The following is a 288358-nucleotide window of genomic DNA, read 5'->3' as shown; positions in this document are numbered from 1 at the left end:
AAAGAAAAATGAGCAATCCAGCATTTTACTTTATGATCAAAACAACTTGTCATGGTCTATAAATTATTTTAATGTTATAGTTTTACAAATTTACAGTTAATTTCTTCTCTGTAATTTTTTACACTTTATAAAGTCATCCCATGGGCCGGATTGGACCCTCTGAAGGGCCGGTTTTGGCCTGCGGGCCGCATGTTTGACGCCCCTGCTGTAGAGAATATGCGGGTCCTGTTGCTGAGCTCCTCAGCGATGCTTTGCCAGGCAGATTCATCTCAGTCTATCCAGAGACAGATAGGCTGCAGTCATTACAGTGCAGAACAGAGCCATGCAGAAACATTCATTCTGCGCCGCAACACACAGCTCTGACCCAGATCCGAGACGGAGAAGGTTTTTCATCTTCTCTCTCTCTTTTTAGAACAAAGGCTCATCTAGCCCCCAGATATGTGCCTCCATTCCACTCATTTATGCATTTCCACCATTTTCTACTATTTCTGTGTTTTGGATTTTTTGAGATAAAGTCCCTGTGGTGGGTAAGGATGCTCTCTGGAGTCTAATTGATGAAAGGGTGCCATCCGGTTTTAGCATGCTGCCCAATTAGGAAAAAGTATAAGGCGAAACTTTCAAAAAACCGTAGTACCCTTGATGAATATGTACATGAGTGAGTCTTAAAGACGCCATTGCTTGACATGAACTTTCTCTTTAATCATAACTTTCTCCTGCTTTGTGAGGTTGTTGGATTCCCAACCGTGCCAGATCGTATCGACCTTGTCCAAGGGCCTGTACTTCACTCTGCATCGTTCTCCCAAGATTCTTCTAATTTCATGGAAAATTAAATTAACATAAAGTCAATTAATGCATTAATTAGTCTTCTTTAATTACACTAACTGGAGTATAGTTTTTACTTTCAATTATTTATTCCATAATTAATAGACTGTAATTAGTACGGCTGATATCAATATTAAACACCACGATAATCCCGCTAAGCGAAGTGGACATGTGAGGCTTATTAACAAGTTGACGCCACCAATAGCAGATCTAGTGACTCCCTGAGCAGCCAATAGTACGACGGCGGGATCCACTTTGATATCTGCTGCTAATAGGGGACGTGGCCTCTCATTTTGCATGGTGTCCTCCGTGAATTGATTTTTAACAGGTTAATTATGTGACGTTTTGTCCTCCAGCATAAGGACAAGCCTCGTCAATTTTTCTTTGGCGATCCTCGCTAATTGTCAGCCATCACACACAATAACTAGGCTGTATCAATATTATTACCAGCTGTGGCGTGGATGAGGGGAGTAAAGTATAGGATTAGATCTATTATACAAACTGGAACACCAGGTGATTACATTGATTCATCATTTCCTCCAGGATAACTTTAAAAGGGACTGTGTGCATTTGATTTCCTCATTATAGGTATAATTACTTTTGCATAACCTAAAGTGCTGGTTAATAATTGGACTTAATATAGTGCTGGATCTGTTATCAATCTTTCTTTAGCATTATTAGACATTCTGCTCCCGTTTCCTTTAAAGGTGCCCATGGAGCGGTTGTTGCTTGTTGTAGGTGCAGCCAGAAATCAGTTGGGTTGTTTCTTTTCCATCCTCCCTCTCTCTCTCTCACTCCTTCACTGTCTCTGTTATCTAGCTGCTGGGACCACAGCTGAAGGTGATATGGCAGCTAATTAGCAGAATTATCAGTGACCCCGTTAACAAGCCCGTCATTTAAACCTGTACTTCTCCTCTGAGAGTCCAGCACTTCTGCCTGCAGCCCAAAGAGTGGAGGGAGGGAGGAAGAGGGTAAATGAGCCAATGAGAGTAAGAGGCACCTAAAGAGAGAAAGGCAGGATGATGGCCAACAGGACGGACTAAGAGAGAGATGTGAAATCAGCAGATGCATGAAAATGTGCCGGATGAGGGCTGAGAAGAGACGACTGCAGCACGGCGAGGCGACTGCAGCCGTGAACTGACATTTTTTCAGAGTTTAAATACAAAGAGGACAGAGAGGTGGCATGGCAGCTTGGAAGGAAATAGAGCAGTTGGGTGTTGATGGCTTAATCTAGGGGAGCGTTTTCCAGGGAAAAGAGCAGAGGAGTAATGAATAAAGGCGACGAATAGGCCGGAGTAATGATTTGAGTGTAAATGAGGATGGACAGCCGTGCTCCTCCTGTGCTGTCCTCACCTCTGAGAGTCTGACAGCCCACAGCATACAGATGGCACTGCTAATTACACAGTGCAAAGGGAGAGGGGCAGCTCCTGCTTCTTCATGCTGCAAAATCTAAATCTAGATGATGTGATTGTGAGTGTCTCCGTGTGCAGTTTTCTCCACTGTCTTGCTGACGTGTCTTTTTCAGCTGCTGGAACTGTCTCCCTCACATCTCCATGATAATGAAAGTGCGTTTTTAAGATGGCTGCCGCGGTTGGACATCTCATTAGTGTCCAGGCAGACAGAGGGACAAGCGGTCACACAAAGGCATCCGGTGTCCACTTTAACGACGCTGCACACGTGTGTTGTGCACACGTGTGACAGGAAAAGTGGAATAAAGCTTGGCGGGTCTAAAGTTACGATAAGCAGAATCAAAAAAATCATGTCTTAAAGTTTATTTCATGTGATTTGGTGACGCCGGTGGTTACCACGGCAACGGGAAATGCTGTTTAAATGTGCAGCAGCTGAAGAGCAAAAGGTTGTACCTGGTTACAGAGCAGACATACAAACCTGTGCTGTTGTAATGAAAAAGGCGGTCAATAAGTATTGCAACTGGAGTTGTACAGCCCGCAGCTCTTCATGTAACTGGCTGCTTCTTGTTTCATTACTCCCAACAATATTTAAAACTGATCAGCTGCCAAAAAATTGCCTCAGAGGGATGTTTATCTTGTTTTGTGGGCAGATTTTTCATGAACATGGTCAGTTTTAACCGTGGTGCCAAATACATCATGTTTACACGATGCTTTTAATGTAAATAGGGAAGAAATGTTTGCATGCCAGTAACTTAATAAAGCTCTAATGTGGCCGTTCAGGAGTGGAAATCAACCACTGAGGCTCATATCCATGAGAGAACACTGAAAGAAGAAATGCTGGATTATAAATATGCATTGTTTACTATAAATTCTGTGCATGTAAGTTGGCAAATTGAATGCAGCGTGGGAGTGGGAGGCTCTGCTACAAACAATGTAAACTACTATACACGAATAGGTAATTACAGAATGTAAATATACTGGCTGGTTACTGCAAGATACTCACATTGCTTTCACATTGTCATTGTAACATTATCAGGTAGAGCTACTTTAAATGTAAATGCAGAAACCGTTTAGTGATACCCAACCTTAATGACTTTCTATGCATCCTCTGTTAACACACACACACACACACACACACACACACACACACACACACACACACACACACACACACACACACACACACACACACACACACACACACACACAGGTCTGCCCATTGCTCACACAATTCTTCATTTTAAAATGAAGAGCATGAAAGTTCTTGGCAGAGTGAGGCTTAAAATGCTCCTAACTTTTCTGCGAGCCTTTTTTGTTTCCTTTTGATGCTCCTAATCAATATGCAAGTTTATGAGCAAAGTAGGTATTAACGACAACGCTAAACCACTTGGAATAATAACAATTTGAAAAGCTACAATCTGCAGAACCTTGAGAAATGAGACCGAAACAATGGCAAAAGAATAAGGGGAAAAATCAGAGGGTGATGGCTGAGTATCAAATACAAATTATTCATGTACCAGTAGCCTATTTAGTTGCATAACACCAGTGATTATGTATGCATAATTGCGCTTGTCAGAGCTGAGAGAAGTCGGGAATATTTACTGTGAGGGAACTGGTGCTGGATGGTTCTCCTCTTGACTGCTTATTCCCACATATGCTGCCACAATTACAACGTTACTCTTGTACAAGGGTGTGCTTCAGATGTTTCAGAGGAGGGTGATCAGTAGAAAATGAGTTTAAGGAGAGCTAAACTGATTATTGGTGAAATTACAACGGTGATATAAACACAAGTATTAAAATCATTAATGTTTCCTTGCGTGAATGTTTGTTCCTGTAAACTGGATTATATCATTGAGGCCTAGAATTATTAAGACAAATATATCTGTCCCTCAACAGGCAAAAGAAAAGCTGCACTAGAGGTTGTTTTAGACTAACTTCTGCCTAATCGAAACTAGAAGTTAGAGTAATTTACAGCCTTATAACAATGAGTCAGTAAAAACTGGTGTTATGGAAACTGCTCTGAAAATTCTCAATTACAGCAAAACCATATTTGATAAAAAAGGAATTATGCACAGCAATGCCACACCCGATTTAGTCACAGCTGCTCTAGCAGCACAGAAATATAATTTAGCTGTGCAATATGCACATCTGATCTAACAGTAAACATGTCAGCCAAGCTAACATAATTAAACTCCTTATCCCACCCCATCCACAACAGGAAACAAGTGAGTAATAAAATAAAATAAAAACAGGAAAAGGGAAGAAAAGGAAAACAGAAATATGATGAAAAAAATTTACTATCAGACTTCAGCACCACTCTGGTTCAGACAGTTATCCTCAAGATATTACATCCAGTTTGCAGTTCATCAGTCCATCAGTGGATCAAACTTCCTTTAGTTGCAAAAACTACATAAGATCTGTAAACCACTGAGTACAGGTGGACAGTGTTTCTTCTTTCCACCTAAGAAGAAGAATTAGTCATCTGGCAATCAGAGATGCAAAGGCAATGACATTAAATTTGTGTTTTGGAAGTTAACTCCTTTACCAACCACTCCAAATATTGCTGTCAGGTGGAGCAGGTGGGGTTGATGCCAGATACAGCCTGGTCCCAGTACAGGATCAGGTGGAAAGTGTTAAAAGTGAGCCGGTTTCCTGAAACAGGAAAACCTGAGGGAAGCTCAGTGATAGCTGATGAACTCTCTGATCTCACTTCATAGTGCTGCCCCCAGATCGCTATCGTGTTTTTCAGTGATTCAGAATGAGTCTGATGTTGCCTGGTTGGACAAACAACCAAACTGATCCAAGCTTAATATTCACGATTCATCTTCCTGTGCCGGAACTACACAGTCTTTTCAATCAGAGGCTGTCACATCTGGAACGCATTACCAAACGAAATTAATATGCAGATTTAAATACTTTTACAGCAAAAACTAAGTATTGGCTGAAAGAAAAACAAGAATGTACCCACCTATGACATCTATAAGGCCCGACTGACTGTGGATTTTGTCATTTTGTGTGTGTGTGTAATGTTGTGTGTGTAATGTAGTTTATAATGTTGTCTGTGCTGTTTTTATCAGTGTTGTCATGGGGATAGGGAATTAGTCACTGTTAATAACATTTACAGTGTTTGCTGTCTGTATGATTAGAATGATTCTGGTCAATTTGTGAAATACAGTATCGGAAAAATTATTAGACCACCCTTGTTTTCTTCAATCTCTTGTTCATTTTAATGCCTGATACAACTAAAGGTACATTTGTTTGGACAAATATAATGATACCAACAAAAAAAGCTCATAAGAGTTTAATTTCAGAGCTGATATCAGACATTCTCCATGGATTTCTTGATAATAACCAAAATTACTTAATTTCTTATATCAATAGCTATGGCATTTTAGGATTCCATGTTTTCTTTTCTGTCTGTTTTAGTCCCATGATCCACACAGGAGTTAGTACTGATTCATAACCATTGTTTCTGATGACTGCATCCATGCGTCTTGGATGTTCTCCACCAGCTTCTGACATTGTTCTGCTGTCACAGCAGCTCATTCCTGTTCACTAATTCTAACTAATTTGCTTTGTTTTTGGGTTTGTGGTTCTCCATTTAGCATTTGATGGTTTTCCACAGGTTTTCAATTGGATTTAGATCTGGTGATTGAGCAGCCAAGGCATGGTTCCAATGTTCTGTTTCTCCATCCAGGCTTTAACTGACCTTGTACAGAATTTGTCTGGCATTCTTGCTGCCAGATTTTCAGATGGTCTTTTTTTTTTTACAGTCTAAACTCATGGCAATATTCAAATTCCTCAATAAACAGAGAAAGAAAGGGTAGGAAGGTCAGGGTTGGTTTAACACCTTTTAAACTTTCTTTGATGGCAGTCAGTCTTCTCTGATCCGTCACCGAAGACAGGGCTGACAACACACTTCAACCTTTGGAAGCTGTCTTAAGACTGCAGCTGTGGACCTTTTCCTGTGCACAGACAAAACACAGAAGAATGAGTTGGCAGGGTTTTCTGCATGTAGCATAAGTAGAGCGCAGAGTGGAGGCTCACTCAGACACACTTGCCTTCAATTAGCACCTGAATCGCAGCCATTGGCCCACAGCAAACATGAAATCCCTGCACCTCCAACACACATACACCTAAAACCACATGTACTCGGTGGCAATTAGAGTGAAGGTGATGATACCGGTCTCCTCTGCTACATTACCTGTATTAAAAAGTTATTCTTAATGAATTTGAATGTTCTGAACATTTAGGTTCTTACAGTTGCACACATTCATCAATTGGCAACTCATCAGAGACACGGAGGAACTCTGATAGAACAGATGCTGGAGAGGAAAGTACAGGGAAAGATGTGACAAATTGCCGGGGTTAACGTGGGAGTTGGCGCTCAAGAGGAGGAAGCTGGGGGTAGGAGAGGAGCTCACAATGGTAATGGGACCACGACATGGGCAATGGGCCAGAATTCAGTAGAGAAAAATGTTGGGAATTGGACTGTAAATTGAGGGACGCTTGAAACTACAATATACAGTAGATATAATGAAGCCTATGTGAAGGCAGAGCTGAGGGAAGGAGAGCTCAGGACCTTGGTGAGAAGGCCATCGCAGGTAAACCAGAGTCAGGCTTCATCAGTCAACAACACCACAGCCTGCACAGCTCAGAGAAGCAGTCCACCATGGGAAATTAGACTCACACTGGTCTCCATATCTCCTGCTGCCCTGGCGGAGTTTTCCCCCTTTTTACTTTTTCCTCACATTTCCCGTTTCTGTCTCTCTTGTTCACATCGAATGTGTTTAGAAACAATCAAGCCATGAGGAATTGGCTGAGCTTGTTGTTGCAGACACTTTTTGAATGAGGTAAACAGTACTGCATGGGGAGCGGAGTGTAACAGCTTAGTTCACTGAGAGGTTTTTAGCCCACGGAAGCAGTCATGGGGTGGCATTTTTATGAAAAGTGCCAGTCATCCTTAGAGACCTGCATACGTTCAGCTTCAAAAATGGTCCAGATATCCTGAGCAAAAAATCAATGAATATACATATAAAATACAGCTTTTGCTTCTTGGCTTCTGTTTGCATGTGCACATTGTATGGAAATGTCATAAAAATGAGAATATTTTGTCTTTAAGGATTCATAAATCATGCTCTGCTTAGATCCTGTCTGTACTGACTGGTGGGATCCTACAATCACTACAAACAGAGATTTCAAATACCATTACCTGCTATTTCATATACACATGATGCACATATTTGCCACCAACTGTGAAAAATGCTGGGATGCATGAGACAGTAGTTGTTCAGTGACATCCTGGAGAAAAATGGATAGCAATTGCACGGCACTTGTGCCACCGAGGGCTCTTTTGAGGTGAAGGACTTTTCCCCTCCAGAGTCCCCTGAAGCAGACTCAAGAGTTTCTGGAGGACCATGGTGGTCCCAAACCATATCAGTTCAAGCTGTTGGCTCCAGCTCCAGTAATGCCTGAAGCTGGAGCTCTCTAGCAGAGACAGTGCAAAAGAGGATGGGGGCAGTTTCTGAATGGTATCGCTAGGTAGCTAAAGCTAGGGTCTGATTTAAACATGGTGGTGCTTTTACAGCCATCACATCCATGTGTTTATCCATTTTCTTTCACTTCTCTGGAGTCGAGTTGTGTGGCAGCAGGTCATTCCAGATTTCAAGCTTTCCAGTTACTCCTTGGGAATTCCAAGGTGTTTCCAGGCCAGATGAGATATGTAATCCCTCTAGTGAGTTCTGGGTCTGTCCTGGCGTCTCATCCCAGTTGAACATGCCTGGAAAATCTGCAAAGGATGGTACCCAGAAAGAATCTTAATCAGAGCCCTGAACCACCTCAGCTACCCTCTTTTGGCTTGAAGGAGCAGCATCTCTAGGTTGAGCTTCCTCTGGATATCTAAACTCCTCAAACTATCAGGAAAATCATTCCGGCCTCTTGTATCTGCAACCTCAGTCTTTCGGCCGCTACCAAGACCTCATGACCACAGTTCAAACAGTTGTGAAGTAATTCAAAAATACACCAAGTAGAGGCTTAGCGAACTCCAGTGAACAATGAGTCCAGATCAGGATATATTTGAAACTGTTTCTACAGACTCCCACTCAAGGGCAGGGCCTGGAGGAGTTGGGCCGCCCACCTCTGATTAGAAGGCGTTATGTCAGCATTAGCTTTGCAAAATTCTGGATGCTTTAAAATGGTATATTGTGTTTTGAGTGGCTTTAATTAATTAATTTTAATAGTGGTTTTTAATTCAAAACACTTGAGCTAATTAATATAATAACATAATTCTGAGAGCTGCATTTGCATGATACAGAACATTATAGCATCAGATACACATTTCAGCAACCGCTTCAGTAGTAATAGATTCCAGTAGAACCTCTACCATAAAGATGATTACATATTTAGCTGTAAAAAAATCAATTTCGCTTAAGCACCTTTTTTTTAAATTGGGCGGTTATAGTATTTGGGCAGTTATTTAAATTCAATATTATTGTGCTTTAAGGTCAGCTTTTTTTTCTGCTAAAGGAACAACCTGCTACAGCATTTTATCAACTCTTTGGCAAAACCTTTGTAGAAAAGAGGAGGAAGCTGAAAGTTTTTCTAATCTTATCTAAAAAAAAATGCTTTTACACCAGTAAAATTAATTTGTGAACCAACACAATGACAAAACAAACTGAAGCTATAAGGAGAGAGAAGTTCACCAAATATACATGATGTAATGTTAACTAAGTCTTGATGTTTTCTTTTAGTTCATGCCTAAAGTTCTGCTGGAATATTGTGGAATCAATATTTAATTGCAGGACTGTTTGTATCATAGTTGACATTTTTGCCGTTTTCAGGTTTAAAATCAACATGGCCGCCTATAACCAAACACCACATGGTATTTTAGAGCAAGATTCTTCTAGATATAATATATATATATATACAATTGGGTGAAACTGAAAATTATTTATAAAGATACTGTAGTAAACCTGTTTCACTACTTTCTATTAAATAAGTCAGAAAGCCTTGGAGTCTGGCCAGTCTTTTCTTCAGGAGGAAATGACATCATGTGGAGCAGGTCATGTGATCTGGAATTAACACACTTCCTGGAGAGGTGTTTTTGTAATGGGGAACTTAGTGGAAAGTGATTTCTCAGACACAGATACAATTTGTTGTTTTCTATATAAAATTCTGAATTTAATAAAAAGAACACAATCCAAACTATTTCTGAATCAGCTCATTTTATTATTGTTTAGCTCATTAGAAGGTGGTTGGTATTAAATTCAGACGGTTATTTAGTTGACATTTTAGGGATATCCAGTCATTTTTTTTATTAATAAGTGATTGTTGTCATTATAAATAAATATGGAATTTGTAAAGACATGATCATAATGAACATAAAAAACCTTAGTTTTTTTATTTTTAACTTTTAATAAAAATGTATGCAATATATATCTCATGGACTTCAAAAGTCCCCCAATTATAGATTGACCCTTGTATTCCCCACCACCCTCTCTTTTCCTGTCCGAATGGCTGCTAAAGACCCCTTTAGTTTGTGTGACAGCAATGATTGTGCAAGTTTACTGTATGTCACACTATGTGGGATGAAATAAAACCCTGGTTTGCAGCATTTGAGGCATGTTGCATTGTGTAACGAATGCCTGCAGAACTGTGGCACTATGATGTAAAGAGAAAAAAGCACACAAGAGCAAAGCCACGTCATCAGCTCATAGCATCCATCTGTGCTGCTTTTAAGTTTTAGAAATGCAGCAAAGCAATACACAAGCCTTAACTGACTCTCTTATGCATCAAAAGACTCAAATTAGCCAGAGGAGAAGAAGAATATGGATCCTGTAGTGGAGTGGGGAAAAAAATGTGTTTTTTATTTCTGTGTGCTGATTCATTCTGCATCATTTTGTACTGTAATCTAGTTGGTTGGTTTGTTGTAGCTCTGCCTAAACCTCTCAAAATGTTAATTAAAGCATGGTTATATCATAAAAGTTCAAAAGTGATGTGTAAAAGATAGTGTATTCAGATGAGAAATTGATTCCATGGACCAACAACTTGTATTGTTTAATTTGCAGCACATCTTGTTTAAAGATAAGAATAATCTCTACTTCTGCAGCTGCAAATAAATCAATAGAAACCAAAACATAATAAAGCAAACCGATCCTGTATAATACCAGGAATGTGTGCACGTGTGTCTTGCATGCAGTTTTTTTCCCTGTCATCTCATCCCATGTAACATCACACCGCGAGACAAAACCCTCATGACATCCTGGCAAGTGCCGAGCTATATCAAAGGCGTAATAATGGGGATTTGTCCATGCGGTCTTCACGGTATAAAAGCTGAAGTGGTGAATCAGAACAAAGCGAGCGCCCAACAATCCCATCTGAGGGCTACAGATAGAGATGTGAGGCGCTTCCAAGTGACCTCGAGAGTTTTGGATCAAATTACATAAAGTTGCAGTAGTTCATCCTTCCCTGCTTCTCTCTCACTATCAGCCTCAGATATACAGTACATGAGTGCACACACACTGTACAGTGCGACTACATTACAACATCTGATGAAACTATTTGTAATGCACAGCTTTCTGCACGCTGCTGATGCAAAGTGTGAGCCGTGAAGTGTTTTATCATTGCATAGAAATATGTACTGTAGGTAGCCACTGAGACAAAGCCATATTCAGAGAAATCTACAACATTTATTTACACAGCAAATCTGACACCAAGAGCTGAGCTTAATCTGGGGATACATTTCTGCTGTGTTATGCACTAACAGACAGCAGCTTTGGTCTGAATGCAAATATGCAGCTGACATCTCCTTTGATTCTCTGTATCTGTTGCTATTTGTGCAAACACAGTAATATCTCGCTTAGTGTATCCGTATAATTTGCTTTCACAGCCTTGCATCTTCTTAATTCACTTTTAGACTCAACTGTACTCCGGCGGATAATCATTATCTACCTCGGTGAAAATACCACATTGTGGCTAAAGATGTTTGTCACTAGTGCCAAGCTTTTTACCAATAACAAACTACTGGAAGGATTTTAATTATACTGTGACGCCGTGCAGCTGCTTGTTCTACACCACAGAGTAGATGAAAGTGCTTAGTACAGAAATGTTATTAATTAAACACCTTCATGATGCCATTGCAATTGTTTAAAAAAAAAAAAAGTATTTCATAGAGTGAGATGGAAAAGGAGAGGGACAAAAAAAATCAATAAAATGTGTAAATAAAAGTTTGTTCCATTCATTTGGACACGAGTGTACATGGTGTTTTATCAAATAATTTATTCTTATTCTCTACCAGAATGACTGGATGGTTCAGGTACAGAATCAAGGCTAAAATTCTGAATATATATTGTAATCATTGTTCTGTAAAATCAAACTTTTAACCTTGTTAACATGAAACTGTAGGGTTTTATTATATGCTAATTCTACAAGTACGTGAGGTCCACTGAAGTCCAAGCAAAAATTTTCATTGTTTCCCCTAGTCTGTGTGAATTTGCATTGAACCCTCTGTGGACATCATTGTGCAGCCTAAAATTTGTTTCTATACAGACAGTTGTACACATGCTGGGTGGCAGTGTACATGCAATACACAGAAGGCAATATATTATGTATTTATGTAATGCAGACTAGAAAACAGTTTAGCTACATGTCTGTGGTGTCTGTAGCTGTTCATGTATATAACCTCAAGAGAATATAATACTCATTTAAATCCTTTTAAGACATGAAAGGATTTGGGTCAATCCATCTAAGATCATCAAATTTTTAGAGCAATTTCCTCTCGACCATCTCTGATTTGCCTGACAATTGTATAGCATAAAATATGAATATTTATGAAGATGTAAGTAAATTTTAAGCTTGATGTAGTAAATACATTTTGAGATAAATATTTAAAAATAAAGAAGCCTGTCAAGCCAATTTTGACATGTTTATTCGCACTTTGAAATGTGAATTTTCACAGTTATTACTCTGCCAATGGATGCGGCGGAGTTATGTGATGATTGGCGGTGGTTTGTCTGTGCGCAATATTACTAAAAAAACAGACTAACGGATCTGGATAACATTTTCAGGGTAAATCAGAAAGGATAGAAGGACCAAATGAGTAGATTTTGGCAGTGATGCAGCTTATAGTCTGGATCCATGGATTTGTTAAAGATTTCTGTATCACTGATAATGGTACGGCGTCACTGTAACCATGACAACAAGTGAACACTACATCAGCTGCCTGCTGACGATCACATGATTGGGATCCTACTGCAAATCCACCACTGTGGACTTACTGAGAATTATCTATTGGAAATCATACAAAGAACTGATTAAATTGTGGGGGTGTTTCTGAGTCCCATCAATTCCCACCGCCTGCTACATATTTAGGTCACGTGATTCGGTGTCCGTACATAATGTACACATGCAGAACACACGCCTGTACTCAGTGAAAGGTCATTTTGTTTGTGGGTACATTTATATTAAATGGCCACATTCTATGTCGCCATGATTTCTGACCATCAATCACTAATAAACAAATGCTGCATTTCTACAAAAAATGCTACATTTCTGACGATGCCACATGGGGGAACAGCCTTGGAGGAGTACTGTGCTCTCTCAGTGCTTTTCTTGTTCCTCATTGTGCCATTAATTCAGAATCTGCAATATTGGACAAGAAGATTGAATAATCTCTCAATATGGTTGAGTTGAAATGTGAAAAGAAAGACATAGACATATCAATCTAAAATTTTACAGACACAATTTTAAATAGTTTATAATGAAAAAGTTTTAAGCAAATCAGAAATGGCTGAGCAGAATGCCCCTGATGATTTGAGATGGAATGAACTATTATTTCCACGGGGGAAAAAAAGTTTCCAAATAAGTAATTTCAATGAACAGAGATGAGATTTTGTAGGTTTAAACTAAACTTTAAAACTGAGAAACGAGCAAAGCCGTCACTGCAGATGGCATTTCCTTCAAAATGTACTTTCTGCAAATCAGTAGTATAAAAATATAATTTCCCAGGCAACGGAGTCTCTTGTTCAAGCCAGGCATGGAAAGTGTGTGTCCTCTAAACATTTTATCGTGTCAACAGTATGAATTCACAGCCCTCATGCTCATGCTGAAGTGCAATCCTCCCCTGACCCATGTCTGACTTACCCCAGAGCATTATAGACGAGCCTTTGAAAAACACAGTCGCACATGTATCGCTGTGACTAGAGAGAGGTTGTGTGCTGTGTGTGTTTGAAGGTTTGGGTTTGTGTGTGCGAAGTTTCTGTACGTGCGTTTCTTGTCATGCACATACTATCTTGTCTGACTATCAGAGGTAGTTTACTGCACTGCTGCGCTACCAACAGATGGCCATTACCATACTGTAGCACAACCGAACACTAGGCAGGGACCTCTCTCCCTTCAGCAGCACAACCTCAGCCACATCAAAACACTATGATATCTGAGCTCTCCCTAACACCTGTAATAAAATACTGTAAATGTTCTCCCCTCAACAGTAAAAAAGATACGTTTATAGCGCTCGGCTATTTATGAGCCGACACAGCATTAGAGTGATTTCGGTGGCCTGTTATTCAGCAAAACACTTCCTCGGCCTCAAAGCCGAAATGGGATTGAAGGGAGTGAGCCCTTTTAAAAGCTCATATTCGTTTCTTTGATCTGATAGGAGCGCTTCTGTCCCAGTCTTCTGTCTAGCTCGGAGCTTTGGCAGCAAATAAGAGAGAAAAGAGAGGCGGAGCGATGGGAAGAAAAGGGGAAGGAAAAAACAGAAAATACAGCAGAACAACAAGAATTAAACACAACTGCAGCCTTGAATGTTTGTGTCACAGAAGCAAGTTGCACACTCTGATTTATTTTAAAATAGTCAAATAATGCAAAATTAAAGGTTCTACTAAAATAACTTCATATGATCCGTGTGGCTTCCTGTCTGCATTGGAAGGGGTCAACAAGGATTCTCAACATGCCCCCAAACAATCTTCCTTTAAGGGAGCCACTGGCAGTAAAACTCTGGGCCAGTGACCAGGCCACAGATGGTGCCATACACACAACACAACACAACACAACACACACACACACACACACACACACACACACACACACACACACACACACACACACATACATGTGAACTGCCTCAAGGACACATACCACAGGCACCATATGACTACCTCTGAAGCTCATTTCACCACCCATAAACTACAAGCACACTGAGAGGCCAACGGTTTGAGTCTGGGTATCAAACTCTAAAAGGTGTATTCATTTCACCTGTCTGATCTTAAATGAGCTTTCAGCAATTAGTCGTCACCCTAAACAATCTTATTTTCATTGTCAGGTGATTTGCTGGGTCTCAGCTTTTGGAGCATAAAGTAGTTAATCCCTTAACATCCAGTTTTTGTTTCCACTTAAAGGAATAATGTGTATTTCTTCTCCCTAATAGTTGCAGAAGGTGACCACTAACACCTGTGTAGATCCAGATGCAGGAGATGATTTGGTTAGCTTAACATAAAGACTTAAACTAATCTGACTCTATTGAAAGTTCAACAAAAATCATTTTAATTTTCCTTTTCTTTTCCAACAGCCCAACTCCTCTGGTCTTCTCACCACTGCTGCTTCCACTGCAGGTAAATAACTCAGATATTTTCAGTTTCCAGGCATTCTTTTCTTGATCATTATTATTTTTTTTTTTTTACTGTGGGCTAAATTTTTCACCGCATTATAAAGTCAGGATTATATGTTGAAAGAACTCAAACATGACTCCTGTGCAGCATGACACAGTTATGTGCCGTACATCAGAAAAGTAACAAAAAAAATCAAGGTGGAATTTTATTGATTATTAAAATTTAATAAACTTTAAATTAATATGTACAACATTTTTGGCCAATAATGGAAACAAATGATGATATTTGAGATATTAAGAGATATTGAAGTACTAAAAATAGATATTTTTCCATATTTGTTTGCTATCTGCTCTGTTTATACACAGCCTGCAGTTCAGTCGAGTTCAGCTTAAAAGTCCCTGAGGTTTTGTCATTTGACTGCTGGTCACAGCTGAGTCTGCTTTCTGTTTATCCGGAGGAGTACAGGTCTTTTTTCTATTTTAGAGAATGTGGTTAGAGCAAATTATATATTTTTTGTGATTTTCTTAAATGAGACCTGTGAAAAACCAACAATTCTTTTAGTTTTTAAACGTTGTTGCTGTAATTAATGTTCTTCTTCTTCGTCTTCTTCATCGTCTTTCAAACCTGGCAGTGGGTTTTGGGGTTCAGGTGGTTAATTTCTGTATTAATAATGATGACATTAGTTAACTTAAAAGGTTGAACACCTTTTGTAGAATAAACCCTACCAGTCAAAAGTTAGGACACACCTTCTCATTCAGTGCTTTTTATTTATTTGTATTATTTTCTATATTGTAGATTTATATTGGAGATTAACACTATTTTGTTACATAATTCAATATGTATTCTTTTATAGTTTTGATGTTTTCAGTGTTAATCTACAATGTATAAAATAATTAAATAACAACCATTGAATGAGGTGTGTCCAAACTTTAAAATTAAAGTGGGATTTTACCAAAATGCATATGCAGTGTTTGCTACTCTGAAAAATGGGGTCAGTGACTTCAAAAGAATGAAAATAAAAGCAAACTATTGTCATTATTCTTTATTTATTCTTTAATTTTAGTTTTATTTACTCAGTGATATCACATTACTATTTTTCATCTTGATAATAATCTCACGCTCAGTTCTGCAGGGTCCAAGATCACTGTCATTCTTTTTGAGCTGGACATACAATGATGTTGTGTAAATGACACAAAAATAAGTTTGTAGAATAATAACGGCCATGTCAGTGTGACATTGTTACATATTACAAAAGGCTTCCCTGCCTCCACATCCACTGCCCCCTCTCGGGGTCTTTTATGTGCTGGGCCTTCAGGGTTCTCAGTGGCTCCATGCTGTAAAGTGCCATCTACTGTGATTTGGTTCACTGAGGTCAGGCTGAACATGAACACTGTGTTGTGAGGCCACTCAGCATCATGAGAGAGAGGGAGAGAAAGAGTCCAAGTGGCTGCTACTCTGAGCTCCCTAACAGATGGGACGGGACTACAGAGCATTATGGCTTTCCCAGTTTGCAGATTTCACTCATTTTAAACAAAATACCGTGCCAAATTAATCAAAGTTTGACACTGTGTCGTGCATTTCCCCTCACAGACTGTGAACTGAAGGGGCTGCAGTATCACTTGTCATGCAGTTAGTATTTCATTTCAATCAGGAAAAAAAACGCAAAAGCCATCACTGTCGAAGAGGAAAATATCAGCGTGGAAAATACTCTCACAGCTGTTTAATGTAATAATGTACGCATCAAGCTCTACTCCACCATGCGTGGCAACCTAATTTGTGTAGGTTGATTGTTCGTGATTCAAACATTCTCTGGAAATGTTTTAATTTGCAAACGGACTCGTGCATTTGCTTGAGCCTGTGTCATTGTGTCTGTGCGACCATGAAGCCTGCGTGCATCTGTGTGGTGTGTTTGTGTATTTCTTCTGTGCGACTGGAAGGGAGATGAAGTATGAAATGAAGTCACTGGAGCTCAGACGAACTTGAGCACAGAATGAAAAGGGAGAGGTTACCACTAAGTTACCTTGGGGCCACTGCAGTGTCTCTCAGGCTTCGTCTGTGGCGTGTGAGAATTAGCTTCCAATTATACAAATGAAATTAAGCGTTAGTAATCGTCCACCACAATGTAGCATGACAGAACCAGTAGGTTAATGAGAGGCTGAGCTGAGAGATGGAAACAGTCGCTGATGTCTCGACGGCTCAGAGACCACCGTCGGACACATTTCTTATTGAATTACTGCATTTTGCTCTACATTTAAATCCAACTGCTTAGTCAGTTCACCTTTAGCACCAACATATACGTGGCTAGTTTGCTATCTCCCAGCATGCCTCTCTCCCCCAGCAAAGAGTTTTGCTTCAAGATTCCACTCTTCTGAGTCTCATGAAACTTGGTGCCATATAAAACTTTCCAGGAATGGTTTGACTCTTTGAACTTCTAGGCATCGTACACAACCGATCCTTTACTCTCAGCTGATTGTTCATGAAGCACATGTTGGCTTTGGCAGCGAACGCTCTTCGATAATCAATAATTAAAGCTCTATAGGGTCGCTGCGAGTTAATATTCAGGTCTGTATCTTCTGTAATCTCCAGGGATCTCTCTCTCTCTCTCTTTTTAACTCCCCCTTATCCCCACCCCTCCACCCTACAATTCTATTTGTATCCGTCTCTTTGCTCGCGACTTCACAAGCTCTCGTTTCTCAAGATTCTCCCACCGACTCTAACGCCGGTATGCTAGCACAAAGGCAAACCCACACAACATGTGAGTGCAACATGTAGAGTTACAAGCATGCCTGCACACTCACACTCTGTTTGACTTCCATTCTTACCACGTTCTCCTTCACCTACTATCTGCTTTCCTTTAGAGAATAGCTGCAGCCTAAATTGGAGATCTCTGAAAATATGTCAGACCCTCTTTCTACTATATCCCACTTCTTTTTTTTAATTCTTCTGAAAAACCAACTCGCAATTAGGATACAAAGTCCAAGAAAAGAGTTCATTTCATGGGACACAACCAAGATTTGTCCTGCATGGAGAATATAGGTTTCAGGCTCACCCTATTGTACAATGTGCAATAATAACTACTTTCTTGTCAGAATAATAATAAAGCAGATCAACGTGTGACCTCTCTATTCATGTACTTGCAACTATCTTTTTTTGTGCTTTGTATTTGACATATTGTGCTTACCATTGTCAACTTACCTAAGGTTTTTTTCACTAAAATGCAATCTAATGCATTACCAATACAAACTAGTGTCCCCTTAATTGACAATTACTGTCAATCACATAGTCAACAAAGACTTACTAAAGCTCAGATTAACTGCAGGGTGGGTTGCCTTAGATGAGATTACATTGTGCTCAAGACTTTATGTCATATGGCACTTAAAAACGTATAACATTAGAAGATACTTCTTGCATCTCATTGTAAAAGTTAAAGCTGTCATAATGGATTTTTGTGATTACTTTTGAGCAGCGGAACGAGCTGCAACCAAGAAAAAGAACTGCTATACCTTCATCTTACAAGGAAGCTGTAATGAAAATACTCCAAAGTAGGAATGGCTTCATACATCCAGAACAACAAGTTTTGCTGGAACACTGAATTTTAAGATATTTTTTACTGTCCATCTGTCGATGTCTCTTTACCTGCTAAATGTTCTGCTGTGTTTCCCTATACCAGTCAGCTACATCATTAAAACACCTGCCTAGTATTGTATAGGTTCGTTTCTAACCCATCAGGCTATGGACTTGGGACCTTTGGGGATGTCCTATGCCTGATGTTGAGATGTTGGCAGCAGATCCTTCGGGTCGTCTCTGTTGTGAGCTGGGGCCTCTGTGCAGCATCATGCTTGTTCTGGCGTGTCCTGTACATGGGATCTGGGGAGTTTGGAGGGTGGATCAATGCCTCGGGCTCTGTTTCGTGCTTCTTGAAACATTCGTGAACACTTTTTGTGATGTGTCAGGGGCCGCTGTCCTGCTGGAGGAGGACTCTGGTATGCTGTTATCATGAGGGTCAATGCCTGGTCTGGCACAATGTCCAAGAAAAGTTTAAAAATGATAATTGAAACGCCTACATAACGTACATGCAGTGTAAAAATCAGTTTTGTATGGCAGTTTTGGAACAGATTACAGGTCATATATACTTATTATTTGATCAATGTGTAAACAAATCTCATTTATTTCCCATTATTCAATAAGAAGTTTCTTTTCATAGCATATAGGAAGGCAGAGTAGGCAATGAGCACCAACTTCATGAAGGAAAACTCTGACTGTAATTTTTAATTTCCAGCCCCCTTGATGAAAGAAGTAAAGTGTGATTTGTCATGAAGATGTTTGATGTGTGATTAGTCTTTGGAAGCTAAGAGAGTTTCTCTAAGGAGGACATCTCCAGTGTGCTAATGCAAAGAGCTTATCTGATAGCAACACGTTTAACACTCTGTCCTGTGAGTCTCTTTCTTTTCTCTCTCTTTCCAAATACGGCCATCTCTAGGGATCCTGTTTACAAATGACTCCCACTCTTCAGATTTTTTATGCTGAATAGCTCAGTGGTTGTTTTTCACAAAACCTCACTCTCTCCACCTCTCTACTCTGAATAATTTGCAAGGAGTGCTTTCTGTGGTGATGAAAAGTATCTTGCAACCCAAAGCTATAATTACACCTCAATTTGTCCATACTAGCATCCACCGCAGTCCCTGATAAACAGGCTGTTTGAGTTTTGAGTTGTTATTTTAATGAACAACAGTCTCGGAGGAGATGTGAAGTGACTTTAAATGCTTTGTGATGCTTGAAAGTAACTACTCCACATGCAAGATTCCTGCACAATTACATAATTGGGTAAAGTGGCTTCAGAGTGAATGGTTTTACTCATTTTGATATCGGCATTAGTTTTTGTTGTCCCACTATGACACTTTTTTATTAACAGTCTACTAAAGCTCTATTGTTTAGATCTGAATTTGATAATTTTACAATAAACCAACCATAAACAATTATACTACACTGCGGCTCGATAGTAATGTATCTCCACTCCACAGTTGATGCTAAACATTTTCTTCTATCTCAAAAATGAAATGTGAAGAGAATAAATTCATCCATTCAGTAACACTGGATTAAAAGTTATGCGAAGGGGCTTTTAACTTTAACAATCCCACTCAGGATCAATACCAAAGTCGGCCGCTCTGCTCTGTTTTCAGACATTTCTTCTCTCTCTTTTGTTTGTCAGACTGACAAAACCAAACAATGGCATCTTGTACAGAATCAGAGGCAGCTCAGAGAATGTGTTTCTGACGAGCTGGAATACCAAAGCTAAAAGAATTTCTTTTCAAGTCAGTGTCTTGTTTGGGCAAACATTGATATTCATTAGTCATCAGTTATGATTATGCAGCTTTCCCACTCTTTGCTGCTTTTTTTTGTTCTGTAGCAAGTTTTGGTTTCCCCCATCAAAAGAGACAAAAAGTAGCCATTAAAATCAGGCTGCTTCAGGGACAAAGTCAGCTTGTCTACTGCTGAACCACTTACCCAATCTAGTTAAAATTTCCAGGCATGCATTAAGGTAACAGTACAGCAATAAGAAAACTTAAGGTCATAATCAAGTCTGTGTATCTATTCATATTATCTCAAAGCTTCCCTAAAATACAAAAGAATATTGTATTAAGTAGCACAATTGAGTTCTGTTGCTGCTATGATCAGTAAGAAAACACAAGCTGTTACCTGCTGCTGAGAGACAAGATGGGTGAAGAATCAGCCAAGAATCACCAAAAAGCACATCTGCAATGAATTAGAAGCTGCTGGAACACTGTCCACAGTCAAGTGTGTTGTTTTTTTTCCTCTAGAAGTGTCACCATAAGGCTCAGCTGGAATTTGCCGCTGATCACGTGGACAATGAAAAGGCCTTCAGGTGCAACAAAAATTGAGCAATTTAACCACATTGATGAGACATATGTATAGAACCCCCAAAACACTGAACCTATTGCCAAGCATGGTGGCGGCAGTATTATGCTCCAGGAGTGTTTTGCTGCTAAATAAAGGGATGAAGGATTATCTCCCCATTCTTCAGTTAAACCTGAAATCATCAGCCAGAAGGTTGGATCTTGAACGCAGTTGAGTTCCAAAAAGACAATGACCCGAAACACACATCAAAAATGGTAAAGAAATGGTTAAATCAGGCTAGAATTAAGGTTTCAGTCTTGACTTAAACCTCACTAAGAACCTGTGGACTGTGCTGAAGAAACAAGTGTCAGAAAGCCAACAAATTTAGTCGAACTGCACCAATTCTGTCAAGAAGAGTGGTCAAATATAAAACCAGAAGCTCATGAATGGTTGTCAAAAGTGCCTAATTGAGATGAAAATGGCTAGAGGACATCTGAGCAAATATTAGCATTGCTGTATGTTTATTTCTAACCCAGTAGATTTTATCATATTTCCTGAAGCCCGATAATAAATCTATGTGATTTAATAATTCCCTCCCAAAAAATTAGAAGTCATAGGAGTCATTGGAAAATCAAGACTGCCCAGATATACATGGTCATTGCTAGTCTATGTCAACCTTTGCTCTCTAGTGAATACTGTATTGCAGATCAATGAATTGATGAGTTGTTGGTTCATTTTAAAATGCCATGATAATTTGATATGTTTTTAAATGGTGCTCAAGAAGACAGATTACCCAAAAGTAGTCTCAAAAATGTTGTTTTTGCTGTAAGCAGTCATTTCCACATGAAGGTTGGTTGATATAGCAACATCACTGAAAATACCACATAAGATTATATCATTTATAGTTGTGGTTATCTTGACAAAATATGCAGCTTGTGAATAATGAGCGATGAATGAGCTTACAGATTTATGTCAAAGTGAAGATCTTATTTGCAGCTGAGGTCTTCTGAAGCATGCCTGAGGTCTTACTGGATGGCTGTTGTGTGCTGCAGCTAATGTGGGGCTGGCTCTATCATCTCTGTGAAAGCTCAGAGGCCCGTGTCTGTGACTTGATATTCAAGCCTGTATATTCTCAGCTCCCCCGGGGTTCTTGTGTGCTTTCGCTCTCTCTCTTTATCTGCCGGCATCTGTGTAGTGGTGTGACCCTGTCTTCTCCGTTATACGTCAACACGCAGTGTCAGTCCAGCTTCTTGTGTCTTCGGTGACATACAGCGACTTCCCTGGCAAGTTTTTTCAGCCACAGAGGAGCAGCAAGCAGTGAACTTCTGGTGTTAACATGCCCAGTTTCCTGGCAGTGCAGTAACGGCAGTATGTTAAACCTGGAGGTAATAAGACAGAGAAGGTGGGGCTACAGAAAAAACAAGCTGCATGTGCTGATGTTGTACAAGCCATTACAGCTGCTGGTCGCTTAACAATCCTTTAATTGAGATCTGTGTTGGAGAGCTAAGGGTTCATCATCCTGATCAGTCTCCAGACAAACAAGTCATGTTTTAGACATTTAGGGAGGAACTGCTTCTCATCCTAAAGATAAAGTGTAAGGAATCTACACATTGTCAGTGTTTATTTAGCAGGTTATTTAATTGCTTCCATTTCCATGCACAGAAAAAACTTCAACAAATTTTCCTGTAAAATACTAGTGGCTGTGGTAATCAGTATTTTAGTGCATTTTTACATTTTGCAACTGTGGTTTACTTAAACAATCTATTACTGTATATTTGATTGTAGTACTCTGCAATAAGTTTGTGTAATACTGCAACTGGACTTTCCAATAACATACTGTATTTATATTAGTTGCTGCTGTAATCAACATTGTGTCTTGTTCATCTCTTATTGTGTCTCGTTTATGTAAATTTTCTGTCTGGTTTTGTCATTTTTAGGCTATTTCTGTGTGGTTTTGTGTCCTATTTGTTCTGTTTTGCTTCTCTTTTCTTTTGTGTTTGTTCATGTCATTTGTTGTTTTGAGTCTATTTTTTGGTCGTATTGTGTCTTGTTTGTGAAGTTTTGTTTCTCATTTTTCCTTTGTGTTAAGCTTATGTTGCCTCAAGTCTCATTGGACCATTTTTGTCTGATTTTTTTTGTTTTGTGCCTCATTTTTATTACGTTGTCTCATTGGTGTCATTTTGTTGACTCGTTTTTCTCACTTTGTTTTTTGTTTTCTCATTGTGTCAATTTTTTTGATCAGTTCATACTGTCAGTTTTTTTAAGCCTTTTGTTAACAATATTTTTGTGTTTTTTGGTTCCAAAAACCATCATATTTCTGAAAAATACAGGACACCGCTGTTAAAATTTGGCTGCAGTTTCACAGTAATTTAATACAGTGTTGCTTAAATGCATAATAAACTTTGTGTTGCTCAGAAAACAGACCCAAATGAACAACACTGGCAAAAAGTCAACTTGTAGTTTACTTGAATCAAGTTCACTTACAAGGCAGGCAGATAAGGAACATGACAAGGGAAAATGGGTCAAGCAAAAACGGAAGCCAAGAGGCTGAGGTCAAGTACAGGACAAGAGGTGGCTGGGAGGCTCAAGTGTTGTGCTCAAAGACAATCTGGCAATAAATGGAGAATCAGTGGTATATTGATGTGTGTGTGTGTGTGTGTGTGTGTGTGTGTGTGTGTGTATATATATATATATATATATATATATATATATGATGGAACTAATGGGCGAAGTGGATGTGGTTGAGCAGGAGGGTGTGAAAGATTAGCTGATGCAAAAATGGACAAGTGGAGTGATAGTTTGGAGCAGAAAAACAGGCAACCGAAACAAAATGAATACTGGGATATACTGCATTATTCAGCAGAGATGCATTAGAAACATACACACTAGTAATTTTGAATAAAAACATTAGTTTACATAACATCCTGTAAAATGTTCTTAAAATATACTTGTAGTAAATCTATAGGGTTTTGTGATGGGTTTGCATTACCTATATCACTGAAAAAGGTTTTCAAGTTCATAAAGTGGCTTTTTATTTCCCATAGCTACATCTTGACCTTATTCAAAATTATTCCCATCTTATGGCAATATATGTTCGGCCCAACAGTGGTGTTTTTCTCCTCAGCGTCTGTAAAACATCATCAGAACTGTCAGTGTGTGCAAACTGTGGAGATGCTCTCCTACTGGGAGGTGGTTTTTGAAGATATTTGTTTGCCAGTTGTCTCTCATATGTGGTGATGCAGTAGTCAACCCAGAACAGCGCTGGGGTAATATTCATAACGCTCTCACATTAGGATTTCTACACTCAGTGAGACGATATGGACCACAGCAGGCAGGGGATCCCTTTAAGAGTGAACGTGAGCCGCTGTATTATCAGCGAGTTTACAGTCACGGAGAGAAAAGCCTTTGTTTTTACCCACGAGTCCTGGGAGTGGAAGCTTGGCGAGTGGAAGAGAACAGCCTCTGAGCTGTGGGTTCATGATGTTAAAGTGTGAGGCCGGTGTTAAAGGTCAGTCTGGGATGAGTGTTCAGACCTTCTACCAGGTCAGCGTTTCATTAGTGGGCTCATTTACAGGCACTAAAGGTGAACGCTTGGGTTTAAAGCGAACATTTCATCTTGTTTCTTCTTAACAGTTTTACCATACATACCACAGACATTCTTTGAAAAAATACTTCCATCTTTCTAATATTTTTGTTCTGTTTTTATTATTATATTTATCAGTCAACACATGATAAAGTATCTGATTCTAATGGATTAAACCAATTACTGTTCCATAATGTCTTGTTCAAGTGCTATTTAAAAGCATGCTTTCAAGTAGCATGTGAAGTTTTATTTGAAAACAAAGTCTCCAAATGCAATAATCCAACAGTTTGGACTGATGAATGTAATTTCCTAATATTATCCATTATTTGATCTTATTTATTTGGGCAAGTGATCTGAAATGCGTAGTAGGCACAAGTAGCAAAACATAGTGGATTATTATGGAGCATAATTTGGATACAAACACACTCTTGTACACAGTTATACCACATCACATATCAGATTTCATAAGCAGAGTGATAATAATGTCCACTGCAGTCAAAACTGTGGAGCTGCCACCAACCAGGGATGACAAATCTGCTTACAGCTGGTTGAGATCATCTTAAACTTCTAACTTTAGCTCACTGCAGCTATATACAGTAGAAAAAGTCCTGGCAGATTCGGGTTAATGTGTGCTACTTCCAAAATGCACTGAAGAATTTTCCTTTTTTACATTGTGCAGCATGAGAAAGAACAAAATCCAAGTTTGCTTAGGTTAACCAGATAACCTTGTTCTTAGCTGGCCAACATCCAGAGCTGCATTTTCATGTTGACTCATGTTTAGATGTTGCATCTTTTCTGTGCTTTTTGTAATTTTTCTCTGTGTGGCTCCACATGTGCATATGTGTCAGTTATGATCAGGCAGTGCTGCATAGTAGAGTAGATAAGCAACGCGTGAATTGGCTTTCTCCGAATATCCAACCAGTATGTTTAGTCTTTTTTTAGCACAGAAACCAAATGTGACACCTCCTCCTAAGGTAATGTCTGTTCAATTATTGCCTAATATTTCCCAGATGCTGACACGCACCATTGTTATGAGAAAAGTGGCGTCATTTGCTTTATCTGAGAGTTGTCGTTTCCATCTGCATTTTTTCCTCAAACCACTTCACTTGAGGCTGTGCATTTCTGCCATTCATGCCTTGCAATATCAAAGAACAAAAAAATTTCAATGCTTAATATTGATCCGTTTATGTAAAACCAGATGTTGCAGTCTGTTTGCTGGCCTTGGTAACAAAGTCAACACTGATTGAACCTACTTCACAATAAAAGCCTTGCATTGGTTTGTCGGTGGGTAGATTTCAATAAGAGGCACTGAATTAACTATAGTGCAAATTGCCTAGCAACAGATTTCATTACAGCTTCAACAGCACTGCAAATGGCAGCAGGTCAGAAGACAGTGAGGCTCCTGTTTTTCTTGTTTCTTGCATGACCACACATATTGAACCAATCAGTGTGTGGTAATGACACTGTGGAGGGTGGCGTCCCTCTCCTGTCACAGAGCCGTAATATTCAGGATCGCAGCAGTTATTCCCTGCTGCGAGGGAGTGGGATAGAAGTGGAGCTAGAAATGAGCACAGCTAAAGCATACAAATACTGCTGCTAGTACTGTTATTTTCCGTGGATGACTGCTTTGTGGTGGGCAACGTTGATTCACGAAAATAGAAACAAGAGTTTGGGAGAATTCTGTGAATCTGATGCATCAGGTCCCAGCGGATGTTTAAAGACACAGATGAAACAGAAGGTGAAGCATTTTTATCATCGACAATGTGACATATTTACAAGCCGGTAGAATTATTTTTCAAAAATGGGCTTAGTTTATCAAATGTAGAGAGCTGTAGAGTCCTTCACCCACATCTTTCTCACCCACATTGTTAGATCAGGAGGTGGAGGTCGGCCAGAAATGAATAAATTCAACTTAAACAACGGTTTGTTAGAAATACGAACAGAGATTTTGCTGACAAACACATTCCTTCTGACCTGTGGTATCACTCTTTGAGCTACTTTGACCCATGAGCTTACAAGTTCAGGCTTTTCTGAAGGCCGCGGTTAGATCACACAGTTAGATCACATCTCCCAGTTCGAGATGAGTCATGGAAAATATTTTTAATAAAAAGGGAAGACTTTGATATAAATATACTCAAAAATATTCCCCACACATGCAGCATGGAGGTAACTGAACTCAGGAATGACATAATTAACAAGAAGACCTTGATTAAGGATGTAAAAAATGTATTTTCCACTAAGGTTTATGGTGTATAAGAGTGTGTGCAGACACATGAAGATAGAATATTCTATAATGGAACACTCGAGAGACAACCATCATTGTTTAATGCTGTTTGTCAAAGTCCAGCTACGCCTCGGCCCAATGAAAAGCGCATCTACCCAAACATGTCTTTTTGCATCTCTGTCTGTCACGCACATCTTTTCTCACACAGTTTCAACATGAGCATCAATAAGTGAATATATGTGGAAAAAATATTATTTTCCAAATTATCCATCCATCCATTATCTGTACACTGCTTAATCCTTATTAGGGTTGCAGTGGAGCTGGACTTTGGTGACTTATGCTACGTGTCCACTAGATGCGTTTTTCATGCGTGTGAATGCACCACGTCTGAATATCACCTGCTTTGTGGGTGTATACTTGAGGCCAGCAGCCAGTGTTCAACTCCTGCTTCCTTCTTCTCCAACTATCCTGCACCTGATTGAACAAACATCGAATCTACCTGGGATCTTCTTTTTTTAAAAATATTTTTCAAAATTTTCCAATTTAGCAAAACATACACAACATACAGAATACAAAATCCCCCCACCCCCCAGAGTACCTGACTCAAAACGAGTAGGTAATAGTCCAAGTCATGGAAAAAATTAAATAAAAATAATTAAATAGAACATAAAGTAAGAGGCGGTGGAAAGAATCCTGGCTTGTACAGGCGACTCACTGTGTATCACTTTGGTATCATTTTTACCATAAGTCTGATAAAGGTGTTGGCAGAGTGTTAATGTTGGTTGACTAGGGATGCCAAATCTTCAGAAAGGTGTTGTATTCTTTTCTCAGAATGCACATAATCTTTTTGAGTGGAATACAGCTGCTCATTTCCATTAACCATCTAGCTATGGGGAGATGGGAGTCAGGCTTCCATGTCACCGCTATATACTTCCTGGCAGTGCACACAGTTATTTAAAAAAATCTCTTCTGTGAGTTCTTAAAATGTGCTAACCTGGGATCCTCTAGCCGTGAGGTGACAGTGCTCACCACTGAGCCCGCTGTGCAGCCCCGATGGCAAATTATGTTTTGAGGAGAAAAAAACAAACTATTCTTTGTGTACCAAGTTAGTTTCATGAGTAGAGGAAGTAATTTTGTGACTGCCATGTTTGCTTTGTAACTCGGCACATTTGTACGGCTGGAAATCCAGTTAGAACTGCGTCTGCTGTATCATAATTAGATCAAAGCTGTGTTTGGAGCAGATATCTGTGGTTATGACAGGATAGCAGGTGTTTGGAGAGATGATGACGCACCAGAAAAGGGCAAATGCTGTCCTGACAATGGCGAACAGCTGGTCTGGAGTGTGACACCTGCGTTGCCCGCCCAGTGTTATGTCGGCCCTCTCCAGTACAAACTTCAATCAGGCTTCGACAACTGAACCGAAGCCATTAGCGCAAGTGCTAACAGCATCTGTCACAAATCACCAGGCTTACCGCGGAGAGATGATGAAGCAGGGATTTTGGAGGGCAGGAGGAGTGGGGTGGGGACTGTATCTGCGCATGGGTCCTCTTTATTCAGTCTGCAAGGTGAAATGCTCAATCATTGACATCTATCTGGCTTTGCAATTGTTGCACAGTTCAGCTGCGAGTGGATCAAACATCGGGCTTTTTCAGTGCTCAGCAGATAAGATGATAAAGTCAAAATGTCAGAATGAGAATGACGGCTTCTATAGTGGCAGCTGGGGACTCGACTTTGTGATACACTCAGGTTACAGGTTTTATTGTTTCAAGTAGAAAGAAGGCTTTTTGTGTGTATTCTGGTTGGAAAAATATCAATTCATACATCAAGTGTGTCCACTCTTCTTTTTATAGAAGCCTAAACCAGCCTCCACAGCACATCGATCACGTATGCTATGATACAACCCTAATCAGAATATTACCGCTTTGTTGAAGTGTGAGCACATTTAGAGAGTAAATGAACTCGCTGTCAACAAATTTGTGAAAGTCCTGGAAAAGGAAAAAAAAATCACATCCATGGATCATGCTGAGCCGTTGCTTAGTGATTGTGAAGATTATCAGGTAGCTTGGAAGCTCGCAAGTAAAGTTTCTTAGCAACAGAAGCAATAGAGAGACCGTGTCAGTATATATGGGCATTTATCACAGGAACTCGTTCTCACCAATGCTGTGGGAGCTATTTCAGAATTTGCAATTTAATTATAGCGCTGTGATTTAGTATACTTGGAACTTTTTAGATTTTTATTTTTTTAATTTAAGGTCAGTTATGTACGACTAGCTGTTAATATTCCTTAATTGCACTCTTGAGACTCTGCAGGATGGAAAAAGTGAGTGATGCTTCTGCTGGAGGTGGAATTGGCTAAATGTGAAGGTTGCTTATCTGGACTTATCTACCTTGACACTCTGCCTGTGATGTAGCATCCATTGTAGATAAGACTGCAAGAGAAGAGGCTCAAAGTTCAGTAGGTCTGTTGCGTAGGACTAGCTATTAACCCTCTGAACCCAAGTAGTTTCTGGATGATTTTTGCCAAATTTTGACTCTCTGTGGGCTCATCTTTCACTGCAATATAAAGTCCTGCACCTCTAAAGAAACAGTACAACCACTGCTAGACGGAGGGAAAAGTAAAAAATCTGTCCTCTGTTGTGTCACATAGTCATAATGATATAAATCGTAAGAAAGGAAAAAACAAATGCATACGATAAAGGTTTTTCTACATACATTTTAATTTGTTTCTATTCTTTCTGTTCTACACATCCTGCAGTTCAACCCAGTTTTTGTCATGTAAATGTTGATCGCAGCTGAATTATTTGTGGTTTATAGTGTGTGCCACAGTGTATTTTTGGTGAATCTTTAAATGCAAAAAATGATTTTGATAAACTATCATGATTTTAGGCTTTTAGGTTAAATTTTCCGACCGTACGCCTCATCAGAGATATGTCTTAGTTCAAGGACTAAGACAAAGATTCTTCCTGTTTTTACAGTTTCTGGTGTTGGTGAATGGTGTAATTTTGGTGATTTTGTAAAAGAATAACACACCTTTCAAGATTGCGGGCCGGTTTGGAAAGGTTAATGTGCCTTATTTAGACTTCAGAGCCGTGCAGCCTCGACTCTGTGGGATGGCCAAGTGAGTGGTAGCATCTTCTGGGTTGTCAAGTGGGCACCTTCTTTCCTTTGTTTCAGTGAAAGTCCCACGACATCTCCAGAGAATTCAGCAGTCAATCCCACCATCCGGGGATCACCCACTAGATGCCATTCACTCCATCCATTGACTCACAAGTGGAGTAGAAGAAAAGTAAGGTATAATTTTAGTTTTACTTGGAATATGTGCATGGTGGTACTGAGAGCTCGTTCCACTGTGATCAGAATGTTTAACCAATGTTAGGTTTTAGCTTCAGCATCACGGTCTATAGTTGACTTAAGTAACTTTGAGTCACCATGGCAACAACTAGTAAGTCCTAGGCATGACCTTTTAATGTCCACTGGCAACACTTTTATTGCTGTCTCTGCTTTCCCTCTCTTTTCTGTATTTGCAGTTCATTTTTCAGTATCTGGCTGTGTTCTCTCAGCCTTTTTGTGTAGGTGTTGTCAAATCGTCGAAGATGTTTTCTTATTTCGCTCGCGTTTCGTCTATTTGTCTGTGCATACTTGAGCTGCAGTGCCTTGAGCTGTCAGCGCCACTGTACTTTTTGACACAAGACATCTACATGCATTTGCACTGTGTGTTGTGTCTGAATGCAGCTTAGCTGAATTACACTTGCACATAGCGGGCTATAGTGTGCACAAGTTTTGACTGAAGAGACACTGGAAGCAAACAAATTGTACGCCTCTGCCACCTCCCACTGCCATGCTCACAACTTAGAAGAGTGCTCCAAAAAATGAATGTCGTTTAGCAAGAAACACATCGTTTTTGGACATTTGTAATCTTGATATCAAGTGACAGGAGATATATTTTTACAGAATATTCAATTGAAATGTTTAAAATGTATTTTGGGCAACCTTTGTGTTGACTACAAACTGCAATATGCTGCTCTTTTGTTGTGTGAAATGGAGAAATTTAAAAATAGTATTTTGATACCACTCCTGTACTGCTTTGTAGGAAAGCACAGTCGGTCTGAGCTCATCCTGAAATTGGCCTCTCTGCCATTTAGTTTATTATCCTCTGCAGGGGTTCCTTGTTGGGTTTAAGAGGGTCTTGAAATGGCTGCACATGAGCATTAAAGGGCATTTACTTTCATGGGACCTGCTGCTTCTACCGCAGCAACAACCAGAGGGAGCATGCGGCATAAGAGAGACAGCAAGTAAGGTAATAAAAACTGAAAAAAATAAAACACTGATCAGACACGACACTCTCTGGAAGCAGAGAAGCCCTACTCAACCAGAGTGGTGCTTCAAAAACATTCCTCAGCAGGCTTTTCCAGCCCCCCTGTGAGGCTGTCAAGTCATCACAGCCCAACTCTTTCCCCTTATTTTCCCCCAAAGACTCAGAAAACTGTTGGTGATAAGAATGTGGAAATTCTAGGTGCTGGGATGTGGTTTACATATTCATGTTATTACGGGTCAAACTTTGAAAAGGAGATTTTAGCAGTTGGAACCAAAGATAGAGCAAATCACACTGGAAATCCTGTCAGGCTTATTATAGATTGGCTGCAGCTGGTGTCATTTTTGTGATTTTACAGAAAAGCTAAATTCATTTTGATCCTTTCTTTTGAGAAACCTCAAGGGATCCTGTATGAATTACAGGTTGTTCAGGTCAAAGCGACTCTCTTTCAATAAACCTGTCCTCATGACAGAGACAGACCTCACTGCAAATTGATTTGGGGGCATAAACTGCAGAGGTTGTTTTCTTTTTTCTTTCTCCGATCTGTGTTCTGCCCCTTTTCTTCTCCTCCAGCTGTCCATATCCTTCATCCCTTTCCACTTGCTGTAAAAAGCTGAGTTAAGTGGTTTAGGATTATCAGTGGTGACTGTGGTGAATTTTTCCACCTCCACCAACCCATCTCCACCTCCTGAGCCACCCAGAGTGTTGCTGACGGATATCTCACTCGAACGCACATCGGATATTTAGTGATCTCAAGAAGGGATTGACCACATCTCCGCTTTTCTCGGGGCTGATGCTGATTATTAGTAATCAAGCAGAACAATAACCAATACTTGGCTACACAAAATTTACCTGAAATGCTTTTGCGAATTCATGCTTTGCATGTTTAGTTAAAAAGGAATTTTCTCACATTTATCTAGCAGTTTTGACATATTTCAAAGGTGAGCATTTAGTCTATTTGCATGTTGCCTGGCTGCCTGTCCTAAACCATAGAGACATCTCAAAAGCAATGTTGTGCTAATTTTTGGCAAATCTGGTGATGCATATCTGGTACATTTTGCTTGAAAATTGTAGAAACTGAACATCTGAACTAGTTCTGAGGTTGAGAGGACTCTGACACACAAAGCTGTCTGGTGAGTCATATAACTGCTTCATGCCTCTATTCAGTCCTAATCAGTGACTGAAATCAGTAGTACAAATACAGACTTACTCATATTAAACTACAAAATTGCAAGTGGTGGTTTTTGCAAAAAATCATTTTCCCAACTCTTACAACTCATTCACTGTTTCTTCAACTCACTATTTCTTCATATGGAGCCTCAGAATGTTCTTGCAAGTCAACCATCAGCTGCCTATCATCTGTGAATTTTGCAGAGTTTTCAAGTGGGCCAATGAGAGCCGATGTATAAGCTGGACTCGGTGTGTCAGGGCGCTTAATCTTGTGGTCTGGGAATCACACAATTTCACACCACCTGCAAGAAGAACTTATGGGTGTAATCCGGATTAGTGTTCATACTAGCTGCCGTTCCTCATCAGAATTCAGCGTGTCATGTGGCCTGCCATAAACAATGTGGTTAAAAACTCAATCAAGTGTCCCATCCAAATTAAGCAATTTTCTTCTTGGCACTGTTTCCAGAAGTTAGAAATGCCCACGAGCATTAGAAATGTCATTATAAGATGGGTCCAATTTGCTTTCAGCTCCTCGGCAAGCATGTTTGGTGTTTTACAAGTGGGAAACTCGTTTCTTACAATGGCTGATCACTTTGTTTTTGTAGAATCAGTGTCTTATTTAACCTGACTCCAACATTAGGATCATTAATTGCTGTACAAGCTGCTGTATAAACCACCCAAAGTCTTAGCTGGTGCTTAGCTGAGTGCACATAAAAATTAGTGTGTCTTTCCTTGAACTTGCTATGGCGCTGCCCTGTGGCCTCTTTCATTTGTAGCTCTCAGATTTTAAAGCATCAAGTGTGAAATGCTCCCATACACACACAAAAATGACCTTGTTTGCAGTTTGCAGTGTTATGTAAGCAATCACTTTTAAAGCCACAAAAAAGGTTCGCACAAACACATCAATTTCTGTTATTTAGCTCAAATTGTCAAATAGGAATAACAAATAAAAGGAAATACAGATTGATTTAGTTGTACAAACCCTTTTTTGGTGCTCTGGACTTTGATTTTTGTCTGTGTGATGTTTTTGGCTTGTCCTTTAACCTCCTCCTTATAGTATCGCTTTTAAAAGTGCATGACTTTAAAGGCTTTACAGTCATGCGCTTTGCCACTGGAGCAAATTAGCAAGGCAAGGCTGACTTGGTGCATGCAGCCCACTTAGAACGTCTGTGGTCAACACATATTAAGAGCTACAAACAGTCATGAAGCAAAATAAGATGTCATAAAATCCTCCTAAAACATCTTGCTTCTAAGTGATAACCAACCTTTAGGAATCTTAATGAATGCTCCATTTTGTGCCTGTTTGCTTCCCTGCTTGCTTCCCTGCTTGCCTTAGAATGTAGAACAATCCCAATCTCCTCTTCGGTTCGCACGTTCTTCCTCCTTCAGCTGCTGTTTCTCTTCCCTCTGCAGATGTAGGCGGGGTCAAGGGTTGGCAGTGATGGGTCAGGATATGGCCACTGTATTTATGGTCACCCTACGGTCCGTGCTGTAATATGTCAACACAAACGAGGCAGGATGGAGTGTCTCATGACAAGGGACATTTTTCACTGCTCCACACTCCACTCTGCTTCACATGTACTTCTCCTCTGTCCCACCGTTCAAGGTCCAGACGTTCTCTTCCGGCCTGTCAAGGACACACAGGTGATCCTAACTGCCACTTTTTTTTTTGAGACGAGAACATTTTAAAGGGCAAACTGAGGAATGTGGCTGGATAAGATGCTTGAAAAAGTAAGAGATGATCAATCTTTTATCACATATCAGCGTTGGGAATGACTTTTCATTAATGGAGTCCTGTGGAGTTTTAGCTCCTAATTACTATGACTACGAATCCCACTGGAATATTAATTATACAAACCCAGAGTAAGCTGCTGATCCATTACCATGCCTGCAAAATTCAGGTATGCAGAGTGCAGTGCGAATGTTTTAGACACTGAAAGTAAAGTGACGATGGTTTAACGTCTTGGAGAGCTTGTCTTCTTTTTTCTAAACATCCGAAGTGCCCAAACCTTCTGCTGTTGGTCATCTCCGAGTCTGATTTGTTTCTCAGTGTGTATAGCATTACTCTAGCTCTTTTTTTTTTGTCCTTATGGTGTTTCTATACGCTGTAATCATAAATGAAATATATGCAGTAAACATTATGAAAACAGATTCAGACAGTTTCATATGTAACACACCGATCCCATCAAGTTATGGGGTGGGACTTCCTCTATCGGAAACTGATGCCTTCAGAATCAGTTTCTGGTTTCAACATGTTTTGTTGAATTACTCCAATATTACAACTTGCTAATATGTAACACAGAACAGTTTCATATTGTTTGAGGAGATTCATTTGCAAGATGTTTTGCTTGAGCTTCATGTTTTCATTGATGTATCCATGTAGAGTTAAATGTAACTTCTTTTTGAGGCTTGAAGGAATTATTTTCTTGAAAAATCTCCTAAACATATATTTTTGATGTATGTAGATGAGTTTTTATTGGCTTAATAAATGACCAGAGAAGGGCTTTTAATACTATGCAATTCTTCTTTGCTATCTGTCAACACCGAAGTTGTCTTTTTCTAATCTATCAGCTCCTCTTAAAGTACCAATCTGGATCCAATGTAATTCTATAAGATAGCCATATCTGATGAAAACAAAATCAGCCCCTCTGTACCCTGAAGCATTAATTCTGATGGCTGTGCAGTGAAAAGGCGAGATGGTATATGTTTAGCTTTCACTACACATTTTTCTGCTCCTGGCTATTTGTTGGATAAGACAGAGAATGTTGGAAACATTCTGCCATCTTGAGGTTCCTCCTCCCCAAAAGATGTTGTTTTAAGATAATGACAAACCACAATTAATGTTATGTGCCTAGATTTATGGTCTATGTACATCTATTTTATGTTTGTTGTGTGGTTAGGTATAATTTAGTGGAAACATTTACATACACAGAGAATGCTTGTGGTCTTCCTTCACTTTGTGGCATCACAGCAAAAGTAGGGGAGATGTGAGTACAAGGAAACAGTTCTCCACAGTCTCTCTAGAACCTCCATATGGTCACATTGTCACAAATCAAATCCCCAAATGGTTTAACCAGATCAGTCTCAAAATTGCACCTCGCCTGCAAATCCCATTTTACTTAACAATGTGTCCCATTACACACAGTACAGAAGAGCTGCTATTTCACAAGGAGTAAAGAAAATGTTTGAAAAATCCTGCAGGTTCTTTCAGAAGAATCTCCAAAGACTCTTCTATCATCCTCACTGTGGTTCATCTGCATCATTGCCCAGTTCTGTAGCTCCCCTTAGCTTTAAGGATTGTTTTTCAGCACTATTTTGGCTTTTCAGTGACTAACTTCACAGCTTTAGTTCACTGTCATTACTTTCATCAGTGTCATTTCCAAGCGCAGGTAACTTTTTCTGAAAACGAGCTCTGAAGACCCACTGTTTTCCACTCGCCCAGCACAACAGCAGGCAGGACAGACAAAAATAGCAATTGCCTGGTAAACACAGTGGCGCATTTGGTGGCTAAGCAGTCAGATATTTCCCTCAGGAGCTGTTGAAGACCAAACAGAGCTTGAATTGAAATTAATATGGGACTTACATTTGCCAGAAAAATTAATCTAAATGAATGCTGATGTTACCGTTATAGTCTGCTGCTTGCCAGCTGTTTGCTAATATGTTTGTCGTATCGTCTTTGAGGTGATATGATTGTTGTGTTTAAAGTTTGTTTCTTTTTTTCTTGAGAGTCAGTTAGTGCAGGTATGAGCACATCTGCATTTATTTTGCAAGAGTCAAGGTTATACCTTTAATCATTCCAGCAATCAGAATTGGCATACAACACGCCACAACATTTAAACCATTTACACATTGTGCAGCCAAAATAGCTCTGAACCATCAGTTCTGAGGGTGTTTGGTCGTATCTGGGACCACAATGGATCCTTTGGGACCTTTGGATCGGGGGATAGTTCCTCCGTGGATCAGGCTTTTTCCTGACAGATTTCACGGATGTTCGATCGGGTTTAGACCTGGGGAGTTTGGATGCAGGATGAGTGCCTTGAGCTCTTGGTCATGCTCCTTAAGCTGTCTCTCGGCAGTTTTTGCAGCGTGCTGGGCCCATTGTGCGCTTGGTCTGGTACAATGTTAGGTGGGTGCTTCATGTCAAAGTAACCTCGACATCGATGTCAGGACCCATTGTTTCCCAGCAGATGACTGCATTATAACGACATGATCAATGTTATTCATTTCATCTGTCAGTGCTTCTTCTTCATTCTTTCCTATTGAAATAAAGTCCAATGAATTTTGTGAGATGGACTAGAATCTGCTTCACTGTGCAGTGGATGGAGAGCTGTTTATACAGGCAGGATTGAAGAATCTTTGTGGATTAAGGGTTTAGGTGCAGTGTTTTGGACATCTGGTGTTTCGTTGTTCTCAGGTGCTGGGGCTCAGTGTTTCACACAAAAATGCTTACCTTTGAGTTGCTGTTGGTTGAGGAAGACTTTGCTATTTTACTCTGAGATGGTTTCAAGGTTTGAACTTGGTGCCCTCTGGTTGCAAAGCCCTAGTGTATGAGAACGCACATGCACACTCTCATGCACATTTTTAACCACTCTGTAATATATAGGAAATGGACCTCTGTGTGACACAGGATTAGTTATGGAATCAATTCAATTCAATTCAATTCAATTTTATTTATATAGCGCCAATTACAGTCAAATTGTCTCGAGACGCTTTACAGAACCCATATGCCTGACCCCCAGAGCAAGCCAAAAGGCGACAGTGGCAAGGAAAACACCCTTTTAACAGGGAAAAAAACCTCGAGCAGAACCCGGCTCTAATGTGGGGGGACCCATCTGCCTGCTGGCCGGGCGGGTTGAGAGGGACAGAAGAGGTAGAAAGGTAGAGATAGAGGGATAGAAGTAGAGGGGTATAGGTAGAGAGGTAGAGATAGAGGGATACAGATAGAGGGGTAGAGATAGAGAGGTGGGGGGGTGGGACACAAGGACCATAAAACACAGCCACACATCTGAAGCATCCAGCATCCAGCTCTGGGACCAGGGACACTCGGAGAAAGGACACAGAAAGAAACAGAGTGAATGTAATGCAATAATGGTATATATAGTAAATACATAGGTAGTTAGAGAAGGGCTCAGTGCATCAAGAGAGGTTCCCCAGCAGCCTAGGCCTATAGCAGCATAACTAGGGGCAAACTAAAGGGACGTCAAGAGGGGAAGTCAGTTGTGCAAATGAAAACACCAGCATACCCCGTCAGGGTCCCCCAGTCAGCCCTAACTATAAGCTTTGTCGAAAAGGAAGGTTTTAAGCCTGGTCTTAAAAATAGAGAGGGTGTCCGCCTCCCGAACCCAAACTGGGAGCTGGTTCCACAGGAGAGGTGCCTGATAACTGAAGGCTCTGCCTCCCATTCTACTTTTAGAGATTCTAGGAACAACAAGTAAGCCTGCAGTTTGAGAGCGAAGAGTTCTGCTAGGATAATATGGTACTATCAGGTCTTTAAGATATGATGGAGATTGGTTGTTAAGAGCTTTATATGTCAGAAGAAGGATTTTGAATTCTATTCTAGATTTAACAGGAAGCCAATGAAGAGAATCCAATATAGGAGAAATATGATCTCTCTTGCTAACTCCCGTCAGTACTCTGGCTGCAGCGTTTTGGATCAGCTGTAGATATTTCAGAGAGCTATTGGGACAACGTGATAATAAGGAATTACAGTAGTCAAGCCTAGAAGTAACAAATGCATGGACTAGTTTTTCTGCATCACTCTGAGACAGGATGTTCCTGATTTTCACAATATTTCTCAGGTGGAAAAAGGAAGTCCTACAGATTTGTTTTATGTGCGAGTTAAAGGACATGTCCTGGTCAAAGATAACGCCGAGGTTCCTCACAGTAGTACTGGAGGCCAATGTAATGTCATCCAGAGTAACTATATGCTTTGAAAGCAATTCTCTAAGATGTTTGGGGCCAAATACAATGACTTCAGTCTTGTCTGAATTTAGTAGTAAGAAATTATAGGTCATCCAGGTCTTTATGTCCTTAAGACAATCTTGCAGTCTAGCTAGCTGATTAGTTTCATTTGGCTTCATAGATAAATACAATTGAGTGTCGTCAGCATAACAATGGAAATTAATACAGTGCTTCCTAATAATGTTGCCTAAGGGAAGCATGTATAGTGTGAACAGTATTGGTCCTAAGACAGAACCCTGAGGAACTCCATGATTAACCCTAGTATGCTCAGAAGAGTCATTGTTGACATGCACAAACTGGAACCTGTCTGATAAGTAGGATTTAAACCAGTCCAGTGCTGTCCCTTTAATGCCAATAGAATGTTCTAGTCGCTGTAATAAAAGTTTGTGGTCGATTGTATCGAATGCTGCACTAAGGTCCAATAAAATAAGTATAGAGACCAGTCCATTATCTGACGCTATGAGAAGGTCATTAGTAACTTTCACCAGAGCTGTTTCTGTGCTATGATGCACTCTGAAGCCTGACTGAAACTCTTCAAACAAGCTATTCCTTTGTAAATGTTCACATAATTGATTTGCAACTGTTCTTTCCAGAATTTTGGAGAGAAATGGGAGGTTGGAAATTGGTCTATAGTTGGCTAAAACATCTGGATCTAGAGTGGGCTTTTTAAGTAAAGGTTTGATTACAGCAACCTTAAAAGCCTGTGGTACATAACCTGTTACTAGAGAGAGATTAATCAGATCTAACATTGAGGAATTAATTAAAGGTAAAGCCTCCTTGAACAGTCTAGTTGGGATAGGATCTAAAAGACATGTTGATGGTTTGGATGTAGAAACTATTGAAATGAGTTCAGAGAGATGTATGGGGGTGAAAAATTCTAAATATCCATCTGGTCTTACAGCCAATTCTAAAGTATCTGTACTCGATGATACATCTGTGACATTTGCAGGAAGGGCCAGATTAATTTTTTCTCTAATCGTAATAATTTTATTTGTAAAGAAGCTCATGAAGTTGTTACTGCTCAAAGCTAAAGGAATACAAGGTTGAACAGAGCTCTGACTCTTTGTCAGCCTGGCTACAGTGCTGAAAAGAAACCTGGGGTTGTTCTTGTTTTCCTCTATTAAAGATGAATAATATGTTGTCCTGGCATTACGAAGAGCTTTTTTATAAATTACTAGACTATTTTTCCAAGCTAGTATGCAATCTCATAAGTTATGGTGCTGGAAGGACTCGAGGCTCGAGAGAGGAAGGCCATTGATCTGTGGTGGCAGCTCAGTGGTCGGCCTTTTCCAGGAGAGCAAGCAGAGACAAGCAGGGTCTTACGTCCCCATCCCCCCTCTCCATGCCTTTTCTGATTAGTGACGGTAAAAATCGACTTTCTGTCTGGTCACAGAATGATCCGTGCACATTCAGTGCATTAGGTTTTACATCACTGTGATGCTGGGTAGATTTAGCATTTTAAACTTCTCTCTTGGCCTCTGTGAGTGATGATTGCTGCTCTTATAAACAATGGTTGGAGTGGAGGCTGCTGCACAATACTCAGGCCTGATGGATAGAGGAACCACTGACTCAGTGTACACATGGACTGAATTTTTACAGAAAAGTGCTCTTGTTTTTGCTCAACAATGCACAAAACATTTATTTATTATTAAACATTACTGCACCATGTATTACTATGGGTGTTGACTTCTTGAAAGCAGTAACTAAATAGAAGCTGTTCTGCCACATATGAAATGTTTTTCACCGGCAAAAATATATATTCAGATTATCGTTATTTCTTTTGTTCTTTTGTCAAGCTACTTTTTTTTCTATCTTCTCTCTTAGGCAATGATAAAAACATGGCTGCTTACATTAGCTCTTTCTTCTATCTTTTTCCAGAATTACTCAACAACATAACAGTCTTTTAAATAATTATCTCTTTTTACTACAACTCATCCGGAAAACAAGTCTTATCTTTAGATTGACTACAGTGCACTGACTGTACTCAGTCTGCTGGTCTTATTTCCCTGAATAAATTATAATAATAAATTATAAATATACATAAAAAGCTAGTATTTGCAACATATTAAATTATTATAACCTTGTTATTAAGACATATTCAGAGCTGGCCAGTGTGCACCAGCCCATATTCATATCATTATTAAAGTATAACTCATGATCACAACACAAGATCTACTGAGGTTAGCCCCTCATTTTTAGATGAATTGCCATGTTGGTTGTTGAGCTGTGATGTCTGCTGTTTGCATAGTTTGCTATCCATTTGGCCACATCGACAATTTCTTTGACACTAGTTTGGAGCCAGCTCCACAAAAACATTCAGTAAATGTAGCCTGAACTTAAAATAAGTTAAACTGAGCAGTCTCCATTAGGTTGGGCTTGTTCAAAGTTGTAAAATTACGAGGGTGTTCACAAGCAGTCTGTAACTGAAGCTCCTGAAAGTATTGGATTAAACCTCGAAGGCTGTTGAAAGTAACAGCAGTGAGAATATGGTCAGATGAGAACATATTGAGCAACCAGTCACCCTGGACGCTACATCCTTAACTATCTGTTACTAGGCCAAACTTAAGACCATTTCTGATTTAGTTTTATTCCTGTTAACTGCATGTTCCATGTCTTCAGTTGAGTGACTATACCCTCTTAAATGAACCTTTTTGCTTAAGCACTACAGAGATCTGTAATATTCTTAATATCCTCTCCTTTACTTTTGTCACCGTAGCAGTTTTCCTTGAAATGTAATGCAGCTGGCGAAAGGTTTAGTTTGGTGCAGCTGAGTGATTAAAACGTGATTATTACTAGGGGTTGTTGGATGCTGCTGTGTGCCAGCAGCGCGCACACACCAGCGTCGTCCCACCGAAGTGATGTGTCTCAGGGGCATCAGAGGGAAGCAACCCATTAAAGTGCTGCTTAGATTTACACAGCAGTTAAAGCCAAACCTTAGGTCAGAGCTGAGTGGGCTTTTGCAGTGCTTGTACAAGCACAGACAGGCACAGCAGCATACCTGTTTCAGCATCCCTGCTTTACACTGCCGCGCTCATGCTTTATAGGCAAGAAAAAGGTCAAATGCTAAAACTGTGGAGGCAGAGTAGGGATTGTTGATGGTGGAGAGTGAGGTGTAGACAGCAGGTTACCTCTTCATCTCCCTTATCTTCACCCCGTCATGCATCACCGTGTACACTGGTAAAGGGAGTGGGATGCTGATTCATGCTGGCAGAAATGGACCAAGCAAAAAGGGAGGGAGAGACAGAAAGAGTGCAGGTCCTAAAAAGCCTCTGAATGTGTGAAAAAGTACCCTGCCAATACCGGCCGTAAAACTTAAGCGACAGCAGGCACAAACTCATGAATCAGAGTGTGACATGATTGTAGAGTTTAGTGTGGCAGGGACGGGTTCTAATCAAACAAGTACCTAACTGTCAGTGTGGCTGGTGACTGGAATAACATGAGCTGTGGAGCAGGAAATATTATGAGAGGATTAATGATTGTTTGCTGATATAGTAGTAGCTTAAACCAAGAATTAGATCGGGAAAACACCGAATCTATCCGACTGCTATCCTCGGAGTATCAAGTACAGATGGCTCTGTCTTATTAGCTGGTTGTCAAACTCCAAAAATTCATGTCTACAGAGAGGATAATAGTCATCTTGGTTGATTCTTATTTAATGTAGGTAAAATTAAGCATGAAAGCTACAGTGCTCCATAATCTTGAGGCACTGAGACTGACTAACTGCCCCGCTACTAGTTTCAGATCCAGCATTGTGGCATCTTCATTCTTTCTCCGTCTTACTGTACAGCCCATCAGCCTGTTAAAAGAAGCACCTCAGGTAATTTGATGATGAAGTGCATATAGATTAATGTTGCTGTTGATGGAGCACCCAGTGGGAGTGTGATTGTGAGGTGTTTCCAACAGCTTGCCTTCTCATCTAAATTTTCTGAAACTTCCTACGAGCCCACAGGGACACAGGAATATACAGCCTGCCAGGAGAAGACAATAGAGAATGGCCAGAAGAGTAGCATCTCATCAATCTTTGGCTCACTTTGTGGTTTCTGTCTTCCTGAAGCAGAAGCATATTCTTTTCGGTCTCTAAATCATGAAGTTATCAGGCTCCTTTGGCTTGAATTAGGAGGGAGTAGGAGCGTCTACAAACTTATTTCAATGTATTGTAGATGAAACCAGTTACACGCACATGTCTGAATATGTGTTTGTAAAAGAAATAGAATTACTGATGTGTTTGATATTATCATTAATTTAGGCTGTTCTGTATAAAGTGAAATCTGGTCCACTGTGCAACAAGCATCTTTCCTGCAAGTTTTCTTTATGGTTCAGTCTCAATCCTGCAGACTCCTGTTTTGAAACCTCTGTGTCTTTACCTTTTAGACACAAAAGGTGCATCAGACCAAACGGCAGACAGATAAAGTTACATAGCAGTTAAAGAAGGTAGGACTGCCAACAGGAGTGGATACTAAACCCGTATTCATGCTATAGAGTCATGGCTCTAAAGGAAGGCTCACGTTGCACCATATCTCTTGCATGTAATAAAAGTCAGTTCTTAGCAAACATAGCAGCTTTATAAAGCCATTGATGTGGCTGTAGCTGTATACCTAACAGGGCAGACATTGATGAGTGCAGCTTTAATCTTCTTTATAATGTAGCACTGTTATTTAATAAAGAATAATCATTCAGACTGCATGTTAAAATGTGATAATGCAGTTTTACTCACGGCCGTATAGCAGCATCAGTTGGTCAGTTCATTGCTTTGGTTCACACTGAAGTTTCTTGGATTGGTTGCCATTACATTTTGTTCAGATATTCTTGATTTCCAGAGGATGAAGCCTGATGATTTTGGTGATCCCCTGACTTTTGATATACACCATCATGTGTTTGACATTTTTGTTTTTTTAGTGAAACGTCTCTATAACAATTAGACTGCATGATAGTGACATTTAAATGACAAATGCAAGCATATGCTAATATTTGCACTATTTTTTTACAAGCATCTTGGTAGCATTTAGAGCCAAATTAGCTTCATAGAACCAATTAACCTTTTTCCATATAAAGATATCAGGTTTACTTGAAAATAAATCAAAAAATAAAACATTTCTACTTTGTGGCCACCACCAGCATGTTTTCATTTCTTTTCCTTCTCATGTTTTTCCTTCTTTTTGCCATGTGTCTCCATCTCTTTCCTCAGCCTTTGTTTGAGGGATTCTCGCCAAGTCTAGACACTTGTTTTGATCACTCTGTGTCGTGTAAACCGACTCCCTGCTGCTCGTGTGTCAGCACATATAGTGTGGCCTTAATGTCGAGGCTACTCAGTCTTTTACATACAAAAAAAATTAACCGTCTCCTGGTCTCTCTTTCCCGCTGTGACTTGCTGAGCGTAGCATTGATGCAGTTAATGAGAAAATGCACAGCAGGGATAAGACAGAGAGAATTACAACTTGTTGGCCTAGAAATCTATAAACAGTTCCTCAAGAAGCAGCAAGACTTCCTGTTTTTCCTGACACCAAAGCCAGTCTTACCCTTGAAAAGTGAACAGGAGGAAGGAAGCAGTTTATTCACAAAGTTGTTCTTTCTTTTCCTCTCTCTCCTTCCTTACCCTGCCTCTGTTGACTTAGACATTACCTTGAATTGCAAACATCGTGTGTTAATATACCGTATAATGTGACACTAAATATGCAGATCTGTACAGCACAACACCTGATTTCACATCTGAGTGTCAAAGTGCCATCTGTGGGGTCACCTGGTGGCCCCGGTCTGGTGTCATGGCGAGTGCCGGACAGAAACATGCAAGAGGAGGGAAAGGGAACAAGAGCGAAAGAAACTGTGAAAGAGAAAGAAGAGGGAGGGAGGTCAAAACACTCTGTGTATTACAAAGAAGGGACTCAACTTTCCCAAGCATATTTGCAAAAAGTGCAAACATTAAAAGAAGTTTGGTAGAAATAAGTGGGTGGATGAAGAAAAGCAGCAGCAATCTTCTACTTAAATCTATTCTGAGCTGCTTAAGCTGGAAAGCAGAGGAACTGCTCACTAAAGCCTCAGAAATAAGACACAAATCAATGAGTCACAATTACCAAGTTTCTGCAGTAATTGCTTCATATCTTGTATTATCAGTATTGCGTCAGTTTGAGGAGAATATTTGCAGTACAAGTGCAACTGAAAATCATTTAATACCCAGATTAAGAAAAACATACATAGCCTCCACCTACATGTTTGTCTTATTTGCTTATTTATATAAAGATCATACATTGTGTAGACTATATGACACGGCTCACACTATCGACTCTTGCAACTTCATACATTTTCTGAAAGTTTACTGCCAAACATGCTGTTATCTAAATATTCTCTCTGCCTCGCCGCATTGCTGTCAAGAATTATGTCAGAAATTAAGGCTGAGATAATGATTGAGCAAGAGAGTGAGAGGAGGAGAGCATCTGAGCAAATGTATGAGAGGGCACATCTGTGTGTGCTATGTTGTGTTTGTTTGCGTGTGGGAAATTGGATGACAGCGCGTTTGTCACTGCAGTTGCACTCCACTGCTCTGGAGTGGCACTGCAGATGGATGTCTCTCAAATGCTTCAGTGAGCATGCCAATTCACCAGCTCAAACAGATGCTAAATGCAGATATAAGCTGTAACTGCTATTTGCCTAACTTTGGTGATGGAGGACCCACTTCCTCAAGTATTCTCTCAGGAAACACTCTCATAAGAAAAAGACAGTCTCTATTCTCCTTCTGTTCTGCACTTGACCATCTATCAGGAGGACTGCCGTTACATTTTGAGATTAATGTCACTAGAAGATAAATGAACCACTACAATATCAACATTTGTACCTGTGCAATTCTTAATGAGTACTGGCCCACATAATATCAGGTCAGTTTGTGGTGAATGTTAGCACAGCATGCCACTTGTTAACCCTTTAAAGGGCACTCAAATTCAAAATTTCAACCCGAGAGTGTTATTGGAGGATGTAAGACTTCTTTACTTTTGTGACACTTTTCAAATTTTTTAATTTTCATGTTGAAACTCAAGACCAATGACATTACCATATATAGTTCTTTGCCCGTTAGTGGTCAAAAAAAAAAAACATTCCAAGAAATGTATATATCATTACTTAGTACAACTACTCAGCCGTAAAATGTGTGAGTTTGGTCAACTAACCACAGTTAGTTTTGATGTTTTGACTGCAAATATGGAAGAGGACCGAGCAGCAAGTCTGTCTTTTTCCAACTTTGGAGAAAAGAGAAAATTTGATATGTTCCACGCCTCTGCTGATTGATCAGATGTAGTGTGATGTAATGTAGAGTGATCTTCACTGATTGGCTGGGTGGAAACCACATGCTTCTCCACCTCAATGAGAGGCGGGAGCAACACCATATTTAATGTGTGCGGAAGTTACCAAATATGCTCACTTGCCCTTAACTATGACAGGCTAAAAGTCAGATCGTTGTATAGAAAACATGTTAACCATCCTTCTAACTGCTACTGTAAATGTAAACAGTGTCAGAATGTTGATGGAACATAAACATAGAGTTTTAGACTCATTCCTAACTATATGTATATATATGTATATGTATGTATGTATGTATATATATATATATATATATATATATATATATATATATATATATGTATATGTATGTATGTGTATATATATATATATATATATATATATGTATATGTATGTATGTGTATATATATATATATATATATATATATATATATATATACACATACACATATATATATATATGTGTGTGTGTGTGTGTGTGTGTGTGTGTTACAGTTTCAAACATTCCTATTTATCTCATACTGCCTGTTATGCAGTCTCTGCCTGAAACATGCAATATAATCTCCACCAGACTCTTTATGGATGTCCCCCACCATAAAGGACGACTTTCATCTGATTGGCCAGCCTCCGGAAGCCTGCCAAAAATAAACATCCAGCGACTGTGAATACTGCCTTATCCACTTGCTGGTAAGAGATTATGTAATCAACTGTAAAGCTACTAAAGAAAAATATTTTTGGTTCATTTCCACTCAAGAACAATTAATTATGTTACTTGGATCTTAAATCCAACTGTTCATTTTCGCCAATCTGGGGTATGAGATTACTCAGGAGAAACATCTGTAGCAAGAACGATTCCAGCAGAATGTCAATGTTCGGTAAATATTACATTGATTACCTGTTTGTCTGATAAAACGCTGGATTTACTCTTTCATACATAAGCAGTATATAATTTTTTTAAATTTATGGCTGTGGTAATACATGGTTTTGTAGGAAATGTACTCAAATATTGAAAGAAATGAAAAGCATCTGCTATCAGGAGATCCAAAAGATAACACGGCTAGTGAAATGTTATTTTGCTGTCACTAAACAACTGTTTAGTATCTCCCAGAACGATTGGTTATTTGTTTGTTGGGCTTTGTTAGATTCCTAATATATTACTCAAAAAAAGGTTTTGGAAGAATGCATATATTTACCAAGAAGATTGTAGTTTGACAGGCTCTTAGTAGATCACCATACAAAGGAAACTGCAATGAGCTGACGTCAGCTGAAATCCCCAAAACCACCAAAAACCTAATATTTTACACAGTTTAAAGCCTGAGCTCTGGGCTCACAAGGATTACTTTTACTTCATTATTTGAAACTTTGGCTATGTTTAATCCGCTCAACCTCAAAACCTGCTGGCAGGTTCAAAAGGCATGTTATTGCTAAAATTCCACCATTTGTCAGAGTCAGAAACTGTAAAAACAGAAAGAATAATTCAATTTTTTAAAGTTTTGTTTTGGCCTTATTATATAGGACAGTAGAGAGAGAGAGACAGGAACCATGGGGAGAAGAGTGGGGGAATGACATGCAGCAAATGGCCTCTACATTGGGAACTATAGCCCCTGTCCATGGGTCACCTGCTCAACCAGTTGAGCTACTGGGGTGCCCCAATAATTCCATTTTTAACTTTGCTTGACTTAGCTTTTCCTCTATCCTTGAACCATTCATGTGTTACGTGCCCCCCTGTTCTGAAAATTAACCAAATCCAACCTTAAATTTGTGTTATTTTGCCCAAATGCCTTTATTCTTCAAGTTAAAGAAAATAAGCAAAAACTAACATCCGTTGTTACCAGATTCTGCAAAAAATACAAAAAGAATCAACAACTGTGCCTTAATTAGCAGGGCTTTGGGCACGACTGTGAAATAATTAGTGACTAAGCTGCAGCCAGCAGGGGAAGATGTCTTGGCTGAACTGGGTTGAACTGCAGGCTGTGCACAGAGCAGATAGGAGACCAATTTTATGTCAGTACCTGGGTTTTCAGGCCTAAAATCAACATGGCCACCTATAACCAAATACCACATGGCATTTTTACAGAAAAATTCTTCCAAGTATTATATATACAATCACTATCATTTTAGTGATATCCAGTCATTTTTTTATTAATAAGTGATTGTTTCCATAATAAATAATGATGACATTTGTAAAGACATGATCATAAGGAACATAAAAACATTTTTTTTAACTTTTAATATAAATATATGCAAGATATATCCCATGGACTTCAAAAGTTCCTCAATTGCATATTGACCCACGAAAATATCTTAAGTATGGACAGTCACCTTTTTCAGTTTTGGTAAGACTTGTGTGTGCTTGAAAAAAAACTATTTTACTATTCTAATATATAATACTATTGTTAATATGCTACATGTTTATTCCATTTTTATTTCATTTGGAATAAATGTTAAATGCTCACTTACATTTCTTGCAACGAAATATGAGCCCACAAATAGGAAAAACGTGGCAGTGCCAAATATTGCCCAACAATTGCTTGGGATTCAGACGGTTAGTACAAACACTGTACATTGTAATATTACACAGTACATATGACAGAAAATAAATAAAAGCATAATATGCCTAATTAAAATTTCAAACAAGTGAATCTCAGCCTAAGTACAGCTGTGCTTCATGATGTGCATCTCACAGAAAAGCTGAGTCATCTTAAAACAGCCACATTACAAAGAATAAACTCATTTGGTTTCGATGATAACGTGACATTTCCTCTGGTTGCAGTCCAATCTTCACATTTTAGGACTCGTAGTAAAAATAACTAAGTTTCCTCTGCCTACTTCATCTACTCAGCAGCTTCCTTTTATTCGTGTGCAAAGGGCATTCAAGCCTCTCAGGGACTCTAGCATGTCTCACCTGTTTCTGTGCACATGCGTGGAAATTAAATACCACGAAAGGTTGGTGAAGGAGAAAAGGGAGGTGAAAAAGTTTTCCCACTGAAATGCAATAAACGCTGGTGGAAACAAACTTTTTGTTTTTTAGTACTGTAGAGAAACTATTTAAGTCATGCTGCCACTCAAGGGGATGACAGGGCAGCCTTGGTCGCAAGACAGGGGCTCTTGTTACATTTCACTTCTCTTTTTATCACTACAGCAGCTGATAAAGAACACCACAGGGTACCAGAGGGAAAAAAATCATTCATTTAAAACAAAAAAAGCAACTGTGGGTGGGAAGCAGCGATGAAGTGCAGTACTGTACAGTAGCAGTTACGAGTGCTGTATTCATCATTTTTAGAATTGTGTTATGTTCTTTGGACTACATTTTGCATAAAGCTAGTAGACTGAAACACTCAGGAGTCATTCACAGGGAGAGGTAGATCTGTTTTATATTGTTTGATGTGCCTGTGACTTGTATTGCCTGAGAAAAGGCACTATGGTGCTTCCAAATGTATTCGCTGTCAAGTGTCTCCTCCTGACCAGCTGTTGTACGTTTGCATGCTCCAAGCAGGCAGGGCTCCAGTGCTGGCCATGGCCACCACACTGGAACAGATGTCACACCTGGTTTGTGTGATCTCTGTTGTGGGGGTGACCTCTTGGTCTCTAAGCAACACACATGTCCCAGGGCTGATGGCGCATGTAGCTGCACAAGGATGTGTGTGTGTGTATGTGTGCATGTGTTTGTATGCAAAAAAGCCTTCAATTTCCAGTGAATTTGCATGAGATATATAGACCTGTGTGCATGTGCATTTCTTATATTCTCGTATGTATTGTGGTTCACTCAATTGGACAGGGGCAGAGGAGTCAAGTCTGATGAGCAGAGAAAATGATATATATGGGAAACATTACGCGGTATGATAGAGCTGATATGAAATGGGTGCAGCCACTTTAGATATAAATAAAGCATCTTCCGACTTCTCCACATCCCCCTCAAACCCCTCTAGACAATGATGGTATTCCTGGTTGTCGTCTTACCGTTACTAAGAAAGCCTTGGAAATCCTTTCTCCCGGCCCTCCACCCCCAAAGACACACACATACACTGATACAACACTAATCTTCCTCTCACAGTCTCTAATGGAAAGGATTCAGCTGAGTAGTTTTTTTGGGGGGGGGGAATGAAAAGTGAGAGAGCACAGAGAGGGACGGTGTATATTCAGAGAGCAAGGACACAAATGGAACAATAGAGAAGCAAGTTTGGGTGTCAAAAATCAGAGGGAGAAGCCTTGGCTTCAGGGAGGGGGGAAGTTCAGATAGAACATGGGAGGAATAAGACAAAAAAAAAAAATGGCAAAGAAAAGCACACCACCAGAAATGGCTTAGCAGTCTCATTTCACTCGGCTCTTGAAGCTGAGGAGAAAAACACTTTTCGGAACTTATCCACACCTACACAATCGGGGATTACTCCTTCTATCTGCGCACAATGTCAACACATGACAAGACTCTACCAGGCTGGCCCAGCAGTGATAACATGCAACACAGGACGCATCTGGTTGTGCGTGATGCACAGACATTCACACAAATCCCCTGAAGCATGCTGTAAGTAGAGACAATGAGCAAATGTACGCATAGCAGGTGTGCAGCGTCTTCATATGTGCATAGTTCATGTTTTAATGTGCACATCAGTCTGCCTGTGTGTGTGTGTGTGTGTGAGTGTGTGAGTGCATTCGAGTGAGACTACAGCAACACCCCTCCGATGCGTGGACACAGCACTCTGGATTTAGGAATGCGTGGGTTTGCGGAGAGCAGGGAAGGTCACTGGGAACATGTAAATGAGTTGCATGAATCAGCCGATCCAAATGTAGGCTGTGCATTAAGTTACATAAAGGCCATGTACAAACAGAAGAGGATACACCGTGGTGTGGATCTCTCTGCTGCTGAGGTGACTGAGAAGACTTGTTGTGCTAACAAAATGGACTATAATGATTCTTTAAATACAGACAAAGATGAAAGTGGTTCCTCTTGTTGTAAATGGCCTGTGCTTGACATACTGATAATATTTAATGCTTTAAAATATTGAAAACTAATGCTAATATTGCTGCTGACACACAGTAGTACTTTGCACTGGAAGCGATCATTTTTACAATAGTAATGATGTAATGTATTCACTGCAGTGGCTTATATTTGAAATTATGTAGAGTATGTTTCAGTAATGAAGATTTGCTATGCTTAATATGTAATCTCACGAGGAAATAGATGGGGAAAAATGAACTGCTTGGTGGAATATTTCCATTTTTTGAACTACAGATCACAACCAGAAGATTTTTGTAACTTCTTAGTTTTGTGCAGAAGGAGTTTTTGTACTTCATACATTCACGATGTGCAGTGAATTTCTCCCAATCGACTGTCATGTCTCCTGCTCGAACTTCCATCCTCCAGTCTTCAGCAGCAATTCTAAGTATATCAGCAGTAAGTAGCTAAGTAGGCTACCAGCCAGCATTTTTGTCAGAATTTTGAAAGCTTTGTTTTCTATACATCAGCTAACAAAATATGTCAAAATTAATGATTTTGGAAGAAAATGTTCATTTAACTTTTAGCATCCAGTATGATCTTGACAGTTTTTTTGATGCACTTCCTTTGTAGGCTGAGTGTCCCTGTAATGTTTTTTTTATGAGCACCTGCATCTTCTTTTTCAGTTGCTTCCACTGCAGGAAAAATCGCAGCACCATTATCTTTTTTCCCACCTTTTTTTGGCCTTATGTCATGACTGCCACCTTTCTTCAGGCAGCCAATCATACATGAGGAATTAGCCTCCCTGGATAACCAAATAAATGGAGGAGAAGCTTGTTCTGACAGTGACTTATCATCCAGAGCTATATGATATATTAGACAGACATTGTCACAACAGGAGGTGATGTTAATTCATCATGCAATTGTTATTAGAGTAGAGATGTGATGAAAAGAAGCTACATGCAGGTGTGTTTTTTGATAAGGCTCTGGGATGAAGCATTCTTCGGCACCCTGCTAGAGTTTTTCTGCAAGAGAAAAAAACACTGTATGGGCACACACCCTTACAGAATACATACTATTCCTGGTGGGGAGAGAAAACAAGGAAAGCTTTTCCTACAGATGTTGAATTACCCATGAACTGAAATATCCTGCTGTGAGAAAAACACTAGTAGCAATATAAAGCTGGAGCTTTGCTGCCTCTTCTCTGCTGACTGTCCACTCCATGGGGGAAAAAATACATGGATGGATGTCTTTGTCATCTTGTTTTTTTCTAGTTGGTTCACTAACTCACCAATTCGTTACAGTATATATTGCTGTTGACATATTTGAAACCTCACTTACTTCAAACCTGCATTTTATATATATTTTTTCTCTTAAGTAAGCAATTACATGCTCCTCTCAGACTTGAAAGCGATGCAGCTCTTGTGCTTATAAAAACCTTTTAAAGCCATTAGATAAATTGTACTGATACTGACAGTAAGATGTATAGTATTTACCCTACAGTATTTGTATGTAGTTGAGGGTTTGTTGCTGGGGTCAGGCTATATTTAATCACCATATCAGTATTGTTAAATCTGCTTTTCTTTTATTCAGCTTGGTAGTCTCCACACAACACGGTCATATAATTAGTCTGGATGAGCGTGTGGTTCTCTGGTTTTCTGTCTTCACATGTGTCCGTGTGTTTACCTACAGGTTTATGTGTGGTTTTGCTTTTGCGTTATGAACACAATAATGAGATGTGGCCTGAGGAATGGTCTTGATATGTGCCCTGACACCCATTTATTTTAATGCAGGATATATCGACTAGCATGAGGATGATATGGCGACCTCGGTTTATTAATTGCGTGTCCCTGATAATCACATGGAGTAAACAACACTTTTATGGACACACAGATGGAATTACTGTGTGTGTTCTGTATGTGTACCTCGGAGCATGTATCTATTACCGGTGGCTCATTATCCCTCCATCAGTCTGAGAAAAGCTCTCCTCTCTACAGAGCCATAGAATGACAGGCAGAGATGAAAACAATAAGGGGTGATTTGAAATGAATACAGACACGACCTCACACTGCTGCGTGCACACCCGAACACACAATATTGCTTCCTTTTATACTGTATTATCTTTGTGTTAGAATAATGAGAATACACGGGGCTTCTGCAGGAAATAAGATGGGTGGGAATAAAAACACATATGCCTCACTTTATATGTGTTAAATGTCAGGTAAGAGTAATAGAAAATGTAGATTAGTGTGGTGGGCTGTGAAGCAGGTCATTAATATGTATTCCATTCGACAGCAAACACAAAGCACACAAAAGAATCAATTGATGAATACACTACAAATGACAATGACCTTAATGACTGACATTTAAATGAGCCAAAACGGGATTTAGTGACATCAAACAGTCTATAAATAGAGGAATTCATAATAGATTTAGCATTAATACTAACTAACTAACTGCCTAACTAATGCCTCATGTTATTCAATTTGGCATCACAAGCTTTTTGGAGGTATAAATAACAGGATTCACATGTTGGTTTGTAAGTACCGGTTTTAAAAATGGATTACAGTGAAATGGAGACCTCTCTGAGTTTCTATTTGTTAGTGCACAAAGTCGGCGCACTGACTGAATGAACCTGCTATTTCGGTTCATGTTCGCAAAGCAGCGTAAAATGCAAAAGGGTCAGGTGAAGTGGAATATAGACTGGAGATTGTGATGATTTGTATGCTCTTTGATAGTGACATCACTATCCCCATCATTCTGAAACAGCTGAGCCAATCACACTGCAGCATGTCGACAATAGCTCCACAAGCAGAGATTTTACTGGGAATCGTGTTGTTGCCTGGACGAGGCCGAGCAGCACAATGTCACACACACACACGCACACACACACACACACACACACACACACACACACACACACACACACACACACACACACACACGCACACACACACACAGCAAAACAAAAACAGCAGCCGGAGGGATAAGTGTTTTTAACAGGTAAATTGCACAAAGATAATGAAACAAAAAATGGAAACAACAGTTTGGTGAAGCAGTTTTTTTTTTTTTTTTTATGATCACATCAATATGATGCTATTTCTCTTAAAATGTGACAGCATGAATAAAACATTACCTGCTGAAATGTAAAACAAATAAAACACACACACTCGCTCACACACATGCAATAAAATATATTTTATGATGAGCTCTTCAGAATCAAAAGAATCATCAGATCAGCAGCATTGACGCTACACTCCAGAAACACGTGAAAGTGAGACGTGTTTTCTTAACCCAGAGTCTAAGACACAGTTCCACCCAACACTAGCAACTGTTTACATTTACAGTGCCTCTTTTAACCCTCGTGTCGTCCTGCGGGTCAAAATTGACCTGTTTTAAAGTTTAAAAATGTGGAAAAAAAAATATTTTCACAGTGAAACTTCTGATGTCCACATTTTCAACATTTTTGGGAAATCTTTGAACATTTTTTGTTGGAAAAAAAAATGTTTCTTAAGAACATTCATATAAAAATCAACCAAAATCCATTGATATGAATGTTCTTAAAGAAAATATTAGAATTTTTAATGTTATATATGTAATCACTTTAGATATTTTTAGGATTTTTTTGGAAGATTTTTACTCATTTTTTGAAAATATTTACAAGAATTTTCTTGCCAAATTCGGGGGATTTTTAAAAAATAAAACTTTTAAGGGAAACTTTTAAGGAATTATTGGAATTTTCTTCCTGAAGGTTTAGCAAATTTTCAGAAATTTGGGGAATTTTTTTTGCTGGATTTTGGGAAGCAATATTGTTTGGTGCTCGTGAATGAGGACAACAGGAGGTTTAAATGAATCTCCTGTTTGGGCCTCTTCTCCTCTTCCTCACACACTTTATGCTGGTCACAGAGATGGTAAAGCAAAACACCAGGAGCACTGCTCATGCTGGTTACTGTGCAGTTCACAGTTTTTTTCATTCTCCATCTCTGCTTTCGTTCACTTGACCCTACACTTGTTACGTCTCCAAGGATGTACTTTAACAAGCACCCTTAATGAATGGAGAGCTAAAGCCACCTCTCCATAACATCTAGTACCTTTTAAGTGTACTTTGAGCGAATGATCTGTGTCGACATTTTGCAGGGAAGATATCTCTTAAGTGGTCCTGTCCTCATGTTTGTGTTGGACCTCAGCTTCTCCTCCATAGAGCTGCACTAATCAAAATACAGTATATTGAGCTTGGTCTCATTCCAGGTGGCTGACAGCTGCTTTGTCAGGACCTCTTGGCATCACATTTGAAGGCACTGGCTAGTTAGCATCATTTTTCAGTGGGCTGTAAGGCCAGTGGATCTGTACAGAACCTCTGAATACTGAAGTATACACCCCTTGGAAGTTTTCCCTTTTCATTACTTTTCAACATTAAATCACTGTCAATATATTTTTTCTTTTTTGTGACACCTTCAGAGGAGTCATGGATGTCTTGGTGGCCTCCCTCACTTCCCTACTACTACTATCTTGCGTGGTCACTTATGTTTTTGGATTTGGTATGTGCCATATTCCTTCCAATTCTTAATAATAGATTCAATTGTACTCCAAGGGATATTCAGTGACTTGGAAATTTTCTTCTATCGTTCCCCTGATTTTTCCTTTTCAATAACCGTTTCCTACAGTTGCTTGGAGTGTTCTTTGTCTTCAGGGTGTAGTTATAACCAGGGGTGCTGATTCACCAGTGACTAAGCCTTCCAGGTACAGGCATCTTGATGCTACAATCACTGAGACACATTCACTGCGCTCAGATGATCTCAAGTTTCACTAATTGTGTGACTTTTAGCACTAACTGATTGTGATACAATATTGAAAATAAATTAAATTGGAAGAATTTGGAGAGGGATGAATAATTTTTAATTGACGCTGTAAAAATACACGGCAGATCGGGCAGATGGCAGATTTTCACAGTGGGTCTTGTCACTGTGCTTCTTATCAGGAAACAGGAAATTGTGACACATGCTTAATGTTGTAGAAGAGTGTATTTTAACCCAAACCATGATGTTTTCCTAAACCTAACCAAGTAATGTTGGTGGCTAAACTTAACCACACAGTGGCTAGAAACCAAAATTCAATTAATCAGGGATCGACTACTGTAACTCCTTACTGGCAGGCCTCTCCACGTGCACAGTTAAACCTCTGCAGATGATCCAGAACCCAGCAGCACATCTGGTTTTCAACCAGCCAAAAACAGCACGTCACCCCGCTGTTCAGAACGCTTCACCGGCTTCCAGTTGCTGCATGCATAAAATTCAAAACGTTAACACTTGCATTCAAAACTGCAATGAAGACAGCTCCCTCCTACCTGAACTCTCTCATTCAGGTCGATACTCCCTCCCCTTCACTACGCTCGGCCAACAAAAAGTGGTTGATCCAACCACCACAACAGGGCCGGTCCATAGCTGGACTCTTCTCTTCTGTGGTTCCCCAATGGTAGACCGAGTTATCAAACTCTATTCCATCTGCAGAGTCTCTCTCAGTCTTTAAGAAAATACTAAAAACCAGCTCTTCACTGAACACCTTTGCACTTCACAGACTGCAAAAAAAAAAAAATCCTATTACATCTACTGCCAGTAGACACCACTGTCTTATTATGACTCTTGAACTTGCTTTATGGCTCTTATCCAGGCTGTTTTCCCTGACTAGGTCCTTGCTTGTGTTGTATCTACTCTCAGATGTACGTCGCTTTGGATACAAATGTTTGCTAAATGAAACTGTAAAATTGTAGAAATTAATTAGAAAAAATTACGATGTTACACGAGGCACAAACCTCAGTCTCGTTGAGAGTCGTCTAACTTACTTTGCCACCATTCATCCAACCTCCTTGTGCTGCTGTTGTACACTAGAAAAACCTCCTATACGTCTGATGGTGTTGAATATTGACGCAGGTGGCACCAACACAAAAGGACACCTTGTGTGTATCTCTGAGACAGCAGCGCTTCTCAGCAAAACGGTGGTTTTGGACACCAAAGGGATGAGAATGGGTTGGATTTTTTTTTTTTTTTTTGAGGGCTCAGATTAGTGGTTCATGCTGAATTATTTATTTCTTAAATCCATCTGTCTTTCTCGCTTGTCTGTTAGAACAGAAGTGACACGACCAAGCAATGACAAGGATGACACTGGCGCCTATATTACTAACTGGGAAAAAAAGAGAGATAAAGATTATGTAAAGTGAAGTCTTTGTGATTCTCTGCATTCATGTTGATTTCTGTATTTGCTCCTGCTGTGCCAGTAAGCTGTCGGCCTCCAGTGCCTCTGTGCAGAAATGTCTCTGCAGGCGGTCAAACACAGCGTGATTTACTCTAATGACTGACTCACTCGTGCATGCTCCAAATTACATATATAGGCACATGTAGCTTTATTGATCACTCACCGTTTGCTGCAGGTGTCTCAGGAATGTCATACTGTACGCTGCTCTGTGAGAATACTCTGCATATGAAACACCCTATGCAGATAGTGTGTGAATAATATCACCAGTAAACACTTAGTCTTACACGTCATTACATCAGCCACACACACACTGTGGTACAAGATAAGCCATAACATGTCATCTGTTTCCCTCTGAACATTCTGCACAGATTCCTAAGATCTTAAGAGCAGTGGTACACATGTATAAATGCTAAATGTTCTTTAACCTTTACGAAAGACACAGCTCCTATGCAGATGTCACTGAAGAGGTGAGTGGTTACTTTGAGGGTACATACGTCCCCTTCCTCATATGCTTTTGATCCCCGCAACCTCGTCTCGGTGCACCGCTCTTCTTATTCTCTCAAAACTTTTCATTACCCTCCCCGTTCTGAGTGAAATTACTTCAGCATCACGGGTTTATTTTGTCCCCTGGTATTCCTGTGTTTATCCATTTCTGGCACCCTTCCTTTCCTCTCTCGCTCTTCAAAGACTCTCGACTCTTCTCTAGCATCGTACTCCACTCACTCGTCCACACACACACACACACACACACACACACACACACACACACACACACACACACACGGAGGTACTCGGCAATAGCAGTAGCCCCAGGGGGTCAGAACAAAGCGAACGCTGTTAATCGAACCTGTGGCGAGAAGTGGGGGAGAGAAGTGAGGGGAGGTGTTGCCTGGGGTGAGTATGGTGAGGTATGCAGGGTATCATTGAGCTGGCTGAGACACACTGCTGATTCTGGCTCAACACGACAGGACAATAACTAATAAAGCAAAGTGGACTGTATTTGTCTACCAGAAATGAGCAGTCAGCTCTTCAAGATCTGTTTGTCAGCCTTATAGAAGCGTGTATTTTTTTATTTATTGCATGCGTGTTTGATAAATCCACGGAGTGCATATATGCGATGAGAAGCACTAAAGCGTTTAATCTGAGATGAAGAGCCAAATATAACGTTATGGGCCAAATTTCGTGAAAAGAGATCAGCGCAATTGTAATGCACAATGTAGGTCAGAGATTTTCTCCAATGCATCAATGTCAAGATGAAACAGCACAGACCTGGTTCAAAGCTTTGTTAGGATTGTTTTCATTAAAATAAAATTCCAAAAGACGGACATGTAACTGTGAAAATGGTATTTTATTGCATGCCAACTTTCAGTCAGACAACTTTGGTTCTCACAAAAGAAATATGTCCAAGTGCAGCTTTGTAACTCTTGTGATCATTTACAATACAAAGCTATTGTTCAGACTGGATACTCACACCAAAGCACAAATGAGATACCACCATGAACATAGTCTTTGTGCAAAGATTGTTGCTGTCAGCCCAAACAAGAAGTCAGTTTACTCTGTGTTTGGTATCAAGTCCGTATGTGGGCAGAAACTGATAAAACAGGTATTATTGTATTTCCCCAGACAATATTAGAATTACTGTTTTGCCCCTATTTCCACCGTGATCTTAATTGCCCATTCAAGAAATCTACATCAGCCTACAAGAAATCCACTTTCTTAGAATAACTTTAGACAAGTTGTTATGACTAGACATTCTGAAAATCATTTGAAAAATTGGCACAGGCCTAGTGGAGCATAGCCAATAGCTGCCACTGACAACATGCATTACCCACCACTTGCTGTCATTTTTCAAATATGCCACATTTAACTTTCAAAACATATTCATTAATAAATTACAGCTTTTATATCTGTGGATGGATGGCAACATCATTTTTAGGTCTCCAAACTGGCAGACATCAGGTCCAGGTGCTCTCAATGCAGTTTGTGTTTTATTATGTTTACTATTAATGTGTCTCTGGTGTTTATGACTTGCAGTGAATATAATGAGCAACATAGTCACTCATTCTGGTTGGAAATTGGCTTTGGATCCTCAACAGTTCTTAATTTAATCGTCTTGCTGAGGTACTGTTGACTCCCCTTGAATACCTCTATCATATTTGCATATATTTCATTTAGATACTGTTAAAAAATAACTAATTAAATATCATATACACAAGAAAATCCTATGACACTTGATGCAGTATATGTATTTTATTTAGGGGACCGATTCTAGTCAGTTTTAGGTCATCTTGTCCTTAAAAATCTGTAATATTCTTACATCTTTATTAAGTTTAAAGTACACACAAAAAAAAGAAAATAAAGACAGATTGCATGCAGAGATCTGAGGAGTAAATTTCTCCCTATTGGCTAACATTCTCAGCATCTAAAAAAGTTGTACAGTCTGCACCATGCAGCAAACATTACACAATAATAATAGTATTTCAGACTTGGTCTCTATAGGAAAACAAATTCCTCTGTATTGCAGTTCTGCAGTGTCAAGCTGTGCTTGTTTATCAGAGTGTTGATAGTCAATGGCATCATGTTGCTGAGGAATCAATAGAAAAGGTTGAAGGGTTCAGATGATCTTTCCGCAGTGGCATTAAACCCACCTCTCATCTCAAACGCTTTCATCTGGAAAAAAAGTGTCATTATCACCAATTACAGCCGTGACTAGTGCTCATACCTTATTTAGGGAAAAACAAAACGGAACCAAAAGATGCCAAAACATTTTTGGACGTAAAACAAATTCTAAACCAAGAGTTAGAGAACTATAAAAGATGTAAAGATGTATCGATAACAACACTGACTCTGTTGTGGGCTTAAAAGAAATCCATAGAAATGCTTCACATCATGGTCCATCATTGTTATTTTATACACTGTCACATTGCCTTCAATAAAAATGTATTAAATTATAACCTTTCACATTTGACTTGGTTAAAACCTACCTGCTAAGTGTAATAGTTAAATCCTGCCTTAAATTCTCACATCAAACTCTTCTCAGTAATGCGTATGGCAGTGAATGTTTTGTAATCCCTGTATATGCATTTTGTTTGTGTACTGTATGTCTGTGTGAGAACGAGGCAAAGAAACAGGGATTTGATACAAAGCAGAGTGTATTTTATGTAACAGTACGAAGTAGATCAGAGAGCAGAGCATGACCTATTTTTAGGGCTCCGCGGAGACAATGTTTCTGTTGCATGCACTGGAAACCATGACTCCTGCACTTCATAACCACTTTACAAAGCTTACAGTGTATTAGAAGGTTGGGTCGTGGAGGACTGACAGCACACTGCTCTTCTGGATAGTCAGTGGAGGCTGCTGGTATATTGACAGTCTTCATATATTATGTTAAGTTAATTTCAGGGATTTGACAGCTGATTATGGTTTTATCTGCACTATTGTTGGGGCCGATTGCTGCTGGTCGGGTCTCCCAGGGGCCACACTAACAGCAATTCCAAGGCCCTGAAATGCTCCTTAAATAGCCATGATCTTACCCACAACAAAAACCTCTAAGTATTTTTACACCATCAATAATGCATGAAGCTGCCCTGTTTTTGATGTGATGTAAAAACCAGTGAAACATACAACACAGTTCTAAGCACATACAAGACTCTCTGAAGGTAATATGCAAGAAACAGCAATCTTAATGTATTCAAACCCCCATTAAGCATTTATGAATTCTTTTTAATTCAAAATAGTGATGTGTTATTTTTTTTTTAAAAACTACGTTAATGGATCTATTGTAACTTATGGTTTTAATTTATTTTTATTACTTTTTTCTGCAGTTATATTACTCAGCTCGGGGCAGCGTGGCGGTGCAGTTTTTAGCACTGTAGCCTCACAGCAAGAAAGTTGTGAGTTCAAACTTACTGGTCGGCTGAGGCCTTTCTGTGGGAGGTTTCGTGTTTCTTCCTTGTGCTCAGGCTTCCTCCTCATGTATATTAGCTTAACTGGGGACTCTAAATTGGCTGTGAGTGTGAGCATGCATGATTGTCTCTCTTCGTGTTTGCCCTGTGATGGATTGTGGCACCTCGTCTGTACGGGATAAACTGGATAGTTGGATATTATTCCGCTCCAGTGCATTTGTTACAGTTAGAACTATAAGTTCAACCTGTTTTCCACCACAGAAAACACCTTTTTCCTGTGGAGGAATTTAAAGACACTTGAATGCATCTGATTTCACAGAAAACAAACTCTATTTAAACCACTGACATTTGCTGATACGTCTTGACAGATGCTACAAAAAGGAGAAGGCAGCTTTATGCAACCTGCACTTCTTTATAAGACAGTGGATTTTTTGTTTGTATGACAATGATATAATACCAGTTTTCTTCAAGGCCTCAAATATACCACCTGAACATGATTGTAAGCCTTAGTATTTGAGAGCCGCAATCAACGCCTGAAACAGAGATGGTACTAAATGATGACAATTATGCACAATGCTGTTTCCAAATAAGAAAGAGAGGAAAGAAAAGCACAACAAACTTATAGAAAATGATTTGAAAATGCTATCGGACAGAATCCTGTTAGCAAGCAACACACACACACACACACACACACACACACACACACACACACACACACACACACACACACACACACACACACACACACACACACGACCTCACTTCACCCACACTGGGATCATTAGGACTGTTTGATGAGTAAGTGGAGAGACTGTAAGCAGAAAAGTTTATCTCCTCGAGCACAGAGCTGCCTGGCATTTTGCCCAATCCCACCACCCCTATCACCAGTCAGACTGTGCGAGTGTGAGTTAGCATGAGATTGTGATTGTGCGAGAGACTTTTTCAAATACCATGTTCTATCTCTGGAAATGACCCAACCTGTGACTTCAAAAATCCTCACTTCATCTGCACATGTGCTGAATGTACATATACAGCATATAAAGCAGCATGCACTGAAAAATGTGGTTATATTTATAGTCTGATTTGCTCAGTCTTTAAGGGTTGCAGGCAGATATTCTCTATTTTGTTTCTTGCTATCAACAAATCTCTTGAAAAACCAACGATTAATTGATTCAGCTAACAAGTGCTGCCTGTGTAGCTGAAGCTGTATATAGATTTTTCCTGTGCCATAGCCCTTCACAAACACTAATGACATTAATGAGCCATTACGTTACACTGGGCCACATGTTGCTTTATTTTAAATCAATCCCCATATACACTGTCCGACTACTTTATATGCTCACTGGTGCACCAAATATGTATTAATCCAAAATAGTCCCTCCACAGATGTTCTATTTACTCCTGCTTGAGTAATGCTTCCTAAAAACTACAGTGCTCAAAATGGAAATTATGCATTTGTGTGCCATTTTTAAAGATTTTTGGCTTTGTTAAGAATGAATGGATTGAATGCAACAAACGGAGAAAAGGAGGTAAAGAAATACTGACTAAAACATTATGTGGGGTATGTGGACAATATGAAAATATAGAATAGCATCAGCCTCATCCTGGAGGATACATTTTTCTAACAAAGGTCCTCAACAATACGATGTCATCAGGCTATTTAGGGATATGAGTGTGCATCTTATTCATTATTTTCTATATTTACTTCCATCTCTCTCCTCTATGACTCCGTCTTTTCTGCTGCTCTCCGTTGCCACCTCTCTATCTTTCCTGCCTCTTCTGTTCTCTCTCCTCTTTACCATCTATGGTTACGTAAAATGGTGTGAAGGCCCGGCTGTGTGGGCTGCCGAGTGGAGGTGGGCCCACCACTTTCTGAACTTTCATTCACGAAGGAGCTTCCAAGTTCAGCAGCCTTGCAAACCTCCTCAGCCAGCTCAGAGTGTCAGAGCCCAGCACTATTTATGAGCTCACTTCCATTGCCATACACATTAACGTCCCAACACCCTCTGCTGTTTATATATTATGGTCCCACCGGAACTATAACGCGCACATTTTGAAGGACAGCATTTGCTTGGCTGTTTTGTCTTATGTTGTTACAGTTTCATTATGGCTGACTTTGGTTCAACCTCTTTTTCAATCATCACTTAATCTTATTAGAATTGTTTAGAATTCTTACCAGAGCCCAAATTGAGAATAATATTCAAACAGTAAAAAAGCCAAATGTCTTCATTTCACAGCGACTATAAATGTAATTTGTGGTCAATTTTCTGTTGACTAATTTTTTTCTGATGTTCAATTACAGCAACATTATACAGTCATGTCTTTTCCATTATGGCAAAATCATCTTATTTGTATTTAGAATCTTGAATATGTATTTGTACTTTATATCTGCTGTTGTGCCTTGTTGCCTGGGGACTGCAGATGGAAATCAGCAAGTAGCTAAATCTGGTACAATGCATCTCTTCTCCTATGAGATTAATGTTTTTGTGCATAGTCCCTGATGGAAAATATGAATATAAATCACAATCTGGAAGCCATAAACTAAAAATAAAAACTATCAAAAACTAAAATCACAGAAAGTCTGACTTTTCTTCAGCTGTGGCCACAAGTTTCTGAAAATGGTTCGGTTGAAGTAAATAGTAGCATGATTAGAGACAACTAACTGGTTTAGTGAACTGTCAGTTCTGTAAGAGATATTATCTTTGCATGTTCTGTGAGTGGAACAGATGAAACAAAGTCACACAATGCAAAGCAGAGTTTGGGTTCTAGCTGCAGGAATCAAACAACTGCTGAACACACATCTGGGAGGGTTTATCTATTCTAATACTGTGGCCACTTACCAAGAAAATACCACAAATAACATCAGATTTGTAATAATGTTTGTTAATTGTTTGAAATTCCTGACAACTTAGCGAGAAATTTGTAATTTTTTTGTTACTCAGGTATGAGATTTTAGAGTCCATAATCTCTGTCCTGATTTTACCAACTGAAGCTGAGCACTAACTTAATGGTTATTTCTGCTTTATCTTTGCCTACTCGTGCCTGTAAAGGTTCAAGGTTACTTTATTAATACCTGTGTGTAGATTTGTTTTGTAGGGAAAAAATGGTTGCATTTGGCATTCTGTTACAAAATACACATTGAACCTGACAGGCAGGTACTTGATGGAGTGACACGACAAAAAGATGTTCCGCCATTCACCAATATAGCAGCAAGGATAAATAAAAAGATAAGATAAAATAAATCAGATTAAATAAATAAAAACAAAGCACAATAAAAAACCTTAGGGAAATAAAAGCAATCTCTGGGACAAAAACCAGGATAAGAACATAAAATTTAAAAGTCAATAATAAATAGACCTAAGAAATCAGATAAATAAAGACAACAAAATGAGGCGTAATGTCACTGCTTCTTACTGAGCTCAGTGATGACGACAGGAACAAGTTGGTGATATATTTTGTTAATCTGTGTGTCACACACTCAATAATGCTAATATATTTTGTTTGTATATATAATCTGAGCTAAAGTTAAAATGTAGATGTTGAACAGAAGAGACCCCCAATGGATCCGTGGAGAACTCCATTTATTGGCAGATGGCAGACTGTGTCTGGAACAAATGTAGCACTGCACCATAAAATCCCACCATCATGTTTATTTAGAAATGTATTGTGATCAGTCAGATCTTCTATGAAAAAATATAGATATCATTGGTTAATGTTTATCATTCAAGACGATGTGTTGTAATCAGCCTTTTCAATGATTTTATTTCAAAGATGGAGGTTTGATATTTGAGCTTATAATTGCTCATTAGTGAGCTGTCTAAATTGTTCTTTTTTAAAGAGGTGCTTAATAATACAGTTTTAAAGGCTTGTGGCAAATAGCCAGAGAGTAGACAAGTGTTGACTATTTCTGGAAGATCTAATAACAGTTTTTAAAAATCATGTTGGTAGAATGTGAACAGGTGGAGGACTGCAGATGCTGCACATATGGCTGATAGAATTGCGAGGACGATACCGGCCCTTTACCTGAGATACAGGAAGTGACAGCTGGTGTAATTTTCAGAATTTTGTCAGTAATGAATTCATTGCATGACTTAGCTGATAGAAGTTCAGGACCACTGACACAATAGGGTTTGTCAGCCTGTCAATGGTCTCAACATTTTCAGCTCTTCCTCAATGGCGCCGTTTTACTTACCAAAGGTTATCTTTACCTTGGCATGAATAACATTTGTAATTTTAGAACTAAATTTATCTATGAGATCACTAACTGAAACCTGAGAGGGGAAACGTTTTTAAAAGAAAGTCAGAATGAACAGTCCTCTGATGTTTTCAGTGATATAGCGTTTTCTGGTGAACTTCCATTGAATATTTTTGTCGCACAGAGACAGTCATCTGAAACAAAACCGAATAAAATGAGCAACCTTGTGTTAAAACCCTTGGAGATGATTAAGTCCGGAGTGTGGCCCTTATTGTGTGTGCGAGCTGTCACATGCTGAGTCATTCCACAGTTAAACAGAATACAACACAGTGCTGCTGTCGTCAGGGTTGTCAACATGAATGTTAAAATCAGCAACAACAACAACACAGCCAGAGACAAGGAAATGATACACGACGGCTCAGAACAGTCTTGTGCAAAATTTATGTGCCGATGAGATGAGCTCAACATGAAAAGTTAGATTTCTGGTTATTATTTATTATCTTTAGCTAAACCCACTGACTTGACCTACGGTTTAATCCTGGTTTCTTTAAAGATGCAGTCTGCAATTCTGGAGAAAATAGGTTGATATTTGGTGTAGCAAAATTTCCTCTTTATCTTTCCATGTCGTGAATTTATCATATAACACCAATAACCTTGGTCTCACTATTATCATAGTCTGGTTTTGAGTGCACTCTGTATTATTTACACTCCACAGATGAGGAGTTTGTTATCTTCCTGAGAAATCTGAGGCTGCAGTGTTTTGGAGGACAAATGCTACAAGAATCCGAGTTGTCTTGTTTGATTCTTGGTCAGACCTCAGTACACAGGCCTGGTGAAGGAGCTCTGCCCTTCAGCTGAAATATTCACGCTGAATTTCTCTTCTTTATTATTCATTATTACTTCTTTTTGCACTTCAGTAAACTTCAGTACAAAAAACAAATACCGTTGCATCTTGATTGCTTTAGTACAACTCATCCAGTTACTGAGCATATTGAATTAGTTAGCATTTACGATCTCACTTTGCTTCCCCTTTGCATTCCTGTGTCCTGTGCATGAGCTCAGACATGTGAGCCGGAACATGCATGGGCTACACTAGAAGAGTGTTGTGTGGATCAGTCTGAGCCACATTCTTTCCTATTTATAGAGCCAGTGTTGTGTACCAACTTTGGATTTTTATGTCAATGCACACACAAAATGGGAGGTTAGTGGACCATGAGGAGATGTTGGATTAGAATTAAATACTCCACCTTTAACTGATAAAGACAAACACCTTTGTCTGGTTAATCCAGTTAATCCACACCTGCTACTCATTCAAAATTGTTAATTAATCTAGAAGTTGGCCACAATAGGCTGGTAATTACAACAAAGTAAGGTTGTACCTACAAAATGACCAATTATATTGAATTGAGAGCTTTTTAATCTACTTTTTTCAATTTTATAGTAAAACGTGTTGTTTTTCCCCACAAAAGTTACACGGTCTCCTTTTTCCAAGTCTTGTATCATGTGATGGTTCAACAGACAAATCAATTTTGTGGCAGTGGAGTTCATACAGACATGAATAACAGATGGCTAAATAAGGAAGGCAGGTTCTGGTTTTAATTTCCGTCAGTGTTGATCTCGGAGATGCTGTCCAGACTGTACGAAGACTGAGTGTCACTTCATAACATGGACAAATGGGATTAGCATCAGCACTTAACAAATGAAGAACATCCTTCATACTAATCTTCTGGCTGTCAGACATGAGCGAGCCAGGGGATACTGCTGCCCCCTCTCTCCAGATCAGCTTACTACTAATGACACACCCACTCCAGCTTTCCATCCCACCATATGAGCACAACAGTAACTGTATTACAAGCCAGACATGCAGTATTAATGAGTTTGTACACTGTGTGACTGATAAGGTTGTTATGACTGCACACAGAGCCATGTTCATGATGAAGGTAACCAGAAATACTTTGGAGAGGAAGTGAGTCAAACAACAGACTACTTTAACTTGAGGAGAAAGTCATTCACATGGTTGGTTTTTATGCTTTTTTCCTCCACGATTTTTTCCCTCTCAGTAACTAATTACAAGCATTTTGCTGCAGAGCAAATCAATCACGGCGTATCATGAATCATCACACAAATTCATGCAAAATCATTCACAGCAAAATGATGAAGTGGCAAACATCTAACACTCCTCCTTTTGTCACTCCAGGCTAACAGCGCTCTCCTTCTGTCCTTCTCGCTCTCAGTCTGTTTTATGACCTTCAGTAACTTGCTGTCTTCCACAACCACACCAGGTTTTTGCCTTTGCATTCGTCCTGTGTGTGTGTTTTTACGGCTGGCTGATTGGACTTTTCTTCTCACCACATGCTGATGTTCTTATTGCCTTTATATGACAGTCTCAGTCTGCATCTTTGTTTTTTCCTGCTTAAATTGAAGAAAGATAGAAGATAAGCCTATTTCCACAGTAACTGATTAGATTCAGGGCTGCTTTTGTGTTGATGATGAGGAGCAGGGTTTATTTTTAAGGATAAGTGCTGTAATTTTGTATACTTACAACAAATATTATAGCTATAATGGTGCAGTGGAGAATGCACTCACTGTGAGTGTCGGTCGGAGATACCCAGAGGAGCCTGATTGTGTTTTGTCTGGCTCAGCTGACTGTTGGTTGGAATGGCCACATTCCAATCAACACCTTCAGGTGTTACCTTCAGGTGGATGCCACAGAGCCAGTAAACACAAGAGCAGTCTGTTTAAACTGTCCTTTATTGCCAATTCTGTCAAACTGCTCCACCAACAACAGTTCAACCTGAATTCTTGATGTGTCTGGTCACATTTTAAACTACATGGTTGATTCCTGGATGTTTCTGTTTGTTCTTCTGGCATTATGTATCTGTTTACATAGATACTTTGCTCCAGCTAATGCAATATGTACATAGGTTTTTATGAATGTTTAATTCAATTCAGTTTTATTTATATATTGCCAACATACGTTATCTCATAGCACTTAACATAGTAAGGTGAAGACCTTACAATATTTAGAACAGAAAAGCCAACAATCCAAAGTTCCCTTTGGATTCCCTTTGAACAAATAATTGGTGACAGTGGGAAGGAACCGAAAAACCTCCGCTGTAATCTATATTATGTTTTAGATTCTAAGATTGTATATATTGTTGTCCAAAAATGGCTTATTCTGATCATTTCTGTGCACTTTTTGTTCTATTATCATGCTGTCTGTTGTTGTAGCTATCTGCACCACTGCCCAAGGCAAGTTTCCCTTTGAGGACAATAAAAGCTTATTTTATCTCATGTTCACTTATCTTAGCTTATCTTTGCTTAGCGTAGCTTAGCTTAGCTTACATGTTTGGCAACAAAACCTGCATGTTTTGTGTTTCAACCACATCCACAACCTTTTTCATCCAGATAATGCCTAAAACAATTGTCCCTCACTACTCTCTACTAGAACTGCACATTAATTTAAATATTAATCACAGTTTTGGCTTTGTGCAATGATCAACCATGACATTGATACTTAAAATGCACTCTGCTCATAGAAAACTCAGTTGGGTGAATCCTTCAGAAAGCCTTATTTCACTCTTTTCAGTGTCATATTTGCATGCAGTGTGAGTTGTATGCACTGCTAGTGGGGAGACTAGAGGCTTCTCTGTGCACAGCCCCCTAGCTGAACTTCACATATGAAGTGCTTTAAATACCACTGGTAATGTGTGCTAATAAACACATGTTTAGTAAACGAGACGTTTAGGGGATACACTCAATTCAGGTGGAGAAGAGGCTTATTTTACATGTTATTTTGATACAAAGACCCGTACAGTAGCAGAAATATTGCAGAACTCGGAAGTGAAAGCTATGGTTTACTTATTTAAATGTGAAAGTTGAAATAAAAATATTTTGTCCTGAAAATTGGTGACTAATCACAATCACAATATTGTTTAAAATATTCAGGATTTATCACTGAGGCCGTAATCACACAGCACTATTTTCTACTGTAATAACCCACATTGTGCATGATGTTTTGGATACATGTACGATGAGTCTTGGCTCATCTCTCTTTGACCCATTATTCAACAATGCAGTGGAAACTCTAGATGCATGAGTGACACAGTGCCAGCATATGTTCCACCAGCTGTCTCCAAATGCTCCCTATCTTACATAAATTGCATGTAGATGTTTCCACAGGACTGTTTCTTTCGCACACATGAACAGTCAAGAGATTTTTTTCCATTCAGTCTCAGTATTTAGGCTCCTAAAGTAACTGAAAAGTTAGACGTCAATGAATTTGAAAATGTTGAGACTGACTTTAGGATTTGGTGAAAAACACTGGCCCCCTTTATTCAAATTCCATTCATGCAAAAGCAAGTAAAAAAAATGCAGCATTAGATGGCAAATAAGTAAAGCTGGGTTCAAGTTTTGTTCATGTCATCTAGTAAGATGTTGCATACAATCACACAGTCCTGGTGGATTATTTTGTAACAGTAATTAATAGCACGCTTTTACTATTTACTTTGCAGTTTGTTTGTTTTTTTTTTTTGCGGCAAAAGTCCTTCCTAATATAATGAACCTGTGCAGTCAATTCAGAGTATGATAAGTCTTCATTCTCATCCACATGTTACTCAAACCGGATTTTGTGAATCACATCTAATCATCTCACAGGTGCCAGAAGCAGCACAGACACTTCAATTCAATTTGCACCATCAAAACAAATTGCATGAAAAATGGGTGTGAAACTTTCATTATCTACGTTTTTTCCCCCCAATTTCTTCACAAATAGATAATTTTCTTTCAGTACAATGTTTCATTTTTCCTGCTTGGGTTGTTGCTGCAGATTTAGATTTTAGAGAAAAAATAAAGAGTGACTCATTCTTCTAATTTTTCATCTCTGTGTTTTTCACTGGACTGTACCATTAGTGCCTGGGGGGAGTCTACAGTCAGCCACGGATGCATTATACTGCAATAACATTATGTATGTAGCACATGAGACCTTGCAAAACTTTATCAGCTTCCTATGTTCTGAGAGTTTGGAAATATATGCAAACATTCCTCATAGTTGTTGTTCCGATTAAACATAGATTAGCAGAATGGAAATACCTTTCTGAGTGTGACTGTCACCACAGAACTGTGTGTAATGATACATAGCATTCAATAGCTACAGCCTATAGGCTAATAAATGAAGGGATAAGTACATGAATGAATGCCTGAGAAGGACTAAATAAATGAATGAAAGTAAAGACTGCATCATTGTAGTGATGATGTAATGCCCATAGACTGTGTAGCTAATTGCACTGTCTACTCACAATGGGCAAAACACAGAATTGGAAAATTAGAACAATGACTCGTTATTATTTCTGCTGAAAAATCCAATTCTGACGCAACAACCCAAATGTGAAATAATTACAAATTAAACCGAGAAGCAATTATCTATTGGTGAAATAATACAAAACAACATTTTTTATTTGATCCTTTTTGATGGCACAGTTTGAACTGCAGAACCAATACAGTCCCTAGTATTTTTTTGTTCATGTCCTACTGATTTCAGTTTGAACTTATCAGTTCTAGCATGATTTGATAAACATGGTGCACCTGAACCACTGGCCAATAACTACTCTTCCTCCAAACACAATTACATTACATCCGTTTTCATGCCATTCCTAATTAGATTTGATGAAATAATGTATGTTGATCACTTGGTTTCATTGGTCTAAAGATGAACATCATTGTGAGTCCAAATTATTTTTTAGAGGGTTCGGTTTCAGTAGAGCAGGAGTCAAGATCTTGGGGTTGTTGGAGTAACACAGTGTAAAGTCATACTGTAATGACATCAAATGCTACATAAATATTTCCAGTACCAATGATTGTTCACATAATTACAGCCTGTAACCAGACCCCATGTCTCCTTGGAATGAAGTTTAAGGGGTCAAACATCCCCCTTTCATAAATGACAAACTGGCATCGCTTTGAACTCAGTGTTATAGTTCAGAGCAGTCGAACTCAGAGCTGAGTGAGCCTAAATATAGACAGTTCATATTTAGACTCACTCAGCTATGAGTTTGATTGCTCTGGCTCAGGCATATTTTAAATTTCCATTTCTATTTAATTGCACAAGACCTAATGCCATAATAACTACAGCAAAAATAGCAATGGTAGAGCTCTGAAAGTGTATGAGAGTTTGGTGTCTGTTTGTTTTCCATTTCCCAGGTAAATAATTCAAAGTCTTCATGTTTGTCCTTCTTTCAGTATGCAAAGGGTCAGAGTGGATTAAATCAGTAGCAATAACAGCAGTCCATTTCCACAAGAGAGCCGGACAAGTGAGAACCCCTGGGCATAAAAGCTAAATTAATGACAAAGTATGGTATGAAAAATCTCCACTTATGTGCTCTTGTTCGTACATCAACAAAAGCTGCGGCATTGAACCAGACTGTCAGGACAGAGAAAGTAGAAATATACACAGAGATAAAGAGTGACTGCAGCCCTCCTGCCTACACATCTGTCACACAATTTAAGCACATGTCTCGCCTCCCTCTACTACCTGCAGCAGGGCCTTTGATACAATGCAGCTTAAAACAATGAATAAATCATCTCTGCTGCACTTAATGGCAGCCCTTTTGTCCTTCAGATCATTCAAATGCAAGGTAGTAGAGGATGTAGCTTTAGTTTCTTTGTCCGTATTTGGCCCAAATTGGGCTTGAAATGATAGGTAATAGAGCACATCTGAGTACCGTATCTGCAGTCAGACCTTGTTCTTACTGGGTCTCAGGCTCGTGGATGTTCTCTTGCTTTCAGTTTGCAGCAGGTGAGTTCTTTCACTTCATCTCTAGGATATTTTTATGCTGTCAAATAAGGCTTTTTTTTGTATGAATGCAAGAACTACCTCTGAATATAAAAGGTTGTACAGTCAGGTATACTGAGTGGCCACTTTATTTGGTACACCTTATATCTAAGGTTCTATTGATGCCAAAGGTCAGGGGAGAATGATTAGACTGGTTTGAGACTGGTTTCAAATAACCACCACAACCAAGGTATGCAGACGACCATGGATGGTTGCACAACACTTTGAGGCAGATGGGCTACAGCAGCAGAAGACCACACCAGGTGTCAGTCCTGTCAGCTAAGAACAGGAAACCGAGACTATAATTTCCACTGGCTCGCCAATATAAGATTGGAAAAACGTTGTCTGGTCTGATGAGTGTCGATTTCTGCTGATGGTGGGGTCAGAATTTGGCATAAACAACATAAAAGCATAGATCCATCCTGACTTGTTCGGGCTGCTAGTGGTCATATAATGGTTTGGGGGATGTTTTTTGGCACACATTGGGCTCTGTAGTAGCAATCATTTAAACACCACATCCTACCTAAGTATCATTGTTGACCATATCTGGCCCTTTATGACCACAGTGTACCCATCTTCCAGCAGGATAATGCACCATGTCACAAAGTTCAAATCATCTCAAACTGGTTTCTTGAAGAGACAGTGAGTTGACTATACCCCGACGGCCTCCACAGTCACCAGATCTCAATCTGATAGAACACCTTTGGGATGTGGTGCGACAAGAAATGTGCAGCCGACAAATCTGCACCAACTGCGTGACGCTTTCATGTCAATGTGGACCAAAATCTTTGAGGAATGTTTCCAACACCTTGTTGAAACTATCCCATGAAGAATTAAGGCAGTTCTAAAGGCAAAAGGGGGTCCAGCACAGTACTAGCAAGGTGTACCTAATAAAGAGGCCAGTCAGTGAAGTCTGTGTCTCTGAAAAGACAGTTAGAGGCAAGGAGACAGTCCACGTTCCACCCTGCATGCCCTACGTAATAGTCTGTAATTGTTTTCCATGCTGAGTGCTGACGTCCTGCAGGCGTCTTTGAGAATGAGATGAATTTTATTTCCATTTTCAGTTCTATGTGGATGAGTCCTGGCCTGCACTACTAATAAGCAGATCTACCACACTTTAAGGACTGGCTTAATTACTGATTCTTGGCTGACCTTGCTGTCTGAACTTTGCTTCAGAGCATCAATTGTGGCTCGTCAATTTCTATGTTAATGAACACCAGAGGCATGAGGAGGGACAGGGAGGGGACAATTGTTTTCAGACAAAGTTGATGTTCCGAAGAGGAGTTATGTGATTAAAAGACTGCCAAGTAACCTTGTGTTAAAAGAGAGAAAAATAAATTGCATAAGATTACAGATGTCCTCAGCCGCTGTGCTCGGTGTTGCATTCGTCTTTGGGTTTGTGTAAGAAGTGGTGTTTGTCAAAAACACCAGCTTGGAGAAAATCATACAGTGAAAGTGACAGCCTCTTAACTGAATGGAGACTTAAATCTTTAGTCTAAATAATCCCTCACTCTTCCCTTGCTGCTTGGCTTATTTGCCACTTTTCATCAGCTTTTAACCCTTGTATATTCCCAAAAGCCTCTTTAAAACCTCTTTTGAAAAGAAAGTGGTCACAGTGCACCTTTGTCTGTTCTTACTGTTTTTGCTTTTGAAAAAAAACTGCGGAAATTTGACTATTGGCACCTTTTTGCCAAAGTAGATTTGTGTTTTTTGTGGTGGCGTTATCTAGCACCAACAGGTAGATCATTTAGGTAAGTGGATGCATCAACTTTTTCCCATATCACATACTAAACCCACAGACCTAACAGTGCAAAGAAATTACAAATTGAGCTTTCAACCAAATTTCCATGGGTATATATAGTGAGCCATACATTTTGAGCTTTAGCTGTTAGTGCTTGCATTTCTCCCACCACTGCAGTCCTAGAACTTGCACGGTTATTCTGATGTTTCACTGTCCACTCTCACTAGAATATACCTGGCATTACTGTAAAATCTTAGCCTTGCTCATTCAAGGAAAAACAATACTGGAGGTTCCCCATTTTCCTAGAAAGACTGGTGGGTTTATTTTGGATAAACCGCAATGTTGTAGAGAGACAGACTCAAAGATGTTCTAGGTTTTTTTTTTTTTCAATGACTGTTATTATGTCACCGTGTCTTGTGGGAGAACAAACTCTTACATAAAACCATTTAAATCACATGTTCACATATGCTTTAAATGCGTTAGAAATATATGCATATAATCAATTATGCTAAATGTTGGTAAATAATCAGAAACTTGAAAATCATACTATATAATCCATCCATGTGTCTCAACAAGCTTTGGTGAGATTCTTTTTTTGTCTAAGCCCTACGTGCGTCACTCCGCCTGCTACCATATTAGGTCACAAGATAGATACAGAACAGATATGAGGTTCTGATGTAAACATGACTTGCAAAAATCAGGACATACAGAATGTCAGACGATGACTCATGTGAGAGTCTGCTTCACACATTCTGATGGGGGACTCTATGACGCACGCTTTGCGGTTTAGAGAATTGATGCACTTCATGGTCTCATCAACGCTTTCAAGACCAGCTCGGTTTATTGTATTGTTCGTGAAGCGAACAATAAACATAGAAGTGGACTGAAGATTGGTGACCCTGCTCAGTTTTTCTTTCTTCTTAAGTCTCTTAGAATGGGTCAGTGAATGAGTCAGACAATGCACCACGGCAGTCATTTGAAATGTCTCAAGAATAAAAGTAGCACAAAAGATTTCAAATCTGTCCTGTTTATCTAAGGTATGCCTGCTTTGAAACCTGATGAGCGGAGGATTCATTGTCCAACTGAAACCGACTAGTCATCTTTTTCCTCAGGGACCAATGCACATCCCTGCTGGCAACATGACTGTAAAGTCTTCAATTAGAGTCATGTAAACATTAAAGACTCAATTTACACTAAATTTTGGACCGAGAGAAGAAAAACAGCTGCACTAGCATCTTTAAGTTGAAAGTCTCTTGAACCACTGACTACATCCTACTGTACATCAGAGCTGGAGCTGGTCAAGTGTAGCGTTATGTCTAGTTTTTTAAATATATTATCTCTCCCATCTGTGGTGCAGCATGTTAGCGTCTGCCAAGTGATGCACATTCTGCAGCTGTTTTATGCAGTTTATGGAGAAAGTTTTGCAGGAACTTTGGAACAAGAGAAAAAAGAAACAAAGACCGAGTTCTCTCTGCCTCTGAGGTAAATGACAGTCCAAGACACATTTAGAGAATTAATAATAGGGGTCAATATATAATTGAGGGACTTTTGAAGTCCATGGGATCTATGCTGCATACATTTTTGTTAAAAGTAAAAAGCTAATGTTTTATGTTAATTGTGATCATGTGTTTACAAATTCCATCATTATTTATTATAGAAACAATCACTTATTAATAAAAAATGACTGGATATCACTAAAACGTCAATTAAATAACTGTCTGAATTTAATACCAACCACCTTCTAATGAGCTAAACAATAATAAAATGAGTTTATTCAGAAATAGTTTGGATTGTGTTCTTTTTATTAAGTTGAGATAATCAGGACAGATATTTCTTTTCTGGCAATATATCACATTTTATATGGAAAACAACAAATTGAATCAGTGTCTGAGAAATCACTTTCCACTAAGTTCCCCATTCCAAAAACACCTCTCAAGGAAGTGTGTTAATTCCAGATCACATGACCTGCTCCACATGATGTAATTTCCTCCTGAAAAAAGACTGGCCAGACTCCAAGGCTTTCTGACTTATTTAATATAAAGTAGTCAACAGGTTCACGACAATATCTTTATGAATAACTTTCAGTTTCAATTTTACTCAATTGTATGTATAATATTTACAAGAATCTTTTTGTAAAATGTCAGGTAGTGTTTGGTTATAGGTGGCCATGTTGATTTTAGGCCTGAAAACAGCAAAAATGTCAACTATGATACAAAAAGTCCTGAGCAAAAATATGCATAAATGCAGTCAAAGATACTGAGATCAATAAACTGTATGTCGCAAATGTCTAGGATCCTAGATTTTTAATCAAGCCGTACTTATACTCTCAGGAATACATGCCTGCAATGCATAGTTAATGTGCATTCTTGTGAAGTAAGGCATACTAACAGATATATGACCATGTTTTGAATTTTCTTTGACATCACCAAGCACATGCACACAACAAACAGCCTGGGAGATAGAAAGGGATCATGGTCATGCATGTGAAGCTTTTTGCTGCTGCACATGTGAGATTCCTTCTTTTTTCTTCATCTCCCCGCCTTTAACTCACTGTCCTCCTATCTCGCTCTACCTTTCCACGTCTTCCTCTTGGAAGGAAAACGCTGATCCTGCTCCAGTCTTCTGATTAAAAGGAAAAGCCTCAACTGGGAATCATCAGGAATGCTCCCTCGACGGGCTCCGGATGCGAGCTCTTGATTGGCTGCTTGATGTATAATTTAGATTAGATGGGAGATCTTAATGAGACTGACTAATGATGTTGACACGTGTTTCTGTGTTGAAGAAAAAAAAAGCAACGTTTCGATGCCAAGGTCAAGATCCAGATATTAAATAAGGGTTCCAGCAGTCATGTAATATAAGACTCTAATACCAAGCGGTCTAAACGAAGAATGTGACATGAAATGTTTTTTGTCGTAGCTCCTTGTCGATCATCTGTAGTACATAGTTATGCATTTATTTTTAGATTAACATTCTTCAGTGTTTTCCTTCTTCATAGCATACAGCTGTATTGTTGACTTCCTACTGATATTTTTCTTTATATTTTTCATTTTAGGCTTTTTATTTGTTTTTAGATGTTGTCACTCCAGGCGTGTTCAGTAGTTGCACCTGTCACCAAACAGCCCGTGTTTTTTAGGCATTTTCTATCTTGACAAAGATCTAATTGTGATTATGGCTCTGTTTAAATGAATCCGTGGCTTGAAGTTACTGTGCAGGCTTCCTCACCGATGCTATTTTCAAATAGCCTTACTCCTACATCTGCTGTACATACATTTATGTACTTTCTAGGAGTTCCCGCATTCCCGCCGCACACATTCACAAAGGCACTGCAGAGGTTTAGAGTGCTACTCACTAAGCTCTTTTCTCCTCTCTTCCTTGATGGTTTGAGGAGAATCTGCTCTCACCGTTTTTTGTAGGTCTTGTGATAATTTAGTTAATGGTTTGTTGGCGAGCTATGGAGCGAGAAAATGTAGTTCCCTGTAGAAATATTTAGCAGAATGCAGAGAGAATCGAAGCTGTACATTGCTATAAAAGCTTTTCACAAATTCTCAGCACAAAGTTAAATAATAAGACTCAGTGATACAGTGATTGTTATTTCAAGGTCTCGGTACAAACAGGGATTTTTGTCTTGAGAAGAAATGTGGAGGGAGTGAATGACGGCTAAAGGCAGTGTTATTCGAAATGTAATTTCCATGTATAGTAGATTCCCCCAGCAGAAAGAGAAAGTATTTTTTTCTAACTAAACATTGAAAAACATTAAAGTATTAAACATGTAGGCTACTTTAAAAGACTTTGTGTCCAAACGCCACAATAACTGTTTATTCTTCTAAACACACTTTCTCTACAACTTTACCTTAACCCTCACTTGTCTTGCTCCGCATTTTTTTAAAACTAAGCTTGACATTTGACTTCACTGTGATGGACTTGATCACTGGGTGAAGTGTGACATTAATGCTTTTTCACACTGCAGCATTAGACACCTAGATACGACAGATCGATTCAGAGGTTGTGGCACTGTCATATTAAAAAATACCACTTTGATTCAGGTGGCTGTTTGCTGGTTGCCATGTTAGCCAATTCCAGCATCCACAACATTTCCTGGCCAAAACTGTGACATAATCAAGGACAAGAAAACTATTTCTTTTACAGATGAAAAATGTATGTTACCAAGGTCACAAAGCTCTGAAGTTTCAGTATCAATTATTGAGAAAGAAATCAGTCCTAATGGGAAGGTCCTGAAAAATGAATTTGGGAAAGTAAGCCTCAGAGGGACTGATAACAATAAGCTGACTCTCATTCTGATGTATTGCTTTTATTGCAGTTGTGTGCTCTGGCTGTCAGTGGTTTTTGTGCTGGCACAGATGTGCATACCAGATGAGCAGGGGAAATGGCATCATCTCTACAATTACAGGAAGGTCACGACCTGCTGTCACGGCAACGGCTTGGCATCCGTTAGGAAACTGCTTGGCACCCACAACCTGCAGATTTCATAAACCTGCAATTAGGCAATGGGCATGTATCAGTTAGCACACTCTGTGAAACATCTGCTTGTCTGTGTGTGTGTGTGTGTGTGTGTGTGTGTGTGTGTGTGTGTGTGTGTGTGTGTGTGTGTGTGCGTGTGCGTGTGCGTGTGCGTGTGCGTGTGTGTGTGTAACGCAGTGAGAGACGTTATAGGGCAGACAGATAAATGAAAGACAGAGGAAACATACTGATGAGAGAGATCATTCTGTTTACATGACAAAACTCAGCATGAAACTGAGGTATTGGCTCACTTTAATGTAAAACTACTGTCATGGATGCAAAATCATTCATTATTAATTTAGTTTGTGATGACTTTCTGCCTTCTCTCACTCATTCTTCTTCTGCACTCTGATCCTTTACATGTACCTGCTCCACAGAGAGTCAGGCAGGAGCTTCTTTTCAGCTGCATTCAAGTAGCTTCATTGTTTGTATGAAAGAGTGTTTTAGCATCTTTTACAGCCTGCAACTTTACTGCTCTGGTTTCGTCTCATCGCTCCCATTAGCTGAGTTTCCAGACACAGCAGGCAGCTGTTTGTTTTATGTTTTTTTTGCCAAAGTGCTCTATGAACCTACTGTACGCTACCTGCTCAGCAGCAGTTGGCAGACAGGATACAATGACCTTTACTATCTTTCTGTGTAGATGTGCTATCATAAGATGACATGAAAGTATCCGGTAACTTAGTGAAAAACATAGCAGAGTCTAAACATTACAGTTAATAATTTATAATAGCGCAAAAACAGCAATGCAGGAAAATAATTTGATGCCTTTCTGCAGAGACCTTCAAGAGAAAAAAGATGAGGAGAATGTACAAGGTGAGGCGATGCTTGCAGATTAAAGCAAAGCAGCTTTCATGAACATGGCTCATGCAAAATTTTGTGCAGTAATGCATATTTATTGTATGTTAACAGGCAATAATAAAGCCGGTTAGCATATATATCCCCATTTTTATACATATAGGCCTATGTTGTATTCACCCAGTGCTTATTTGTTTGCTTATTGCACAAGTAAGCTGATAGAGATAATAAGTGGATGCTACATGTTGGTACTGATTGTATTAGGGAACCATGCTGTGTTACGGTAGCGCTTTTGGATATAAGTGTCTATGTGTGTAGAGGAGTAAATAGCACAAAGGATTTGTGGTGCAAAGAGTGTCTAGAAAAGTGTTTATTGGCTGCTGGGGGGTAGCAGAGTCTTCAGGAGTCTCACTAGCTGTGGAAAAAAAGCTGTTTTTCATGCAGGAGGTTCTAGTGTTAAGGTTATTGAGCCACTTGTTGTAGAGGAGTGGGTGAAGATGTTGGAGGAGGAGGGGTGTGAACTGTCCATGTCAATGCTGCTGGCTCTGCAGATGCAGTTCTTGTGAAAAGATGTCCCGAATGGCATGCAGAGGGCTTTGATGATGTGCTCGTGACCTTCTCCACTGTTGTGCGCTTCACAGATGTATGAACCACGTGGAGCTAAATAAGCTCTCAATGGTGGCTCAGTAGAAGGTGGTGAGAATGAAACTATGAAGGGATGCAGCAGCTAAAGAGCCAAAATATCCCCCGGAGGAGCTGATTAAAAGAGATGGGAGAGTAAATATTGGAGCGATATCATCATATCAGTCGTTCGCTGAAGTGAAACCTAACAGTGCTTGTGTTTGCTATTGTGTTCACTGTGCCAACTTGATAAGGCAATGTTGTCTTTAAGTGGCAAAAAAACAGATTTAAAACAGGTTTCATGTCTGAATGAACAGTAACGGTTTTTAAATTAATAAACTTAAGTGTCTCAGCACTTCTACAAGCATTAATCCACTTTTTATTCAGGTCATTGTTGCATTTGTACTGAATCAAACCTACTGTTTGGTTTAAAAAGGCTTTATTGCATTACATCAAAACTTAAAAAAATATTCAAGAAGTGAAAAGAAAGAGGACTTTATGTTTGGATCAGTTTGTCTGTGTGGTGCCCATATTCCAAAAAACCCAGAACTGCATCTGTTCTTGTTTTGGCTGTATCCCACTGAGACACATTATTTTTCTTATTTTCAATTTGAGCCAGGGAACTAATTGTTTCTTTCTCTAATTGCATTGAAATGCAAAAGGTCTATTTCTGTCCGTGCAGGAAAGTGGGACATGATTCTAAATGAAGATACTGCTTTTTACAGCAAAGTTTGGGCCTTTTTGGACATTAGTGAAATATTTCACATGGAGCTGTTACCGTCCTGTCAGAGAAGCTGCTGTGCTGTGCCATTGAGCAGAAGGAAACTAGACAATGCAGCAGCAGGAAAAAAAAAAGAAGTGTGGGAGTAAGATGTGATGGAGTCCTGTGATCTCTCAGCAGTTTCTATGGCATCACTCATGCACCATTTATCTACTGAATATTGAGGAGGCAGCAATATGTGAGTGAGTGAGCGAATAAGTGAGTGAGTGAGTGACCATCTTTTTTTTAAGGAGGATGAAGAGGAGGATTTATGTCATATCAAGCAGCCTCTATACTTTCTGCAGGCGGAATAATGGTCAGATACCTACTCATACTCTGAAAGGAAAAGTGTGGAGGCAGATACGTCTGTGACGAGTTTCCTGAGCCCTGGGCAAGTGCAGTTATGCAAGAAAATCCTCTTCTTTCCCGGACAGACGCCACAGATCCTGATGGGATTTGACGAAGAAAGGTGTATATCCTCATCCTGACACACAAACACAGAGGTATTCGCTCATATAAGCCCTCATGCTGTAAACCTCCTGAAAACTTACATCTATTTTGTGTTTCTTTACTTTGTAACCTCCTGTCCATCATTGCTGTTGTCTGAGTGCAACTTACTTACGGGTCAATATACAATTGCGGGACTTTTTTGTTTTTGCTGTTTTCAGGCCCGAAATCAACTCTGACCAAACACCACATGGCATTTTTACAGAAAAATTATTCTAAATATTATTTCTACAATTGAGTAAAATTGAAATTGAAAGTTATTTATAAAGATATTGTCGTAAACCTGTTGACTACTTTATATTAAATAAGTCAGAAAGCCGTGGAGTCTGGCCAGTCTTTTCTTCAGGAGGAAATGACATCATGTGGAGCAGGTCATGTGATCTGGAATTAACACACTTCCTGGAGAGGTGTACTTAGGTGGAAGTGATTTCTGGGACACAGATACAATTTGTTATTTTCCATCTAAAATTTGATATATCGCCCCAAAAGAAATATCTGTCCTGATTATCTCAACTTAATAAAAGAACACAATTCAAACTATTTCTGAATCAGCTCATTTTATCATTGTTTAGCTCATTAGAAGGTGGTTGGTATTAAATTCAGACGGTCATTTAGTTGAAATTTTAGTGATATCCAGTCATTTTTTATTAGTAAGTGATTGTTTTAATAATAAATAATTATTGAATTTGTAAAGACATGATCACAATGAACATAAAAACATTAGTTTTTTTTTTTTTTTTTACATTTAATAAAAATGTATGCAGATATATCCCATGGACTTCAAAAGTCCCTCAGGTATATATTGACCCTAATCATAGGAGCTGGACTTCTCTTGTAGGTTCTTGAACCTTGAAGTCCAGTTTATTTCTACTGAAGCTCCTACGGTATGTTAAGTGATTAACAGACTAAAAAATATTACTGAAGATAAGTCCTTGTTTGGAAAATAAATAAATTCTCCCTCAGTTAAATACATTTCCCAGCATGACTCTGTTAAAACTCTTGTAAACAGCTTCCTTGCATCGCAACATAGCAACAGATTATATTTGAATCAACAACACAAGAATGCAAAATAATATATTTAAGAGAATATCGGCAGTGTTAAAACAAAGAAAGCAAAATAGTCCTCAAAAGTCATATAAAGTCTACACTGAGGCATGTCGGTGTAGCTTCAAATGACTTTTATCAGCTGTTTCTATCAATGTTTGAAGTACAGCTGGGAGAAGATCACAGTTTTTTTGTAAAAAATAATAAAATCACATCTGCCCATAGCTGATTGAAGTTGCCACGGGTGATTTTGTCAGTGGGGTTTGTAGCATTGTAAAAAATTGACAGGACAAGATGGTTTCTTTTTAGACTCACAGAACACACCATGGACAGTTTTGATTACTTTTTACCAAAGAATAGTGAATTTGTTATTGAGAGTTGTGTAGACTTTCACTTGTGTGCATTTCCTATGATGGATAGATGATTCTGTTGTAGTGAGACATGTAAAGAAACATGGTCAGACAAGGAGAAACAGACGTGAACATCAATATATAGAAAACAGTTCACATATAGAAGTGAAGGAATGACATACAAGAATGAAAACATGTTGAATAGTTTATTGAGAAGATATGAATAATTTACTGTTTCACATGCTTTAAAAGAAAGGAAAATAATGTCTCCATGGCCCTTGAGTCCTCTGAGATAGATTTCACAGTGGTAAATTGACAAAAATGGAAGTTTTGAAATTAGCTTTTTACCCATAATGATTAAAAAAAACTGCATAGTTAAGTTGGTTTCATGACTTGAACTCACAAAAACTACATTTATTTTTCAGAATATTTCTGCGAATTTCTTATCCAACAAAATGCTACAGCAGCTTCAAATAGATACAATAAAATAGGCACACATGCAAAACAGTAAGAAAGAGTCTAAGGGTGCAGTGTCTAATATGACGCATAGAACCAAGTATCACTCTGTTCACTTATCGTAATTGTGTATGCATGTGGCAAAGTGTGATTTCAGCTGGCTTGAGACATTGTTTCATGACATTAATTAGCAGGATGTGTCTCATCACCACTGAATCCACAACTGAATCATTCTTCACTGGTTTTCTAGCTTTACACCAACACAGGTGTTTTCTTTTCTTTTGGTGGGTCAGGCCTCCACTCAGGTTCTGCAGACCAGCAATATGTTGGAAATTATGCAATGTAACTACAGTTCATGCACTGAAAAGACACCAAAAAAGGTGTAATTTGTGCTGCCAGAGCAGGTGCAGCAAACTAACAGATGACTCAGTCAGACCAGAGAAGAGGTCTAATGAAACAAACTTGCAGAAAGCTTGCAAGTCATGGGCAGACGGTGTGTTGTTCGCAGCGCCACAGATGAGTAAACAACCTGAAAGTGACATTTGCAGGTAAATTTACATCCACTTTAATGTGCAGGAGTGTCTGCGGAGCGCTGCTGTGTTTGTGCAGCGGCTTCATCAGCGAGCTCAGGTGCAGGAAGAAGTGTTTGAGTCGGTAATTTAGACGAACAGACAGGAAAGCTGGTGATTGTTTAAAGGTTTTTTTTTGCCAGTGTGACATTTGTCTGTGAAAGAGTGATGACGTCGTTGTTTCATATGGAGATTTTGATGCATTAAAACTAACGCAAAAGAGAAATTAAAGCAAAAGTGGTGTATGCCTCTCTTTTTGGTTTCCTTATAAAGTGTATATATGTCAATTCTGTAGCAGGCCTACTTAAGAACACCAAAAATACATCCTTTTAAACTTCAGTTATACTTGTATTGTTTCTAAGTAGTACAGATTAAATTTAAAGTGCATCTTATTTCATCAGATGTATGAACAAAACCCATTTCTTGCTTGATGCTTGTCCCCAGGTGCCTCTTTTAGAAAACAACAGCGGCCTCTGGATGTTATATCAGGGGTGAAAAGGTCGCCCAGATTCTTGTGACTATAGGACTCCAGACTTCTTGAACACTTTCTGAACTTCTTAAAACCATGCTGTGACTTTCTGGGAGCAATATAACACCACCACTATAGCAGTAAAAACATTTCATTGTGGTTGGAGTCTGGGCCACTTTGATAAGCAGCAAACGTAATATTTGCATTCAATCACTCGCTGACCACATATTTTAAAAGATTTTCCAGATTTTTTTTTGTTGCCAGTCACATCATGATTTTACTTTACAAACCTCAAACGATGTAATTTCAGTATTGTATATGTTTATGTATATGTTTTCTTATTTCCCTGCAGTATGCTGGCTTTAATTGGTTTTACTAATAGCAGCAGTAAAACAATTTAAACAATTTAATTTTTAAAAAAATCTTCTTGCACTTAATATCTTGATTTGCAGAGGCATTTAACATGAATGAATTTATTTCCAGCTCTCCTCTCACATGAGGCAGCAGTATGTAGGACCGTTAGATTCACTTTTAAGCCCCTTTCCCTCTCTCTCTCTCTTTCTGTCTCTTTTTCTGCTACTCTCTCCCCCTTTTATACCCTCCTTCTGCCTCTCCTCTCTCTCCCTCTCCTTCTATCTCCTCCAACAAGTGAAGACCCTTTTTTTCTCCCTCTCTCTCTCTTTTCAGCACATCCCGTTCCGTTGAAGCTTGAAGTTGAGTTATAGATGTCTGCTGGAATTTCTTCCCCCCTCATCCATTCCACTGTGTAATCGATGGAGACGACAGAGTGCAGGTGCAGCCGCTGCATGTGTTAGAGGCAGCAGGGGGACGGCGTGTGGTGCACTAGGACCGCGGAGAGATTCTGCTCGTCGTGTGCATTGCAACTACAGAGCTGGAGCTGTTGGAGGAAACCCCCCATCGGATCTGGCCATTATATCCATACATTTCTTTTTCCCATCTCCTCCACCGCGGCGCCGCTGAGTGGGGATCGCACCAAAAACCAGCGCGTCCTGGACGGTCAAGCACCCAGGAGAGGATTAGTACATGAACGCGATTTGCGTAAAAGTCAGCTGTCAGATTTTTTCTTTTTTTTTTCCTTTTTTTTTGGAACAAGAAGGTAGGGGAGGGTTGGTCATTTGGCAGCTTCGCTCCAACTCGTTTGGCATTATGCTTTATTGGCTGTAGTAGAATTTTTTTCTGTCTCTCTTTCTACCCGTCATCCGTTTTATTTCTAGCGCGCAAAGTCACATCTGCGTAGGAGAGAGGCGCTCAGCGCACTTCTTCCCCAAAGGACAAGAGACAAAAATCTACATTCTTCTATTTGGATTTAAACCGGACGACTGGCTGAATGGGTGACCTCGCTGAAACACAGACTATCACCAGCTTGCGCCCACTGTATGGAAACGTGTTTTCTCTATCGACCCGGAGTTGTGATGTCCAAAGCCACTGACTGACAAACGGCGTCGTACCATTTTGGAATCGAGTTGAAGGTAGGCCAGTTTTCTCCCCTCTTCTTCCCCTTGGCTCACCGACATAACACGGCATTAGATAAAGTTCGCAGACCTCGTTTTACTGCTTCTTCAATTATTGCGGCAGCACATTGATCGGCCGGGACTCCGGCTTTCCATCGGACAGTTGTAGCAGTTATTCTAGAAACCAAAAGAAAAACACGGTGGTGGAGGAAAGCCTATAATAACACATATCAGTTTCCAAATCCTCTGAGGCAGTCGAGGAGGAGAAGTTGAGCACCTGCCACTGTTGCAGCAACGAGATTAGTTGGAATATAGATCACAAATGGGCCACAAATACTCAGGAAAGCGATAATTAATAATTAAGGATGTGTGTCGCAGCGTGAGAGGAAAGCTCAGTGCCTGTGGTTCGTTTATTATCATTATGTATGTTTGGCTCACGATGTGTTTGCTCATGAGCTCAATCATGGAGATTCCGGAGAAGCCCTCTGCAGTGCAGTCTCATCCACCGGGCCGCCGGGCTCACTGGAGCTCACTAAGGAGAGGATTTAGATAAAGGTGTAAACGAAGCGGCAGCTTTCCCCCTGAAGGTAGCCTACCAGTAAGCCTTATTATATGCACAATCCTGCCTTTATAATGAGGATAGAGGCTGCTTGGTTGTATCGGAGCAGCAATGGAACAATAAAATCGAAGCACAAATATGCACAGAAAAAACTTATAATTCTCTCGCTCTCTCTCTCGCTCTCTCTCTCCCTCCCTCCCCTTTTCAGTATGTGTGTTTGTGTGTGTGTGTGTGTGTGTGTGTGTGTGTGTGTGTGTGTGTGTGTGTGTGTGTGTGTGTGTGTGTGCGCGCGTGTGTCACGTGCACACCCACACACTCCCAATAATGGAGTTTGATTGTGTGTGCGTCACTGTAGTTACCGAGTCCAAATTGGAGATGCCAAAACTCTCGCACACATTCGTTTTAAAAAATTGTATTATTTCAAGTTTCAGACAAAAGCCTAATCTAATCATTACGGGGGGGGGATCCAACCTCACTCTGCTTAATCAGCGTGCTTTTTTTTTCTTTTTGTGCCTTCCCGACCTACTGTACCGGTGTACCCATGGGGACAAACAGAGCGCGGCCCATTGGGTGGAACCGTGCGAATGCCGACGCATGACGCAGGAATCTGAGTGATGATAGATGATGATCCTATTTCTGGAAGTGCGCCTGCATGGATCAAAGATGCCGGACCACTTTATAAGCCTCGGGAATCGTTATTTATTGTTGTCTTTCTGCAGTATGGAGGCTCAAACCTGCTACAAGCCGCCGTGAAGAGGAGATTGTAGGTGGTCTTTCGGTCAGTGGCATCATCTTGAACGTGCTTTAAGTGAGCCATTGCTTGCTTCTGTAAAGGATACCTCTCTCACAGACACACACGCACATATACTACAAAGAAGAGGCTATTTTAGGTTGCTCAAAACGCTGGCTTATATACCGTTAATCAGAGCAGACAGATTTTTTTTTTAAGTTTGTCAGATGACCCATATCTATGCGTGCTGGCAGGTACTGCGCGCCAGAGGCCACTTGGAGGTGAGCCATGTCTCCAAATCCACGTTGTTAACATGGGAGGCTGAGAGAAAACCCTAAAAGAATATGTCACACTGCTTCTCGGTGTAATTTCTACCAGCACGGTGCCTCACATTAATGAATTCAGTAAAGTCAGTGGTGTCTGATGTTACAAAGTGCAGCAGATAAAGCTGGCAGGCCGCTGCTCCTGCCAGCAGCGCCTCGTCATAGGGAAGATGACAGGAACTGTCCGTGGTGCTGAAACAGACAGCTCCTTTTGTTCAACTCTGGGCTGCTTTTCTAAGCTGAAATGTTCAGTGGAGCTCTCAGTTAAATGTTAGGTTGGAATATTCATTCAGGCACACGCATGTTTGTTTGTTTTTTTTTTTTTAAAGATAATCTCTATAACAAGCCATTTGAGACGCTGTTAAAGAAGATAGAAGACAACCGAACTGCACTGTCTTAATATTTGGCCAATAATAACTTCATTCATTCAACTCTCCCCTTGTAAATTATGCTAATATGTTTCATACACATTTCATTTCACCCAGCGTAATTGACACATCGAATCCCATGGCTGCACCGCTCATGGTATCATGACACATTGAGCCCTATATCCTGTACCCTGTGTTTTGTTCAGTTTTTGGCCCTGAATCACTGTGTTTTTTTGTTTTCTGATTTTTTGCTTTAAATGGCATCATCATGTGCCCTGAGTGGTGTTAAAATCCATTAGCTGATCATCTTCAAGTGGGGTTTGGCTTAGCTATGGGAAATCTGGGTTTGTAAAAATGAAACCTATTAACACCAGGAAAGTGCTGCACTACAAACAGGGGCTGTGATATCTGTGCAACTAGGTATTAATTATATAATGTCCATATTTAAGTAGCTGTTTCTTCTCTGTGTTTTATGTTAGTAATTAGTGCAAATTCAATCAGGGAATTTATTTCTCATTGTGTGTACAGTTTGCTAAGATGTATTAAATTAAGACCCTGAACATCAAACCTCTAAAGGCAGTTTTGTTAGTATTTCCAACACTGAATACTGTATTTACACAGCTCAAGATTGTGCTCAATAATAGCATTTCTCCTGCTGTATTTTCTATTAGGAGTCTATTTTGGATTTCTTTGTGGGCTGAACACGCAATTAGGCCTGTTACAAGGCATAGGATACACGCCATGCCGGCTATAAACACAGCTGGGGAACCGATACACAGCTCAAGTGGAAATCAAATTAACCCTGGGGGAGCTGGGACATCTACTGTGCACCTAATAATTGACTGCGATGCTTTTCTGTGATTACTTCTTGCTCACCATCTACGGATGTGCCCGATCCACTGTGTGTGCATCAAAAGAACTTTTTCGTGACAACAGTGCTTGGTAACCGTCACCGTGTTGCTGCTCAGTGGCACTGCAGAAAAGGCCATTTGTGTGTTAATGGTCATCTGCTATGAGGGAATGGCTGGTGGAGTCCTCCTGAACTGGTCTTATGCTGGTGATGAATAATGTGTGTGTGCTTTTTCCCCTCAAGTTGATTGAATTAGGCCGCCCTGCAGATCCATCGCTCTCCCAAGGAACAAAGGCGATCCTGCAGCGAAGTTTATCAATAAACGGGTGGTTGGAGTTTAAGTGGTAGTGTTGCTGGGGGCAGACAGCCGGTGATGAGGAGGAGGAGGGGGGGAGACACACTTAGGGAGCGTCCCACCGATCACACAGCAGATTGGGAGCCCTTGGTGCTAACGTCTGTCGGTCCCTGCCGTGGGGGAAGAGAGCAGTGGAGCCATGCAGAGCTGACCCAGCACCACACACTGGGCCAACTTCAGGTCAGCCTCCTCCTCGCTGAAGCCAGCTCAGTTCAGCTGCTCTTGCCATTGTAGCTTTTCCCAACTACCTGTGTCTGCATGCCGCAATCCCTCGCGCTTCAGTTATTTGGTCAATTTCCCAGTGATCAGGTGACAAACGTGGCCGATTCAGAACAAAGCATCCAGCAAGCACAGCGCTTTGATGGCTTTGTTTTGAAGGCTGGTTGCTTTGACATGGACCCCCATGAGGCCACTGGCAGCTGAGCTCCCACTGTGGCAGATTGATATTTGTAATTTAAGGGAAGCTGTCACACAGCATCCTCCAGATGGAGAGAGCCGCAGAGGCACGCAGTCGATTAAACACGGTTTGTTTAGAAATAATCATTTTGATGTGGGAGCTGAGGATTCATTTGAGGCATATTGGCTCTAAGGTTCAAAATGTTCAATTACACACTGACGCATACAATCACACAATAACAATACATGTAAAAGAATGTGGTGTCAGGGAATAGAAGCTTTTAGCCTGTGTGTTCTCCAATAGAGCCCTTCAGATCACCAGATCACAGCAGGAAGGACAGGTCAGATGATTTGTGTCCCTGTTGCAGAAAAGGTTGAGGATAGGTTGAGAGCTAATTCATTAATTCATCCACTGTCATGCGCACACGCACATGCACATCGTTTTCATCAGTGAACTATTGGAATTGATATTTGGAGGAGGGTCGTGTTTTAAAGGGCCATCTCCTCCTTGTCACATTGATTGACAATAAAAGAACAATAAACAGCACAGAGAGAATACTGCTTGATTAACTGCCCTTCAAAAGAACCAAACATGCTCAATAAATCAGGTTTCCATCTCGCAAATTAGGACGATGGCATTTAGATGCTGGTTTGACGACCTTCAGGCCTGAACTCATGAGACATTCCCACTAAGAGGTCGAAACGATGGTGAAACCCAGTGGTGATGTATAGGTTAAGAGCAATAAAATAATTTATATAATTATATAATTGTATACAGTGTTTGAATTGGGAGGAAGGAAATGGGGCTGAGAGAGTAAAGAAAGCTAATGTGTGACAACTCCACTCAGTTCTTGCAGTTCAGCCAAGATGGTGGTAGAACTCACATTAGGGTTTTTACTTCCTCGATATTCTCTGTAAAATGAATTACTTCCAGATGGAATATCAACTGGATGATAATGGAATAATGACCAAGAAAGTACTAATGGTCTAATTTAGTTTAAAATTCATTTCGTATTGTTGTGGACATGCCAGCGAAGGATGATTAAAAAAGTTCAGCCACTCAAACAATGCAACATTATAATCAATTACACATAATGGTAGGGCAGGACTGCAATGTCGTACGTGGTTTTAATGTTGCCAAATGAATCTATTTATCTAACAGCCATACAATCTTTTAGAGCAAGTATGATTCGGCTTTTTCCTCCATAATCCTACTATTTCCTTTCAGAATGGCAGCAAATGTCCTGTGGAACTGTGGTTGAGACTTTTAAATCCAATATTTTAGATAGGTTTCAAGCCAACTATGATATAGTGAAAGTATTTTTTGGAGAAATTTCTATCAGAATGGGGAGGTTTGATCCCAAAGAGCTGCATTGTCACAGTGCCAGTGCAGCTGAATTAGCCAAATTTTTCAAAGTTTGTAGTAAAGGTGTTGTCTGCGATTCTGGGGAAAGACTGTTGATATTTAGCTAGTTAGCATATGCCAGATTTTCCATCACTCTTACTTCCATCACCCTCTTTCTCTCCATCTACCATCCACTTCTTTTTCCCACTATGCTGTGCATGAGCACAAACAGGCACAGTTCTCTCTGGAATAGTGCTGTGTGGATCGGTCCAGGCCACTTTGTTTATTTCTCATTTACAGAATCAGAACTGTGCTCAAATACCAAAACACACAGCAATCAGACTGTGAAGAGATATTCACTGAATTTTACCAAACAGTACTGAATTAGAATTGCATACTCCACATTTAAAAGGTGGTTAAAATCCACTCAGGTACTCAGCACTGACATTTTCATTCAAATTAGTTTTTTGCACTTGTCTGGTTGTATTATTTGATTATTTTAAGGTTGTAAGGACAAAGCACAATGATGTGATTTCTGGCCCTCTTTATGTTTTTATTGTACTTGAATTGTACTTGCACTTGTTTTTCCTGCATGACTTACCTGGAGAAAATAACTAACAGACTACCCAGAGACTAAAATCTTGTTCAAACTTTACTGTTAAGGCAGCAGAACTCAGGATACATGACAATGGATGTATGAACTCACTTCCACCAATATCTCTTCTCTGATAAACTAATATTTTCGCTCTCTCAGCACATAGCAGAGATCCCCCTCCACTGATGTCCTCCGTATTTTCTTTCTTTCTTTCGTGCTCTAACTTGTCTCTCTCTCTCTACCTGAAGTTCTTACCTGAAGGACTTTCTCAGAAAACTTCACTTCTCACTTTAACTGTACTTTGACAGCTGCCGATGTGCTGAACAAAGTCAGGCCTGTCAAGGTTGCTTTCAAGAGCTTGGCCCTTTAATTCAAACATTTAAAAGAGTAATTTGCTAACCATTGAAGTATTTAAAGAAAAATGGTGTTGATTTTGTAGCTCTGGGTCATTTAACTCACCAGAAGCCCTTTTATGTTTGAGCATTTATATGGAATTACCATGTATTGGGGTTGGTGCTTCTGAATCAATGTTTAAAGGAGTTAACCAAGGAGTAAAAAAAGAATGAATGCCAATAGAGGTGAAAGAAAGTTAAAAAAAAAGTAGCATTAAAGAAGGCTGAATATGCAGAGTGTAGCAGACACTGCAAATCTGAAACCCAATTGAATGTATACATGGAAGTTCTTCACCTCTATGATATCTGAAGCGGCTTTTTATTAATGCTATTTTAATGGCAAGTCCTTGAACCCAAATGAGGCTCACCCAAGAAATTCATCATTGCTTTAGTCTGTCTGGACCATTGACTAAAAAAGATGAGCAAACTGTCTATGGCCTCACCTGTACGTTCTCTTAAGTGTAGTTTTGAAGCTCAGTGTGGTGCCTTCACGCCAGACTTCATCTAACTCCCTGATAATCCAAAAACTGATAAAGAAGTAGAGATAAGATGGTTAAACAAACATTTCTGGGCTATCAACAGTTGTAGGATGGCCCCCACTTACTATGCACTTAATTGTGAATAACTTCAAGCCTTTATAGAAGTGAAACAGGTGAGATACAAAGATTTGTCTCTCATACAATTGTCACAAATGGAGAAATTAACTACAGAGACCATAATATTTGTTTAACAGCCTGTAAACGTGCTTATTTCTGCTGTAAATTTTGATATTAAAACACATTGATCAATGAGCATTGACTCACTTTTGGAGTCAGCCTCTATTGGCCTTTTTGGGAACTGCAGTGACTTAATTTTTCAGCCTCATATTTGTGCTTTGTCTGAACCAAGTAATGTGACATTTTTATCAAGCAACAAAGTGTGCAGAGGGAGGAAGTCAGGGTGAACAGATCAGTCAAAAAATGGCAGACTTTTTGATGTCAGACTGCTGTTTATTTCCCCATTTCGTACCAATAGTCATTAGTGAGAAATCCGTAACCAAATAGGTATTAGTTACAGCAATACAGTAACTGATTGTTGCTTGGTCGGTCATAACCAAGACCACATTAGTCAGAAGTAGCCAGACTTTGCAATAGTGGTGCATGACCTCTGAAGAAAGTTATGAGGTTAAAATCAATGGTCAACAAAGTGTAAATGTTTTGTTTTAACCCTCTCTCTAAGCTAAGTTTAGATTTTTTTTAAAGTGATGACAGCAATCTTCCTCCTGATTACAAATTAAAATCCCTCATTCCGCAGTTTCAAAAATGCTCATATGACAAGTTTTTGTCACAGTCATTTGTAAGACTGCGGTCATATGTGCCATTCTGAAAGATGACAAAAGATCTTCCTGTCATTATATTTTGGAGGACACATTGCCCTCTCTGCTACTATATAGGAGTGAACATGACTTACAGCCCCATCAAGAGAGAAAAAACAGTCTGGATGATGTTGATTATTTCTCGCATGATTATGTCTGGCATGGGAACAAGCTTAAATAGATCTTCATTCTGACCTTATTCTTATTAAGTTTCTCTATTACCATTCGCCATAAAACAAGATGGGTAGACCACACCAGCTGCAATGGAATCATTCTCTCAGCTGTCACTTTGCATTGGTTCTGGGCAAATCTTGCCAATGTCCCATGGGTGAACGTGTAAGAGATGCAATATGAGCCGCCTCAACTCACGTGCACGTACAGTACACACAAACAAAAAGAGTGCAAGAATGTAAAATACAGAAAATGCTCTGCCCTGTCTTCGTGATGAATACATTCACACACACAAGATGAGCCTTGGCAAATTGCCTTGTCTTACAGGATGACATTATATTTAAAGGTGTAATTTAATCATTTCTTTTTTTTTGTAGAATCAGTGGAGAAAGTGAATCACAGTTGTAGCGTTCCTCGGAGACACGGATGTGGAAAATGTCGGTGCTGGCAGTTACTTGTAAGAGAGTTGTTAGAATTTTCAAGATCAGATTCGTTCACAACAGTGAAATTGTAAGCCGTGATCTCTCGGTGGACTGGACCACAAAAAACAGACAGAGAAGGGGGAGAGAGAAAGGAGAGACTTTATCTCAATTTTCTGTTGCTTGGCTTGTCAACTTGTCTCTGAAATCCACTCAGATGGCCCCAGCTCTGAGCTATAAAGAAGGAAAGAGAAAAAAAAAAGCACAGACAAGGTCATGCGAGAATTGGCAAGGGAGAGAGAGTGGGGGAGAGAGAGGAAAAGAGGTGTTTCTGCTGCTTCCTAAAGCTAAAACACTCTGCCCTCTTATTTTGTCATCTGCAGTGGTCTGTGATATGGTGCAATGAGTCTCCAGGGAGTGGGGACTGCCATAAATTTTGCGCCGTTTGAACAGCCGTCTCTAACATTGTGTACAGGATGCTGGCTATTAGTGCCATCGGTCAGTAATGAGTGGGTACCAAGTCCCAGCCAACTGTTAAAGGTCTTTAAACACTCCAGTTCACACAGAAGCACACACATGGCAGTGGCGTAGCATAGCAGACAGCCTGCTTGTTAGAGGATGAGCAAAAATTTTGAACTGTTGGACATAAAGAGCTTTTAATAAACAAACATCATAAGCTACTTTTTAAGTGCGTATAACGGCAGGATCTCTGAGTGTCAGTGTCTCCGTTTGTTAGCGCTGTGACATTGCAGTGTGTTTATCGAAGGTCAGTGACATCTATGTGTCTGTTCATCTTGCATATGCTCGTGTGTGTGTGTGTGTGTGTGTGTGTGTGTGCGTGCGTGCGTGCGTGCGTGCGTGTGTGTGTGGGTGTGTGGGTGTGGGTGTGTGTGTGTGCGCGTGTGTGTGTGTGTGTGTGTGTGTGTGTGTGTGTGTGCGTGTGCGTGTGCGCGTGCGCGGGTGTGTGTGTGTGTGTGTGTGTGTGTGTGTGTGTGTGTGTGTGTGTGTGTGTGTGTGTGTGTGTGTGTGTGTGTGTGTGTGTGTGTGTGTGTGTGTGTGTGTATGCCTGTGCACACTGATTTGACACACAGGCCCAGTCAGTCCTGTTCTTGGCTCCAGCAGTGATCTGGCACTTCTCCTAGTCCTGCAGCCTCTGCCATGCTTCCCTCTCTCCCTCCCTCTCTCCTGCTGCCTCTCCTCCTCCTCATATCCTTCTTTTCTCCCTCCATCCACACACCAGTGCAGATCAGCCTGCCCAGGCCTTGCAGGGTGTCAGAGAAATAAAAAAAAGAGAGAGAATGAAAGCTGACTGGACTTCCATCCAGCCTCTCCTGGTATGCCCCCCCCCCACAATTCTGGCTCTGTTTGTGATGCTTTTGCCATCATACGACAGTAGTATGACAGTAACATGTTAGCTACACAAAACATGTCAAACACATGGGCTGTGAAAAGCTGCGGCTGTTGACAGGCAAGGATCTGCAATCGACAAAGCCCTGACAAAACCCTGGATACCCTCACTGCAGGGATACGCAAATTCACATTCAACACACATGCATAAGCTGTGTATGTGTGTGTGTACAGTTCTGTTTTTGTTCACACAAATCCTGTAATAAGATTCCATCTGGAGATAACTTGACTGGTCCCTGCAGGGCCTTTTCCCCTCTCTGAGACCCACAGCAGCTGCACTGTGGAACTGATACAGCCACGGTCAATCAATGAGAGCGACTGTGTGTATGTATGTGTGTATAGAGAATTTTAAATAACAATTGAAAGAGTGTACAGCAGACCAAATCAATTATAGAAAAACCTAATTATTTAGATTGCATTGGTTTTAGCATATATACATGTTTATATATTATAAATTAAAGAAACACATGTTATCAACAACAGCAGGGCATCTGAGTTCTTCACAAGATAAAGAGACACAATAAGTTAAACTGAACAAAGAATTATCCATTCAGTATTCTTCACATTATAGTGCTGTGGCATACATTGTCGTGTTATGTAAAATCAATAATCTGTGCTGCAACTGCTGCAACTTTATTTATCTGAAAAGTAATTTCTTGATTAATCTTATAATAAATATTTCTATAAAATAGAGAAAAAAAGAGAAAATGTCCTAATTTCCCACAGTGCAAAGTGTCTTTTTGTCCAACTAACAATTCATCAGCCAGTTGTTGCAGCTGCTCAAGTTACTCATTTAAGCAAATGAAGGTAATTGGAAGAATAATGTAAACATTTTCACTCTGCACTGTCTCTAATTGCACATCTGATTACTTGTAAGGATTATTATATTTGAAATTTGGTGATTGGACTTTCTTTGTCCTGAAAAAAAAAACACACATTTGTGCCTGCACAGTATTTGTGCAAAAGAAGAAGAAATCTCTAAGCGTGGATTGTCTACTGTAGTGGAGCCAATACTGCACTGTGTCTGAGATATCGGTTTTGGAATCCCATTGTGTCACATGATGAAGTGTGCACTGCAGCCAGGTTGAGGCAAACAGGTGAGCATGCTGGGCCGAGACACAGGAGACGGCTGAAGGTCACCGAGATGTGTTTATGGGATGTAATCCACATGCACAGGGGAGCTGCAGTAAGAAGGGGTGGAGGGGGTGGTGTAAATAAGAACAACAGATAATGATGTGTTCAATTAAACATTCCCCATACCATCCATCCATCCATCCCCAGTGACTGTGTGATACCATCACTGCTTCCACTGCTCTCTTTGTCTTCCGTGTGTGTGTGTTTGGAACGTCTGGTTGGCTGTGAGTTTTGTTCTGCAGCAATCGCAAGTTTCTGTCATTGGTTCACTTGCAGATGAAGCCCATATATCTTTCTCTGTCAGAACTGACAGTGTCTTAGGCTCTTTGTAAGGCAGCAAAGTCTAGAAAGGAAGATTGTTCCACCTCAGTGATATACTGTCAGTATTGTCGGTTTACCCACACTGGTAAGTTTCTTTATGTTTCTGTGTGGTGTGATTGAGTTTCTCTTCTGACACAAAGTGAATTATTGTTTTTTGGATGAATAATTTCAAGGTAGATGTTCTTTCTATATTACAGTTATTTCAGTTTATGTATTTTTAAATATTTTACATCTCCACACTGTTTAGTGCATGTTTTATTTTTCTGTTTTTGATCAATTCTGTGAAACTCCTGGGCCATTCTTTAAAAAAAGTTTTATTGAATTCATAGACAGAATCCATCACTAGGAGTCAATTGCTGCTATTCTTAGTCAGAGAAACCATAAAGCTTTGGTAAATAATGTTCCTATCACTGCTTCATTTTGCTGTGCATGCATGTCTGCCTCCTGATTCCCTGGTTTCACTCTTTTCTACAAAACCAAACCTTTGACAAATATAGTAGTTAGCATTCTCTGTGGTCTGGCTCTCTGTCAGTCATATCTCAGGCCGGCCAGGCAACATACTAATCAAAGCATGATGCTGCGCTCCAGTCAGTTTCTATGACCTGAAACAGGCAACTGTTTAAAAAATAGGAGCGCATTGTCCCATGTAAAAGATAAGGTTTATTGACCGTGTGTATAAATGCATATTTGACTACAGTTGTCACTCTCAACATGCAGTGCCTGGAATAACAGCAGATGATAAAGCTAAAGAAACATAAAGACGCAGCTTTTATGTGCAGGGAAGTTGGCAGAGAATTGAGATACAACAGCTAGACAGCAAACAGCGATATCCACAGGGTTCTGGTCTGTTTGGCAACCATTCTGTACAGATGAACTGAAAATGCAAAGAATGCTGGAATCAATAGTGTGGAGGTAGCAGAATGCTGTACTGTACAATGTGTACAGTCATTGTACAATACATTGCACTGTATTGTACAACGTGTACAACGTGCACAGTGCAGATGACTGTAAGTGCACCTGTTGGTTTATAAAGTCTATTCATATACAGCTCAGATTAGGTTTATTTTGCATGATGCTTTCTATGATCAAGAGTATTTACTTACTAGAAACAAAAGAGAACAATCTACAGAGCTGTAAAACAATCAGAGCTAGATTTTCCCTTAATACTGTTTTTCACAGCAATGTATACATCTTCATTTATGATATATTGATGACAAATTGATAATCAAACATGTGACAGGATTTTTTATTGATGGTATATTTCCTATTTATTGTAACCTTTCTTATTCCCCTATCCACCCTTCCCTGACTTCCCTCTCCATTTCTTCCAGTTCTCTCTATTCCCAGCCTGTCCCTAGTCAAGCAGAGAATCGATTTTTAAACAGGCAAGACTCTGGGGACCGAGCAGAGAACCATTATTGGCCTCATTTAGGCTCCATTGCCACTACGATGGCTTCTCTAGACAATAGGATAGACTCTGTCATGGATACGAAAGCGTAAATGCACATTCCAGCCCAAAACCGCTCAGGCCAGCATTTCCTGTCTTTAGGGAGCTTTGTGCTTTTTTTTTTTTTTTTTTTTTTTTTATTTTAAACTTGTCGGTTTGAGAGGATGGACCACAATGCCTCTTCACACACCACTAATATAGGCACATCCAGCACATTTCACAGCCGCAGGAAAGATAGGAGGGGAATATAGCTAATGTATAAGCTTTTTTTCATGTTATTTACTGAATGCCACCTTTCACTTTTTCATCACTGCCGTAGTTTTTGTGCAGTCTGCAACATATGGCGGTGTGTTTCTACTGTAAACAGCGGCTGCTGATTCCTCATCAGGGGACGTTGCTCCTCTATAGCAGCTGTATGTCTGTCAAGCAGCTCAAGCGTGTAGAGCCAATCACAGCCTTTTTTCTCTATCTAGGATTGAAAGGTTCCAGGAAAGCTTCTGCAATTCCAGCCACAGTTTATCCTCGATTGGCGCACATTATGTTTTGACCAAATTACAATGATCAAAGTGAAACACCCACTTCTGGATTGTGCTATAGAGTCCCAGGAATCATATGTTTTCCTTCTGGCTTTTAGATCATTTTTAGACATATATCGATGAAGAAAAATGTCAAATTCATTCTGATTTGGAATCATTCTGACATTATTCTGAAACAAATCTCCAGGTCTGACATGCAGGGCGTGTGGCTGCAGCAACGGTTGCACAATTAGACAAGTGTGTTGGCATTGCATTGAATACTTGGATGCCCTCTAACAGCAGATGTCAATATTAGACTGCAGTTTGGCAAATGAAGGATATTATGTTCTACGCCTGATAAAATAAGAATCCATTTAAATGAATCAATAACCATTTGGTGGTAATTTTATTTGCTTAAGTTGACGAGATGATACAATTTAGCAGATCTACAACAATACATGATTCACTACAAAAGGCTGACCTTAGTCCTTCACATTAATGTTGTGGGAGCACGTTACAGACTGGAAAATAAGAGATGGGAAGGAGATAGAGGCACTGTGTATGTAATTGAATGCATATATGCATGTGGTGTATCTACAGTATAATGATAACAGGGACAAGAGCAACTTTAATTATGTAGCACATTCATTAAAAACTATTTGCAAAGTGCGTTCTGTAATGGCCATTTTTGAATTTCCAAGCCACTTAATCTGTGTTGCATATCTTAGGTTTGACCATGGTGTTCCACTTAATTAAACACCATGTTATTGTGACTTAGGCCAGTAAAATCACAAAACCAGAGGACAGATAAAACATATCGCAGGGGTCGGGTACCAATCTTTTTTCACCTACATGCTCATGTTAGATATAGATTTTTAAACTTATTTAACTGTAATTTACATGTTGTGGCACCAATAAGGCACCATAATCACCCCTTCACACTAACTTTGTTGTAACAGTAAGAAAGCTTTGCTAAAAGTGTGTTCTACAATGCAATAGTATTAATATGTACAATGACCTTGCAATAAACAATAGAAATGTAGTGTCTCTACCTTTATTCTAGCACTCAAAGGAAAAAATAATACTACATATGGTGTATAGCTTGGTTCATTAAATCGAACTTAATACTATTGTATGAGCTGCAGTGTTATCAGGACTTACACTAATCAGCCACTACGTGAAAAAGGGAACGTGTAGAACATTGATCATCTTGAAAAAAATGCAGCATTCTGCTGGGAAACCTTAGCTCCTGACATTAACGTGGTTACTTTGTCATGCGTCACCCACCTAAATATCGTAGCAGATCTGTCATAGATAAAAGCCCCACTGAACGGCAACAATCTCCCCCAGCAGGACAATGGGACTCCGCAAAAACTGCTGCACAAAGAGCACTGGGCATTGACCTGGCCTCAAAACTCCTAGGATTTCAATCTAATCGATCACAAGACACCCCTAGAGGTCCTGTTTTACATATTTTAGCAGCACAAGGAGGGCCTCCTCAATATTAGGCAGGTGGTTTCAAAGTTGTGGCTGATCTTGTATGTGTGTGCTGCTGAACTGGACTGGGAGAACTAATCTGAAAGCTAAAAACAACATATAAACAGGAAAAGCACTCAGAGCGTGTAGCACTCCACCAAGGCTGCTCAGTCATTGTATGATTTCCGACGGATAAGTCCTTAGTGGTGGATTTGTAGTAGGATCGCAATCATGTGATCATCAGCAGGCAGTGACGTAGTGTTCACTTGTTGTCATGGTTACAGTGATACCGTGCCGCTATCTGGCAATGATACGGAAATCTTTAACAAATCTGTGGATCCAGACTATGAGCCGCATCACTGCCAAAATATAATCACTTGGTTCTTGTGTTATTTCTGACCTTCATGAAAAATTTCATCCAAATCTGTCTGTACGGTTTTGAGTAATATTGTGCACAAACGGAAAGACAGATTCACAGATGGAAGGGCAAACGTATGCCGACCGCGTTATTTGGCCGAGTAATAAATATTCAATCAGTTTAACAGGATCTAGGTTTAAATTGATACACTAAAAAAAGACATGAAATATAAACCGTCAAAAAAAAAAAGCTTAACCTGGATATGAATACATGGGAAAGTTGCTCCATGTGTGTTAACGCCTGAATGTGTGTATTATCCTGTGTGTGTGTGTGTGTGTGTGTGCGTGTGCGTGCGTGCGTGCGTGCGTGCGTGCGTGCGTGCGTGCGTGCGTGCGTGCGTGCGTGTGTGTGTGTGCGCGCCTGTGTTTGACAGTGTTTCCAGTCTATCTGTGCGTCAGCACTGGTCTGGCTGCCCCCAGTGGGGTGTGCTCACTAAATGAGTGAGGAGAGTGTCGGCCTCTGCTCTCCATCAAAGGCAGCATTGACTGGAAGCACGAGAGCATCTCTGCAGTCAGTCAGCCTTGGACAGCTGACAATGGCCCGGACACGAGGGACGTAGCTGAAAGCAGTCAACAACAACTGGAGGAAAACGCCTCGCTGCTGGTGGAATGTGTCTGAACTCAGACCTCGACAAAACCCGCAGCTTCGCTCTTGACCGATCATGAGCAAATGGCTCCAGTTTGCCTCAAAGCTCTTTTAATTAATTATGTACACAGCACTGCTTTTTATGTGCTCGAATGTGCTCTTTACGTGCACGGCGGATCTCTGTGTCTGTGATCGAAGCTAGGAGGACGGCAGGGGGCCGGATTGGCTCAGGATCATGTGGTAATTAATCTCGCTCAGTGAAGAGGTGCATGTTGGGACTGAGGCAGGGCATAGCTCACCGCACCTTGCTCGTTAACTCTAACCACCTATGGCTGGCCTCGGGAGATTAACGAGGGCTGGATGTGGTCAAAAGCGGTCAAATGCGTTTTAACGAAAGCTCACTCAGGGTACCACCAAGCTTGTCTGGTTTGTTTTTTTATTCCGAGGCAGTGATTCGCATTACTGCTGCAGAAAAACACTCATGGCGTCTGACTCACACTGTGACACATCTGGCAAACAGCAGAGCAAACACACATGTACACACAGATGCCACATTGAGCAAATTCAGGAACAGGTACAGTAAGCATAGTGTGCTGTGCCATAGCTACCCCAGCAGGAATCTCTTTGACACAGTGACACACAGAAACACCTATGAGTCATTCACTTGTGTGTGTGTGTGTGTGTGTGTGTGTTGCTTTTCTTCATCTTCATCTGTGGCCGCTTTTCCTTGTCGGTGTCACATTTGATTTTGGCGTAGCTAAAACTAAAGCCGAGGAGAGATAACGATGAAAGTTAGAGAGCTGCATCTGTACACAAATTTACTCTCACTTCCGAATAATTTTGACTCTCTCTAATTGCGGCGTTTGACTCCTGGCACTATATCATCAGCATTTGTCTCTCAGAGCGTTGCTTCAAAAGGTTATGTTGTACAGTTGCGGCTGCTCAAGCACATAAATAATGTAGTATTTCATAGAGTACAGGGTGGTATACAAATACCATATATTCATCTTTCCATGCCGTGACACCAGTGCCTGTGATCTGAATGCAGCTTAGGAAAATCTTTCCACCTGTCAAATTCTCATTTACTATTCTGCAGTTATTGCTCATGCATTATTGATCAAAAACTGCTACTGGTCTGTTCATGTGTGAGTAAAAGAAAGTTTAATCCCTTGTATTTGCTGCTGTGTAAATGAAGCCGTGCACTCATCACCTAGTTCTGAGAGCAGCATTGTCTTCCATGCACTCAGCTTTGCCGTCAAACACTCAACTTAATGAGCTTCATTCTGAAATGAATGAAGAGTGAACATTTAATACTGAGGCCAGTGTTTAAATGCACAATTTTACATTTTTTCACTGTCAATTGGAAACTTTGGACATCCAAATATGTTAATTTTTAAAAAACTGTTGCTATTGTCTTAATATTGAAATAAATGTGCATTTTATTCAAAAAATTAACACAATCAAGCTAAAATTGCCAAACCAGCAAAAAAATGAGCCATGTTTTGTTTATACCGTTTATTGTAGCCACTATGTGGGTGCCCTCAGCTTTTTCTGTCATTGAAAACATTTAGCCAGAATCTTTTCTTATAAAATATTAAGGGCTATGAACGGCCTATTGAGGACTGTGGCATCATGCCTAAGCTTCACTCCATCCTGGACTGGCTTCTCTGCACCTATAGGTGTCAGACCTCAAATACATACAATCTGTTATCTTTTTTACCTGAGTGACGACTCAGTAATGGAGAGCGGTTCAACTGTGTGTTCTAAAAAGTGCTACCTTCGATGCAAGAGAGAAATATTGTGTAGAATCTGGCCATCTGTACTCACAGTGTTCACATCAGAGCTGTATTTCATAAAGAGGTATACTGCATAGTTTTTAATTGAGTTTAAAATCACTTCAGGCTAATTTGAAAAGACTGTATTGAGCTATTTACCTCACACGAGGTCAGTTACATTTTTACACAGATTTGTGCGGCTTTGAGGTTGTCCAGTCTGTTTGAGTCACAAGATTTAGTCACAAGCTCTTGTTAGTACTTTTCATTGATTAAATATTTGTAAAAAACCCACAGATAAAATTAATTGGTGACAAATAGCATAGGTTCACAAAGAAACCCACAAGTGTGGTGATATGAGGTTTCCACCTAACAGCGACAAAATATTCTATTCTAAAGTGTGTGAATAAGTAAGGCCATTTTTTCTTCTGAAAAATAGAATTCCACATGCTGTAAATACTAGATTGAATGGAACCAATTAATTTATTACAATAAAACCACTGGATGACATAATCCATAATTAAGCCACAGGAAGCACTGATGCTTGTATACAGAAAGCAGCAGGAGGTTTCAGAGGAGTTCTTTGCAGATGCACAAGTTCAGGGTCTGTATTTGTGGTCCTGTCAGGGCACAGAGCCATGTTTCACCATGAAGACATACTTTACCTAAAACGACAGTGCAGTTTGCTTTCAAATTGGAAGAAATCCCTAAATCACATGATCAATCATCCACAGCTCGCTATTCCAAGATGGTGGAGTGTTTCTTCTCTGTCTTAAGATGGCACAGCTGCATATCAGCAGTAACAGAGCTGGAAATGTGTGAATCCGTGTCTCCTGTGAAGTCTTGAGAGATAAAAAATAAATAAATGGAATGTGAGTGTAGCATACCCAGAGTCCAGTGACACACTGCAGAGGGAGTGTGTTAGCAACAAATAGTGTGAGGTGATAATTGAATTTGGGAAAAGACACAGCTATCCTGGAAAACGCCGTCCCACAACAATGGCAACAGACAGTGGATTCCTGAGCTCCTTTGTCAGGGCGAGTCAGCAGGCAGCGCTGGGCCGTGCCCCTCATTTTCTGCTCAGAAGCAGCAGGCGGACGGCATGTGTGCTACTGTGTGTGATGATGTGTGCATGCTTCATGCATCGCTGAAGCGTGGGTATCACGCCATGCCTCTGTGTGTGCCTCCTAAAACACACCTGCTCCTGACGCCTCAGAGAAAAAGCTTGGCCATAGTTAACTACACAAGAAGTGGCTGAGTGTCATATTAGAAGCAGGAGATATGCATGTAGTACTGTTTACTTCTGTTCAGTGTAAAATTTGAATTTTTATAATTCCACTGAGCAATGGTGGCTCAACATCATGGTGTTTATGCCATGTTGCCATAGAAATTATGGTTGTATTACTTTCAGAAAAGGCCATTCTGTAAAATAAGAGAAACATTCCAGCAGTTGAGGTGCCAAAAATACTGTGAAATAATGGAAAATAATCACCGCATGAAAATAGCGTAATTTTTCATAAATAAAATGCATTTTAGCTCTAATTTTACATAAGATAATTTTATTTTATTTTTTTACCTTTTTAGTATCCAATGAAGAATACTTGTATGTGAAACAAATAAATTGCACATGATTGATAGATGGATGGACAGATAGATCTCATAGTCCGGTTTTAAAAAATGCCTTTGTAAATATACAAAATATCTCTCAAATCTATGTAAAATTACAGAACCAATACTTCTGGCAATTGTTTGTACTTTTAAAAATATATTTATGTATTAAACTTTAATTTAAGTTTAGTTTTATTTATTAAATAAATCAAAAATATCTGTGAAATGATATAAAATTGGTGGCGGATCTTAATAATAATTTCTTTTTAAAATGATAATTTTTTGTTATTTTCCGTCATGAATTGAGCGTATAATTTTTTTCTTTTATTGACATTTTTGTGTATTTCAAAAATACTGAAATAACTTGTAAAATTAAACGAATAAAATGGTCTTTTGCAGCTCGGATGAGCCTCACATGATCAGCTCCAGTGGGAGAAATTTCACCTTGTTTAGTTTAGAGAAGCTCACCAGGCCCTTTTGGTTTTGCAAGGCTGCCTCGCCTTGTGGGGACATTTTGCCTTTTGTGTTGCAGTTTCAGCCTCTATGTGGTAAGAATGCAGGAACTGGGGGGGAGGGGGTGAGGAGGAAGACGAGGTGAGGGGAGATGAGGTGTCTCGGCTGATTTTCGGGGGGTCGTGTGAGGATGGCGGGCTGGGTGATGTCATGCCTTGGCAGGACCCAGAGCCTGCTGAGCTTGTGAAGGCGTGACATGATGGCGATACAGAGGAGGGTCACTGACATTGTTCTGCTGAATTAGGCTGTGATGGGGGGCAGATCTCCATTCTTCCGCTAACAAACACATTCACTGCCAATCATGCAGTTAAGTTGAGTGAATCAACTTGTATAAGACGTTATGTGACCTCGTTTTTTGGCGGGGTGAGGGGCGCTTTGCAATTAGCTTACAGTGGAAAATATCTTCAGGAAATATGTGATATGGTGCTCATCTTTTCCCCCTGGGGCACTGGATGAAATTATCTTAATTTAAGTGGTGTCATTATTTCGTTTAATTTAGTAATTTTTTACTTAAAAAAACAAACATTACCAGAACAAATTCAAATTGGCTGTCACCACTGGCACACTGTGATCCTTTCTGCGTTAGTACTGAGCACCAGGTCAAATCGCATGATATAAAGACATTTTTTGACACAGAGCAAGCTACCTAATTATAAAATAACATCAGAGAAGTACAGTAGAAGGGTTGTAAAGGACGGAGAACAAATTGTTTCAGAAAGTAGTCATGGAAACTTAAATATCATGCTGCCACAGTGGTGATATCTGCCCCTATTCTCCTTTCTCTCCCTTATACATGTGTGTGAATTTGGTCTCCTATGTTCCTGGACTTTTTAGCTTTTTGTTCTTGTCTTGTTGAATTCCTCAAACCATATTGCAGTAATAGTTGCAGGATGTGTTCATGTTTAAAAAGAGATGTGGTCATTAAGACTGAGGGCTCCAAAAACCTAAACTGACCTCAAAAGGATTTGGACCTTTGAGACTGACAGGGGTTACATCTGCAGCTAAAACCACACATTTAGAACTGACCAGCTTATTGGCAAGTTTTTTTTAAAGGCCTTTTAGCTATACAAAGAGGAGCAAATCCTTCAGCTCTGGCATTTGCCAGAATGTTATTGGCAGAGCAGTGTTTATCGACTCAAAGTTGGTTCCTAGTAGGATGTGATCGAGGGGGAGAGAAAGGCTTCTTTTTAAAGCAGGAGTTGCGAGTGCCGTGTAAACACACACTGAGAGAGGCTCCTTTCATTAGCTATGCTAATCTGGAGGACACGTGACTCTCTGCAGATTCCAAAGTCCCTCCTGGCTCCGACTCTTTTGGTTTCGGTCTTCTAAAGGCCAGAGCCCTGTCTTCTCCTTTCAGGTTCATTGGGTTAATATGCTGTGAGTTGTGTGCCCCATTTCTATATAGTTAGACTGACAGACACATGGATCTGGCTACTGCTAAATGTACTTCATTCCCCCTATATCCTTTCTCCCTAGACTATACAGAGTCACAACTTTTTGTGAGTAGTAAGAGCTCTGACTGGGCCACCTCTGTCAACTCGTTTCCCTCTAATGTTGTCTATGCTAAGAGTGAGACAACACTAGATTTGAATAAGACAATATTGGAAAATGCACAAGCAAAAGTTTAAAAGTCACATTGACATTAGTTGGATTACTTTTGTTGTGGTGGTTCATTTATTTTATGGTTTACAATTAGTTATAAAGGTTTTATCTTTCTGATGTGCAGCATTTTGGTCATAGTTTAGATATGTTTAAATGTGCTTTATAAATAAACTTATCTGACTTCATATATTAAGGAAATCTTCAATATTTTAGGAAATATACTTCCTCACTGACAGTTGGATGAGATATCTCATATCCCATTAAATAAAAAAGCTAACTTATCTTTGCATTAGCCTGGAACTGGCTTTAATCTGCACACGGTTAACAAAGTTTGCCCAATAACCTCTCCAAAGCTGACTAATTAGCATGTTGCATTATATTTCTTGAAGCCATACAAAAACATACAAAATCAATCCAGCCAGGTGGAGAAGTTAGTTCTTCTGGCCAAGAAATATTTGTATAAATCATTGAGCATATGTGTTGATAGGATTTTTTTTACACTATTGCACAGAGCCAGGCTAGCTGTTCCCCCCTGTTTCCACTTATTATACTAAGCTAACCATAATACTGCAATACTTTCAGAATTTATACTAGGGACTTAATGTAATTCTTGAGAAGCTTTTTTTAGATTCAGTTTTGCATTTATTTTTGAAATAGACAATTTGGAATTATTGAAAGCTGGAGCAGGGAAGTGACACCCAGAAAATGGTCCCTGGCTGGGACTCGAGGATCTGCAGCTCAGGACAGATGAGCCCAAATCACTGGACCATCAGGCCATCCCAGACACTGAGCTGATTTGCCATTTGATTTCTCTAAGATTTTAAACTTTTGGATTTTTTGTCTTCATGTCTTCTTTTGTTTCTTGTTTTCTTCTTTAATGCTTTCACATTACGGTTAGATTATTTCAAAGAGCATTGCCATCAGCTAGCGCTGCAAGCTAATAAACTGTTTCTTTAATGAGTGTATTCTGTTTTTCATTTAACATCAAATTTATACAGCAGCACCAGCTCTATTTCAGGAGCTGGCTATTAGAGGGTAATTACTACATGTTAGATTATGTCATTTACTCAGAGAAGATGAGGAGTATAGAGAATGAGTCACCTCCATCAATTAATATAATATATGAGTCGATAAGGGGTAACGGTGGGATATTTGCCACATCTCTGTGAGTCACGAGGTGATAATTTGAAATTCCCTCAAGGTCTCCTCTTTTTTAATGAAAATGGCGATTAAAAGTGGTGTTTCTTACACATGTAATTATTTCTTTATTGATTCGTCAGCATCTTAGGGAATGGTTTCTCATGAAATATATCCCCGTAATGATAACTCGTCTCAATTGCAATCATGAAAGAAAATCATTACAAGAAAGACCCCCCGGGGGATGTGGAAAATGGTGTGTTGCTGCGCGTGTCCAAGAATGTGTGCACGCATGCGGGTGTGCAAATGTTTGTACAATAGTGTGTGCTTCCTTGCTGTAGTGTTTGCAGAACATCCCTCTACACTGACACTTACTCCTGTCTAGTAGCAACAAGGAGGCACTTGATCTCATGTACAAGCAGTGACTGATGGCTCCTTTTCTCTTTCTCCCTCCTTTGCTCTTCTCTTTTCAGGCTGTGAGGACGGGGGAGGGGAAGATGAGACCTCCCAGCCCTCTGCTGATCCTGCTGTACATCACCCTGTCCAAGAGTGTGAAGGTGGTCTCCAAGAGAGGCTCAGGTATGTGGTTCTCCGTGACTTCTGGTCTGAAGCCTGCACACACACACTCTGTATGTTAATGTGCACCGATCAGCCACAACATTAAAACCACTGAGGGGTGAAGTGAAGAACACTGATTCTCTTGTTACAGTGGCACCTGTCAAGGGGTGGGATATATTAGACTGCAAGTGAACAGACAGACAGTTCTTGAAGCTGATGTGCTGGAAGCAGGAAAAATGGGCGAGCATAAGGATGTAAGTGACTCTGACAAAGGCCAAATTGTAATGGCTAGATGACTGGATCAGACAATATAGAAAACGACAGGTCTTCTACGGAATACAGTACTTTGTACCTACCAAAAATGGTCAAAGAAAGGAATACCGGTAAACCAGTAAAGGCTTCAAAGGCTCCCAAGTCTGACCAATTGATCCCATGTCAGAGCTACTGCAGCACAGATTCCTGAAAACCTCAGTGCTAGCTATGATACAACTATGTCAGCTTGCAGTGCATGGAGCTTTGTAGCCACAGTCTGACCAGTGCCCAATCTGACTCCCTTACTGCCGCATGCACCTACAATGGCAATACGAATGTAAGAACTGGACCATGGAGCCAATGGAAGAAGGTGACCGGGTCTGATGAATCATGTTTTCCTTTGCATCATGTTGTTGTGCATCTGCCTCATTTACCTGGGGAAGAGATGGCAGCAGGGTACACTATAGGAAGAAGGCAAGCTAGCGGAACTAGTGTGATGCTCTTGGTAATGTCCTGTTGGAAAACCTTGGGTCCTAGTGTTCATAAGGATCTTACTTTGACACATAGCACTGACCTAGACATTGTAGCAGACCATGTATGGCAATGGCCTCATTCAACAGTATAATACTCCCTTCTATAATGCAAACATGGCTCAGGAATGGTCTGAGGAACATGTTGAGCACCTTGAACATGAGTTCAAGGTGCCACTTTGGCCTCCAATTCACCAGATCTCACTCTGATTGAGCATCTGTGAGATGTACTGGACAAATAAATTCATCCTTACAACTGACAGCACTTAAAGGATCTGCTGCTACCATCTTGGCACCTGATGCTATCAGGACACTTTCAGATCTTCTTCTTGCCTCTGAGCTGTTTTGAAAGCACGAGGGTACTCTACACAACATTATGCAGGCGGTTTTAATAATGTGGCTGAATTGTGCATGTCGAAGACTGTTTTTCCACGTGTCTGTGAGTGTGTTCCTGTGTTATCTTTCAAATTTATAGTCGTCGCCAACCGCCGATGGCTGGCGCCGTTGTTGATGTAATCTGGAGGCGTCTGGTGACTTTTGCTTTAGTAACTGAATTGTTTGTTTGCACCTGTTTTGCACACTCCTGTCTGTGCTATATATAAATAATCTAGTACTTTTATTGCTGTTATTTGTCACTTTTGATTTGTCTTTAGATGGTGAAAAATGATGGTCTGTTGATGACAAGCAGCCATGATTCTGCAGGCTTTGGGTGCTAGTGGAAAACACTGGTGTATATGCTTATAGAAATACCGTTCAGAAAGATGATAGGCAGGTAATTGTGAAGGATGTTGGCCCCTCCAGGATGGGAGCGCTTTTTAGCAATTTAGCTGTAAGTGCAACGTTGGGTTTTTTTTGCTCGTGTCTTAGGAGAAGAGCATGTGACTTAATGAAAAGATATATAGTGTACTGCTTCGAATTAACCAGACCTACCTCAATCTAGAGAGAGTGACAGCTCCCAAGTGATCCAATTGCTCAGTGACTGGGTCAGCAGGGGTTAATGTGAAACTCATTTTGGCTCTAAATGCCAGCAAATTGAACATCAATTGCGAACAAATGCAAAGGTCAAATGAGAAAATAGAGAGCAAAAATACTGAAGGTAGAAACTTTTCATGACATGAATACTGCACTGATAGGGAGGACGTTGTTAAAACAAGCTCCCACTCCATGGTAAAAGTAAATTTTATGCATTATTTTTGCAATTTCGTGCTACCAATGTTTGTTCTTTCATGTTAAAAATCAGCCAGAGTCTTCCCATTGTACGAAATAATCTGAAATTAATTACTTGCATGCGGGCACATATATCTGTGTGTGTGTGTGTGTGTGTGTGTGTGTGTGTGTGTGTGTGTGTGTGTGTGTGTGTGTGTGTGTGTGTGTGTGTGTGTGTGTGTGTGTGTGTGTGTGTGCGCTCTTTGCACAAGGTTTTAAGTCTTTCTGTATGTCTTAGTGTGTATGTACTGTAGACATGAGTGGGCATGCCAGAAAATTTAAAGGCTGACCTTTAGCTAAAGGTTTTATATTTACAGGGCTCTACGCCAGACTGACACAGAAACAAAGAGCATAAGGGCAACTTATCAATGAATGACTTGCTTTAACAAGCAGCGGAGATGGTCAGTGACATAGAATACAGACACACTGACCCATACGCCACCTAAAATAACAAAAATATGCCCAGGAAACAAAGTTTACTGTACTTTACTGACCACATTACTGTGATTGACAGCTTTGAGAAGGTAAACAGCTTCGAGACCTGGTCACAAAAGAAAATGACACAGTGTGTTTTTGGGAAACATGTAATTTTAGAAGCTTGGTGTAGTATTTGAAGGGCTAGATAGTGAGTTTGCTGATCCTATGAGTCAGTCACAGTGGGTTTTAAAAAGTATATTTTCTCTGTTCTGAACTGTTGATGTTCATCTCATATATTTTAGTGCTGTTTTATTGCTGTTTATTTTATTTTTTTTTTTTAATATTTTACAGTGGTGTGGTGGTTAGCACTTCTCGCCTTGCAGCTAGTAGATCCCTGGTTCGTGTCCCGGCCTTCCCGGGTCTTTCTGCATGGAATTTCCATGTTCTCCCTGTGCATGTGTGGGTTTCCTCCCACAGTCCAAAAACATGCTGAGGTTATTTGATTTTTCTAAATTTGCCCGTAGGTGTGAGTGTGATTGTTTGTCCTGTTTTAAGTTACTGTAGTGTTTTTAAGTTATTTTCTTGTTTTTTACTGTGAAGCATTTTGGTCACCCTTTGGGCTGTTGTAAAGGGCTATAGAAATAAACTTTGATTTACTGATTACACACCACCACTGTACTTTAAAACATTCCAAATTAGCAAGCTTGTTAGCCTGGCCACTAAGAGCAAAGGCTCACACAGTTTTCCCTCTTGCCTCATAACTGTCTGCGAACCATTCCTCTTTTGTGGAGCAGTTTATTCTCTGACAAATTAAGTGTAATAGTACTAAATTGTGCAACCTACCAAATAAGTTCCATTTTTGGATTCTACCACTCTCTATTCCAATGAAAATTGTCTCTGTCAAGTCAGTATGGTATTCATCAGTATGGCAAATTAGCATGTTTAAGCGCACCAGAGTTGAGCTTGAAAAAGTTGCTTTGATTTACTTCACCCATGCAAATGAATTCCAGAGTTTCCTTTTAGAAATGTCCTTTGAAAAAAAAACTCATTTCCATTTCATGTCGAAGCTTTAATACTCAGCAAACCAATAGTTTGCTCTGGTCTGAATCATTTGATGTGCTGGTAAACTTGGTGCAATTTCCTCTGGGCTTGGTTTCTTTTCACACAGAAAAAAATCAGTTGAACCAAAATGCATTACTGAAAACATTCACTCTACTCATTGATTAGATGTCTGGAGCAGGAAACAAAAAGAAGATTCTGTCTGTTAGGTTTCTGGTTATTTCTGTTTAAGAAATGTTGCTAACATAAAGCACCCTAAAAAATGGCATTCCTTCATGAGGCAATGTTATGGGTAATATACCTAACAAAATCATGGATAAATCCTTCACGATGTCACCCATAGGTTTAGTGAAGAAACTTCAGAAGAAGTTCTTAAGCTTAGTTTGGTGACTTTGGCCATTGCCATCCTGGCAGGGTCTGAGTCTTGCTAACTCCTGGCTAAGCAAAAATGGGCAAACAGATGAAGCAAGTGGGCCATAAACTGTCCTATAACTGCACCCACCAGTCACATGCACTAGCACCCGTGTGGTTGGATGCTTCAGTCCGTGGAAGATTTCCGCATAGATCAGAGCCAGGACAGCACATCAGATCAATCAAGCGGGTCCTCTGGGTCCTTCGGTCAAATATCGATAGCAGTAATGTCAATATTACCTCCCAAGTGTGGGGTCAAAGGTGATGGACTGTCACTGTGCAGTTTGGCTATTTATTCCCACTTTGAAAGGCGGCTCTGTCTACCTGAAGTATTATAAACGAAGGCATGTGGAAAATCAAACAAGCTGACATTAAACATATAATCTGGGATGTATACGCCGTCACCTTCTGTCTTATTGTCTCTGTGTCACACACACAGAGACATGAAAACACAGATGTAAACACACATGCACATTTACATACAGATACGCTCCTGCGTGTGTTAAATTCACATACAGTAGATTTGCATATGTGGGAAAACATTTATACGCAGCCGTGAATAGCACTAATCAAACAGAAAACATTTCACAATCCCTTTGTAATCTATATTTTAAAGAAAAAAGGTGGAAAAATTAAGACAGAAGTGGATGATTAAAGTGCCAATTTCAATTAAGTTGCATGCATGAAATAGAAATGTCATTTAGTGTTTACATACCTTGAGTCAAATGCAGTTTTTTTTCATCTGTTCATCTAAATGTAGAACAAAGTACCAGAAGCAGGCTGTTGTCAGCGTGGACAGTGCAGCTGCTATAATATCAGTGTTTTTCCTCATCATTTATTTTCATTCTTTGATAAATAATGCTGCACAAATGCATTTGTTACTATAAAAAAAAAAAATCTGACCCTTCTACTTTCCTCAACGTACAGGTCTGCGACAAACCAAGAAGATAGAGGTTAGGTGTCTGTGTTAAAGATGAAATGTAGTGCTAAAGGAGATTAATTGGCTGATAAAGCCCCTGGTGGGTGATTGTTTTCTGGTTCAAAGGTTTGGGACATTTGTCTTCATGTGCTGAACATGAAAGACATGAAGCAGGTGGACTCTCATGACTGCTATTAAACTTGCTTCATGACCACCTCTGGCTTATAGAGCTAGGTCAAAGCCATTTATAGGTAGTTACTATTATTGTCGAGTTCAAACCCAAAATTTAATAAAAAACAAGTTCAAGACAAAGACAGAGACCTTTGTTTGGATTACTGTTCCACTGGACTGTTTGTGGGATATTCTATTTCAGATGGTAATATTCTGTTGTTTCTGTAGGATTGCAGTCAGAGTTGGGAATTTGACTGCACAACCTTGAATAGTTGTGAGTAAGAGATCAGCTGTGAGGGCTTGATTAGCTCTCAAGAGACACTGGATAAAGCAACTATTCAATTGATTTTCCCTCCAGTGTCCGGGTGGCATTCCCAGTGTTGTAGCACTCAGAAATCCTATAATTATTCAATGTGGATTCTGCTTGGGCCTGTATTACCCGGACTAATGAGTTTCCCAAAGGTTTGGAGCCTGCATGTGTCTCTTACTCCCTTATTCTTTGTCCTACTGCTCATGCTTTTAATGACTACTAAGGGGGGAGACTGCTGTTGTTGCTTTGGGTTGCTGCTGTGTGCACAGGTCTGTAGATGCATGTATAAGCTGTTCATACACGGACCGTGCTTGACCCACATATTGGAGTGTGTATGCTCTGTTGCTGCAAATGAGGGTTTTTACTCCAGGCGCTCTGCTCACCTCGGTGTGATTGCTCAGTGGACTGACCAAGGCCATGCTGACACGACGAGAGATTCACTCCCTGGGACTGTGAGCAGTTCTCTGACAGAAACAAGCTGTCAGGCTCCATCCATCAGACTCCAATTGTCTCCGTCTTGGTCCGACCCGGCCCGGTCCGACCTGAGCAGGCCTGCTCCAGTTTCCCTGCTGGATATCAGCCCATAAAGATCCAGACTTTAATCAGACAAGACAGAGACTCTTTAACTGGGGTCTCAGTCTGCTCGCAAACCCAATTACCAGTTTGCAGCAGGCTGTAAGCCACACTGGAGAGTGTTGAATATGGCTAAGAACTTTCGGACGAAACACAGAACCCAGGTGTCTGCACAGCACACCACCCAAAACATTGTTTAGTGTAAGAGAAAATCAGATCACAAAAATGGCATATGGTGTCAGAATATTGCTAAAAGGATAGCTGAGTTGCACTAACGCATAAACCAATCTATGATTTTTTGGATCAGTCTGGCTTTCATCATGTAAAACTGTCTCGTTGTAATTAGATTTCTGAGTCATTTGATTGATTTCTGTTTTCATGACTGCTGTCAGAGAAAATAGAAGTTTCAAAAACAACATTTAGCCCATTTCCTTAAGAATATGCCATTTTTTAAAAAATAATTAATAATTTAAGATGTATTAATTGATAATAACAAATGCAGTTTAAAACCATGTACAGGTATACAGGATTGAAAAATCATGCACAAAGGAGAAAGAGGGAAGATTTATTCTACACTTAAGAGAAGGACTGAATTTGATAACAGTTAAATTAAAGGCAAGTTTCACCATTGGTCACACAAAGATAATTTGTACAACATCAAGCAGAATGAAGGCATGATGTGGTGAAGCCGGCACCTTCGACCAGAAGGTGGTGTAAACTCCTGAAGATGCATCGTTTGTTCTGTCACATACGTTTTGATGAGTGCAAATGACACACGATGAGTCTGATCCCTGATTCAGAGTCTCTCAGCTTTGTGTAGACATCAAATTGATGAAATAACTCAATGAATTGTGTGTGTGTGTGTGTGTTGGGGAGGGGGTGGAATGTTCTAACGAATGTTGCTGATGTGTTTTGTCATTTATATGTTGTCACCACAGATGTGTATAAAGATGGATGAACTCATAGGTTTCTGGAAGAATGGTTCAGAAGCTCCGTGTGGTGGCACCGGTTTCAGTTCCAAAAATGGAAAAAGGAGGTGGAGTGTGAGTGGAGCTGAGGTCGACCATGCAAACGTCTCTAGTCACCACCTGCCACAGTAGTCACACCCTTAATTATGCATGCATTTAAGCCCTAATACAATCCAAATGGATGAGTTATGTTTGAATTTACTCCCTGTACAGTTGCCACACCTTTTTGTTTTGTAACAGGCTGTAAATATGTTTATTTCTGCTCTAAAGTTGGGTACTATAATATGAGGGGCAGTGGGGATTCACTCGTTTTTTGGAGTCAGCCTCAAGTAGCGATTTGAGAAGCTGCATTTTTTGGCACTTCCACATTGGCTTCGTTTTCTATTTTTCACAGCTTGGTTCTCACTGCTGAAGCTATGATACTTATGTAGTATCATCACACTCTGTCCTGGGAGCTTCAAGCTCAGTGTCTCAGTGACCAGTGTATGACTGGAGAACAGTCTGGAGTCAAAACAAAAAAGCAAATTTAGACATATCCGTCTGTGGATGCTCTCAAACACCTGTTGCTGCTGCTCTGTCCACTGGACTGCATCAGAGTTTCAGCAGAGATCAGTCAAGAAAATGATCACCGCAGGAAGTTGAGGATGAAGTGGCAGTTGTTCAAGTTGGTCAGTCAACCAAATAAACCTCTTTAGATTCGGGCCTTGGGCACACAACATTTCTCTGAGTCTTGTCAAACACACTTGCTCTAATCCCCAGTAATATCCCCTTTCCAATTACACACTTTTGGGGGTTGAATTATAAGTAAAAATGGCATTATTATCTTGTGAAATGACAGCATTTGGAAGTGTGAGGACTTAGGATGTGTCCAGCAGACTCTGAAAAGGGGCAACTTAGATTTGAAACACCTGGAAGTAAATTTACTAAGTCGACATGAGCCTTGTGAAAAGAATGACTGACACTAATTACAAGGAGAATTTTCATTTGGTCAGTTTTCATGGCAGAAGTCACAAGCATAGTCTGATCAGTTCAGATGGTCATCAAAACATGACACCTCATTCACTCCTCTGAAGTACACACAGAACCGTGAAGTCTCATTGGACTGTGATGTGTCACAACAACGGCCCTTCACCCGCCACTGTGGAACTGATACTATTTCAATAACAGCCTTTAATTCTGCCTTGATGGCGTTGTGCTTATAGGAAGTTAATATGGCTTTTTGCCCATGACCACACCAAATATTGTTGCAGTCATGATATACAGGCATCATATGCATTGGAATGTCTGCTCTGGGTTGGTGAAAAGGGTAAAAGGCATGGCAATGACTGAGCTGTAAACTCTGGCATTAACTCTGGATGCTTCAAGAGAAATGAATGTCATGTTACAAGACGACACAAGTTTCTCACAAGGTACATAAATGATTCCTGATTTCTTTAGGTGCACCAGCTAATTGACTGCTGACTCCCTGCACATAAGAGTGAAATAGTTTCATGAGACTTATGTCTTTTTTTGGACCAAATGTTCAATGTGTACACAGTGAAACTTGTTTTGTTGGTCTGTTTTGTTTTTGTTTTGTTTTGCCCCAGTTCATCACATTACAAGCAGCTCTGTCTGTGGCCAGTATTCAACAATCACTGCACAAAAGTAGGAATCATTACACGCCTCAATAGGCCTGATGAGATCAGATAATGGCAGAGTGAGAGTCCTGTCTGATGTTGTTATTATATGGTTGTCATTAGAAGCAGTGCCAGGTTATTACTTATAAAAACTCAGCAGCCCGGCACCTAGCAAGTGTTCTAGGTGACTCAACATCTAAATCAAAACACATCTGAGAATGAGTGTAACTTTAGTTTTTTATTGTGAGTTAATGTATTTTACACATCTGGGTTAAAATCCAGAAGTTTATGGTGAAAGAACTCTAGCTGATTCCAGTTTTAAGCACCAAAGACGCCATCAATGGTTCATCACAGGAGGAGTACTCTGCTGATAATGGTACACTACGTGTCAATCAATCTGTGTCACCTTGTCAAAACAGGAACATAGTGTACCACTATAAAAACAGTACATAGTTTGCAGTATGTGTTTCCTTTTTCACCAGGCCCACTCGCTTTGAATAAACCTACAATAGCCTTGATTATGAACTGTTCACAGCTGCAACTCTGCACCATCACTGCCTCTGCTGTTCCATACAGAGACAAAAAAAACACTGTATGAACACTTTGTCCATTTATGCACTCCAAATGTCATAAGAGAGCCAGACAAATACACATCACTAAACACATCCAAGGCCTTCTGACCGGTCTGTTAGCTGGAATAATGGCTTTTAAACACAGCCTGCAGGGATGAGTGAACATGCTGCAGTGGAAAACAACGTTCTGCACTCAGCTCAAATTCAAGAATGGGAGCCTCTCTGTGTCTAACACACAACCTAGTGGAGGATGTATCCTAAATTAGAGATGCAGAGTGCATGAGTTAATTCAGTCGCCTTTAATGCGGTTACTGTCTCCATATTACCAGGACAATGTAAATAAATGAATGGCTTAGCTCCAGATTTTACAGACAAAATCTGAATCATATTCATGTCTGGTTATCGCTCAACAAACATAAAACTAATTCACTGATTAGTTTCTGTAGCAAACAGCCATCAAAATCATTTAAATGCCACGCTAATAGTCTGAAAATTATTAGCTATCAACAAAGTACAAAGATGTAAAAACAGACGTGTCCTACTTTTTTCTAATTGATAAAATGTATATATATATATTCCACCCCCCCCCCTTCAATTTTCATTACAACTGAGTGCACAATGGGTACACAAAAAAGCTATTTAAAAAATCATCACCACTAAAAACATTTCATTATAATGGCAAAAAGAAAAAAACACTTTTCACTCAAATATATAGTGTTTAGTTAAATTAGTGTTTACATTTTCTTTTAACTGTGCATAAATGTTATATATTTTCATGGATATCCATAAATTAAGCAATTTATGTTCATAACATATTTGATGGTACACGTGTCTTCTTCAATTTAAGCCATTAACCATTGATCTGTGGTGGTTGGATGAGAAGTTATTAATTGTTAATCAGAGGCTTGTAAAATCAAGTAGAAATAAGCTATAAACAGCTGTTGCAGAGATGGGGTTAAGGATTTTAAGGTTTGTTTATATCAGGAACGCTTCTGAAAGTGGCATTTAAACCTGCTGATTTTCTTTGATGGTCTTTTGAAAAACCACAAAATGCTGAATTTTATGTCAAACTGTGCAGCAATGTATGTAAATGAACCTCTGCAGGAAAAAAAAAAGCTAGGGCTCATGCTTTTACACAGAAAGTATTGCTGTGTACCTGGCGGCTCTAAACGAATTTGAAAAAGAACAAATAAGACTTAAGATCTGCAGAGAGTGCTGCTAGCTGTGACTACGGTAAAAACCACTGCAGTCAGCTCGCTGTCTACATACTTTGATATGACAGGGTATTTCTACCCAATGATCCCAGCAGGGGATGTCAGGAATGTGTGCGTGTGTGCGTGTGTGTGTGTGCGTGTGTGTGTGTGTGTGTGTGTGTGTGTGTGTGTGTGTGTGTGTGTGTGTGTCTGTGTGTGTCTGTGTGTGTCTGTGTGTATGTGCTGTGTGATTGTATTCATGTGACTTGTGATATCCCAACCTTGGCCTCTTGCTGTTTTTCTGAGCGGGGATAAAAACGATACAGCCAATATTCTAGATGACTCTGCAAAGTCTCGCTCCAAATCCCTGATAAGAGTCTGTCATGGATAACTGTAAATCTGACATGGCCCCAAGGCAGTGTGGGGGATGAAGTCCACGGAGCTGATGCCTGAATAACCACTCGATAAATGCGAGGACGGGAATCCAAAATCCGGCCAGTCAGTCAGTCAGTTAATTTATTTGTCAAGGTGCTCTCCTTTCATTTCACAAATCATACGGCTGCAATTTCCCTGACACTCGAAAACTGAAATGTGCCTGTCTATACATTTCCTCTGTCAAGTAGATGAGCTAAATGACGTACACAAATAAGCTGTAGAGAGACCTTGTCTCTACTTGTCATGCCTGTCTCATACCCTCGAGGCTTCCTAGACGCTCGTATTGAACATTCATTCCTCTCATTTCTAGCGCAGGAAAAGACTGTAATAGTCTATTGACAGATAAACTGTCCACTTTGACATCCATACGCACATAATATATGACTGCACCCAGTCTCAAGTTAAACGACTGATCACTCCGAACCTTAAACTTGACGTGTCTAAAATGATGCTACTTATTCAAATGTAGTTTCATCCTCGTTCCTGTCTGTTTTTTTGCTCTATTTTTCTTTTGCATCGCAGTGCTAAACCAATTCCATTAGCTGCTCATTAACAATGCTGTGCCTGTCCTTGATGCATTTTCTTAGCGTGAGCTGCTAAGCAGGAATGTCAAGCTCAGGATGTACTGATGATAAGTAGAGAATACGGGCGCCTGTATTAACCCACAACACATGGATGTGGAAACACTGGAAGATGTGTGAACATGTGTAATTATATACATTTGTTAGCCTGCAGGCTTTGACCCTCCATTTGCACACACACCTTCACATTTCATAAATAAATACGCCCGCACATACAGGTATATAATGGAGAAAAAGGGCAGGACATAGCCACTGGAAATTTTTGTTTATTGTTTCCTGTTAGCTCACAACACACACAGATGCACCGCGGAGGCTGCCCTGGCCTGGTCAATACCTCTCTCTCTAAATGATGAGGAATGGCCTGCGCTGCAGTAACACTGTGCTGGGAGATTGATCACATGCAGACTACTGAAGATTAAATGGCTTTCTTGTGGAAAGCCAGACTGCGCCTGGATGGTGCATTGTGCAGATAGGAAGCCTGTTTGCTGTGCTCGGTTCACAAAAGCTGCACAGCATTTGGGTGAGACAATATATGCAAACAATGGAGCCATAATGTAATAATTTTAATGGGAAGCTATAGGATTGAATTTGACAGTTTTGATTGTTTTGTTTGGAGGTGTGGAGATCCTGTAAGAGTCCGTATGGAGAATTTGTAATGCTTTCCCTGATACAAACTGAGAGTATGTCTTTGGTCAGTGGCCAGGTATAGGGTTACGCTTGAGAAAATCACAAAATCGTAAGTGGTTTTTATACAGTCAGTCTTTAAATCCCCTTTAACGCATTCCATTTAAAGACCATCGTTGCCTGGGAATTATTCACTCCAGTTAATGTATGCTCTGGAATATTACATGTATGTGTGTGATGCCATGTGTGTACATTTGCACGTGTGTTTTGGTGTGATGGTTATGGTGTGCGGAGGCTGAAAGCTGTACACTCCAGTGTGAACACATGATTAGAGGGGCATGTGGTGCTATATGTGTGTGCTGGTCGCCACTGATAATGAAGCAATTATGCTGGGGAATCATTCATGTTAGTGGCACAAGTAAATATAATATTCAGCATATGCGCTGCGGCAACGGTGTGTGTGTGTCTGTGTGTATCTTTAAATAAGTGGTTTTATATCTACGACAGAAATATTCTGCCAGGTAATTAAATGTTGGTAAATGAGAAGTGCCACTAGACACTTTTATCAACATCAAGGCAATTTAGTCGGCATTAGATGGCTGTGATATAGTGACAGTGTATGTGCTCTGTTTGTAAGCAACTCACTATATATAATATCCCAGAAAGTGTCTGTTGTACGATGGCTGACTGATCAGCGGGATTTTTTTCATGTGTTTAAAATTTCCTAAATTCATTGTATAAGTTTTCTTTACAATTGAATCCAACATTTCTTAAATGAGACTTGAATATGTACCTTTAGGGGTTTATAATTGTGTACCAGAATATGTTTACAGGCTTTAAAGATCACCTCCAGTGAAAATCGAGTTTTGTATTTTCCTTATTTTTTTGTTAGCATCTCCATATGGTGTTTTTTTGTATGTTGGAAGAGACAACATGAGCAAAATAAGCATCCAGTCCCATGGCTGAGCATTTCCACCATGAAGCTGCAGCATACAAATGAGTCTCTAAAACATGGATTCAGATTTGTGGAGTGAGGTTTTCCATATCATTCTACTTTTTTAGAATCAGTTTGTGGTTCAAACATATGTGGCTTAATGACAATATTATAACCTGCCATTGTGTAGTGTAGTTTTGGGAGGGTAGTTCTGGTGAGACGGTACGCTTGAGTTGTAGCAAGTAACAGAGGTGTGGGTGAAGACAGAGGTTTGCTGGTCTGAATATTCTAGAGGAAAGATGATGTTAAACTCTTAAATATTTATACTTACTTTTAGTCATTCAATCACTATACAATCATATTGTATATTAGTGCAGCATCTCTTTTCATCCTTTGTCTAAAATGCTTCATTTTAGCTCCTGTCTCTTTAGAGCCCACCTCCCAAAAAGCCCAGTCTGCTCTGATTGGTCAGCTGGCCCAACAAAAATGAGGTTTGTAACTGCAGATCTCTGAGTATAATATAGGAAAAGAGATGCAGCGCTGACAGAAGGTGCTGAGTCTTTTTTTGAGGGCTAAACCAGACGTTATGCAAATGTGTTACATGATGATGTAGAAAAGTAACAGAAGAAGAGCCAGGATTCAAACAAGGAATTTCAGGAGGGTAATGAGCAGTGTTTTCTGCGGGAGAGGAACTCCATTTGATGAGGACTTTGTAAGTTTGCAGAGATTTTTCATGTGAAAAAAGCAGCTACACAATTTAGTCCACATTTTCAACATTTTGGGGAAATCTTTGAACATTTTTTGGTGGAAAAAAAGAAATGTTAAAAATGTTTCTTAAGAGCATTCACATAAAATCAACCAAAATCCAGTAATTTGGATTTTGGTTGATTTTTATGTGAATGTTCTAAAGAAAATATTAGACGTTTTACTTATATTTATGTAATCACTTTAGATATTTTTAGGCTTTTTTGGAAGATTTGTACTCATTTTTTTGAAAATATTTATAAGAATTTTCTTTAAGGGAAATTATTGGAATTTTCTTCCTGAAGCTTTTGCAAATTTTCAGAAATTTGGGGAATTTTTTTGCTGAGGTTTTGGATTTTTTTTCAGACAAGGAAACAATATTTTTTGGTGTCTGTAAATGAGGACAACAGGAGGGTTAAAAGAAATGGAGGGAAAAAGAGCATATTGTGGGCACTTTTAGTGTAGAGGTCCAGCATTCTAAATCATACATCGATGACAACATCCAAGTATTATCAACATCTAACTCCAAATAAAGGAACTAAGTACAGTTCCTCAAGCAAACATCTCACATCCCACCACTGGACACAACATACAGCATGTACTTGCTAGCAGTACTGTGAGATATTATTTGTTGGCACTTGGCATATGGTGGCGTGTTTGATTGTTATTTGACAGTCATTACATCAGATGCTTTTAGAAAACCCAGAGGTTACACCGCAGGCAGCAAAACTACAAAGACCAGCCTTCTAGAAACCCCTTCAGGCCATTTAAACTACAATTACCCACAGCCCTCTGTCATCTCCTCCTGTCAAAGTGATATGGCACTCAGATGCTGTTATTGGACCTTTAGAAGCGCTGAGCTACAACCGTCACACACACGAATAAACACTCACATGCACCTCGCCAGTGTTTGTGTGTATCTATCCACCATCCCTCATTAAGCAAAAACTTACAAAAAGTGAGCTCCATGCTGAGAGTGTGGGGGAGGAATCTGAGTATGTCTCCATATGCTAATGAGAGGAGCCTGCTTCAATAGACTGCTTTGTGTGTATTCATCTGAGCATGTTTGTGTGTGTATGTGTGTTATGGAGGGTTTTTTTCTGCAAAGGTAGGGTGATTTCTAAGCACAGTTATTTTTACATATCGTTAGTAGCCCAGTGCAGCCCCATCACCCTGACAACTACATCCCTTCCTTTCCCTTCTGCTTATCACCATAACAACTAATCTACCGTAAATAGTGCTGTCTCCCTGTCTGCCTCTGTCTCCTTTCTTTCTCTTTCTCTGTACATCCGTCTTCGTTTCTTTCGATCTTTTCTGCATTTGTCTCTTTCTTTCCACTCCTCTTGTTGCCACATCACCTCCCTCATCCTTCACTGCTGCCGTTTCTTCCACTCCTATCTAGTTGTTCTGTTCAGAGTTCATTTTTTTTCTGTGCCACTGCAGATGTGGGTGGTTCTGGTGACTGCACAATAACCTTTCTACTGCTTCACGTTGTCGAGTGCCTGAGTTCAGATGACGATCAATAAAAAAAGGCAGCTATAACAAGTTATCCAGCAAAGTCCCCAATCCTGTATTGATTTAGTGCTCTTTAAAGAAAAAAAGGCGTTTAAAGGCATACTTGCATAAACACATATGCATAGATACAGACAGTTTGATACATGTGTGATATGATGGAGGGACAGTTTTTGAAGATCAGGGCCTGTTCCATGCCTTTGTGTTTGACCTAAATGTGTTATTGACGGTGAACCTGGCCTGACAACTTGATTGGCCTACTACGCTCCGGGATTAACTTGCCAGCCTGGCAGGCTTTTACAATCAGAGATCAAGCCAATGGTCTGTTTGGCTGAGTAGCTCTGGGATTGACTTAACAGCCTGATGTGCTAATGCAGAGTTATCCCAAGGTTGAGCTGGATAGCAAGGACACACATGCTGTTTTGCGGTCTAAGTAGATCCACAGTCTATGTAGAGGCACTTATCTGTGTTCAGAAGGCGCTCCTAAAACAACAACCTTCACTTCCATTCATCTTGCATGTTGCATCCCTTTTCCCCCTGCCTTGATTGTTTCCCCTTGCCTGTCTCCCTTCTGTTTAATCACTGTCTGAAATTGCTAATTATTCCAGTTTATTCGGTCTCCTTCCACCTCCCCCCCACCTCTTCCTTCCCTGACTCAATCTTTTCATCAGCAGCACAAGTGAGTTCACCTTTGTGCACCTCTGCTTTGCTCTGTTCACATACTGCGTTCATCTCCTTTGCTCTCTCCCTTTCACTCTCTATCCAAAGCTCAAGGGAAGCCCTCCTGGATCCCTTCTTACATAACCGCCTCCCCCTCACTCTCCTGGTTAAGCGCATGTGTAAAAAGCAACGTGAGTGGTAAGGCAGAGGGAATATTGATATCATCAATTCTCGCAAAATATTAGGTTTATCCCTCTAATGGATAGCGGTATCAGAGTGAAGCAAAGCTTGATTAACGTCTCCTCAGATTACAGGGCTGGGATTGTTCCCTCGAGATTGACTGGCAACCAAAAGGAAAAGCCTATAGAAACAAACACGAGAAAAGGGGAGACTGAATGGTGTTTGGAGCATCGCAGTTGAAATCTTATTTGAAAGGATATTCTTCGAGGCTTTATTCGAAGGCAGCACTCGCCACACATCTTGAATTCCTATAATGTCCCTTCTCTAGCTGGTTCCCATACACATGCTCCAGTGGCTTGCTGTATGTGATGTTGTAGCCTGTGACATCGGGACTCTTTTGAAGCTAAAAATGCCCACTTTCTCTCTCCCAGTCTCCTTTTATTGTCTCTCTTTTACCCCCCCTCTCTCTCCCTGCCTTCATTAAGAGGTTGTCTTAAGCTACCCAGCTTAACGCTATTTACATTTTCATTATTCTACCGTTACCAGGAAGAAATGGCATGAAATCCAGCAGTGTTCAGGACATTAGACAAGCTTCATTCTCACAGCAAATGGATTTACATAAATAAGGAGGCTGATACATGGAAGCAGAGTGGAAGATGAGACAACAAAAGATTTGGGGGGGGGGGGTGCAAATGGAGGGAGAACCTCTAAATGGATCAAGAGGACGAGATGTGATGCAGAGGCAGAAAGGAGTGAGAAAGATAGATGTAAAGTGTTAAATGAGATGGGATTGTGTCGGGTTCTCGGGTTGTGTAAAGTGGGCTCTGAGGGACTGACAGAGGTCCTCTGATCCACTGCATGTGATCAATACAGCTCTGGCTTCCCTCATTACTCAACACATCTCATTGTGTTTACCATACAATGGACTACTAGAATCAAACTCTGTCCATGTGTATTTCTCAGCCTTTGTGTTTGATGAGGTATCTTAATTTTGGCCCTTTTTCTTGTCGCTACCTTTTTTTTCTCCTTGTATCTGCTGTAGTGGGTTTATGACTTTGTATCGTGTGGATTTATTTCATTACATTTGTCTGACGTTGGTGAATAAATCCTCAAGGATGGTTAAAATCCCAGAGCCCCAGATAGCATCTACAGATGTCTGACCAGTTGTCTCTAACCCCAAGATATTTAATTTGCTATAAGGTAAGAGAAGAAGATGCTACAAATCTTCACATCTGTGAACCTGGAACCCTTGAATGTTTGGTATATTTGCTTGTAACGTCTCTCCGGCTATTAATCAGTTATTACATATAGACCAGTAATTGCAGTTCTAGATTGAATAAATGCTTCTTCTTGGTGTTTTGGTGCATTTGTGAGATTTTTTTTGCCTTTGTTGCAGCGTGATGTTTGTTCACATTCATATATGGGTTTTTTTTTGTGTAAAAATTTATAAATGTGGCAATGTTGCTGTGTTCAAGTTGTGTCTCCAAGTCCCAGTAGTTTCTTTAGAATGCTAATGATAGATTAGCCTCAGAGGCTTCCTCAAGCCTCACCGATTGTCCTTTGGGAATCTCAGCCAACCATGGACAGGGATTTCTCTCTTTCAACCCTCTCAGTGCACATTCCCGACCACTGCAACCTCGAGACCTTCTCTTCAAAACAGGAATAAAGACAGAACAATGACAGGAAAGAACTCTATTTTCCTCTCTCTTTCTCCCTTGGTTTCTTTTCATCAAATTTTTCTCAGGAATTTTCTATTTAAAATCTTTTCTCTCACACTTGTTGGTTATTGTGTGTGCTGGGTGAATTCATCACCCCATGAGCCCGGGGCCCTCTCTGCAGTCCACAGAGAACCTTGGAGAAAATATGTTGAAAAGAAAGATAGGCTCAGTGAGCACATCAGGAACAGCTCATTTCCTCAAAAGAATGTTCATTTTAGTCAGCTGCTGCATACTGCTGCCTCTCGGTGACATGTGCTGTGTAGTGATGTAATAAAGAACTGTCATTGTAATGGTGAATGCTGGGGCATACACCATTCTTCAAAGGTTTGGGGTCACCCCCAACAATTTCATTTTTTCCAAGAAAACTCCCACTTTTATCCATGTGCTAACATAACTGCACAAGGGTTTTCTAGTCATCAATGAGCCTTTCAACACCATTAGCTAACACAATGTAGCATTAGAACACAGGAGTGATGGTTGCTGGAAATGTTCCTCTGTACCTCTATGGAGATATTCCATTAAAAATCAGCTGTTTCCAGCTAAAATAGTCATTTATCACATTAGCAATGTCTACACTGTATTTCTGATGAAGCAAATGTTTTCTTCATTGAAAAAAAAAGATTGTCTTTCAAAAATAAGGACATTTCTAAGTGACCCCAAACCTTTGAACGGTAGTGTATGTAACATTGATTCACATTTTCTATTCCTCTGTTAAAACAAGACATTTTTTTACTCTTAAAGTGCCATACCTTTGCTAGGAATAAAAATATGATGGCAGATTTTCCCGCTTTGACAAATATATTTGTCTTAATTGAGTCTGAATTTTGTTATTTATTTTTAGTTTTTTTTTAATCTGACAAGTAATTTATGATGGAATGTGCAACTGCCATAATTCAAAGGCTTTCACCGTAATAGACACATCTCCTGGTCATAATGAAAGGTAAACAGCATGAAAACACAGACAGGAGGCAAACCATTGTGTGCATAAGAGCTGAGTAAACAGACTCTGCATCCACTCTCCAAACTTTGCTCTGTTTGAATATGAGGGTCAAAGGTCTCCCTATGTACACAGGAGAAGATTGAGAGTTTGTGTGTTTATGCAAGAGCGGCTGCCTACATCTCTTCTCTGGGGCCAATTTGAAAATCAGACATCAAAAGGCTCTGTTTCCTGATTTTGTGAGTAATGTTATCAAATAATCCTGTTTCAGTCTTTTGAATTGAATTTGGTCGTCCCTGTTTTTGGTTTGATTTTTCCCTAAAACACAATGAAATTAACAGAGCAGCTCAGCCCATATTGTAGCTCAATGTGATTGTGAGTTGATTTCGATGTACTACACCCATCTATTAACAGGACGTTTGCCTGCTGTTGTCATCCATCATACAGCTAAAGTACCCCAACACACACAAAAACACACACACACTTGTTAGTACCAGAGGAAACACTTTATTTCAAATCCATCTAAAGCTCTTTTTTAGTGTGTGTTTGTATGAGCGAGAGAAGGGAATGGAAAGCAACGTGTAATGTTGGAGGTGATTGGGTGAAGGACGACACCTCTCCACAGGTGCACATCACCCTTCCCAAAAGAGCCCTCACATCCCTGATCATGTATTCAGTCCACTTTTGTGTTCTACTCCATCCCTGCTCTTGTACGTTTCATTCATCAATAATTGAACTCAGAGGTTTCAGCCAAATTAGCTGAATTATTTTGAAGTAGCTGAATGCCTGCTTTGCGATAATGGGATGGCGCTTTCGGGCAGATGTTTTATTGAAAAGAAGGAGGTTTTAATTCACTTTAAATTTTTGATAAGTAGTGTTATACTTAGATTATAGGCAAACTGATTTTTCCCCATCTAATGGATGGGAGAGCTGTTGGAGCAACTTTACAACAAACAGCAAATGCTCTGGAGCTTAAGTACATTCCCTGCTTCCCATAGAAAGGGAAATTTCTGTTTCTGAAAGATTGCAAGAGACAGTAATGACCATAATTGCCTGCCAAGGCTCATTCACATCCACAGCTCAATATGCTACTTGTTGTATCTGCATCTCTCTAGTGAATCCTGACTTTCATTCACATTCACACTTCCCTTCACTTTGGTTTGTTTTTTTCAAACATCCAAATGTTATTTTAGGGTGCAGCCGCAGCTTTCATCTTATTATAGCCTAAGAAGACTTTTCAAAATAACCTTGAGGGTTTACTCCCCTGACACACGGCTTCTTCCACAGTGTCTTCAACTCTGTTAGTACATTCACAATATATACATTTTCTCTCTCAGTCCTACCCATATCTCATAGTGTCCTTTGCCTTCTGTTCCATGTTTATTTAAAAGTCACTGTTCGGTCATTTTTAAACCCCTATAAACCTGTTGCAGATATAGAAGTTTTTTCCTTGAAAGTAGTCCCTTCCTGTCTTACAAAGGCTTAGATCTAACTGCTTCCTCTAGAATGCGCAGGTCTACGAGGACACTTCACCAGAAAACATCACAGGAAAAGATTGTTCTTGCATTATTTTTCAATGCACTTAGTCCATCAGTGTTCAAGCTTTATGGAGGAAGGTGGAAAACAGAAGTCAGACGGTGCCATGTTGGGTGAGTAAGGTGCAGTTCAGGGCTACATTTGGCTGCTCCTGCCCCAGTATCTCCAACTTTGTTGGTGCATGCACAGTATATACATTTTCTTTCTCAGTCCTCACCATATGTGATGGTCTCCTTTGCTTCCTGTTTTTTTTCCTTGAAAATATTCCCTTCCTGACTTAAAATGGCTTAGACATAACTGCATCGTTTAGAATGAGCAGATGTACAAGGGCACTCCAAAAAGGTCTTGGCATCACCAAAAAACACCACAGGAAAAGATTGCTCTTGCATAATTTTTCAACATGGTGTCCTTCATCTTCAGTGCACTTGGTTCACCAATGTTCAAGCTTTTCATCAGTCTGAAAATGGCGACCACACAAGTGGGATTTGAGTTTGGAAAACAAGTCAGATGGTTCAGGTTGGGTGAGTAAGGTGTAGCTCATTTGACTGCTTCTGGCATCTGTGTTGTATGTCCAACAGCACACCACCGTACAACATTTGAGTGTTTGTGGACAGTGATATGAGACTTTGTAGTATACAGCTATGGCCCCATTGGGAAAGAAGTCTCTTGTTTCTGTGTGAAGCCAAGAACTTTTTAAAGTACTGTCTTCGGTAATCCCTGCCTCTCTCTCCACTCACCTTACCGGATTCATGGCAGCTTGAGCTCGCTAGCTAACCCGCAGCTAAAACTACCCAATGTGAATCGATGCTTTTTGAAATTCAATCAGTACGCTGCCATTTCAAGGTGGAAATGCTCAGCCATGACATTGACTGCTTATTTTTCTCATAATGTGTCATCTAGCATATAAAAAAACACCATATGGGCAGGTTAACAAGGTAAAAAAAATGTTATTTTCACCAGAGGGGGTGTTTAACATGCAGTCCTCCAACCACCAGCGCTGCCTGTATATCTGCAAGCCCCCTGATGCATCACTGGCATGACTGAGCCAGGCACAGCTGTTGCAGAGCGAGTCTGTGCACTGGTCCAGACTCGCCGGCAGCTGGATTAGCAGTGCAGCCATTAGCATGTGAACCTCCTGTAATGTGACAATATGACAAGGATTATGCCATCGGAGGGCGAGTGGCAGGAGCTGGCAGCAAGAGAGGGATGAGTTTGGAGGGGAGAGGTAAAATGCAAAACTGGTAGCGAGGCAGGTGGGAAGGTGTGGGTAGCGCAGGATTATTGCATGCTGAATAGAGGGGGGGAAAGGCTAAAAGAGTGAGCAGCCTGAAGTTGCAGAGTGGACAGAAAATGAGAGATTGGGTGGGAGACAAAGCAGGATTATGCATACAGAGAGGAATCCTGAATTAATGAAAAAACAATTGAATTTGTGCACACGTAAGAAGAAAAGGAACTGAGTAATAAACTCCTGTAGATCTTAATTTTAAATACATTCATGTCAAAAAAAAATCTATCTTGCAGGGTTTTTAAAAAAAAAAGACAAATACAAAGATCAAGCAGATGAATGTATGTTTTATTTGCTATAAGACATATGTAAGTACATGTTTTAATGGTGACACAAGGACATACGGATTAGTGTGCAACAGTGAACAACTTCCAACAATATTATCTCATGTAAATTTCTCTTTTCATTGTCAAACTGTCAAACCACATTTCTAAACGCAATTCCAAGGAGTTGAACTTACAAAGACAGCAATCTTTGAAATAGAAATTGATGTATACCTTGTCCTGACCTTTAACATCTTAGTTTAAGAACACCCACTGAATGTTTCGAGCTTGAGTCCCCTTCTGGTGAACAGTCTTCCTAGCGATGAATGGTCTAATTGCATCTGTCATTGTAGCCGTGTGGGGAATTGGCTGGTTGCTAAGCAATAAATGCAGCTCTGTTGATTTCTTTTTGTTTTTTAACCATATCGTCTAACATCTATGTTCTCTTCCTGTTTTGATTCAGATTTTTGTTTTCTTCCATGATGCCGTGTGCTTCTATTCCTTCAATCTTTGATCTGTTACTACTTGCTCTTATTGTTTTTTGGTTGAAAATAATGTGTCGTCTCTTTGCAAAAAGTAAAGTCTATTATTCTATTGTGATTATAATAGGACGGTTGAATTACACAACACAGGATTGCACAATGGAAGACGGTTACGTTTACAATGAGCCTTAAATGTTAGTGATGTGACCAGTAAGAATGCTTTTTTGGATAAGTTTGTCTTCTGATTAGTCTGGATGTCTTTTATAACTATCAAAGTGATGTAATGTCATACTTGGGATTCCTGAGACATATGTGTCCCTTTCACGGTGTCAATACGGCAAATTTCAACTTAGAAGTCAAGGTTCAATCATTTGAAAATCGGTTTCTCGCCATTGGTTTGCAAATCATTTCTTTCGCTGTCTGATTCTTAAACTTCCACATTATTAGTAGCACCATTTGTACGGTTGATTTACTTCTTCTCAGCTACATACGTGGATTTTGAAAAGCAACTTACTGTGAGAATGTAGCCTCCCATACAAGAAGTGCAGCCAAAATAACTTAACGAGATAACAAATTCAAGCAACTGCAGGTGAAGGCATAAAATAGAGATGTTAATTATTTAATGAAAGCAATTGCAAAGCGTAATATTTTGTAAAGCCCAGAAAGCTGGGGTGATTCAAGCAAAACACAAATACAATATATATCAATATGACATTTAAAAGCAACAAACTAATTGATTTAAAGTGCAAATCATGAAATAATCCAGTGAAGGGAAAGAGCACCAAGGGAGCTATTTATGAGAACAATTTGCTTTCCCAGGAAATAACAACACTTAAATTCAGCCAGATTTATGCAATTATGCAAATGTTAAGCTAAAAGTCCACTAGCTGACTTTCCCTGTACACACTGAAAGCTGCTGCTGCACAATTTATCAATGCATAGTAGATATGTACAGCTTGTATTTGCTGTAGAAGGTTTACATGTTAGGTAAAACAAAGACCGAACTATTTCTGGTAAATCTGCATATTAATCTGGAAACATGATGGACAACAAAAGAGAAAGTTGGAATATGAGAGGGGGGAAAAGGAAGAGAGCGTTTGCAGAGTTGTACAGCAGCCTATCATGTGCCTTAATAGAAAACAGAGTCCTGTTTCACACATACGAAACAAGCGAGGGGTTTGGAGAGGCAGTTATACTCCGGCTGAGCCTGAGCCTCCACTGCCTCTTGAACATCTCCCTTGAAGGGACCGATTGCCGCTGACCCCTCCAACAGAACCTGTTTCTAGTTGCTGTGGTAACCAAATCTGCTGTTGGCCTCCTCATCCAGCGTTACAGTTAGTGGCTCAGATGGACTTTTGGCTCCAAATAGCCCACAAAGGTGCTGCACTTAAGCCAGTATGTGATCGGAAAATGGGGACAGGATTCCAGTTGGGGTTCCTAACAAAGCAGAAATAGAAAGGAAAGATGAGGGTTGTCGATCCTAACTCAGCAATTTCTTGCATCAAAAAAACTCTGAATATAAAGTAGTTCTGTCACTGCTGGAAAATAAAAGAAGAAAAATTGTTACTGAGGTGGAACAAACCTCAAACATAGAGTAACAAACTTATTCTTAGGATAAAATGTGGCCCTTCAAGCCTCATTTTTCCTTTTATCGTCAATCGGCAAGAAAGTGTATACATTCCACCCTGTTTTCCCCTTGTAGTGTGAATGTGTAGCATGCCAGTGTCATGCCTCAAAAGCACCGAGCCACCTCTGCAACAGACTAAAGGCCTCAGCAGAACAAGGTGTCAAGGTTTAACAAGCATAAACATGAAATAAATACACTGTTTTCACAAAGAATAAAAGACAAAAGTAATGTATACACAATGAATGGGTCTATTTCTTATTTGGCCCATTCATCATTTTTATTTAAACTGAACACATCAGTTTAAATAAAAACTGCCTTCTTTCAGTCACAGTTCTGAAATAGAGGTTATTCTAAGGATTGTACAGCAGTAGTAGTATTCCAATCATCCGCTTCCTTCCTTATATTGTCAACTTTCATTCATGCCCAATGCATGACAGCAATTGACTTGATAAACATCCAGTAAAATCCCTTTTATACGATATATTAGCAAATAGGAATCTTAGTTAGGCTTTTGTCACATTTCCACAAGTATATCCATCCAAAATCTTCACAGAAAGCTCCAAAGACACAGTTTGGATGTCAACACCACAAAACACCTTTATCATTCACTTGCTATACTGTACATTTAAAAAAAAAATTAAAAATTGAATATAAAGTGTGATGTCCAAAAATCAAATTTACTGTAAAGAAGATAGAACAGGTCAGATTAGTGAAGCTCACCAATAATACTGTAGTCCAGGTTCTGAAAGAATAGCAGAAGCTGAAGGTTAGTTGGATGCTTCCAGTTGTTTGTAGGAGGGTTCCCTCTTTTTGGTTCAGTAAATACCTGCAGCATCAAACAGCAGCAGAACATGCATGAGCAACTTCAAAGCACGAGAGCATTTATACACTTGGAACAACAGGCTTCATTGATTATTCCTAATTATAAATGATCCCTGACATGGTAGGATAGGATCGGTCAGGGTCTGACTCTCACTCTGTGTACTTTTCTTCACTTCAGATACGTGATCTGTCACAGTTCATAAGCTGCAGTTAAATCATTTGTGCTGTAGCGGTTAGTAAAGAAGTGTTTGGATTATCATCAGTGTTTAAGAAATCCTAAATTTTTGACTATTTTCTATTTAAAGAATTTGATAAGCATGTTATTAGATTATTAGTGGAATATGTATCCCATGTCTAAAGAGGACCTAAAGCAGGCAGCAGAACTCTTTATTATGTAAAAAATTAGTACAGTTTCACATCAGGCATCCTTCTTCATTACAGTTGTTGTCAATTAAGGCCTCAACTGCAAAAAATGTTTTAAAATTCATCTCTAATGCAACCTAATAGAAAACTGAGAACACTACTCCTAACTAGAAGTTAATTCACCATTGTTTCCAGCAATTATACTGCTCCCTCTTGGATTGTGGCATTATCTTTCTTGCCTTACTACAGCCATATGGAACATTTACATAATGTACACATAATGTATGTCAAATTATAAATCGATTAACAGCTTGATGAAGCTGGCAATGTCACATATGCCATGCCTGGAAATGCCTTTACGTAGATGATACAAATGAGGAGAAAATTCTTTTGCCACAGATGTATATGTGTCAGGCCAAGACTAAGCCCAAGATAACCACCTGCCCAATCATTGCAGAGTGAACCCAGTAGGAGCTCGCAGCCGTTGGCCTGCTTCCCTGGTTCCCTCCAGGCTGAAGTGCTTGTCACAGGCAGAGCTGCATTTAGATACAATGCTCCATTACATCAATAATAGATGGGAGGATGAAGGAGGTAGGCCAAATAGGATGGGACAGCTCACTCAACAGGAGATGACAAGTTGCACTGATGGGGGGGTGTGTGCGTTTGTGTGTGCACGTGTACAGTAGGAGAGCGTGTACATAGGGTCGTACATGTTACACGAACTGGAGGTGCATGTGAGAGATAAGATGAGAAGCGAGTGAGGGGTCTGCTGGATACTGAGGGATGTTGACTTAGTGAGTTTCTGCTACGAAGGCACCATTTAGGATCAGACTGACCCAGTTTCCACAGAGCCCATACATTTTAGATAATCCCCGAGGAAACTGGGTTTGCACAGTCTGCCTCCCTCGCATGGTTTTACATCGTCGCATATGGCAGGTAGAGTCAGGGACACAAAATGAAGCACTTAAACGTACATGCTGAATCATGCACGGTTGTGTTAAAGAGAGGATATTCATTTCCCTACCTCTGTTAAAGCGCCTTCCTTCCTCCTCCTCCTCCTCTTCCACATGTCCCTCCTTTTCCCTTTTGCACCAGCTGAAGTGGCTATATGGCTTTATGCAGCAGCCATTTAAATCATTACCTTTCCCACATTGATCCAGCCAGAAGGTAATTGGCTCAATCAAGAGAATTAAAAGCCCGGGTAAGATTGAATAATTCAGCTTGCAGATCAAAAGAGGAGGGGAAGACGAGAGGAAAGAGGATGGATGGGGTGGGGGGGAGAGGAATAAGAGGAAGGCTGATATTAACACAGTGGATGAGAAAGTGAACACTGCAAGTAAAGGGGAGGGCAAAAGGAATTAAAATTAGAATATTAGCATATGAATGAGACAGAAGTGTATGTAGAGTGAAAACCAGAAAATAGCACGGCATTATGATACATAAAATGATAGGCAGGGAGCACGATGATTGCACAGAGAGAGAAAACAGCCGCGGTAAAGTGAAGATGAACGCGAAGACTGCAGTTTTCTGTGCTTCGTGCAGGACACATTTTCATCTTTTGCAATCTCTTTTCTGATTTGCCCCGACTTTCAGTTTACCCTAAAGCCGCAATTCTGCTTGGGTAACAACATATTGAATAACATTTCTCGTCTCTTCCTTTCAGCATTCTTACTTAGCATCATGTGTCTGAATAGGAGGCCAGCGGTCCTGTTTTACAGCGTCGCTGTGACTGTGACGTCGACAGAATTGACAAGTCGTGAAAAGAGTGTTGCAGGAGGCGTTAATTTGACTGGGCTGTCGATGAACCTCCCACCTGCTTTCAGGGAAAAAGGAGGGTTTGAGAAAGATTTTGTGAGGTGTGCAGATTTTTTTTTAACTGTCATTTGGGATTTTGTGTTGATAAGTGTCTTATATTAAGCCTTGCTATAACCGACAACCCGACTGTGATGCTGTTGTGGTGTGTTATCTTTGGTAGACCTGCTTGTGGGCATACAGAGTTAGATTCAGGGTCCCAGCGGTTGCCCTGCAAGAGACACAGATAAGCAAACCTGACACCGGCATTACCCCCAGGCTGATTACGATGAGGGATGAAGGCATGTAGAGAAAAAAAGAACAGGAGTCGGGGGGGTGTAGCTTAAAGAAATCACTCCATGGCTATTAATAATGTCAAATCTTTGTGGCATTTTCAAGAAAGTGGAGCAGGAAAATGGTTAAAAGTATATTAGTGGGAAATGTTCCTGTATATTGGTATGTGAGTGATGGATGTATGGATGGGTTGGGTTGTTTTATTATTGAAATAGGCTGGAAATACCGTCACAGACCCTTAATGATCTTTGCTTTTAAAGTTGAAATATTCATTGTTTGTTCTTTTATTAATGTACCCAGTAAGGAAGGTCGAGGCCAGCTGTTCAAAAGCCCGTGAATGTCAGAGTTGCTTTTTTAATTACATATGGAAGGTTAGAAGGACGATCTCTGCTATCTCCTGCCTTGGAGCATTAACTCATCCTGAAGCTTTTTAGGTCACTATCTTGTCTATCGGAGCTTAGTTGCACTGCTCAGTAACTCTGCGTCTCTGATTTTAAGTCATTTCAGTCCACCAGCAGGCTTTTGTCGCGAACTCAAGAAACAGACCCAGAAATTGGACTCACTTTTAACTGGCCAGATGCTCTCGTTTAATGCAGTTCCTCCAAGCATGTCTGCAATGGCCTCGCAGGAGTCTTCATGTCGACTTAACTGCAGTCCCGGTTGTGTTTGCCAGCCAGTCAGTTTTCTGCCTCTTTCTCACCAGCAGTACAGTCATACGAGTCCTTTTTCCCACTGTTCTGTTCCCCTGGCTGCTGTGCACACTGCCACAGAAAAAGTCTAGAGGAAATGTTTACGCCTCGAAAGAAACATTCAGCTATACTGAGAGAAGGAACACGATAGATAGATAGACTAATCTATACCTAAACAGCTTTCACTCCACATAGTCTGTGTTAGCCTTGCTATCAACTACTGATTGCAGTGTTAAACGTAGAATATACATTCCTGCTTATAGATGGGTCTTAAATGATGCTTGTAACCTTTTGAGTGAATGCATTATCTTTATTATCTGGTGGAATGGTTAACACTGTGGAGTTTGCATGTCCTCCCTGTGCCTGCCTGTTTTCTCTGGATGCTTCACAGCCCAAAGACATGCACGGAAGTTTAATTGGGAAGTTGTAAAGTGGCTGTAGTTGTGAATGTGCATAGTTGTCTGTCTCTTTGTGTTAGTCCTGTGATGGACTGGCCACCTGTGCAGGTTTTACCTCCTGCCCAATGTCAGCTGTGATAGCCTCCAGGCTCCTGTGACCCTCTGCAGGATGAAGTGAGCATAGCTAGTCGATGGGTGAATGGATGGATGGATGGATGGATGGATGGATGGATGGATGGATGGATGGATGGATGCGTGTGGAGTGTTTGGAGGTGAGAGCGACCCCCTAGGTTCTAATACACACACATACAGTATGGCACATGATATCATCTCAATAAGACAACATGGCAATATCATGGGATATAAGGAGAAAGGTTAGGATATGCTAAGAAGACAAACAGGCAACTCCAGGGCATTTTATTGCTTTCTTTGCTAAATATTTCACACCGCATGCAGCTGTGTGAAATATCTAATTGCTCAGTTTCTGAATGCACACACACATGCTCTATATTCACAAATGGCAGCTAACTTTTAAGACTTCATTTATGCTTTAATCCAGCACTAACTGTACTAAGAAAGCCGAGCCAGTTTCATTCCCAAGTATCAAATGCTGCCTTTTTGTCTGGTGTGAGACATGCACAAGGTGTACTTTAGCATCAGTGCTACCTGTGTTGATAGACATGTAGGAATGTTTCCAGTTCAAAAGAGTCCAAAAGGGGAGTTGTGGTGGTGTTGGACCATTATTTTATGAATTAATTTTGTTTGTGACTGTAGTTTTTGTGACTTAAGTCTAACTTTCTCTCGCTGTTTACTTTTATTTTCACCTTTTCTTTGGTTAAGTTTAGGCACTGCTAGTTCGGTTCAGGAAAAGATCATGGTTTTATATCATAGACTTTTTCACAACATTAACCACATGCTACTAGGCAAACTTCTCATTGCCTGCAAAGGAGTGACACCAGTAGAGAATATTTGGCTACATGCTCATGGCACTGATTTCATGGATTTCTAAAGGGCTGTAGAACTACCCTGTATGTTGAAAATGACTAAAGGGTACCCAGTGGTGTTCAAATGTAACTTGCCTCCGGTAATGGACCATGAATTATGGACATGCTCATACATCACCCTCACGTTCACACTGTAATATGCACAAATTTGCATGTAAGATTAGTGAAAGTTGTTTGACCTCTAATCAAGGGCATGATGGGTGGTAGAAGGATGTGATGTGGAAGATAGAGCTCTAAAATATGAGTCAATTTCCTGCGGGGCTTATCAGGAGCCGTTTGACTGGCGTGTGAGCAGTGAGTGGCCGTCAGTTGTCTGGATTTAAACTTAGGGAGAAAATGAGACGCTTGGGGTGTGCTCTGAATATCCTACAATGATAGGATAAAACCGAGAGAGAGGGCTACGAAAACTCACCTACCAAACACTATATATTGCTGTAAAAAGGAACGCATGCTTCGGTGGTGTGTTTAGTATTTACAAATCAGCTAAATAGAAGTGGAGCGCTAATCTGTCATACTTCTCAGCTGGAGCAGTATTAGAGCTTTCCCTGGTGTGTTTTGAATAGATCCAGTACTTTACTGGCTGTGGTGGCTGCATCAGACTGTCTGGATGACAGACACATCTTCCTCCCTTCATTAATCTCCATTTAGTTCTGCACTGGAGGGATGGAGGGAGGGAGGGAGGGAGGGAGGGAGGGAGGGAGGGAGGCCAGGGAGGGAGGCCAGGGAGGGAGCGTTGGATAAGGGGAAAAGGAAGAAGAGCAAGATTGAAGATATGGCTGGCCATGAAATCGAAAAGGAGGCGGAGGATGGGGAGAAGAGAAAAGTGATAGAGAGAAAAAGGATGAGGAGAATGAGAAATTAATATTGGAAGTGAAGGTAGAGTTGTTTAGAAGACAGGTGAGAAAAGTAAGGAAAAAACGGGGAATGGGGGGAGCATAGATGAGCAAAGGAGTATAGGTATAAATTGGAGAAAAATTGAGGCAGGAGAGAATGGCAGGAGGAGGGGAAAGGGAGCCTGCTGTTTGATCTTTAACAGGATTATTTTTCCCTGCTGTCCTTTTATTTATTTGATTTTTCCTCATATTTATTCATATGTAAATGCTGGCTGTGTGCCAGCAGAAAACCATATCAGAGTTGTGCGCTGCATTGAGCCCACTCTGTGACTGTGCATCACCAACACACACAGCAACACTGGGTAATCCTGAAGGGATTTCTGTAGACCTCTGCAGCCCTGCAGTGGACTTGGACACCAGCAGGGATGCAGCAGAATTTAGTAGCTTCACCGCATACTGCATTTTTTAGTATGTTCAGTTCTTTTGTTTTAACAGCTCGACCTTTAGAAAATGATGTTTGACTATGTGACCATCTGTTTGTTTGCTCTCTCTGTATGGAGAGAGATGCTGGTCCAGCATCCGTTCTGTACACTATCCATCAGCCCATATTGGAAGACACAAAAACAAAGTGAATGCCAGCCTGTGGCCTGACGATTAGTTTGATTCTCTTATTAAAACCCAGGGCTTGGGATTTGTCTGGTAGTTGTCCTCCGGTGTTGATAAAGCTTTTGAGTGGGTTAAACCCTCATCTGAGTGGTAGGTGCTGGATCCTGTAGTGGATATTGATTTGGTCTTTCTCTCGGATTATACAATTCTGGCACTGTTGATTGTCAGGAAGGCCACCACTGGGGGACTATACTTAATCTCTGTGGCCTGTAGCCCAAACAGGATTTAGTTATCTTTGTGTTGGTCTGTTTGTTGGAGCCAGTTCTTGAAGCTAAACTGTTGATTTTTTTTAGGATACAAAGATCCCTTACAGATGTACAAATACACTAGTCTCATTCTGTGTCCTGTTGAGATCATTTGTAAGTTTATTATAGAATTTCATACATGTGTATGTGCATATGCTTAACCTCAAAAGCTTCTCATGTGGGATGTACAAGGCCTTTCCGGTCAATAAGCAGAAACAGAAAGGGCACACTGAGTTCTCAGTAACACGACTGTATGCTCCAGAGATTCTGCCACAGATTTAGAATATTCTGCCTCCCTTGAATATATAAACAGATCCACATACATACATAAAAACATACACAGTTCCATGACCTGCAGACCCATGAAAGCCTGCTGTTGTACAGACAGTAAACACAGATGTGTGAGAGCTTTACGAATACACAGTCCATGAACCAGATCGTCAGGTGCGTGCGTGTTCATGTTCATGCGTGTGTGTGTGTGTTCTCCCAATATGCAGTGAGGAGCACAGCCATTAGAGCAGCATTGCAGATTGTCTGGCAGGGTGCTCACGGCCACAAAATGCAATTAGATTCTAGTATAAAATATTTATTTCCACAACACCTACTGTGCTCCAGAGGAGCCTTTACCCACTGCGCACTTAAATATGAAAATAGTATATAAAGTGCATGCCTGAGAGAGCAGCAGATACAATTGCTCAGTGTGGGCTCGTGCACTGGCTTTGTGTGTCTGCGGGCACAGTTGAGTACATGCAAATAAGTGGGCATGCTAATAAATGACTGCTGGTGTTGTTATATGTTTGAAATGAATGCATTATAAGTCACTTTAAACAACTGGGGCAATATTACACAGGACTACATAACGTACATTTTTCTGTATGCTTGAAATTGATGTCACTATGGAGAAACTGATTGTTAGAGATCTATTTGAACAAGGCACTGGGTCAACTACACCTATTCACACATCTGATAATTGTGCATGAGGAAACATTACATTCTATGTTCCTATGTGACTGCTGGAAATATATATATATATATATATATATATATATATATATATATATATATATATATATATATATATATATATATATATATATCATTCATTTAATGTTATCTTCACTGAAAAAAATGCTGTTCTGTCTAAAATAAGGACATTTCTAAATGACCCCAAACTTTCTTACAGTAATGTGTTAACTTGGAAACAAGGGGTGTAAGTCCCATTTTGCAGCTTAACTGTACAATATAAAGCCGTATATGTGGCAGAAGCAGCCAAATGTTTCTTTGAACTTTTACTCCATGCACCTTACTCACCCGATGTGACAACATCTGACTTCTGTCTGTTTCCAACGTGAAATCCCACTTGCGTCGTTGCCATTTTCAGAGTGACGATGAAGTCATGCATGCTGTTGAGGAGAGTCTGGAGGCTCAAGATGTGACCTTTTTGCATTGAAGTTAAAGGAGACTATGTTGAAAAATAAAGCAAGAGCAATCTCTCTCCTGTGACGTTTTCTGGTGAGGTCAAGAACATTCTAAACATCAAAATATTTATTCTACCGCAGATTGTATTGCATATATTTTCGCTTGATTTGATTAGAGAACCCATTTTTGTCAGTTTTCTTTCTGTGAATTTGAAAGTCCAACTGCACATTCTCGCTGTTCAAGTTCGAAATACTCTGATTTTCAAAGTCAACAATTTAAATGACAAAATTCCATACAGCCCCCATTTAACTGAACCTTTCTCATCTTTCTAAACAAATGCTGCAGGGCACATTTCGCTTGACATGCATGAGGAATTTAACATGTCACTGCCTCCTGTCTGCTCTCCAGTTTGCAGTGAAGTGCTTCACAATCTGAGCTGATGAGGCTTTTTTTTTTTTTTTTGCAGTGATCTATTGTGCAGGACTCAGTGAAGTTCACAAACTAGTGCTCGATTTGAAAATATGTAAAGTGCAGACACAGGTGAACCCTGACTGTGGGAAGCGTGCAAGAGAGAGTCAGCAAGCTGTGAGCTAGTTTTACACTCTCAATGTGTCTTAACAACCATGTGTCTGTGTGTTTGTGTGGGCGGATGAGTGGATGGAGGCCAAATGTTAGGAATAAGCTGTATGGACAGTAGTTAGTATAAGGGAACCAAAGTCTGGCTCTAACAAAGTTATTCTAATCATATTCACACAGAGCACACGACAAACACTTGGGTACAGGATATCATTCACGTTGTAAAAACTCACAAGTTGATGTTGTTGTGGATTATTTTTACACATTTATTTTTTCTGTTGGAAGAAAAAAAACTGAATGTATGTACAATATTTCTATTCGTGTGTGTGTACAATATTTAAGTGTGTGTTGCACTGGGAGGATTATTGTAGATTTACAAGGCCTGGTAACAATGAGCGGGTCCACCCCAGGGACCCACACTCAATCACTATCACAATGAAAAGCTGCTAATTCCTATTTAAAGCTTCCGCACAGACACTGCCCTCCCCACTCTCCATGGCCAAGGGAGAACTCGAAGCTTGGAGACGGAGCGGGGAGGAATCAGTGTTTTGTTAGTCAGTGTAATTTCTGTTAATTCCTGTCACTGATTTCATCTGTTAAGTCTCCATAAATCACCCCTCTCCTATTCTCTCCTGGATATTTATGAGGTAATGTCATGAGACTAATGTGCATGCCACCAGAGCAGCGCATCTTAGCATCTGTGTCATTTGTCTTCAAAGTACCCACCCAAAAGCCTCCCTTGCATAACTCCTTATTGGTGAGCCACTTAATAATTCAGAAGTTTCAGACGTAAAGGGGATTGCTGTAATTCCCGACTTGCAGGTTACTGTTAAGAGTCTGTTGTTGTGTTAAGCGCAAGCAGTAATTTACAGTGTCAGTGCTGTCAATGCAAATAGCAAACAAGGGCATGAATTTGTGTTGTCAGAGAGCGTTGCATTCATGGACAAAAGTGTTTTGTCTGTGTATTTATTCGTAGCGTATGGTGCTGTATACTGCCTGCACTCTACTACAGCTGCCTCCTCTCCTGTCTCCTGCACATTCATTTAGAGAGGAGCTTTAATTGGACTCAGAATCAGGGACAGAAATCTCAAGCTACATAAATATTTTAGAGGAACGCATCGGACAAGTCTGCCTATCTTATCATTCTTGGTCTTTTCCTTCGCTTCTCTTTTACTTGCTGCTGTGAATGCACACAGATGCACCTGCAAGATGCAAATGCACACACAAACTCCACAAGTTTTTTTTGCCTCTTCGAAGCTCTAATACCTTTTTTTTTTCCTTTGGCCATTAAGAAGCATGAATTATTGGCACCAAATTGCCTGAGAAATCCAATTTACTTACACACTAGACACATGCTTGCATGTGAAAGCTGGCAAGCAAACACACATGCACATTTACAGTGTCTTTAAACTGGGACGCTACCATAATTGGGGTAATGATTTTTGCATTATTAATGAACCAGGCTTCATACTCATTTTAATTGAAAATATTCTTTTATCTCCAGCACATGCTCATTTATACTCCCCACTAATACAAATGGTGTAATACATAAACTGTAGATAGCACATACAGTATACGCTCCCTGCGTCTTTTTTCTTTTGCTTTTGAACTCCCAGTCCAGCTTTCCTATCTCTCAAGACTTTTTGCATGCTTTGCGGTATGACTCGGGGATTCTTTTATTTTTGTGTGTGTGTGTATGTGTGTGTATATGCTCTTCTACTAACATGAAAAGCACAACATATATATGCAAATTAACTCATTGCAATAAATGTAGAGTGATGAAGATGGGTTGGGGGCATAGGGATGACAGAAACTGAGAAGTGGAATTATATGAGGTTTTTTTTTTCAGGGTTGAGTAAAAAGGAGGATCTGTGATGGGTGGAAACCAGAAGATGTCATTGCTACAAACCTGGCCAGTGAGGTTTCAGTGAAACACTAAAGCTTCATCGCAGATTTCAGGGATAGATGGAAAAGAGGGACATGAGGGAGGAGATTAAACATTTAAGGGCACGTGTTGGCAGAGCAGTAGCGACAGGTTTTCATTGACCTGTTCATTTTAGTGTTTTCAGTTAATAACCAGCATCAGATGCTGCTGGGTGGTAATGGATAGACTTTGCTCTCATGTTCTAACTGTCCTTACTGCTGGAGGAAGGATTCAGATCCTTTACTTAATGAGCTGTAAGTTGGTCCTGACTTTTTTTGGGCATATTGTCCAACTCAGTCCAGTGGGATTTTATTTTATTTTATTAGGTAATATTTTTGATCAGTTAAGGCTGTTTTATCAGATTTGGAATTTTAAAACTGTGTATCTCGACAGTTATATGTATTAGTTATATGTAAAGTTAGACTTATGTAAAACTGCTTAAGTATTGATTGCAAAAATGTATTTAAAGTGTTAAAGTACTGATTCACGTCACTGTTTTAGCTGCTGGAAGGTTGAACTACTTCACATGTGATTTTCTATGCAAAGATACCAGATAAGTTTGAGAGGTAATGAGAGAGAAAAGAACAAAAAACAAGTTCTGATACAGAGATCTGTTTAATTTTTTGGACTTTTCTTTAGCCTGTGGATTTGGATGATATACTGGATCATTTGAATATTTAGTCAAACTAAACCATGTGCGAAGTTTAAATGGAAAAATCGCTGTTCGTTGGAGCTGTTAGTGACTCAGACATTTGAAATGCAACCCTGACCACACATTGTTTTTTGGAAGCTGTCGGAAGCCAAAAAAGTTGGACACCACTGGTTTAACCCTTAACAAAGTGTTGTAAAGCTGTCAAACAAATGTAGCAGAACAGGATGTCACTCAGAAAGCAATGGAGTGAAAAATCTAAAGCAGCATAAAATGGAAATACTCAAGTTGAATATCTCAAAATTGCACTGAAGTAGAATACATGAGTAAATGTACTTGGTAATTTTTCACCACTGTCAGTCCTTCATGGCACTTTTCTGTCTTTGGAGGGTTTGTTTGTGAAAAACACAAGCCTGAATAGAAATCTCTTTGTGTGTGTGTTGTTGTGGGACTGGTGCCTGGATCCAGGCTTGGGGCAGTGTGTCATTAACTCCTCTGGCCCCGAGTACTGGCTCCCACTGAGGTTGTGTCTTGGATGGATGGATGGATGGATGGATGGATGGATGGATGGATGGATGGATGGATGGATGGGTCACTGCTTCTATCACTCTCCCACCCTCTCTCTCTCTCAATGTCAGCTCTTCTGCTATCACCTTGATTTAACATCACATTCCTTATTCAACCGTGAGCACGACGTTATTTATTACTTTTTGGGTTGTTTTTCATGCATTGATTTCCTTTATTTCACAAAATGGCCTAAAATGTAACGTAAAAATACAAACACATCTTCTCTTAACATACAGATGGTTAAGAAAGAAAAAAAAAGAACTATCTATAGCAATGTGCATCCCTATAGTATCACTGGGATGCAGATGAATAAATCATTTGAATACATTATGAAACATGCTAAATAATGAAAAAAGAGATGACAAAAGTAACATAAGAGTTTATCTACAACTAACTTGACAGCCAAGTGACACCAGGACAGGAGCCATGAATATTGTACACTGTGGTCTGCTTCAGAATTACTCACGCGTTGCACCCATGACTATTCAGCACCATGGATAGCTCAGTCACAACGGAGCGCAAATCTGAATTAAAGAGCTTATCTGCAGCGATCGGCACAGTTCACTTGTCTCCAGCCATTACTGCCTGCATCTACTCAAGACCCCATTTTCACTGTATGTCTCTGTCTGCAGTTACATTGTGCATTTTGGAGTTCCCTGCAGGCTGCGAGCTGAACACCCGATAATAGAGGTCATGAGAAATGCTCATCCACTCACCCCGAGGATACAGAAATCCAACAGCCCACAAAACTTTTAGAGATAACTCGGTTTCAGAAAGGTTTTTTTTTTTGGAAGGTGGGGTTGACTTTTGTCTGATTTGTCACTCTGCAATTTGTTTACTGAGCACTTGTGTCAATCACAGTTATGATCTAGTGGGAACATGGTCACAGAGTCACATCCAAAGTTACAGTCATAGTACATATACAGAGGAGACTGAAAACCATCAGTCACTTTCCATAAATGCAGAAAAACAACATTTGCTGTAAGAGTAAGAAGCCGTTTTTAACACAAATCATGATCTTAGCCTGGGCTGCACAGTGGAGTAGTGGTTAGCACTTTCGCCTTGCAGCAAGAAGGTCCCTGGTTCGCGTCCCGGCTTTCCCGGGATCTTTCTGCATGGAGTTTGCATGTTCTCCCTGTGCATGCGTGGGTTTTCTCCGGGTACTCCGGCTTCCTCCCACAGTCCAAAAATATCCATCCATCCATTATCTATACACCGCTTAATCCTCACTAGGGTCATGGGGGGCTGGAGTCTATCCCAGCTGACTCAGGTGAAGGCAGGGGACACCCTAGACAGGTCACCAGTCTGTCGCAGGGCTACATACAGAGACAAACAATCACTCTCACATTCACACCTACGGGCAGTTTAGAATGATCAATTAACCTCAGCATATTTTTGGACTGTGGGAGGAAGCCGGAGTACCCGGAGAAAACCCACGCATGCACAGGGAGAACATGCAAACTCCATGCAGAAAGATCCCGGGAAAGCCGGGACGCGAACCAGGGATCTTCTCGCTGCAAGGCGAAAGTGCTAACCACTACGCTACTGTGCAGCCCCCCAGTCCAAAAATATGCTGAGGTTAATTGATCATTCTAAATTGCCCGTAGGTGTGAATGTGTGAGTGCTTGTTTGTCTATATATGTAGCCCTGTGACAGACTGGTGACCTGTCCAGGGTGTCCCCTGCCTTCGCCCGAGTCAGCTGGGATAGGCTCCAGCCCCCCCATGACCCTAGTGAGGATTAAGCGGTGTATAGATAATGGATGGATGGATGGATGATCTTAGCCTAAATTTGGCTATTTCTGAGCCTTAACCTACAATCTTCATCAATGTTAGAGCAGAGAACCGTTTCATATTTGAAATGTTGTCCTCTTGATTGAGGTGTCAGATGATGAAAAGCTTATACGAGATGTTCTGGAGGGTATGGACTACCAACGTGTTTTCTTGTTTTATTTATAGAACTTGCTGTATAGAAGGGTCTTCCATTTTTTCTTTAATAAAGAATTCCCATTGTCCTTGTCACTGCTAGCTTTGCTGTGGGCCTAAGGGTGTGGAAAGCCTCGTGCCTTTCCCAAAGCACAGAGCCACCAGCTGCCACTTTTTAAAAGTGAGCCAGGAAACTTTTCCATGAGGGCTTTCTGTCTAGCTTTTTGCATTTTATAAACATAAGCAATCCTCGGGGAATGACTTTTTGAGAACTTTACAGAGATATCCAAAGCGGAATGGCCTATGTAAATTAGCGAGAATAACAATAATCCTGGCTATTGTAAGCTAAGGTTTTTTGTTTGGATTACCTGATTATTGAGAGCACTGTTCAGCGTGTCTGTGAGTGGAATTTAATGCCCTTGTTTTGTCTCCTTCATTCTTTCTCCTCCTCTTTATTTTTGTGTCTCGGGCCGCGAGAGGGAAGGGAGAGAGGAGCATGGGTGATAATGACTTGTCAAATTAGAAGCGATGGAACCTGCAGCGAGTGTAAACACAATTCGGAATGTTCAGATGACATTTTCCAAGCTGTATTTCTACTGGGGGAGATTAGCAGAGTGACAGCTCAGCCTGAATCTCATGGATCACAGCTGCACAATGGAGAGGGCTGGCACACGCACACACACACACACACACACACACACACACACACACACACACACACACCAACACTGACAGAGAAGGAGGAAATTACTGACATTTTAATACAACATTGCAGACTGACACCTGCATAGACAGACAAAGATTTCCCCACAGAAAAATGCATGTGTGCACATACATTCTGCATTTGAAAATTTAGTAATTTGAAATGCGTTTTCTTTCTAGACCTTTCTTCTAGTCATGGTCCAGGGACCTGGCTCAGCCTGTGTATGGATTCATGTCCATGTAGCTTGCCCACACTCTGTCAGCATGATGGCTGGTGTTCACACGCAGTCCTGACTTTATAACTTATTGGGACTTTATTTGCATGTGTTTTCATCGCCAGTAAAACTGCACATGATGTAGGGGAGCCGCAGACTTTTAAGTTGTTAAGATATTAGGGGCTGCTGTTTCCTAGTGTTCCATTTTACGCATGGCCATCCTCCCCTGTACAGCAGAAATCATGAACGGTGTTGCTCATTTCCCAAGTTTGCCTATGAAATAAAGAGCCATTTACGAGGAACAATGTCCCGGCCACCACATCTCCCTCTATCCTGCCCCCACTATTGGAGAGATACTATTGAGAGTCCCGGGCACATCAATTTGGGCCTCAAATGACTTTCTCCAGCTGGCCAAATCCTGACAAGCTTTCTGTTCTCCTTAAAAAGAGCCCCTTTATCATCAAGAGAAAAGAAGAAAGGATGAGCGAGGGAAAGAGAGAGAGAGGGAGAGCAAGAGAGAGAGAGGAAAGTCAAAAAGCTAATGTCTCAGTGACACCCTTTCGCACACAACAGGGGAAATTTCTGTTCTATAACGGGTTCTGGTTAATTTGAAGTCAATTGGAGAGTTATTAAAAGGATCTGAGCTGTGCTGAACTTGGTCAAGGGCAACAAACCCACCCTGGTTTCTGTACGAAACAATAGAAACAGGACTGTCACCTTCAGGCAAACTTGAAAGTTTAGATTTGCCCATAAACCGCCTTTAAGACTGCACTGTATATGCTGATTTCTGGATTCCAGCCTGTTAAGCTTTCTGTAGTTATTTTAGCCACAGATACATTCGCCTGCTCTTTCTTTTGGAACACCTGCTTAGATTCTGTGCGGGAAAACTCATTTTTGATGATTTGCTTCAGTTTTCGGTTTTTTTTTGTTTTATCTCTCAAAGCTTCGTGTTGCCTTTGAAATTACTTTGCCAATATGTATGCAAATATCAACATCTAGTGCCAGAAATTAGATTTACTTCATTTCCCTATTGTTCCTATATCCTTTCTGTGTTCCTCAGGTGCAGGTTCAGTAGTTTAATGTCGCACTCTTGTGCATTACAGCACAATTTACTACAAACAATATCAGACAGAAAAAATAATGAAGCAAGCTGCACAGAAATGGGAAATCTGATTTAATTCACATACAGTACTATATGATGAGTGCGTCCTATTTATGTGAAGACACACACACATGCATGGAGTGGCCGAGATATGCTTTCTAGCAGAATATAATGAGGATAATGGCCTCAGTTTATAGGGAATATATAGGGAATCATCACCTATTTCCACATAGCCCAAAATTAACAGACACAGCAGTAATAACATGACAGAAAAATACAATGAAAAGCATCTACTGGAACATTATAGCAGAGGTTCATTATCTAAAAATGTGTTATCTTATATTTACAAATTGTAATAATGGTTGTGGTCATTTAAGTTCATGCTTTTACAGTCATAGAGTGAGCTTTGTTTTACTGCAGTGAGACCACAATGTTCACAATGTCCTGAAATTTAAAACAATCCCCTCTCTTTCTAAAGACTAAAATGGGAGCTAAAGCAAGAACATGTAATAGGTTGTTAAGCTGTGTCAGTGTAAACCCAGAATGAACAAAAAAACATCTTTCTGTGACAAAGTGTGAAACATTTGTTGTTGGTTTCATAATGCAGTAAATGAAATATAATCAAATTGTCATATTGTAGTCAATGCATCAGTGTGAAATTAGCACATTTCTAAGATTTTGAGGTAGCTAGGCTCTCCAAAAAAAGCTAGTTTTAGGCCTAATCCCAATCTCAACACTCATAGACTCACGAATATTGAGGCCCATTCCTGCTAAGTGTACGAGGACTCTGATGTGGACTTTGTGTGAGTCCGCATATATGCAGACTTTCCTGAGGGACTCACAGTCGAGGGTTGTCTTGCACAAACCAAGCATGGGTAGGGTGGGGAAGACATCTGCTTGGAAGTTTATGTGTAAAAGCAGCATCTGGGTGTTCGCTGATGTGATTATTTTTTTTGCACATTTGTAAAGTTGTTTGTATTTCTGATGAAACATGATTCAAGGCTCTCCTGAACTTTGGTAGTTTGCCTAAATACCAAACACTCTTTGGTCAACTGAGCAACTTATCAACCTGTGAATGGAAATTTTGTTTTTCAGTGGCGATGCTATCTTAATAATGTGTCCTTTTCCTCCTTTTAATGGCATTTTGAGCCCTTTTTAAGTCACACATTCCAGTCACTAGGAGTTTGGTGCTTAGGCATGAGGGTGAAGATTGGGACATAGTCAGAGGTCAAACAAATTTATGTCCTGCTTACTAATGAGATCAGCTTTCACTTTTGCCTTAATGCTCTTGGATTCTGCACCTCCTATCATTATTTTTTGTCTCTCTTCTATTAAGGGAATAATCATTGCCATGGATTCAGTGAATTACACTGTCAGCATCAACTTGAGCCCTGTTTTTTTTTTTTGTTTTTTTTTTTTAATAATTTGTTCTCATTTCATCAATCTGGCACCATTAGATGTCTTAATTGGCTCTATAAGCTGTATGTCATAGCTGCTGCTGCAGCTGGTGACCTTGTTGGCATACAGGCCAAATCAACGGCCAAAATGCAACCTTGCCATTGTTTTTATAACATAATCATCTGCTTTTACCTCCTGTACCTCTCTCAGCATCTTTACATGACCACTCTCCCACCGTGCCCTTCATTCGGCACCCATGGGGAGATGTGCCTCACACTGTGAAAGCCCCTGTGTGAAATACTTTAAGCTCACTTTGTATTCTATAGAAACTACAATCACAAATAAGCTGTAATTGTTTGCAATTAGGAGAAGGGCTAACGTTCAACAAATAAAATAATAAGACTGTAAAAGAACCAAAATACAGAGTAAATAATTCAATACCTCACCGAACTCAGTGCTTCTTCTTTGAACAATCAGCACAAACATCCAGACTTGGCCCAGTGCAGCCGAGGCAGTGGGGACATTTTCCAAGTCTGGCATTGAGCTGTTCAGTTGGGGGTTGTGTTGTAGCTGCATGGCAGCAGGCCTGCCAGATGTGCTGCTTTTACGCTTTATGCAGTCTGAACATCACATCCTATCACAGTTTGGCTTTTCTCACTTTTTGGTTCTTTCTGTCTGCTTTTCCAGTCCTTAATTTTAATTATGTATCCACACTTTGGAAGAATTTAGCTGTCGTAGGTGACATGTAAATACTGGAAATGATTCATTTTTCTGCACCATAAACTAAAGATGACCAGTGGTTTCATCATTTACCTTAACACGTTCGGCTCCAAGCAAGATATATCACTAACTACTGGCCGAATGGCAGGCAGTTAGATATGGATATTCATGATTCCTCCAAAGATATTGCAGATATTGTTTTATTATAGATCATTTTCAAGTATTTAAATGATGTGTCAAAAGTAGCAACAAGTATGTAGTAGAAAAAAAACTGAAAACATGCAAGTAGGTGAAGAAAGAATACTATGAATAGGATTATTGTCTTCAGGTGGCTTTGGAAATGAAATAAAAAGACAAAACAAATTGATTTCTGTGAGATAATCTTAACAGAAGTCAACCATTGTCTGATAAAATATTGTTTCCATTATAACATGTTGACAATTTCTGTTATTGGATTTAAGAGGTTATTTGTTTAAAGCTAAATCTATGTTTTCATTACTGTATTTGTTATTTAGTCATGACAGGAAGTAAAACACTGCAGGAAGAGAAGATTTATTCAAACAGGACTGATGTTCCCAGTCTAACTCTGTTTTTTTGGATAGAGTGCAAAAGGTAGTTCACCATCTTTAGAGAAAAATTATCTGCGCTGCTCCACATTTGCATATAAATGAACAACGGTAAACAGTGAAATATGGAGTGACACAGCACAGGCAGAGTGATTAGAAAAACAGATATTTGTTATTCGTCCGTGCTGAAATTTTTCGGTGTGTTTAGAAAGGAGACAGAGAAGGAAGTGATTGGGTAGCTGCTCCCATGAGCCAATTAGCCAATCAGACGTGCAAAGTAATGCAGGTGCAGACCTTGATGTTTCAAATTTAAGACTGAGACACTCTGTCTGGCAGATATTACATCATTCCAAAGTTTGCGATATAAATTATCTGTTTGAAACGTAGCTTCTGAAAGGGTTGAAAAAATAGTGGGTTAGGTTCCGACTTGACAAACTTCTAAATTATTTTTAAACTCACATGCAGAAAACACCTGGTGTAGATGTTACCTCAGGTCATGTCAGGTCTTGTTAAGTAAAATATTAGCCTGAATGGACACCAGCTACGACCCAATCAAAGCCAGGCTGCATCCCCTGGGTTTGTTCGTTCTTCAGACGCTGATTTTCCACATCATTATACAAGTTTTTTCTTCTATTTTTAACAGTCAAAACTACATCCTGCAGCGACATTTCAGCTTCAAAGGTCCTCGGACTGCAGCTCACACGGCTTCTTTTTTCTTTCTGGACTGGACAGTTTCTACAGAACCGCTTGATCTGATCGTCCTGTTTATAAGATTCATGCTTGGAAGTAAGAGCAATTATTCTCATGAGACAAAATTGTATGTTTTTGTAGCAACAAAAAAAAGTAGAGCTGACATGGGAAAGAACAAAAATAATAGAGCATTTTGTCAGTTCAGTCAGAGACCTGGCTACATAATCAATGACTGACACCAGCTTTTGCATTCATGCTTCACAATCATTGGCTCACTCCCAACTGTTGCTATCAGCTGACTTCTTACATCCCTGTGGGGTTTTTCTCCCCGCAGAATCCTCAAAACTGCTTGAATTATTATTCCTCTTTGAAAGAAAAGCCGTTTTAGCCTAATTGAACCACTTGTTATATATGGCCAGTTTTCGCACAGGTGTTTCTGTGACATAAGTTTGCACAAGATTTAGGGAAATGCTAATTAGTATGCATTTGCACTGAATGCCATCATGTGAATTTTAGCAGTTTTGATGTAGCAAAATACACAATTCGACAGTCCAGTGCTGTTATACAATTGCAGAAGAATAGCATGTGAATTTGTTGTGATATGTGGATAATGTACATTTACACTAGTGCAGGTTTGATTCTTTAAATGCATACCTTTCTTTCAAGACCGACTAGCCTGGAAGAAACATTTACATCCAGAGAGCAGGTAGGGATACGCAGTGGAAGTAATGGCTAAAAAGACAAAGCCGGTGATTTACAGAGACAGCTGGCACAACAGGTTAACACTCAGGTTGTGATCAACTGTACTGATCCTTGATTAAGTAATCTTAGAGAGAAGTACACAGAGAGAGAACGATGGCCAGGTATCCAGTCTAACAGAGTAAATTGTGACCGAATCCATTTGAATACTAATGTGAGAACTGATTTTTTTTCTGTAAAAGTATGACTCTGCATATTAAGTTTTCACATTTCACATCCTTTTTTGTCAACTTAATGTGCAGTATTATATGCAATATGTCATTATTATTCTGTGTGATATCCCTTTACTCTCTCTGTATCATTGTCACTATTACTTCTTACTTTATATTTCTGTTATATCTTATGTTAGCTTACTTACTTCATTTTCAGTAATGTGTTACACCTATATCTAATTGCTTTTCTGTGAGGCACTGCAGTTTCTAATGTTGTCTATTTTAGTTTCTGACAAAGAATTTCAGTTGGAATTATCTCATCTCATCTCATCTCATCTCATCTCATCTCATCTCATCTGACCTTATAATGAACTATTTACTGTGAACTATTTACTCTGTTTCTGCACAGTTACCTTGAGTGATCAGCATGCCCACATGTTTGAAGTCAGTAAACTATAGAGTTGTAGTTCATAATGAGCCTTTGCCTTGAATCCATAGTTGAATTTTCATAGTGGATAATGATGGTCATTTCTTTGCCTTTACTGCTTATCTGTAAGGCAATAATCTCATTCATATGGAAGTAAATTCTATACAATAGTGAACAAAAAAGAGGGTTATTCACTATTGTTCTTAAGATCAGCTAGAAAACTCTTAACATAAATGAGAAAAAAGTGATTGTGGAGCTGGAGTTAAACCAGTAGAGATAGAAGCTGGAGTTATGTATGTGGAGTGGGTGTAAACTAAGGAGAAGAGGAAGAGAACCAGACAGACACAAAGTTATTAGGCATCCTCATCCACATATAGATCACTGAATGTCTTCCTGGCCCTGCGAGAACCCTGCCGCCCACCCAACATCTGATAATTACACTTCATTAGGCGAGCAGGTAGTGATGAGAGAAGAGAGGCCAACTACTAATGGCGACATGAGAGGCATGCAAGTAGGAAGCACAACGGAGTAATGCGTATAATGTCGCAAAAGGATCATTGGAATTTGATTATTGGCGGGGGGGTCGACTCAGGTGACACATAGCCCACTCTGCAGTGTGTGTGTTTTTTGTCAGTGTGCAAGTGCTTGTTTGTGTGTATGCATGAGGGTGGGTAAATTTATTCTAGCTCAAGGGTTTGTATTTATTGCCTTGGTTTAGTGTCACAAGAAGACAGACAGGTCTGCCTGGATGCAGAATGTAATCAGGTTTCTGTGACTCGCGCACATATCCTGTAGCTTGACATTCCCCCTCCTTGCTATTTTTCTTGCACTGGCCATACCTATGCCCAATACATCATGCAATGTAGCAGTGTTAGGGCATCAGCAGCAGAGTAGCAGTAGAGGAGTGCTGCAGCTTACAGTGCTGCAGTGAGATTCAGAGGAGCAGAGGCCACTTTCCTTCAGACTGACAGCCATGTGGGAATGTGTCCGTATGGAAACATCCTTTACAGTACAGGCTTGTGTAAGAGTGGCTGAACTGAATCGCTACAAATGTGTGATGTCCCAGAGGTGCAGGGAGGAAGGGAGAGATCCTGTGTGTGTGTGTGTGTGTGTGTGTGCGTGTGTGTGTGTGTGTGTGTGTGTGTGTGTGTGTGTGTGTGTGTGTGTGTGTGTAGGTGTGTGTGTGTGTGTGTGTGTGTGTGTAGGTGTGTGTGTGTGTGTAGGTGTGTGTGTGTGTGCGTGCTGTCAGCAGAGAGAGTGAGAGGTGGGGACTGCAGTATTCCTCCAGCGGGAAGCATTGATTTTCCGGCCTAGCATGGGGATGTGAGAAATGTCAGCCTCTAATTGAGTTGATAAAACCGTTTTGAGTCTCAGACGTAAATATGGTTTCCCCCACAAAAGGCCACCACATTAGACAACTCCCATTGGGATGTCTGTAAGGAATGAAAGGTCGCCTTGTTGTGTGTGTGTGTGTGTGTTTACATGTGCATACTTTTATGCATGTGGGGTTTCAACACATGTATGCTAGTCAGCACAGACAAAGCAAATGACAGGCATGCTGCCAGTGAACAAAGTGTTTGCTTTCACTATGAATAAGGATACACGCCTGTTAGGATAAACAGTTTTTGTTGTGGCAAAGGGAGCAGAAAAGGAGATTGTGAGTGCGATACAGAGGTCATATCCATTAGAGGTGCAGAAGGTGAATGAAGAAAAGCGTGATTGAAGCCTTTGTTGCCTGTGCTGATTAGCAGATTGATATGTAAAGAGGGCAGAGGACTTACCTGCTGCCTTCAGTGGAAACTCACTCCAATGTCAGAGTAGGAATAGTTGGTGACCAACAGTGAACATTGTGTTTCTACCTTTTTGTACACGTTTTTCTCCATCTTCTTTTGCCATCCCTAAAAACTGTACAGTAAAAAGTTTTCAGATCTGGCTCAGTGATTGTCCCCAATAAGTCCTTAGAGTCAACAAAATTGGGCAAGTCCTCGGCACAGGTGGTAAAATGTGGTTGTCTACTAATCACAAGGTTGGTGGCTTGACTTCTGGCTCCTCCATGTTCTAAAGTGTCCTTCAGCAGGAAAATTAACCCCAAGTTGCCTCCGTTGGCAGGCGTGCACCCTGCATGTTGTGTTTGTAAATAGTTAAAACACAGTGTAAAGTTCTCTGTAGGAGCTACCCAAGGTTAAAAGGTGCTATATGCAGACTATTTATCAGGCTTTTTGCAAAGTTTTATGTCTGTGCCTCAAGCAATCCAGCATCACCAATGGGTCAAAGTTGGATGTGCGCTTATGGATTTAACTTTTGAGCCAAATGTTCAATTTTTAAAAATGATGTAAAGTTGGATATCTTAGATGAAGCGATCAGATTCACTGATGTGAATTCCTGTCAAATTCGATTTTCTGCCATATTGGATTTTATGAAAAAGCTTCAAAATTTTTCACAGGTTACATTTTTTTCCCCAATCTCTACCAACATTGGCACAGATGTTTTTCAGACCAAGCCTCTCCAAAGTTATCACACAGATTTTGGATTTTCAGAAGTATTTCTTCCATCGTAGCCAATCAAATTGTTATTTTTTGTGTGATGTTAAAAATATAACTATAGACAAAAAAGTGCTGTTTCTCACTGAGCTCTTCAGGCAAATGCTCAGCAGTTAAAGTAATCCAGTCTTAATACAATACAATGACTTTATTAAGTCATATATATATATATATATATATATATATATATATATATATATATATATATATATATATATATATATATATATATATATATATATATATATATATATATGGACATATTATAAGTTGTGAGGAGTGCATGTGTGAATACATATGAGAGTGGACACGTGCCTGTTTTCATCTATAGGGGCCCTGTTCTTGATATCAGGAGTGATAATTAGACAGGCTTTCAGACATTATGCCACATGCACACACTCTTTCAGTTCCTGTCATATTCATACGTACAGAAGTGCACACACATTTGTGGCTAAGCCTACTGGTAATTACTGACATAATTAGGCAGACAACCATTCGTATAGGGAATGCACAATCATGAAAACACACACACGCAGACACACACATATACACGCATTGCTTCCCTGGTAATTAAGAGTATTAATTACAAGCATAGCTGTCCCTGTGAGGCTCTGTATCACTCACAGACTGGTACGCAGCAGGGATCTTATTACTTTATCTCACCACACCATCACCACTTCCCTCTCTCTCTCTCTCTGGTTGCACACTCAAACATACACCTGCCACATCAACAAATGTTAGCTAATTAGTCAGAGACTGATAGCTGGCCATAGGTTAAAATCCAGTAGCTTGGGAACTGAGTGAGATCTGCTTGCTACAAGTAGAACAGACCACTGTGCCTGAGGGGCTGCACCAGTGTCTTTGATTGTTGTCAAATGTCTTTTCAGCCACTGTGCCCTCTGGCTCACTCTTCCTTTTTTCCCTTCTGCACCTTGTTGTGCCGCAGCAGCTGAAGCAGGTGTGTACATCTGACAGATTAAACCGTGAGATACGGTTTTCACCTGTATTGCATGTGTTGGGTTTTATCAGTAAATAAAGCTGCTCTTTCGCTGTAGTTAACCTGGTGTCTAAAGTGTGATATTCCCAGTCGGCTGAACCAGGCTCGGTGCCTGACATCATTTATGGAGATATTTTACAGTTAATTCCCAAATGTCACAGCGGTTGCATGTTTGGACATTGCGTGAGTGTCTAAGCTGTCTCTGCAGAGACCAAGGTGGCACACACGCCCTGAAAGTGTGAACAATGTTAAGATGGCAGGAGAGGAGAGCATCTAGCACCAGCATTACATAGTGACGCACAATATGGAGCAAAAATGCATGAACCACCTTAATAAATATTCAGTAAACACCATAAGATGACTGTGTACTCGCCTGCTGTGCATAGCTTAGTGTCTCATTGCCAACAGCTATTTTAGGGAGTGTTTTCTAATATAAAAAAGTGGATTATTGTGGATTTCTAATAACCTAGTATTCTTTATTCCTTTCCTATGTTCTTGCAGTGTGAGCATGCATACTCTTGCTGCATTGTTTTGCTTTAAATAAATGACTTCTTCATGTGCTGTGATCACACTGCAACCACTTCTTGTGTGTTCAAACGTGTTGATAGATGTCTCCTTCCTTGTGTTTCTCTCCAGTGGATGGCTGCACAGACTGGTCGGTGGACTACCTAAAGTACCGGGTGCTTCAGGGTGAGCCGGTGCGACTGAAGTGCGCTCTCTTCTATGGGTACATCAGGGCCAACTACAGCCAGGCGCAGAGCGTGGGCCTCAGCCTCATGTGGTACCGCAGCTCTGGCCTCGGCCACAGCGACTTCGAGGAGCCCATCTCTTTCGACGGCATGCGCATGAGCAAGGAGGAGGACGCCATCTGGTTCAGACCTGCTGACCTTCAGGATGTGGGCCTCTACTCCTGTGTGTTGCGGTAGGTGTGAGGGGAAAATGGTGGGGATGCTGCATTTAAAATGTATTCTAACAGGTTGCATAATTTAGCTGTAGTGCAGTCTTTGCAATCGGATTTTTTATACTTTGCTAGTCTGTACTGTACTTAGCATTTTTCAGGTCAAAGGCCAGTACATGTGAGCAAAACACAAATCTATCATACCTAATCTAGAAGCAACCTTAGTTTTCTTGCCAACATGGTAGCACTCTCGGGTGTTAACTATACAGATGGAGCCAGGAAACTTTTCTGCATAGCTTAAAGTGAAGCAAATATTTTTGAAATCTAATGTCTGTCTCTAGGGTTCAAAAATATCCCTTTCAGCATTTCTAAAACTCAGTAATTTACATGTTGTATCATCCTTTAATCTGCGCACAAACAATATAAAACTGACAATATGTGGTTGAAGTTGACTTATCTTCCAGCTATCTTATGCAAAATAACATGAGACGTTACTGCTCACCTGCTGTTTACCAAAGAAACACTTACAGCAAGTGGCTCACCGTAAAACAACAAATAGATGATTTTAGATTACAGTTTGTGTAGAGCTTAACTGAACAAGACACAACATATAAATCAGTGAGCTTCAGAGGAAGCATTTCATATTTGGACAGAGTCAGTCATGTCTAGGCTTACTGCCATCCGCTCCACACTTAATACAGAGATATGAGGGTAGTATTCATCTTCTCACTTAAGCAGATAAGTGGCAGGGAAAACACTTCTGTATCCTCCAATCTCTCAAGTTAAATCAAGTGAAATTTACTTATTTCATAAGCAAATTTATCTTAAATCTTGAAACGTCTTGTAAATGAAATGCCATGGCTCTGATGGAGCTGTCTTTGTGACCGTGTCAAGGAATAAGAGGAGCAGCGAAATGGAAATTATCGTGAAACTGCAGCTAAAAGTTGGGTCAAATTTCCTGCAACCTCATCACAAAAGTCAGCATGTGAAATATGCAAAGCAACATTAGGATATGTCTTTATGGAAGCAAGTTGTGGGCCAGATGAGGTTAAAGTTGAGCAACTTAATGCATGCCTGGAGAAAAAATAAAAAGGAGCAGTATTCGTGTGTTTACTGTAGCACTAGGATTTACTTCTTTTTGCTTCGGGAGGCAACAGAAGATGTATTTTGCCCAGGGGTGCCCAAAGTTTTGCATTAAAATCTATGCGGACACAGTGAGAAAACTGAATACAGACGCAAGCAACAACACAAAATCTCACATGTACACACACACACACACACACACACACACACACACACACACACACACACACACACACACACACACACACACACACACACACACACACACACACACACTGTCCACTGGGCTGTTACAGAGAGGATTTTCCTAATAGAAGATGCATAATCATGTGGCAGTAACTTATTAACCTTAATGTTGGAGAACATCCCTCAATAAACGGCTCATTGCAGTTCTTCATTTCAGAGAGATTTTAATAAACCCTGCTAAAGGTCTCTTAAAGACCCAAAGAGGCAGGATACACTGAGTGTGACCGAGGGGAGTGTGTTTGTGTGCAATTAGACCCCAGCCTGTACCACATTTCATTACTGCACTCTGTAGGCTAAGCTTGCAAAGGCGCTCTCCAGTGTTGTCTTGCTCTAAATTAATATTTCCTTTGATTATTGACAATTTCGACTGCAAGCTTTTATTCAAATGTCGTGTTTGGAATTCCAAGAATACTATAATTCGTTTGGGTTGTAGAAAAAAAAAGTGCCCCAGCTCTGTGTTTCTCAGTCTGCTTGTGTTGAGCTGGGGGGATTTCAAACTTCTCAGATACCCTAATCAGAACACTGCTAGAGATTTGCCTCTGAGCTGAAATCAATTGTCTTTCTGTTAGGGAGTAAGCTTTTGAGTCACACACTGGAGCACATATGACCCAAACACTCTCCCCTCAAACTCCCCGCAGGCAAAAAACAGGAGCCTTTTCCACACCAGTTTAGTTTAAACACAAAATATGCTGCAGACCTTAATTTAGCTGAACTCCAACAACTGAATTAAACCTTCTATACTACCAGCCTCCACTGACATTACTGGGCTGGATAAATACTACATAATCATGCGACTACAGAACTGAATCACTACCTTCCTGACATATTATCACCACAAAATTGGTTATATACAGTAAGCTGTATAGAGATAATGTGTATTCCAGGACTAATTTGATATTCGATTTACCTTTTATGTACATAATAAACTGGCCAATTAACCATAATGACTTGTTCGGTTTGTAGATTCTCATCATTAATACATGATGAGAATCTACATGCAATTAAAAGTACATTACGTGCTACTGGTACCGTATAGCAATTTAAATGAGCATGCCCATTATTTCTCTTTCTGAAATTATTTTAATGTAAGTGTGTTAATTTTGTCTTGGATTTTTTTTGCTTTTCTCCAAATCTGTGTTTACCGCAGTTATAAAAGATAGGACAAGATTTTTTTGGTTTGTTTAAATTTTTGACAATAATGGAAAAAGCTCAGGGATGTAATTTAATTTAAAAATAAATTAAATAAAATCACAGGTCTAACATCAGACAACTTGCTGCAGCAGTTACTTTTTTTTTTTTTTTTACACACTACGGCCTCGTTTTTCACAGTAATATGAAGTCCTGCACCTCTATGGAAACAGCCCAACCATGGCTAGAAGTAGACAGAATTAAACGTTTTTTGTGCAATATGAGACAGTTATAATTTCATAAATTGTTAAACAAAAGTAGAATTTTTTTTAATATTTTTACAAATATTGGAAAAACATGTAATCCACATGTACGATATTTTTGTGTGTTCACAGGTGTTACAAATTCTGGAAAACAATGTGTTACATTTTTAATTTGTTCCCGTACTTGTCTCCCATCTGTTTTGGGCCTGTAATTCAGCCAAATATTGTTGGATTTGTCGTCACATGAGTGCTGGTTGCAGCCGAGTCACTAATAGCTTCTCAGTTGTACCACAGAGTGGAGAATTTTTTATTTTTTATTTTTTTAACTAAATCTGTTTAGGGCAAGCTGTTTATTTTTAGTGACTTTTTTTTTTTTTAAAATGAGACGTAGATTCAAGTGATTTTGATGAAATATCACTGTTTGTTTAATTTTTACAACACAGAAACACGTCACAGATGAGTCCAATGATTCTTTCTGCTTTTAGTGTCTGGCTGTGATAAATAATGTATTATTTTACTCTTTTTTTAAGATAACATACATTTTGGAGTTCACAGAAGCACATATATAGCTTATTTTCAGATTACCTGATCAACTACAATACAAAGCTGCCCCTTTTGTGAGTGTATGTTGACACATTAAATAGTTGTTACTGGAGAAGATAATATCTACAATAGTTACCCTTCCAGAGCAAGAAAAATTTACTTGCAATTTTGTTTTAAAGGTAATGCAGGACTTATTTTTTTAGTAAACTGGCGAAAATTTTGTTGCATTTCAAGGCTGTAGATATTTTGACTTCAACGACTGTGACTGATCACATGAGGCTTCTTATATTTTCTGATGCCAGTATGATATATCGTAATTCAGTCTAATCTTAATGTAAACACCCTCAAATCACAGTTAATTGTCAATACTTTACAGTCAGTTGTTGTGCTAAAGCTAACAAGAAAAAAAATATGTAACTGTCTTAATATCATCTGACTTAATTATGTCTATAGTATGATAGTTTGCTACAGCTAGGGTGTTGTGTGTTGTGTACAGTCTATAAATGGAGGTAAATCCGTCTGCATTAAGTTCACCTTTTCACTGAATCCCTTCAGATGTTTTGCTCAGAAAGAGATATGGAGGCACATCGGCTAACCGCAGTGTGTGTTTGTTTGTACCGCACATACACCGTGTGTGCTTTTAGTGTGTGTGTGCATGTGTGAACGGTTATCTTTGTCCTTCTCTTTCTGGAAATTTAAGTCTAATTGCCAGTTTTCATGTGAAGGTGACTTCATTTACATAGCAATCTCCATGTGCTCCCTTTGACTCTCTCTTTTTACTCCTCGCTCTGCTCTTTCCACGCCTCTATTTCCTCTGCATATCATCTTGCATGAGGTCTGTAGCACTAATTCAGATCCATCAATCTTTCATCCGCTCTTCCTCACTATGTCACTGCCATCAGTCTCTCTGTGTTTCACCTGATAAATTATTTTATAATAATCCCAGTAATGAGTCTGTGTTCTGGAGTGGGTGAAACCACGTGCATTTCCTTCCCGGTGATTACATTATCCCACATGTTGGATATTAACGTGTGGAGAATTACAGCCACCGTGACCTGCAGACTGAATTTCCCAAGCAACTACGCTCAAATAGAATGTGACAGACGTGAAAGACACCACAGGACTGTGCATCGAGCCCTGGCTGTCCATCAATCAAGACCCACCGCCTATGCCTTCCCACAATGCCACAGGGTCCCTGCTGTGAATATTCAACATGTAGAGATGTCTCCTATTGGCTCCCCGGGGACTTTAATGGCTCAGGTGCATGACTGCGAGAGGTCATCTCTGATCATCTCCCCATTATGTCAACAAGCAGGAGGGAGGGGGTTGACTTTGTTGGTGTGTGACTTTGCCAATGTGTGCGTGTATGTGTCCACGAGTGCATGTTTGCATTGTTGTATTTGTTCTTTAGTCATATATATTGTCTAAATGTACTCTGTAAGCCTCCAACATCACATCTTCCCACTCTATTCCCACTCGATGGGAGGTATCCAGTCGATAATGTTACATTTCAGCACCGAGAGGGCATAGCACTGTTGCAATATCTTGCATCTGACTTTTGCTTCCTACAGCATTTTCTAGATGCCCTTTTAGTCATCCTCTGTGTAGTAGAAGTATACAGTATCTTTTTTTTTTCCTCCCTCCAAGTACTTCTGCTCTGCTCATTGCTATCTCTAGCCAGTCTTCCACAGCTACATGCAGCCGCATTTGTCTTTTAAACATGTGTGTGTACAGGTGTGTGTATGTGTCTGCATCTGTGTTTTATGGCCCCAGGAGGTCAGAGGTGTTTATATGAGAGGGGTGACTCCCTTATTGCTTCCATAACCTGAGTAGATCATATGAAACCCAGTCATTTACAGTGAATGGGAGCATCTGGCCAGCCGTAAATGTAATGTAATGAAATGAAATGAAAGCCCATATGGTTGTACGCCCAGCCTTCCGACCGAGCGCCCGGCTGAGTCAGACCACAGCCGGGCTGGAGAGAGGCAGACATATATTTAGAGGGGAAAAAAGTATGTGGACTTTTAGGGCGGGGCTGTTCGTCATGGTTTGGACCAGGCTGCTGCTGCTGACATTCTGATCTTTCATTACCTCCAAACTCAATTACTGCAATAGCATTCTTCACGGTACATCATCCTAAGTCCTTAACAAACTGCATCCTGAGCTCTGCTGTTCACCTGCTTACTCATTCCCAATCTCACGACCACATCACCCCCTATCCCGAAGCTGTCTGTTCAATCATACAGCTCTCCTTCTCCACCCACCTTCTCCATCACTGCACTGCCTCCCACTGCCTCCATCATCTGACACCAGCCTCCTGTCACCACTATTTAGGACCAAAAGCTTGAGCTGGGGTGACAGGACTTTCTTAGGTGGAAGTTTCTCTCCTGACACATCTGCCCCAATCTTGTTAAATTCAAAATCTGACTCCAAATGTATTCTTAAGAACTGATTTTAATGCTTGTTTTAATGTCCTGTTCAACCTTGTATCTTTACCCTGTTTTAGACGGGGTTTTTGTATGACGCGCATTCAAAAGTGCTTTAAAATAAAAACATATAGATGTAAGTATAGGTTTTACACAGCCTTGACCTCATCCTCAATAATCAAACCAAGATGAAGTGGAACGTGAAAGCCAAGGACTTTATGCCATCAATGCCTGATGTTATGATCCAACCTTTATATTAGGGTCTGCTGGATGTAACAAAATAACCAGATGTTATTGGTTCAGGTCAAGCAATTTATTGCTCAGTAGCAAATTCCTCATAAAAATGGTCAAACAAAGCAAAACACAGCTGATGGGTGTTGCCAAATCAAAGAACAAAATAAAACCAAACAAAGGCTAACAGAGTATCCTAACCTAGCCAAACACGAACAAAACAACTATTCTCCCTAGCCAAACTTAAACACAGAAGCAACACCCACCACAAACAGAAACTAATACAAACCGCACACAGAACTAACGAAACAGAACCGGTGCCTCAGAACACACACATTTACAATATGCAAAGTCTGACGTTACAAATAGCTTCTTCCCAAAGTTGGCGGACTGCTAACAGGAGCCACAGTCTTCACTAAGACTGGAGTCTCCTCACCGAATTAGCAGCCGCCAACAGAAGCTTTAAATGTCCATAGTCACCCCTCAGTGACAACGGAACCGACGGATCACATACAAAACACAAAGAGGCACCAGGGTGAACTGGTCACTTCAAATCCCAGCTGCCTCAACTGAGAGTTTAGGTTGCAGATGTATACTCTTCAGGTGTGGTGATGGCCAAAGGTGTAGGGAACTGTGTGGTGGCCCAATCAGACAGGTCGGGAGGCGGGGAGAACAAGGCTCTCTGCAGGTCGTCTACTCCGGAGTCATCAGTTGAGATGACTGTCAGCTGGGTTCCAGAGAGGCTCTGAAACCAGCCACAGCTGAGCCTACACATGTAATCTCACCACACAAAGGCCCAAAAAGAATCCACCCAGAAACAAGACAGCACTCAATTACCTGTGGACATAACACCTGACCTCACTTATGCCCATGAAGCAAAATGCAAACAAATTCTCTCAGTGAGGCTCCAGAATCTTGAAGACTAGATGCTGTTAAAGCAGCACAGATGTCAAGATACTTTTGATCATCTAGTTTAAGTTTTGTACGAAACACCTTGTCAGGGTCATATCCTGGGAGGTGGGAACAGTGGGATAGCTTTGTGTCACAGGTGGGGGTGGCTTTACTGACGGTAGCTTTGACGATGAAAAGAAAGCCATTAATAAGAGCGAGACTTTCTTGCTAGATAACAAAGCCAGTTAGATACCTGAATGATGTGTTGCTGGGAAACCACCGTGGGGGGGATGTGCCATGAGAACCGACTCCTTGTGATGACCAAGCAGCTTTCTCTTCTGTGTTGGGAGACCATCTCAGCGTTTGCCTCGTCTCTGATTAGCATTCCCTTCCTCCCCCCATAAATTCAATAATGGTCATGAGCAGTCGGCATTGACTCAGGAAAGCTGCTGAACGCGTCGTTATTGTGAGCCTCGCAAACACAGAGGAGGGCGAGGGAGGCGAAGGATGCCTGGACACAGGAGGGATGGAAAACAACAAAGATATCTAAAAGGGTATCAAAGGGAACAAACATAAATTGACTTATTTACCCATGTGAAGTAAGAAAATCAATGCTTTTTGGTAAAATTTCTTCATTAAGAATATCTTTTATTTTTATATCAGTAGATATATTTTAGTTGAGAGCAAGTTTGAAAGGAATGCTGTCTTTTAAAAAAAAGTGAAGCTCCTGTCCTGTGGGCCGGACTGGACCCTCTGCCGGGCCAATTTTGGCCCGCGGGCCGTATATTTGACACCCCTGGTCTATAGTATGCAGAGCACCCCCCCTTTTTTTCCAATATTGGTAACACCTCTGGGCAAAATTGCTGTGCATATTGATTCTATTATCTTCTCAATTTTTGTAAACAGCAAAACAATAATCAAAGAAATATGACTTTCTTTTTTCTATTTTGCTGTCTGTAATGTGACATCAGTGCTGTTAATGTAGCAAAGTGAGATCAAATCAGATAATTATTACAATTAAGATGAATCCTAAACTCTTTGCGTTGTTGTTTTCTGCCAACAGGAACTCCACGTACTGCATGAAGGTGTCCATGTCTCTGACTGTGGCAGAGAATGACACCAACCTGTGCTACAACTCCAACATGAGAAAAGCTGAGAAGGCAGAGCTGAGCAAGAGTAAAGATATCCTGTGTCCTGACATAGACGACTATGTGGAACCTGGCAAAGACCCAGACATCGTCTGGTACAAGGTGGGCTTCCTGTCTGACTAAGCATGTTCATTAATATGTGATAATAACTCCACTGCTGTGTGATTTGTCTGTAATTTCTATACTTGCCTGAAGGTTCATTGATATTTGCTGTGTGCTGTATACGATTATTTGTGTCTGTCTTTGTGATTATACAGCCGAGAAATATTCTTGAATGGTTCATTGGTTTGTTTTCGTCTACTTTCTTGGCCGTTTATGTTTAAAAAGCCTTGTTGGAAATGCGCTTCCAGATCAGTTAGGCAGATTATGTATGAAGGCAAATGATGGCAATGAATTACTTAAGCCATCCAGAGAGAATGAGGTCTGAGCAGAGGGCAGCCACAAAGATGGCTTTCATAATGAACACAAAACTTCTACTGGAAGAAAATTGTGAAATGTCATTCTGTGCCCTGTGGAGGGAGCGGATGTCCTCCAAATACTCCTGATCCCTGATCTTTATTCAGCATGCAGCTCCTCCTCCCTCACCTGGGTTCTTGCCTTTCCCAGGTCAGGCACGGCCTGCGGACAACAAAGTGCATCCCGGAGAAGGGCTCAGGCCAGACTAATCACAGGCAGATCAGCAGTAGATTAGCTGGCCGGGCTCGACCTCTAGGTTTTTCCAGAATTCAATTACGGCCTGGGTAATGACTGGGAGTGCTGGAACCCAGAGTTATTTGGACCACTGTGGAGCCGCTGTGATTGAATTCGAAGGTTGCCGGGAGCAATGGTGGAATAGAATCCACCGAACCATCGGTGTCCCTGCCAGAGCACCGAGGAGCCGAAGAGAGCATCGTGTCATGAAGTCACTCATTGTGTCTGCGCACACATTCGCACAGACTCGGTGCAAACATACTTATTTTGCCAGCAGAGAGTACTGTAAATAAAATTCTGTGTCCTATGTGGCCTCAGCAGAATATTGAATGGAGAATATTCAGTTCAGAGCAATAAATCTTGATCAGATAAGTAGGATAATGGCCAAGCCTTATCATTTTACCGTATGGAACTTTTATGTCAGACTGCCAAGCCATGCATCCCTACCACTTTATCTACTTTCTTTCTTACGTTTTTAAAGCCTCTGTGTCGAGCTCAAACCACTTGAAAGCTTATGGATGTAATTCATTATGAAGCAGAGTAAAGGTCTTAAATTTGACAATGTCAGGCTTGCCCAGAATATTTAATTTTATTCCCATGTGTAGTCCACAATACCTTTCCATCTGCCAGTTATCTTGCATCTGATTTCTCAAGTGATATATCAATAGTAATTTTTTGGTAGAAGTTTTGACCTGCCTGTCCTTTCCTTATATGCAGGAGTGCCGTCCCAAGCAGTGGCGTGCCAGCATCATCCTGAAGAGAGACATTCTGTCTATCCAGGAGGTAAAGGAGGATGACATTGGGAATTACACCTGTGAAATCCAGTTTGGTGGTTTTCTAGTCAGAAGGACGACTGAGCTGACAGTAACTGGTAAGTCCTCAGAGGAATTTTTTTTAAAATGTGCTTTTATTTTTGGGGAGGAGCTTTTTATAAATTCTCCTGATAGTTGTAAGAATGAGATGATAGCAAATGTGGCAGACGCTTGATTAAAAGGAATGAATTGTAACAAACATGCACACACACCCGCCGAGCACAGCAATGATGTCCTGCTGCTGTGTTAATTGCTGGGGGAGGTTGAATGCTGTGGCCTGGCCTCTATCCCTTTCTCTAACTCAGCACTTTCCAGTCAGCCAAGCACTGTTGAAATATTTAAGGTTATAGGCTAAACCCCTTCACACAGAGAGCTAAAGAGCCCGGACCAAGGTCAGGAGATTTACAGTACACTTGCTCTTTGTTTCTATCCTCCATCTCTCTCTCTCTCTCATTCCAGTTCTTTACCTTGTACAGCTGCAAGGTGAACACATGACAGATAAATGCATTCATGTGTTGAGACCCGCCAATGGGATGCGCTAAGCTTGAGTGTTCTGCCAGGTCAGCTGTTCTGATTAGGGTTGATGAAAAGGTCAAATCTATTTTTTCCTTGTCCTTTTAAACCAGTCTACATAACTCCACCTTACGTAGTCTAAACGGTACTGATCTCTTAGATATCATCTATAATGCTGTGCAAATCTAATGAAACCAAAGAATGAAATAATGGCTGTACTGTTCTCAGGGATGATTTAGTAAATGTAACAAATACAATGTCTGATAGCCAATTTGCAACCATCAGTATGAAAATCTCTAGAAAGTTCTACATTTTCAGAAAAAACTCATAAGTGAACTCACTGCATCTTTTTGGTACTACTTAGGATGGTGCACGATGAACTGTAAACTCCGAAATTAATTGGCATTTCTAAAAGACATTTTTTCAAGTCCCCAAAATGAGGTAATTTGTCAGCCTGAAACTGTGAGAAAAAAAAATCAAGACTCATCAGAATTTTTCTATGTGGGACACTTTTTGGTAATTTTTGTAAAATAAATGATCAAAGAAATTCTTCTTTTTTTTATTTTATTATGATCTATGGTATTATGATGAGGCATGTCCCAAACCGATCCCAGTGATTGGGATCGGGTTGATCAAGGCTAACTGATCTGGATCCTTTCATGAAAGTGCTGTAATGCAAGAATACAATTCCTGGTAGGATGTGAGGGAAGCAAATTTTAAATCTATAGCACTATCAGTCAATAACTGATTAAACGATGACGCAAACTAAACACAGAGAATGTTTTCCCCGTGCTAGCATTTCTGTTTTGGTCAGTGGATACATGATACGACTTGCATCAGCAGCTCTACTATTCACGTCACTGAGATATCGGTTCAGTGTCCTAATCAACTCACCTGTCTCAACAATATGAACTCTGGCCAGAGGTTATTAAATGTTACAGAATACTTAGTCATGGCAACCCACTGCTAGCTAAAGTCAACGCACTGTGCTCCAAGTGACTGCCTCCTTGGGTCGCTAAAGTAACTAACAAGAAGAGGCTCCACCTGGTGGCGCCACCAGGTACTACAGCTAATGGACAATACCTGAAGTGTGATTTATCAAGGACAATTATGTAAGATACTGTACGAGCAGGTATTAAGTATTAAATAACTCTGATTATGTTGGGGCCAAAAAAACACATGATGCGGGACATCCTCAATTATAACTGCATCATGGTGCACCAAACACATTTCTGAGTTCTCTCTACTTCTAGCCATGGTTGGACTGTTTCCACTGAAGTGCAGGACTTCATATTGCAGTAAAAAATGAGCTCACAGTGATTGAAAGTGTGAAAGGAGCACAGAAGCCAAGATCCTACTTGGAGATCAAAGGGTTACACTCACAGATATGTCCACGCTGATTATTTTAATGATTTACCCACAGCTACAGTCCGTGTTGGGCAATTTAAGATCTTAATCAAAACAGTTGTAAAATATTTTTGATGAACTGTTGTGGTGTTTGCATGTACTGTATTTTTTAAAAATTACATAGCATGGTAAAGCTCCAATACTGGATTCAACAACTGACTCAGTGTTCATATTTGTGTAGATTTTTTTTTTTGTCTACACTGAAAGCATTTGATGAGTATCTTAAGTGGTGTTTATTTGTGTGACTGGTCATAGCTCTTGTGTGATATGAAGGTACCACACATGTGAGATACGCAGGCTGTTTTCTATCTAGCAAAGATCAGCAGGAAGATACCTACCTGAGCTCGGTACACTGTTTGATAAGATTCCTACTGAAGGTGTGGCTTCGAGATTGGCTTCAGTTGTGATTGATGGACCTGCATTTTATCCCCAGCAAGGTTCACTAATATGAGGGAGATACAGTAAATTGGATTTTATCACTTTTACCATCACGGGAGAGTCTTCCAATTAATCAGCCTTTCCATGACTTGCTTTAAAGGACCTATATTTGGCCCTTGTGGTATCTTTCTTTGCATATTTTTGGTTTGAACGATTTGCCCATGTTTCTAAGTATATTCTTTTCAGATTTCTGCTGCCTGCTACTAGAATTTCCAGGTTCTTCCAGTGTAAAAAATAATTAAAGGTAATCTGCCTTGCTGTGGACTATTTTATGACCTTTAAGTTTAAACCAGCATGTGTGAGCTTTTGTCTCAAAAGACCCGCTGGTGTTGTGTTTTCCTTCTATATGAAAGACAATTTAAGTCCCTTTCACCCTTTGGTGCAAGAATCTGGGCTATAATCACCTTTTTGTGATTTTGATAGATATTTTTTTTGCTTTCTCTGCATTTGAACTCTCTTACATCTTATCCTTGCTGTTAAGGGTAAATGTTTAATGTGATATATATACACAATTGTGTTCCATACATTGCATATGTTTGGCGAGTGGATCTCATGTTGGCCTTATGCTCCGAGTACCTTGGCTGTATCCTTGTGTGTTTGTTAGCCTGTCAGCGTGACCTTAATGCTCTATAATGAAGGCGGCCATAAAAACTTTATTGTGTTATAAATATACACAGTCTACATTAATGTTACAGAGAGGGGAATGGAAAGAGGGAGTGACAGATTCAGACAGAAAGAAGGGCAGAAAGAAAGAAAGAAATATGTGTTCAACTGAAATTCCCTTTTTATATGTGAGCCTTCTATGTTTGCTGTATGCAGGGGAGGTATGACAAGAGTGAGAACAACAGAAAATATACAGCTTGGAACTGTAAACCACAGAGAAAGGCAAATCTTTGAACATAAAAGAGAGAGTAAGATGGAAAAGAACAAGTCATTTTACTACAGATTTTCTCTCACACTGTGATATTTTCCAAAGTTTTGCTTTCTGAACCTACTATATTGTCTTACATGCCCATATCGAGCTACACAGAAAAAGCCACACTCTCCCTGAGCTAGCTTGATTCATTTTTCCCCTAAAGAAATGTCAATAATTAGTCATCAAAATAAAGGAAGTCAGTTTATTTGACACCCAGGATGTGATGTTTCACAGCTTTAATGCAGCAAAAAACCCATCACGGGCTGGATTTCTTTTACAGAATCACAGTAAATGCCTGTCTCCAGCCCTGTATCATTAACTATGCAGCTTCTGCAATAAAAATATGGCATACTCTGCATTACACACATGGCATTTAACCTTATTACTGTAGCGCTGAACCACCTCTTTAAAGCTATAGTATCCTGCTGGAATTAGATTAGCTCACTCTCACCATGGGCTCATTTCCTTTAATAAACCTACACCATCATCCCCTCAAGTGGGCGTGCGATTATCCACATTTTATCACATCCTGTTAAAACCGACATTGCCTGGACAGCAAGCATAAAAGGACAAACTATGTCTAGGATCCGAACGGCTAATGTTGTAGTTTATTTGATAGGCCAAGAGGATGAAGGAGGTCATTAAGTTTAACTGATCTTAAATATAGTGCAATAGACACTGGCCTCTGCTTTGACCCTGGCTTGCTGCAGATTGTGCGAGTGTCTTGTGTTCTGACCCTGCTCGGCGCTGTAACGGCCTCCATTAGAAGCAGTAAAGGAGACGCTATCTGAACTGAGGTCAGTCTTGTAATAGAGGTTAACTATGGGCATAAACACCGGCTCACGCAGATCAGACTGATTCAGGAGCCCCTTAATCAAGCGCCGATGCTCCTCAGGTTAATAAAAATGTGAACGAAACCCCTCGCCTCGTTTTATGTTTATGACAGCCCATTTGAATGTTCTTATTGCATTCTGTGCATGTGGATGCGATGAGGTACAGATTGTGCAGCTGTGGAGTGCGTATTGAGAGCAAAACCACCATTATCAGCAGATGGAAAGAATTTGTTTTCTCTTTCCCCTCTGTGGACCTTCACCTCCACCTCCCGTCTGTAAAGAGAGTGCCTTTCTGTGTACTCTTATAATTGATTCATAGCAGCAGCAGGTTTGCGATTTCCTGGTTCCTCTGAGGAATGCAGAGTGTGGTCAGATTAGTCTCCACTTGTGTTTACCCCTTCCTACTGTCAGAGAAACAAGAAGCAATGCCTCAGATGAAACCACAACCCACCTGTGATTAACCGATATGTCCATGTACAGTAAGGGCTCGCTCTATTTATGCATGGTCGTGTGTTTGTCTTCTTTAAGTTCTATATGCATAACCAGTACAGTCTGGTGTGATATGTCTGTTTTTTCATTGTACCTCTGAATCATTTGTGTTCAATTTTTATGGTCCTCCTAGGCCTCATTCCAGCACTGCGATGGTAATGCTACAATAGTGTAACACCAGATAAAAGCCCTGTTCAGCTGATGTATGCAGCTCCCTCTGCCTTATGTAGGAAGGAAAATATTATACAGAGAGCGCAGAAAAGGATAAAGAGAACAAGGGAGTGAAAGTGACTGATAACAGCAGAGGAGAGAGGAAAGAGATAGAAGAAGTGAAAAAGATAGAGAGGTTGGTGCTCCTGTATCTTATCTGTATTCCTCGCCAGTGTTTCCCAGCAGAAACAGTGTGTCCAGGACTATAAACAGACTATTATCCTAGTGTTTATCACAGTGCACATTACCGTTTGCCTCTGTCGGACCTACTGTAATGGAGTCGTTTGGTTTGATGGATGCCTCAGGCGTGGGTTTCTATCTATTGCTGCCATTATACCTCTGTCTGCATCCCTTCACTGTAGAAATGTCTGCCTGCACATTCAGCATAGCCTGCAAGCATGGTGATTGAGGTTATGGCCAATGTAAATGTACCATTTGGCACAGTGAATTGGAGGTGCAGAGGGCAAGAGGAAATCGAGGGGAGGAGAGGAATTGTCTACCTTACATTACCGCCTGTAGAATATCCACAGTGAGAGAGGTGACGCTTGGGGGGAAACTCACTTTATGTACTGTGAATAAACATATTTATGTGTGGAAAATAAGATATGTGACTGTTAGTATTTTGTTTGTTTGCATGTGGCGTGCTTTATCCTCTCTGCTCACTGTATAGGAATGGATTGTGGGCTGAATTTCACATCCTCAGCAGGCGGCGATTTAAGATTCATCCATCAGGGTTTGCAGTAACCTGATTGCCCTTGCCTCCTTGGGCGCCGTCTCGCATTTGAGCTAGGACAACGCTGCATGTGTGATGTGCGTGTATGCATGTCAGAGTGGGTGCGTTTGTTGTGTGCACGACGAGGAGCTGAGGTGTGGTGAGGTGATCCAGGACGTCGTCTCATCGCAGTAAAAGGTTCCTTACAGTTCTTCTTCTATAGGGAGGGGTCACCTTCAGAAGCATGAAACACTTCACGGCCTTATAAAACGTTACAGCCTGTGTGCACATGTGCGAGCGTGACTGGGTGATTTATTTATTTATTTATTTATTTACTGAGGCGACAACTTGACTTTCTTACCTAGCCAGCTGGATGTAATCTCAGCGGATGTTGGCGGAGGCAGAGGCAGTCGGCGGAGACGCGAGGAGAGAGGACCGTCGTGGCATCCACACCTCCTCCATCTGTTTTCCGTCCTCATCCATCGCGCTGAAGGAGGATAGATGGACGGAGAGGCAGCGATTAACACTGATATTATCCTAGAGAGAAGAGGAACGAGTGTGTGGGGGGTGGGGGAGGAGAGATAAGAGGTGTGGGGTGAGAAAAAGAGATGGGTTTTTTTTTTTTGCTCTCAGCTGAAAACCCTCCTCTATCTCCAGCTCTGTATGTTTGAGCCTGAATACGTCGCACCTCTGCAGTTCTTGCCGGCCCTGTCATGATCGCGCTAAACACTCAGCCTCGGCTACTGTACATGTCCTTGGAGAGAGGATGATAAAATCACACCTGAGATAAGTGTTACTCCAGCAGTTGACTTCTCCTAACTTCACCTACACACACGTATACAGACACTTCCATCAGTCACACTCGTGAAAGGTTAGTGCACACACTGTAAAAGCGCTTTATATGTCTAGATGTACAATACAACCTACTGTCTGTCACATCCATTTAGCGTGTAGAAGGTCCGGCGTGAGGATTTCCACGGGACATGTGGCTCCGCATGCTGATAATTTTACCGAGCAGCTCAGTTACTCGTGTTATTGCCAGCACAAGGAGGAGCAGAATGTCCCATTATTCATTTAAGGTCAACTATCTCGCTCGTCATTAACTAATCTCCCTCCCCTTCTTTGTCTCCCTCACCCCTAACCTCTCCGCCCCCTCCTTCCATCCCTCCCCTCACGAGTGTTCTCCAACTCGCTTCATCACTATTCACCAGCTGTCCTCTTAGACTCTAAGCGGGCCAGAGTTCACATTGTTTTAATTCAATTAAAATTGACATCAATCTGCATGTGACGAATGAAATTTACATACTCCACAATTAATTTTGCCTGACCTACCCCACTCCACCCACGTACACACCCTCGGTCTCTGGTTATTATCATTATCTGGGCCTACAGGGCCGCTACCAGAGCATGAGTGAAATTAAAATTATAATTCCGTCTTCTGAAGCCTTTTGAAGTGTAGGTCAATAATTAAACAGTGTTTCTCCATGGCTGGCAATGCACATCTGGAAAAGGCATGCTGCAGCTGTATTTTAGAGCCACGTGAATTGGTTTCCTTTCAGCAAAAGCCTGAATAAGATATTCAGCAGGTAAATATCGATCACATTGACGTTACTTGTCACAGCCAGAGCAGATGACGCACAATTCCACATTTCGTTATCTCCTAATAACATGAGCACTTTAGACGAGCTGTTCCACTGCTTTAAAGACCTCGGTCTCTTTAAGCCACAAAATGGCCTGCAGTTAAACAGGGGAAAAAAGAATTGAGTGCAAGCAGCTTTCTTGTAGGAACACTGCTCAAGTACAAACCAAAGCAATTATTATTGATGAAAACACCTCAGCAGAACCACTAAAGCAGGTCTCCATCATATTTCAAGCATATGATGCTTTCTATCTTGGTCAGATTTTTTAAAAAAACTTAGATTACTGATCTGTCCTGTTCACTGATACATCTGTTCAAGCCATTTGATGGTTTCAGCTCATTTACAGCTTCACAAAATTCAATCACATCACTCCAGTTTTTAAACATCTCACATGCTTTGATTACAGAACAGACTTGGATCTGACAGATCTGCTCAAAGGTTATGTATCTGACATGTTTTTGGTTTACAGACAACCATATTTCAAAGACAGTCGCCTGCTGTCCCCTCCAATAGCTCTTTCAAAGGATATTGCACTGTATTTTCCCTTTCTATAACAGTTTGTCCTATTTACTTGAGCTTTACCGATGATGATAATGGTTGATGATCTCTAGTTGGCTTTGTGTGAAGATAACATTCACAACATTCACTTACAGGTGGAAGTTAGTAAAATATTTAAGTCTTATTTCCTTGAAAAATTAACTTTCCATTAATGGTATAACCCCACATTATGAAGTATATCCAGCCGACTTCTAGTTTATAAACCCAGCAAATTTTACACAGTGCAAGCGTTTTTTTTTCCTTCACATTACCAGAATGTAATCAAAGCATGTGATACTTTGAATTCCTTTAAACTGAGATAATGCTTCAGATTAAATTCTCTAAATAGTGGCATTACTGATTTTTTTTTAATGATGAACCCAGTTTGCTTCTTTTTAGCAAAGCATTTCAAAAGTAGTTTTTCTTATTATACAGTAAACCTTCATAATAATTAATTTGAAAACAAAATCATTTTGCTGAAAGCAAAAGCACAGATATTAACATATATCATCCTCTCATCCCCAACTTCAGCATCTCCGCATCATCTCTGACAATCAAAATTTGGTGTTTAAAACATATGGAACTCTCCAGAGATCTACAGATGTAACTAGGCTATTTTTAAAAAAAATTGTCCTTACAAACAATTTTCAAAGTGCTGCCTGAAACACTGCAGGTGCACTGCAACACTCACTGGTACAGTACATCCAATGTGGCGACTGGAAAAACAAAGCGTTGTTGTCGTGTACAACAACAACAACAACCTCCTGATGTAAATCACAGCTGTTAGTGTTTTCAATCCTCTGTCTCTGGAGAGGACAAATCTAGGCTTTCTCCCTTTCTCTGTCTTTTCTGTATGTAACCCATTACCTTACGATGCAAGTCCAAGCAGCCACTGCAAAGCTGTCATTTTGCTTCTGTTTTATTTCCACTTCCTGCTCTGAAAGACAAGGTCCATTTGAACTGCACACTGAGATAATGGTGAACATGAAGTTTGAAGCCTACATGTGAATTATTGTGCAATCATGTGCCTTAAAGTAACAGTAGAGCTCACAAAAAGTCACATTTTTAAACACAGCAGAAACCTCAGTGTGAGGTGTAATAACTTGCATGAACATTTTGTGGCTGAATATGTTGCTTACAGTAAAACACTGTATTAATTCCTGCCTGTCTACCTGCCTCCTATGCAATAATGATCATCCTTTCCTTTCCTTTCCTTATGAACACCTGTTTCATCATCAGTAAAGTGCCAACTGCAGTATGGTTCTCATAACAGGCTATGAAAGAGCTGAAGGTCAATTAGAGGGCCCTAAATAACCCTCTCATTATATACTGTCCTTAAGAAAAGAGACCCCAGAAAGCCCTCTGTCCAATTAAAAGATAAGAAGGTGACCATTAACGACCACAGGGGATGTAGACAATAGAAAATAGAGAGATTGTCACGTAATTGATGTCAGCCACACAGCAACGATGGACACATGCCAGATCTGACCTGTTCAAATTAGTGAGGGGGTAGTAGGTGTGTTTGCGCATCAGTGGGTGTATTTACAGACATTTTAAGACGTGTGTTCGAGTGTATGTATGCAGAGCAAAAAATGTGATTAGCGTGCACAATGCACATCCAACCTCACTTGAGCCCAGGTGCAGGGCAAAGAACAATAAGAAAGGAAAAGAGCAGGATCTTAGCAAATGGAGAGGCTGTCCACACACTGAAATATCCAAGCTCCCAGGTTTTCTAGGAAATATCCGTGTGCTGGCAGCCTCCCTTTCAAATGTACAGTATGTGAATTAACTATGCAGACAGTTTGGGGCCATCATAGTAAAAGCTTCTGTTTTCCCTTTTACAGAGAGGAAGTGGAAATATTTTTTCCTGTCAGTATGGTAAAAACTAAACTAAAACATGCAACTATACGTAAGGCTCAGGTACAATGAGTGCCTAGTATTTTTTCTGTGTATTTGCTGTCTGTGTATACCCCACCTCTAGCCCTGTTTCTCCCTGGAGTTATGGCTCTTCATAAGGTTGATGCAACCCGTGCCCTTTCCTTGTCACTCAGTGCTCTAAATCATACATATAGTACACAATCAAAGCATCTTCGCTCTGGGCTGCAGACACAAAAAGAGCTCTGTGTGGCTGTTTCATGTAGAAGAGCCCTCCTAATTACACAAAATGTCCCTGTGTTTTCATACTACATGCATATGCACATGTTTGTGCACACATGTGTATTTGCTTCATGCTGCTCATTCTCTTCAGGTGTACCGACTGGTAGAGTTCCTTCTGCATCGTAGTTATTTTCGACCCAGTAGCGGTGCCTCAGAGAATGTCGCACATGTCAAAATGAGGATGTTTTTTTCAGTACCTTCCAGTAAGTCCGTGACTAAACGCCTTAGCTGTCATTACCATTTTGTGTTGCCACCACTTTCCCTGGTACACAATGAAAATGATGTCTTTACAGCAGCATTGCTGCTCTCTCTCTCCCTCCTCCTCTGGCATCCCTGCACAGTTACAGAGGCTGTCCAAGAAGCCAGTGTCAGCATCTACAGACTGTGTGTGTGTGTGTGTGTGTGTGTGTGTGTGTGTGTGTGTGTGTGTGTGTGTGTGTGTGTGTGTGTGAGGATAGTCTGTTGCCTATGCCCACATACTGTATACTGTGCGTGTGTGTGTGTGTGTGTGTATGTTTGTTTTAGTACATGTCTGCATACATCACTGCACCTGTACATCTCCTGCACATTCCTGTGTGTGAACTGTATGTACCCATCCATGTATGCCTGCCCAGCTATGATAGCTGCAAACAAAAGATGAACTTTCTGTTCCACCTGTTCCTTCCTGAAGCCAGTTGCCTTTTTGGACACACAGGTGTAAGTCTCATTGCTTCTGTCTGCCCAAGAGGAACTGGTTTCCCTGGAACAGGCAGTGCACCAAAAAGACAGATGAGATGGCTGTAGTTGGTGCCAGCAGCACCCACATAGCAGTTTTCTTTGCTACAGCAATCATTAGGTGATGGGTAGCCAAGCTGCAGGTGGTCAGCAGATATGTAGGCTGATGATGTGGGTGAGATCATGTTGATGAATGTCACTGATTGACACAGTCACCTTAGTGAGATTACACTCTGACATTTCTGTCTAGCTAGTCAGATGCTTAACAAAAGGAAATGTTGTGACTCATCTGTTGTCTCTGTGGCCAAGTCTGCTCCTCACTGTGTCTAGCTCGTGATGAGATACCTTTTGTACTTTTATCAAATTTGTGTGGAACAATGAGCTAAAATGTGCATTCCAGCAGAAGACTGAGTCAGTCTTTATTACTGACTTGCCAGTTTGCTGCAGAATGATGTGGGTGTGAGGAATGTCATGTCCTTTTTTTCTCATCCTGTATACGGTCAAAATTTTTTCCCCTTCCTCTCCTTCATTCTCCTTTCTCCTCTCCCTCTCTTAGCATTTTTGCTGTTGCTCTAAACAGTAGGACACATAAACAGATAATTGCCATGGTTGAGGTCTCATTCCTCATCCTTGCTTTCCCTTTGTATACTCTCCTACAAACCTCTTACCTCTCTCTCCCTACATACTGCTCTGTATCCAACAGTCTCTGTATTTATTTTAAAATCCTTTCTAATAAGCCGTTTAGGAGAGAATAGAGACAACAGTAACAATGCTAAACAATAACGTATAGGAACATTGTCTCAGTTCTAGGCTTGTATGGCTCTGAGTCCCAGTGTGGTGCAGTGAGAGGGCTGGGTCCATTCCTGCAGTTGTTGTTTAGCAGTGCACTGAAGCAGGCTTTATGCTGATTAACTGCATCACATCTGATGGATTCCCAGCGACCTCTCCACCCCTCAGTATAGCTCTGGGAGCCTTTCAGGGGAAAAAGGCTTCCCTTTTTAATTAGACAAGAATAGGAAATCTATTAGTGAATGCAGACAAGGCTCAGTGCTGAATGAGGGATTGCTGAGTTCCGTCGGTGTTGAACTAACTACAGTCATCTCCCCTGCCATTATTGCATTCACAAGTAAACAACTGATGGCCTCTTTGTCTCTCTCTCTCACCCATCCTGTGATGTGTGAGACAATTTAGGTATCAGAAGTTAGGAACCAGATGGGTTTGTTGTCACAAAAACATAATGTACTGCAAAGTAATTAATTATCGTTGAAATATTGACTCCAGCCATCAACAGGCCTTTTTCACGGCAGGCATTCTGACTTGTCATAGTAGGAATTGCACAGGTATTACTCATACAGTTAACTCCATTCTGTTTATGTGTCATGAGACAGTGACAGTGAGTTAAAATGCACAACAGCATGATTGCAGTTTGGTAGCTGGAGATCAGGGCTTGTTCCACAGACAGGAGAAGACCAAACCTCTTAGGGGATAATGCTAACACTACTCGATATTCTTCTTCTTGTTACAAAACTCCTAAAACAGCAAAACCACAGCAAATACTGACAGCATGTATTGTGCAGATTCTGTTGACCTCTGTTGATTGAAGTAGTTAACTGGAGTCAGTTCCACCCTGATAGAGTACATATTCAATCAAACGTGTGTTCCCCAAATCATGCGCTAGTTACTGCTGTTAGAAGAATGTGTGCTAAAAACTCAAATGGATAGCTGTTTTAAGAAATAACTACCTTTTTTGTTATCATTTAATGATGAATGAACCCTGAAATAACGGGTAACTCCCATTTTGGGGCATCACTGTATAATATAAAGCCTTATATCACCGACCAAAAGAACTCAAATATTTGAAGCAATCAAAAAAAAAAAAAAGAAAGCAGATGAAAGCTGTTGTGCTGTTGCTTCAAGGCAATGCATCCGTCCACACAGCACAGGTGGCAGAAGCAGCCAAATGTGACTTTGAACGGTTGCTCCATGAACCTGAATCGCCCGACCTGCACCATCTGACGTCTGTTTCCCAAACTGAAAACATTTTCAGAGTGATGATGAAGTTATGCATGCTGTTGAGGAAGATCTGGAGGCTCAAGATGTGACTTTCTTCTTGAAAAAGGATAGCAAAGCTCGAACATCGGTGGACCAAGCGCATTGATTTTAAGGGAGACTGTGTTGAAAAATAGAATATTAAAAGAAATACCCTCATATATTTCTGACATATGTTTCAAGATTGAAGTCTGTGGACGTGTAGATGAATGCCACAGAGCACATGGGACAGTCTGTTTAAGAGAAATGCTGTTGCTTTTGGCCTTTTCCTGGAATTTAAATACAACAACATTATCCTTTGATGGAAGTGACAAACACAGTGAAGTGTGCACAGTCTCATGTAATAAGCCACGCCCTTAAATCCTAATACCCTCCTTTTGTACTCATACAGTTTTTTGCAGTGTATGTTGTATGAGGCTGTACAACTTTGATAAATAAAAGACTAGAGAGGTCGTCTTCATAATCATGTTATATTTATGTTGGAGAACAGACAGAAAAAAGAGAGTAGAGAGCTTCAGCGCCACAGCAGTGTCTCAGGCCCAGCCGCTCAACGACACAGCACAGCTTCAGTGTGTGTTTCACAGTTTAAAAAAAAAAAAAAAAACTCATTAATTTTTAATACTGGGGCCGAACTTTCACTGGGAAATGTTTGTTGAATGATTTATTCAAAGTCTTGCTTGTAGAGAGGAATATTTGTTTAACAATCAGTTGCAGTTCATATGAGGATGGCCTTAAAAGTGCACACTTTTCCCTGTTCATCTGGAGTTGATTGAATGCTTCTTAATGTGGATCATGTGTTTCCATGTGTGTGTGTGTTTTCTACATTATGATTCACTGAATCCAGGAGGCAGATGCAGAATGAGCCTCACAGTGTCTCCCTAAATGCTTTGCTTTGCAATTCTGCACACTCTTCCAAGCGCCTTCGTCTCGTGGCATCTGGGGCGTCTCGCTGGGATAACATGTTACATAATTAGCACCAAATTAACACTCAATTAGGCAACCCGTGTTGAGAGGGTGGGGACAGACTATCTTCAGAGGCTTCAGAAATCACATCAGAGCCGCATCCACCACCTGGTCGACTGAGAACATACTATATGTCACATGCATATGATTTTCCAATATACTATAATTGCTACACCTTAACAATTGACACAGAATGTCTGCTTGGCTATAACGTTCAGCAATCCCCAGCAGATAGAAGCATCTGAGATAGTGTGCTCCAATAAGATGTGCTTTATGTTGTTTCAGCAAAAAAGCTTTAATTTCTGAATTGCACCAGGTGGATTGTGATACTTGTGTTCCTCTTGAGACTGAAGTGATAAAGAAGAAGTCAGAAAGTTTTTGCTAAAGTTCAACCTGAAAGTGTTTCTTGGCAAAAAGATCTCCAATGGGGGCGAGATCCTTCTTTGTTGAGGCCAAATACCAAGAAACATGACCTAATCTGTTGTGGCCTTTCTAGCAAGATACGCCGCTGATAAGCAAAATGACTTTCAAGACCTCTTTTCACTTGTAATATGTAAGTTTTGTTAGCAGTCCAGTATCTTGTGTTGTAGCTGTCTGTTTTCTCCACAAACTCCTGCAAGCAAAAGACTACAAAGAGACAGAATTAACATCCAATAAACACGACTGGAAAGTCCTTGTTGTCCCAGATTATTCCTTTATTACATAGCCTTGGCTGAGATAAGTAATCCAAACATTCAAAGCTCAAGGGAGCAGTATTTTTTCTTTGGATGCCCACACAGAAGCACACAGAAATGGAAAATACCTGCTTATATGCTCCACATAACAAACTTTTTCACTCTTACAGTTTCTCCCTTCCGTTTTTCCCCTACGTTGTAAACTCACGAAATCCTCGCCCATGTTTTTCTCTCTTCTCGCTCCTCTAACTTCCAGTGTCTGGTCCCCTCCCTCTCTTTTTGCACACATGCTTAGACACTCCAGCACACACGCGTTCACACCTCTGTTGGGGTGGGGCTCTTTATTTCATTAACAGCCGCTTGCACGCCAAAATTCATTATGCCAACCTTCTGTTCTCGCGCACCCAAGCATGCCAGCTAACGTGCGGAACAAATTTCTCTCCCCCCTCCACTCTCTTCACCCTTCCTCCCTCACTCCTGCTAATAAGTATGTTTAGGATGGGATTCACCTGCATCAAAGGCTCCCTGTGAAGAGGCCCGCTTTGTATCAGCCCTCCATGATTAGTCATTACTGTCAAACTCTCAGTGTTTCCCTCTGTTGCTATGCTTTGAAGCTAGCTGTATCCAAAATGCAAATAACGTAGATATCATTACATCCTCTCGTGTCCCCTCCTTCTTAGAGAATGTGATAGCACAGTGCTGATGATGCTTCTTTTGTGAGACATAAATGTATGGAGTGGCTGCTAGATTATTCCCTTTAACGCAAGCGGAAGAGGTTGGTACCTATTTCCCATTTATTTTTTCTGTGAATTATTAACTATTACTGCTTATCTATAGAGTTAGATAAAAAACCTCTGAAAATGTGGTGTTAAAATCTCAACTTTTTCTACATTTTCACGACTAAATAAGCAATACTCAAACTCCTGAAACACAATTCAAAATGTGCTTTCCCACTAAAAACACCCAGCTAATCTGTTTATTCATGATTGTGGTTTGAAAATGACCAAAATAATTGAAACTTCAGCGGAACATGGTGTGTTCAGGAATTCATTGCTCACATTAGGCAGATCAACAGGACAATTAGGAGAATTCCATTTTCCATCATTAACTCAGTGATAGTAATGCTGTGTGTAATCAAATGCAGCAATGACATGATTTTCCTGCTGTTATTTGTGAAAGGACGGATTCTAATTTTCAGTTCAGTCATCAGATGCCCATATATGCATGAAGTTATGTGTTACTATTCATACTCCTTTTGTCTGTATTGACCGTGACTTGATCACAAATGATAATGAACTTGTTTTCTGTCACACCATTCAAAACTGAAGCTACAACGTGCTTTACTAAATATTAAAACGCACAGAACATGAGAAAACAACAATAAAGTATTAAAATAAGGCAATACCACACCAGTAAAGAGCGTACGACCTTAAAAACAGCAATAATGGAACATCAGAGAAAGAATAAAATGTTGTAGATGCTTGTCTGTACAGTTATTAAAGGCTTTTAGAACTGATTACCTGACTGAGCTGTTCTGAAAGTCAAGGGGAGCTTGTCTGTTGATGATATGATGCAGTTAGGTCCCCCTTTTTCTTTTAAGCCTGGACTGTAGAACTTTTAATAACAGCTGATTCTATAAACTCAGGCTTGGAAGCAGCATTTACATGCATTTTTGCATGTGCAATGAAAACATGCTTCTTTTTTTCCTGTTGAATTTCACGTAAATACTCCCTAACTACAGAAACTTCCCTAAAAATACCGACTGTCTCTCTCTCTCCTTTTTTTCACATTTGCCAGTGCCACCAATCCTGTTGCCATGGAAATTGATAGGATGGCACCTTGGGTTCGGCTGTGTTGTGACAAGCCATTCCTAGTGGAATAAAAAAAGGCGCTTTGTCTTAGCTTTCCAGCCTTCTGGGACTTTCTTATGAGACACCGGTGAGCACCAGAGCCATAGAAAAGAAAAAAAAACAGGCAAACATGATTGCCATTCAGACGTTAGGTCTCCGGTGCTTTTCTTGTAAATAAATGCATCTGGGTAGAGAACTATAAATTATTTTTAGTCCATTTGTTTGTTTATTCACTCACACTATCTCAGAATGACATGATAGACAGATGATTCATGTAATCACTTATTTGGAGGGAGGTTTAGAAATACTCTGATGGAGCCAAAGGAGATGTTATTAACACAGTAAAGGTCAAAACAATATGACACATATTATTTTGGCGAGATGAATAGTGCCTCATGCTCGCTCTTGTCTCCTTTTCTTACATTTCCCGCTCTTGACTCCCATTTGCCTGCATGTCTTTCCTTCACTGCTTCCACCTTCTACTAAGCATTCTGCCTTGTGCTGCTTTTCCTGATATTACACTTTGCCTTCATCACAAATATATTGCCTCGCCTTTTTGTTTCTGTTCCATGCAGCAGCACTGCCAGAGAGTCTGTGCACTGTGCATGTGAGTGGGTTTCTGTAGGGTTGTAATTGCTGGTTGATTTGTGGTCAGAGGATCAGACATCCTGCAGGGGGCACGTCAGGTTTTTAAAAGCAGACGAAAAAAGAGCCCGGCCCTGCACCCATTTAACCTCGACCACCTCCAGGGAGGTCAAAGCACTCAATCAGTTTCTCTACTTTTATTAGCTTAGGATTCACTGTAAAATGACGGCAAGAGGGCGGCTGTTGGTCGAGTCTAGTGCATTTATGCACTCGGTTGTTTGTGGGCACCTGGGAATACATGTGGAGGATGACATTTACATAAACAATAGCTTAACCACGACTTTGTAACCTTTTCTGAGTGCTGACAATGGCGACCGCTGCATGATAATTACAGCAAGTTAAATTCTGCTGGGCTCCAAGACCGACTGGTGAAGGGTACTGGAACATAGTCCATCAGTCACTCGTGGAACAAACACAAAATCTTAATGCAAACCAGCAATTGTGATGCAGCTGCTAGAGGCTACTTTTACACTGACTGAGCAATGAGCAACAAGGAAGGGAGGTCAGGGGTGAAACTCAAAAAACCTGACAGTTATGCAGTATGTGAATATGTTACGCTGATGTCATAGTGTCCATCTTGTTCATGCAAAATGGAAACTACAGCCTGTGCTAAGTGCTTGCTTAGGAACGCACATATGGTGCCGTATTTCTAAGCTGTACCATCGAGATAGTGACTGTATTGTACCAAACCACTGTAGAAAAAGCAGGATTTGGTGGCCCAAACAAGAGTAGGTCTGGTGGTTTTTGTTGGACATGGGACGCAAAGCACAGCACATTTTGTATAATTCATAATAATACACTTTTACTAAACTAACAGCAAGTTTGTTAAACTGTCTAAATAACTAATAGCCTTGTTTATTTCTGATTGTCTAACTACTCTGATAACTGTTACAACTGCATTACGAAAGTATCTTGACAGCTGTGATGTAGCTCAGGAGTCAATCTGAGGATGGCCGCTTTGTTATAAAGGATTTAACTGAAGCTTAAACACTGTGACTTTGTTTGGGATAGCTCATCTGTTTATTGTAGGATCCCTATCAGTCCTGTCTCTATGTCGGGGATAATTTTTAATTAATTACGTTATTGCTTTTGGGAATGCGTGTGGACTCTCTTGCTTTTGAGATACTCATATAGATCCAATTGCTGTATAATGCTGCGGGTATTTAATAAACTCGGGAAAAACTTCTACAAACAGATGAAACCAATAAACTAAACATCAGCTCCTGTTTACATTTGGACAAAACCTGGATCACGGTAATTATTGATGAGTCTCATTAAACTGAGCTGCTACTGTCTCTCCTCCTCACAGTAAAGTTTAATTTTTAAAGTAATCTTAGTTGGCAATAGGGCAAAGTGAATGACAAAGGTGTTTTGTGATTTTGGCTTGAAAACTGTGTCTTTTGCTGTCTGTGATATTTTTAGACCATTATCGGTGCAGAAATGTGGAAAAATCATTTCCCAAATTGCTTCACATAATTTAAAATGAAACATACCACTTGTGCATGCCTTTAGCTTAATGTAAGGAGTGTTTTTAGAACAAGTGTGCATAAATGGAAGTGCAAAATCTGAAAAAGAGAACATGTATTTGTAGGCTAACTAATGTCCTAAGTTACCCCCAAATCAGAGTGCTGTCACATTCAATATGTAGAGCTTGAAGTGCAGACGATTGCTCTATGATTACCACAAATAAAAGTCCAAGAACAATGATTCCGTACCTCATTCCATCCAAATTACACACCAGAATAGCTGCATGCAACAGATTTTCCTTCCCAGTCACTGCACCAATAATATCCAAAGGTCGGCACTGTAAAGCCTGTCATCAGCTCTCAAATAAAGCCACCTGGGTTTTCTTCACATCTTGCTCATCTACTAAAATACAGTATATCATCAAACATTATTACAAATGTGAAAAAAAATACCATTTAACACTTTAAACTGTGGTGCAATAATTAGAAATTGGGAGCCAGGGCCATGAAGGAAGTGCAAAACCAAATGATGGATTCAGTCCAGATGGTCACCAGTGCAGGCAGGACAGCAGGAGTTCTGTTAACACGTAACACGACTGCAAACATGCACACAGCTAAAACTGTTACAATACCAACAATGAAATCCATCTCTCCCTGCCGTGTGCTGTTTACTTAGCCACATGCATCTCCTAATAATGAAGTCAATGACAGAGTTTCATGAACGAATGATAGGTTCTACATGCCTTTGACGGATTTGTGATTGTAATCTGAACCCTCTGGCAGATGCTGTGGCAATGGCAGCTATGGATTTCATCATGAACATTATATTTTTACTTCCTTTGTTGATTACAGCTCAAAAAAACCACAAACAGATAGAATAAGAGCGCATGTCTATGAAGAATTGGTGCATCTGACACTTGTCTGCAGAACTGCTGGTGTCCATGCCTCTATGTCAAGGACTAGAGGAATGCAGTGATGGAGGCCCTCCCGTTCACTCTGGGATCAGCGGAGTCTAATGGCTTCTCATCAATTCCTCCTGTCTAGGGAAGTGTGTGTCATGACTCCTGTAACTACTTCTGACAAGAGTGATGAAGCACTTGTTAAACTTGTAAGATTCTGCTGGAGTTTGAAACCTTCAGATATAAATCTGTGTAGTGGGAGATGGACAGAGACGGTGAGTGAGGGGCAAGCAGAGGAGGGTACGAGTGAAAAGGCAAGACAAAGAGCGCCTATGGTTTAGACGTGACAGATTGGAAAGTGGAGGGGAGGAGAGTGAGGAAAGCTAATGATCTCCATCTGTCTTAGAAGGCTGGGAGAGAAGAGCATTGTTAGGCTTTTGGAATAAGGGGAAGCAAACAAACACATGATTTGCAGACCTTACCCTGGCACTGTGTTATGGGACTGGCTCCATTTGAGTCAGCTGGTGAAACATAGCTCAGAGACAGTTTAGACCATTAGATGTGTCATGCTAATGATTGCTGTTCTCCAGTAAGAGTGTTTGTGTAACACTGTGTGTGTTTACTGTATGGATGCCAGTGTCTATTTTAGGTTTTTGTATGTGTGTGTGTGTGTGTCTGTGGGAATGTATGCTCGTCTATTTATAACTTTGAGCATATTGAATTTGCATGTATGTGCACATCGTGTGCTTATGATCACAGATGAGACTAATGAATCTCTAATTAGAATTTGGCACAGGCTAGGCACACTCGACAGTGGCTCTAACATCAAGGAGGGGGGAGTGTGTGTAGCGTTAGTGTGGCCACTCATGCTAGGACTGTGTTTAATACCCTCCCCTCTGCTTTGTCCAGTTAAGTTATCTGGGGTTGTTTTGTCGTCCGTGCTCACAAAGAAATGTTTTCTGTTAACATGCCACTGTCAGGTCAACATAATTGGCCTGTGACTTTAAAATCATTACAAATCACTGCTGGTAAATCAGCTTTATGATGCAACAATGCTGTAATTACACTCCACTTAGGTTTAATGAAAGGTCGTGGGTTGGAATAAGCACTTTGTTAAGGGGTTAGGGAGACATTGTGATTGTGTTTAATGTTCACTGTCAGTTGGAAACCGGATGCAAATTACTGTTCAATGTTTTGTTGACCTGTCCATCCATCCTTTGCCCCCACCTCAACCCTCTAAAACCCAAGAAGTTTCAGGGCGTTTGTCACATTTTTACTCACTGTAGGCTCATATTTTACTGCAACATGAAGTCCTGCAACTCTATGGAAACAGCACAACCATGGCTAGAATTTGGGACAACTCAAAAATGTCTTTTGCATAGTATAACACCCTCATAATGCTATAAATCCTAAAAACCTCAACCACATTTTCCCAATTGTCTACAGGAGTAACCAACAGTGAAAATAAAAATGGTGACTCCACATGCTATAGATATTTTACTACTTACCTTTTTACAGTCCGTACAAGATTTCTAGCATCTTCATATTCTGTCACATTACTCTGTAAACATACTGTAGAGAGATATTTCACCATGCTGAATGTGTCCTCTGACAACTTACCCCACTGTATACCGTTTTGAACCATGCTGCATCTATTTAATTGATCAAGTTTGTATTATTTTCCTCCTAGTTTCTCTAATTTGTTTCCATTCTTGTCTCCTATTTTCTATGTATAAACGTATAAACACAGCCTGCAATTCAGCAGAAATCATGTACATTTCTGTCACATAACTGTTGGTCACATGATCACAAACCTGTCATGATTTTTTGTTTTTACTGGATCAGTTTAGTGTTTATTATGGGTAAATCTTTGAATAACACATGTAGAATGAAGTTAGGTTTGGTTTATATTCCTGACAGAACCATCTGTCATATACAGGTAGTTCAAGGGCTGTTGAAAGTTAAAGTTCTGTTATGCTTTCTGTTTTTACACTTTCTTTTTTGTGATAAATGGTTTAATTCTAATGATTTAAAAGAAAAGATGGCATGCCTTTCAAACCCATAGTTGCGTTTTGGAGTTCAGAGGTTTAATTATTTCTAGCCATTGCAGGACTTCGTCATTTATTGTCTGGGGCACTTATTAAAGCAAATGATGCAGTAATTGTTTTTGGGAGGACAATCTCTTAAAGTCAGTATTCCAACAAGATTCTCTTGACATGTACTAGTTACTGTTTGAAACATACAGTATCTCTGCAGTAGAGGGAAGACTAAAAAGAAGACAAATGTGTAGTGAGAAACAAGAGTTCGCTCTACAAAGCGTTCTGTATTCAAGGTGAATTCTGTTTTGGCTTATTTTGGGATATTGTTCCTCTACTGTACTGTATATCAAGCAATTTTCCGGGTATTTTTCAGATATTTTTCAGAGACAGCACTTCTAAGCTGTCCGCTGTGCAGAGTAAAGAGAAGCTGAGAGCTAGCGAGTTGCCTCTCTTTCTCTGCTTCCTGCTCCTCAGTTACTCTCCTCTTTGTAGAAGGTGCCTGTTGTCCACATGTACTCATCTGCTAGTCGAGCATTATCACCTGTTTTACCTTAGCCAAATCCATTTTGCCTGCTTGCACGATCAAAAAAGAGCCATCAGGATGTCAATTAACAGTTAAGCTATCTGACAGAGATGTAAAAATCATTTGATCCGCTGCGAGAATTGATTCTGCTGACAACCAGTTCTCTCTAGCTGAACAACAAAATGGGATTTCTTCAAAAGGATAGTGCCTCACAATATTAAATGAACACACACACAGGTTGGAATAAAATATAAACACTCAATTAGCTGTTTCTAGCTTCTTCTCCTTATCGCCATCCATTACTAATAACCCTTCAAAACTGTTTTTGAATAATAAACTTGTGATTTCAATATGACAAATGTATAGCACAATAAGCCCTTTAGAACAGCACCCACACTCCACTGTAAATTGCATCTTGACAGCCACATATGAAATTCTGACAGCCAAACAATATGAAAAATGACTTACAGTAGTTAAGAAAAGTGTTTTTCTTTTGGTTGGAAATTGCATTTAAACTCAGTTCTAGCTGGAGATGCAGAGAGACTCTTGAAAGCCTGTCTAAAACTTTTAAAGACAGCACATCGACTCAGGCAGTAGGCAAAATACTTTAGGGCATCAGGCAAACTGCTGCATGAATCCAAGAAAGTTGCTTTTATTTTCTCGATGTAGACCAATTCATGGTTGGGTTCGGACTAAAGGCTTATCCCTCAGCTGTAAAGCATATTCCCAGTTTTGCCATTAAGCCTATTGTTGATGATATGATGCAAAGTAGTGCAGTTGAATGAAGTTAAATGAAACTTTAATGTTGTCAAATCATTCATCTATGAAAATAAATCTACGTGAGACTTGATCAAAACAGAGACCCACAGCTTGGACGATACTCTTTCAATTTCATTCCTACCTCAAGTCTCAAGTCTGAGTGCTCACAATATGTGAGCTCTGGGAGCAAACAGGTCATAAATTTGGTTTTCTTAGCATTGAAACTAACCTTAAATCTTGCAATGAGGCCTTGAAAGGCAGTCTAGAACTCATCAACAGCTTGGTTCACACATGCATGCTGCAGTTCAACTTACATAAGCCCAGTCTCATATTATACACATACATATAGATGTGTACACATTTACTGAAAGCTTCCCAAGGCCATGGGTAGTTGAATGGCTGGAAGTGTAGATTAGTTCAATGTTTCTTCATAAGGATAATAGAGAAAAATGACATATTTCAGGAGTTAAGAGTACTATTGGTATCCAGTAAAGATGATAATAAGATGCTGTTTTTCTATAACACCAGATTTGCATTTATTCAGTTAGAGCATTTTAACTCAAGGCTGACAGTGATGTACCATCTTGCAGAGAGTACCATACAATTCTGCTTTTTATCATAATAATGTAAAACATGAGTGTTCTGATGTTTTAGTTGTTTAGCCCTGAAGATCAGAATAAAGGAATGGATGGTGGCATTCTTGTAATCAAAGCATATAGAGAGCAAATACAGCCTGGATCTGTCTCGTGACTTTGTCTTACACAGCCTCACTCCTAGTAAATAATAAAATACTCAAAATTATCAAATATACATGTTAAGTAGAGAACAGTAACATCTGTGTATGACAACACAGACAACTGTGTACATTTATCACAGACTTATTATCACAGATGAGGGGCAACCGTGGATTGGGGGAGCTGCTGAGGTTGCTGTGGAGACGGGTCAAAGGGAGCTGATGGAGCAGATGGCAGCGAGGTGACCCTGCAGGCTGCCTATCTGTTCTTCTGTTACTTCATGTAAATCTCAGCCCTATATGTGTCGCCGCAGGTCGCCTACTGGCACTACCAATGTGTTTACACACCTGGACCGACCTGAGGCTGCTATACAGTGCAGCAGACCTATACACACCCCCTTCCAGTGGGATTTTACACTGTGCATGCTGCTTGTAATGTGCCAGGACTGTGTTAATCCTGTCCCTCAGGTGTGTATCCACCTGCTTGGCTCTCCCCTGCAGTAGACTGGGTTAGCCTTGTCCTCCTGCTCTGACAGAGTAACAGAATGGATACTAGGCCACTAGGGCTTCCCTCTGAATCGCCCACAGAGATCGTCGCTGATTAGGAGCTAATCATCTGTCACTGCCGACCACCATTGCCGGATGTTTTGATGGCCAGATTCTGTCTTGTCTGAGGGTGTGTTTTTCTTCCTTCCTGCATGTGTCACATGTCTCCCTTGTTGATTCCCCTCTACGCCTATCTGCATAAGCTCCACAGGGGCATATTTTGTGTACGTTTTCCTCTTTCATTTAGTAGAAACGGCTTCTTTATCATCACTCCACCTCTGGGTTTTGTTATCTGAGGCTGACAGGAAGGTGTGTGTGCACTGTTTGAGTGAATGTTAGACAGTGCACACGTTTTTGCGAGGGTGTGTGTGATTAGAGCATGGGTTTGTATGAGCTTGTGTGGAACACCAGGGTGTATGCTGAGATTGCATACTGGCAGACATAAGCACTGACCTGCATTATTGAATATGTACACGCTGTCTGTGAGCCGCGCCCTAATGGAAGAACAGTGTAGTGTACACTCTACCCATTGGGAAACATTAAAGTTCACACTGATATTATCCAAGATACACTGCACAGACACACAGATGCGGTACAAGCTGCCAGGGAGAGGCAGGGGCACAAGCTGGGTTGAGTGCAGAAGAACAGAGGCTAAGAAAAGAAACTGACGAGACTCACTGAAAGGTAAAAAAGAGTATGGTGGGGCCAATTGTGCGACAGTGACTAATGGATGAAAAGATGACAGTGGGGAAGAAAGGGCCACACTCTTAGTGACACAGAATGAAAGAAAATATCACTTTTTGCTATAGTGGGAGGTTAAGAGCAGAGCAGATCAAAGGCAGATGAAAAGAGCATGATGTTGTGCTCACAGAGGGAACAAACCAGGCTATGCTAAGCTACACCCACACAGATTGTTGATATGTTGATACTTCATCTGCAATATGGCTGAGGCCAGTGTCTGGGCAGATTTTCATTGTACGTACAAGGATCTTCTCCCTATCAAGTGCTCCTCCATTCCTCTTTATTTTCCTCTTCTGTCCTTACATCCTCCACTCCTTTGTCTCCTCTTTCATTGTCTTTTCTCTCATATTGTCTTTGCTTTTGTTTCTTTCCACTTCATATTGCACCAAGGTCTCAGCAGAGGCCTCAGTAGATGAACACAGACATGCCACTTGTGGTGTGCCCTCCCATGTATTAATAATCATTAGAGCACTGAATTCTGTCAGAAGCACACAAATCCACTCATGATCCACTTGTATGTATCCTCATCGGCACATGCCTCTCTTTTTCTCCTCTATGTTTGTTAGATGTCTTCCTGTCTTCTCCTCCAGTACATTCACATGAACACAAGTGCTCCGACAGACACTTGCAAGGGTTTTGCAGATGTGCTTGCCAAGTTTGCACACAGACACAACTCCCCTCCTGTGCTCACTCTGGTGGGTTCATTAGGTTTTCGGATGCTGTTGTCATATAGCTATACGGTATGTTCAAAGATTTAAAACATGGTTTGAACTCTGCCTTGTGAGTCTTGCCCCAAGTGCCAGTTATTTGGCATAGAGCATCTGGCAAGTGAAAGGCTGGAACAGTTACTTCTCATACTGTAACACAACAGAGTGCAACACACCATATGTGTCACACATCCCTATGGATGGCTAGGAGAGATGATTGGGCAAGTTGTTTGTGTGTGTGCTATGTGGCGGGGGTTGTGTTTGTGTGTGCATGTAAGAGAGAGACTGCAGTTGTTCGACCGGTTTTGCTGGTGTTGTATCTGCTTTATCAGTGTAATTACTTTCACTTAATTAAATTAAATCTAGAAATCAAGTCATTGTTGTCATTTTAACAATGAAGCCAAACCTGCTCAATACTTTTTTTTCTCAATGCACTTCATGAATGAAAGGATAAATTATATTTTCATGAGTGCACTTGAGTCTATGCATGTTTTTGTTTTTTTCTGCTGAACTCCAAAGCACAAGGGAGACCATTAAATCTTGAAGTTACCTCTGACTCCCCTCGCCTCACCATCCCCACTTCTTTCTGCTCACTATTCTGTAAACAATAGATCCATAAAAATGCTCCTCATTCATTTCAAACACACTTCACATTCCCTGACTGCTTAACCGAGCCTCTTACTGCAACACAAGTTATTCTGTCGGTCTGTGTAAAATAATAATAATCCTTGTTGAGTGTCTGGAAAAAACAACAGCCTTAATGAGGTTGCTTTTTAAATACTATATAAAGTGTGAGAACACGTTGTTAAAATGTGCGGAGGTGGATACTTCCTGAGCATTCATTTTTATATCCACTAGCCTGACTTAAGAAGATTCTTTGCTTAAGTGATGCTGAGTTATAGTAAAAGGCCTGATAAAGTCTGCAGGCAGGAAGAGATAATAATCCCATACAAGGAGTTACCAGTGAGATTATTGGATCCAGCAAGATCATTTATAAGGACCAAAGATCTGTGGCCACACACACAAGTGTACAAGTGACACATGTGCACCCGCATTCACATGTACACACACCTGCTGAGAGAGCAGAATCATGGTAAACCTCCTGCAATCAATAATACATTTTCTCCATCTGTTCTGTTCACTCTGCGTCTCCATCACTGTTCCTGCCTTTGTGTTATCTCATTTCATCTCTCAGTTTCCTTCTTCAGTAAAATTCCTCTCTAATTGGCCTCCATGTAGCACTTTTAAGGTAATGAAATTTTCAGTGTGCTTCCTAATGGTTACTTAACATGATCTGCAAATGAGCAGGGAACTGTCAGGATGGGACTTTTAATTTACTCTTTGTTCTTATTTCACAAAGATATAGATTATTGAGATGTCACAGCTGGAGCCGTGCTTTGAACAGTTTGATCGTTGCCATGTTTTATCATCAGATAGTCATTCTGAGAGCAGCTTAGTCAGAAAAGTTCAAGCGGCCACTTGGCCAGAAGAGGCCAATTGTTCTCACTTTCCTCGATGATAGCCATTTGACGCTGCCAGTGACTACAATTTAGAAATCTGTTTAGTCATATTTGCAGGATGGGATGGAAAAAAACACTCGTGTTGCTTTGATGTTGAAACATTTTAGCTGTGCCAGAAGCTGGGCTCTTAGAGAGCACTGGTGGATGTGTGTCGGGGGAGGGTTGTGATGTGGTTCAGGATGAATATAGCTGCTTTTATTAGCTTCCTCTGGATGACACCAACCAGCTCCCTGCACAGCTTCTCTCATGTGGGAAATGGTCAGGTCTGGAATTGAATTCTGTATACTCTGAGGTGACTTTATAAGGGGAATCATACAGGACGGTTATTGCACCATCAGGAATGAAATGAAACTGGCTCAAAGGTGACAACAGTACAGGGGAAGGTCACTGTTAATATATGGTGATCTCCTGCAGTACAATATAGGAGTCTGCCAGCCGCAGAGGAGAACTGAGACTTCTCTATTCAAGCTTAGCAGTCCTGGGAGACTCACAAGGACTTTATGTTTGCTCAAGTTTCCTTCCTTCTATTTTTGCTTTTCTTCTCTGGCTTGACTGCTTTTGTTGGTTAAAAAAAATGCTGAAAGCCTTTGGGAGCCAATTTTGTGGAACCAAAGGACAATGCAGGCCTCTATTCACCACTTCATGTATTTGTGGGTGTCCATGCATGTATGTTTTTGTCAATTTCCATTACTGTAAACACACAAGTGCTATGTCGATTGTATGCCTGTATAATCTGCACCCATATACTGTGCATCGAAGTCATTTTTATATTTGATTCCTTCTCATTTTCATCTTTGTTAGCAATTTGCCAGCGGCTTATTTCTTCCCTGCAAATCCCCCTCACTCAGCCCCCCACAAATGGGACAAGCAGCAGAAAAAAGCCCAATGATCCAAGTATCTCAGCTCCATCCTTAATTCATTAATTTGCTGTTTGCCTACAGTCGCTCACCCAGAATAATCCATCTGGAAAGTCCAGTGAGCTCTTCCACCACCAAGCAGAAATGGGATTGTGGATGACTGATCACAAAGCTCACATCCACAGAGTCTCATGCTGTGTTAATATATCCACATGTAGGCCGGCACACACGCATACACATACATACAAAGCTTGATTTAGTTCCTCTTCAAGAGCACTTAAAGCCTGCTCTGTGTGAAGCCATGTAGTTACTTCATGGAGGCTATCTTATGTCAAAGTATCTCAGGATTTGAAAATGTTGAAAAACACAAACCCTGGATGTTTTAGACATTATTTGCTACTCTTTTTCACGCTATCAGACATAAGTCACATGCCATGTGGATGAAAAGTTTTCAGAGATACATTGTGTCACCTCCTGAAATTAATTCAGCCTTGTTTGCTGCACATAATAGACAATCCTTCTGCCCTGGGGGTACTCAGGCATCAACGTTTTATCGTGAATCACTGATCTCACAGCGTAAAATTTGCACAAGCATACCAGGTCAACCATTTCAGTTCCCTAAAGGCAAAGATTCACCCAGGAGACATTCACTCTCTGCTCACGGATACCAATGAGAAGACATTTGGTTTAGGTCAAACATTTTCATCAACTTTACCCAATTCTCTGACAAGCAAAGTTGGAGTTCTAGCAACATTTTTTGTAAACTAGAAAATTGTTTCTCCTCCATATATATAAGGGAGCGGTGGCTAAGAAGGTAAAGGGAGATGTCCAGTAACTCATCTCTTCCAGTTCACATGTTAAAGTGTGCTTTAATAAGACAATTGCGCTCAGTGGTTGGGACAGTGCCATGTGTGGCCATCTGTGTGTGAGCAGATGAGTCAGAGATGAATTGTAAAAGCTCTTTTCAGGGACCCTGTGGAGTTTTTAGTGTAAACAAAAGTTGTGCGTTACTCCCATTGTGCCTTATGTGCATCCCACAGGTCCAACACATGTGCAGTATGCATTTTTAAGGAAATAGCTACATCAGCATAGCATAGCTTTCAGAACTCTTTTCAGTATTAGTGGAATGGTGACATTGCTGACAGGAGTGTGCATCGTGTCACTCGTGGGCATGGGTTAGTGTGCATCCTTGTGCACGTGGGAATCAAAGATTAAACCTCAATAGCCCCACGAGAGGTTGACATTTCTACAGGAAGACTTAAAACATCTGCAAACAGAACCTACAACCATCACAACACAAATCTGACCAACATCTTCTCAAATCATCTTTGGGCCACAGGTTATTCATCGTTGAGGTTTTGTTGAAATCTGCTGTTCAACGTGTGTTTTGATGGAGCTAATAGGCACACAAGTGTGTAAAAGCCTAGTTTACCCTTGAAAATATTGCACACAATCAAAAAGGTCTCCCAGCATCGCTTCTCATGAAGCTCACATAGCCTTTCATTATGCTAACAGCTCAGATATATTTGCATGTTTAATTACCTTTTTATGTCTCTGGTTGCTTGATTCCAGACTTCACCTGGTAATAGCAAGCAGAGGCTCTGTCCCTTTTGTTAGGAGTTGCTCCCAATCCTTCACATTTAAAATGGTGTCCCCCCTCCCCAACCGTGATAACTGATGTGTTTCCCATAAAGGAGTGGTAATTAAGATAATGAGATTTTTGGAAGCAAGTGTAGCATGCCAAAATGAGGGGGAGCATGTTTTGTGACTGGTTCACTCTAGCTTTTATAATTTTTTTTTCCCGTTCATTCCACCAGCTCTACTTCTCTGTCTACTGATGTCTGCCTCCTCCTATCTGTGCTCTTCTTCCCACATCTGCTTCCCCTCTCGTGTCCCGTACACAGCTTGTCCTCATTTGTTTGCCCAGTGCATAATTAGCTATAGGATCACCCATTGTGTAATTATGTATAGCAGTTTGATATGTAATTAAAATTGTATCAGTATCCAGTGTAATTTGTGCTATGTGATTACCTATTAACAGTGCAAACAGTTGTGCCTAAAAGCCCGTGACCGCCCCTCTCATAAATGTCACTGTGCTTCTGTCAGTATTTGCATACACACAGGTGCTACATCTGAGCAAAAAAAACAAAAGAAATAGTATTCAGATTAGCACATAATACGCATTCAAATGTAGGCCTGTCTGGATTCACATGAACACTTCGTCCTGGTCGCTTCAGTAATTGTTAAATATGTCATCATGAAGCCATAAAGCAAGCACTTTACAAGACCATGCACTTTACTTGAGACTAGACTTTACTCTACTGAATTACTTAACACGGCAACATTACATAGCTTGTTCCTCCCAAATGCAGACACCAAAACAGAGGAGGGCTTTCAAACGACTTGTTAGTGCACTCTTATTATAAGGCTAAAGAAAAGGGCGTGTGAGGACACTCTAAGGAAACATCTTAATGAAAGAAACAAATTAGCCTGAATAAACCAAGCTCACAAATTCTAGGCTGAATAATTAGAAATGCCTGAAAAGTCTGTGGTGGGAGTTACTGTTGTTGTAGTCGATAAGGTTTGTTTTTTAAATCGCTGGTTTAGAAAGTACAGAAGTAGTTCTTAGCTCCTTAGTGGATACTATAGAATGCAATATGACTGCTTGTTTTGCATCTGCATCTCTGTGCACTGGAGTGTACCATGTGGTCAAAGGTTGTACCCTTCTTATCCGTCTTCCTGTAAAGATATACTCTCTGAATAAATACATTTGGATCACTCTATGAAGAGACAAACACAATATATATCAAACCTGTTTTAGTTCAGTAAACAGTAAATCTTCATCACCAGCTGCATAATCACTGTAATATAATCAGAATGGTCGAGCTCTGCATTCATTTCAGTGTAGAAGAAGAAACTCTAAGGTCTATGATATCAAACATGTCATGCCTGCTAGCAGAGAAATGGGGATTATAATGTGCTTAATATTCTGCAGTTTTTCCTCATGATGCAATAGCAGAGCAACAAAAAAAATGTGTCATAGGTTTTAATGGATCACCAAATATACTAGATTCAGACAAAGAAGGAGTATGTGCATGACTTGAGAGTTTCTCTTTTCCCATAAAGAGGAGCACAGAAAACAATTCACAATTATTGAAGAATAAGTGAGTTTCTGACTGACTGGTCTTATTAGTTCCTGTTATGCTGATGTTTGCCATTATTACTTTTATTATGTTCCATGTAGATAAGGTCTGAGATCCAGAACTATTTAAGTACAACACATCAACATAAATACAAGCAAACAATTGCTATAGTGATTTTTTTTCCCATTAATTTGTATAATTCAGCTAACACTACATGCATTTAACGAGACCGCAAGGTGGCTTGACATAGTGAGAGAAGTGGCACAGTTCAAGCGTCTTGCACCCTGGCATAAAAGCTGTGATTTCCAGGTTAGTGGCACTGATCTGAGCATAGACTGGATGAGCGACTGCTGTTAGAGCACCTGAGCTGAACTGTGGGAGATTCACTTTATTTTTCTCTTTTGTCTTTTCTTCTGTATGTCGCATTTTCTTCGATACGGAAACTTACTAGTGTGCATTACTGCTTATGTTTATGTTACGTTATCTCTTATGTCACTGTAGTGAAAATAGTTGGTCCAAAGTGGATGCGCTCACACAAAAACATCCTAAGGTCTGTATAAACTTGCAGCATGAACTCTGAAGGTTGCATAACTCAAAGCTTCATGTGCGGTGTTAAAAATACAAGAAGAGCCTTGAGCTCTTTTGTTTATGCATATGTTGGAGTCTCATACCACCCTAATGCCCACGGCAAAGCAACCTTAACTATAGCGACGAATTCTCTTCGTGATGCCATTGGCAACATGTAGAACCCCTCATTTGCTCTGGAGGCCATGTAGCATCAGAGAGTAGCTGTACTGGGCACATTATAATTTTAAAGCTGGAGCACGGAACTTTTACATATAAATTAACATCCATTGCATTGAGTTTTTGAAAAACAAGCTCACACAATCTGTCTGGTTTTTTTTTTTTGTTTTTTGTTTTTTTTGGGGGGGGGGGTTGCAGCATAGTGGAGACATTCAGTTGTGATGCATTTTTTAATTATTTAATTCTGGAAGAGGGGAGCAACCATGGCAATGAAAATGGAGTAGGCGACTACAGCTAGGAGTATGGCGTAAAAACCTAGGTAGCATCTAAGAAAAGCTTCTGATGTTCCAGATATTAAAGAAACTTGTGCTCAGAGGAAGAATTAGTTTGTCATTAGTGTAATTACTCTCATTGCCAGAAGGGAGAGACAAACATTCTGCACTGCAGCTTTAAATATGTGACTATTTAAGTGTAAACGCATTGCTGCAAAAAACAAACAAGGACAAATGCAGAGGTTGTTTTTATCATTGCATCTGATAAGTGCCTTATGATCAAGACATTTAACATGAAAACATGTTCCATTATCTCCATTTCTGTCTCTTCTTGTTGCTCTTCACTAATGTCCATCCAATATCCTCTTTGTGTTCTCTTAACCCTGAATTCCAAAGAGTTCAGCCTCTCAAGCAGAACACACAAATGCTTTTAACAACAATAAAACTGCTGCCTGTTCCAGCAGTCCCCAGAGGAAGGACTTGAGCAGCAGGTCTGACATCCACCGTATGGATGATTAGCATCATTACTGCATCAGCTGCTCCCTCTCACTCAGACACACTCCTTGATGGCTCTTCAAATATCTAACGCTCATGCAGATTAAATGGTGGCATGTTCTTGACAAAGTAGTGATTCATTTATGATTAGAAGAAGGTCGGATAAATGGAATCTGAGGTACGGAGACACCAGACAGCATTGTTGGCCACAAAGGTGCAAAGAATGAGTTAGAAAAAGGAATGAGAACAGATAGAAAGTGGATGAGCATTTTTTTACTCAGAGGAATGTAGAAAAGACAAGTAAGGGAGTAGTAAGAATAAGATTGTTTCTGCTGAAATGCTAACAAATCTCTGTAAGGCACAGAAGAACGCTGAGTACAGACTAAAAATAGTTCCATCAGAAATCCTCATTATTCTTCCTCAAAAACATTTTTTTGTCTTGCTGGTTTGTCTTAAACCGTATTTAAAATGTGTCTCTTTTTTCCCTTTCCAGCTCCTTTGACCGACAAGCCACCAAAGATCCTGTTTCCCTCGGAAAACAAGGTTAGCAACATGGAGCTGCAGCTAGGTAAGATCATCATGGGATTTCCTCCAACTGCAGTCAGCGATATCTGTCATTTCCAAAAGACAGGTGAGGGATGACTTTACAAATCCCATCCAACGCACCTGCGGGCATCAAATGCAGATCAATCATGGCACTTTAATTTGCTGGAGAAATAGCCAAAGAGAAAAAAAAACAATTGTAAAAAACAGCTCTCATATATGCAAATGGTGGGTGCTAATGTCCCCAAGGCTGCTTTGTCAACAATGAAGAGCCCATATGGTGCCGGGGTTCCATACGCTGACTCGCCACATGGAGAGGCGGCCTCTTTCTGTTGCCGTTGTTTGTCTTGTTTGACGTGGGGTCATGACAGGCCTACCATGTGTCCATGTGTGCGTGAGGGAGTATATGAGCATGGCTTGTTTGTTTGGTTTTCTTTCTGTTTTTTTTCTAGTGACAGCATATTGCTTGATTTCTGGGCACAGTCCGCTGTCCACATGGTGCTTGGTGCTCCATGAATGGCTAATGCGTCTGTCATGGTGAAGTCGATCAGACCAGACTGAGAGGTCTGGAAAGCAGAGAGGGATTGGAAGAGTATGTGACAGAAAAGACAGGGCAGGGACAAAGACAAAGAAGGTGCAATGATTCACTGAGCGGTTTCCTTTTGTCTTCAATCTGATGCTACTGGAATGCAGGTAGTTCATTTAAAATGCCGCCACGGTTGGCTGATCAAGAGTGAAAAATTGCTGCTGTTGATAAACTGACAGGCACAGCCTCACATGTCAGCCAACTCACACCCATACATGAACAGGTTGCACAATGCAGGGCCCTTCAGCTATTTGTGTCATTTGTCTCTATCTTGATTCTGCTGAGATTTTCAGGAAAGGGTTTGCATCTCCCTTGAAACTGTCTAGCAATTATTTAGAGCTTCACTGTCAGTTTTTTGTTATGTTTTCTGTGTGAGAAAGTGTTTTTGTGGAGGGTCTGCTCTTGTGTGTGTGTGTTAAGGACAGGTGCACATTCATAAAACGTCAAGGTTTTGTGTGGCAGAAGTTGAAATATCCTGATTTTTACACCCTGGCTCAAGCTCCAAAAACACTGGATTCACATTTAAACATGCTTCATTTCAATAATATTTTAAATTTGTCTCTAAGCTCAAGGCAGGATAGACTTAAAAAACTTATTCCAAGGCTACAGAAGATGCTACTCAACTGTTTTCACTGATTAATTGGCACACTGATCCACCTAGATATGTAAAATCCACCTACAATGGTAGAGTTCACAAGGGTTTTTGCGCTACCATCTGCAAAAGATAGCAAAGCAGACGAGCCGAGAATGAAAATCTATGTGCAATGTCGTGAAGTGAGCCCCTCCACACCCAGACTCATCCATAGCACAGAGACACACAGGTAAATATTTTACAGTCGGGCTCCATTTTGTGAGCAGAAGAGTTGTCTCTCCCTCCAGACGGGAGTTTCTCTTTTATTTAGCTTTATTTATTTATTCTCTTCTTTCTTAATATTTGTTGAGCCATGCCCTAAGCAGCTTTATGGAGCAGCGTGGCAGATTTATGGTGGCCAGAACGTGCACAGAAAGAGGCCAGTCCCTTATGGCGAGTGGGAAATAGAGAGAGGGAGAGGGGAAAAAGTAGACAGAGGATCCAGTGGATGCTGGTGGATGGGCAGTAAAATCAGAGCCGTAAGCAGAGAGATAAATCTGCAACACTGCCGGGAAACACAGACCCACTTTATCTCCTCTGCTGCTGCAACCAGTGCAGGTCTCATACAGCCTCCATCACCAGTAGCTTTGCAAAACACACACACACGCATAAATAAAACACATGCTTTACATAAACTCTCTCTAGCAGAGACATAGTGGAAAGTCAAAGAGGATGATGCAGAGATTAGAGCACAGAAGAGCATGAAAAAGAATGAAACTGAAAGCGAGGAACTGATGAGAGGCATCAGAGTGGCCATGTATGCAGGAGGGGGGTGAGAGAGAAGAGAGGCTTGTTGAGAGGGACGCACAATGTGGAAATAGAGACAGGGTTTCAGACTGTTTGCCTCCAAGGAGGGTTTAGTTGGAGTCAAGCTTCTCCTTCTCTTCTCAGGTATCCTTGGATGTCTGTGCCAACGTGTCCCTTTTCTGCTGAGGGGGCCAAAAATCCCACGGCTACAGATTGTCACTCAGGACTACATACATTAAACCCCAATGCCACCATAAAATAACAGTGTGTGTGTGCTGCTCTCATCACAGATCTCTGCTGCAGGGCTCCACCAGTCCTCAGGGAGGGTGCAAGTTGCTGAAAGCCGGCCCGTTTTGCGTCACAAATATTACTTTTGGACAACTTGACATTTGGCTGCAGCTCCTAAAGGAGACAACATCAAGGTTGTGTTGGATTTTGTCAGTAGCCGTGCAGTTATTCTTTCTGCCAGATTTACTGCTGTCCCCCAGTGGTGAGTTGGTGAAGTCCATTTCCAATTCATCCAGAAGAGGAGGATGATTCATATTGCTGGGTTTTTTAAATCTGGGGTTGGTGAGAGGGAAACACACACACAGTTGCAGTATGTGACATTTTATACGTGGCACGGAATTTCAAACAGAAACTGACACACAGAGCTTGTTGTTGATTCCCTCGGGATGATTTGTCATAGATTCGCTGTCCCGGGGGGTGGGGTTGAGGGATTCAGCTCACGCTTACGCAGCATTCCACTTTGAGCATCCCTCTGTCTCGCTAGCTCTGCCTCCTCATCACACACACAAACATACACCACCCGGCGTGCTTAGGTCACACACACACACACTCGCAGCACAGTCCTCGGCAACCGTGGGATAATTGTAACTGATAGAGGATTTTACTGTCCCCCAAAGCCAGCAGATGGGTGCACTCTTGTGGAAAGGAATTAGAATCCATTATTTCAAAGAGCAGGACCCAACAGCAGAGGATGGGCGGCGGGAGGGAGGCCACTCTTGTACCTACTTCACTTCACCGTGAGCGGCGTAGAGTCATGCACACACACACACACACACACACACACACACACACACACGCAAACACACACACACATACACACACACACACGCTCTCACAATGCGCACAGTCAGTGGTGGATGGATGGGTAATAGACTGACACTGAAAGATGCTGACGTTTCCAATTTAGCAAGTGATGCAGCAGTATGTTGCTGAAAAGCTCAGAGAAACAGACAGACTGTGTGGACGTCCATCTTCTTCAGTCATGATTTGGAGACATTTCTCTACACTAGGCTCATGGTTTTATTTGGTTTTAACGGATTGACTGTCCAACAAAAGCAATGCAACGTGGTTTGCAGTGACTTATGAGGAAATAGTCAATGGGATGAGTAAGTCTTAAATAAACTGTCTCAACTTGTTGTGCAATTAGCAACTTGGATAACTGACATGCAAACTGGCAAGTACTTCAGTAATCTTCTAGCACCCATGACAGCTACAATACTGCATAGTCCGACATGGATGGATGGATGGATGGATGGATGGATGGATGGATGGATGGATGGATGGATGGATGGATGGATGGATGGATGGATGGATGGATGGATGGATGGATGGATGGATGGATGGATGGATGGATGGATAGATAGATAGATAGATAGATAGATAGATAGATAGATAGATAGATAGATAGATAGATAGATAGATAGATAGATAGATAGATAGATAGATAGATAGCCATTGGTGGTTTCTGGATGCTAATTTGATCAATGGGGCCTGAACTTATGAAGCTTTATTAGTTTATTTGGCAGCACTACATTAAAACATACTGTCAACATAGTTTTAGCAAATGCTGTGTATAACAGAGATGTCTATATTCAGGTAGTTCGGTTTCAGTTTCTTTGAGTCGCCATGGAAAGAAAATGACATTCGTCATAGCGTTCTGGTAAAAGATAGCCAACATGTGGCTGCACACACTGATACATCTAAGCTCAGCTTCAACATTGCATTTCCAGTTTAGTCTGTGGTCCATGTGAGCACTCAGATATTTGTACTCCTTCACCTCGTCTCCCAGGATCAAGATAATGTTCAGCTTAGTCCTGGTCCTCCTAAAATCCACAACCATCTCCTCCATTTTGGTCACATTTAGGAGAACGTTTTAAAGCGGTACACTGTTTCTGTCTCCTGTCCTCCAGTCTCACACCCCATAACTGCAGAATCCTGTCAGAGTGTCTGCTGATGGCAGGACACTAAGTTGTGCTGGAAGTATGAAGTAACCATGGGTAAGACAAAGACTGAAGAGACAGAATTAAAATACTTTTACGATGACTCATTGTAGCTTCCATGTCAAAAATAAACTTTTGTGCTTTACAGGGGGGTATTTTCCTAATTTTGTATCATGTTGCTATGACTACTGTGTACTGTGTGTCTCACTTAGCCACTTATTCTAGTGAATTCTGTAGGACAAAATGGTCTGGTTGTTTCTAAGTCTCATTCTGCTTTAGAGGGAAAAACACACTGTTTGTATTTGTCTGCTAATTACAGTTGTCTGGGGCGGAGCTAAACGAATAATTCAAGCTTGTTGTTTCCTCAAAACAGTACAAGGAATGTTTGCATGCAGGTGAGAGAGCGCTATCTATAGATAATTATAGATAATCCACAGAATAGAGAGAGATTCTCGTTGTGGAAGTTTCCTAGCTCAGAGGTTGTTGTTGCTGTTTCCTGCAGCGAAGTGGATTTTGAATATGGTAGCATGCAGAGAAGAAAAGCGACTTTTTTCCACAGATTGTTCACTTCTAGCAAAAATACTTGGTTTGCTCCACGATTAGCTTCACTTAAACTGTCTGTTTTGAGTTTATTAATATACTTACTATACTTTGCTTGGCTGATTATACTTATGTGACACAGATATTAGTACATAAAAGCTACAATGAAGCAGTGAGGAAAACCAGCAATGCCCCAAAGGCAATATTTTGTGTTTTTCCTCCTATAAAGTCCTTCACAAATTTTGACGATTTCATTTTAACCTGAAGTACCATTCAATATAAAGCTGCTAACACATACTATATAATGTCTTCCTTCTTCTCATTCATGTCAAACCCTTCATCACATCCTTGCTGTCCCTCTTTCTCAGTCTATTTGTACAAACTTTTTTCCCTTCCCTCTCTTCTCTTGTCACTTCCTAACCTACTCACCTCTGCTTTTTGTTTTGGTGAATCCCTCAGATCTCTACAACAGTGAGGACATTCCTCAGCATGAACACCTCGTCCTGACAACCAACATGTCACCTTTCCCCAGAAAAGGGTGAAATTGAAATTGACATTCCCTGGAGAGTTACTAAAGGTCAAGGCAGAGTCACTTCATTAAATTACTCTCTGTCTCTTTGAGTCTGTATCTGACACACATACATGAACACACACATGCATGAACACGAAACCTACACACACGCCGTTCCCTTACTTTAACGCAGCATCTTTGACAGTTCCTGTCACTCCCTCTCACCTCAGTTCCATCACAATTCTTTTTTCAGCTCGCATGGAAGTATCTGTAAAAGCACAGTGATGTGGATTTTCATTTTTAAATCACATTTAATACAGTAGAATCTGTTGTGAGAAGACCTGAGCAAGCAATGATGGAAGAACTCATTATATCCTTTTTTAAGCAAAAGTAACAATACCGCAAAATAGCCCGTTACAAATAAAAACCTGAAAATACAAAGCATGCTCATACTGGTCCTTTTCAGAATATTACTTATTATAATTTTAGATTCTAACTGTTGATGAATGAATATGTATTTCAATTAAATATTGCACCTGGTAAATTTTGATTCCTTTGTATGCTGCTAGGTAGCTTGTGACTGAACTGAAACTCACCAGTACTTTTTTTTTTTTTTTTTAAGAACTGAAAAGAATGGTTGGATTTTTAATTTTCCCAAAACTGCTTGCCATTCTGTTGAGGAAATAACCAAATCTAAGCATAAAATTGTATTTTTAAATCAAGATCACTTTATTCTAAATGTTTTGTTTAAAACTTTACCCAAAATAAAGAGTTCTCTCTAATCAGACTCTGTTAAAAACAAAAAATGCTGTACTCTTGAGCACAGCAGTAAATCCATTAGAGATTCAGGTGTAACCAGCAGTCATGTGACAACGACTTGTGGACTTTTCAGCTGAACTGGGTTGAACTGCAGGCAGTGTTTACACAGAGCAGATAGGAGACAAGAATGGAAACAAATTAAATACGTAAAAACAAACTTCCTATAGTACATCAAGCCTCTATTTTTAGTTTCCCTAGTAACATCTTTGAGCATTTAGAAAAATGTTGTACCTACGTGTGACCTCTATTTTTTAAATTTTTTGTAAAATAAATAATAGTTTAAAAAAATCACCTTTTTTTTTCTTTTTTTAATATTTTATGGCATTTTAACTGAGTCATGCTGCACAAAATACATTTTGAGTTTTTCCTACCTCTAATTATGGTTAGAACTCAAGATGCAGAACTTCATGTTACACTGAAAATGAGTAAACAGTGATTAAAAATGGGACAGGAGCCAAACAAACACCCAGAATTGCTTAGGGTAGATAGGGTTAATATATGATAAAGCATAAGATTTCATTTGTTCACAGTAATTTGTTTTTAATTTTAATAATATTTAAAGTAACTAAAGTTATGAGATAAATATAATGGAGTTAACAGGGCGACATTCCACTTGTATTTGAGTACACCTATATAGTAGCAGACCAAAAAAAATGCTTAAATAAAGTACTGCAATACTGCGCTAAAGTACAGTACTTGACTAAATGTACTTAGCTGCTTTCTATCACTGTACACAGGAATGGTACATCTCTGTTTGTGAGAAGAAAGGCCGCAAAGCCTTTTCCAAATTGGCTGTCTTTTGTTATATTTTTTGTGATAAATGACATATTTATATTCTAACACAGAGGAGAGAAATCACACACAGAGAGCCCTTAAAGGTCACACTGCAGATACGTCATTGTACTTGGTTGTGGTCCCACAGTGACCCAGCGTTAAGTAACCCGCGGTGACTGGTTTGGTAACTAGTGTGTCAGCGAAACAAAGCTAAATGTTTAAGTGTGTGAACGGTCGTCATTAATCACTGAGTCTGGGCCTGAGAGCAGGAGACTGCAGCATGATAAATGAACTAACAGTGCCTCTACACATGCCTAACAGGAAAGAGAGAGGGAGGAAGGCAGGGAAATGAGAAAATATACAAAGGCGAAGACAGAAGCGGCGACACATAGCGTGCAATAAAGTCTAACACGACACCCCGCTGTGCGTCACATACACTGGTTAGTTTATTGCTGCCTGGAATTTACTCACCACAGCCAGTGAGTCCATGAGAAGATGCACTGTTTTCGCTGTTTTAGTGATATTACCATTATTATTTTAATCGATGTTACCATCAGAAACACATTTATGTTTTTGATTTGGAGGCTGTCAGTGAGAAAAGGTGATCTGACCCTCTTCCCTGTATATGATTTTACCCATTTAGTGCAGTAGTCTCATATAAAGAAAAACTTTTCTAGTGACAGACTGTCTTCTGTGAGTCATATTTTCAATTTATATCCCACTTAATCTGCAGCAGATTGTTGTACTATCCTAAACTGTGGTCAAATGTGTGTTTCCATTCAAAATATGCCGACTTGTCTACATTCTATTAGCTCCATGTTGCTTCTAAATGCTTTTACTTGTAAACTGTATGGCACTAAAAATAATGATAAATAATAAAAATATCTGCTCCTGTATTGTAGCACTTAGAGACAGAATAATTGCAAACACAAATATGACTGACAACTGTTGGATGAACCTCAATAATATGAGAAAATGCAGCTTTTTCAAGGCTTGTTTGCTTTGTGTTTCTGTGATATTTTTGGACACGAACACACAACGAGCAGCACATACAGAGTGTGTATTCATGTTGTCTGTCAGCTGATTGCGTGTCGCAGCCTTTGCAAGTGCTACTTTGGAGATGTGAGGCAGTGTGAGAGGACAGATCAGTCGCTTTTTGTTTCTATTTGGTGTGTCAGCTCCATAAGGTCCACCCTCCAACAAGGGCAACAGATGTGCTTCCTCCCTGTCTGGCCTGAGCTTTACTTTCTGCTTACTGTCAGTGTGTGTGTTCGCTCCGTCTGTCAGTTGTGTGTTTGTGCATGTGTTTATACATGTGTGCCTGTGTTTTTACCACAACCATTACCCAGGCCATTGTGAGCACTTGTGTTAAATCAGTCACTGGTAAGAGTTTCTCCATGTTTAAGTCAAGAGATGTCTTTAAAGGGAGGCGATTTAGGTAATGGTTGCTTTTACCTCATCTGCCTCTGATGCGGCAGCTCACTGACAGGTAATCAAAGAAAAGGAGAACTTACTCATCCCTGCATCACACTGTAATTGATACAACAAGGGCAGACAGGAGGAGGAGACGGATATAACGAGACCTGTCTCCTTTTTAGAGGGTTTCTTCTTCCAGAAACTGTCCTTTTATTCTTTTCTTCCACTCGTTCCCACCTCTGTTTGGTAGCAAAAGCCGGAGGTCAGTGGACATCACCTAAGAGAGCAACTTGAAAAACAGACTTACATGTATAGAATAAACATTGAGTGATTGACCCAATAAGCAGGAAGAGACGGATGTACAGTAACGAGAAAAGATGGAGGGAGGCTGAAGAAGTGAGAAAATAATGACAAGGATGGGGGTGAGATAGAGGGAGAGGAAGGGGGGAGGAGGAGCTGGCACTGGAATGACATGCATGAACAGCAAAGCGAGCAGGGGAAAAGGCGGCTTTGCCATTCACTTTGAAGCTTGCTCCACTTCTGTCTCTCTTACGTAACAGAAAAATGAAGAAAAACAAGTGCCAAAAAAACTAGGCAGGGTGGAGAGAGGAAGAGAGAAAAAAAAAGGAGGCAAGACAGAACTTCTAAACTTCAGGGCTCTGATGTTTCCGGCGAGCGAGTAGCTGTATTTGGACGATGCAGTTAGTCACCACGCTGCACCAAAGCTTTGGTGTTGAGTGAGGGGTAAAAAGAGTTAGCAGAAAGAGAGGGAGATCAGTCAGTGGTGTGAAGAGAGACAAGACAGGAGGGTTGAGAGGAGGCGGTCAGACAGGAGAAGATAAGGAGACAGAGGAGGAGGGATAAACAGAGAGGAGAGGAGAGGAGAGGGACCACACTGAGCATCTGAACCCCAGAGAGCTATACAGTAACTCTCCTTCTCTTTCTCCGTCTTACATAAACGGATCTCTCCATTCTCGTTGCTGACAAGTATTTGGAGACCAGCTGAGGCCCCTTGCAGATGCCTATTCTCCGTAAACCAAAGAAAAACCTCTGGCTGGAGGCCACGGCTTCACCCGGCGACGAGGAACGCTGTTGCACTTTAGCTATCACCTCTATTACCGTTGCCCTCTTTCTGCTCTACTTCTGCTTTTTATGACAATCAATCTTCATGATGTCACCATGGCCCACGGCAGTGAATGTTGCTATGGAGATCAGTAGATCTGCACTGAACTACCGCCTTAGGGAGAGTGTATGCGAGCTTACACTCCCGTGCATGTGTGCGTGCATCTTTCTGTGTCTGTGCACACGGTTCATCTTTAATTGCCATCTGCAATCTGCATCCTGAACGCAGTCAGTAATTCGAAAGGCCCAGCATGTGGTAAATAGCTCAGACTCATTTACAAGTGTGTTAATGGACTTTCTCTGTCTTTGTCTTTCTTGTTTCCTTTTCACTCCCCCCAGCTCTCTTCCTCTGCCAATCTTTTCTCCATCCCCTCCCAGTTGCACATGTAGATATAAATATACCGCAGAGCAGAGCGACGGACACAGTATAGAGGTGGTTTTGTGCACAATTTGCGTAATTTTATGAATAAACACAGAGGAGGGTAATTATCTTCAATTTTGTCATTGCTGTAAACATTGTGATTGGCTGCTGCCTGTATTTCATAGAACAGAAGTTCCAGGTCCAGCGTTGGCCCTGTGGGATCCTTATGGAAGCTAATATTAGCTTTTTGTTTGACATGCCAACTATCGTTCAGGAAAGTGCTTATAGGATGAGCCAAAATCTGGTGGTAAATTTGAAGTTATAAAAAAAAAAAAAAAAACCTTTGTGATAGTAATTTACCCAGCAGAGGGAGGAGAGAAAGCCTCATTTCCTTCAGCTATTTTAGCCTCTGCTTGCAATTTCTTCCTTCTTTTCTGCACTTTTCTCCTCCCAGCGTCTTTCCTTCCTGCCTTAACTACTCTCTTCAACCCCTGAAATGTGTTATTAGTATTAAACAATGGAAGAATGGGCATTTTAAGTACCAGCTTTACTTTCCTTAATAACTACCCTCCATGGTGATAATTACCCCCTTTAAAACAAAAGAAAAAACCCTTCTTGGGTTACTAGGCAATAAGCGTGCAGCTGGTTCTGAGGGTTGTATGTGTTCATGTGTGGTGTATATATATGTTGAGTACATCATTATAGATTACAAACCTTTTTGCTTCTTTCATGAATTTTTCTTTTAATGGACTTTGTTTTTTCGAAAAGAAAACAGTTAAATTTGTGTTTTTTTCTCATTGTAGTTTGGTTTCTGAATTTTTGAATAAGTTTTCTCAAAGCTTTCAACATTTCTGGTGACAGTAATTTGATTATTTATTGTTTGTGTTGCCATTTAATCATGCACGCCTGTGGCATCCTTGTCGCTACAATCATTCTTCCTCTCCATTGTTTCTCCCTTAAACAGTGGCAAAATCCGCTGTCCTCATTCTGGGCAAAAATGGATTCTGAAGTTTAGTCGTGGCTTATTCAAATCAAGTGGGTATCCTTAACGTGCCACAGCTCACCTTCACCAGGACATCAGGATGTCAGTCCGCTGATGCTCAGCATGGAGACACTGTCTGAAGAAACAAAATGAAGGAATTTTGAATCAAGAGGCTGAAAGAAATGCATTTGATTTATCAGACAGCTAAAGCTGCACATGGGCTTAATTTGAAGCATAATGCGTTTGTGCACAGAACTCAAACTCTGTGTTTTGTTTCTTATCTTGAAGTAGTGTTAGTAGGGTGTCGCCTCATGGAAATTATGAAGGAAAATTATTACCATGGATTGACTTTTTAATCTGCCAATACAAAACCAACTTCCTATCTCTTTTTTAAGCTAAATTTCAAGTAATTGGCGTCGGTTTTCTGAGTAATAAAGTAGCATGAGGCCAATGAGTCACATCCTAATTGGTGTATCTCATAGAAGTTTTGTAGTGAAACATGAGTTTCTAAAGCAAGATAAATATAAAGATCCTCAACTAGAATCCAACTGCAGACATTGTAGGTGTATGTCGTCGTAACCACAAGGCAACATCAGAAATGATCCTTCATATCAGCGACACGTGATCCACTTAATATGGTAAATTTTGGCTGATCTTGCAGTTCAGTGACCATGATGGGATCGACATGGCGCGTGAGCTCTGTATTAAAATAAAAATCTAATCTAATCAAAACATTGGCTAAACTCTGCCGTCCTGTGGGCTAAATAGCACATGCTCGCTGTCTTTAAAAGCCACTTAACTGGCTCGTGTTGAGCCAACATTGATCTAAAAGCTCAATATGTATGTGAGATTGGGAGTATGGATTGGTTTTTGATTTAAAAAAGAACAGCTTTCTCACTGCCTTGGCTTTTCCTCTGAGCTCTTATGTTAGTGTTATGTTTCAGGCTAAAGACCGTGACAATGGGGTTAAGCTCCAGAACTATCTCACAACCCAGATCTCTTATTTTTATTGCCTCCGTTCAACTAAATTAGGTAAACCCACAAAATCTACCAAACCAATCGGATTCTTGCCGAGTTTGGACTCGACTACTATCACTCCTCTCCACTGCTTTGAATTTAGTTTTCTCTCTCCTTAAATCTTCCCTCCTTTATTTATATGAGATTAATACAGCGCTGCAAACTGCTGTTTCTCCGGCTTGTTTACCACACTAACATTCTCAAGGAGCGACTCCTTTTCAGGACACCTTTTTGCAAGCAGTTTACCAGCTAATAAAGCCAAAACCAGTCATGTTTACTTGTCGAGGCCATCAGGGAAATCCAGAAGTTATTCCTTATATGATTTGTCATGGGATAAAGTGGTGAATGATGACTGCGTGCTTTTTGCAATGAAAAAAAAAATACTTTCAAGCTAAACGTCTGAAACTACAGTATTTGGGTTTCAGCATTTGGTTTGATGATTAGGCTAAATCTAAGGAGCTATTATGTTGGTAACTTTATCTGAATTATTTCTGACAACATGTAGGTTTCAGAAGCACATTGCAGACATGGAGGTGTAGGAAGATGCTCACACATATCCCACCTGACAATAAATGAAAACAGAGTTCTGCTAATTATCCTGAGGAGACCCTTAACCTGAGTGCTGCATCTCACAGTGTTATGTAATAGAACGCTGAACAGCTTTTATTGTGGAAGAGTCAGCTGGCAGTGTCTTTATTTAATGCTATTCCTCTTTAAAAACTAAAAGACACACATTACCACATTATCATTCATTTACAGAATATTTGTTCATGTTCAGAGGAAAAGGCAGAACCCTGTGACACCAGAGATTGTGGTTTGCATCCAGTATCAAAACTCCACAAGGTAATTTAAGGGATTCCCACCACTTGATTAAATGCATGTCATGCAAAATAAAAATTCTAACTTAATGATTTAGATAGAAGTTTTAAGTTGCTAAGATTATTTCTGATGGTTTGTGTTGACATAATAATGTTTGTAATTGCATCAACATATTATTGTGTGTAAATTAAACTCAACTTTCTGCATTATGTGATTTAAAATTAAATTTAACTTGAGGTAACTTTAAGAATTCAGCTTGAGGAATTTAATTCCCCTCTCATACCTACTTAATGTGGAGCAACAGTTCATGATTATGGTAATTAAGTACATAATGCTAAAGAAATCATTTTAAATAATGTGAAAATACTACTTGGAATGCTCCAATTTTTACTTAAAAAGTTGTGTTTCTGCAACAGTAACAAACAATGCCAATACAATAATGTAGGAAAAGCTAATTCCACTAATCCGGTGTAGTTTGTTGGTTGAACATCATTTTATTAGAAGCAGTTTGAACTCAAGAAGATTGATGCAAGATATTTTTGAGCCCAAATTTTTTTTGAGTAAATGTGCATCTTTAGTTTCTTTAAATCATGAGAGCAATACTTCCATATCGACTCATCCAAGTAGTTTTAGAGTTTCCTAAGACCTTCTCTGAAAGGTCCAGGCCTGTTGCTCCAGGCCTAATAATGACCATGAGAGATTGACACATTTAACCTTCACTGGTCTGTCTTCTCTCCTCTTTTACTCTCACCTCAGGTTGCTGTCACTGTCTCTCTCCACAGTCAAAAGAGGTGTTGTTTAAATTCTCATGAAGCTCTGACCATCTGTCCACTAGAAGCTGCTGTACTGAGGAATCCCTAGATGCAGAGCGGCCAGAGTTGTCCGACTTTAGCTCAGTCATCCTCGTGTGTCACTTCACAGTGCACAGCCTTCACAGGGAGAGTTTTAATTTCTTCCAAGTAATCATGCAATGTCCTCCATTTTATTTACTTTTCCTTTATTATTTTTTTAATTTACTTATGGCACACTTTCTAAACCTGAACAGAACAGCCATGGAAGCAAAGTGTCTTCCAGTAGAGAAATAAGATTCTTGTAAATAAGTTTAAACATTAGCATTAAGACCTCACAGTATTGTTTATGATTTATCGGAATAATTTAGATATAACAGTTAAGCCCCTAAAAATGATATAACATACATTTACCCGATTGAATAAAATTTGTCCAAGACTCTACTGTTTTGATTAATGAACTAATTAATTTAAAACGAAAGCTAAGACTCTACAAATGTGTACATGCAACCCAACAAATCCAAGGATTCTCTATGAGGAAGAAATCCCTTCTTAGATAAAGAACCCTTCAGCAGAACCAGGCTCGGGGAGGGCGGCCATCTGCCTCCACCAGCTGGATTAATGGTAGTTTCACTCACAGAATGTAAATTATGCATATCACACAGCTTCCTCTTCCTTTCCTGCTGCATGTGACTGTTTTCACTACGACAAACTAAAAATGTCAAGTTGTGTGAGAGATTTGTAGCATGCAATTTTGATGAATTAGCCATTTTAATAGTAGTGTTCACATCTCTGCATGCAAATATTCACCAAAACATTTAACCCGACACTGTTTTTAAGGGGCTACAGTAGGTGCGTCCTTCACTTAATGTGGTTATGATTGGTTTAAAGTGACAGAAACGAGCCAGAGCTTTTTCTTTTCCCCCATAGCAGAATGATGATGAGGTGCAGCTGGATCGTTCTGTACTGCAGAATGGTTTGGCTGTGTAGGACTTGGATGATGGCAAAGCGGAGAGAGAAAAGGATGGCAGAGACAAACAGAGAACAAACAGGAGAGTGTAAACACTGGAGCGGTTGGCAGGACAAGCTGACCATAGATCAGATCTGTGCAGCTCCAGAGCCAGAAATACCTGCAGGGAGGGACAAGGAGAGAGAGGACAAAGCAGGAACTACTGCAGAGAGAAGATGCAAAGTTAATAACGTCAAATGCAAAACAACTGCATGGAGAAAAGTTATGTAATATATTTGGCTAGATTGCAAAAGAGGTGAAACTACAACAGCATATGAGTAATATTAAACAGTGGGGCGATAAAGTGAAACTAAAAAGGACATCAATGAAAATCATTTGGAATTTATCTGGTCATATTAAAGAAATATTGAAAATTTGTAAAACTGGAAATCACACCTCCTGTATTGAGAGGATATTACTGTAGTCTCTGTGCTCATGCTTTATTTTCCATTCTCTGAAACAGCTCATCTTCTTGCTATTTATGGACTTGCTTAAATATCACAATATACGTCGTACTTTTTTTCTATATATGAGGTGTACACAGCAGACATTGACTAGCAAGCATCCAGCTGCACTCTGCTGAATTGTTACTATATTAATCTCCTCTCTGGCCTCTTCTTAATTTTTCTTTTACTCTGTGGCTTTTCTAATCGCATGCGCTCCCCTATTAGAGATAACGTGACCTTTTGTGTGTTGGCAGTTTCCTGTGTGACCTTTAAAATTGAGGCAGACTGAGAACAGATGTGGATCGAGTGGAGCATAATGTGTAGCTAAAGTGGACTCTATCACTGATTCAGCCAGAGTGGGCCATTACAACATTTTGTCCTCAACTGGAAAATGAGAAAATTAGTCACCTTTACGTACGTGGAAGTGTAGCCAAGCTTACAAGGACTCCTCTGACCTCATCTATTGTTCTCTTCGGTATAACAGGCCCCACCAGATCACGCCGTGTTTCACAAGTAATCTGTCACTTTCACTCTTTCGGAGTGTTCCTCCTCATCACTTTCTTAGCCACTCGTTGGTTTTGGAGTCCTGCCTCTGTTTTCTCTCTCTGGCTCCATCACCCTTTCAATTTATCTGTGTGTGTTTAGCAATTCCTGCTCTCAAGGGCGGCTGTAGCACATCTAGAGCAGGTTGTCCACCAAGTCGAAGAGTTGCTGGGTCTGTCGCTGGCTCATCATGTCCATGTTTCGAAGTTTCCTTGGGGGAAAACACTGAACCACAGTTTGCACCCAGCCAGTGGCACTCGAACACCACGCATGCCAACACAGTGTTTGAATGAAAGACATACAGAAAAGGCAAACAAATAGGTTCAAAAAAAGCAATGTGCCATCCATTTAGTGTTTTTTTCCCCTCTGAAACCAAATTGTTGAATAGGTAATCATCATACACACTTTCAGTTTGAATTCCTGAAACAAATATATCAGCATTCATCTTATTTCTTGCACAGCGGTGAAATTAATTTTGTTTACCTCTGTGATTCTTTTTAGTTACTTTTCCTTTGAGTATTAAAAATAAATAGTTTTTTATCCCCTCCATACCCTTTACCTGCGAATTAAGTGATAATTTTATTGAAAGAAATTCCAAAAATGAGCATATCTTTAACATGCTACACCTGGCTTTGCAGTTGGAGTTAATAATCAGCAGCTGGTACGGAAAAAAGACAAAAACACAACTTTTTACAGTGTGTATGTGCACTGCATCAGCAGCTGTGCAACTTAATAGTGTCTTTCCCTCAATCAAGCTCCGTCTTTCCTCGTGTACGTGGCCGTTCAAGCATGCACTCATGTTATTTCCAATAGAACAACAGTATTCCCTTTTGCCTTCAACCCTGTGAAACAAATAACTTTTCCATTACCCACATTCCCCCGGTGCTCTGCAGGTAGCTCGACTTTTCACCTGTGTGAATTAACCACGCACGCACACACACACACAAGGATGCATAGATACGTGCATGCAAACAGACACACACAGGATTGTTGTTTGTGTATTGTCGATTTACGCTTCTGTGCGCACGTTTCTGTCCAAAGCTTCATCCTTCGGGTCTTCTGGTGAGATTCTTAAGCATCCCTATGATGACAGCAGCTAAGCTAAAAAACTTTGCAATGTTATTTACCGTGAGCCTACCTGCTAAATTAGAAATAAGGTTTATAAGTCAAATAATACAAGGTTGGATTAACTGATCGCTCTACATGCACTGCAGAGGAAGATCCGCCTGGTTGGCTTGAATTTTACACTCGCTGGGCACAATTCACTTTCTGGTTGATCGAAGTGTCAGAAGAAAGACTCCACCAGTTGTCCTGTCTGGAGAAAATTTTTGGCAGCATTATGTTCAAAAAACACAGTTTGAATTGATTGATAAACTGCTATCATGTTGAGGCAGTCATATTCACACACAACACAATGCGACAGTGAATACAAGAGAGAAAAAAAAATAAGATTCCCCAGCTGCATGCAACAACATATAATTTTCATTTTGATTGTTCCAGTTTCTCCAGAGTAATGTGGTTGTCTTGGTGGGAATGATAGCGCAGTGGAAAAGTACCGAATGATATCCTACAAGAGAAGTTGCAGTCGTGCAGCGATAATCATTTCTACAGGATTAAGTCCTGACCCACATCAGCCCGGCATATTAGCATTCGGAGAGAGTACTGCGGCAAGATTCCATACAGACTAAATGCCTGCAGTTTATAGTATGGGAAAGAAGGGAAAAAGGCAGTATGGAAAGAGAAAAAAGACTGAGTGTGGGGGAGAAAGTCAGCTTTCTGTAGTTGTCAGTGCTTCCATGTTTGTTGTGTGTTTTTGTAAAATGAGCCCTCCTGCCGGTCTGTGTTTGAAGCTGCACACTATGGATTCATTTGCATCCCAATTTCTGCATGGAGATGGGGGTGTTCCCTGCCCCACAGTGGCACTGAATGGCAGATATTGGAGTTCAGATTAACTTCAGTTTAATTTTATTGATTTTATTTTCTCCTGTTTGAAGCCGCTGGCATTTAAATGCGGATGGCCTTGAAGGCAGTTTAGGGACCAAACAGTTTTTCATTACCCGGAGCAAGATCAATGAAAGAAGCATAAAATGCAAACAAACAAGCAGAGGATTTATGTTTTCCTCGTTGTGCACCAGAAGCGCCTCTAACCGTTTTTAATCTATCCAAAAAATCCTGCTTCATGGCGGTTTTCACTTGTTTCTATTTTCAGTCAGGGGGACCTTTGATCTGAGATATAGTCCCAGGTTTGTGACGCTACAACGCCTCCAGTTGTCATTCGTGTGATAGAAGATTTGATAGTGTAACATCTTCGAGTAATTACAAACTTTGGCTTTTCAGGGAGGCTCTGTTTTGAATTTTTCACTCAGATTTACTATTGTGGTGGGTGTGAACAAACAGCAGATGGTTTGTTGGAAATAGCAGCACTGAACCACTGGCCCACTCCAAACTACTGAGGGATTTTCTTTTTTCATCCAGGGATTAATAGTTTTGGCTGTTGTTCCCGTTGGTTATGATAACATAACTAACAGCTTTGCTAAAGTTTCAGAGTAATTTTGGTTGAAACAACTTCACAGCAGGGTAGACTAAATCCTCCTCGCCTGGAGAAGATATGAGTACAGTTCTCTGAAATCTGCATTGCACTGATATTTCTGGTTTTGTTGCATGTACTCACTTCCTTCTGGGCATTCCTGGGTGTGTAAAAAGTTGCCTAAAATGGCTAGTAAACAAAACTCTTTTTCATGGCCTGATCTAATTGACTTACACTGTCCAAATCACAGCACTGTTGATGCTGTTTCCTCCATGTAGCAGATTTTATCTCGCTTTAAAGGAAAGAACTAAACACTTTTACTTATAATTTTAGGTCCAACCTGAGGTCAAAGTACCGATTTTCTCATGTTTGCTTAAGAAACCAAGACTCAGTCCCACCCCTTCCTTTAATCAAACCTGATCCTCATCAGAATATTATAAGGAATAAGTTCATAAGTAAGATGATTTCCCTCAATAAATTATCAAATTCTGAATATAAATTGCAATCATCACAAAAAGGGGACTACCACTCTTTGATAGATTGCTCTCAGCTCATCTAGTAGTTCCTGCATTTCTAGGGCTGCATGTTGACATTGTTTGGTTGCAAATTGTCACAATCCAGAAAATGTTGTGAACCTCTGATTATCAGTTGGAAATTATATGACTGAGCAGCCTTAGCGGAATATTGGAATATTATTTTCACATTGCACTTTTGTGTAATTTTGTGATACTCAATTTATTGTAAACACCAGCAAATTTGCACCTTATTGCTATTTCTTTGACCAGCTCAGTTAAAAACATTATTTCTATCTGTCTGTCTGTCTGTCCATCCCTCCATCCATCCATCCATCCATCCATCCATCCATCTATCTATCTATCTGTCTGTCTGTCTATCTGTCTATTTGTCTCTCTGTCTCTCTGTCTGTCTTTCTATCTTTCTTTCTATCTCTCCAGGTTACATGGGTCTGTATTAGGGATGGAAGTTAATTAAGGATATTCTGCAGCTGTTTAATCATCTAACTGACTCCAGCAAGCGTGGTTGTATTGACTGAAGGAAGGAAGTAACATTGAGATTTGATAATGACAGCATTCTCAGTAATTTTCTCTCATTTGTCTCTACAGACAGCTAGAAGTTAACCTGCCGTCTCTCACAAATGTTTGGATTTAACATGCATTCCAGCATCATACACAAACCTACCTCTCTGGCTGTGCCTTCAAATTTCGAGCATCTTCTTATTTTTTGGTTACCACACTGCTATAAACAAAACTGTGTGCACTCAGGAATATCGAAGGTACTATAGGTCATTTATCAGGCTGAGGTTTATCTGCATTGCAGTGGTCAGTCAAATTTTTCTGCTGTGACTCATTTGGAGGAATTTCATCTGTGAATCTGCAGTTGCTTCCCGTATAAACATAGCTGAAGGAGCTCAAATAACTGAGAACTTGGTCTCTGTTTTTATTCCAATTAAAACCAAATCACATAGTTCTTTTCAGCAAACTCTTCAAGAAATGATTACTCATCCATAAATTGTGTCACCAAAAGTCCTCATGAAATAAGCAAATGTGGAATCTGCCCAGTAATTCCTGTTTGAACTGTATGAAGCAGTGTTTGGAGGAAGGTCTCATGTAGTTTTATCTGTCTGTTAACAAGAGACAGGTTTGCGATGACTTTGGTTTTTATGTAGAATGATAAAAATAAAAAATCATGATTGGAGTTAGTCTAGACTGCTTAACAATATTTACTTCTTTGCTGAGACTAATCTAATATGACTGTATGAAACAGTTTTTCACACAGTGGGAGGGAAACCATCCCAGTCTGACAATTTACCATCGTTCATTTCACTGAGTGCATCGTGTAGTTCAGTATGAGGAGAAACAAATGCAAATCAAAGTGAAACATCCGCAATGTTAACAACCCTGGCTTCTAGAAATTCTGCATATATATGTTGATAAATTGTATTCTCAATTACATTGTGGTGACAGGAATAACTGACTGGAATATGCGCAGAGGCAACATTTATTTTGAATTTAGTGCTACATTTATGTGGACGGACACATTAAACACACCTTGTTGCTAGACAACAATATAAACCACTGCACCTTTATGCTGCTCATGCTGGAACACAATTCTGTCAAAGTCTGTCTCTACAAGTTGAAAAGAGTATTTCAAAATAGAAATACAAATATTTTGGGAAAAACTAATTAGATATGATGTCGGTAAACATTTTTCTTGTCACATTCAGTATCAATATATTTGCAACCTGCCAAACGCTTAAATTAACAGCATTTTGTCATTATGCTAATAGAAAACATAATCCACTCTGTTTTTACATTTTTTTTCAAAATGTACTTACTGTTGCAAATTAGTCTTATGTAAATGTAATTTCTTCAAAATAATTTTAAAAAGTGTTGGAATGATGCACTAGTAATTAGTGCATCATTCCAAGATGTAGGGAAATGATGTCCTGGGCAACTGTAGTCACATATTGCATCCTGAAACAAAAATAAAACAGTTTAAACAGCAATTACAACATACCACACATCGTATGCTTTGTTTTAGTCAGCTGGTTTCGAGCACATAGTATTTATCTGAGTCCTTGTGTGACTACTTACACTCAAAAATATAAATAATAACATAAAAACATACAATTTAATGAAGTTTGTCCAAATTAAGTTAAAAACTAACATTAATGCCACTTTTAAGTTATACTATACTATACTATATACAGACATTTTATTTTCTTTGTCATTACACCTCCTATTTAAAAAAAAGCAGTAGTTGAGTTGCAGTTTGCAGGAAAAAATTACCTAATATTCACAGTTTCAGTTTCAGTGAATTTAGAATGCCAGTTAATCGGAACAAAGTGTAGTTTCAAAATCATAGCAGCCAGAAAAGTTAAACTGACATGAGAAAAGAAAAGTTACTTAGCTAGAGCTTCAATGCACTTTTTACAGTGTAAGTTTGCTTTTAGAACTATGGGTGAGACTTTGGGATCCACAAACCAAACATTCCTGCTGGAAATCATGAACTTTCTTCTTCATAGATGGTAAAATTAAACTAATTAAAATAATTGGAAAGACAATTTAATTAATCTAATACTGTATTTTTTATTTACATTTTCTGCGTCTTCTTTGTATTTTAAGAATTCTACAACTACCCAGACCCCTTAGTCTTTTATTTTAAATTTCACTGCATGCAGGGATTTTAATTTGAATGAAATAATGAGAGTTCACAGCTCAGACCACTCTGAGTCACTGCTCATCCAGACAGTTACCTTTACTTTTATGTTATCTGTTTCTTCTTCTCAGTATGTTTTCACTCAGCTGTGGTATTCTACATTTTCTGTACTGTTATTTCTTTTTTCCCGCTCTGAACTGCACATTTTCAGAGGTCTTTCTAAACAGGAAAATACATTTAGTAGCCCTGACTCTATTTTGTCTGTCCACATGCAAAAATATATTAATAAAATATAGCAAATTACAGAATATAACAAGCAGTTAATGGGTGACATTTTAAAATACTTAAATCGCCAATCCTGCCTGAATGTAATTCAAATATGTCAAATCTGAGGCTTCAATAATCCCAGCGTATTAAAAAGCACGCTCATGTTAGAACACACACAGTAACACAAACATGCACTAAATCATTTAAATGGCTCTAACAGCAAGCTGATCCTTAATTTGAGTGTACAGGATCTGCCATCCTGCCTCGCTTCAAGACCGATTTGTTATATAATTGCTCGGTTGTGTATTGTATGTTCATGTACGGTTTGAGACACACAAGCAAACGCACATACCTGCTGGCTGTGTCTATTTCTGAGTGTATCTCAGAGCCCCTTGTCTCTAAAATGAATTACCATGCTGCCTCACTGGTAATACCTGCCTCTTTATGGAATCAATTAGAGTCCACCATAAGGCACAACTTCTATTATCACACACACATACACACACACACACACACACACACACACACACACACACACACACACACACACACACACACACACACACACACACACACACACACACACACACTCACACACACACACACACACACACACACACATTCACGCTTTCTCTGAGCCCAGCAGACCATTGATGAATGTGGACCGCTGCATACTTTAGTTGCAGAATTGTCCTTACTCAACAAAGGCTGCATACAAGAGTCTGAGTTCAGCAATGTGCTCGTATGTTCTCTTAAAGTGAGCACATATTTTGCAGATGGAGGAATTTAACACAAAAATAGAAACGATGTGATAATAAACTTGTATTTGAACCTTTGAAGTCAACTGATGCAGGGCCAAAAAGCACAGTTTCCTCCTAGAGTCATAATATTAAAACTGGAACACACCGATCATTATATGCACACTTTTATAAGTGACACGTTCTGTTTTCTCTAATGTCCATCAAGAATAAAGGTCTGTTCATCCTTTTTACCCACTGGTGGGTTTGAAAGGCTTGTTATCTTTTAAGAAGTCGCCCAAATTCCACCATTTATAAGAACCAAAAACTGTAGAAAATAAATAAATTATTATTATTATTATTATTATTATTATTATTATTATTATTATTATATTATTATTATTATTATTATTATTATTATTATTATTATTATTATTATTATTATTAATAATAATAATAATAATAATAATAATAATAATAATAATAATAATAATAATAATAATAATAATAATAATAATAATAAAATCAAATAAGATATTTAAAAATGAAAAAAAAAAAAGTATGAATTTTCAACTTTCTAATGATGATGATTGAACACTTGAATCTGTTGTTCTGTCTGGAAACTTGACCAAACCTGAGCTTAAAATTGGGATATTTCATCAAAAATCTTCTACTTGTCTCGTTTGCAATTTCACCAGAAAAAAATGGTTTACATTAACCAGATCTTGTAGGATATAAAGAAACAAACAAAAGAAAAGTCTGCATTCTTGACCACAACATTGCAGCCATTAGTAGCTCAGCTGTAACTAACAGTCATGTGACAAAAATTCTGAGGCTTTTTGGCAGAACTAGGTTGAACTGCAGCCTGTGTTTACACAGAGCAGATGGGAGAAAAGAATGGAACCAAATAACAAACATAATTACTAATATATCTGTAGTTTAGAGTCACCAGTTCATCTCCAGTATTGGTAAGACCTGTGTGCACTTAAAAAAATGTTGTGGGTTGATTCAAGGCATTTTTTTCTATTTTTGTAAAATATGTAGTAAAATTACTTTAAAAATCCCACCTTCCAGTGAGTTTCCAACCTTCAACCCGTTTGACATCCAAAGCTGACAGGAAAAAGAACTCTCTGGAGGAAAGCTGACATGCTTAAAGCTGCTTGATTGAATAAACCTTTAGAATCAAAATAAAAAAAAAAAACTCTGACCTTCCGGGGAGTTTCCAATCTTATTTCTCTTTCATTTTCAATGTATCAAACTCATAAAATGTACCTCTGAAATTACCATCACTCTCAAGTCGTTGCAAACAATAGCATTTAACTACAGCTCAGATTTCCTTACACCTTTTTTCATTGTCCACATATCACCTCCCCTCAAAATCAAAGAATAATCAAAGAAATTCAATGGTGGTTTTCCTTTTTTTGCAATTTATTTCAATATGACTGTGTCATACTTCACAAATTACATTTTTGAGTTCTCTGTACTTCTTCTAGCTATGGCTGTGCTGTTTCCATAGAGGTGTAGAACTTTATTTTGCAATGAAAATGAGGCCACAGTTAACAAAAATATACATGTTAGAAGCAAGAACAAGGGCTCAAATAAACTAACCATGGTGTAAAGTAAATACCTTCATTCTGACTATGCGAGGATATAGGGAATCTTTGAGATGTCTGAATATTGGACATGATGGTAAACTACATTGTGCAAAAAGTAAATGTTTCTATGTGTATATGTACACTCTGTATATTTTTAGGCATTTTAAATCTTACACAGTTGTGACAGGTGCATGTATAAAAGCATGGACACATACGATATGCTTCTTAGCTTGTTTAACCAGTTGCCTTGCATCTACGTGCATCTTGCCCTCATAAAAGCCCGCTATGTTTATTTTCTGGTCATAATTAAAATCCATTTTTTTCTTTCGCTGCTTGTGAATAAGCTAGGAACTTTTCTGTTACTATAGCAACCAGATCCCAGTAGTATTCTTTTAAAGTAATGATTCCCAGAGACCAAAGGAGAAAAAGTGAAAATAGGATATGATTCTCTGTGTTTTGATGCCTTCAAAATAAGGTCCTGGCATGGACTCGTAGTTTGGATCATCAGGAGACTGTTCTGTTCTGGCAGAGAACACAGTTATAGTTACAGGACATTTAAAAAAAAAAAAAAAAAAAAGGTTATGAACAAAGTGACAGAAACTGAGGAAAAATGAGTGATGAGTCAAGGATTTATGCAGTGCAGCTTATTTAATCTCTTTTGGAGACAAGGAGCCACTGACTGATGCTGCGCTCTTCCTCGTTGCATGATGGAGCACATGCATTCTTCTATGCACACACACACACACACACACACACACAAATCAAACACACACTGTGCTTCTCGCAGGAAATCATCGCAGTAATTAATGTCCTAGCGTGCTCCCTCGTTGCCACTCTGATTGGCTAAAAGTCATCCTAAGAAGCTGCTCTGTGCAGCTCCCACAGGTATTTTGCCAGAGTGAAATTATCCCAGTGCTTGCCAAGTACCAGGGGACATCATCAGCCTGTGTTTGTGTGCAAACATTTCTGTTCTCCCCAGTGTCCCTGTCCCAGTGTCTCCAGCCCACTCGGCACAAGTCATTTGTCAGCCTTGATTTAGATTTATCAACACATAGGCCTCCCCCGGCTCGAGCTCAATCTGCACTCCCACTCGAAAGCACCAGAATCTGCCGGACATGGTCTTAGTAGATCTGGAAGAGGAGGAGGAGATGTGGGGGAGGGAATGAAAAAGTCAGAAATTGAAATAAAGAGCGAGAGAGAGAGAGAGAGAGAGAGAGAGAGAAAGAAAGTGTGAGGAAAAACAGATAAAAAAGGGGAGACGGGGAGGAGGGCTAGTGAGTCCCACGGGGCTGTCGAGGCTTCAGCTGAAGTGGTGCGTTGAGATTTGAGGGGTCGGCTTCCAAAAAGCCAGAGGGCGAGTGCGAGGACGGAGTGCTGGAGGCGCGATAAGAGGCCGAGGTGTGGAGAGTGAAGAGGGGTGGGAACCCCTTTGTGTTTGAGAAAGGAGGAGGTCTGGAGGAGGCTCTGTGGGTGTAGGGAAGTTCAGAAAATAGGAAGGCAGGTAATGGAGAAAAAAAATCGGTCAATGGGGGTTTGGGTGATGTTCAGAAGATAAGTCGGAGCTTTGGTTGGAGGAAATAGCCACATGAACACTCAGAAAAAGGTTAGCTGCAAAGTGGAGGGGCAACATATCTGGAGGATAAAGTTGAGATACAGCGTGGGTTTTTTTTCTCTTAGAAGTGGAGATATTGGATCTCAAGCGCATGGAGAAATGAGATGAAAGAGAAATAGTGAATTAGTGTAGGCCCGAGATATGTCCAGGAGGTGAGCAAAAAGATCAGAATTTGTGCATCAAATTATTACATTTAAGTTTAAAAAAAGGGGATGCGCAATCCTTGATGCTTTAATTAGAATGATTAATCTTCATGTTTTTAAATTTACCATGAAAGTATTTTGTTCAAAATTTGTTTGAGTGCACCAAGTTTTTGCATGAACGTCTATTTTTATGTCTCCTGGCAGCCATTACACATAGAACTCTCAGCTATGACATGGTGATTAAGGGTGACTGTTAATCATTTTAATATTACCTAATAGCATGTGTGCTTTATTTAAGCCATGTTAACACAGAGATGCTTTAGTCAAGGGATTTTTTTCATGTGAACATGCATGAAAGATCTTCTTAAAACATGTTACCCCCATTCAGCTATAAATCTTTAGCTATGATATCATTTCTGTTGCGCATATATGAATGATGGTGTTAGACAGAGGCTGAAGGCAGATGCTGATCTTTGAATTGTGCAACCAGACAATTTTATTAGCTTAGCATGGTCACACAGGACAGTAAGTTCATTCAGTTTATTCAGAGGAAATATTTGAGACACCAACTGTCCACAAACAGTTGTTCTTTTGCAAACCATTGCTCTTTATTTAACCTCCCCTGACACAGTAGGTTAAATAAAGGCTAATAGTGCAGCGCTGCTAATATGCTCCACTGGTTTCATGTCTTTTGAACTCTCCTGCTCTCCGTCCCCTAAAAGGTCAACGCTGTCAAGACCAACTCGCTTTTGGTCAACAGTGTGAGTTTGCGAGTCAAAGTTCACTAAAGTTGGACTCTGCAGGACATTCGTGCAGACGGGTTTTACCTCCTCTGCCTGCAGCAGTTCTATTGGAATGAACTGGAGTTTTCACAGAATGTTGGCATTTTAGATTCAGGTGTACACAATGCTAAGATATTGTGAAAATGAGTAGAATAACAAGAAATAGGTTCACTAAAGTATAGACTTGCAATATAATTAATTACACTGAGTCCATAAAGAGACAAAGCACAAGCAGGAAAAATGCTCCAGGAGAGACATGACGCAGTGATTGATTCTATCATGCACATATGTGTAGTAACCTTTTACCAGTCCCTCCAGGATTTCAGGGCGTTTTTCCAGATTGTTGCGTCCTAAAATGCCTGAATTTGCAGCAGATTTTCTAAAAAAAATTGTGATGTAAGTTGCGATGTTTTAAGCCTATTTGTTGTGAGACAGTGACAATTGCTAAAAGGTTGCATTTTTTCATCTTTTAGAACATGTTTCAACATTTTAATTGACAATATTTCTTCCTAAACTAATTCTTTACCGCTCCAACCCATCTCCACCAGCTGGCACAACTAGCAGCAGCCAGACACTGGTTTAACATGAAGTGGTTGGTAGATTTAAGGCACTAAATGATCATTTACTATTGAATGAATCATATTTGGACATATCTGTCAGTGGCTTAAAAAGTTAATTTCACATCCTGGCACACGTGTGTTCACACACACACGCTCACGGCTCGTCACGTGCATTAATGAATCTAACTTACCTTCATTCTTTCAGAGCTCCAATAGATCTGGATGCAACAGCTTCCATCACAGTGATCTGTCTGGTCTGTGGTCTGCTATTTTTAGCCGTTCTCCTAATATGTTTGGCAGTAGAAAAGTGTTTGTCAGTCGATGATTTTTGTCTGTATTCCACCACAATATTGCACGGATACAAAACAGTTTACCTCCGCTTTGGTGAAGAACATCGGGATTGTTTTTCATGGTCTACAGCAGTAATTTCTGTTGGTAAATGAGAGACATTAGAATGGGACATGTCTGCATCTTCACTACATAAACAAGGAAGTGAATTTGGTGACATACGTGCATTACATTTGACTGCTATGATTGGTGCAACTCACGGGAGGCGGGACAAAATTGCAGAAAAGTTGCGGTGATTGGACAAAATTGCAAGATTTGTTGAATTTGTGTTATTTGTTGCGATCTTAACATCACAAATTCCTGGAGGCACTGTTTTACTTTAGATAAATTCACTTTATCATCAGTTTATCAAGGAAATGATAATTAATTGACAATTTGAGCATTTCCAAGGCTCACTAAATTACATCATGATTGCAAAAGGTGAGCAGTTGTGTAAGAAAAGGAAGAGTTTTTTTCATAAAGCATCAAAGGCCTGCATGCTCGAAAATATGGAGCTCAATGTGAATTTCAGGGGTTAAGGTTCTACTTTGTGGAAGAAAAACATTACTGTCATGAAACTGATTAGGTCTCAGTGTTTTGTGTCAAATTGCAGCAAGAAACAGTTTTAAATTTTGGTTTTCGATGATTCTCTGACTAGCGTCAAACTCCTTTGTACTCACAGCAAATGTTCTTGGACGTTGAGGAATTTCAACCCGTTTGACATCCAAAGCTGACAGAAACAAAAACTCTCTGGTGGAAAGTTGACATGTTTAAAGCTGCTTGATTGAATAAACCTTTAGAATCAAAATATTATCCTGTGGTAAAATTAATAAAACTCCCACCTTCTGGGGAGTTTCCAATCTTATTTCTCTTTCATTTTCAATGTATCAAACTCATAAAATGTACCTCTGAAATTACCATCAATCTGAAGTCGTTGCAAACAATAGCATTTAATTACAACTTAGATTTCCTTACACCTTTTTTCATTGTCCACATATCACCTCCCATTAAAATCTCTCACTTTCTAGCTCCCATTTATGATTCATGCTTTTAGCCGTTGCTTGAGAGGTGACTGACACTGCACTCAGTCAACAGGAGCGCTGTACGCCGGAGTGTATCCACTTAGGTTCACTTTGTAGTGTCATTTAAATGTTCATCTGTCATTCCTGTGAACTTTCGTGATATTCATGTCAAAAAAAGCGGCTTTGCAAAGTTCTGACCCATAGCTACTTTCAGAGCAGCCTGGCAAAGGTTTTTCTAGTGTTTCAGGGTCTAACAGGTTCCTAAAATGTTGAGAATGCTGTTAAGATTTTAGCTCCATCTCCATTTCCACAGAGCTGTCATCACACTCGATTGAAATCCATTTGCACTTTGCCATACCTCCTTCTGCATCTGCAAAAAAAAAGACAAAAAGCGTAGATTCTCCTTATTGCAGCAAGTCATACGTCGGCAAGAGCTGACGAGATTTTTTTCTGACTTTCCTTAGGTAACATTTCAGGCGCTGCAGTCGTGGTGTCCCTCTCCATGCCACCAGTGGTGCTTCATTAGGCTGTGTGCCACTTTAACTGATGCCTCTGCTGCAGCGTTGGCGTCCTTTGTTAGTTTGGTGAATAGGGGCTTTTTCGAGTTGTTTCTACCTCACTGTGTTTTGCTGTTTATATTGTACAACCCACATTAAAGTTCAGCACAACGTCGTCGTGGCTGCTGGTGAAGTGATGCTTAACGACATCTTTCACCAGCTGAGCACAACACTTTACTCGTGAAAAAAATTGCTTTCCTATATCTTGTGAAAATCATATGTTTTCTTGGCCTGGTATTTTTCTATGGTGAAGTCTGGTGTTATTATTCTGAAGTTGTACTATTTTATGAATTATAGGTTTGTACATACTGTATTTTCTAAGTTTTCTGACCTTTAAGAAAGCTACTCAAGAACGTTAACTTGTTGACGTGCTCCACAATAAACTGTCAACAGAAAAACAAATATAGCATCTCAAATACCTTAAATGGGTCAATATATAATTATGGTATTTTTGAAGTCCATGGGATATATCTTGTATATATTTTAATTCAAAATTTTAAAAAAAACTAATGGTTTTTATGTTCATTATGATCATGTATTTACAAATTCCATAATTATTTATTATGGAAACAGTCACTTAATAAAAAAAATGACTGGATATCACTAAAATGTCAACTAAATAACCGTCTGAATTTAATACCAATCACCTTCTAATGAGCTAAACAATAATAAAATGAGCTGATTTTGGGCTTGAAAATGTTCAATAGTTTGCAATTCCTCCACTTTCTGTAATTTATTCTGTTATTTTAGCGTCAAAGCTTTAGTTCTCACTTTGTGTCAATGTTCTGTGACTTTTTATTTGTATCCTATTGACCACACGTGTTGTTCGGGCGCCTTTCCTGTCTCATTAACACCTCAGCAATGGTTACTAAGCAGGAATGACTCATCATTCGCTTTGCCCGACCAGATTTTCCATCCAATTTGGCATTTATCCCACTGATTCATCAGTCAGAAGCACACTTCTTTTAACTCTAAACTGTGTTACCTACTGTGTCGCAGATGCTTTGCAGCTAGTGCTAATAAAAATGCAGCCTTCAGTTGAGCTGTCGAAGTTATACTGGTGTTGAATCCATACGTTTAACTCAAATTTATTACACCTGCCCATCAAGAACTGTTGACTGATCATTTTTCTTCATAGTATATAGCTAAGAATGAACATGCTTCTTCATTTCAGGGTGGATATCTGGTGCAGTGAGGCAGTAGAGGGCCTCTCTGTTGACAGAACTCAGGTGACACCAGTGTGTGAACAGGGGTTTTATAAAGTCTACTGGGAGATGTGGGTTAATAGTGGCGGTCTGTGCTGGTGTGACCTGATCTTGAATAGCAAGCTCTGGTTTTAATTGAGTTAGTCTGGCCTCGGTTGGTATTCCGGTCAGTAGGTCAGCGCCTGCAGCCGAGCCTCTCTTGGGTTGTTCGTTAAAGTGATGTTCCTCGTCAAGAGTTCAAATCACACCGTTTAATTGGCCTCCAGCCCCCTGGACAGGAGCCAATTACAGATCTTTCTTTCTTTTGCTGTGCATGTCTGCTCTTGTATTTTAGCTGCAATGTTCCTAATATAGTTTACTTGTTTTTTGTTCCTCCCATTTCTTTACACTTTCGTTTTCACAGGAGGTTCCATTAGGATTCATTCTCCTTATCGAAATATTTTCTTGGTCAGTGGCAAATCTCTTCAGATGGCAAAGTGCCCCGGCTTTCCAAAAATGCCCTGAAGGCAGTTTTTAGAAGCGTGACACATAGTGTCATTGAAAGGAAATTACATAGTCTTTGGTCTCATTTTGACCATAAAAGGAGATTTGACATGAACCCAGGCTAGTGAGAAAAGAGATCCCAAACCCCTCTGGCGTAAAAATAAAGGAAATATGAAAGAAAAGGGGGCCTTTAGTGATGATAAGACACGAGCGACAAAGGCACTTTGTGTGAAACAGTATTTCCTAAAAGTCTAAATTATAGCGTACAAGAGTGCAGAGAAAGTTAGAGAGCTAAGAGTTGGCAGCAGGGGAGAAGCAGAGTGTTTGGTGGAGTTTTACTTCTATTCCCACGGTGCACAGTGTCAGACTGGCAGGATGTAGACGGGCCTGATTTGGAGGAAGAGGTGGGGTGCTTGTTGCCACATTGATCCCTCATTCTGTATTAAATTGCTAGAAAGATAAAGAAACGTTTATTAAGTTCGCCATCACATAATCGCATAATCCCCCACAGTGCTTCTCATGGTATAATGGGCCTCTGTCTTCCACTGGCTCGGACAGAGCACCTATTATGTCATCAAAAAGGGACGATTAGCAGACGAAAGGGGAGATGAAAGCGAGGGCACCAACTACCTGTTCGAAAAGGCCGTAATTTTTTACCGGTAATTAAAGGCTTACATTTCCCTGACGGATCATCAGGGGCCACAGAACAAACGAGGAAAAGGAGCAACAGAGAGGAAAAGAAGCAGGATTCTCCTCTGTTAAAAGCTCTCAGGCTTGTAATGGTAATTAAGGGCTGGTCTCTCGAGAGGCGACGATATTAGAACTGAAGAGAAGCTGAGGTGGCAGAGAGAGGGGTGGGCCCCAACTCTTTTATGTTCTCATTGCCCCTACTCATTCCTCCACTTATTCTGCCCAAATCCACTCTTTCGCTGCACTTTTTGCCCCTCAAAACCCCACCACCACCACCACCACCCCCTCGCAGCGACCTGCACTTCTCCGCAATGCAGAGCAAAAAGTAATCAGTTCAGCCTATCGTCATTGTTCCACATCAGCTCCCCTCTATGCCATGAACAAAAAAGCCATGTCTTTGCATACAGTAGGGCTTCTGTGCAGATACAGGAGCTCTAAAATGTGAGGAAATCCGCTCAGTGGAAGAAGATGTGACAGATTTTTGTTTTGGCCTTCCTCCCAATGAACCCAACGAAGGTCCCAATGTACCACAGTGTAGATGTTTACTGTATTTTCCATCGTCACAGAGCCACCAGAGCTGCTGCTGCTACCCAGCACAGTAGGTGTAGTCATGGTAACCTGCAGGCGGCTAAAGAAAAGAAATGTTGACAGACAGATTTGGACTTTCCTGAGCTCAGTGCCCTACTCCTGATACAAGCAGGAAACAGTAAACACACCTGCACCATGATGGTTCTCTGAGATGCCTTTTCCTACTATGAGAGATGGACAAGAAGCGGCATCAGATATTTTTAGCAGAGGGAATTGGAATGAGAAATTCGAGGAGTCTCCGGGGGATATCGGCGATGCTGACTAGCTGTCGTTCTCTATCTTCTCTCGGTGCTTCGTTTTCATCACCTCCTCCCTGCTCTCCTCTCTTCCTTTGCCCTTCACTCGAACATGTGTAAATTTTGAAAGAGTGCTGCGATATGATTGCGGGGTGAAACTGAGGCTGCGTGTCATTTATATAAGATGCCACAAAAATGCATGTATTATCATAAGCATGCATACATGAAGGAGTTTCTTCGCTGCCGCCTTCCATCCATTGTTAACCCACAGATGGATGCAGCTCCATTTGCAACATGTGCACACAGACACAAACACACAAACACACAGATGCATCACTTTAATGTATTTATAGCATTCTCAGGTATATCACAAAGCACCCGCAGTTTGAAATATGTCATAATTTTGTTGTCCAAAGCCACAAGTGCCTGCGTGTTGCTTGTCTTGTTCACTCTCTTATCCGTGTGCGGAAAAAGGATTACACAGTACCATGTGCACTTTTTCATGCTTGTTTCACACCTTGTGGGGGAGGAATCATGACTGACAGGACTTGTATCAGATTCTCCTGCAGCATTATCCACAGAAAATCTTCACAAACACCTTCTCTGTCTCTCTCTTTCTCCCTCTTCTGCTCACATGCACTCATAAATACATATATACAGTATGCACACACCAGCACTGTAGTATGCCAAGACCATTTTATTATAAGTTTAAAATACAGAAACTGTCATTGACATTTGTGTCAAAAACTAGGCTGTGGGATGTCATTGTTTCACATAAAATCATCCTAGAATAATCATCTTTAACTTGCTATGTATGAACTGAGTAAGTGGAAAAATAGTACTGTCATCCTAAGTTGCAAAGTGCAACAAAAATACTGTATTGTATCATGATTTTGAACTCTTTTTACCTGTATTTATTTTAACAATCCATTGTTATTTCAGAGATTTTCAATTTTACTTAATTATAGATAATACCTAATAAAATGACAGAAATGGTATTAATTTACATGTAAACTGTAAAATGAAAAAAAAATCAAACCATTAATTTGCAGTCATTTAATGAAAATGTATGTATATTGAGAATAATTGTTTACTGTTTTGCTAAATTACTGATCAAGTCTAGTAAAACCACAGGAAAAAGAATTGAATTTACATGTTGACTGTGGGAAGGAAAAAAAGTGCTGAAACTGTGTCTACATGAAATTCTATTTTTCTAAAAATTTCTATTTTTACAAATAGTATTATTGTTATTAAATAGTACATTGTTTTTAACAATGAGTGACCATTAAATTACACAGTTTTACTGTTTTTAAATCAGCTAAAAATATCATAGATACATAGAAATCTGTTTTTTTCCGGCACTCTTGCTGCAAGACTTTTACCATTTTTTTTTAAAGATTTTTTTTTCAGTCTGACACAATAGCCACACTGTGCACTTCTTGAGGTCATTCTCATTTTTTGTGCCAAAAAACTTGCACAATATGGCAAACAGCTAAATGTGAATTTGCTGGTTTTGAATGATTAATAAGGAGCTTTTAAGTGATTATTGTAGTGAGGCTGTATTCAGGCCGGTTGGGTTTGTTGTTCTATTCAAAAGTTGCCAAGTACAACTCAATTGCAGTCACAAACTAGAAGTGCACTTGGAGAAGACAAACGTCTGTCAAGGCCACTGACCTCTCTCACAATTTCAAAGAAAATGATCCACATTTGCACCAAAGTTGAATGAGTTCTTTCCTTGTCTGTGTGACAGCTCTCAACCAGATTTTCAGGTGGGTAGTTTTTGCTTGGTCCAATCTGTCAGCAGAAAGAAACGCACCAAAAAAACAGATGACTGTTGTGATTTCTTCCTGTGGATCTTTGACTTTCACTGTACAGATTGATGGACAGTATGTTGAGAGTTTGTAGAAATCTGTTTTCACATTTGTCTGCTCCAGTGTGAGTTTGAGACATGCACATATGGACCGATATTTGTGACATCTCAACCAGTTTGGAACCAGCGATCATGGCCCACAATCCATTGAAAGTGAAAACTTGAGTGGATACGTTCTAAACCAGACTTGAATGGAGTCAGCTTAATCCAACTAGTTGTACTTGAAAACTAAATGTTTTTAAGATTTACTTCATCAATTTCAATGACAGAAACTGAACAGATGTGTTTCTAAGCCTCTTTTGTAGTCTGAGGCTCTTTTTTAGTGAACATTATTGGTGAAATACAAAGTAGATTATTTGTGTGTCTCACCATGTGTCTGGATGGGAATCTCCTTTTTGTTGAATGACGACATTGTGCAATCACGAATCATTTTGAAAATGAAACAATACTTTTACCAGACACGATGTAAGAAAAAATAAAAGGAGCTGATGCACACAGTGTTTTTCTCTCTGAAACATCCTGATTTTGGATGAGTACTCTGAGAAGTGGGAACAGGCAGAAGTGTTGATAGGAAACTAGTTTTTTAATTCTAATATTTTCACTAAGAACAGTTTCAAATTCTCAGATTATTCCGTTTGACTGCAGTGAAGTGGTTATTTTTGCTTTTCGTGCATGATTGCTTTAAGCCAATCATTATTCCTCATTGTACATAACAGCACTGTATGTTTTTGGTGCTACACTTCTCAAGTTCTGCCAGAAAAACAGCAGCTCAACTTGCTTTCAACTCCCAACTCATTGTGCCTTCCCTCCTACTTGCAGAGGGCAAGAAAATCAAACAAATGAGCAAAGTGCACTTCAGGGTGAGAAGAACAACATGTGATCGCACTTCTTGTGCCAGACTTCACCATACCTTGAAAACAAAGTACCGGGCAGAGCTGAGGACCAGAGTGTGTTATGAAACATCAAACCCACTCTATGACTTTTTCAAAACTCTCTCCAGATTGTTGCTTATTCTACAAATAAAACATGGCGCTGGCTGTCGCACACAAAGAAACATACAATCCAGCTGTGCTGCAGGGAGCCCATCCAGTGTAGAGAGAGATGAGACAGAAAAGAAAGAAATGACATGAAAAGCACGTGTGTGTGTTTCTGCTGGTTCATAATCATGTTTGCATGGTTTAATCGTTTTTTTCCTCCCTTTTTCTGCCTGTCTCTTCATTCATCTGCCCTTCTGTCGGCGTATCTGTCAATCTCGCTGTGCGCTCTGTGCATCTGTGCTGAGTTTGGACAGCATCTGCAGAGTGTTTTCTGTGCAAGGTTTGTTTTCCTCTCCTCTGGCTTGGAAAGTATTCCTCTGTGTGAATCCGAGTGCCAGCTCTGTGAGGCCTAATTATCCCAAATACTTTGAAATCAGCTAAACATGCACCGAGAGTCGATGCAAATCAAATTTATGACCCTGCGTAGCGCGCATCATTTTATAGCCTTTCAAAGTCCGATCAGCATTTCTGCTCGCTCTTACTCAGTCATTTACTAACTCCTTCATTTATTCATCCATTTATTTATTCATTTAACTCACCACAGTAAAGGAAGGCCTGACCCACATAAGGACTCGGCTTGTTTTTCCACTAGCTGTCATCGCTGGATGTGTCTTCTAATAGAGGGCTTCTTTTATGATTCCTTTGAAAGGCATAATGTGCTTTTCTGTTTATACCCTTAATTGTCATGAATATGCTAATTGCATGTAAAGTAAGTGCATTCATTAAGCAACATTTTAAGTTGCTTTAGATATAAGCTCCAGCCAGATGAATGTAATGTGATATAATGGGCATTTACAACGTTAGCAGCCACTAAAAACTGCAACAGCTCATCACTCAAAAGTGTTTCATGTCACAGTGTACTGACAAAGTAAGCATTTAAACCAGAACAAGACAAGATTAATACCCGCTGTTAGTTGCTCTAAAGGAATGATTTGACATTTTGGGAAGTGCGCTTATCAAATATGAAGCTACAGCCAGAAGCTGGTAAGTTATCACAAAAGGTTGATAGTGAAAACAACAAACTGTGGTTTTACTGGAGGTTATACGTGAGATTATTTCCTGGCAGGGTGCAGCTACTTCCTGGAGTCTGTTAGTTGAACAGAGCTCTTGTTCTTATCTTTACATAAAATTAAGCTAACTGCTGCTGGGTGTAGCTTCAAATTTAATGTACACACTCAAATATTGCAGTAATCTTTCTCATCTAATTCTCAGCAAGAAAGCAAATAAGCACATTTTTCAAAATGTGTAATGTCTAGTTGCTGTTTTTTGTAGCATTTGGAGTCTAGAGCTCCCACTCTGACAGCACCTGTGTGAGTCATGATGTTACTAAATGCCTAAGAGGTGCACACATTAGTCTTGATATCCAGTTTCATCTTTTCAGGCAGATAGATGAAACTATCTATGAGAGAATCTATGAGGCACAAAGGAATGTGTCTGCAGCACTCCACACAACTTGACCTATCACCTCCACTGCACACACAGTAATAATTAGGGTCCACAGCTATGCTTAGATCATACAGTCCTCCACCAAATATCCGTCTCTATCTTGAGGTGGACCAGAGCTGTAATCAGTCTGCGTGGAAGTCTCTCCAAAGACGCTGGGCAGAAATAAAAGAAACAGTGGATCTGTACGTCTCATTTCCATCAGGCGCCGTGACCAACTCTCAGCCGGGGGGAGGATGTCAATCATTCAGATTACATGGATTTGTTCCACACCCACACATGTGTGAAGGCAGAAACAACACACAAAGACGTGCACACACAAAGAAAACACACTCTCACAAAAAAACACTTAATCATGCTCATGCTGTACAAGACGCACACTCAGTCAGCGGGGGATATTTTTCACACCTAATCTTGCCAAGTCTTGTAATGGCACATTTATTTGTGAACTTCAATAAACGAAGCAGAGATCTGAATTATTTTGGAGTTTTTACCAAGAAAATGAAACAAACGCATATTAATCCACAAACAGTGAGGTTAAGAGTTATTGAACTTGAAGGAATTCTTTCAGTTTCTGCTGAAGTCCTGTTACATCTTTTGCTTTTGTTTGTTGTGTTTGTAAAGTATCAGTAGCATGTTTGTTCTGTTTCCACTTCCAGTGTTTCTGTTAGAGAACCAAAACATGATAATGTCACAATAGAATTACAACAATCCTCTGTGAGCTTCTTTTTTTTCTAATGATTTTAATATTTAATTAGCAGTGACTTGCTTGAAAAAATGCACTTTTTCATTCAAGCATTATGCATCATTTGTCAGAAACTAACCCTACCTTTGCACAACATAACTGATGGTCTCAAACACATTAAGAAAGAAAGTAATTCTACAAACTGACTCCTGACAAGTTGCACCTGTTAATTCAAAACCATTCCAGGAGACGACCCCATGAAGCTGAGCGAGAGAGAGAAACTGTCGTCAAAGCAAAAGGGGGCGACTCTAAAACATGAAACATGTTCTGATTTGTTTAGCACTTTTTTGTTAACCACATAATTCAAGGTTTCTGCAGGGCATTAAAAAGCATTAATAGTCATTAAATTGATTTTGTGAAAATTAAGGCCTTAAATGGCATTAAAATCATTATATTTGATTCTCAGTGGCATTAAAAATTCTTTCTGCAGTTTTCAAGAAAAATATTTGACAATAATAATATAATAATATATAATTATAGACCGTGATTCGTCAGATATGTGCATCTGCGTAAACATGTTCAAGCATTGTGATAATTGTTCCAGCCGGTCGGGTCCAGTTGCCAAAAACTGCATGTTTTTAAAGTGGCCAGCAGACTGGACCAGGTGGAGGAGAGCTGGGAAATGGGGAAATGCAAATTCCAGCAAAAATGGCTAGAAAACGTGGAATTCAGAGAATGACTGCAGCCCGTTGGTGGTCAGGGCTGGTTTCCTGATTCAAAAATAGTGAAATGTAGGGACAGTTTTCATATAAAAATCATCTTTTACAGAAAAACAAACCCGTTTAATTTGTTGAGTTCACGGTAGTGGCATTAAGATTTTTACAGTCTAGCATTAAAATGGCATTAAAAAGCATTAAATTTGACTGATTTCTGCAGAAACCCTGTAATTTCATGTGTTCTTTCATAGTTTTGATGTCTTCAGTGTTAATTTGCAATATAGAAAATAATTACAATAAATATAGACCATTGAATGAGAAGGTTTGTCCAAACCTGTAGATACAGATACTGATATAGATTTACAACTTACACACATATGTATGGATGTACTGTAGATATATAAAAATGACCAAGTTACAACTTTGTATGTTCACAGTTTTTAACTTTTCCTTTGTTTGTTTTGTATAAGTGTGAGCTGAATTTCTTTGGGCTAATTTATGAACATCAAACGTGGCTTCAGAAAATCTAGGGAATGGACATTTTTCACTCTTTTCATATTTTCAGATCAAACAACTAGTTGATTCTGTTCTCTAAACTCTTCTCTTGGCAACCCAAGGTCATAATATAACTTTTCTGAGTTTTCCTCTCCTCCTGTTCTCCTCTTAAAATGGCCCGAGAAGCTTTTAATTACCCAGGATTCAGACATGTATGTGTTTCTTTTGTTCTGAAGCCACACACTCGAGCGCACACAGCTCTCTTCTACACATGCAGACAAGTGCTTCATTTAAAAATCAGCACCGTCCCAGTAATAATTCACCTTCAAGATCAGTTAAAGTCAACACAGACACCGTTCTTGTTAGTTACCAAGGGTTACGAACCGCTCTGAGACTATTAATAGATCATAATAATAATGATACTGCTGAGGGGTTTGACAGCAGGAGAGAACAGAGAGATTTAAAAAGCTGCTCCTCCTTCGTTGTAGCTCGACAGTGTGCGAATTATTCACATTGTTGTTCCAGTTCCTGGTTAATAGTCTTCCTACCATCTGCTCAAAGTTCAGCTGGCTTGACACCGTAGTAGTTTGTTAGTGGTATTATGACGGAGTCATGCCAGGCTCATTTAAGAGTGCCTCTCTTTGCCTGGCTAATATTTGCACTTCTTTTTCAACTGTCTTGCAAACACAGTCATCCAATTGTTTCTCACCCTGCCAATTTAAACTGCAGCTGGAGTTTGTGTATTTAACACCAGGAGAGAACAAGTGTTACCTCAAGTAACTTAGGTGTTATTTCAGCTGCACTGGAATAGGGAAATAAAGGAAAGGCAGGAGAAGGTACGTTTAATACCGGTAGAGTTCCTAATAGAGTCGGCTTTGGTGCCATTTTGTCCTCATGATTGAGGACAGTACTATTCTAAAAGATTAATCAGATATTCTGAATGGCACAAATGAGGTTCAGCTTGTGAATTATCAATGGAACAATGTCTTATTTTTAAAATTGAAGAAATATTATGAATTACTTTAAGATTGACAGTTGATTCTTCTTCAGTCTTTATTCATAAACTCTCAGTCTCTACTTTTTCATCAGCAAGGATGAGAAGAACTCCATCTATCCCATAATAATCACCTGATTGGATCAAGAGATTCCAAATAAGTTACAGTCAAAATCATCATCAATCAAGACACCTCTTCACTTTAAAGTGTATGAGAGAAATAGAAGGAGACACTCTTTTACCAGGAGCCAATCTGGAATAAAAACTTTCTTTTCACTGAATGAGGTGAATGAGCAGTTTATCATCCTGGAACATAATGTCCAGCTCTAATAGTCTGTCTGTGAATGTGATGATGCTGCTGCTGCAGGTGCAACACCACCCACTGGTAGGAAGAAGTAAGAAAGGTGGCTGTGAGAGGGGGAGTGCTGCATTTGGATTAGAATGAGACAGCAGGAGGCCTTCAACAGTTTCCTGTGATTCCCAGGGAGCTCAGTGGAGACTTCCTCTCCAGGCAGCGGCTGCTGGCAGCATGATATTCCTCGTTTACAATTGATCTAAGGGATAAACTAACAGCATGGGGCAGATTTATAAACACAGCAAAACGTGAATGCATCATCTACAGAGATACACAGTTACACAATATGTGTTTCTGCCGTATGCTCACGATACAAATCGTTTAATCTGACTGTATAGGAAAGTACCACGGCACTAAAACCTGTGTGTGTCTATAATCACACACAGGATGCTCCTATTTTGTAGGTACAGCATGTAGCCTTTGTAGAGTCCGGCTGTGCACAAATACCAAGCTGAGAGTGGCTGTTGAACTTTGGAAATGTCAGCCACTGCTCCTCACAGACAGCACTATCAGTTCATTCCTGGGTGTCCTCCCAGCCTCCTTCCCCGCACGCCTTAAAACTTTCCTTGTGCCGAGAGTGACCTTCTGAAATCTTTTGAAGCTGTGTCTCGGTTGTAGACAGAAGGAGCACAGAGGATACAGGCCCTTAGTTCAAACACAAACAGTCTTTTAAAAATAACCCTGCCAGTGTGGTTTTGAAGACATGCGACCGGTGGCGCAGTCGGGGCATCTGAGAGAAAGGTGTGGAGTTGTCAGTGGTGTGCAGAGGATTCAAAGATCATTACAGTGAGAGAACAAATAAAATGGACACCCCTGTGTAATGTAACACGGCAGAACAGTGGCCAAATAAATCCGAAAACGTTCTCAATAACCGGTGTTTCCCTGCATGGAGCTGTCCGTGGTGCTGGAATATGCTAATCAGAATAAACAAATGCACAGTTTCCTTTGCACTCCTGCTAATAAATTCTGCTGTAAAACAGGGAAAAGCATCTCCTTCACCCCCTTCCCCTTCATGCCTTTCTCCCAATGCTTCCGTAAATGACACACCTTGAAGCGATTCGCAGCCCCGGTCCTCCCGAGGGGAGTGTCCTACACCATGCTGTTTACAGTATGTGCTGCACGACAAGCCTTCCCTCGTCTGTGTGTTGTTTACATGTTGCTGAGAGACAGCAGCATGTGATTACTGTACCCAAGGCATTTTCAGAACACCACTTCAGTGGGATGCAAAAATAAATGTGCACAGTACATGCCAGCGATGCTCAAGCTTAACTTTGAAGCATGCACAGTTCATGGATGGTAATGAAGTATTTTCATCAATTTTTTTCTAATTTATCAAAGAGTTTGTGTCTTTTGTGTCTTTCGCAACTGAACTAATACCAATAGATTCTAAAAGTAAGTTGTTGTTTTATTTTAATTGGGGCTAAAGTATCACTTTTTTTCTTGGCCTCTCAGTTGAACCAAAGAGATAATCCATCCATTCACAGAACAAAGACCCCACCGACTCCCCAGAGACAATTACTTCTTCTTCCACATATCAACTCTCAGCAAACTGCAGTTGTTGACTCCTGACCTTCCTTCATACCCAGCAGCAGCTCTAAATAAAATAATGTTATTGTCTGTCTCTTCTCACTTCCTTTTGCCATATTTTCTCTCACGGACACGGTCTCGAGGGGGATTTTAGGAAGCTCTTGAGTGCCCTCATGTGTTCATTACTATTTAGTCGCTCTCAGAGTACAGTACTGTGTGTGTGTGTGTGTGTGTGTGTGTGTGTGTGTGTGTGTGTGTGTGTGTGTGTGTGTGTGTGTGTGTGTGTGTCTGTGTGTGTCTGTGTGTGTGTGTGTGTGTGTGTGTGTGTGTGTGTGTGTGTGTGTGTCTGTGTGTCTGTGTGTGTCTGTGTGTGTGTGTGTGTGTGTGTGTGTGTGTGTGTGTGTGTGTGTGTGTGTGTGCGCGCGCGCGCGTGTATGCTGTTGACCAAATGAGCAAATCAACACATTTGTCCAACATCTTCAGATTTACGTTGTGTGAAAGGAAAGACTGACCTCTTTCATCAAAGCTGTGCATCCACCCGAGGTCAGGCAGATGATAAACTTATGTTATTTCATGCAACCAGGTTTGACATTAATGTGTGAATGTATAAATGTAGGCAACTGTGAGTGTGTCTAAGAGGAACAAAATACGAAGAAGAATTGGCAAAGCTAGTCATGAACAAAACAACATGAAGTGTTTGACTTTGAAGGCGCTTGTTTGATTCAACAGCATTTTTCAGCCGTGCACTTGAAATGCTTCCTTTAACAAGACAAGCAGGACAATCAAACATGACCTCGTGTCGTCTCCTGTCTTTGCAGGAAGCGCTTTGAACCTCACTTGTCGGGCGTTCTTTGGCTACAGCGGTGAAGTCAGTCCACTGATCTACTGGATGAAGGGGGAGAAGTTCATAGAGGACCTGGATGAAGAGCGAGTCCAGGAGAGCGACATCAAGTAAGAAACACACGAGGCTGGAGTTGAAGTCATTTCACTGGACTTGGCAGTAATGAGGAATTAATAGCAGATGTGGATAAATTTGCCGCAAAATATTAAAGGACAATACCAATGGTATTGCACGTTTTAGCCCATTAACTCCAAATTGCATACGCTAAACCAACCATTTTCCAAGAGATTTATTCCCTGCCTTCCGAGAAGCTGCCATGTCCCATTTATTTTGCTATGGTGTGAACATCATGCAGAGATCTGGTATTATTCACTCATTTTGACACCTTCATTTTTTGGTTTAACTTATATTATTGTCCTGTGGAAACGAGATAACATCACATCACTGTGCATAGGATTTAGGCACTTAAAGAGGGGGATGCTTTGAGAAATGGTGCCATTATTGCCGTGCAATGAGCTTCAGATGAAGTGGAACAAACAAAAAACAAATTAAATCAATATGCGGTGTCATAACTGTCATGGCTGAGTGTAGTTCTGTTGCTTGCTTTTCATTTTCGTCTCAGTGACACTTAAATGACAACATGTTTGCATGAAAATATGTAAAAGCAGATTTATTGTGTTCATTGCATGTACAGACAAGTGATAAATTAAAGGGAAAAACCTGAACTCTTGACCCCTACTGGCTCTGTTAAGCTGTGGGGGCATTTCGCTGGCAAGGTTTGGGTCCATTTACAAGGAAGGGTCACTGCACCAGTCATGAAGCATTTCTATCCTGTTTGAGGTGCATATTCACGAGGGCACAAAGGGTCACTAAATGGCTCGATGAGTATGAAAATGATGTGAATCATATGTTATGACCTTCACAATCATCAGATCTCAAATCAGTTGAACGCCGATGGGAGATTTTGAACTGACTTGCTAGACAGAGCTCTCCACCACCATCATCAAAACACCAGATGAGGGAACATCTTGTGGAAGAATGATGCTCCCTCCCCCCCAGTAGAGCGCCAAAGACTGAAAGAATCAAAGGCAGACGGTGACTCAATACCTTCCTAAGACACTACTTTGTTAGCTTTTTCCTCATTTTATCACTGATCTGTATGTCTGTCTTGGTCTTTCTGAGGTTTCATTCATTTTTCCACAACCAGGTGACTGGAGCATTTATTCCTCATCAAAATCAAGGATCTGAGGATTGAAAATGTTAAATGTTTTTAATGTGATATTTGTGAGCTAAAATTGACGTCATGTGCCAAAAACACAGAATAATTGTTTATAGAAGATGTAAGCTGATCGTAATGGAAAAAACACCCCTTGCTGTGTAACATGCAGTCATGAATTCTCAGTGTTTATGTGTTTTTCCCATGAAAAAGTTCAGTTTGGGCTTTTAATTAAGAGTCTGTGTAAGATTTTCTGAAAAATTGCATGTATTTTTGTGCAGCTTTACAAAGGTGGTAGGTGTCTCATTTGGAATGTGAATTTCTTTTTGTGACAAGCACCTCTTTTTCTGTTTATCTCAAGTGTGATAGAATGCATGTTTGTTGGTTTAAACTCACCATCACACAGCTTGACAATAAAGCAAGTCCATGTCCTGCACACATCTCTAAAATCCACGCTGAACACATTTTTAAAAAGCTACTTGTGCTCTATTCCCTCTCGTATGGTGTCGTTTTAGTGAAACTGCTGTAAAGTTTCCCCCAACAAGCCTCACTTTCACGGCTTTTAGACATTTAAAACAGGCTTGTCCTCATGTCTCTTCCCTACTAGTGGTGTTACACATTTAAACAAGTCCATTCGCCGGTCCATGTGCATGTTTCCCATTAGGGCTGTTTGGAGAGGCTGCAGCTCTGGGGAGACAGCCCTGTCAGATGGATAACAACTGCCATTTTTCACACTGCCGCCACTATCGCTATCTCCCTCGCTGCACCCACCTATAGCGGCATGCAGATGGGCCATGGGGAGTCGAGGAGGGTTGGAGGGGAAGAGAGGGAGAGGGGGAGAAAAAAGAAAGAGAGAGGGAGCAGACAGGGAAGTAGAGGAGAGGGAGAAGAAATATGGCACAAGTCACTGAGGAGGAAAGTAAAGAAGACACATCTGTGCTAGTCAGTTTTCTTGTGCACTGATACGAACATGCGACAGAAACAAATCTCAGTTAAACCAGCCTCGTTGTTCTTTTGCACTTTCCTTTTTTCTCTCTTCCTCCATTTCTCCCTGACACCAGGATTCCCCCGCTCACTGGCTGAGGGGTTATCTTTTCAATAATTCATACCGATATTTCATGCAGCAGATCAATAATATATTCGATCATCCACACTCTGTTGCTGATGCTGCTACCCTGGGCTTTTTCAGACCCAACCGATACCTTTACATCCATGAAGGCAGCCTGAGAAAAACAGAAAGGCTAGGAGACACTAAGCATGAACAAATCTGTGCTTTCCCCAGAGCCAGGCTCTCTCAGTTTGAGCTGATACAGTGGGCATGTTTCTAAGGGTTACCTCTCTCCATCAGGCTGGCACCCACACACTTTTAGCTTTATTACTAATGCATCAGGAGCCAAACTTGAGCTCAGAGAGGGAGCACTCCTACCTTGAGCTCAGAGTTTCTGCAGGCATTTATTTACCCAACTCTAAGCCTATTGATTCGGAGGAGTTCATTTCTACGGTAAACCAGGCCCATAAATTCTCATTTGTGCCACCAGGACAGGGCTGTTGCAGCTATCACACCATGGATGAGTGGACATTAGCATAGCATGCAGACATTAATAAATTAGCAAAACAAATCTGGCTCAGCATAATAAAGGAGGTGATCGATACGTTATTGACCCAATTCAGTTGCTGTTTTGCAGGTGTACATTGAGCTGAATGTATGAAAGGAATGAACAAGTTGGAAATTAAAGCGCTAAACAAGCAGAGGTTTTGCAAATGAGAAAGGAGGGAGAGTATATAAGGAAAAGTGCCTGCAGCAGTCATAGGTTGAGAATGAGTTCATGATTTACTCCTTCTTGCTATGTCTGTATCAATAAACTCAGTCGGCCCAAAAGAGAAGCAGAGGATTGTTCTCAGGGTTTTACAAAAATTTACATGGCATTTGATAAAGCTGACAGTCTATCTGATTTACCAATGCAGGAACATTTTTGCAGCGTTGCACAGTCTGATATAGTTAAAACTCGATCTTCAGCCCAGCTGTTTGTGCAATCAGCTGCCACTCTGCTCTCATTCTGTACCCATGTGTTTCACCTGGACCTTGTTATCCACCGACTCAAACTTTAGGTCCTCATCATTGTCGCTCAAGGTTCAGGTGGTCATTATCCGCCAGTCTGCGATGGCAGCGAGCTGTGTTGGCTCACACGGTGTGATAATATGAAATGGGAGGCTTCAAAGCACCCACCACTCCCTGGAGAGACATGAATTATTCCCATGCCTCCTTCTCCCAGCGCCCCACAGCCCCTATCCCACTGCACAACAAGCTCAATATCATCAGCGCTGCCTCAGCCTCTCCACACACAGCCCATGATACACTTTCAATTACTGATGCCAAATCTCCCCAACAAGCTGTCCTTATGTGCAGTTTATCGGCTTGAAGGCGAGGGAGAAGTGAGATGCTCGAGAGTCATTATCCCCCCTACACACTCGAACACACACTCGCAAACACACTCTGCTCATCCCACTCTGCCTTCTCAACACAGTAGATACATACACATGCTCCTGTACACACACACACACACACACACATACACACTCGTGTACAAACACTGGAGATCTGTTTCTCATTTGCACTTTGTTTCCTCCAAAGTGTCATTTGTGCTGAGGGTGCTGTAAAAGTAGGCTAAGTAGTGTGTCTAAGGTATGAGAGAGCATTATCTCCCCATTCTCTCCTCCATCAGGCTCAACCAGCCCAGCGGGGGACACTCATTTACTTTATGGAATATTACTTTCTCTCCTTCTTGGCGTTGCCATGGCAGCCGCTATAAAAAGATTTTCTTCTCATTGCCATTATTTGATTTCCCCCCCACACAAGCTGAGGAAGATCCCTTATTGATTTTCATTTCTCATATGTTTTGAGTGCAGAGAAAGAAATTAACATACCATGAAGTAGTTAAGGTAACACAAAGGGGGGCTTCATAAAGACACAGGAACACAGTGTGTGTGAAGTACCTAATTCTTGTGAATTCTGACAATATTTGTGTAACAATTCTCATGCATGGATTGTGGTTACGACTCTTGAAGCCCCATTACATACACACATACACATACATACACATGCATGGTCTTGGTCACTCCTACAGATCAGGGGAAGCATTGTTCAGTTTTGTTTCATTTATGTTGCAGGGTTGTCAAGGAGCACCTTGGTGAACAGGAAGTGGCCATTTCTTTGACTATTGACTCTTTAGAGGAGGAAGATTTGGGAAATTATTCTTGCTATGTGGAAAATGGTAACGGCCGTCGCCAAGCTACCATCCAGCTCTTCAGGCGGGGTAAGGACACACTACATTTCATTTTCCAATAAATGGCTTGAAAGTCACCTTCTGTCTGACAGCAACATATATTCTGTATCTGCTTCTTCTGACTCTCCTAAAGTTATATGATAAAAAAAAATAAAGTCTCCCTGTACTATTTCATCAAATGGAAATATTCTAGGTGCCTTGTTCATTATTTTGTTTACATTTCCCCAAGCGCTGGACTCCATTTGGTTGAGTCATTTCTTCTATAAGTGCCTAAGTAGCTGTGTAGCTATTTTTGCTCTCTAGCATGACTTGTCTCAAGCTCTTTTCATGCACTGGTTGTCACCCTCGAAGAGAGGTAATTTGATGGCTGTTTAAACAGCAAATTGGTCCTCAGCTTTTCCCAACAGGCCAATAAGTCCAAGCATACAATTACATCTGAAGTCTTTATATGGCCCCACTTTAATCTCTGCCTCTGTGATCTTCCTTTGTAGACTGACCAATTCTGAGTGGTCTTTGTAGACTTCATTTTAACTCACTTTGTCAATGCAGCAGCTCCGAGCAGAATGGATGCTTAAGAAAGACTTCAAGTCAAGCCCTCTCCCTCTCTCGCTCTGTCTTTCTCATCCGTATTAGTGTGATGTTTATTTCATGTAGCCCCTCCAAGAATGCATCACTCATAGGGCCTGCAGCAGGTTTAATGTCTCCACGGGCTGCCTTTCCTCTCCATCTTAAAAGAAAGAGAGGAGGCAGAGAAGAGGTGGTGGTCAGTGGAACATAAACTGCTTAGAGAGTGAGGATGATTGCTGATAATGAGTTAGAAGCACTGAAGTTATGGGGAAGGCCAATAAATCGGCCATTAGAGGTGCAAAACAACAGCGCTGTTTTTCTGAGTCACAGTGTTAGTTGCTGTTTATGAGAAAACAGGCAGGATAATGCATCAAGTGATACAGAAAAGCTGTCTTTACAAGTTAAAGAACTTGTTAGTTTGAGAGTTTGCAACATACACTTATTTCCAGTCTCTTGCAGAGGGTTGTGTAAGAAGATCAGCATCACTTTCATGTCTGTAACCCAAGAACATACAGCAACAAAACCAGCAGCCACTTTGCACAAGAGAGTAAGTTTACTGGAACTAGTCCAACACATAACCTCCTGTAGCATTTTTGCACTCTAGTTTTAGTATATATTAGGGAAAAAACATATAAGAGGTCAATGAGTGAATTTTAGACGTGCTGATGAGCAGATAGCAGCTGTTTCCACTTGTTATGCTAAGCTAAGCTAACTGGCCCCTGACAGAACCTTCAAATCTAACAGTTATATATGAGAGTCATACTGATCCTATCATCTCAGACACAAAACTGTCTGGTTTAAACACTTTTCTTTAGTCTAAAGCTGTTTAGGGTCAAACAAACATTATTTCTTACATAATTTTAGTGAACAAATGCAAAAGTCTGACTGTGAGGTTAAATAACTTTTTATCAAAAGCAAAAATTAATGGCAGACGCTATTATGACTTGCAGAGATATGTACTTAAGCTGTGATAATGTGGAGCGCATTGCAGTTGCCATGGCAGCCATGCAGTGTTACAGAGATATACAGTAAGGTGAACCTGTTCTAGCTGAGCCAACCGGGTAAATGCTGCTTTAATACACACCATAACTCATCCGTCCCTAAGCCAGGTCTCTGGGGAGATGGAGAGGAGATAATAGAGAAGAGAAATGAATGGAGGGGAAGGAGGAACGAGAGGAGAGAGAGGGATACGATGGAGAGGGGAGTGACAGTGAGATGAGTAAAGGAAAGCTTCTGGTTTGGAAAATGCTTCTGTCCATGTCCAGAATCCTCCCAATCCCAGAATGGATGGCATCCAAAGTGCAGAGACGTGTCATTAACTGAGCTGCTCCAAAGAAATCGAACCCATCTTCTAATTCTTTTCTCTTTTTTGTGTTCACCTACAATGTGCTCTCTCATATATGAGTCTCATATTTCTAAATGGGGACATATGATGATATGTGTATATATATATATATATATATATATATATATATATATATATATATATATATATATATATATATATATATATATATATATATATATATATATATATATATATATATATACACATACACATATATATATATCGTGGAAAGGATGTTCATCTGTCTCAGAAGGGTCAAATTATTGGCCTGCATCAAGCAAAGAGAACAACTAAGGAGATGAAATGACTAAAATCAGGTTAAAAACCGTCCAATGCATCAATAAAACCTGAAGGATAGTGGAGAACCATCATCTTCCAGGAATAAATGTGGTCTGATGAGTCCAGATTTACCCTGTTCCAGAGTGATGGGGGCATCAGGGTAAGAAGAGAGGAGGATGAAGTGATGCCCTCATCATGTCTAGTGTCTACCAGCCTGTGGGGGTTAGGGTTATGAGCTGGGGTTGGTCAGGTTCATCAATGTTATCTTCCCAAAGAATGAAGAAACACCTGAAGATTTTGAAGGACCAGGTCTTTCCATCAGTGGAGGTTTTCTTCATGTTCCTAGATGATGATGTCAGGATTCATGGGTTCACATTGTGAATGAGTGGATCAGAGAGCATGAGATGGATTGTCCTCCACAGAGTCCAGACCTCAGCCCCACTGAGAACCTTTGGGATGTTCTGGAGAAGACTTTGTGCAGTGGTCCGACTCTCCCATCATCAATATACGATCTTGGTGAAAAATGAATCCAACTCTGGACAGAAATAAATGCTGTGACATTGCAGAAGCTTATCGAAATGATGCCACAGTGAATGAGTGCCATACTCAAAACTAAAGGCAGTCCAACAAAATATTAGAGTGTGCAAATTTTTTTTGGCCAGGCATATGTAAATGCCTGGCCCTGGCCAGAGTTTCACATAATGTGGTAAACCTATGTGAACATAGTCCCTGTGAAACTAAAGCTCAGATGTCAGACTGGTTTGATTACTTGGTTTCTGTTATTTGTTGTTTTTCTGGAATGAGCTAACATTGTATCATAAAACAGCATATGAGAAGCTTAAAATGCCTATAAAATATAGAAAATGCACCTTAAATGGCATACTGTCCCATGATATGACATTGGTCTTTGTACATTCACTTACCAAATGCCTTTCAAACTTTAGCCTTGTTGGTTAATGTATGTACACATTCTCCCAAAACAGCTGACACTTGAGTAGTAGTAGACAAGAAAATAGCATCTTCCTTGCTACGTTACCTTTGGTGTTTTCTGATAGCAGATGTTTTCAGTTTCATTCTGCATTTTAGCTTATTTCCCACAGATGCACCTATTGACCAAGGCATTTGCAGCTTGTGACTAAAAAACTAAATCAGCGTTACGTTACACAATAACCAGATAACAAGTGTAAAATTTACCCAAAAAAAGACCTCCTGCTGTGATCTTTGTCCCTGTGGATGTTCTTCATATTCTGCATCAGATTTGGGTTCAAACATAAATCTACGGATGTGCCAAGTTGTCATTTTCAGGCTAACTATTTGCTTTTGGAGCCTCCACACCGACAAGATGATGGGGTGGTTCTGACAAGCTGGGTTATGCCTCGTGCCAGGCTTCCAGATGCTGGCCAATTAGAACAAAGCAGGCTGTTAGGCAGGAGGGCCTTAAAGAGCTAACATTGCCTGTTTCAGACTAAGTGGCATCTTCTGGGAATGAAAAATTAGGTATAAGTGAAGTTCTTCAAATGTCCACTAGAGGCTGCTTTAAAAGTGAGTCAGTCCTCATAGACCCCCATGTTGAATTGTGTAACCTAAACACAGAAATAAACATTTTAATAACGTGACACAAAAATTGGTTTTGTTCTCTGTCACTGATTTCCCTTTAATGACAACTGTAGGGAGGTCACATTTTTATATAACTCCCCTATTTAAATTGTGTCAAGTCCTAAAATTATGCATAATAAAAGGTGTGAACACTTTAAGTGACAGCTGGGTGCCGTCATAAAACAGTCCAGGGCCCGGAGACATTTGCATGGCCCAACTCACTCCACCTCTTTGCTAATTTTTAAATTAGAAAAGACTCTGGTGGAGTCAGGCACTGCCAGCTGATGACAGCCAGAGCCAACACACTGTGGCTGTGTTCCAGATGACACACTTTTTCTTTTTACTCTCAGTACGTATAAACTGTGTCTGCCCTTACAAAGGACATACTATTGCATGCAGTACGCATCCACTGGGACATAGAACATCATAATGTTGCATCTTAAGCTCTGTCTGTCTTTCTCATATATTCATGGCGGTCTGCAGTGTGAAATGAGCTGTCATCTGTTTGGACACTCTCAACAGCTAAAGCTTGTTTTGTGCTCGCACAAGACACCGTGACGTATGTGATGTACCTTCAGCTCCATGCAGGATTGTGAGATAGAATGGCCAGAAAATCATGCTGGCTTAAATACTGCAAAATGCAACCAGAAATAGTAGGACGTCCTGGTATTTCTGGCGTACTGCAGCTAACATACTTTGTATTAGGACACATTAAATCTTTATCTGGCATACTATATAGTACGGGTATTGGAATGCACCACATAGTCTGGTTCATTCGGAGGCTCAGCTGAGGAGCTTCATGAATAGTATGAGAAAAATAACTTGCTTTATTTTAAACTGTGGCTCATGCAAAGCCACTCCAGTGCATTCGCAGAATAAAAATACAGAGTCGGAAGTGAGCAAAATACTGTATGTCCTCTTTAAGACTGATTCTGCTTTGCTTTGAGCTTTTGAGCAAATGCAAATATGTCCTATACATGCCTCATTGTGTGAGTTTAACACGAAAATGGTGAACAACGAAGAGAACCTTAAGTCCAACCTGGAGCAGACTTCCTTGTTTGGTTCATTCAGAACAGACAAAACTGTAAATGGAGTTGGAAGCACGATTGTCTCAGCAGTTCTGATTGTTTTCTGGTCTGTGTGTGTTGTCCTCAGCAGAGCTCATGTACACAGTGGAACTGGCAGGAGGGCTGGGAGCGATCCTGCTGCTACTCATCTTCCTCATCTCCCTCTACAAATGCTACAAGATAGAGCTGATGCTGTTCTATAGGAGGCACTTCGGCAGCGAAGACGTGGATGGAGGTAAAGACAATGGATCACAAAAAAGCGTCCTGTAGCTTTTTAAACTCCACCTTTCTTATCCAAAAGTCAGTGCCAAGCAAGCATAATTATTACATCAGTTCCTTTGCAGGTTTGATTTCATAGATGTGTTCTGTTTATTTCCCAGTTCACTTTAGGTTTATGTCTGTTTGTGTGTTCTATCAGAGCCTCCATCCAAAACAGGCTCCCTGGTAGATACAGATGTCTTCTCCAGTTCTATCTCAATGACAGCAGCCCATTTCCTCCCTCTGCCGCCGGTGTAGAGGTGCATGTGATTGTGTATGTACATTACTGCCGTGACCACATAGGGGAGAGCGGAGACAGATTTTCAATTTGTTGCCCATTTAAAAAGAGATCAGTCTCAACTTGTCATGGAATGATACCCACCCTCTGCCGCTGAAGGCCAGACAGCGGCACACAGGGACCAGATCGGCTCGAAAGCGCTTTCCCTGCACGGCAAATAGTAGCCTGAAATTGGAGAGCAACTTTCTGTTTTCTCTTCAGAACATAGTTAACTTTCGCTTCAGTTAAGGATTTGTCTGTTTATGTCCCAGTATCTTCCCTTTGTGCTTTGTATTTTTTGACTCACTCCGCTTTCAAAAAATTGCAGAAAGACTGAGCTCACTGGATTGTTTCTGCAGTTGCATGAATTATCTATTACACACGGTTTTGTTGACTCAAACTTCTACATGATTAAGTCATACCGTCGGGGACCGCTGATACAAGCTGTTTTTGATTTCCCAACTTTGCTAGTGGTTAATTTGTAAGGTTGGTTGCTAATTTGAAAGCTTTGTTTGATGTTGGGATCCTATCGAGCACAGCCCTGGCCTTTCCACTGAGTTTCAAAGCTGCGCATGAGTTTTAGAAACAGCCCCTCTTCCCTCTTTGGCTGGCCCACATTCTGTTTCTACAGAGCATAATGAGTAGGACTTACTGAACATGTCACGAGTACTGTTTTCTTTTTTGCTATTTTCTATTTTCTGCCTTTTCAGTTCTTCCCACTGTCTTCTGGGAAATCAGTTTGAGGTGGGAAAGAGGGTGTTGCTTGAGTCTTGATTTGGGTATTTTTATATCTACCACCAATTTATTTCTTATACACTCTACATGGCCAAAGGTATATGACACCAAATGTATATGACAACGCCTGTGTGTACTTTAAGTATGTGTCTGTTTTTTTTAACTGCAACTGTGTCATGTAAGGATGCTAAGAACTGTACATTAACTGGCCACTTTAGGAACTACAAATATACTAGGAACAACACATAACTGCTACAAGGGTTTTCTAATCATCAATGAGCCTTTCAACAGCATTAGCTAACACAATGTAGCATTAGAACACAGGAGTGATGGTTGCTGGAAATGTTCCTCTGTACCCCTATGGAGATATTCCATTAAAAATCAGCTGTTTCCAGCTACAATAGTCATTTACCACATTAACAATGTCTACACTGGATTTATCATTCATTTAATGTTATCTTCATTGGAAAAAAATGCTTTTCTTTAAAAACAATAAGGACATTTCTAAGTGACCCCAAATTATATATATATACAAGAATCTATATATGAAACCTTAACTCCACTCCTTCCACTTTTATATTAATTTTGTTCAAAGATTTTATCATCTTAAACAAGCTGCTTGGTTTTATGTGTAGAAGCTTCTTCAATTCTCTTAAAATTGACTGTGGGACAGTAAAACAAAGGAGATTTCCAACTGTTGATGGTTTTTGAAAGGTTCTTGCGTAAAACTGTTGCTCTGATAAAGAAAAAAAGGTTTTACACAACCACTGTTGTTATGTGTTCTTATAAAGTTTTTATTTTAGACCATGCTATCTACCTCATATTGCTGCGAAATATGGATGTGATGTGATATGTAATATCTATGTCTATAGTAATATGAATATACATAAGTTAGGAACACTCTATTAAATGAATTACAGTTCAATACACCATCACCAAAATTATCCCTATTTTGACAGCATCAACAAAAACGGGAAATGTAGAAAAAGTAGAGGTGGGATTTACAGTGAAGCTGTCGTATTGGATTGGATTGGGTGTACCTCCTAAAATGGCAAGTCAGTGTATTTATACAATGGATTCAAGAAGTATTAATTAGTAAAATATATATTTTTCTGAGTTTGGTATGGAAGAACTTGTCCAGGCTACACAGACAGCCAGGGGCTCAGAAACTGCAATCCAGACCTGATCTGTGAACATCAGTGGCCAACTTCTTCTGCTCTAGTGGCTGAAAGAGAGTAAATCCCAGCAGCCAGGTTCTAAAACTCTGTGGAAAATGTCCTCCCAGAGGAGTGCAGGCTGTTATATCAGTCTTCTGCAGACGACACAGGGAGTACAGAACAGGAAGAGTGGACTGATGCAGTGAAATATATGCACTTTATCCTGAATGAATGTAAGCTTTACTGCTGTTTATGTCATTATCGATCATCAGAATCAACAGCCGTATAAAATGTAAATGAGATTTTGAGCCCCAAATTTGGAACGTGTCATTTTGCGATGAGAGACATTTGGACAATTAAAACTTTGTTATGAAAGTTGAGTCCTGTGATGCTCGTGGGTTTGAACTGAAATGTTTATTCAATAATCTTCAGTCCGTGACTAACTATTTTATATCAAAAAGTATTTTATATGTTTTGTTTTGTATTATAGTGACAATACGTTACATATAGTTTAAAAAATATCACTAGTTGACTTCGATTTTATCAGTATTTTGTTAATGTGTGCACAAAAAAGGGACCTTTCGTGACGGATTCAGTTTTCTTTTTCATATTTCCACTCATCCACGATCAGAAGCTGTTTGATCTACTTAACCATTATTGTAGAGCCTGAATCAATGGCATAATTACGAATAACAGTGACAATTTTAGGCTATTATTTTTAATAGTTCCTGAGATATTGTTGCCAAACACAGTCAAATTTCAATGTGCAGAAGAAGCATGGTGAAACTGGGTCAACAGGCTTTTTTTTTTAACTTATTGGATATATCAAGCTAAAATTTCAAAAATATCTTCATAAATATCAATATTTCAAGCTATAAAATTTTCAGGCAAATCAGAAATGGTTCAGCAGAAATCTTTCTAAAAAAATGTGACGATTTGAGATTGAATGAGCTGTTTTCCAGCTTTTTGACTGGCCTGTGAAGACTCATGCTGTGAGCTGAATGTCAGCACCCACATTTTCCATAAACCACTCTCTGCTGTTTCTTTCTTTCTGTTTTTCAGAGAACAAAGACTACGATGCATATTTGTCCTACACCAAAGTGGACCCCGACCAGTGGAGTCAGGAGACCAGGGAGGAGGAGCGCTTCGCCCTGGAGATCCTCCCCGACGTCCTGGAGAAACACTACGGCTACAAACTCTTCATCCCAGACCGAGACCTCATCCCAACAGGAAGTAAGCAGCATGACTGTGTGTGTGTTCATGTATGTGCTCTGCTGTAAGGAAGTATGACGGCAAATATGTTTGTCTTTATATTTATATATATCTATACATATATACATATTTGTATATGTGTGTGTGTGTTGTTGCTGTAGTATTTGGCATGTTGCTTCCACTTTGTCACAGTTTGAAGTGTTTATTGTGAGTCGTTTGTCTTCAGTGTTTTTCGCTGTCACTGTCTTGTGTTTTAATGTTTTGTGCTGTAAAAACAGATTCAAGCAGAAGATTTCCACACTCATAAGTGGTGAATACATGATTAATTCAAATTTCCAAAATTAGGGAAAGGGGGGAAAATGCAATATTCACTCCAATCCTGTCAACAAGATTTTTTTTACTCTATCCTGTCAAACCGGTCTGGATAAAAGTAGAAGATCATAGCATTTCTCACTGGCTGTTTCCATACTGTGCACTAGATGTGGGAATATTCGTATACAGTGCGTACAGGGAGCTGATATATTGAACAAATTTATCATCCTCCCTGGTTTTTCATCCATGCATTAATAAATCCATGAAAATTCTGTCTGAACATATTCTCATGCGTACTAACTCTGCTTAGCAATCTGTCTGTACCAGCAGTGCACAGTGTGCTCTAGTTAGTAGCGATGCTGTGTGTTTGTACTGTAGGCTTCATGTGGAACAGATAAAACGCAAACACGTCCTCGTTGGTCCAGACAGAATTAAACATCAGTGGGAAATGTGTGAAGGCTCTGAGCCTGCTGACTGAGCCGCCTCTATCCTTTAATCAAAAGAAAATTGCCGCCAGCATCAGTGCCAAGCAAAATCATTGTAGATGAATGTCCAATCAGGGAAACATGGTGTGCGATTAATCATATGTGAAATAAAAAAATAATAAAAGAAAGAACGAGTGAGAGCAGGAGACTCGGCCACTTTTTACGACTGTGTTGAGCATGTTTCTGTGTCTGTTCTGCCTGTGACCTGAATGTTAAAATGTTTATGTTTAGGTCTCACCAATGAGCATTACCAGGATGACACTCGGCTCTTTGGAGGTACTCGCCCTCAGTCTTTTCCTCTTGCATCAGCTGCTTTCATTTACCTGCTCCTCAGAGAGATGCTTAGAGTGGCGCTGCAGTGTGATCTGAAACATCAGGCCCAGTTCAGTAGCTAGACGCAGCCTAATCCTGCAGATTGTGCAGCTTTATCAGTGGTTGCTGCCCAATCAGAGCCATGTGGATCTGCTCTATGTAAGATATGTATCTCCACACACATACAGCTCCTGTATTTCTACACATTTAAAGCTACAGGCTTACATGAATGTTACTAGAGCAGCTATATGAGGTGGAGAGCAAGACGCCCACCTGCGGTCATTGTCTTGTGTTTTGTGTCTTGTGTTTTGCATCCATCATTAAGTGTTGGAGTTCTGCCCCCATTAAACGATATTCTCAATCTTATAAACACCTCTTCTTGTCTTTCCTTCCCTCCCGTTTCCTGCAGCCTACATTGAGGACGTGGCTCGCTGCGTGGACCAGAGCAAGCGCCTCATTATAGTCATGACACCCAACTATGTGGTGCGACGAGGCTGGAGCATCTTCGAGCTGGAGACGCGTCTGCGCAACATGCTGGTGACCGGCGAGATCAAAGTCATCCTGATCGAGTGCGCCGAGTTGCGCGGCATCATGAACTACCAGGAGGTGGAGGCCCTTAAACACACCATTAAAACCCTCACAGTCATCAAATGGCGCGGGCCCAAAAGCAACAAGCTCAGCTCCAAGTTCTGGAAGCAGCTGCAGTACGAGATGCCGTTCAGGCGCACGGAGCCCATGCTCACACATGAGCCGGCGCTGGACGTCAGCGAGCAGGGCCCGTTCGGAGAGCTGCAGACCGTCTCCGCCATCTCCATGGCAGCGGCCACCTCCACCGCCATGGCCACCGCCCACCCGGAGCTGCGCTCGACATTCCACAACACCTACCACACCACCATGAGGCAGAAACACTACTACCGCAGCTACGAGTATGACATACCCCCGGGAGGGACCCTGCCACCCCTCTCCTCTCTGGGGAACCAGCACACCTACTGCAACATCCCACTGACACTGCTGAACGGACAGAGGCCTCCCGGAAAGAGCCGAGAACACAGCCTGGAGGAGGCACACGCCAACAACGCCATGCTGCCTCTGCTGCCCAGAGAAACCAGCATCTCCAGCGTCATCTGGTAATGATGAGCCGACTAAGCCTCAGCTTTAGGAAGATCAGTCAGGGTCAGACACGCTTAGGCTCAGTCTGGTAGTTCTTAGGAACACATGTAGAGGTCATGATTATGACAAAAATAAATAAATAAAAGTGTTTTGGATCCATTTGGCTCCAGTCATTGTTAACTGACAGCAAATAACGGAGACACAGCAGGTTTTTGGACACGGTTTCCCTTGTTTTTCAAGTGGACTGCACCTCTTGTCCAGAGGCTGTTTTCTATGAGGAACTACAGGGGATATAATGAAAACACTGTTTCGTTGATTAGCGAGAAAAAAGACTCGCGAGAACTCCACGTTAAAGAAACACTATGGCAATTGTGCACACACATGCATACACATACACACAAAAATTGTGCATACATAACAAACAAAAGGAAAACAGGGTCTGTACATATATTTCAATTTATTTGTAGCATCAGTGTTTTCCTGTTTTGTTCTTTTGTTTGTTTCATTCAATCATGTCTGTTGCCTTCTCTACTGTAGGACTTTGCTTTAACTTGTTATACAGAGTTGTATATTTTTTATTGTTTTCTCCTTTCAGTTCGGTTTTATTCTTATTTTAACACGCTTGTTTGGAGAGCCAGTATGTCATGTACCTGCGCCGTTGTGTTCTTTTGTTTGTTTTTTCGAATCTTTGTGTAGTTTAAGAGAACATTTTTTTCAAACGTTTGGAATTGCCTGGACATTTCAGGAGCTTTGAAAGAGCTGAAACTTGTTTTTATTTACCTGTAAAAGGTGTATCTAGTTTAAAAGGAAACTCTCTTTTAAAAAATCATAGAATATGCAAAAAGAAGGAGGAGCTGGCAAAAATATACCGTCCTGTGGGACCGAGATGGAGGACTGGTTGGGGAGCAGTGCTGGTCCTCTCCAATCAGACAGACCGATAGACTGGCAGATCTCTCTCTAAAGCTTCATATTTTCTATTGAAACAAACAGCCTTGCTGTTTTAGAGTGATAGTGAAATGCCTCACCTTAAAAAGAAATCTGTAGATTATTTTAAAAAGAATTCTATTTTTATAACAGAAAAGAGTTTGCTTGAGAAGTCATACTTATTTGCATTTCATCTTCCATAGAAAGAGGATTTGTGTATAAGTGTTATGCCGGTTTTGTACACTTGCAGTGTGGTTCCTGGTTTGTTAAGAGATTAAGGTGGCTTTTGAATCCCACATGACAAAATATGTCCTCTACTGTTCTAGATTCAAAAGTAAAGCATTTTCAATGTTTTGGTTTTTAAAACATAATATTATTCCTATCCTAATAATTCATTTGGTTCATATGGATAGTTCATGTTTAAGGAAAGAAAAAGAATACATTTGTGTTTTGAAAGACTTTTTAAATATATTTGAAGGTGTGATTTTTGAGTATGCATAGCAAATAGATATGTATTCTATATATAATATAGATATTTATATAAATATATAAACACAATTTTCACTTGGAAAGAAATGTCTATCTTTATAGAAACACAATCATTATCAGTTGCTCTTACTTTCTCACTGCACATTAAAAACATTGATTTCCTTTTGATGTTTTCTTTTTGTGTCCAGCTTTAGCCGTTTGTATAACACTTCTGATCACACTCTGATAGTCAGATTAAGCATCGATCACCATTATCTATGACTTCTTTGATGATCCACTATGTGTAAACACGTGAAGTGGAAACAGTTATTCCCCTGAAAAATCTGAAACGGGAAAATCGAACAGCTATTATCATCTCCGAGTCCTGTTGAAATGTGTTTGAGCAAACCAGAACTAAACTGTGCCTCCGACATCCAACTGCTCTTGTAGTAAACAGCACCAAAATACTATAGTATTAGGAGACAAATCGAAAAGCAGTGTCTGTGTGTGTGCAGTTTTATTCTCTACATCTGCCCTCCAAGAGAAGCTTAGGAAATGTGCTTTGCAAACAGCTCATTGTGTTCCAAAAGTAGAATCAGAAGGAGTTCGTATTAAGATATGAACTATTTATGTTCCTCCCTTCCAACGAAAACAGCTTCAGTTACAGCAAAATATCAGTGCATCGTGCGAGGGAGAAAGGCCAGCAGTTTTCATAGCAGATGTTTTGGCTTGTCACAGCAGGAAAAGCACAGGTGTAATTCATAGAATTAAAAATAAGGCTGCATTCCATTTATGTGAGCCAGTTCCAGGATCCTTGTATTGTGCAGTCTGGCTCACTGTCACGTCTGACTAGGACACTTGATGGAACTGAGTTAATTAAATTTGCCTCATATGTGCTTTTAAGCTATGACAAATCAAAGTGTCAGCCATGGAAAGAGTCTATTGACAGAGATCATGATCGAAAATGCACTGATATATGCGTTTTTTTACGGCTTTGTGGAGTAAAACATTTACCAAGTAAGCAGTAATTCCCCTGGTTTGAAACTGGCTGGAGAATTTTGTTGCAACATCCTGTCTGCTCTCCCCCCATGTTTCCTTGTCCATCTGTCCTTTCAGATAGACCCAGAAAAGCCAAGGGAAGATAAACCTTTTTTTAAAAGAAAAATTAGGAAAAAAAGAACATGTTGATGTAAGAAACATTTGGCTTAAAGCCAAAGAAGTTTCATTTGATGCCAGACTTTTGCTCGGCAACACAAACACACCGGTGGGTGAGATGCTGCCAAACAGTGCCATCTCCTGGGAATAAACACTACCTACAACGCGTGTTTGTGATTGAACACTGGTAAACACAGAAACAGAAAGCAGACTTACTGATGTCTGCCAACCCCAGGAGAAAACAGAGAAAAACACAGAGAAAAACAGAAACTGGGGCAGAGTAAAAAAAAAAAAAAAAAAGCAAAAAAGACAGGATGAGGCTAAGTTAAACGCAGAGGAATGAGGAATTGAGTTAAAGACAGAGTTTGTCACCATAAAACACAAGGCTGTGGACATTTTTTTGGTTGGAGTCGCGGTGCACAAAAAGGGCTGGGATGGTTTCAGACTATGCAAACACAAGGAAAACCGCTGTTATATCAGTACCAATAAATAAAATAATAAATGGGCCGCAACCGCTCGCTGGAGTTTACTTTGACTGCAGTTTTTGTATGCAAACACACACATGTCGTGAACCACAAGAAACGCTGGTGACTGTTGCCTGTTGGCAGCCTCCAGCCAGACAGCTGGAGTTTTATTAGCAGACACAGGATTAATAGACTCTTTATTACCCAGAACAATTAAGGACTTAATTGGAGAGAAAATAGGCCCCATTGAGAAGAAACGTGCAGAAGAGATAGACAAGAATTTCTACTGAGCAAAGTCCTCAGCATGTGTGTGTGTGTGTGTGTGTGTGTGTGCGTGCGTGCGTGCGTGCGTGCGTGCGTGTGTGTTTGTGTGCCTGTGTGTGCGTGTGCTTGTGTGTCTTTGCTGTTTCCTGCAGTGCTTCCTCACACCACCAGGAGGTATGTGAGAGTTATCAGTGATGCTCTCACATGGATGTCAATCAGTATCACAGGTTTTTCAGTGGCCCTGGTTATTATTGGCACCACCTCCCCTCCTTCCAGTGTCGTTCCATTTTCATGGCATGTGGTTATTCTGAACTGAGCAGGAATAAACATTCACAGAGACAAAGCCACTGCTACTTTGAGGCACACTTGAAAGCCCCGCTGCTCTCGTAAACATCTTTTCAGAGGGGGTTTTGATACGAAGCCAGCCTGCAAAATTACTGGAAATTCAATTTACTTGCTTCTACTATTCCATTCCTGTATGTTTTTGTTCCCTTCACCAGCGGCCGCTCGAGCAAATAAGGGCTACCAAACGTGTGAGCTCATAATGGAGAGGTCCCTAACAAGCTTTGCTCAGTCAGTCCTGTCAAACACTTCTATCAGGTGCAGAAATGCGACTCGTAACTTTTGTTCTCCTCACTTCTTTTCACTCCACATCAAAGAGCAGCTTAATAAGGTTGCTGCTCGCTGAAAACCCCTCCTGCTCTGTGACTTTTTAAATAATAAACCTCCTCCCGACCTGCACTTTCTGCCTTTCTGTCTGCAGCTTAGAGACACACAGTCATGCTGCTGCACAGCCAGAGATGGCTATATTCCCAGTTTTAAGGTCTACCCAGAAACAAGAGGTCATTTCATGGTCTGGTGGCTCTCTGACAGAGAAAATCTTCTCTAATTTCTCTCCTAGCAGAGGAGATGTATGTCAGGCTCTGTGTCTTCCCTTCCATCTTATTCTCGCTTCCTCTCCTTTATAGGACGAGACTATGCACATTTTCTCAAGTGCTGCGCTTAAATCCAATTTCAAGTGCTTGTACTCTGCTTGAATATTTCCAGTTTCTTCTTCTTTATATTTCTGCCTTATTCAGATTTAAGTCTAAGATTCAGATTGAAAATGCAATAAGAATAAGACTACAATTTCCTGAGGACCAGATACACAAACTACCAAGTAGTATTTGTCTGCTGCAGTACTGACAGAAATATAATGACTATAATCCAAACATTATTTAACATACTATGGTTTAATGTTGCTTCTGATGTGATTATATTATATTTTGATGCTAACACTTGTCTACTTGAGCACATTTTTGAATGCAGGACAGAGAACTGTCACCTTTAATTAACTAACAGATGTGGACATTTCTTCTATCATTATTTGGCTATAATGTGAAATACTAACCTTCTGATTTTGGTTATTTTACTGCTGTGGGCCAAAATAACACAAAGCAGGCAAGATGCTTTGAACAGGGATAAAGTACTACAGCTGCTCAGGTTGGGATTTGTGTGTTTGATTATTCATAGAGTCTCATTTTCCAAAGTGAACAGTCTTTGATCAGCATTTCATTACATAGATTTCTATAGAATTTATGGAAGGTAGTAGTTTATGATGAGGGCATAAAGTCGACATTACCTGTTTGTCTTTATGTGCAGTCTCTAGATGCTAGATGTCTAAATTCTTACAGTAGATACCTTTAACATGCATCCACAAAATCCCACTCTGTAATGGCCTGAGACGGATGGATGGGTAGAACATTACCTGAGGCACTTTAACCAAACCATTTCCACACCCGTCTGTGTGTTCTGGTGGATGAGAAAGAGGATGCATGTGAGCTGCATGATTGCTGGTGGGCTGTTGCACTCTGGTGGTCTAACTTGGCATTTCACCAGGATTTAGACAGTTAAACTTTCCAACTTAGCTGCTACACTGAGCAGTGAAAAGCGGGCATGAGTGAACAAACTGTAGCCTTCTGGGGCTCGTCTTGATCTACTGTTGCCCGAATCTTTATCAGTAACTTCCGTCAAATGCAGCTAACATCAGTCAGCATGACTCAGATTATCCTGGGAGACATACGTCAGATTTTTAAGTACACTGTTATCACTGTCTGTGTACTGAGGAACATCATCTCCTGCATAAGATTCTGTCTGGAACTGATTTCACTCCACAGGAAAGTGTGTCACTGGTGACAGTGCAGATATCACAAACACACACTTAATCAGTTGTATTTTTTTATTATTATAGAAAAATAGTTTATATAAAAACAAATAAGTTATGAATTCCAGCAGCTGCTTTGTATTTTTCCTCTATTATAACACTTCTTTCCCTCAACACACTCTCTTTGTCATTCTCACATGCATTCACACACACTCTGGCTTAAAGTTGATCATTTCACAGTCCTTAAAGATTCTTCAGTCCCAAATATCCTCCTCATTCTACCCAATACCAACTTATTGGAGCATTTTAAAGTCCATCTGACAGCTGAAGCTGCTGAATTCATCTCTCCCCGCCGTGGACCTGTGACCTACTTCCCGTAGAACATCTCCATGAGCACCTCCTCGATGTTGACGGTGCCTATGACGGGTCTGAAGAAGAGCTGGGCGACCACCGGGGGGCTGATGGCCCTCAGCATGGACAGAGCTATGAGCAGTTTGGCGAACCGCGACGTGTCCTCACGGTGGATCAGCCGGATGTGCTCGTTAAGAGCCTGGTGCGCCTCCCGACGCAGCGACTGGATGTAGTGCAGACAGCGCAGACCCTCCAGATCTGGGTGGAGAGAGAGAAGCAAGGGAGATGAAAGTAGAGAAAAGTTTAGAATGGTTTCAACACAAACACTGCAAAGGCGCACGGGTTATTTGGTGCATGTTTGTGCGTAAAATGTGCCAGTTCTCCAAATAAGTCAAACTTCTCATATAAAAACCTGCAAAAACGTAGCAATAAGCCAGTGGATGCAATCATAACTCAGCTATGTGCCACAAACATCATAACTTTTACGCACAGGTATAAAGACCCACCTGGGTTAAACAGCACTGCTCCCTTCAGGTACGCGTACTCCTTCGTACTGATATCTACACTCCAGCACTTCTTCAGAAAGGCTCTGATAGCTTCGATCTCCACCACAGAGACCCCGGCCGCCCCCCTGCTCTGTCCGGCCAACAACTCGCCCTGTCTGTCCGGCAGCCCCGTGAGGATACGCTGCAGCATGCTGGGCTCCACCGTCTCCGTGGTCTCAAAGTCCACTCGGTCCTGCGCGAGTCCCAGCACGAGCAGAGGCGCCCAGCCGCTCCGGATCAGGATCAGCTGGTCGTCCTCGGGCAGCTCTCGAAAGCAGGGGACGTTCTTCACGAAGCGCAGCGTCTTCACCAGCACCGCGGACGCCGCTTTGCACGTCACCTGCGGGGAGCGCAGGACTCCGCGGCGGCGCGTCGAGCCGCAGGAACAAGCCGCCTGCTGCCGGAGCTCCTGCAGGGAGGCTGGGGCGGAGGAGGGCGTCTTCTGGAACAAGTGTTGCAGTGTTTGTTGTTGATGGGGATGTTGGTGATGTTGTTGTTGCTCCTCGGCGGTCACAAGGCTGTCGCTCTTTAGAATGCTGTAGAGGATGCTGCTGTTGTTTCTGCCGCTGGCACCCCGGCAGCGGCAGCCCTCCAGCGTGGCCATGACCGCTGGCCGCTCTACATGGGCCGGAGCTCAGCGCGTCTCTTTGAAGCGCCGGAGGTCAGTGACAGAGGTAGCGCTGTTTTCTTAGCCCCTGATAGCCCCTGATAGCCCCCGAGTGAAGGGCAGCACGTTTATATTAGCTCCCGTCTGTCCCTGCGCTCTCAGCCTGTTCAGACTCTGCTTATTCCGCCTCCCCAGACTCAGGCGCCTCCTCTTTCTCTACCTTCCTCCCTTCCTCTCTCTCTCTGTCTCTCTCCCACACACACACACAAACACACACACAAACACACACACACACACACACCTTCCACAGCTCTAATATTCTGCAACAATCTAAATATTCAAACAAATTGGACAATAGCAGCCTTCACTTCCTTTGCTCTGCTGTGAAAGTTTAGGAAAGTAAACTATGTGGCAGCAGCATCTCAGTCTGATACATCAAACTGGCCTTTTTTAATAAAACTGTTATTAGCTTAATTGTGAGAGTAAGGTGAAGAGACGGACAGGGAATCCGCTCTGTCCTCAGCAGCAGCAGCAGCAGCTTGACTCTGTGGCAGTGCTGTTTATCAGACAGGAAAGAGCGGGGAAAAAATACAGGCCAGAGATGGATCTGAAGGCTTAATTATTTTAGGGACAATTTATATGATTTTCTATGAGAAAGAAGCAGGAAGCACTGAGCCGTGAAGGCCGGAGTCCAACCTTGACTCGGACACACTGATATTGATTTAACCGTGAAAACTGGGAGCCCGGTGAATTATGATGTCATGACTCAGTGCTCTCCTTGCCTCTGTCACTGAAGGAGGATGGTGGAGGAGGGGTGGGGGGGGGGGTGCAAATGGGGAGGAAGAGATGGGGGAGAGTGGAGGTCAGTGAATGAGAGACAGAGAGGAAGGACAGGTTGGGATAAAGCAGATGAATTAGGGGTTTATCTTAATTGCTCCTAAGAGGGATCACAGGTTAGGGTTGGCTGCTACCTGAGAGAGGAAGGAGGAGGGCTGAGGGGGAATCAGAAGTGATTACAGAGGAGTTAAACCAGGCAGGAACCAAGCAGAAAGAGGAAAAAGTTTGGTCCTGTCTAACTAATCCTGGGCAGAGGTTCAACAGATCCCCCCACATGGTCAAAAACCGAGGGTCTTCATAGAAGGTTGTCTTTGGTGTGGAGAAAGGATGACACTGAATGCATGGCTGCATTCATGGAATAGCAGTAAGCAGGACCTCAGTGTCCCTTGCTCTGTTGCTTTGAAGGACGCCGTCATAAATAGAGGCAGGATGAAAAACTTTTTCTGTAGTGCTACAACATTGTTCAGAGGCCGAATGTCTTTGTATTGATTTAGCTAAGAGAAGAAAAAAAAACAGAGAGATTTTTCACATGTTTATATCAAGGACAGCACGGGATAAACAGCCTTCACTCAGCCTGTCTCTTCTCCTGCTCAAGGCCCAGCCAGCGCAGGTTATAAAAATCCTTCCGTCTCAAGGAGAGATTACATTATGTCTTGTTGCAAAAGCACAGAGTTGAAAAGACAGCTACAGCGCCCTGCCGCTCACCCTTTGTCTTCCTCCAGGATCCTCCTTTTCTCCTTTTGTTCATTTATCAGATTTATACAAGATGTACTTAAGTAGCTCTCCACTCAGCCGTCATTCCTTCTCACAGAATAAATAGAATTTATCTTAAATATTTCTTTGATATCTTCAACCCCACTGACCCCCATCTCAAGATGTGTAGCCAAATACTGTTTGAACCTGCAGTGCCTCATTTTCAATGAGATCAGAAGGTGTAAAAAGATACCAGATGTGTCAGCCTTGACCAGCATGAAGGGATGTAGATGAAATGAAGAATATTTAGCTAAAATCAGAGGCCATAAACTGGAACGTCACGCTGAATAAACGGTACATACACTCTAAGAAATTAATACATAAAATAGCAAAAATGAGAAAAAAAATTAACTAGTAGCTCATTACCAAGACTTACCAAAACAGAAATGTTCTTTTAACTACCATTGTGCACAGTAATTAAAAACTAACATAGTGTCAGTATGTTAATAGTGCTTCAATGGTAAAAATCCCAAAAGCACAATAAAATATAAATAAATGAAATAAAAATTTATGAAATAATCGATTTTTAATAGTGAATTCATAGTGAAAAAACAGAAATAGTAATTTTTTCAAAAAAAACTCTGCAGCTTAAAAAATTTAAAGAAACTCAAAATTTTCTGTTTTGTAATGGTGACTCTACAGTTACAAACAACTGACATATTTTCTGTTCTTGACAGGATAATCAGTAATAAATAATGAATATTTGCTACTATTTATTGGTACATCTGTAGTTTTAAAAGTAAAACTTTTTTATGTTTATATTTGTCTCATTTTGTCACTGTCTATTTTTTGCATTTTGTTCCTTTTTGTCATTTTTGGTCGCTTTGTAACTTTTTTTGTCTAATTTTTTGTTTTGTTTAGTGTTGTTTGTCTCATTTTATGTCGTTTCGTGTCTCATTTTGTAATATTTTGTCTTATTTTTGTTGTATTTTGTCTTTTTTGTCAGATTTTGTCATTTGTCTCATGTTTTTGTCATTTTGTGTTTCCTTTATGTCTCACTTGTGTTGTTTGCCTATTTGTTGTCATTCTGTTTCTCGCTTTTGTCATTTTTTTGCCTTGTTTTTGTTCTTTTTGTCACTTTGTAACTTTTTTGTCAAATTTTTTCTTTCGATTAGTGTTGTCTCATTTTTTTGTCATTTTGTCTCATTTTTGTAATATTTTGTCTTGTTTTTTGTCTTTTTTTTGTCTGACTAAATTTATTTTTCTTAAGAAATTTCAGGTTTTTCATGATGCTTTGTAAAAAGAACATTTTCAGAATGCACTTTTTTGCCCTAAAACAAACAAAACATTAGAAGTTGTGATTATTTATAGGTTATTATGCTGTGGTTTTACTGGTCTGGCCCACTTCAGATCAAATTGGGCTGAATGTGGCCCCTGAACTAAAATGAGTTTCACATCCCTGCTTTAATAGATTTTACAGCTCTATTTCTTCTTCAAAGACTTTTTCTTTTATTTATTTATTTATTTTTATTTATTTATTTATTTATTTATTTATTTGCTGATTAGTTGTAAAGACATGAAGTTCTGGTTATTTATCATATTTCACACAGTATTAACATGGAAGTGTCAGATAGGTTCTGCGTTGATGGGTCATCACAGGGATGTAATTTTCTCTCATAGTTGTGCATGAAATAGAGAAAAAGTGTTAAAAAATGAGTCTAATTTTATGAAAATCTTCAGGCTTGAACTTTAAGGGCAAACTAAAGGGTAACACTGGATGCTGAGTGGTTGATAACAGTTTTCTGAAATGTTCAGATTTTTCCATGTCAACATGTCAAGTTAGTAAATTTCATTTTCAGTGATATGCAGCAGACTCTTTCTCTGGCCGGCTGCCTGCTGGTCCTGAGCCTAGTTTTAAACTGGCTCAGCATGATGAGGCCCTCTCACAGCCGCACCGCATAACTCTCAGGATACGAACACACTTCTCAGAAAGCTCAGCGCTCTGTTAAAGGTGGTGTTTGTCTACAGCTGGTAAACAGTATTTCACTCAAGCTATACCTGTAACTAGTGTAATTTCAGGCTTCAGCAAAGAAAACTGCTCTCTTCTCTGAAATATCACCACACACACAATCCCCAATGATCAGGAAGTACAGGAAAACAAAGTGTAAAAACAAATCAGTGGTTCGTGTGTCTGTGCACACACAAACACACACCCGTCTGCCTCTTATCTGCACTTCTTAAAACTAATTGCTGTGACATCCAGACAGTCCGAGTCAGACAGCATCAGCTGTGCTGCAGTTTTCGTGTCTAGTGGTGAAATTTAGAGCAAGGTCAGACCCAAAAGAAGATATTTACTCAGACAGGGAGCATGGGAAAGTGAGAGCGACAAGAGCGGGAATTAAAGCAGGAAGGAAGGACAAAAAGTGATTCATTACAGACTCCAGCGCTTTAGATTTTCTCGATTTTTTGATGGAGTTTCATCAAAGCTTTTCTAGAATTTACATTTTTTAAAAGAGAAAAACATCCATTAAATCCACATAATTTAGATCTTTCCAGTATGTACAGATTCTTCTAGAAAATATACAAAATGTTGTTTTTTTTTTTTTTTTTAATAACTAAGTATTGTTACATGCTTTTGCAGCGGTAAGCATTTCCTGAAGGCTGATAACACAAATGAAATTCTGAGGTTGCCATGACCCATGAAGACAGCTCTTTGGCACATTCAGTCGAGGCGGCCTTGAAACACAAGTGCGGAGAAAAACACAAGGATTTTACCAAACACTTGGGGCTTAGACACCCACAGACAGTCCAAGACAGGTCTCAGAAACTTAAGAGGACAACTTTGTGTGATTCAAGGCTTTGCATTAAATGGCTCCCCTGGAAAAGTCTTGTACTGCATTGTTTGTTGATTTGTTGGGCACTCTTCTGGCGGTTGCTATAGTGACTGCCTCCATTTTCTCTCTGTGGCTGCTCACATAAAGGACTGTGTCCTTGTCTCCATAATAGTTACAAATTGAATACTGCACTTTCCAAGGACTCATGTCACCAACTTACAGCAAAGTGAAAGTGTATGTGTGCGCGTGTGTGTGCATGTCTGTGCGTGTGTGCGCGCGCGCGTGTGTGTGTGTGTGTGTGTGTGTGTGTGTGTGTGTGTGTGTGTGTGTGTGTGTGTGTGTGTGTGTGTGTGTGTGTGGTGTGTGTGTGTGTGTGTGTCAGAAGGACGAAAGAAGACGCATTGGCTTTAGATGTGCTGGATAAATGAGAGGTAAAATGTACTTTTTTTTTTTACTCTGTCTTGTTTTCTGGAGCTGAAAAATAAAAAAAGAAGTAACAATGCAATTGTATAAACAACACAAAAACGAATGTGGACAGATGCAGCAAAGAAGCCCAAAAAAACAAAAGACAGAAATGAGAAAGAAAATGTTTAAAAAAAAAACACACAAAAACACAAAAAACCCCCCCAAAGATTAATACAGGGGCTGGATGTGCAAACATGAGGTCAAGATTGAAATAAATTCGAGTAATTCAGTTCAGGCTAAGTGAACCATTCAGGAGTTCTGTCGTTGGTCTCGAGACCAGTTTTTGAAGGTCTTGGAATCGATCGTGTTTTTATTGAGTTTTGTCTTTTCTCTGACCACCCAGCTGGTACGATGACATCAAAATCATGACGTCTCTTCATTATTGTGATGAGATAATAAATGTCCTGCTTAAAGTGCAAGCACTAAATTGACTCATTTCTATGTAAGAATTGATGCTACTGTTACCAGATGTCAGCTCCTCCCTGTTACTCATCACAGCCACTGAATGAAGGTTAAATGCAGGAGGCAGTAGGAGAAGCTGAGGCTGTCTGGGAGGAGACGTCCAACAAATCTTCTGCAATAAAATTTAACAACCAAAACTGCAGAGTTTATCTGCAAAGCAACCAGATGAAAAGACAAAGCAGGATTACATTCTCCAGTACATTAGCAGTCAGGTTTTAAACCACAGCTCCAGAGATATCTTCACCTCTGAATTGAAGAGAGCCTGAGAGTCCTTGTCACCCTGCCTTGCTCTTGAATGGAGCCGAATAGATGTAAAAGGTCACCTCTTATGGTTTCCTCAACATGCTTCCTTGACCTTAATGGAAAACAGGGTCAAGGAAAGATGTGAAAGAGAATTCATGAGAACATATGAAAAGCTTTGCTAAGAGAATCTAACCCCAGTTAGGCGACATAAAACTATAGAAACTGTGAAAATAACAGCAAATCTGTAAAATTATGACATTTTTGCTGTTGGAATGCAGTTAAACTGTGTAATTTTATAGCCAAACATTGTGAAAAAAAACAACAAATTACCAAAAAATACATACAGTGGTGGAAAAAGTTTTCAGACACCCTTGAAATTTTACACAATCTCAGATATTATCATGAAATATTTGTGGAAAAATCTTTTTTGTGTGTTTCAAAAGGTGTGGCTGCATTAGACAGAAACAAACAAATACAAATGATATTTTTGTAATTAACAAAACTAAATTCTACCAAAATGACTCAATGCTTAAAATTGCTTATTTTCATGGAGCAAATCAATTTTCAGTTTTTAGGGATTTTTTAGGATTTGTTTAGTATTATGGTTGTGATTGTACTAAAAGAAATTGCACTTGAAGACCTAAGAGGGATTCTTAATGCAATATTTCACAAATGTATGGGGTGTTTTTTCCACCATTGTATATGCAGACCATTGATTGTGGATATTTTTGGCCATTTTCTGTTCCAGTTACGTAATCATGCAACAGATGATTTGCATCGATTTGAATGTTTCCACCTTAAAGAACTGTGGAACAGAATTATCTTCTTTCCTTTCGTAAAGGACGCACCAGTGTATCTCATGCTAAAGGGGATGAGACAGGCAGCAGTGAAGCTCCTCTTCTTCATCATTTTGAGAAGTCAGCCAACTCATAAGAAACTTCCAGGTCATTTCACTTCTTTAGGAACCAAAACATTAAATTGCAACTTTGGTGCTGATTTGGTCCCAACCCTTCAATGTCTTGGCTTGGTCACCGTGGTCAACACCTGGTTCACGGTTTAGGTGGTCTTCACAACAACACGACCATTCAAACCATAACAAATCGTGAGACATAACTCTTACTCTTATCACTAATGTGAAGGCTGCCTTGTTGCTCCGCTGCTCCTCCATATTTCACCTGCCGACACTGAATCACAGGTCAAACGGAGGAAACGGAGGAAAGGGAGGTCATGTTGGAAATCTATGGCGGCTACTTTAAGATAAAATGTTGACTCCAGTTTTAGTCATCGTATCTGGATTTCTCAAAGTTTAGGAATCACAAAATGACTCAGAATTGTGTCTTTCTGTATTTTTATAATGTTATAAATTCCAGGAAAAGACCAAAAGTGTTTCTTCAGTTCCAGCTTACCGGTTCCTTCTAAGACAAATATCCTTAAAAAGGGAAAAAGGTGAAAACAATGTATAGTTTCTAATTACTAGCAGTTTGTCCTGATGCTGTAAGTTGCTCCTAATATTTTTGGGTCTTTTATCCAACTCAGTCCAGTATGATATTGTTTTTGTTGTGTGTATTTGTTTTGTAATATTTTCGATCAGTGAACGCCATTTGATCTGATTTAGTTTATTTTTCCTTTGTGAATTTTGAAATTTGAGCAGATTTATTATAGACTTTTTTCTTTTTTACATTTTATTTCACGGCTTGTGCAGTTATAGATCCACATGTAGGATGTCTGCCATCTTACACAGTACTTTTTTAGTACTTTTTAAAGGCACAAAAAATGATCTTAAAAGATTCTTCAGGTCAGTTATCCAGCTCAGTCCAGTGTGTGTCTCTGTGTATGTTCATGTGTCTGTTTATTTTGTAATATTTTTGATCAGTTAAAACTGTTTTATCTGATTTGGAATATAAAGATATGTATTGGGACACATTTTTTACCTTCATACGTGTATAGATTTAGCATTTTTTAAATTTGAGCTGATTTAGTACAGGATGGGTTTGTTGGTTGTTTTGTTTTATTGCTTGTGCAGTTACAGATCTACAAGTGGGAAGTTTGTTGCCACAGCTTATGTTATATGTTTTAAAAGTGCAAAAATGATCCTAAAAGATTGTTTAGGTCACTTTTTTGCATGGAAAGTGATAATAAAGTGTAAAACAATCAGCGTAGACAGCTGTATGAGCTAAAACAGAACCATCAGACTAGATCTTATCTCATATAAACAGCCTTTTAAAGCCTCTGAGACAAATTTATGATTTCATGCTACTAAAAAATTGACTCCAGGTGATGCACAGATTTAACTTGAGCAGTCATGGGAAGGACTTTGCACATGGAGCCACCGTATCTCCTAGAAGTTACTGCTATAGTTACGCCTGTCTCTGAGCTTTACAGTTATACATTTAGTCGTGTGTAGTAACTCCACCAGTTAATAAAAAAGAGCTTGATGATACACAGAGCCTCTCTTTGAACAAACACAACTTTCCTCATTGTTTACCTCAGCTGTGAACCTCTCACTGAATGTGGGTAAACAGCACACACAGACACGAAACATAGGCTTGTGATAGGATGGTTTGTAGTCTGTTTGACTCTCCTCTTGTAACAGTGTTCAAGGTTGGTGCAGAAACACAAGGTCATCCTGATTACAACAAACAAAGCAGCAGATATTCCAGCTTTCAGGCCAGGCACAAATGATTTTGCTATTACGGCATAATGGGATGTAGTCTAACTTACTGCAATTCAAAACATGCTGTATTGTGACTATTTATTTATTTGTCGTGGTTTTAGAGCTGTGCATCAGGTATTCATTCTGCTGAGACTGGGTTTGTGTTACAGATTGGTAACTTGGTAAAGTGCAGTATATATATTACTTTTCTAATCCTTTACAAAAAGAACTTACTATTTTTTTTATTGCCTTAAATATATATTCATCAAAATCCCCAAGAACATTCAAAAGGAAAAATGTATTTTGTGTTTTGACCTCATGAAAAAATTTAAGAGTACAGAGGAATCTTAAACTGTATTGGCTTCATGCTTGTTGAAACAAGTCTTCATGCTCCATCGCATCCGTTAAAATGTGCAGATCTATGAAGTCTCTCCATCTCTCTGAAAGCACATCTCACCACTAACAGCAGCTGATCTATGACTCACTGTAAAACTACTCTATAATACATAATGGGAAATTTCCTTATTAGAGCAATTCAGTCATACTTGTAGGAACCAGAAACTGATCCTCCAGAAGAATAATGTCATAATTGTCACTGCATGTAGAAAGGATCAGTTCCTTTTGTTTGTTACTCCTGAAACATCAGATGTTACGCTGCAGTTTCAAGGTGGACATTTTCAGTCATGGTGCTGACTGCTTATTTCATTCATAAGGTTCAGGCATATAAAAAATATAATATCTTACTGTAACAAGGCAAAAAAAAGAAAACTTGATTTTCACTTGAGAAGGTCTTTAAATAATTTAGTTTAAGGCTCAAAGAAAACGGATAATCCATTCTTTTACTGAGATTAGAAAAAACATAAATCAACTTCTTATTTTTCTGCTGTTAATCTGTGCCTCAGATGGCAGTGTTTGATGAAAGAGTTTTTGGAATTGTAATGACAAAAAATTGATGTACAAGAAAAGTATGTTATGAAAGGTATAAATATTGTTCGTATATTTTCAGTTTAGCCATTTGTGCAGCCAGTAACTACAAATTTTATATATGTGTTGAAACTGTGAAGAGGAAGACCAGCCTGTATAACAGCTTTCTGCTTGGTATAAAGGTTAAGTCTCTAACTGAGGTCTGAGGTTGAATAGAAGGAGTGATGAGACACAGTGACATCTGGGGCATGATGCCCTGCAAACTGCAGCCTCAGGCCACCTTCCAGCCAAACATGGGAGTCTTGAGTTGGGCCAGACCTCTTGGCAAACAGCTGCCAATAGAAATAACCTGCATGTTAAGGCTGTATGTCTTAGGTTGTCAAATATATTTTCAAATTCATACTGTGCAGCATTTTGACTATTGGTCACATGGACATAAATCAGGTGTTGCAGCTTTATTTTTTTAATTGATTTATGTTGCAAAAAAACGATACAGAAAACTTTATAGTTTGCAAAATAGTATCAAACACTTTGTTGGAGATGGGATTTACGATTGTGGGTTAATATATAATTGAGGGACTTTGAAGTCCATGGGATATATCTTGCATACATTTTTATTAAAAGTAAAAAAAAAATAATGTTTTTATATTCATTGTGCTCATGTCTTTACAAATTCCATCATTATTTATTATGGAAACAATCACTTATTAATAAAAAAAATGACTGGTATCACTAAAATGTCAACTAAATAACCGTTTGAATTTAATACCAACCACCTTCTAATGAGCTAAACAATAATAGAATAAGCTGATTCAGAAATAGCTTGGATTGTGTTCTTTTATTAAGTTGAGATAATCATGACAGATATTTCTTTTTGGCAATATATCAAACTTAATCTGGAAAATAACAATAATAAGCTTTCTGAGTTATTTAGTATAAAGTAGTCTACAGGTTTACTGCAATATCTTTAGAAATAACTTAGCATTTCAATTTTACTCAGTTCTATATATAATATTTAGAAGAATTTTTCTCTAAAATGCCATGTGGTGTTTGGGTATAGGCGGCCATGTTGATTTTAGACCTGAAAACAGAAAAAATGTCAACTATGTTACAAAAAGTCCCACAATTATATATTGACCCTTGTACTTCATACTTCCATTGACAGGTTACTGAGATCTCCTCGGTTCACCTTTGTGTAGTTTCCTCATTGTGCAGCTGAGCTCTGCTGCATGGTATGTTTGTGTTGTGTTATTTCTGGTTGGACGGGTGCACACCAGCTGTACTCTCATCAAAGGACACATTTGAACGTTGACCCAGTAATGACGCTGAGTGCTGGCAGCAGCCACTCGAAGGACTATTTATGATTTGATCTTGGTGTATAAACACTGACATGCACAGTTAGTTCAGAGGACCTTAAGGTTCTAACAGGCTTTAGCTTCAATTTATTTATAGTGCAACATTACCCAAGTAGTGTCTGCACACTTAACAAACTGAATAAAAAAGAGATAAAGACACATACACTAAAAAGTACATACAACCTTTGTGTTCAAAGGTCCTCTCAGCTACTCCTGACATTCCACAGTCTTAGGAGCAGCTCTACTACTAAAATGTTTTGTACATCATTTGTTCAGAGCCCTTCTTTTCCTTGAGCAATGTGACTAGAGACAAGCAGTGTTAGAAACTCAAATTGAAAGGATTTTAGAGGAACTTTAGAGACACACAATATATTGAAATGAATAGAAATGTTGCAAGCTGAGTCTCAGTCACTGTTTATTTGTGAGACGCAGAATAACCTCCAAAACCTTGAGCTGCATCCCAGAACGTTTGTGTACATAAAAGGACAAATGTTCATAGTGCATTAATTGATTTTAAGGCCACTTGTGAGCAGCCAAAGACACAATACTGACATACAGTGCCTAAGAAAAGAATTCACCCCTCCTTGGAAGTGCACTCCTTTTATTATTTTCAACACTGAACAATGTTCAATATTATTTGGCTTTTGTGACAAGAAGGTTAAAAAATAATATTAATAAAAAAATACTTTTTCATGTCAAGGCAAGGGACAAATGTAAGAACATTTTCAAGTTTCTGAATGTCTCTTGAAGTACAGTTGAATCCATTATTAAGAAATGGAAGAAATATGATGCATGCAGAAATCTGTCTGTGTCTGTCTGGTCTGATGAAAGCAAAATCAAGCTTTTCAGTCATCAGACTAGATGCTATGTTTGATGGTCACCAAACACTGCACATTATGGCAAACGCACCATCTCCACACTGAAGCATGGTGGTGGCAGCATCATGATGTAGGCATGCAAAATGAACGCATTGAAATATGAGAAAATCCTGGTGACAACCTTGTGCAGTTCAGATTTGTTTTCCAGCAAGACAATGACACGAGGCACACAGTCAAAACTACAAAAGACAACAAAGTGAAGGTATAAGGCTGCTCGAGATCTACGCATACTCAGTGCTGTAATTGTGGCTAACGCTGCACCTACTAAATGCTGTATTAACCCTCCTGTTGTCTTCATTTATGGGCACCAAAAAATATTGTTTCCTTGTCTGAAAAAAATCCAAAAATTCAGCAAAAAAAATTCCCCAAATTTCTGAAAATGTGCAAACCTTCAGGAAGAAAATTCTAATAATTCCTTAAAACTTTTCCTTGAAAATTTTATTTTAAAAAAAGTCCCCCAAATTTGGCAAGAAAATTCTTGTAAATATTTTCAAAAAATGAGCAAAAATATCAAAAAAAAATCCTAAAATTATCTGAAGTGATTATATATATCAGTAAAATTTCTAATATTCTCTTAAGAACATTCACAAAAAAATCTACCAAAATCTAGTGAATTTCACACATTTTATATCATTTCTTTTTTCCACCAAAAAATGTTCAAAAAACTCCCAAAAATGTTGAAAACATGGACGTCAGAAGTTTCACTGTGAAAATATATATTTTCCCCCACATTTTCAAGCTTTAAAATGGGTCAATTTTGACCCACAGGACGACATGAGGGTTAACATTTATCCAGACATTTATTTTGCATGACATGAAAATTTCCAAGGGAGATTAATATTTTTTATAGGTACTGTATTATCATCATTTAAATCAATATGGCAGACCTATTAACAAGTGGTTGCCTTTTCACACGTCCAGCAAGCACAACCCAAGTCAAGCGATTGTAGTTCCAATATTCACTCTTCATTATTCTCTGAGTTTGGTTCCCGACACCTCAAAGGAAAACTGTCTGGCTCTTTAACATGTCAACTTTATTTGCCTGCCACCTAGTGCTGTACAGGGAGTTTATCAGCTTGTTGTAGTTGAAAAACATGTTAAGGGAAAGAGATGCTCTTGAGAATGATGAGTGTGAGGTAAAGCTTGAAAAAAACAAAAAACAATGAGACCGAAAGAAACTTATAATTCTTGGCAAGATCATGACTATGAGTAACTCTTTTTACATTACACAGATTAATTTGTTTTATCATTAATCAAAAAAATACGTATACCGACTGCAACAACTTTAAGTTAAATGTTATAAAAGGACACAAAGCGCCAGCATACAAAAGTAGAAATTCAGAGGATTCATCGTGACTCATTATTAGACCAGCACAAAAAAAGATAGATAAATAATTAAACCCGCAACAATAAGATGCCAGTAACATGAGGAAGGGAGGCAGAGGCAGGATGTTGCAGTTGTAATGTCCTTGTTGTGGGTAAATTGTGTGTTGAACATATGCCACTGGGATGTGAGCTAATTAGCCAAGGTTGAGTGGGACCCTGGGGGTGGAGGGGAGGGTGGGAGGGAGGAGGGTTAACATGTTGGGAGGCGGGGAGGAGAAGGGAGGCGGTGTGAGAGAGGCTGCCAAGGTCAAACCCATGAGTGTACATGTGCTACCGAAATCCACACAGAGCACAACAGTCCCCCCGGTGCCACTCTGAGGGGGCTCATTTCTCCTCACTACTTAAGACCACCTTCACTTTGGCGACTCACACCTTCATTCCAGTTACTCGCTCAGCCATTAAGTCACAAAAGATGCACTCTGAAGTAGCATCATAAAAGCATATTTACAGATAACAGCCATTCAGATGCAGATTGCCTCACCTGTGCATCCAATTTACCCTCCCTCATCCCTCTTTCCCACACTTGTCCTTTCTCCCCATCCCTGCTTGTCCTGGCTGATATATTTATCTTGTCCGATTATATGTCACACCGTGAAATAATGCTCCTTTTTTGTATGTATAGACCACTCTGAAAACACAGGTACATGCATAAGAGTGTGTGTGTGAGTCGATGCGTGTACCATTGCAGCGTGAAATATGAAATACTGGCGCCACTATTGTGCAATAATTTATGTCCCTCCTATCTCATTCTTTATTAGTCTCACAGTGGCTACAGTATGAATATTTTTGCCTTACAGCACATCGAGGACAGGGTCATGTTTGCATAAGGAGGTAAATTATGACACCAATAACAATGCTGGCGTGCCAGGAAGAGACATAAGTGGGGGAGGTGAGGGTGAGGGGCTGAATGGGAAACAAGGAAAGAGCTCACATATGGGAAAGATCAGTGCAGGCGAAATACACATTTTAAAAAAAATCAAGGATATCAAGTGTCTTTTTGTTTTTTTGAGAGCTGAAATGCATAAATTTCATTCCCATCCACAAAAAATTTCTCATTAAAATTGTCAGCGAGTTGCTCTTCGTTTGAAACTTACACACCTTGAAAAACAACAAAGACGTTTTCAAATCTCTGTAAGTGATTCGCCAGCAGGCAGTGAGTCACGCTGTCTGACTCCGCTTTGTTTCTTTGATAATTGTGTGATTAAAGATCCAGAGGACCTTGAAAATGCTTTCTAAATGTTTTTCTATCTTTTAATATTCCTAACTGAAAGTATCCAACTTTCTTCTTAGTTGAAGTGCTGTGAAATTACTCACCATCTTCTGAAACCTTTGAAACTGCTTCTAGACAGTTTTTATTTTTACTGTACTTCTTCACCACTGTGTGTCAGAGAGAAAAAACTATTTCTTCACCTTTTAGCATCTTTTGCTTGAATCACTTTATTTGATGACTGTTTTGATCGGCAGATTAAGATTTTTGCACTGCTGTAAATTAAGCCCATCCTAGTGTATAGAGTGGTTTAATTTACTTCACTTAAATGCTGAAAAGATGGCTAATTTCACTGTATAACGCCTGATTTTCATCCCGTGCTGTTTCAGTGTCTGTAGCTTTAAATGAAGCTGAGCTGCTGCTGTCCACACCCACTTCAGGAAGAAGACTCTTTCTGCATCTGTGATCGATGCTACACAGGAGCTGAAAGACCTTCAGAACTTTGTCACTTCTTACTTCTCTGAACAAGAATAGGGCAGTCATTGACTTTAACACGCTTATGTCGTCTGAATAGGTTGCGTTTTAGTCACTATTTCATACTCATATAGAAAAATGTGTAAAATAAGAACAGCTTTATTGGGAATTCAGCTGTATTAAAATGTATGATATGTGAGCACAGAGAGCAGGAGAGAAGCAACCAGATGGCAGATGGCATTGGCTGAGTTTAGGTTGCACTTAAACAGGCAACAAGAAAACACAGTAACCCAACAAGTCCCAGTTTTAAATTGGTCTTACGTGTTTCCACCATTGCTGATAAGCTCGGACCTGTGGGTGACAATCAAAGCTAATAGTTATGTATAAATTCACCCCTGTACAGTTGTCATAAACAGAGAAATTAATTTGCTCTATAGACCCAAACTGCTTGTTATACCAGGCTGGAAACATGCTAATTTCTATTGTAAAGTTGAACAATTTAACATGCCTATCTATGGGGAATGACTCGCTTTTAGAACCAGCCTCAAGTGGCCATTGGAGGAACTGCGATTTTCGGTCCTTCTGGATTTTTACTTTTCCTGTGCTCTAACAGTCTTTACTTGATTTTGTGTGTGTTTTAGTGTCATTATGAGCTTGGCTGTATGCCAAGAAACAATGACATCTACTCATAACTGCCTTCTAATAAATACCTCTGCTCAGGACTGGTTAGTAGTCAGTTCTATCTACTCTATTCCATGTACATGTACACTACCATTCAAAAGTTTGGGGTCACCCAGGCAATTTCATGTTTTCCATGAACACCTACACTTTTATTCATGTGCTAACATAACTGCACAAGGGTTTTCTAATCATCAATGAGCCTTTCAACATCATTAGCTAACACAATGTAGCATTAGAACACAGGAGTGATGGTTGCTGGAAATGGGTTAGGGTGGTGGTTGTGGGGTCTTTAAGCAGCTCCTTCAGCAGCAGACTGAGACATCCACCCTGCAAGAAAGAGCGCTATCGCAGGTCCTTCATCCCATCTGCTATAAGACTTTACAACATCAGCATCACTGGCTGATGTTAACATAAACTGGACTATATCATTACCACCCCAAACCATAAAATTTGCACAGACATTCTTGCACTGCACATCTTTGCACTTTTAAACTTTATTTTTATTTTTATTTTTTCTGTTAAAAATTTTGCCACCCTTGTATATATTGTAAATAAAACTGCTGTAACAATGTAAATTTCCCCTGGAGTGGGGAGAAATAAAGAACTTTATCTTATCTTATCTTAAATGTTCCTCTGTGCCCCTATGGAGATATTCCATTAAAAATCAGCTGTTTCCAGCTAGAATAGTCATTTACCACAATACCTATGTCTTGACTGGATTTCTGATTAATGTTATCTTCACTGAAAAAAAAAGTTTTTCTTTCAAAACACTGGTGCTGTGAATGTACAACACTGGACTCCTTCTCGACTGCTGACGTCTGACGTTACGGTGAGCGTATTGCGTCACTTCCTGTTGTAGCGCTGTGTTGTGTTCTGTGACTGTTGTAGCTTATCCACTCCATCTAATTTGATATTCATTAAATCTGTGTGTAGCGGTAATATTTGAATCGTAACATACACTCGTTTTCTTCAAGCACCTTCTCAGTACTTAATTCTAAGTTAATCTGTTATCTCTGTCCGCTAGCCTAGCACTTAGCAGTTAGCATGGCTTCTCCCTCTTCCTCTCCTTCTCTTTCCTGCTCAGTGTGTCACATGTTTAGTTACTCCTCTGCCTCCTTTAGTGATAACGGTGCCTGTAATAAATGCAGTCTCTTTGTAGCTTTGGAGGCGAGGCTCTCTGAATTGGAAGCGCGGCTCCGCACCATGGAAAACACCCCGCTAGCTGTTAGCCAGGCCACCTTAGCCGGTGCGGACCGCAATAGCATAGCTGCTAGTGTAGCTTCTGCTAGTGTAGCTTCTGCTAGCCGTCCCCTAGCAGCTCCCGAGCAGCCGGGAAGTCAGGGTAGCTGGGTGACAGTTCGTAGGAAACGTAGTCCTAAGCTCAAGCCCGCTGTCCCGGCTCACCACAAACCGCTTCACGTTTCTAATCGTTTTTCCCCACTCAATGACACACCCGCTGAGAAACCAACTCTGATCATTGGCAGCTCCATAGTCAGAAACGTGAAGCTAGCGACACCAGCGACCATAGTAAAATGCCTCCCAGGGGCCAGAGCGGGCGACATAGAAGCAAATTTGAAACTGCTGGCTAAAGATAATCGTAAATACAGTAAGATTGTTATTCATGTCGGCGGTAATGACACCCGGTTACGCCAAACGGAGGTCACCAAAGTTAGTGTGGCGTCGGTGTGTAACTTTGCCAAAACCATGTCGGACTCCGTAGTTCTCTCTGGACCCCTGCCTGATCTGACCAGCGATGGTATGTTTAGCCGCTGGATGTCTACGCGGTGTACTGCAAACGACGTTGGCTTTATAGACAATTGCAGCTCTTTCTGGGGAAAACTTGGTCTGATTATGAGAGACGGCATCCATCCCACTTTGGCTGGTGCAGCTCTCATTTCTAGGAATATGGCTGATTTTATTAGAACTCTTAAAGCATGACAACCCAGAGTTCAGACCAGGATGCAGAGTTGTAGTCTTCCACACCTCTCTGCAGTTTCCTCTCAGCTGTCACCCTCCAGGAATTCAGTTAGCTTTATTGAGACTGTGTCCCCCGACCACCAAAATTTAATAGATTAAACAATTCAAATATAAACAAAAGACATAGTAACCACAAAAATCTAATAAAAATTAATACCACTATTTCAACTGAGCAGAGAAACAGGACAATTAAATGAGGTCTGTTAAATATTAGATCTCTCTCGTCTAAATCTCTGTTAGTAAGTGATTTGATAACTGATCACCGGATTGATTTGTTCTGTTTGACTGAAACCTGGTTGCAGCAGGAAGAATATGTTAGTCTAAATCAGGGGTCACTAACTGACGGACCGCGGTCCGGATCCGGACCCAGATGCCGTCTTATATGGACCGGACCTGTAATCAGTAAATTGTAACGAGATTTTAAATTTGACCGGTCGCTTCTGTTTTACCAGCACAGCTTTCACCGTGTTTACGGCATTAGTTAGCAGCTCAGGAAACACACAGGCCAATTACGTACGAGTTCAGCCATCCCACATGACGCTACTCAGCCAATGAAGTCTCTGCATTGCAGCTGCTAAACATCACAGCTCTGCGTTCAGAAAACAGTTGAGAGGTGAGAGACAGACAAAAAGGAAAATGAATAAAGTGACACCGAGAGGGAAATAGTCCTGCACATGCTGACCATGTTTGGCTCAACATCCAGCTGGAGGCACCTTTCTCAACTATGAACATAATCAAAACTGAATATCGTTCCAGACTGACCAATTAGCTCCAAATGTGTTTGAGAACGACCCTGACACCATTCAGACCACAATTCAAAATACACAATTCAAAAAATACTGGCAGGGCAAACTGCAGCTCGGTTCTCCCATTAAGCAGCAGGAATATAAAGGGAGTAACAAGACGGGGAAAAAATGTAAAAGTCTTCAATTGTTTACATTTTTTGAGATTTAGGTATTGTTAAAGATGTATATAAGCTGGTTCAGGTTGTTTAGTCATTATTTTTTCAATTTCTGCACCTAATTTTAAGATGTACAGTTATATCAAAAGTTATTTATTAATAAATGTCAAAATGTTTTTGAACCGTACTGAATTTATTTGATTTGATGGTCAGTTATTGATTACATGCACACGCTAATAAAACTTCTAGGTTACATCATCATATATCGCACTAATTGAAGTTAGACTTTATGATGTTCTGGACCTTTGCTTTAATCCATTTTCTCTGACTGGATCTCTTTGAATTTTAGTTGAATACCCCTGGTCTAAATGAATCAACTCCTCCTAGTCATACTAACTGTCATGTTCCTCGAATCACAAGCCGAGGAGGAGGAGTGGCAGCAATTTACCACTCTAGCTTAAAAATGAACCAGAGACCTAAACCTAGTTACAGTTCATTTGAAAATCTCACTCTCAGTCTCTCTCATCCAGATTTAAAAGCTCAGAAACCAGTTTTATTTGTTGTTGTATATCGTCCTCCTGCTCCTTACTCTGAGTTTTATCTCAATTCTCAGACTTTTTATCTGATTTAGTGCTCAGCTCAGATAAAGTCATTATTGTGGGTGACTTCAACATTCATGTTGACGTGGACAGTGACAGCCTTACGACTGCTTTTAATTCAATATTAGACTCAATCGGGTTTCTTAACATATAAAGAAACCAACTCATAGTTTTAATCACACCCTTGACCTCGTTCTGACTTATGGCATAGAAATCGAACCGTTAACACTATTTCCCTGGAACCCTCTCCTTTCTGACCATTTTATGATAACATTTCAATTTACAACAATAGATTGTATAGGAGTTAAGAATAAATATCATTACAGAAGAATGTCTGTCTGACAAATCGGTGACTAAATTTAAGGAAATAATACCCTCTCTATTTAGTTCAGCACCACTTACTGGTATAATGGAAGGGAAATATTATATTTTTACCCCCACAGAAGTGGATTATATTGTTAATAATGCTGCAGCCTCACTGCGTACAACACTTGATAGTGTTGCACCTGTAAAAAAGAAAGTTCTATCTCAGAGAGGACCTGCTCCTTGGTATAATTCCCAGCTGTGGACTTTAAAGCAGGCGTCCCAAAAGCTGGAAAGGAAGTGGTATTCCACTAATTTAAAGGAAGTTTATGTAGCTTGGAAAAATAGTCTAGTAATTTATAAAAAAGCTCTTCGTAATGCCAGGACAACATATTATTCATCTTTAATAGAGGAAAACAAGAACAACCCCAGGTTCCTCTTCAGCACTGTAGCCAGGCTGACAAAGAGTCAGAGCTCTGTTCAACCTTGTATTCCTTTAGCGCTGAGCAGTAACGACTTCATGAGCTTCTTTACAAAAAAAATTATTACGATTAGAGAAAAAATTAATCTGGCCCTTCCTGCAAATGTCACAGATGTATCATCGAGTACAGATACTTTAGAACTGGCTGTAAGACCAGATGGATATTTTGAATTTTTCACTCCCAGACATCTCTCTGAACTAATTTCAATAGTTTCTACATCCAAACATCCACGTCTTTTAGATCCTATCCCAACTAGACTGTTCAAAGAGGCTTTACCTTTAATTAATTCCTCAATGTTAGATCTGATTAATCTCTCTCTAGTAACAGGCTATGTACCACAGGCTTTTAAGGTTGCTGGAATCAAACCTTTACTTAAAAAGCCCACTCTAGATCCAGATGTTTTAGCCAACTATAGACCAATTTCCAACCTCCCACTTCTCTCTAAAATTCTGGAAAGAACAGTTGCAAATCAATTATGTGAACATTTACAAAGGAATAGCTTGTTTGAAGAGTTTCAATCAGGCTTCAGAGTGCATCATAGCACAGAAACAGCTCTGGTGAAAGTTACTAATGACCTTCTCATAGCGTCAGATAATGGACTGGTCTCTACACTTATTTTGTTGGACCTTAGTGCAGCATTCGATACAATCAACCACAAACTTTTATTACAGCGACTAGAACATTGTATTGGCATTAAAGGGACAGCACTGGACTGGTTTAAATCCTACTTATCAGACAGGTTCCATTTTGTGCATGTCAACAATGACTCTTCTGAGCATACTAGGGTTAATCATGGAGTTCCTCAGGGTTCTGTCTTAGGACCAACACTGTTCACATTGTACATGCTTCCCTTAGGCAATATTATTAGGAAGCACTGTATTAATTTCCATTGTTACGCTGACGACACTCAATTGTATTTATCTATGAAGCCAGATGAAACTAATCAGCTAGCTAGACTGCAAGATTGTCTTAAGGACATAAAGACCTGGATGACCTATAATTTCTTACTACTAAATTCAGACAAGACTGAAGTCATTGTATTTGGCCCCAAACATCTTAGAGAATTGCTTTCAAAGCATATAGTTACTCTGGATGGCATTACATTGGCCTCCAGTACTACTGTGAGGAACCTCTGTGTTATCTTTGACCAGGACATGTCCTTTAACTCACGCATCAAACAAATCTGTAGGACTTCCTTTTTCCACCTGAGAAATATTGTGAAAATCAGGAACATCCTGTCTCAGAGTGATGCAGAAAAACTAGTCCATGCATTTGTTACTTCTAGGCTTGACTACTGTAATTCCTTATTATCAGGTTGTCCCAAAAGCTCTCTGAAACATCTACAGCTGATCCAAAATGCTGCAGCCAGAGTACTGACGGGAGTTAGCAAGAGAAATCACATTTCTCCTATACTGGTTTCTCTTCATTGGCTTCCTGTTAAATCTAGAATAGAATTCAAAATCCTTCTTCTGACATATAAAGCTCTTAACAATCAATCTCCATCATATCTTAAAGACCTGATAATACCATATTATCCTAGCAAAACTCTTCGCTCTCAGACTGCAGGCTTACTTCTTGTTCCTAGAATCTCTAAAAGTAGAATGGGAGGCAGAGCCTTCAGTTATCAGGCGCCTCTCCTGTGGAACCAGCTCCCAGTTTGGGTTCTGGAGGCAGACACCCTCTCTATTTTTAAGACCAGGCTTAAAACCTTCCTTTTTGACAAAGCTTATAGTTAGGGCTGACTGGGTGACCCTGACGGGGTGAGCTGGTGTTTTCATTTGCACAACTGACTTCCCCTCTTGACGTCCCTTTAGTTTGCCCCTAGTTATGCTGCTATAGGCCTAGGCTGCTGGGGAACCTCTCTGGATGCACTGAGCCCTTCTCTAACTACCTTTGTATTTACTATATATACCATTATTGCATTACATTCACTCTGTTTCTTTCTGTGTCCTTTCTCCGAGTGTCCCTGGTCCCAGAGCTGGATGCTGGATGCTTCAGATGTGTGGTTGTTCTCCCACCAACTGTAACCCTCTACCTCTCTACCTCTAACCCTCTACCTCTACCTCTCTACCTCTTCTGTCCCTCTCAACCCGCCCGGCCAGCAGGCAGATGGGTCCCCCCACATTAAAGCCGGGTTCTGCTCAAGGTTTTTTTCCCTGTTAAAAGGGTGTTTTCCTTGCCACTGTCGCCTTTTGGCTTGCTCTGGGGTTCAGGCATATGGGTTCTGTAAAGCGTCTCGAGACAATTTGACTGTAATTGGCGCTATATAAATAAAATTGAATTGAATTGAATTGAATTGAAAAAATAAGGACATTTCTAAGTGACCCCAAACTTTTGAATGGTAGTGTGTGTAACTTTTTTGGTTGTATTAAAGCACTTTTCAAGCATTGATTTAAATAAGCAGAGCATTCATGACTTAACAGTTTAATTTTTCTATTGCCAGAGTTTGGCTTCAACAGACACTAAAGAGGCAAAGAGTAGCAAGTCTGTCTTTTGTGTTAATGCTAACTAGCTGTTCTTTACACAGGGGAATGACAGGGGTCCATGTATATTTTGGCAATTGGATTTTCCGTTCTGAAAGGGGTTCTGAAAAACAAACGAGTGGTTATTTGATTTTCTTTTTAAAATACAAAAATTAAAATTGAAATACAAGGCGTTTTTCCTTTTCATGCTCAAAAAGGCATATACGAAATTTTAAAAATACTTTGATTTTCATTTTAAATTTAGAATAACAAAAAAGTAAAATCAGTAAGAGACAGAAACGAAAAAAGGTCAGTTTTTTCCATTTTCTGAGACCGGAAGTTGTCATCAGCAAATGTGGAGCCAAACAGAGTACGGTGCATAGACTGTTTATATTTTTTTCATTAGTTTTCATGGTCAAAATGAGAGATCAAGTGGCCGATCTTAAAATAAATCAATAGTGATTTTTTTATAGAGCGTTAAAGTTTTGCGAAGTCAGGGGGCGGGGCTACTTCATTGACAGTCTGGTCTGGAATGATTGACAGGTCCTATGGAGGCGGCAGCAGAGACTCTGCTCTCCTCTTTGGATTAATTCTGATATAATAACTGTTGATTTGTTTATCGGCGGAGCAGCAGAACATTTTCCACAGACAGTTTTCCTGCCTGTTGGCTTGTTTTAATCAGTTTTCTGCCTTCGGCTGATTCTACCAGCAGACCCTGAAAGGACTCTGATAGTTCGGTAAGTTAATGTTTGTTTTCGTATCGGTGCCGCTTTTAATGCACTTTATATGCAGCTTTAGTGTCAGATGTAATGTGTGCCATGCACTCCAGATGTTGGTGGAGTTTATTTCTGTGTGTGTTGACCAGAGAAGAAAGTTAGCATCCAGTAAATATTAGTTTTAATGTTAGCGATGCTAACCGAGCTAGCTGCTCAGTCGCAACCTGACTAAAGCTTCTGTGGATGAACATTAACGTAGATTTATTTATATCTGCTGATAATTAAAACAGCAGTTATCGATCTGTTATGATTGATCAGCTGTGATCTGCAGGAAACTTAGCTACAGCTTACAGTTAACTAGTTTATGACACTGACAAACCTGATTTAGCAAACTTCATAGTATAGCATGTCGCTCTAAAAACGTCATCGTATAGCATGTCGCTCTAAAAACGTCATCGTATAGCATGTCGCTCTAAAAACGTCATCGTATAGCATGTCGCTCAAACAACGTCATAGTATAGCCTTTGGTCCAAAAAACGGCATCGTTTAGCATGTCGCTCTAAAAACGTCATAGTATAGCATGTCACTCTAAAAATGTCATAGTATAGCATGTCGCTCACACGTCATAGTATAACATGTCACTCTAAAAATGTCATAGTATAGCATGTCGCTCTAAAAATGTTATAGTATAACATGTAACTCTAAAAATGTCATAGTATAACATGTCACTCTAAAAACGTCATAGTATAGCATGTCGCTCTAGAAACGTCATAGTATAGCATGTCACTCTTAAAACATCATAGAATAGCATGTCGTCCAAAAAACGTCATAGAATAGCATGTCGTCCAAAAAACGTCATAGTATAGCATGTTGCTCAAAAAACGTCATAGTATAACATGTCGCTCTAAAAACTTCATAGTTTAGCATGTTGCTCTAAAAACGTCATAGTTTAGCATGTTGCTCTAAAAACGTCATAGTTTAGCATGTCGCTCTAAAAACTTCATAGTTTAACATGTCGCTCTAAAATCATCATAGTTTAGCATGTCGCTCTAAAAACGTCATAGTTTAGCATGTTGCTCTAAAAACTTCATAGTTTAGCATGTCGCTCTAAAATCATCATAGTTTAGCATGTCGCTCTAAAAACGTCATAGTTTAGCATGTTGCTCTAAAAACGTCATAGTTTAGCATATCGCTCTAAAAACGTCATAGTAAACCCTTTAGTCCACAAAACGTTGTTATGTCCCGGCTGTCTGAAGTAGGTGAGGAGCAACACAAAAACAGTCCAAACGCTGGTTTCCAGAGGGTTAGACGAGTATTTATTTGAAAGAGCAAGTTTACAACAACACAACATGTGAGGGGGTTAAAAGCAAATGGGTGTTCATAAAATAAAAATACATAAACAGAACTAAAAGTGAACTTCACGTTGACATTGATGGGCATTCCAACCAGGAACAAAGTCAAAGATAATCAATACAAAAAAAACTCTTCCTGTTCACCTCTTAAACCCCAAAAACACACCGCAGTAGCAGCCTAAACTAAAACTAACAATGGGTTCCCTGTTTTCCTTTGTGAACAGTTCAAAGGTCCCTCTCTATCTCCCCACACATCCACCAACCACTGGAACACATCTCCAAAGTTCTGCTGGACCAGCTCAGCTTCCCCTCAGAAGAAGTGCAGCCACCTGCCAGATGAAGGAGCCTTTTGAGAGGCAGCTGGCATCGTGATTGGACTGTACTTTGGTCTGTTCCAATCCAGCTTCAACTCCAGAGACGGCAGGCGGGACGTGTCAACGGAGGCCTGGTGGACGAAGGCATGCAGCTGAGTCGAAAAAAAAATGTGATTTTTCAACATGTTGTAAAAACGTGCCATATGATGAAATAATGTAAAGTAGGCCGTGAAAAACACTATGGTAAGGTTCTCTTTGAAAAAAAAATCATCATGAATTTTGGCACAAAAAAAACGCCTTACTATATTGTGTCGGGAAAAAAAGCAATTTTTCAAACATGTTGTGAAAACGCGCTATATAATGAAATAATGTAAAGGAGGCCGTGAAAAACACTCCAGAAAGATTTTCTTTGAAAAAAAAATCATCATGAATTTTGGCGCAAAAAAAACGCCTTACTATACTATGTCGAAAAAAAATTTGATTTTTCAAACATGTTGTAAAAACGTTCCATATTAGGAAATAATGTAAAGGATGCTGTGAAAAACACTCCAGAAAGGTTTTCTTTCAAAAAAAATCATGATGAATTTTGGCGCAAAAAAAACGCCTTACTATACTATGTCGAAAAAAAATGCCATTTTTCAAACATATTGTAAAAACGTGCCATATGATGAAATAAAGGATGCTGTGAAAAACACTCCAGAAAGGTTTTCTTTGAAAAAAAAAATCATTATGAATTTTGGCACAAAAAAAAACGCCTTACTATACTATGACGAAAAAAAATGCTATCTTTCAAACATGTTGTAAAAACGTGCCATATGATGAAATAATGTAAAGGAGGCTGTGAAAAACACTCCAGAAAGGTTTTCTTGGGAAAAAAAATCATCATGAATTTTGGCGCAAAAAAAAAGCCTTACTATACTATGTCGAAAAAAAATGCCATTTTTCAAACATATTGTAATAACGTGCCATATGATGAAATAAAGGATGCTGTGAAAAACACTCCAGAAAGGTTTTCTGTGAAAAAAAAATCATTATGAATTTTGGCGCAAAAAAAAACGCCTTACTATACTATGTCGAAAAAAATGCCATTTTTCAAACATGTTGTAAAAACGTGCCATATGATGAAATAATGTAAAGGAGGCCGTGAAAACACTCCAGAAAGGTTTTCTTTGAAAAAAAAATTATCATGAATTTGTGCGCAAAAAAACGCCTTACTATACTATGTCGAAAAAAAATGCCATTTTTCAAACATGTTGTAAAAACGTGCCATATGATGAAATAATGTAAAGGAGGGCATGAAAAACACTCCAGAAAGGTTTTCTTTGGAAAAAAATCATGAATTTTGGCGCAAAAAAACGCCTTACCATACTGTCGAAAAAAAACGCCATTTTTAAAACATATTGTAAAAACGTGCCATATGATGAAATAAAGGATGCTGTGAAAAACACTCCAGAAAGGTTTTCTTTGAAAAAAAAAATTATCATGAATTTTGGCGCAAAAAACGCCTTACTATACTATGTCGAAAAAAAATGCCATTTTTCAAACATGTTGTAAAAACGTTCCATATTAGGAAATAATGTAAAGGAGGCTGTGAAAAACACTCCAGAAAGGTTTTCTTTGAAAAAAAAATTATCATGAATTTTGGTGCAAAAAAAAACGCCTTACTGTACTATGTCGAAAAAAAATGTGATTTTTCAAACATGTTGCAAAAACGTGCCATATGATGAAATAATGTAAAGGAGGCCGTGAAAAACACTCCAGAAAGGTTTTCTTTGAAAAAAAAATTATCATGAATTTTGGCGCAAAAAAAACGCCTTACTATACTATGTCGAAAAAAAATGTGAATTTTCAAACATGTTGCAAAAACGTGCCATATGGTGAAATAATGTAAAGGAGGCCGTGAAAAACACTCCAGAAAGGTTTTCTTTGAAAAAAAAAATCATCATGAATTTTGGCGCAAAAAAAACGCCTTACTATACTATGTC

General features: G+C 40.1%; 2 protein-coding genes across 5 annotated transcripts; one reads left to right on the top strand and one right to left on the bottom strand.

Annotated features, from left to right (window-relative positions):
• The first annotated feature begins 83870 nt into the window (after positions 1-83870).
• Positions 83871-258330, top strand: il1rapl1a (interleukin 1 receptor accessory protein-like 1a). 4 transcript variants are annotated; one of them, XM_055015566.1, is made up of 12 exons: positions 83871-84657; positions 106905-107010; positions 155773-156058; positions 163909-164095; positions 165401-165554; positions 198180-198254; positions 240017-240149; positions 244424-244569; positions 249488-249631; positions 252886-253056; positions 254064-254108; positions 254554-258330. In XM_055015566.1, the coding sequence occupies exons 2-12, from the start codon at positions 106929-106931 to the stop codon at positions 255273-255275; spliced, it is 2145 nt and encodes a 714-aa protein (XP_054871541.1). In that variant the 5' UTR covers positions 83871-84657; positions 106905-106928; the 3' UTR covers positions 255276-258330. The 4 variants fall into 4 exon arrangements, with proteins under 4 accessions (XP_054871541.1, XP_054871540.1, XP_054871543.1 ...); XM_055015565.1 differs by having other exon boundaries at positions 249485-249631; XM_055015568.1 differs by lacking the exon at positions 254064-254108 and having other exon boundaries at positions 83873-84657.
• Positions 258331-260733: 2403 nt separating this feature from the next.
• LOC111583961 (nuclear receptor subfamily 0 group B member 1-like) lies at positions 260734-262367 on the bottom strand. Its single transcript, XM_023293211.3, has 2 exons — positions 261530-262367; positions 260734-261281 (listed from the first exon to the last, which is right to left on the bottom strand). Exons 1-2 carry the CDS (start codon positions 262170-262172, stop codon positions 261040-261042), a joined length of 885 nt encoding a protein of 294 aa, XP_023148979.1. The 5' UTR covers positions 262173-262367; the 3' UTR covers positions 260734-261039.
• Between the last annotated feature and the right edge of the window lie 25991 nt (positions 262368-288358).

Source organism: Amphiprion ocellaris, chromosome 11 (genome assembly GCF_022539595.1).
Source record: "Amphiprion ocellaris isolate individual 3 ecotype Okinawa chromosome 11, ASM2253959v1, whole genome shotgun sequence".
In the NCBI taxonomy this organism is placed as follows: domain Eukaryota; kingdom Metazoa; phylum Chordata; class Actinopteri; family Pomacentridae; genus Amphiprion; species Amphiprion ocellaris.
Note: the sequence above shows the minus strand (reverse complement) of the source record. Positions and strands in the feature narration are given on the sequence as shown.

Excerpts from the sequence above, each read along its gene's own strand:
- il1rapl1a (XM_055015565.1), top strand. The coding sequence starts at position 106,929 with ATGAGACCTCCCAGCCCTCTGCTGATCCTGCTGTACATCACCCTGTCC. Across the intron at positions 107,011-155,772 it reads GGTCTCCAAGAGAGGCTCAG|TGGATGGCTGCACAGACTGG; the intron begins GTATGTGGTTCT and ends GTTTCTCTCCAG. Across the intron at positions 244,570-249,484 it reads CATCCAGCTCTTCAGGCGGG|CAGAGCTCATGTACACAGTG; the intron begins GTAAGGACACAC and ends TGTTGTCCTCAG.
- LOC111583961 (XM_023293211.3), bottom strand. The coding sequence starts at position 262,172 with ATGGCCACGCTGGAGGGCTGCCGCTGCCGGGGTGCCAGCGGCAGAAAC. Across the intron at positions 261,282-261,529 it reads AGCAGTGCTGTTTAACCCAG|ATCTGGAGGGTCTGCGCTGT; the intron begins GTGGGTCTTTAT and ends CTCTCCACCCAG.